The 273,515-nt window shown below is 42.7% G+C and overlaps 12 protein-coding genes across 20 annotated transcripts in view; 7 read left to right on the forward strand and 5 right to left on the reverse strand.

The window, feature by feature from the left end:
* Positions 1-5,488, reverse strand: part of dscamb (Down syndrome cell adhesion molecule b) — a gene marked incomplete at its 5' end in the record, with an annotated part of 234,817 nt that extends 229,329 nt beyond the window's left edge. For both annotated transcript variants that reach the window (XM_079515045.1, XM_079515044.1), the window contains one exon: positions 5,446-5,488. In XM_079515045.1, coding sequence (XP_079371171.1) covers positions 5,446-5,488 — 43 coding nt within the window. The remainder of the gene's footprint in view (positions 1-5,445) is intronic.
* A 30,755-nt stretch (positions 5,489-36,243) lies between these two features.
* On the forward strand, positions 36,244-63,669 carry bace2 (beta-secretase 2). Of its 2 annotated transcripts, XM_079513427.1 has the most exons (11): positions 36,244-36,825; positions 43,595-43,683; positions 45,171-45,387; positions 47,285-47,416; positions 49,960-50,094; positions 54,397-54,498; positions 56,469-56,618; positions 57,524-57,692; positions 61,363-62,331; positions 62,563-63,415; positions 63,455-63,669. In XM_079513427.1, exons 1-9 carry the CDS (start codon positions 36,526-36,528, stop codon positions 61,602-61,604), a joined length of 1,536 nt encoding a protein of 511 aa, XP_079369553.1. In that variant the 5' UTR covers positions 36,244-36,525; the 3' UTR covers positions 61,605-62,331; positions 62,563-63,415; positions 63,455-63,669. The 2 variants fall into 2 exon arrangements, with proteins under 2 accessions (XP_079369553.1, XP_079369552.1); XM_079513426.1 differs by having other exon boundaries at positions 62,563-63,669.
* A 136-nt stretch (positions 63,670-63,805) lies between these two features.
* Positions 63,806-72,224, reverse strand: LOC306932049 (transmembrane protease serine 2-like; the record flags this gene model as incomplete). Its single annotated transcript, XM_079513754.1, has 10 exons — positions 63,806-64,171; positions 66,087-66,239; positions 66,772-66,914; positions 67,109-67,210; positions 67,875-68,047; positions 69,193-69,355; positions 69,601-69,644; positions 70,919-71,048; positions 71,818-71,931; positions 72,116-72,224. 10 exons carry the CDS (start codon positions 72,222-72,224, stop codon positions 64,154-64,156), a joined length of 1,149 nt encoding a protein of 382 aa, XP_079369880.1. The 3' UTR covers positions 63,806-64,153.
* Positions 72,225-74,564: 2,340 nt separating this feature from the next.
* On the reverse strand, positions 74,565-117,756 carry atm (ATM serine/threonine kinase). Of its 4 annotated transcripts, none has more exons than XM_079515114.1 (63): positions 117,665-117,756; positions 116,834-116,961; positions 115,720-115,841; positions 115,177-115,322; positions 114,738-114,902; positions 114,274-114,439; positions 112,980-113,218; positions 112,675-112,844; positions 111,472-111,650; positions 110,064-110,435; positions 109,721-109,924; positions 109,111-109,212; positions 108,648-108,876; positions 108,360-108,491; positions 107,875-108,000; positions 107,084-107,173; positions 106,255-106,438; positions 105,643-105,836; positions 105,193-105,272; positions 104,864-105,019; positions 104,502-104,574; positions 104,269-104,399; positions 103,153-103,270; positions 102,324-102,497; positions 102,057-102,232; positions 101,679-101,922; positions 101,178-101,293; positions 100,761-100,887; positions 100,361-100,560; positions 99,396-99,570; positions 98,927-99,085; positions 98,379-98,511; positions 97,974-98,069; positions 97,479-97,650; positions 97,181-97,322; positions 96,294-96,470; positions 95,579-95,756; positions 93,399-93,507; positions 92,961-93,119; positions 92,760-92,865; positions 92,490-92,578; positions 92,114-92,216; positions 91,455-91,603; positions 90,738-90,842; positions 90,531-90,650; positions 87,927-88,161; positions 86,776-86,931; positions 86,083-86,202; positions 84,756-84,973; positions 83,723-83,930; positions 83,401-83,526; positions 83,130-83,270; positions 82,750-82,888; positions 82,175-82,257; positions 80,908-81,048; positions 79,505-79,621; positions 78,954-79,103; positions 78,318-78,483; positions 77,493-77,579; positions 77,043-77,157; positions 76,507-76,570; positions 76,028-76,176; positions 74,565-75,893 (listed from the first exon to the last, which is right to left on the reverse strand). In XM_079515114.1, the coding sequence occupies exons 2-63, from the start codon at positions 116,903-116,905 to the stop codon at positions 75,701-75,703; spliced, it is 9,267 nt and encodes a 3,088-aa protein (XP_079371240.1). In that variant the 5' UTR covers positions 116,906-116,961; positions 117,665-117,756; the 3' UTR covers positions 74,565-75,700. The 4 variants fall into 4 exon arrangements, with proteins under 4 accessions (XP_079371240.1, XP_079371239.1, XP_079371241.1 ...); XM_079515113.1 differs by lacking the exon at positions 117,665-117,756 and adding an exon at positions 117,258-117,426; XM_079515115.1 differs by lacking the exon at positions 117,665-117,756 and adding an exon at positions 117,258-117,424 and having other exon boundaries at positions 116,834-116,958.
* npat (nuclear protein, ataxia-telangiectasia locus) lies at positions 117,479-135,634 on the forward strand. The gene is made up of 18 exons (XM_079515118.1): positions 117,479-117,619; positions 117,932-118,027; positions 118,248-118,366; positions 118,577-118,637; positions 119,183-119,255; positions 119,415-119,458; positions 119,835-120,083; positions 125,058-125,133; positions 126,057-126,180; positions 126,615-126,706; positions 126,868-126,949; positions 127,342-127,438; positions 127,655-127,765; positions 128,048-129,868; positions 130,177-130,283; positions 130,399-130,489; positions 132,017-133,992; positions 134,620-135,634. Exons 2-18 carry the CDS (start codon positions 117,991-117,993, stop codon positions 134,698-134,700), a joined length of 5,241 nt encoding a protein of 1,746 aa, XP_079371244.1. The 5' UTR covers positions 117,479-117,619; positions 117,932-117,990; the 3' UTR covers positions 134,701-135,634.
* An 825-nt stretch (positions 135,635-136,459) lies between these two features.
* vmp1 (vacuole membrane protein 1) lies at positions 136,460-159,318 on the forward strand. 2 transcript variants are annotated; one of them, XM_079515127.1, is made up of 12 exons: positions 136,460-136,506; positions 137,329-137,424; positions 138,290-138,422; positions 138,973-139,063; positions 139,834-139,944; positions 142,936-143,100; positions 144,786-144,917; positions 150,893-150,973; positions 151,473-151,589; positions 153,766-153,827; positions 157,581-157,680; positions 158,283-159,318. In XM_079515127.1, the coding sequence occupies exons 2-12, from the start codon at positions 137,355-137,357 to the stop codon at positions 158,430-158,432; spliced, it is 1,212 nt and encodes a 403-aa protein (XP_079371253.1). In that variant the 5' UTR covers positions 136,460-136,506; positions 137,329-137,354; the 3' UTR covers positions 158,433-159,318. The 2 variants fall into 2 exon arrangements, with proteins under 2 accessions (XP_079371253.1, XP_079371254.1); XM_079515128.1 differs by lacking the exon at positions 136,460-136,506 and adding an exon at positions 136,508-136,639.
* A 1,633-nt stretch (positions 159,319-160,951) lies between these two features.
* tubd1 (tubulin, delta 1) lies at positions 160,952-166,236 on the reverse strand. The gene is made up of 8 exons (XM_079515124.1): positions 165,818-166,236; positions 165,325-165,472; positions 164,585-164,801; positions 164,141-164,372; positions 163,583-163,747; positions 162,462-162,587; positions 161,566-161,749; positions 160,952-161,285 (listed from the first exon to the last, which is right to left on the reverse strand). Exons 1-8 carry the CDS (start codon positions 165,966-165,968, stop codon positions 161,180-161,182), a joined length of 1,329 nt encoding a protein of 442 aa, XP_079371250.1. The 5' UTR covers positions 165,969-166,236; the 3' UTR covers positions 160,952-161,179.
* Positions 166,237-166,566: 330 nt separating this feature from the next.
* On the forward strand, positions 166,567-182,409 carry rps6kb1b (ribosomal protein S6 kinase b, polypeptide 1b). The gene is made up of 15 exons (XM_079515123.1): positions 166,567-166,816; positions 169,420-169,463; positions 169,796-169,916; positions 170,661-170,729; positions 172,633-172,780; positions 174,119-174,176; positions 174,616-174,716; positions 174,861-174,951; positions 175,100-175,190; positions 175,871-175,978; positions 176,508-176,570; positions 179,765-179,842; positions 180,745-180,852; positions 181,036-181,148; positions 181,326-182,409. The coding sequence occupies exons 1-15, from the start codon at positions 166,742-166,744 to the stop codon at positions 181,579-181,581; spliced, it is 1,524 nt and encodes a 507-aa protein (XP_079371249.1). The 5' UTR covers positions 166,567-166,741; the 3' UTR covers positions 181,582-182,409.
* A 1,560-nt stretch (positions 182,410-183,969) lies between these two features.
* slc33a1 (solute carrier family 33 member 1) lies at positions 183,970-197,596 on the reverse strand. 3 transcript variants are annotated; one of them, XM_079515121.1, is made up of 9 exons: positions 197,517-197,596; positions 196,337-196,770; positions 195,597-195,756; positions 195,226-195,421; positions 193,342-193,547; positions 192,611-192,795; positions 191,619-191,736; positions 190,338-190,553; positions 183,970-187,196 (listed from the first exon to the last, which is right to left on the reverse strand). In XM_079515121.1, exons 2-9 carry the CDS (start codon positions 196,723-196,725, stop codon positions 187,029-187,031), a joined length of 1,638 nt encoding a protein of 545 aa, XP_079371247.1. In that variant the 5' UTR covers positions 196,726-196,770; positions 197,517-197,596; the 3' UTR covers positions 183,970-187,028. The 3 variants fall into 3 exon arrangements, with proteins under 3 accessions (XP_079371247.1, XP_079371248.1, XP_079371246.1); XM_079515122.1 differs by having other exon boundaries at positions 197,491-197,584; XM_079515120.1 differs by having other exon boundaries at positions 197,323-197,579.
* An 8,803-nt stretch (positions 197,597-206,399) lies between these two features.
* On the forward strand, positions 206,400-228,998 carry gmps (guanine monophosphate synthase). The gene is made up of 16 exons (XM_079515119.1): positions 206,400-206,666; positions 210,157-210,329; positions 212,216-212,330; positions 212,745-212,842; positions 216,479-216,582; positions 216,762-216,955; positions 218,352-218,517; positions 220,921-221,072; positions 221,232-221,405; positions 221,726-221,831; positions 221,937-222,052; positions 222,574-222,699; positions 224,056-224,171; positions 225,238-225,368; positions 225,743-225,915; positions 226,426-228,998. Exons 1-16 carry the CDS (start codon positions 206,640-206,642, stop codon positions 226,525-226,527), a joined length of 2,073 nt encoding a protein of 690 aa, XP_079371245.1. The 5' UTR covers positions 206,400-206,639; the 3' UTR covers positions 226,528-228,998.
* Positions 228,999-230,697: 1,699 nt separating this feature from the next.
* vmn2r1 (vomeronasal 2, receptor 1) lies at positions 230,698-243,343 on the forward strand (the record flags this gene model as incomplete). Its single annotated transcript, XM_079513755.1, has 14 exons — positions 230,698-230,921; positions 232,564-232,855; positions 233,072-233,314; positions 233,441-233,632; positions 233,968-234,093; positions 234,935-235,119; positions 235,653-235,779; positions 236,365-236,592; positions 237,548-237,671; positions 238,195-238,355; positions 239,614-239,809; positions 240,315-240,556; positions 241,953-242,152; positions 243,055-243,343. The coding sequence occupies 14 exons, from the start codon at positions 230,698-230,700 to the stop codon at positions 243,341-243,343; spliced, it is 2,829 nt and encodes a 942-aa protein (XP_079369881.1).
* Positions 243,344-254,615: 11,272 nt separating this feature from the next.
* Positions 254,616-273,515, forward strand: part of kcnab1a (potassium voltage-gated channel subfamily A regulatory beta subunit 1a) — a 159,616-nt gene continuing 140,716 nt past the window's right edge. The window contains exon 1 of the mRNA XM_079515126.1: positions 254,616-254,741. Coding sequence (XP_079371252.1) covers positions 254,626-254,741 — 116 coding nt within the window. The 5' untranslated portion in view covers positions 254,616-254,625. The remainder of the gene's footprint in view (positions 254,742-273,515) is intronic.

Raw genomic sequence — 273,515 nt, forward strand, 5'->3', positions numbered from 1 at the left:
TTCCCCACGGAGGTCGGCGCGGGGGTCTGCATGGGGTTCCCCACGGAGGTCGGCGCCGGGGTCTGCATGGGGTTCCCCACGGAGGTCGGTGCAGGGGTCTGCATGGGGTTCCCCATGGAGGTCGGCGCCGGGGTCTGCATGGGGTTCCCCACGGAGGTCGGCGCGGGGGTCTGCATGGGGTTCCCCACGGAGGTCGGCGCGGGGGTCTGCATGGGGTTCCCCACGGAGGGCGGCACGGTAGTCTGCATGGGGTTCCCCACGGAGGGCGGCACGGTAGTCTGCATGGGGTTCCCCACGGAGGGCGGCACGGTAGTCTGCATGGGGTTCCCCACAGAGGTCGGCGCGGGGGTCTGCATGGGGTTCCCCACGGAGGTCGGCGCGGGGGTCTGCATGGGGTTCCCCACAGAGGTCGGCGCGGGGGTCTGCATGGGGTTCCCCACAGAGGTCGGCGCGGGGGTCTGCATGGGGTTCCCCACAGAGGTCGGCGCGGGGGTCCGCAGGCGCAGACTAGAATCCCTTGGTGAAATAACATTGGCGCACGGCGTGATAAAGACTAGTGGGTGGTTGTTGCAACTTGCTGGCTGCAATGCTATTCCAATCCCATTGGCTGAGCTATTCCATTGGCTGAGAGGTCGGCTAGAGGCAAAAAGTGTCTGGTTGCCTAGAGACGAGGCAGCCAATCAGGACGATAACTCAGCAGCTGGTAAAAATAAGGGACATTTAGTCGGGACCCATGAAAATGAGTCTGCGGCCAAAAAATTATCACGACCAATTGTTTGGGAAACACTGGTCTACTCTAGAGTCATATCACAATGTATAAATATGATCCGATTTGGACCAGCTGAGAAAGTCTGGGTGTGGAAAGAAATGAGAAATACTTTCTCTCTCCTTCAGACGCCTTGCTTAGGTGTCCTTGAAAAAGGCACTTAACCACCAGTTGCTTGGGTAGATATAGGGTATCTTTTGGGATGTTTGTTCATGCCATCATCTAATCTCATGAGTTGTGCTATCGCTACGGCAACTGAACCCTAATTGGTAATTAGTAAGCAGACCTAGGGGACCATGATGGGTGGAAGCTGATCAGGTTTCAAGTGCTCCCTCTTCATGGCTCTGGGAAGCCTGCACACACAGGACCACTGCCACTACTACCGATGATCACATCATCACTGTCCTGTTGACACCTCTTATCTCAACTTAAACCCTATATCAGGGGTTTTCAATGTTTTTCAGGCCAAGGACCACTATATTGTATAAAATTGTGTTGCAGATTCAACTTTTTTTTGCCTTCTCGTTTTTCCAGTAGTGAAAATAGCTGATCTATAGAAGCTCCGAACACATCCTGATGCAAGTTGCTGTAAGCTTGTAGATCTGCTATTTTAGAAAACCTATAATGACAGGCAAAAAAATATGGATGCCAGATTTTAAAGTGATTAACCATTTAACCATGCATTGGAACAGGATTTACTTTACTCCTTTTTTATCCAGTTCATGAAAATGTACAGTTTTGGACATACAACGTCCGCCCGACATTATCGTCTCTGGAAGCCTGAATAATGTTCAAAACTGTTACTTTTCAGGATTTAAATAAAAAAATAGCAAGACTAACAGATCGACGAGCTCAAAACGGGTCGCTTCGCGTCACATTTCGGGCTTGTGGATCTTCTACTTTTGATGCTTGTGTGTGACACTGTATAGTATGATCAAGTAGGGCGTTAATTTACGAGAAACACACACACGCGCGCGTGCGTGCGTGCGTGTGTGTGTGTGTGTGTGTGTGTGTGTGTGTGTGTGTGTGTGTGTGTGTGTGTGTGCGTGCGTGCGCACACACACACACACACACACACACACACACAAACTTAAACTATGGAGATAAGAGGTTTCTGCCTGACACAGACAAAATATGCTCCCTTGACATCTGTAAATAGGCTTGGAAGATCCTAGGGCTTTTTCCACAGGAGCACCTCACCACTCCAACAGATGGGGCTCTAATCATTGCGCTGCCTTAATTGTCCCCTGTAGATTAACTCCCTCTGTGTGCGCCACACACACACACACACACACACACACACACACACACACACACACACACACACACACACACACACACACACACACACACACACACACACACACACACAGTAGCCTTCAACTCACAGCCAAGTTCATCCAATCTATCTATCCCAATAGCATTCCCATCCAACCTCTCAGGTTACAAATAATGTGGGGTCATGTTAAATTGGCAGGCTAAGTGATGTTGGCAGCTATTTACTGTACTGTAATCTACACTGGGCAAGACACTCTGGAAGAACTTCCTTATATTTGAAGAGAACCTGATGTCTTCACTCTGGCAAAGGTCATGCTTAATTGAAGTAAAAATGAAGTAAAAATAATAAGGGAAAAAATTTGAGTGATCTTAAAACTTAGTCTCAATGTTCATTCATTGAACAAAAAAAGACTAAACTCCTGTTAATACATGCAGCATCAAGTTATGTTGCGATATACAGTACAGAGTACAGCTATAAATCATTGCATAGTAGTAAGGGCCCTGCCTCAATATATATTTGCAATGAGAATTTGAGCGAGTCGATTTGAGCTTGCATTGGTTTTGCCCAAAGGCATCTTTTGAGAGGAGAAATGCCTCTTATCCTGATGGCTGAAGTGACACATGTATACACTTTGATAGATACAGTGACGCTCTTCCAGAATAATTTGCAAACTAAAATGTGCCTACAGTATCAGCTGGATTGTATCATGCATAATGTAATATGTATAGAATTGTCATTTTTCTAAATCGTAAAGATCACAAGGTCTTTGCCGTTTCCTTTGAATTCATGCAAATTGATTAATCATTTTTGAAATGACAACGTTGCAATGATTAAAAGCAGACAGAATGTTGAAACAAAATATTAAATATAGAGATAGAGCTTAATTTTTTATGATCGCTAAATTATCACTTTGCAATAATAGGAGTCCGTAACACTCACACTCACAGATTTCACAATGTTAATTAGACACTTAATTACGATTCTGTATGTCACTCATTTATAAGCCCTCTGATCTTTAAAGAAGCAATTAAGTCCTTATTTAAGTACTTCCGGGTTACCTCAGAGTCCAGCCGGGTGGAGACCAACCCTGCACTCTCCTGAATCCCATAATACAGGTTACCATAGAGACAGGCCAGTGAGCATGTGATAGGCCTAACTCTGAAACAGCAAGAATTGTCTAGAAACCAATCACTGTGCTGGCTCCTATCTACAAGGTCACTCATTCATTCTGACAACGCCTGCACAGCCCATGAACACCTCATTCTGATGATAATCCAAACAACAGCCAACCGATGAAGACAACATCACACGGCTAAGCTCCTGCAATGATACAGAAATGAAATAAAATAAATAAGAACGTCTGATGTCACACGATGGGAAAAATGCTTAAATAATTCTTAAATAAAAGCTTAGCAGTGACAGTTCCAAAAAAACCAAGATGGGAAATGTTGAATGAGAAAAGAAGAAAAAGAAGGAGAAGAAGAAAAAAAATGTCTGCACACCCTCTTCCCTGTATATTGCTTATTTCCCTGTCAACTGCTTGCCACGGGGCCTCCTCGATAATCTGCTAATAAATGGACACAATCTTGCATGGCAGTTGATCTAATGTCACAGACAGATGATTATGATTAATGAGGATTCCTCATTGTGCCTTTATGAGTTTCTACCCAAGCTGGGCCAAGGGAGATACCATTTTATGTGGAGCTCAGTGTCAATAAACTGCGCAAGACTGGAGGCTTGCCTAAGCAATGAAAAAAACACAACACAGAAACAAAAATCCATTTCAAAAAGCTTATTTTTTATCACGCAGACCAGCAGGAAAAAATACATTTGTTCTCCCTCCTCCCTCGCCATTTTCGGGGTGTGGGGTGTGAGGGGGTCTGGGGGTGTAGTATGTACAGCATACTATAGGTGCACCATATCGTATAACTAGCCAGCCTTCAATATGCTCTAATGTATACATTACATACCTCTAAAACCTCACCTCTCTGAATTCAGCTGTGTGGCCTTTTGCTACAAACATTTACGAAACAAAATGAGTTTGATTTTGTTTATATCTGAACGTTCCCCGTCTTGTCGACCATCGTATTTTTTCCTTAGACATGTTTCCATTTTCTCTCCTTCTCCCTCTTCCAGCCTCCCTGTTCTCTCCTTCTTTGACTCCCTTTTTTGTACACACCCTGTCAGCCATATATCCCTCCTCGTAGAAGGGACTAAGCAAATAAATGTTTATTTTGAGCTTGCAAACCTAATATATTGCATACAATTTCTGCTAGTTGATTGTGGATATATGGGGAGAGTGCAAACAAATACAAATGAATGCAGACACACATTCACTGCATGTGTGCCAGACTGCCAGTGCATGTGTGTGCACCAGCACACATGCATACACCCACATATACATGCAGAAACACCAACACATACTCATCAATATATATATATATATATATATATATATATATATATATATATTGGACACTTGTAGACTATTTGAATAATATTCAAATGTTTGGGGTGAGAAGGTGTACTATCAATAACATTTTATGTTCCCTTTCTATAATCTTTGTATGCAACATTTTAAATATTTTTGTCCTTAAAAGACATTTCCATGGAGTTGTTTTTCCTTCTATAGGATTTATTCAATGCAAAATGCATGCATCTCTCGTCAAAATATTGATGACAAATTGAATATGCAGAGCAGATATTAGGCCTATCACCCATCTTTTAATGAAAATGTGTGTTGATATACAAATACAATTAGCAGATATAAGTGTGTGTCTGTGTGTGTTTCTTCACCCTTGTATGCACTGGGGTACTTTGAACTTGAAAAAATAAGCTGGCTGTGGGGGAGGGGAAAGGGGTTCAACCAAATGTCCATTATATTATCAAATAGCCTACGTCATGTATTACTAAGGGTCACAGTGAAACCACACTTTAATAGAAAATAGATAAAACGCAAGCTCGTTTACATTAATGCTGGCCATTAAGACTTTAACCTGTAAGGTCACGGCTATTCAAAGTCAGTTAGCCTAAATAACGCCAATTAATCCCGCACACAATGCAATGCAGGCCCCCACAATTGACCTAAAGAAACATAATTCATCAATTTCGTCTGATTGTTGTTGTGCTTATTAATGCACATTTCGAGGGCATGGGATATGGGTCTGTATTTAATGATTATATAGGGGAACAGAAACGATTAAAACGCAGTTCATGCCTCGCCCGTCTCCCCCCATCTATCAAAGGTGACAGGCTTTTTGACAAACATTGGATCTTTTCATGTGGGAACACCGGTGACCTCCATCCTTCGTCTTTAGTCACTTTGCCATATATCTATATAGTATAATTCCCCTCCGGGAAATAGGTAATAATGAGCATTAACATGAGCAGGTGAACTTACCATTCAAGATGCTCTGGGAAAAGATAAAAGCCAATATCCACATGCCCTGCTCCGTTCAATCCCCCAAGCTATGCTTTCTCGTCTTTCTCCGCACGCCTCGACCGATGCCTCCCTAGAATTCTCTTCTGTGTGCTTAGGGTAAGGTTAAACATTTGCCACTGTCTTGGAGGAACCGGACCAAGTCTCTACTTTCAATATGATATTCACTGTCCCCCTCGCTACTTATTTAGTCTTTTCCCCCTCTGTCTCCCTGCCCCTTATTTGCACTTGGAGCATATAGAATGTGTGATTGTCTTGGTTGGGCAGAGCTCCCGGACGGACGGTGCTCCGTGTCTTTCTTGCTGTTCTTCAAAGGGGATGCTGAAAGGGGAGACGGCGCTCGCGTAAAGCCCAGGTGTGATGATGATGCTGAGTCAGAGCGTTGTGGAATATCACATCCCTATACAAAAAAAATGTCCCAACGACAAAATAATAAAGAAAAAAGAAAACTGGCTAAACTATATAAAGAATAAAAACGTCAAATCCTAACCCTTGAATAAAACCTCAAACGGCACACACGCACAAAAAAAACATGTTTGCAACCAAATTACCCGAAAATGAAAAAAAGAAAGAAAAAAAAATGAAGGAAAAATAAGAATCTATAAACCGTGGAGGGTTCAGTTAATTAAAGAAAGACAAACAAATCCGGGTGAACTGAAGCGGGCGGATTTTTTTTCTGAGATTCCAAAGTCAAATCATCTTCACCGCCTCTCTCCGTCCAGCACGAGGCAAGTACGCGCATCTTCCCCAGCGCTGCCTAAGCTCTAATCGCATTGGTCCTCCGCGCCAACCCACTATACGCTGCCTCAGAGCATTATACAGAATAACCCCTCTCTCCCCTGCCCCTGCAGACGCTTTCATTCCTCATTGCCTTAAAGGAGCAGAGACTGGCTGCCGGTCCCAGGCCAAGCTAAGCTACACATGTGTGTAGGTGCGAGCAGCACGAGCCTTATTGGACGCATTTGCATGATGATGAGGGGAAATTAACTGCACCTGACGCGCCGGGCGCAAGGATAACATTTTACGCACGCTGATATGTATGAATGAGAGCGCTGCCTGTGCGCGCTATTCTTGTGGCTGTGTAGCTCTCTATAATAAGGGAATTGTGGTAGAAGTTGAACGCATAATGTTTTTATTTTTAGATACATAATATATGAAAATAGGATAGCCCATAGTAAGGAGAGCTAATTGGCAATTAAAGGTATAAAGCAAGCACCCTGCAGTAACCTAGGCCTAACGATTGAACTAAATTGTTGAACTAAATTAATTAATATGTTTTTTATGATGTGTTAAGTAGGCATATGAAAATAATAAATTAATTCATGTTTTTATAAAATTGATGTGATGTGGAAAGACAATGTATTCTCAGAGTGAGAATGTGAACATTTCATGGACAGCAACAAAGGGAAACCAATACCCAACACAACAGTATCTATAGGCTACCCAATACCATCCACATTCACGTGCAGGCACATGCGTGTGCACACACACACACACACACACACACACACACACACACACACACACACACACACACACACACACACACACACACACACACACACACACACACACACAGTCAAGACAAGACCCTCAATACCCTCCAGGCCCAGCTCACATGGTTGTAGATCTGCTATTTTCACTGACTGAATGTTCACCTGCTGCTGATATGCCCAGAGGGACACTATAGGGTTCAAGTTCAGAGTGCTTCCCTGTCGAAGCCCCTCAGAAAAGGGTCAGAGAGCAAAACGCCTTGCAAAGCAGAAAACAAATGAAAGATCAAACTGTGATTAAAACCCCACACCAACAAAGCTATTTTTAAAATGATGATATAGTGCTCACACTTGCTTGATACTTGCTTGCCAGATTAAGTGACACATTATGTGGCCTCCCGGAAGGAAGTCACTGAGGTAGTTAAGCAGCTCAGTGGCAAAGCTCCAGACAAGAGGCTGATGAGATTCGTCCAGAAATGCTGAAGGCTCTGGGTGTTGAGGGGCTGTCTTGGTTGATTCGTCTTTTCAACATTGAGTGGAAGTCTGGGGCAGTGCAGAGGGAGTGGCAGACCGGTATGGAGGTATGTTGCAAAATTCGCAAGCGTCCCACTTTAAATAAAATGGGGGGGGGGGGATCAGAGGGTGTGTGCCAATGACAGAGGTATCACGTCATTACTCAGCCTCCCTGGGAAAGTTTACACCGAGGTACTGGAAAGGACAGTCCGGCCGATAGTCAAACCTCAGATTTAAGAGGAGCAATGTGGATTAGGTCCTGGACAGGCATGGACCAACTGGACCAGATCTATACTCTTGCAGGAATCCTGGAGAAGACCTGGGTGCATGCATATGTGTTTTGTGGAATTGGAGAAGGCATATAACCGGGTCCCCCGGAAGGTTCTGTGGGAGGTGCTGTGGGAGTATGGGGTGAGGGGGACCATCCAATCTCTGTACACCCAAATCGAGAGCTGTGTCCATGTGCTCGGGAGTAAGTCGGATTAGTTTCCGGTGGGGATTGGCCTCCACCAGGGCTGCGCATTGTCACCTATCCTGTTTGTGATTTTCATGAACAGGATCTCGAGGCTTCACTGCTTTTTGCAGATGATGTGGTCCTGATGGCACCAGTCCAGTAAGAGCTGAAGGTCTTGTCTTGGACCGATCCAAGTCCTTCAGCTCTCACTGGACCGGTTTGCAGTCGAGCAAACTGATGGATTGTGCAGTCCAAGTAGGGAATGAGACATTACCCCAGGTGAAGGAGTTTAAGTATCTCGGGGTCCTGTTCACGAGTGAGGGGAGGACGGAGAAGGAGATCAGCTGGCGAATCGGAGCAACAGTGGCGGAATTGCAGTCTCTGTACCACACTGTGACGAGAAGAGAGTTGAGCAAGAAGGCAAAGCTCTCTGTCTACTGAGCAATCTTCGTTCCTACTCTCACCTATGGTTATGAAGTGTGGGTCATGACTGAAAGAATAAGGTCATGGATACAAGCAGACGAAATTAGTTTTCTCAGACGGGTAGCTGGCATCTACCTTAGCGTGAGAAGTTCAGTCACACGAGAGAGACTCGGAGTAGAGTCGCTGCTTCTTCGCTTGGAAGAGGAGCCAGCTTATAGGTGGTTCGGGCATCTGGTTAGGATGCCTCTCGAGCGTCTCCCTAGGGAGGTCCTCGATGCACTGGGAGTAGCCCCAGGGCAGACCAAGGATCAGATGGAGGGATTATAGCTCTAAACTGGCCCTGGAATGCCTCGGGATCCCCCAGGAGGAAGTTAATAATATTGCTCTGGAGCTCTCTGGTGGAGCCGTTTCCCCCGCGACCGACTACGGATAAGCGGTTGAAGATGGATTATGTGGCCTGGTATATTTTGATCTGTGTGCATCAGTGTGTGTGATGTGCATGTCCTTGTGGGCTGTCTACCCGAGATGATGAGTGTATAGCTCTCTGTGTGTGCTCTGAATCCACACACACAGTTGTGTGCAATTGTCGTACACTGAATATAGCAGATCTATAAGCTAACAAGTGCGTTGTTAGTAACAACGCATCACACTGAGATGCCTGGAGAGTTTGTAGATGGCCTACTTTTGGTGCAGAACTCTGGCATGCAAGTATAAATCAGGTATTACCCTTTGTGTTCATCTGTTTACACGTCCCATTCTTCGGTCCACCTGTCTGCTCAGTAAAATCATCAGTGTTATTTTAACCACGTGAACCCTATAGCACAGTGGTTCTCAACCAGTGGTCCGGGGACCAGCAGTGGTCCTTGAGGAGGTTCCAGGTGATGCCCAGCTAAATGATGGAGAGTTGGTAACAACATGGACCTTTAAAGATCTTTATGGACCCATACGGTGTTATTGTTGAGAACCACTGTGCTATAGGGTTCACGTGGTTAAAATAACACTTTTGGTTTCATTTGGTTTAGTTACATTATAAGTCTACACAATTAGAGAATGTAGAATAATTGTTATTTTTGATCAACGTTTGCTCTCTCCGTACCAACATCAATACAGCATGGAATTGTGAACAAAAGTTTTGGGTCTGAGAGGCTAAATCTCATCAAATGGTGGTCCGTGGCTCAAGGGCCTTGATACAAAAAGGGTTGAAAACCACTGCTATAGCATCCTTGTTCTGGAGAAGTCATAATTGTGGGACATTGCGCTAAATAGGTGAACCTTTAACGAAAATATCTGAACATTGACATGCTCACAATGCACCGCAATGTGTGAGACTGCAAACTATTAGCAGACCCCAACTCTGGACTCCTGGATCAGTGCCCTCCATACCAGGCGCCCCAAAGCGGCTGGACAACGTTTAAGCCGCACTACCCTAATGGCCAAAGCTGGAACCGCAGGACATTCAGGGAGGTGGACGGACATTCTGTGACGTCATGACCCACAGTCTATGGTCATGACGCAAAAGTTGACCTCAACTTGAGACTCAGCACGAGCCAACCATAGAGAATTAACAGTGGTAGTTCCGGGTGCTTCAAACGCCACAGAGCAACTTGAATAGCTGGGGACGGGGTTGTCTGCCCTATAGATATATTATAACTCTATGCTCCACACCCTCCTATGCAGCATCAGGTCTTGAGCTCTGTTACGCCGTAGTGTGACTACGTAGGTGGTGCGTCACTTTCCATTCATAGCTGTGCCTTGGGTTGCATGGCTCCCACAGTGTGAGTGTGCTCGCCACCAATTCCGGGTGCCTGACAGAGTGCCCTCAGCCTCATGCTTCTCTCCCTGACCTTGTATGTGGCTCGCGGGAGGTCTCGTTTCTGATGTGGTCCCCCATGTGACATCAAGAGCCATTCGTAGCATTCTTGTCTAGATGCCGTCCAGGGCCTTTTCCTGCTGTGATGCGAGTGTCCATGTGTCAGCCTCGTACAGTGCATTGATATTTTACATAATAAAGTATAGGGTCTTTATAGTTAACTCAGAGTGAGTATGGAACCAAATTGACCCATTTGTGTCCCTCATGTGTCTGTCCGCTGTTTGGGCTGACCTGCATCACTGAATTCCATCTCTGAACATAGTTCTAGGTTCCTTCAAATGTAGGGCAACAGATAAAGGGAAATCTTTACATACTAGTGCATATCTAGACAACAATATCAGTTGCTTCAATGACTTCAAATGACTTCAAATGTTCTGATAAGGTGACAGTACAGGTAGGAGATCACAAGCGGAGGAGGTTGCTAGTTAATACATACCGGTACTCCATTGACGGTACTTGGTACAATATTGGCCTATAAATGTCGTAAATGTCATTCAAAACCAGCTATTATTTGCAATGTTCTTTTGAACCTTTGCTAAATTAACGATTCCACTAAGCCCCAAATTAAACAAAAATGTCCTTTCAACTGGAATATGCTTTTCATAGTTTCAGATAATACACTACGCAAAATCCTGAGTGTCAATGTATGTTATTGTTATGTTAGTGTGAATATGGACCACTTAGGGTTGATGTTTTTATAATACTTATGAAAGACACAGTAATGTCATGGGAGCTGTGGTTTGAGCATGAAGTGAAACCACATGGATGAGTCAGGGTAGTAGTGGGTCAGCCATCCTGTCTGTCATTTGGAGATTAGGAGCTTTATAGGTGGCTCTGGATTCTTGGCATGGAAAGGTAAAACGTTCATTAAGGGAGAGAGAGTGAGTGTGTGTGTGTTTGTAGACTTTGCACACACATACATGCATGTGTGCGCCTGTGCGGGCACCAGAATTGGGTCAAATAAAACATGGAAATATCTCTCCACATCTGCTTTACCTTAAATTGCACAGTAAATGGCTACAGCCTCATTGCATCACCCAAAGAGAAACTACACTAAACTGACTTTAAAACGATTACCTGGCTTGGCTGGCTGTGATCATCTCAACGTTTCTGCTTTCATTGCAATGTGCCATGCAGTGAATTTGCCCATTTGAATCAAACCGGAGCCAACAGGAGTAAAGTTCCTGCCCTCCACCTCGCTGGTGTGCTCCAACAAACACAATAGACTGGACCCACTGAAGAATCGGCCATTAATTTTTCCAGTAGAGATTTACAAAAATATTTATATCAATTAAGCCTAGAATCCAGCCATCCAGGATCCTGGTGAATCATGACCATAACACCTTTGATTCTGTGAAGAAAGAAAAATGAAAGCTGCTATACAAAGGGTATTTATTAAATACCCTTTGTGTTTGTTGGAAGTAAAGTTCAGAGACTCACATTCTCCGTCTGCTCGTCTCATTCCTCAACTTCCACAGTATATCTCAGTAAGACGCCTGAGGGCGAGAAGCGACCTTGCCCTAAAAGGTGAGGTCACGTGCACTGGCCATATATGGAGCGTGTCTTGAGTGTACAGGGTGTGATGAGGTCAGATCAACATATGGAATGTTAGAACAGGTCAGCTCCATATATGGAGATCTAAGGGTGGCAGCGGGGGCAGTGTCTTGAGTGTACAGGGTTTGATGAGGGCCCTGAAGTTAGGGCCGGGCCTTAATTTTCGGGCCTGTTGAGAACTCTAGTTTTCGTCGGCTCCCAGGCGCGGCTGCACAAGAAAATAGAAGACTCTACAGTGACCTTTACAGTGACCAATGGTCGACCAAAGTGCTGTACAGATTAAAAAATCACACCCGTGTGAACTGAGTGGTGTAAGGTTTTATATAGCATGATCAGCTGTGGTCTGACGTAATGTCTGACGTAATGAAATTACACCCGGGTGAACTGAGTGACCACTTTCCTAGATCTAGGCTATTGAGTTCAGCATTCAGCATCTCTGTTTCTCTGGTGGTGAGTTGTATTATATAGCCTGATCAGCTCTGATCTGACGTAATGAAATCACACCCGGATGTGATTTCACAACTGGCTTTTTTTGTGCAGAAAAAATGAGCATGGTTGCTACGGTCATCCAGTTCACCCGGGTGTGATTTAATTACGTCAGAAATTATTTTGAACATAGCAACCATGCTCATTTTTTTCTGCACACAAAAGCCAGTTGTAGGAGTGGTTTACACCACTCAAAAATAGAAAAGACAGAACAGTACATGCAAACATAACAAAAGTGCTGTACAGATTAAAAAATCACACCCGTGTGAACTGAGTGGTGTAAGGTCTTATATAGCCTGATCAGCTCTGATCTGACGTAATGTCTGACGTAATGAAATCACACCCGGGTGATCTGGGTGACCGTAGCAACCATGCTCATTTCTTTGAGCACAGACAGACAGACAGACAGACACGTAAACTAACAAAGCCAGTCGTAGGAGTGGTTTACACCACTCAAAAATAGAAAAGACAGAACAGTACATGCAAACATAACAAAAGTGCATGGCAACAATATGGAGGAACAGGAAGACAAAATAAGAATAAATAGAGCTATAGACAGTATAACATTTACATAATCAGGCATTGATTTATTTTTGTAAATCTCTATGGGAAAAATGAATGGCCGATTTTTCAGTGGGTCCTCGCCCACTGCTATGATCTATTGGCTGCGTGGGAAGCCAAGCAAGAGAGACAATCTCTGTGGCTGCACTCGCAACTCCTACAGGTAGGTCAGGGCAGGGGTTCTCAACCCGTGGGTCGCGACCCCTCGGGGGGTCGCCAAACTATTTTGGGGGGTCCCCAAATTATTTTCAAAAAAATAAATAAAAAAATAATTCACGATTGTTTTTTCACGATTTTTCAAAAATAGCAGACCTACAAGCTCGTAGCGCGCCACCGAGATCTGCTATTTTTAAATAGCTAAATTATAACAATGCTTAAAACACCAAAAGGGGTTCCCGCCCAAAATGGTTTAAGGTTATTGTAGCAGTCAATTTATATTGGGGGTCGGGAGGGGGCGGGGCGGGGGTCCCGAGACGTTGCCAAAGCATTTTCGGGGGTCCCCGGCCAAAAACGTTGAGAACCCCTGGGTCAGGGTACCGGCTCAGCAGGGAGAGGAACTGGTTCGGATAGCATGTTCCTCCATGTGTTCATAGACTCCATGTCTATCGGAGGAGAGATGTGCTCGTATACACCCTCACACATGGCCGATGGTAGTGACCATAGACTGTAAAATAAAATAAAATAAAATAAATAAGGATGAAGGGAATGTGACGAAACCCATTGGTTTCTACAGACCCGTTTTTAAGCCTCATGTTCCGTGAAAAATGGCTGTGAGTGCAACCCGGAAACCGTGGGATAGTGGTGTGTGAGAAGGGGAGTGATGGGTGGCCAGGGTGGGTATCTCAGTATCCTAATCACAAATCCCGAAAGCATACCCTGCTTTATCATAACAAAAATTAATTAATGGGACCACAATTTACAAAAAGGCATATGATGCTGCATGAAAGAAAACTTGAAACTAGCAATTGAAAATGTTGATGAAATGGTTAACTTAGGCTTTACTCCAAGTTTAAAGTCAGAAAAGAGGGTGGAGGGTAGATAAAGGCGTTCATTTAAAATTAAATGAGTTAATCTTACTCTCAGGACTTTGCTGTGAGATTAAAACAAATGCTAATAATTCTTGTGCATGCATGCCAGAGGCTATACGCATATCCATACAGATAATCAACGAATCAAGGAAAGCATTTCTCCTGGTTTAGCCCTTAGCTATGTTAGATCATAAAGAATTAATGCAGCCAGAAAACACAAACCTGTAGCCAAGTGGAAAACATGTAAGAGGACAAACATTATACTCAGAACAATGGAATAATAATTATTTCATTATTATTATTATTATTATTATTATTATTATTATACATAGGTCGCAATAATGACCGTATATGGTCACGCCTCGTGAAATCACACCTCCATATATGATCACGCCTTGTGACATCACCGTGACATCACGCCTCCATATGTGCCTCGTGACACGTCACGCCACCATGGCCATCTCCGTATATGAAGATCACGACACTGACCTCATCCTACCCGTTACCCTGGATAACCATACATGGAGAAGACTGGATCATCACCTAGATCTGCATACAGTATATGGAGCCGGCCAGCAACTCTACATCTGACCAAAACCCACAAACCCTTAGATATCCATATATGGAGCTGACCTGTTCTGACATATGTTGATCCTCCCCACCCGTCCTTCCTGTTCTGACATTCCATATGTTGATCTGACCTCATCAAACCCTGTACACTCAAGACATGCCCCATATATGGCCAGTACAGAATGAATTGCATATGTTGATCTGACCCCCCATGCCAAAGCGATGCCATTTTCTCACTTCACTTCACAGTCTGGTAAGACTCCAAGGGGCGGGATGTTCACAAACCGGCGAAAACAGCCTGTGGCTTCTGATTGGTCTGTAGGGGAGAGCCGCCTCTTTTGTAACACGTCATTGTTGTAAAATGCACGGTATATCTTGATTGGTCAATGACATCTTGACTAGTGATGGGAGATTAATTGGCAAACACATCGGTATCGGCCAATTTTAGTTGTTTTTAGATTAATCGGCATCAGTTCGATTCATTAATCAATCGGTCCGATTAATCGGTCTGTCTTTACAGATAAACAAGCCCAAAGTAACAGCTTGAACAGATCTACAAGCTCACAATATTAAATATAAAGGTATTTAAGTTAAATCTGACTTGCCTAAGCCTGCTGTGCAGATACCCTGTTACGTTGTGTATTTTTCAGAATGGACAAATTGATTATTATTTATTGATTATTTATTTATCGGTAATATCGGCAATCGGCCATAACAGCAATTCATTATATCGATATCGGCCAAAATGTCTCATCGGCACATCCCTCATGACACCATCGCGTCAATATGTGACCAATGCTGTAAACCATAGATATACTGTATATAAAAAGGGGGTTTTGAGGTGATAACTACTATAAAGCTGCCAGTTAGCAAGGTATATAATATCAAAACCTAATCTAGGGAAGTATAGGAATAAAAAAATCACAACTAGAATTTGCCGCCCCAGGTGGTACCGATATGTCATATCTGGGGACTTGGCCCAAGGACTAGATGGCACGCCTGCACTGCTGGCCAATGGAGAGCGACGTCGCTACATGGCAGCCATCTTGCTTCAGGTAGCTTGCCCGCTCATAACATTGTGTCTATGGGGCATGTACATTTTAAATAACCATAACTTGCTCAATTTTCAACCGATTTTCAAACGGTTTGGTTTGTTATAAATGTTGAAAATACTTGGTATACCTTGGTGTACCTACATGGGTATCTTGTCTGGTAGTAGAGTAAATACTTATAAATACCGGGTAGTTAGCTGGTAATTACTTATAATTAGCTGGTAATTATCTAGTAATTACTGTGTGAACTACCTGGTTGTTATTACCAGGTAATACCAGGTACTTACCTATTATTAACAAACACACACACACACACACACACACACACACACACACACACACACACACACACACACACACACACACACACACACACACACACACACACACACACACACACACACACACACACACACACACACTAGGGCATTCACTTCTAGTCATTTTTACAGGTTGACTAGTTGCCTAGTTTACTAGTCGACTAGTTGTTTAACTACCCATTATGTAATGTTTAAATGGAAATAAATATTTGTACATTTAAAAACTGTGTACATTGGTGACTATAACTATAATCAACCTGATCTTGAGGCCTACAAAACTAGTCAACTAGTACCAACAAGGTCGACTAGTGGATTTACTAGTCGACTAGTTGCTTAATGCCCTAACACACACACACACACACACACACACACACACACACACACACACACACACACACACACACACACACACACACACACACACACACACACACACACACACACACACACACACACACAAACAGTCAGCCTCATCGGACTTCCAAGCCTTGCGTTTGTTTGTTAGAGAGTTCAGTCTTTGACTCTTTTACACATATTGGCACAGAAAAGCAACAGAGTTAAAATGTTATATTGGTTATTATTAAGATCTTAATAGCCAATGGTGTGCACATCTCAGAATCCATGTGCTATGATGATTGAACCTGCTGCTTTTTTTTGCTGCTGAATTTGCATACCAAAGGTGCGAGGTTTGCATGCACTATTACCTGGTAATTACTGTACCGTAAAATGAAGGGTTACCGAGTATCTTTGGTCTACAAATCTTTTTTTAAGTTATTAGTTTACATCATTTTTACACGATATGCATGATAGTTCTGTGCCAAAGCAGTGGTGTGCATAGTGGTATAATTGTAATCAATGCATTTTCCCATGGAATTTGCTCAAACGCTCAAACTGGTACATCCAGTAATATTGAATAATATAATGTTTGATACATATTCTTATAACATCCATGGTATGAAAACAATGTAAAACTGTTGCTTGAATGAAATATTCAGTAATAGACTTAAGCTGAAAACAACCAATTGAATGATAGCGGGCATGTAGGTCCTTTGCTTGAAAATATATGTGGGTAAAAGGATCGCTGAGTAAAAGAGTGACAAGTGTGACGTTACAAAACAGAACTCGAGTCACTTCCTAACTTGCCTACGTAATTGATGACGTATGAAAATAGTAAATCAAATAAGACAATCGGTCTGTTTTCCAGGCTAGGGGTGGTCTTAACTCATTAAGACCTTCTAAAAAAAGGTTTTCTGAAAAGCCTATGTTTCTATGTCAGTGGTGCTCAACCTTTTTAATGTCAAGGAACCTCCCAGAAGCAAAGGTATGAGTTAAAAACGTTCACTGTGAAAGAATATATATTCAAAGATTTGCACCACATTTTCACGATTTTTGAAAAATAGCAGATCTACAAGCTTGTAGCGCGGCACCCGGTGCTATGAGCTTGTAGAGCTGCTATTTTTCAACGGCTAAAGTTTAAAATAATGGTTAAAGTGGTTAAAGGCTGAATGTGACACAGATGAGACAACAGACATTGCTAACCAAATGTATCAAATAAACTATTTTTCACCATTACATAATGTTACATATTGTTATGTTTATCTGCGTCATCATATTATTTACTGTGTGCTGTGGGGATCTTCGTGAAACTCTGTATTCCAAGGAGCAATAATGTGTAGTTAGTTTCACGAAGATGTCCCTGCAGTCCTGCACTTGGAATTTATCGCCCACTCACAAATTGAGTGTGATATTTCTGAATACGCCACAGAAGGTGGCAATTATACTCATAATTATGGCTTTTAAGGTGAGGTGAACAGACAATGTACCTCCTGCTAACCACAAATCAGTGACTAGATAGACCTCGTCAGTGGAATTGTGTTGCTATAGGGAACAGCTTGGGTGCAAGTTTATTTCCTGTCACTGATTTACAAACACTCCTACTGATATTCATAAACGCTACAACATCCATGTGATCTATATTCTTTGGAATAAAACCGGTTCCCATCCTGAACAAATGAAATGTTGCTGTACATGAAAACATACAGATCAAATGTTGCTGTTGGTGCTGGATTTGAACAGGGGGCACATACATGCACTTATGGAAAACAGGTGGCCAGGGTCCTTTTATCATTTACACCATGTGGACAGCTGGACAATTGGCCCGGCTTAACGTACAATGTGAAAGACAATACCTTGATTCGCTCTCTGCGGGCGAGAGCCATGACACAGTGTGACTGATAGGATACTAGCCGTGTAACCGTGTTCTATACTATCATATAGGACATGCCACACGTGTTTTGTAGCTCCAAAACATCGGTGCCACTGACGTATGTCAATTTAAAGGACCTATAACATAAAATTCTACTTTTTTGGTGTTTTTTTTAGCTCCCCTGTGTATTTTCTATCCTCACAAATATGCAATTTTGAACAATCAGGATTTCTCATCAGGGGCTTTTATGGAAATTGCTCTCAGGAACAGCTCAACTGATTTGGTCATATTTGTGATGTCATCAATGTCACCCTAGTTTGTATAATTCATCCCTCTCTTCAGTCTTCATTTCCACTTTGTTTACAATGTCCGCCATTGTTGATTTTCCAAGCTGGCATGGAATGGAAACAAGCCTGTGTTTATCTAGCATCAGTATTATAATGACTCAAATATTAAATAAGTTGCATATCAGCACCCCCACCACCTCAGGACATTGTGGTACTGCAACTAAAACAGCTTCAGAAGCAAAAAATAAATGTCATGGAATGGTTATACCAGAGTGGTGATGGAGGCTCAAACCATTAGAAATAAGTTTGAGGGACATAGACAATATGATATTAAATATTAAAAACTATTTTAAAATTCATGTTATAGCTGCTTTAAGTGATGCACATATTCCACAAGGTTTTGACAGAGACAGACAGACAGACAGACAGACAGACAGACAGACAGACAGACAGACAGACAGACAGACAGACAGACAGACAGACAGACAGACAGACAGACGGACAGATATAGATACAAATGGCAGTCAATGTGGAAAGAATGCTATTTAGCTTGACTAATTGTTGCAGTCATTCAGTGTGTCTCCAGCCATGCTTTGAATGTGACGGTCCACCAGTGTGGATTCTAGTGGGGGTAAGGGGAGTGTGCAGTGTGGGGATACTGGGTGGGGGTATAGTTCATTTCATCCCCCTCAGCATGATGCCTAAACAGTGGTAAATGAATGTGACAATGAGACCCCTGGGCAACCACAGACAGTCTTGGCCTTGCTGTGTGGCCCTGAGTGTGTGTGTGTGTGTGTGTGTGTGTGTGTGTGTGTGTGTGTGTGTGTGTGTGTGTGTGTGTGTGTGTGTGTGTGTGTGCGCGCGCGCGTGCGTGTTTACAGGGGTTAGGGGAACGGCAGTCACACATGTATGAGGCAATACATGAACACTGCACATTCAAGGTCATGGCTTATGCTGCAATACTCACATTGAAATGGGTTTTTGTTTTGTTATTATTACTCCTCAGCTGCAGCAGTAGTAGCAGACTAGCAGGAGTAGTAGTAGTAATAGCAGCAGTAGCAGACTAGTAGTAGTAGGAGTAGTAGTAGTAATAGCAGCAGTAGCAGACTAGTAGTAGTAGGAGTAGTAGTAGTAATAGCAGCAGTAGCAGACTATAGTAGTAGTAGTAGTAATAATAGAAAAAGTGCCCCTCAGGGCACAGGTCTCCACCAGGGCAGGTCAGGTCGTGGCCTCCTGGTGGTGCTATATAGGCCAATGTGAAAAGGGTGCCATTTGTTCTTATGCCTTTGATGGCAATTGGATGATTTGCGGCATTTTGTTCCAAAAATGTGTTTTGCAAAAACCCACCTGTTGGTGGCGCTACAGGCCAATGTGAAAAGGGTGGGGCGACTTGTTTGGTATTCAGTAGCAGTAGCAGCAGTAGTATTAGTAGTAAACTATAAATCATTCCATCCAAGAGAAGAAAGGGAGTGGCTAATATGCATTCTTCTCCTCACCTGCATCATTCTAGACTAGAGCACCCTCCTACTTGTCCTCCCTGTACGCACGCACACATGCACGCATGCATGTGCCTCCTCACGGTCCCTCCCTCCTCTCACCTGTTCATTCCTCCTGTCTCCTGCATGCTGACCCTGGGCCTGGCCTTGGCGTGTGTGTAGACAGGTTGGGTGATGCTCTTGGGACACGGGCCCCCCAGCTTGTTTTGATAACTCCTGTGAGGCCTAGTGTCTCTTACAACAAAACACAGACTGCTCTGTCATCAGCAAAATGTCAGCCCTCAGACCTGCTCCTAAGTTACCCATGGGAGGATCAGGTTACTTTACACCATGCGACCCATTAACTCAGAATAGAAACAATCTCAGCACTGCCTGGCAATAATGATCGCCTTCATTTGCTAAGACAATGATGTTGAAGAGATGAGCAGCACACGTTGCTCCTGATTGAGATGTGTTGTGTATTGGGTTTCATGTTGGCCGGACAAAGACTCTTAACGACAGACAGGGCAGTGTGAAGTTACCTTACTAGTCTCAGTGGGATAAAAACACACTTGCGTCACTCAGAGGGAAGACACGTGTGGTCTGGACTTCTATGGAAGGTGAAGGCACTTTGGCTTTGGAAGGTCTCAGCTGTGTACAAAGATCAGCGTGATTTGACCACCATTATTTTATACTTTCTGAGGGGCGCTAGCTAGGGCTTTAAGCAACTAGTTGACTATTCAACTAGAAAATTCACTAGTCGACCTTGTTGGTACTAGTTGACTAGTTGATAATAAAAAAATAAAAAAATAATGTTTTTCTTTTTCTTTCCCCCCCGCCGTTTTTGTAGGCCTCAAGATCAGCTAGATTATAGTTATATAACCAATGTACACAGTTTTTAAATGTACAACTATTATTTAAAAAAAATAAACGTTTTTTCTTTTTTACATAATAGGTAGGCATAGTTAAACAACTAGTCGACTAGTAAAATAGGCAACTAGTCAACTAGTAAAAATCACTAGAAGTGAAAGCCCTAGCCCCTCCTCTTATGTCCAGCTTTTAGTGTGTGTGCAGTGTGCACACACTTTGTCCTACACAAACAATATATTCCCATTGACAATGAATTGACAATTTTACGTCATAGTGTAAACAGTAAACACAAATATTGCGTAACACAAACATTGATACAACTCTCAACTGTCAGTAAGAAGTCGGCGATGATGATGTACAATGATAAGAGTGCCCCTCACTTCACGCGTGTGATTTTTACTTAACAAGATCAAAACGCATCACATTATGAGCTTGTAGATCGCCTTTTATTTTATGTGTTTTTTTGAGGGGCGCCAGCCCCTCCTATACACAGGTTTAATGTTCGTCTTGTTTGTTTTGTAAACGCCATTGACAATGAAGGGAACATTTACATTTACGAGAGTATGTTTTGCACTCCGTCCGTCCGTCCGTCCGTCCGTCCGTCCGTCCGTCCGTCTGTGATCAGCTAATCTCCGGCACCGTTAACCTGGTCGATGCCAAATTTTGCACACACACTCCCTGGATGCCAACAATGAACCTCTGCCCCAACATTTCCAGAACGGCCTGTTATAGCGCCACCAGGAGGCCGCTTTGTGCAAAACAAGTTTTCGGACAGTACACCTACAGATTTTGTCCAAACATCACGCAAATTGGTACACAGTCTCTCTAGAGCCATTCAACGAAACGTGTCTTTCAGATTTCTCAGACTCCATCCTGATTGGCTAAGATTGGCTTCCAAAGCAAGCAGGAGTGCTCAGTTTCAAACAAAATGCTGCAAATCATGAACACATTGTGTGATTTCCGTGAAATTGTGCACGCACATTCCCACTAGGCCGAGGAAGAAATGCCACATGAACATTTTCAACTCAGCCTCATGGTGGCGCTATAACTGGCCGAAAAGTGTTTTTACCTCTAACTGCATGGATCTGTGGATAACTTTGTATGCCAACTCCCTAGAGGCCAAGGAAAAACATTTGCCTGGAATTTTTCACATCTGCTCTTTATAGCGCCACCAGGAGGCCGACATATGTAAAACACATTTTCTAATATTACTCCTTCAGATTTTATCCAAATTTCACGCAAATCAGTACACATGTTCTCCATAGTCATGTGATCAAGACGGGTTTGTTTGATTTATCATAATCCACCCTCATTGGCTACGATTGGCTTCTAAACTTTTCAGGAGTAGCCTGCTTTGTACCCGTTTTGTACAAATCGCCACAACTACTCAACGCAGCGTCCGATTGCGGTGAAACTGTGCATGCATATTCCCACTAGGCTGAGGAAGAAATGCCACTTGACAGTTTTCGAATCAGCCTCATGGTGGCGCTACAACAGGCCAAGCCGCGTCTCACACACACACACACACACACACACACACACACACGTTTATATATTACTCCTACACATTTTGCCAAACATCACACACATTGGTGGAGACCTGTGCCCGGAAGGGCACTTTTTCTAGTTTTATGTGTTTTTTTGAGGGGCGCCAGCCCCTCCTATACACAGGTTTAATGTTTGTCTTGTTTGTTTTGTAAACGCCATTGACAATGAAGGGAACATTTACATTTACGAGAGTATGTTTTGCACTCCGTCCGTCCGTCCATCCGTCCGTCCGTCCGTCCGTCCGTCCGTCCGTCCGTCTGTGATCAGCTAATCTCCGGCACCGTTAACCTGGTCGATGCCAAATTTTGCACACACACTCCCTGGATGCCAACAATGAACCTCTGCCCCAACATTTCCAGAACGGCCTGTTATAGCGCCACCAGGAGGCCGCTTTGTGCAAAACAAGTTTTCGGACAGTACACCTACAGATTTTGTCCAAACATCACGCAAATTGGTACACAGTCTCTCTAGAGCCATTCAACGAAACGTGTCTTTCAGATTTCTCAGACTCCATCCTGATTGGCTAAGATTGGCTTCCAAAGCAAGCAGGAGTGCTCAGTTTCAAACAAAATGCTGCAAATCATGAACACATTGTGTGATTTCCGTGAAATTGTGCACGCACATTCCCACTGCACGGATCTGTGGATAACTTTGTATGCCAACTCCCTAGAGGCCAAGGAAAAACCTTTGCCTGGAATTTTTCACATCTGCTCTTTATAGCGCCACCAGGAGGCCGACATATGTAAAACACATTTTCTAATATTACTCCTTCAGATTTTATCCAAATTTCACGCAAATCGGTACACATGCTCTCCATAGTCATGTGATCAAGACGGGTTTGTTTGATTTCTCATAATCCACCCTCATTGGCTACGATTGGCTTCTAAACTTTTCAGGAGTAGCCCGCTTTGTACCCGTTTTGTACAAATCGTCACAACTACTCAACGCAGCGTCCGATTGTGGTGAAACTGTGCATGCATATTCCCACTAGGCTTTGGAAGAAATGCCACTTGACAGTTTTCAAATCAGCCTCATGGTGGCGCTACAACAGGCCAAGCCACGTCACACACACGCACACACACATTATATTGCTCCTGAACATTTTGCCAAACATTCACACTCACACTCCTATCCTCCTGGTGGAGACCTGTGCCCAGAAGGGCACTTTTTCTAGTTATTTATAGTTTTTACTTGTATTTCACCTATAATGACATGCCTAAAATTAGGAACGCCGGGTTGAAAGAGGTTAGATGCTAAATAATGTGGCAGTTGCCGGGGTCACCCAATCATGCTGTCGCCGACCTATAAGGCAGAAGGCTATATAGAAAACAATGGAGCACGTCAGTACGTCAACACTGCTAGCGTTAGTGATTTGATTACCCACTGGCCTGAGACCTATACAGTATATTATGCTCCATGCTAAAACACACTTTGATACAATCAAAATGTCCTATATTTCACCTACTACAGTAGCTGTGCTTTCCAAACAACCCCCTCCTGTGATCAGATGCTAAGCTTCTACAGAATGCATAATTTTGTCTTTCCAGCCATTTCACCCTTCACCCTTTAAGAAATCAGCCACTCTAGTAACCTCTCTCTCTCTCTCTCTCTCTCTCGCTCTCTCTCTGCCCCCCCCCCCCCCCCCCCCCTTCCTTCTTTCACTCTCCCTCTCTCTCTCTCTCTCTCACTCACTCTCTCTCTCTCTCTCTGCCCCCCCCCCCCCTTCCTTCTTTCACTCTCCCTCTCTCTCTGTGTCTCTCTGTCTACCATTTCATGACACCAACGCCCCAGCCTGCTACACCAGTCCCAGCCGGCTTCCCATTGGTTAGCCCTAAGGTACAGAGGAGCATATCTGTATCTGTAGTCAACCTTGACGTGCTAAACTAGGACGCTGAAGGGGACAGAATGAGAGGAGAGGATGGAAACCAAAAAAGAAAAGCGAGAGAGAAAAAAATATATTGGTGAAATAGGGAAGGGGTTGAAGAGACTGAGAGAAACGAGCCTGGGAGAAAGAGAGAGGGAGAGGGAAGGAGGTGAGCATGAGTGGAGGGTGGGAGATAAGCGAGAGGTGGGTGGGTCTCTGTGATTTGTCTTTCTTGCTTGCCTGTGCCTGCATGGTCTCCCCTTTCTCAGCTTGAAAACCGAAAAGAAGAAAACAAGAAAAATCAATACACCCACGGACTCTACCGTATCCCCACACGAACCGGATCATTAAAAATAAATAATCAAACACCACAACCATTATTTTTCATCATCGTCGTCATCATCACCACCATCATCATCAAGCCGTCTCTGGTATTTGTGTATCGTGAGAGCACAACACTCTGACGACAGCACGATAACAACGTGACAACATAATCAATGGCCCCCTCTAATTATTCCGGTGCCTCTAGTTAATCGACCAGTTAACGCGGCCCCTCAGCCTTGACACTGACCACAGCGTGCGGAGACAGGACGCTTGTTAACAGACGCACGCGGCAGAACCGGAGTGCTGCTTCAATAAGAAGGTGGAATATCTGACTTTTTCAGCTTCACAACTCAATCCAACTCAGGGTCGCAGTGTTGCCTAGTAACGATAGCACACTATACTGACCTTATATATATGTGGTCATAAAAATGTATGAAGAAGCCCCCACCACCACCACCCCCCTTCTCCGTTCAGTATCTCCATCACCACCCCTCTCCATGAACAATCACCAGCATCCAGCCAGCCAGGGGGCAAGCACCCTCCCATACCCCAACAAGGGCAGCACTGCAGTGGGTGATTTTGTGTGTGTGTGTGTGTGTGTGTGTGTGTGTGTGTGTGTGTGTGTGTGTGTGTGTGTGTGTGTGTGTGTGTGTGTGCATGCCTAGGAGGAGCTCCCCTTGGGTAGAGGGGGAGCAGAGAATCTTCACACGCACGCACGTAAGCGCATGCACACAGACACTCCTGCATGTGCTAAAATGAGCTTGCACTCGTGTGTGGGGATATAGGTGTGTGTGTGTGTGTGTGTGTGTATACAGTACACATTGACTGACACACACACACACACACACACACACACACACACACACACACACACACACACACACACACACACACACACACACACACACACACACACACACACACACACACACACACACACCAGTTACAGCACTGGTGGGCGGGCAGCGGGAGGATGCGAGGATGCAGATTGCATGCTATGAAACTGATAGATAGCTGTAAGCACAGAGGGACACAGTCAAGCGCAAAGGAGACTCAACACTACACCGCAAGGTGAATCGGTACACCAGCCTCCCTGGCAATATCATTACTAGAGAGTAGAATTCCACTCTGCTATGGCAGACAGGAAACATGGCCCGGTGCAGGGAATGAGAAAATATTGAACGTTATTTATTTTACAATTGATCGTTTTGAAAAAATGAACAGGTCGTGCACACCGTCTTCGCTTTTATTAACATTAACGGGCGGACAGTGGCTCAAGGGTACTAGAGCAGCCGCTTGGGAATCAGAAGGTTCCTAGTTCGATCCCCTGGCCTAGAGCATACATGGGCAGCTGGCCGCCCGGAGGCCACATGCAGCCCCCACCATCACTTAATGCGTCCCACAGGTTAATATCTGAATAATTATATATTTCAGCTGTTACAATTCCAAACATGCAAACATGACCCGCTTTAATTACTTCAGGCTGTATATGTAGCTTAATGACTAGTATTAAAATGTTATTGTATTTTTTTATGTCAAATGTATTTGTATTTAGTTCATAAAGTTAACATACCAATAACTAACCATTTGAAAATAAATAAAAAGGTATTTGAATTCAAATATAGCAAAAATAGCTGATCTACAAGCTCAAAACGCGCCGCAGTGCAACACGCTTTGAGCTTGTAGATTTGTAGATTTTTGCTATGACAGGAATATGCAATTTGTGGCCCATCTGGAGTGAGTGTGGAAATAAAGTGTCCCTCTCCATCGTCAAAGTTGCCCACCCCTGCCCTGCCCAGCCCTACCTAGAGTTAGTTGATGCTGAACTGCTCCCAATGAGCAGGTTTGTGCTGCACAAACCTGCTCACCTGCACAAATTGTGCATGCCTTGCTTTGTTTCCTCCGCTATTGGTGTATGAATGTGTGTATGCAATGCACAATCTATGTAAAGTGCCTTGGCTGAAGGTGCTATATAAACGCACCATTTATCATTTACATACCGGTAGGTGCATTTCTGTCACAAGACCTTCACCAGGCAGGAATTAGAAATACATATAACACTATACTGAATATTTAGCAGTGATTCTCAACCTTTTGAATTTGAAGGACCCCCATGCATTAGATTAGGCAACAGACCATTTGATGCATACCAGTTTGTTTTTTTATCTCTGGGACCTCAATCTACACTGTAAAATCATCGTGGCAACAGACAAATGAATATGGCATTGGCTAATCTCTAAAAGTCCAAGGATATTTCATTACCCCAAAAGCAATTTGCAGGTGAAGGATGAAGTGTATCTGATCTCGCCCTAATAGGCCCTCAGAGCCAGGTTCAGCTTGTCTAATTGGCTATCACCTTGGAGACAGTGATCGTAATGAGGAAACAAGCTCCAGGTGTTGCATCCTGTGCACCATCGGGCGGGGCGTGCATGTGCGTGACGCGGACATGTGAAAACAAGGGCATGCACACACACACACACACACACACACACACACACACACACACACACACACACACACACACACACACACACACACACACACACACACACACACACACACACACACACACACACACACACACACACACACACACACACACACACACACACACACACACACACACACACACACACCTGTGCCACCTGCTTGCTCTGCAATTAACACCATAATTATTCATCAAGTCGTTAGAACATGAGTCATGGCTAGTGAAGTGCCAGGCGACATTGACTTGGATTCGACTGTTATGTCATTCATGAAATGCTTAAGCCCCATTGTGTACTTTGTAGAATGACAATGTCGTGCTACAGTAACTGGTGTACAAGCTCAAAACGCAAACATGCATGTGTTGTTACTTGTATATCTGCTATTTATTTTGTTGTTAAAAGGTTGTGGTCATAATGACATGCCCAAAATATAGACGCCGGGTTTAAAGTAGTTAAATGATTGATGATAGACCTAGAATGTAATCAAACTACATAAATTTGACTGAAGATAGGTCACATGATGGATGCCCATGAACATTCTGATTTGTGAGCCATCCTCAAGACAGCCACGGTGTCCTTCCCTGCACTTGTCCTTGAACAATGTAATTCAAGTGCAATGCAAGGTATGGACTAGCCGACCCGACACCAACTCGGGAGCCCTGGATCACTGCCCTCCATTCAGTACCGCCGCTAGGCATACGCACAGTATGCACTGTGCGAAACAGTGCATACTGTGCACTGTGCGAAACTGACGCACAGTATGCACTGTGCGTATGGCAACACGCCGAGGGGGGAAACAAAATACGCTAAGACGATCCTCATAATAATTTTCCCCAAAAACAATATTTAGCCAAAATCCGCTAATACTAATGATCATTGTATATTTAAGAGTTTTTAGATGCATTGACATTTTAACCGTGCAGTAACTGGAATTTTGTATTGAGCCGCTAACATTGTTGCGTTGTTCAATCCAATTCTGAGAAAAAGGGCTATAAAGGTCGGGTGGCCCCAGCATTGTGTGCGGGCCGCGAGATTTGTTTTCCTAGGACACTTCGCACAAACATATCATGCGTAGGGCAACCAAATGGTCAGTGGCGTCCCTGCCTCCATTCCCTCCTATCCGGTATCAGGGTCCAGAACTATGCGTGTTGCTAGCTCCGCTGTCACACTGCGTTGTCTTAGGTGGCGCCCCTCCTTCCCCTTCTATAGCATGCCTGGGGTTGGCTCCTACATTGTCAGTTTGCTCGCCATCAGTTTTGGGTGCCTAGCCAGCCTCATCCTTCTCTCCCTGACCGACCGTGTCCGTGATGCCTCCGTACAAAACCATATTTTATTCGATGCAGTTACATTAAGAAGAAATACTGGGGATAAGCGGTTACGAAAATGTTCCCCTTCTCTCTCTCAAAGTTTCCCGTGTCTGACTATTGCTTGGTCTAACCAATGCATTGTCTGACCTATGGTTTTCGGAGTATTGCCCGAACTTTGTCTGTCTAATGTCATGTCGGACTGTTGGAAATTAATAGTCAGACAAAATTCAGACTAATGGTTGTCGGACTATTGGCGGGTCGGAAAAGCGTACGGACCCCCAAATGGGTATGTTTTCTTTTTAGTATTGGTCAGAAGCTTGGCAGCGGCATTTTTAACCAGTTCCATGCGGGAAATGGATTTGTGGGTTAAACGTGTACACAGTATACCACACACCATTACAATCATCTAGATGGGAAGTGATAAATACATGTATCTAAATCAGCAGATGACAGTAAGGACGTGATTTTTGCGATGGCTCTGAGTTAGTAGAAGCACGTTTTAACAACTCTTTTTACTTGGACATTAAAACTGAGATCATAGTCAATGTCTGAACACAGCGTTTGGATAAGCTGTCCAGGACGTCTTTTAGGATGTTTGAAAATCATTAAAAAAAAACTCACTGCCCTGCATGGAACAGGTCCTTAGTGTGATGATTAATATCATCCCAGAGATCCACACTCCAGCCTCCACCAACAACCTACTACCAAAGAAACATCTGCTCCGTCACGTGGTGCCCAGCGCATCTGGTGGGCATCTGACTGAACGCAGATGGTGTGTGAGTGTGTGCATGTGTGCATGTGTGTGTGTGTGTGTGTGTCTGTTTTGTGTTTACAGTATGCAAGTATCCGTATAGTGAGTGTGAGGGTGTGTGGTAAGACTATGAGTAATGCCCAAAGGCAAGGAACAGAAGGGTGGTAGGGGTTTCTGACTTCCACTGTGGCCTGCTTAGACACTAGCCACTATGACTCATCTAGGTGTCACTAACGCCTTCCCTGTGAATGAACAAACGGATGCGGATATGCATGCGATGTGAGACGAGGACGCTACCACGCCGTGGGGGTAAGTGTAAGTGTGAAGAGCCTGGCAGACTGCTAGTGTGAGCCAGCCATCCTCAACATCGCTATGCCATGAGAGATGGCGCACAGCTACTGTATGCAAGTACCGTGATTGATCTTAGAAAAAAAGATATATATATATATATATGAATAAATAAATAATATAAAATAAAAAGCGTCTGTCTTTCATACGGCTGGAAGGATACGGTGTACAACTGAACGAGCATTGATGTACCTGGGCTCCATGCATGCAGCTGTTGTCAGTTCAGTCTCTCTGATCTCCTCCACCAGGTAGTCCTCATTTAGGCTCCGATGCTGCAGGAGCAGCTGTGAGTGCATACGTATATACCTTGTTAGGAGACGACAGTTCTGGCGGAAAGAGAGAGGTAGAGAAGTACCTTGTTACAGCGTAGACTAACAGTATGTCACTATATGGTATGTGTCTGTGTGTGTGTGTGTGTGGGGGGGGGGGGGGGGGGGGGGGGGGTGCGCTTTGGTCTGGCTGCATCTCCATGATACATTGTCAATGTCATACTGGAGATTCTCTGCGCTTTAAGTTATGTTTTGTTGTTCTGTTTTGTCACCTCAGCAGCAGCATTGCACAGTACATATTAAATTATCCTCGGTTGTCAACGTCAGTTTGAAGCAGTGAGCAGAGAATCACTGCCTCATATGCCATCCAACACCTCCATTTTTCCAGGAACGGATTTATAGGACTACAAAAAAATAAAATAAAAATGAATCATATGCAATATATTTTTTGAAGAATAAAGAGCAAATTGATTCCAACCACTCAAGTAATAATACACAGTACTTTAACCAGGATTTGTGGAAAAAGGCATTGGAAACAAAAACATGTGGCCAGCCAGATCATTGTGACCTAGCCTGAAATAATGCCAATTTGTTGATGTTCAGCTCCTCTGTGCATGCATGTGCTGTACTGTAACATGGAGATGCAGCATTTCACCGACCAGCCTCATAGGTATGGTGATTAGCTTTAATCCCTTGACTCCTTCAAAACCGCTCTCAAAGAGCACCTAATTCGAAACGAGTCCACAGCCAACCCACCCCTTTTTCCCATACTGTAAGTCACTGTACATTTCTACGTACGTTTTTTCCCTTTTTTTACTTACTTTGTATGATTACCTGTTTTTCATAGAAGTGTATATTTGTACGTCTTTTAATGTTGTGATGAATTGAAAATGGAGGACCCTGATGTAAAGTGTTACTACTTTAATAAACGATATTGTTCGTTTAATAAACGAACAATATTTTGTACAAGTCATAATATACGTAACTCCTCCTGAACACAAGTGTACAGTATAGTTCATCGGAGAGAGAAAAATCACACCTGTGAATGAGGGGCGCTCTTCGGCTCTTATCATCGTACATCATCATGACGTAAAATAGACACGTCTATTTGCTCAGACACTATGACGTTACGTCACATATTACACATATTACACACATATTACACACATAAAGACCCCCAGGAAAGTGTTCTAAGGTCTTCTAAACGTCATTAACATTTTTTGCAAAAAGGGTTAAGTGTCCCTTTAAAAAATAAAATGTAAAAATTTTAATTTTAAAGTACAAATAACATGCATTTTAAAACTGCTTTTAATATGTAATATCATATTGTCTATGTCCCTCAAAGTTATTGTCTCCGCCAGGCCGAAGGCATGGGGAGAGAGTATGTTTGGGGAGAGAGTATGTTTTGCACTCCGTCCGTCCGTCCGTGTGTCCGTCCGTCCGTCCGTGTGTCCGTCCGTCCGTCCGTGTGTCCGTCCGTGTGTCCGTCCGTCTGTGAACAGCTAATCTCCAGCACCGTTAACCCGGTCGATGCCAAATTTTGCACACACACTCCCTGGATGCCAACAATGCCCCAAAATTCTGCCCCAAAATTTCCAGAACGGCCTGTTATAGCGCCACCAGGAGGCCGCTTTGTGCAAAACAAGTTTTTGGACAGTACACCTACAGATTTTGTCCAAACATCACGCAAATTGGTACACAGTCTCTCTAGAGCCATTCAACGAAACGGGTCTTTCAGATTTCTCAGACTCCATCCTGATTGGCTAAGATTGGCTTCCAAAGTTCGCAGGAGTGCTCAGTTTCAAACAAAATGCTGCAAATCATGAACACATCGTGTGATTTCCGTGAAATTGCGCACGCACATTCCCACTAGGCCGAGGAAGAAATGCCACGTGAACATTTTCAACTCAGCCTCATGGTGGCACTATAACTGGCCGAAAAGTGTTTTTACCTCCAACTGCACGGATTTGTGGATAACTTTGTATGCCAACTCCCTAGAGGCCAAGGAAAAAACTTTGCCTGGAATTTTTCACATCTGCTCTTTATAACACCACCAGGAGGCCGACATATGTAAAACATATTTTCTAATATTACTCCTTCAGATGTTATCCAAATTTCACACAAATCGGTACACATGCTCTCCATAGTAATGTGATCAAGACGGGTTTGTTTGATTTCTCATAATCCACCTTCATTGCCTACGATTGGCTTCTAAACTTTTCAGGAGTAGCCCGCTTTGTACCCGTTTTGTACAAATTGCCACAACTACTCAACACAGCGTCCGATTGCGGTGAAACTGTGCATGCATATTCCCACTAGGCTGAGGAAGAAATGCCACTTTTCAGTTTTCAAATCAGCCTCATGGTGGCGCTACAACAGGCCAAGCCGTGTCTCTCACACACACACACACACACACACACACACACACACACACACACACACACACACACACACACACACACACACACACACACACACACACACACACACACACACACACACACACACACACACGATTATATTACTCCTAAACATTTTGCCAAACATCACACACACTCCTATCCTCCTGGTGGAGACCTGTGCCCAGAAGGGCACTTTTTCTAGTTTCTAATGGTTTGAGCCTCAATCTCTGATATAACCAGTCCTTGTCATTTTTTTCTGGACTTTGAAAGCAGTTTTAGCTGCAGTACCACAATGTACTGAGGTAATGGGGCTGCTGATATGCAGATTATTTAATATTTGAGTCATTATAATACTGATGCTAGATGAAACCAGGCTTGTTTTGAGCTTGGAAAATCAACAATGGTGGACATTGTAAACAAAGTGGAAATGCAAATTTGGAACTGAAGACTGAAGAAGAGGAGGAATTATACAAAGTAGGGTGACATTGATGACATCACGATGAGGACAAAATCAGTTGAGCTGTTCCTGAGAGCAATTTCCATTAAAGCACCATATGATATGAAAGCCTGATTGTTCAAAATTGGTTATTTGTGGGGATAGAAAACACATATGGCAGCCCCAAAAACACAAAAGAAATTGAAAAAGTAGAATTTTATGTTATAGGTCCTTTAATATATGAACGGAAATGCCAGCTTCCATGCTCGGATTTCAGGTGTAGTTCCAGACTCTATATAGCATTCAGAGATGATGTAGGGGAGGGCTGGGCAATATATCTGCTGCATTAGCAAAAAAAACAACAACTTTTAGCTAATAAAATACTGTGCCCAAAATATAGGGACCCCTCGGTTAAAGGTTTTATGAATTTACCTGATGGTTCTAGCCGTTATATTATTTAGCTTTACCTACTTAGTTATAGTAGCCTAATGATTTTCCTTTGAGTACTAGCCCAAAATAATAATGTGCCCCCCTGCTTATATGAGACAATTTAAAATGAAACTTCTATGACAGTGCTGACATAATTAAGTGACATTATTCCGGGAGAATGGCTCCGCCCTGCGGTCGCTCTCGCCTATATTAAGGCGTCTTACTTGTTTAATATAACTGTGTAAATTAATTGTGAAAGAATCAATGGACATCCCACAATAATAATGATACTATTGAGACAATATTACGATCTAAAATTTTTTTTAACAGGCACTTGTTTGGCTCAAAATAGTGTGACATTTGATTTCGTTTACATCATCCATCCTTAGTGTAGGGGTGAAATAATCTCCCTTCCTCCCTCCTTGCCTGCTTGTCTCACACCAATTGTAATGATCATAGATCGGTTACAATTAGGAACCAATGTCCTGGTAAAGGAGCTTTGCACTGCCAACTTTAAAGCCGTTGTCTCTCATCAAAGGACCAATTTGCTCACTCATAGGCTATGCTACAGTGCTTTCTGATTAGATCACTGAATGTACAGTATAGTATATTAATGGCATGGTGTGCCCTCTTGTGGATAGCAACGCATCTGCACCAAACTTGGCACAAACACTGGTCTCCCATCACACACACTTCAATGGAGCTTTATTGGCATGAGAAAACATACGTTTACATTGCCAAAGCAAGTGTCAACATATAATAAAAACAGTATATACAGTTGGAGAGGGTACATCATTGATGGGGAATCCAAGCTAATAGAAACTGCAGGCTTTCTAGTCCTGGCAAGTTGCAATGCGAAAATGGAAGCCATCGTTCTCACGATAATACAAATCTAAACATTTTTGTAAAGAAATCTTTAAAAATAAATCTGGCTAACGATGATGTCACTGGTAGACGGGTTTCTGAAATACCCACAAATATGAGACACAGACGGAGTAGAATTTTTTTTTGTCATTTTATCATGATTATTAGTGAGGACCTATTATATGAAGCTAGGTTGAAAAGTGCTGAAGTGGTCCTTTAAGATGTGTTTAAAGGTCTAGGCTACTTGGTACAGATGGTAGTCCTTAGGGTGGTTGTATTCCATTGGCTAACCTTCTTTTGTCGCAACAATTCACAAATCTTGCTGCTGTGTTTGCACATTGTTGTATTTCTCCCAATGAACAGAACACTGTCCCCCACCCCTCCCAGTGAGCTGTGGCGTTCCACAAGGAAGCATACTAGGGACTTTACTGTTCATAATATATGTTAATGACATGACATCAGCTTGTGACTGCAACTTGTTCCTGTTTGCAGATGACTCAGCACTGCTGGTCTCGGACAGGAACAAACTGCAGGTTGAAAAGGCCCTCAGCTCTGAGCTTGGTAGAATCTGCACCTGGCTCGCTGATAACAAACTATCTTTACATCTGGGAAAAACTGAATCCATTCTCTTTGGTTCAAATAGTAATCTCAGCCAGGCTGGAGTGGGTGACAATATTATCACACGAAAAGACCTACCTAGGTTCCATCCTGGAGGCAAATCTTTCCGGTGATAAAATGGCCACCAACGTAATCAATAAAAGTCAACCAAAGAACAAGATTCCTATACAGGATCTCCTCACTGGTCAACAAAAACACCTTGAAGACCCTGGGAGGCATAGACCCTAACAGGAGCCAAGGCTACGACTATGCATGCACCTCTTGGTACCACAGCACCTCAAAGGCCCTTAAGACAAGGCTCCAGACTTCCCAAAACAAACTGGTCGGGTTACTACATGGCCTCACTCCTCGAACCCACCTCACCCCTGCACATTTTGACAGACTGGAATGGCTTAGGGTTGACGACAGAGTACAGCATCTTGCAATGGGTCTGGTCCACAAGTTTCGATACAGCACCAAGATACCCATGTACCTGTCAAAATACTTCCTTAATGTCAACGAAGTCCACACCCATAACACCAGAGGGAGCGCAACTAACCATGTGCAACCCAGATTCGGCACAAACAAGGGACTAAATTATTTCCGCTCCTATACTATACTATGCCACCAAAATGTGGAACGCCCTACCAACAGTCATTAAGACATGCAAATCCCTTGACTCCTTCAAAACCGCTCTCAAAGGGCACCTACGGACGGCCGTAATTCGAAACTGGCCCCCGGAAAAATCCTCCACCGACCCTTTTCCCCCTCACTGTATGTTTGTTTCTTTCCTTTTTTTACCTCCTCTATGATGATTTCCTGTTTTTTTGCTATAGAGTATATTTGTACGTCTCTAATTGTTATGATGAATTGAACATGGTGGGCCCTATTGTAAACAAGTGTAATGCTTTATGGTGTCGTCCACAGTTAACAGTTTTGTTTTGAGAAATGTAATTCTCCAATCTGTTAATAAATTTCATCAATCAATCAATCAATCAATCAATCAATCAATCAATCAATCAATCAATCAATCTGATGTCTTGGTACAGTGGGCCACTATACCTGTACTTCCCAGTGGCAGGTGGTTTTGTTTTGAGAAATGTACTGTAATTCTCCAATCTGTTAATACATTTCATCAATCAATCAATAAATCAATCAGTCTGATGTCTTGGTATAGTGGGCCACTATACATGTACTTCCCAGTGGCAGGTGGTTAGGAAACGTAGCTCTCACACTCTCACACACACACACACACACACACACACACACACACACACACACACACACACACACACACACACACACACACACACACACACACACAACAAACAAACAAACAAACAAACAAGAGCAACCTCAAATCATACACTACCCTGAAGAGGTGGGACTTACTTGTTTTTTGGGAGTGGGTGAAAACTCACCAAAACTATGCGCAGCTTCCCAAAACACGTGTGTGAGTGTGATGATGATGTTCATGTTGTCATTGTGTTGTTCATATCGTCATCAGTCATCCAGGAAGTTGGGTTTCGTCATCTACTCTTTAGAAGTTTAGAAAGCATCCAACTTCCGGTCTGTGGACATAAAAATAAAAATCATTTGTAATACTTTGTAATACCGTACTACTTACTAGGACAAAAAGCTGTATAGGCTATAGGAGGGGCTAGCGCCCCTCAAAAGCCTTCTAATTTTTTTTATTTTTTTTAAATCACACCCGTGTGAAGTGAGGGGCGCTCTTATCATCTTACAACATAATGATGTAAAACGAACATTGAACTAAAAACAAACATTAAACCTGTATATAGGAGGGGCTAGCGCCCTTCAAAAATCCTGTGGCTGTGTTCTACTCATAGACTGTAAAAAATAAGGTTCTACTGGGGGAAAAAAATCTACACCCTTATTTTGAAGTACGCCGGTCGGAAGTAAAACGTTTACTTGTACGGCTGACGAACGCCTTAACAACAAAGCTGTAGTGCCAACTGCTTACTGCCAGTCTGCCAAGAGTCAGAGTGAGAATGTTGTACGCGACTACGCGAACGACGTCTTTTTGTGTTTTTACTTTGTAACAATGGATGCTTGCTGCGTTACTCATGCTTGACAACTGAAAGGCTGCGTGTTCACGATGGCGACCACAGTGAAAGAGGAGTTTTTATGATGGCTGTGCTGGAAACTAATAAGGAGCAAACTTGCTACGGGGAGTTGGAATTTCTGTCAGAGGTCTAAACTATCCCTGAGGAGTTGATTAAAAACGAAAACTATGGCACTCAGCATCAGCAATGCTGGTCTCCTCAGGGCATTTGTTTTTAGTTTCTGCTTTGGGATGTGCAAATGTTACTATTCAATTCCACTTAAAATATACTCGGGGAGGTTCAATTCCTCCCTGGAATTGGACTTGTCACCTCTCCAAGACATGCAAAAAACCTCTGGTGGAGATGCCCTCTCCTTGGCCTCTGATCCAGCTGGTCTAGTGAACTTTTTGGACTTGGTCAACAACTTGCAAGGTGATTCTGGACGGGGCTACTACATAGAGATGTCACTTGGTACTCCTGGCCAAAAGGTATTGTATTTGTATTGTAGTGTTGACTACATGTATGCTTCATTGCTTGTTGTTTTCAAGGAACATTTCACTTGTTTTGGGAGACAAATATGAAACAGATTTTTTTTAACTCTCAAAAGGTCACATATTGTACTTCAATCTTAACCATAGACGACCGATCCCCTCCCTGTCTCTTCTGTCTGAAGAAGGGAATTTATTTTCTTCAGCATGTGATCCAGAGGAGGTGGGGGGTTTGTTTACCTCCAGGACATGAACTGGCCAGTCCAAATTGGTTAGGTTATGACTTTAATGGAGATGACATAACTTTATAATAAATACAGTAGAACTCATCAGCACATTCTTTCGTTATTGTTATCTTGCGTTTAACTTGTTTCTGTTTATAGTGCAGGATGCAGCAAGGAAGGAAGCTACTATAGAACTTTGGTTGCAAACAAGCCATGGGATGTGTAGGCACTAGGCAGAATAAGCCCACACTCACATGAACTCACATGATGCATGCCATGCAGGCAGCTTGTGAGAACCAGTGTTGCTTGCTTCAATGGCTATAGGCAGCTGACTGGGATTATTATGAGGCGCCAAAGCACTCTGTACTGTAGTACTGTAGTTACCATATTTCCTTAGTTCTTCACACAACACAGGACCAGACCTTTGTCAAACTACCTATTTTTCTGTGGCTCATTGGAACTACACCCACAATAGTGGTAAATAAAGAAATGAGTGAAATGGCTATATGAAACATTCCTCCCTATAACATAGGATATAAGTTAACGGGTCTAAATTCATTTGTAAAAGGTATAATCATCAAAAAATAATAATAATCTGTTCCAGTAGAGAACGGCTAGGCTGTAACGGTTTAATGTTGGTAGTCAAACATAAGGCATAAATTCCACTGCGCTGTAGACTGTTGGATTGCACAGATTAGAACTTCTAGCCTAATGTGATCCCTGGCTCTTTCTGCCATGTCACTGCTACAGTACTTTACTTGCCCTGCCTGGGAGAAGAATGTGCAACAAACTTGTGTACTGTAAATCCTGACCTGAGTGGCAATGAACTCTAAATGGACATGTAAGTGTCTAGTTTTCACTGTCGAGTTAAATTAACACTCAAGTTCTGCTGTGTAGATACTAGTAGATACCTGCCAAGATGACCCAAACATGTTTATAGCCCTCTCTCTCTCTCTCTCTGCATATCTGTATAACTGCTGTTGCTATGAACAATACAAACAGTAGTGAGGGGCACCTTTGGGGGACACCCACTACGTACCATAGTAAACAGTCCACAGACTTGACTGCCACGGGTGGGCACTGGGCACACACAAATGCACACATAAAAAAGAAAACATACCCGTGCGAACTGTGAGCGGTGCAACTATACTTTTAGTGTGTGTGTGTGTGTGTGTGTGTGTGTGTGTGTGTGTGTGTGTGTGTGTGTGTGTGTGTGTGTGTGTGTGTGTGTGTGTGCGTGTGCGCGTGCGTGTGTGTGCGCGCGCACAAGGGTTTTTATGACTCCTTCCTGGAATGCCACCCCACTCAGCAGCAGCTGCAGGGGTCAGTAGGTCATACTCTGTAAGCAGAACGGTCAATAGGTCGTACTGCAAACACCCATAGGGACATACAAAGGGACACACAAAGCTATTCATTGGAGATGGTGTGCACCGCTCAAAAAAAATGTTAAAGAGGTTTAGCAAGCATGAGGGCAGTCACACATGAGCTTCATAATGTGTCGTAGCCAACACAAGTGGACTCGTGGAGACTTCAGATGGTTGCATTTCCCATGTCGTCTTGTGGGGCTGTGGACAGTGCGGCAGGACTGATGGTTTTCTGGTGTGTAGTTTGTTTGACTTATGTTGGCTGCATCAAATATCCCCTTTAATATAAAACAATCATGACATGGCTACTATACTAAAAGAGAATACGAGTCAAGCAGTAGAGGGGGTGCATCACACTTCATACATTTGTATGACAGTACCTGACCAAGGTTTGAACCGACTCGCAAAAGCACAGCTGAATTGAATAACGGATGTAGAGTACATGAGTACACAAATGAGTGAAAAATGACTAAATTAGTTGTTTTAGCTTTCCACAGCGAATGTGGAAGAAAACGTAAACCGAGCCAGTAGCCTACATCACTGATTTGGTGGCATTAAAATGCAACAGAACTCTTAATGTCGGCAGTGATGTGATTACAGAGCGTTGGTGTTAAATGAGGCGCTATTCAAACGAGCCACTAATTGTCACATCTGTTAGCTAGGCCGAGGTGTCGGCTGGAACGTCTCACATCTGCTAATTGGTACAAACGGGTACCAGATGCATGCCGCTGCCTCTGATCCACTGCCAGTTAGACAGGAAAAGCTCAGCCAAGTAGTGTGTGTTGTTCACAAACAGTTTATTCAAATGAACTATTCATTTAGGTGACCGAAATTAACTAATGACTTAAAAGAAAGATGAAGATGAAGATCTCCATATTTCTCACTCAGTTGAGCTCTTGATTGTGGTCACTGACTGAGTGTTTGACTGAGTGTATACCAGGGGTTCCCAACCTTTCTAAAACCATGGACCGGCTTCATAAAATGTTTGCGGACCGGCATGGGGGGCGGGGGTTTGCATCACCGTACCAAAACACAGAAAACAGTTGACTGGCCTCAAGTACAGTAGCCTACACGCTGCTATATTTCTTATATCACAACATAATGTTATATAATTGACCTAAATGGCCAATGATATACCAACATGGATAGGATGAATAAAAAAAAGTTAGGTCCGCGTACCAGTGGTTGGGAACCTCTGGTGTATACGAACAAAATGGCTTGAGTCAGTGAACGAGAACGACTAATCATCTTGTTCACTGAACTTCAGGAGGCAAGCTCTCTCACTCAATGATAATATCCAGCATAATATATCCAGTGAATGACCTTTCTTTGTTTACTAGTTGAATGAGTTGCACTGTACGTTCAACCGTGTTCCAGTTCAGTGAGTGGGATAGGCAGGCAAAGCTCTGGTCAAGCACTGAATACTGTAGATTGTTGAACAAATCTTTTAGATGATGATTTTTGGTACAATGAAAAGAACAAAACCTTCCATGATCATCACTATAACCTCCTCTTCCTGCTTGGCTTGACGCATGTTGCAGAACATTCACAGCTCAGAGATTGTAATTTTCCTATAATCAGCAGAGTGTCAATTCCTTGTGTCCATTGTGTTTAATGGTCAAAGAAGTTACGCATTGTGCAGCACAATTCACTCTGCTCGTTCAGTTTCATCACCCCATTGCGCAGCAAATATTTAATGGATAACAATATCAGTAACACGTAGCTGATACTTGTGTCAACCAAATGTGTTTTTATTTAAAAGCAATTAAAGGCTAGATGGTAAGGAAGGAAGCAACAGGTGTCAGGTGTGTTATTTCACCTCAGTTCAGTGCAAGTCTGTTTAATTCATCAGATTTCCCAGACTTTCCTTTTCGCTTGATACCAGAGAGGCAATTCACTCACAATCTATATACCAAAGGAAAGCTCGAACTCCATAGATTACACAGCACTTTTTTTGCCTAACTGCTTCCTAACTGCTTCCTTTTTCCATAGACTACTTTTTTTTATCTATTTTCGGAATGACATTTTAGACAATTGTTGTTTTAATCTCTCAAAAACAGAGAAAACTAGAAAAAGTGCCCTTCTGGGCACAGGTCTCCACCAGGAGGATAGGACTGTGTGAGATGTTTGGCAAAATGTTTAGGAGTAATATAAACATGTTTTTTTGTTTATTTTTTTGCAACAATTTTCTTCATTTTGTTGAGGAAATGCAGAGCCAGATCACTCATAGCATGAGGATAGAATTCTGGATGAGCAGGACATGTGCAGCATTTCGTACAAAACGGGCCACTCCTGAAAACTTTGGAAGGCAATGTTAGCCAATCAGTGTAGAATCTGAGAAATCCAACAGACTCGTCTTGATCACATGACTACAGAGATCATGTGTACCGATTTGCGTGACATTTGGATGAAATCTGTGCGACTAACATAAGCAATGTGTTTTGCAGAAATCGGCCTCATGGTGGCGCTATAACCGGCAGATGTGGAGGGATGCAGGGACAATGTTTTTCCATGGCCTCTAGGGAGTGCGCATACATAAGTTGTATACAGATCGATGCAGTTATAGCTAAAAACAGGAATTGGCCTGTTATAGCGCCACCTTGAGGCTGATTTGGGGAAGAAATTAGTGGCATGTCGTCCTCGGCCTAGTGGAAATGTGCGTGTATAATTTCACGGAAATTGCACACTGTGTTTGTGATTTGTGGCATTTTGTTCGAAACGGACCAATCATGTGAGCTTTGGAAGGCAATGTTAGCCAATCAGGATGGAAGAGGGGAAATGGTGCAGATCCGTGTTGATCACATGATACACTAGATAGTGTATACCGAATTGTGTGATGTATGGATAAAATGTGTACGAGTAATCTACAGAAATGTGTTTTGCCTAAATCGGCCTCATGGTGGCGCTATAACAGGCCGTTGAGGAATATTTGGGGCAGAGGTTCGTCGTTGGCATCCAGGGAGTGTGTGTGCAAAGTTTGGCATGGATCGGGCCAACGGTGGCAGAGATTAGCTGGTAACAGACGGACGGAAGGAAGGACGCACACACACACACACGGACGGAGTGCAAAACATACTCTCTCCCCATGCCTTCGGCCTGGTGGAGACAATCAGATCTACAAGCCCACAATGCATCACATCGGGATTCATGACGAGTTATTATGAGCAGTTATTCCCCCGCTATTCATTGTTTGACAAAGTATATACAGGTTCATACACTGAATCAGACCATTGCAATGGAAACTCAAATAAGAATGGAAATGTCCCCGGTGTTCTTCCAGCAATAGGCTACAGTTAGATGTCAGACCTTGCAGGTTTAGTTTGGCTGGTTCTTTCCTTGTGTGGGTGGAGTGATGCCATCTGCGGTGCTGTGTCTTTTTGATTTCACAGCCAACAGGATGGTGCCAGGGCCAGCCCAATGAGGAGGAACTGATAAGCCTTAATCCCAGGGAAGAGCCATCTAGGGCTTCCCATGGCCAGTTAGAAAGGTCTGACAATGCTGACAATGGGACAAAACCATTATGTTTGTAAATTGTGTGAATAGAAATACTATTAGAAAGCATAACGGTAATAATGACGAGTAATTCCTCATTGCTCATACTGTAGAAAAGCAGAAGGGCTGTGTTCAATAAAGCATTAAGGAATGAACATTCTTTTCTTGTTATGACTGTGTTGCATGGCTACCAGGCTACCGCGATTGTATTTCAGTTAATGTGCGTAGTCTGCTTACATACAGGATATCAATCCTTCCTGCTCATCCGGTCTTTTTAAAAGAGAACACAAGAATGAGGAAAAAGTGATTGCATCTTGAACTGTTTGCACCTGGCATGGCTTTAGCTAGTGTATTGAATGGCTCTCTATCCATAAGCAATTAATTCAGTTTGGTTACTTGGTTCATGACTAAGGTCTCCTAAGGTCGCCTACGTCCCCACAGCTACTGCAATTATTTGGATGTCAGCCATGTTTAACGATGCCTTTCTGTAAAATTGAAACAAATTTGAAGATTTTTATTTGTATTCCATGATTCCATCCCAGAAGAGCTGAACACAGAAGGTACAGTGGTGGAAGAATGCCAGAACCACACTTGTTAAGTTGTTTCTTTACTTAACTTGTCCCATAAACACACAACCTTAAGAGCGAGGTAATCATGGCTAATACAATTTAAAGCTTTTCTCAACTGATAAATAAACGTCTTCTGTTTTGAGTTAGCAAAACTCTGTGGAGCATTAGTTGATTTGACCCTACCCCACCACCACATTAATGGTGAGGAATGTTTAGTAATGAAGGTAATAGAGCATGCACCTCCACTCTAGCCCAGGTGCTGGACAAAAGGCAGTACAAGATGAAAAAATAGAGTCCGCAACACTGGTATGAAAACTCAGCTCCACTGGTTTATTCGATTCAACGAATGAAGAAGATCCTAAAGGATTGAAACGTTGAATCGAATAAACCAGTGGAGCTGAGTTTTCATACCAGTGTTGCGGAATGTTTAGTAATGACCTTCATGCAGCAAGTGGTTGTAACTTGTAACAGAGGTGACAGAGGTCTGGCAGCTTATTAGTTCACACCCTCATTGACATGATGCCTTCAAGATATCATCTCAACTACTTAAGCTTACCATGCTCAGTCCCCTACACAGTACACACACACACATGTGACACATTACAGGACAGGACATTCATTCTTCTAGGAACATGTCCAGAGTTTGTCACATACTGTAGCTTACTGAATTCAAGCACCCCTTTTAATCGGTTTACAATTTAGGCATTTATCCAGAGCAACATAGCAAATACACATGAACCTTGGTCAACAAATGACAGGGCAAATATGTAGCATGTAAACTTGTAAAGAGCAAAATGTCGTGCCTCAAACTAAGACACTAGATTACCAGGTAATTATCAAACCTAGCATTTATCTAAAGTATCTAAATAACTTAACCACTTAACCCCTATATACTTCATTGTTCAATGAATTGCGATAATAGTCTACACAGTATCTAACATGTTGTAGTTGTGAGCTTGTGGATTTGCAATTTTTGAACACCTTTGTGGATGATGTGTGTCATTATTTGCCATATTGTGAGCTGTCAAGAGTTCCCAAGGTTTGGGTGTGGACAGTTTCAGCTTCTAGCATCATGTAACCTGCATGACTGATAAAGCAAACTTTGCCTTATGTTTTTCAGCTTAATATCCTGGTGGATACTGGCAGCAGTAACTTTGCTGTGGCTGCAGCTCCACACCCCTTCATTACACATTACTTCAACATTGCACTGTGAGTGGCTGGAATTAGCTTGTATAATGCTCCAATGCTGCAAACACCCAGCTAGACAAATGTGTTCTTTTTGTGGGTTTTTCCTCAGAGAATCTCTTGGTTGTCTTGAAGGTGGTGTGATATGTTTTTGCTAAATAATGATAGGCCGGCCCAGGCGGTGGCGTAACCGTCTGGGCACCCGACTGGTAATCCAGTCGCAGTGTGCCGCGGGTTCGACTCCCGAGCCCGACACGGCCTTTACTGCATGTCTTCCCCCATCTCTCTCCCGTTTCCTGTCAGCCTACTGTCTGTCCCTTCAAAAACCAATAAAAGGCGTAAGCCGCAAAAAAAATATCTTAAAAAAAAAAAAATAATAATGATAGGCCTAATAAGTACGGTAATACATCAAAGCTGCAATTAGCAATGTCCGGGCCCTCGCATCCCTGTCCACATTAGGGGCAAATATCGACCAATCAGAGCAGGGAACAGAGATAAGTAACTCTAGTGACAAACTGTTCAAAAGTTACGGCAAAATATAGAATCTATGAAATATTGACTGGTCAGAACTAAGAAGAGGGTAACACCAGCTAAGTAACACCAAGGACAAGGACTTAAAAGTAAAACCAAGTACATTCATGTGACTCATACGTCTGTACGACAAACCGGTAAAAAATAGGAACTACCAAAAATCAACCAATCGGCTGGTAACACCAATGAAGGACAAGGACTTTAAACTGAGTCCAATGAGGTCACTCACAAGTGGCTACAAAAAGCAGGTCAAAGGGGGGGGGGCACGGTGGCTTGGACTCCTCATGCATTGGAGGAAGCATGAGGTCAGTCCGTTGTTCTCCCCAGGTTGGCAGAGGGAGTGTAGCGCCCAGGATCACATTATTACATTAGAAAATTGACACTGGGTTACAAAAGTCGTGGCACAATAAATTGGTCAAAAGTTATAAAGAATAACCTTTGCAATTTCATATTTATTCCAATATAGTAATCATTTATGTAGAGTGGCTGTTCAGTAACAGGGGCCTCCCCATTTGACTATCTATTTATTAAGCAGAAAATACATTCTCAGGTCGGCATACCAATTCTATCCAATCAGGAGAGAGAGCCACAAAATATCATTTATCAGCTTACATGTCATAGTGTTCCAGTTACAATCTTGTGTGCTCATTTATTTGTTTCATCACTTCCAATTCCACTCGTTTATCCTCTATCCTGTATGAGTTCCCTCTCCTGATTGGATAGAATTGGTGTCGTGACCTGAGAATGTATTTTCTATTCTCAATAAAGAGACGGGGAGACCCGTTACTGAACAAACACTCAAACTCAATTCTGATTGCTATCGGAATTGAGCTATTAACGCCAACTAACTATAAAAAGAAAAAGAATAATATAGATTTATAACACTTGTAGGTTAACAAGTCCTATTTTAACCAATTTGTGTAAATCTCCTTTGCATGAGTAGAATGAATAAAATGTTCTTCTGCACCTTGTCTGTGTAGCTCTAGCACCTACCAATCTACTCAGCGGGCAGTGGCTGTCAAGTACACCCAGGGAGACTGGGAGGGCGAGCTGGGCACTGACCGTGTCACAATGCCCAAAGGCCCAAATGGGACCTTCACCATCAACATAGCTGCCATCCTGGCCTCTGATGGCTTCTTCTTGCCTGGAGTCAACTGGCAAGGCATCCTGGGTCTGGCTTATCCCCTGCTGGCACGGGTAAGAGAAACCGTGCTTTGATTGGGCTATATTTGCCTATTCAAGTGAAATCAAGTTGTTCCCTGCTTACTTGGGGAAAAAAAGTTGCTGAAAATGGGGTTGAATAAAAGCTTCACCATCGTTAATCAAAACTTGTTATTAATGGGTTATTAATCATTAACCGATAAGAACACATTTTGCTTTTATGCAACTATACAGTTCAATTAATATGTACCTCGGCACAAGCATATTCAAAATGCCATATAAACAGATTGTTTGCATGGTATTGGCCTGATATCCAACACCAGTAAATCATATTTGTGTCCATTAGAAAGATGACATTGTGCTAGCCTGAAACTAAATGTAATGCCTACAATTCCAAGTGCTTATCAGAGTGGGGTGTCCCCAGTTCATATATGGCTATTTTGGGGGTCGTGGCCTGAGAAGTTTGGGAACCCTTGGTCTAGGGTGGCTGCAGCGTTGCAGCTGGAATGCGGCACTACCACACTCAGGCCTGACAGACTCTTGATATGAGTCAGCAACCACGAAGATTAGAACCTGTTGAACATGGAGGAAATGCATGGTGGTTCATTGTTCTGTCGGTTATGATTTGTTTTACTCCTGAAATGTGAGACCAGCTTAACAATGCATACAAAGTGGTGAATGAGGAAGAATGAACTCAACGTTCACTCATAGGCCCATGCGCTGATTCTAAGGGCCGATTCATACTCCTATTTTACCGCTGTTTCGGCGCTGTAGTGCCGAAATGATTTCGGCTCATCAGAAATTTTCAGTAGCACCGAAGAGCCGACTTTAGGAAGGTACCCGGCCGCCCCCCCGAACCTCAAATGACGTCACATTGTAGGCTCAACAGAGCCGAACCGACTTTTATTCGGCTCTAAAATAGGAGTATGAATCGGCCCTAACTAATCTGTGCGATCAAATGTGAACGATTGAAGGGCAGATATGCTTGCACTACCAACCTTGTACTGCTGAGGTCTCACTTGGTGCTTAATTTTGGCTTGCCGAAGGGCAGTTAGTCATGCATCACATGCATAACCCTGGCCCTTGACATAAGAAGTTTGAGGTCAAGAAGATAGTAGAGAACATCCTTTCGTCAAGGAGAACACACTGTCTCTATTACTTTCTCCCACTTCATCTTTCTTTTTCTGCACACGCATGTATACAGTATGCAGTAGGCTACATACAGTAGTACAAGTTTTAGGACTCAGGCGTTTGTTTACTCAATTTACTTAACCCCCAGTGTCAATATATGAAAGGAACAGCTGTAAACATTGACCTATGTATGCAAAGTGTGAGAAGACCTTTGCTAAAAGTCTGCAAGCAAAAGTCTGAAGTTTGCGAAATCCACCCTGAAAATAAGCAGTTATGAGTAATATTTCCAATAGGTATCTGCTGTGATCATAATGATACTAATCTCTTGTCTACAGAAAGAATTACACTGACCGATTAGGGGTGCAACAATTACTCCAAATAATCGATTTAGAAAACATTTTGAATTTTAAATGAGCAGATATACAAGCTCACAACGTGTTGCATCGCAATGTGTTGATATTTTTGCAAGACACACACTGTCATACGACAAAGTATAAACTACTATAGACTTATCAGTTTAGTAAATGTTTGTGTTGTCGATATATAAAAAATAATGTACCGTATATGCATTTAAAAATGTGCTTGTCAATAAAAAAAGTAAATGGTAGAATTGTTTAGAATATGTATTTGTTGCAGCGGGGAGTAATAAATGTGTTATAACGACGTGAATTTGAGTTTATTATGAGTCTGACTAGACCTAGCTTACAGTCACTCGACTGAGAGTCAGTCCTGTGGGAAACAAATCCCTAACCACTGATGAATAATGGTAGTATTGTGTGCCTGTTTCTCTCTCCCTCGGCAGCCTGACTCTTCAGTGGAGCCTTTCTTCAATTCCATGGTGCGACAGATAGGGATTCCTGACATCTTCTCCTTGCAGATGTGCGGCGCTGGGCTCTCGGCGAGCAACACCGCCGACCCCGCGGGGGGCAGTCTTGTGAGTAGTCAGCAGGGGGGGCTGCCTGGGGGTGGGACACGAGGAGGGTTGTCTATGAAAAGCAATGAATGAATGAGCTTTTGAGGTTTTCCACTTTAACAAAGACAGAGATGTTTTTGTTCCTATGAATATTCAGGTCACCTCATGATTCATGTACAGATTTTGTACAGAATACTTTCATAACATTCCTGGCATCCTCCTGGTATAGTCTTTTCTTTTTTTTAACCTTTATTTACCCAGGGGAGGTATACTGTTGGCCACTGAGAAGCTCCACTGGAGCAGTTTGGGATTCAGTGCCTTGCTTAAGGGCACTTCAGTGGTGTTGGGGGAGGAGTAAGTGGTAGCCATTCACATGATTTCTGATGTGTGTGCAAAACTCCTCCTTCCGCTTTGTCAACTGGAATAAATGTAACATATTTACGGATTAACAGTAGAGATAATATTGTGTATCACAACACAGTTCAATGGAAATGAGGCATAAAAACACTGCCCGTTATGTCCTGCTTCATACAGTGTTATTCTATACTAGGTTTACTCTATATCATTTGTGTTTAACAACAATGGTGCATACAATACCATGCACTATACATTTATACAGTGTGCACTATTCTCGTCTTGTACTATAACATGGAACGTACATGAACTATGTATTGTGATGCCTTAAATGCACTCAAAGTTAACACCACAATGTCATACTGTAAATTAATAATGTCTGTAGAATTCACTTGTGTGGTGTTAATTGTACTACTTTCACACCAGAGCCATAGAGTAAGACAGAGTTACGACAACTCCGTTCACTTCATGGGGCCAGTCCAATGGCGGCTCTTCTACATAGACTTCTATTGGCGAATAGTGACAAAGGCCTGAACCGGAAGTTGACGGAATGCTTTGGAGTCTATGGGCTTAGTTTACACTATAGTGACAAACGAGTTACATGAACCACGTGACCAGGCTGTTTTCTGCCCCCTTAATGTCGTAACTCTGTCTTGCTCTATGGCTCTGTTTCACACAAAGTAAACTGGGTATTGACAGTCCAAACCATTCCAGGGTGGATGAGACGTAGCAGCGTGATGCATTTTGGAAACATGATCGCAAGCAGCTTCCTCACATAATGGTTTCTCCATTGGAAGCCCACTCTAGTTAGCGTGGGGCTAATAAGCTAAGATAGCCCCCTGTCGAGTGCAGGTCTGTCACTGTTACATGAATGGCCAACGCTCGCTAAACCTCCGCTATGTTACTCATACAAAGGCAGATGGGCTGGACAGTGGGGTGCTGTGTGTGTGTGTGTGTCTGCGCGCGCGCGCGTGCGTGTGTGTGTGTGCAGTATACTATGCCTCGGCTGTGTCACAATGAGAAACCTCTGCCAAAAGTATACCCTTGTTGGTTTTTCACACTGTTGTATTCACCGCACAACTATGGCTAAAATGAACATGCAGATTTATTTTTTCGCTGAATATATAATCTGAGTAAATTAGTAAAATCACGTGTTAATTTATCCACATGGAACCCTGACAGTGTACAACTCTCAGAGTTAAAGGTGATATAGACAAGTTTTCAGCCAAAAATTAAAATATATATAAATGTATTTTCTGGCCTTTTTCCCCTCTATCTTTCCCTATATTAGGATGCTGAGGTGTTCTCCTGCAACAGCACACTCTCCATTTGGCCCCCTCTGGCTGAATGCACTGTTTATATCCACTACAGTTTACTAGTCGCGACGTCGGAGGGTATTTAAACTTTTAGCCAATTGCAGCGCGAGGCTGTGACGGTGTGTTCAACCCAGCAGTATTATAATGAGAACGCGATGCGATTTCATTGCAATGTATAATATTATCCCCATATCTTAGTTTCACCATTGTTCATGAAATAGTATGTTTATGATTTAATGTAATGTAAGCCTATTGAAATGATGAGAATCTCTATGTATAGCGCATGGTTGGGTGGTCCGGCCGGCTTGAAGCATGCATTCAATTCAACCCGTGCTCGCAACGGTGACAAGCCGCCGCGAAATCATAGCGATTTTCTTCATTGCAATGAATAACCGTGGACAGAGTAGTTCACATACAAATAAAAGAGAATTGAATTGAGAACCAGTGACTGAGTCTCCTCCGCTACTTCCTACTTCCTCATTTGCGGGACTCGTAGTGTCATTCGTGTGATATTGCGATTATGCTACAGTTACCCTTAAAAAAACATGTCAACTCAATGTCATTGTTGTAACTAAGATATCGATAGAAATTCATTATTTTTTAATGTCATATTTAGCCATATTATGAGCACAATATCCATAGCGTCCCTCCCAGCAGCAACAACAATCCCATAGCCTGAAGTGACCTGGCTCGGCCAATGACAGGGGGGGTGGAGCTATTTGAATTATGTGTACAAACACTGGAAACTTGTCTATATCAGCTTTAAAGTAACTGAGGACTTTTACTGTGTGGTTGCCATGATTTTGGGGGGAATTATGTCGACCTGCTCGTAGATGAATAAACTGGACTAAATTAAGTAAACTCACACAACTCACTTTTCCTTTCCTTGCCCAGATCATGGGAGGAGTTGAACCAACGCTGTACAGTGGACCCATGTGGTACACCCCATTAAAGGCGGAGTGGTACTACCAGGTGGAGGTCCTGAAGCTGGAGGTGGGAGACCAGAATCTGAACATGGACTGCAGAGAGGTAAACTACTTGCCTTCGGTTCTCTCCTGATCGCCTTGATGTTTCAAAATGCAAGCATTCAGTTGAACCCCAGAATGGTACTTGAGTTTTGCACTTTGAGATGCTTTTGTCATGTAACATTTATATTATAGCACTTTTCAATAGTACATTTACCAGTAAATTGCCTCTGTCTGAAAAATAATCAAATAAAAAAAAAGCATGTGAGCTCCTGAGCTTGTAGATTTGCATCGAAGGTGCTTGGTGTAGAGGGAAAGGGGGGGTCAAACCCCTGGCCAACGAAGTAAAGTATATAGGGATGTCAATGTATGTTAACTGGTGATTTAAAGGAAGATACCAAAATAACTAACTACCTGTCAGTGGGGAGTGTTGGCTGGGAGGAGGAGTAGGACTAAGGCCCTATACATCCTATCGGGGGGGTAACTACCTGTCAATGGGGAGTGTTGGCTGGGAGGAGGAGTAGGACTAAGGCCCTATACGTCCTATCGGGGGGGTAACTACCTGTCGGGGAGTGTTGGCTGATGAATGAATATCAACATCCTAATACATCCTAATACTGGGGGGTCAAATTATGACAGGCAATTCCTGCTGTCAAAATATGACCCCCCCAGTCAAAAAACACTTTGTTTGAAATAGACACTCATGCTTTCCATGACTTAAAAATGGCTATGGTTGGGGATTTCCTAATGTAACCTGGAATATTATTCCAGGTTTTTGGTGCATACTAGTGAAATGCTGCTTCACCATGTTTTGTTCCAACTCAGGTTCAGGTTAATTTATTTGTTTGTCCCCGTGGGGCGATTTGGTTTACAGCAAGGCATAACACATTACATTACATTACATTACATTACAGTCATTTAGCAGACGCTTTTATCCAAAGCGACTTACAATAAGTGTATTCAACATAGGTAGGGAACAAAAACTACTAATCACCAGAAGTCTTTAGTGCATTTTCTGCAAAAACAAGCAACCAAGAGTATACCTAGCGCTAAGGTAAAAGTGCAATATATCAGCTACCTATTTCCTTAACCGGATGAGACAAAATAGCTAAATCAAATGAGCATGAGCTAAAACAATTAAGTGTATCGACTAAACAAGATCCAATAAACAATACAACAATAGAAAACAAACGTTCGTACAACTAGTTAACAACAAGTAGGTCAGGCAGGTAACACAGGCAGGTAACATGAAACACTATCGGGTGAACTATCAGTAGGCCAGCCCCAGATGACCTGAGGGTTCTAGAGGGTACATATGGCTCAAATCACACTGTCGTGTGGTATTTGAGTCTGGATATGCTGTGTATGGATCTTGTTTCCCGGGGGGCGGGTTCAAACATTTTCTCTTTGACGCAATTGGTTAGAGGTACTGTCAGTCAAAGGTCTCAAGCATTGAATGTCACTGTACCAAAGCCCGCCCATATTGCATACCGTGTCCCGATTGGCCACACCAGTTCTCTGGTGTAGGAAATGGGCGTACAATTGAGCCTCTCCAGACCGTAATCCACTGGCAGGCAATTTTTTTTGCCAACGGCTGATTCGGTCTGGCTTATTAGCCAGGCTAGAGGAGTATAGCCTTTGTAAAATCCAACACAAACTTCCTCCTCTCAGCAGTACATGGGTCTTGGAGAGGCAGGCAGGGTTTCAGTCCTAGATCGTACTGCAAAACAAAGACAATTTGTTATAATAGTTGTGTGTTATATATAAACACAATATCATTGAACAGTATATCAATTAATGCAAACATACAACTCACATATACAAGTCTCTCACACATATCTGCAATAGGCAATAGTAGCCTAAATGTAAATGCGACTTTCCCAAAGTTCCCAAACCACTCGCACTCCTGTTGCTTCAGAATGCTCGACAATTCTGTTAGGTAATCCATGGGTGTTGGCCAACAACACGGGCGAATAAAAGTAATTGAATGACGACGAAGTCACTCAGCAGTCAGCTCCTCTGCAGTAAATCCGACAGGACTTCCGACAGCTTTTGATAAAGTTATATTAAATATTCTCGTCCAGAGCCTCCAGACCAGCACAACATATTAGTCAGCAGTAGAGAATGAGGGGAGGAGGGGCGGGATGCGTCCACTGGTTAATATTACGCTGGCCTGGGTAAAGTACCGTAAACTACAACATGAACGTGTTCAAATTCTGCGGAAATTCCACTGAGATCGGAACACCGCGGCCGCGTATTCCGTTCGGGCCTGGATATTACATGTTTTTTTAACCTGTTACATGTACTGTTCTTATTGGTTTTACTCTTGTCTCCACCAGGCCGAAGGCATGGGGAGAGAGTATGTTTTGCACTCCGTCCGTCCGTGTGTCCGTGTGTCCGTCCGTCCATCCGTCCGTCTGTGACCAGCTAATCTCCGGCACCGTTAACCCGGTCGATGCCAAATTTTGCACACACACTCCCTGGATGCCAACGATGAACCTCTGCCCCAAAATGTCCAGAACGGCCTGTTATAGCGCCACCAGGAGGCCACTTTGTGCAAAACAAGTTTTTGGACAGTACACCTACAGATTTTGTCCAAACATCACGCAAATTGGTACACAGTCTCTCTAGAGCAAGGGTTTTCAACTGATTATGAACCAGGGACCACCACCCTGACTGAGAATCAACCTGGGGACCACCACCCTGACTGAGAATCAACCTGGGGACCACTACCCTGACTGAGAATTAACCTGGGGACCATTGTTGTGTTGGGAGGGGGGATATGGGCGTGGTGTGGGAGAAAGAAATGAACCTTCCATATTAAACTCATGTTGCTGTTCATTGTAACTTACTCTATGAGTAAGCAGACACTTGCGATTGATTATGGGCACATTTCCTTATAATGGTGACTCAACTAGGCAAACCGGTACGGTTTCCCTTGAGATTCTAACTCACCTTTCTGTGGAAGTTCTTGACATCCGACTTCCCAGTAACTGACAACATCGACGCGTCATCGTTTGTCACCAGATCATTTACTGCATTGTTTCTTAACTTGTGGTCAATGCAATAAATCTTCACTTTCCTACATTACTAAATGCATGGTCAGGGACCACATGAAACACCTTCACGGACCACCAGTCGTCCACGGACCACCTGTTGAAAACCCATGCTCTAGAGCCATTCAACGAAACGGGTCTTTCAGATTTCTCGGACTCCATCCTGATTGGCTAAGATTGGCTTCCAAAGTTCGCAGGAGTGCTCAGTTTCAAACAAAATGCTGCAAATCAACACATTGTGTGATTTCCGTGAAATTGTGCACGCACATTCCCACTAGGCAGAGGAAGAAATGCCACATGAACATTTTCAACTCAGCCTCATGGTGGCGCTATAACTGGCTGAAAAGTGTTTTTACCTCTAACTGCACGGCTCTGTGGATAACTTTGTATGCCAACTCCCTAGAGGCCAAGGAAAAACCTTTTCCTGGAATTTTTCACATCTGCTCTTTATAGCGCCACCAGGAGGCCGACATGTCAAACACATTTTCTAATATTACTCCTTCAGATTTTATCCAAATTTCACGCAAATCGGTACACATGCTCTCCATAGTCATGTGATCAAGACGAGTTTGTTTGATTTCTCATAATCCACCCTCATTGGCTACGATTGGCTTCTAAACTTTTCAGGAGTAGCCCGCTTTGTACAAATCGCCACAACTACTCAACGCAGCGTCCGATTGTGGTGAAACTGTGCATGCATATTCCCACTAGGCTTTGGAAGAAATGCCACTTGACAGTTTTCAAATCAGCCTCATGGTGGCGCTACAACAGGCCAAGCCACGTCACACACACATGTACACACACGTTTATATTGCTCCTAAACATTTTGCCAAACATCACACTCACACTCCTATCCTCCTGGTGGAGACCTGTGCCCAGAAGGGCACTTTTTCTATTTATTATTATGTTGGTTGGTTTTAAAATCTGCATTGCAATGAAGTGACGTGACTTGCCTTTACCAACTTAGTTATTATGTATACAGTAAGTATTACTGATTATTTATCAAAAGTCAAATTTGAAAGCATCAATAATCATCCCCACAATATGGTCACTATTGATATTGTTCTTTTGCCAAGCCCTACTTGGAGTTATCATGGTCATATTGGCTGCAGTCAGACCAACACAAGTGAACATTCTTACTTGAAGAGATAATATCATCAACGTCAGTACAGGGAAATAAAACGGCAACAAGGTTGTGCAGCCAAGGAATGTACCAATCCTGTTTGTGCACTTTGGTACCGAAGCAACTTCCTCCTTAACTTGGTTTCCATAAACCATATATCGCCCTCTTTCTCTCCTGTTTCTTTCAGTATAACATGGATAAAGCCATCGTTGACAGTGGCACGACGTTGCTGCGACTTCCTGTCAAAGTCTTCAATGCGGTGGTGGAGGCCATCACACGTACATCTCTGGTATGACTGCTGCTCTCCACCGACACCCAAGAAAGGCATTGTCAGGGAAATACACTCGCTATTCCAAGGACACGCCTTCATAAGATATATACAGTATATTATACAGTAGAAGAAAGGCATTGTCAGGGCATATACACTCGCTATTCCATTGTCGGGGCATATACACTCGCTATTCCATTGTCGGGGCATATACACTCGCTATTCTATTGTCAGGGCACATACACTCGCTATTCCATTGTCGGGGCATATACACTCGCTATTCTATTGTCAGGGCATATACACTACTATTCCATTGTCAGGGCATATACACTCGCTATTCTATTGTCAGGGCATATACACTCGCTATTCCATTGTCAGGGCATATACACTCGCTATTCCATTGTCAGGGCATATACACTCGCTATTCCATTGTCAGGGCATATACACTCGCTATTCCATTGTCAGGGCATATACACTCGCTATTCCATTGTCAGGGCATATACACTCACTATTCCATTGTCAGGGCATATACACTCGCTATTCTATTGTCAGGGCATATACACTCGCTATTCTATTGTCAGGGCATATACACTCGCTATTCTATTGTCAGGGCATATACACTCGCTATTCTATTGTCAGGGCATATACACTCGCTATTCTATTGTCAGGGCATATACACTCGCTATTCCATTGTCAGGGCATATACACTCGCTATTCTATTGTCAGGGCATATACACTCGCTATTCTATTGTCAGGGCATATGCACTCGCTATTCCATTGTCAGGGCATATACACTCGCTATTCCAAGGACACCACTTCATAAGATATATACAGTATATTATACAGTACAGTTCATGCATATCTTTGCACATGCCTTATACTGTACGATTGACACATAAAATAGCCGATCTCCAAGCTCACAGCTTGTAGATCCGTTATTTCCAGCACACAACGTATAGTATTTTCAAAATACTTTCAGTTCTTTTATATTTGAGGCTAATCTCAAGTATACTTGGATCAATAAATAAACAAGCGGTCAGCTGCTACCCCTTCATCTGTTCACATACGTACTACGTTTATCTGCCTGTCATTTCTTTCCATCTTTGAATTCATTATATTATGTAAATATTGTCAGCAACTGTGCATAATTATTATGGCGTGCTGGTGGTTGGAATGGTGGAGAACTTGTACTAGCATTCCATTGTCAGGGCATATACACTCGCTATTCTATTGTCAGGGCATATACACTCGCTATTCTATTGTCAGGGCATATACACTCGCTATTCTATTGTCAGGGCATATACACTCGCTATTCTATTGTCAGGGCATATACACTCGCTATTCTATTGTCAGGGCATATACACTCGCTATTCCATTGTCAGGGCATATACACTCGCTATTCTATTGTCAGGGCATATACACTCGCTATTCTATTGTCAGGGCATATACACTCGCTATTCCATTGTCAGGGCATATACACTCGCTATTCCAAGGACACCACTTCATAAGATATATACAGTATATTATACAGTACAGTTCATGCATATCTTTGCACATGCCTTATACTGTACGATTGACACATAAAATAGCCGATCTCCAAGCTCACAGCTTGTAGATCCGTTATTTCCAGCACACAACGTATAGTATTTTCAAAATACTTTCAGTTCTTTTATATTTGAGGCTAATCTCAAGTATACTTGGATCAATAAATAAACAAGCGGTCAGCTGCTACCCCTTCATCTGTTCACATACGTACTACGTTTATCTGCCTGTCATTTCTTTCCATCTTTGAATTCATTATATTATGTAAATATTGTCAGCAACTGTGCATAATTATTATGGCGTGCTGGTGGTTGGAATGGTGGAGAACTTGTACTAGCATTTGATACAAGAGTAATTTCTACGTGAACGGAAATGGTATTACTATTTTATCTTAGTAAGTCTTATGTTGTGATCTTATCTCTTTCCCGTGGCCTGTGTCTCTTACCCAGATCGAGGACTTCTCGTCAGGGTTCTGGGCTGGCACTAAGCTGGCATGCTGGGGAAAAGGGGAAACCCCCTGGAAGTTCTTCCCCAAACTCTCCATCTATCTGAGGGCCACAAACACCAGCCAGTCCTTCAGAATCACCATCCTCCCCCAGGTACCTGGATACTACATCACATGCACTTCCCCAGACTCTCTAGAATCTACCCAAGGTCAACGTTAGTTCTGTCACAATTATTTGAGCTAGTTGTAGTTATTTTGCATAATTGTTAGAATCGTTTCCATTCATCTGTATTATATAACACATTACTATAGAGGGTATGCACATGACATCATCGTACCTGGAAGTTACGCGGGAGTGGCAAAAAACTACTTTCTGGCCTTGACAGCCCATTCATCCAAACAGAAAAGTCCTGTCTGATTGCATTAAACAATGTTAAACTCACCAACATTGCAGCTGTATGAAAAGCTTGAATTATCCTCTATCTGCAAAGTTTTTGTTTCATAAAAATCCACCATAGAAACGTTATGAGCTACTTTCTGTCAAGAAATGCCCTGCATTTGATTATCAGTGTCAGACTTTGGAAGTGCTTGTTTTCAATAACACAACATTTTTCTGCCTCCTGCATTATGTGACATTTAGAAACAGGTGGTACGCAGGACGGTTGAGTGATTTCCAATGAGCGCTTCCAAACTCCAACACTTTCCTGATGGGAAAATCATGCATGTGCATATACTCTCTATTGGTGCCCATGTTCTTTTAACCACTTCCGACCAGTTTCACTATTTGGGGTTAGGGTTATTAAGTATTTTTCATGAAGGTTCATTAAATAAAATAAATATATATATTTTTTTTATTTAAATAGGATGCGGACTGTTTCGGCATGTAAAATGTCATGCCCGTGACAGCCCTGGGTCTACCAACACATTGCTCTGAATCAGTGTCTCACTCAAGACTCTCTTTGATCTCCATTTACACCACCAGACTGCTACAATGCCGGCACATACTCTCATGAAAGCCAACATTATGTTGTTGACCTGTGTCTGTGGATCCTTCCCCAGCTGTACATCCAACCAATCACGGACGTGGATGGCACAATGGACTGTTTCCGCTTCGGCCTATCTGCATCAGCCAACGGCCTGGTGATCGGCGCTACCGTCATGGAGGGCTTTTACGTTGTGTTTGACCGCATCCAGCAGAGGGTGGGCTTCGGTCTCAGCACCTGTGCAGGTGAGCGTTTATATGTCCAGGTCATTTGCAAAGCACAGGTAACTCATGCTAGTGATACTAATCAGTCTTTCTGCCTGCATTACACATCCTACTATAAAATGAAGGAACCTATGTCCGTCATTCTGTCTGATCCCCATTTGTCTCCCACAATGGGTTGACCAGTCGATCTGAACTTGCGCGCAGGCATTGATCATTGGCATATGAAGAGAGTGACGAAGCCAATTATCCACATGTCCCAGTTTCAGCTGTATATTACAGTTTTTTTGTCAACGGTCTTCACAGACTGGGATCTGTAGTCATGGTTCGACTAGTGTATTGTCGTTAATGTCTGTTAATGAGACCTGATGTCAATTCTACAAATGCCTTCTAAATCAGTAGTTCTCTCACAATTTAAAGATTATAAAATAGCAGATGTACAAGCTCACAGCAAGGCACGAAATGACACGCTGTGGGATTGTGTATCTGCAATTTTTGAATAGCTAACGCTAAAATGAGACGGATGCTTTCCCGGTTTTAATAAGAAGAGCAAGGACAATTCATGTGTAAATATAAACCAATGGACAAAGATGACAGATGGAGTGGACCACAATGGAAACAAGCTTCGTCTTTTTTGTGATTTGATCCATGTCGTTGGCATTTTTTTATAGATGCCAATAAAAAAAAACAGATTCAAACCAATTACTGCGATACGTTTGGGAAATGACTTACAGTACAAGACCTGCCCTTTAGATACGTGTTTTCTCTGAATCTTTACATCAGCGTGAGAAATTGTTCTGTGCACCGTCTGGCCATGATTGCCTGTCAGGCAAGCAGAGATGTGTCATGTGGTCTACATTTACCATGCTATGCTACAATATCTCTCAGTCCAATCCTTGCACTTTATTTACATAATGTAGTAGAAACTTGTCTTTGGTGTCCTATTGCACTATACACTATTACACACACCACGTGGACATTTCAGATATTTTTAGTGAACACTCAATTATAAGAATCAGTGTTGTACATTTCCAAATGTACCACTAAATTGATTTAAAAAGCCTGGGATCCCTTTATTTATTTCACTTTAAATGTGCCTGAATGATAAATACAGGTAAAAAAAAAACTATTTTCTGTTTACTTTTTTTAACTTTTTGTCATTATGCTGTCCGTCTGTTGGCATGGTAACCTGAGCAGTTAATGGATTTGCACAAAACTTGGTGGAAAGGTTAGTTATGGGCCAAGGAAGAACCGATTATCCTATTACAACGATTGGGCCACGGGAGGGTGACACAATATGCACAGAACAGATATATATAAATAAGGTGCTCACCAGGGAGAACTGATTAACTTACTTGATTGATTGAAATCTATATTTATTCTTGAAGAGCATTGAGGTTCACCCTCATTTGCAATGCTGCCGAGATCACATACACAACAAAACTAGAAAAAGTTCTCCTTGGAGCACAGGTCTCCACCAGGTCAGGTTATTGTGGCCTCCTGGTGGCGCTATAATAGGCCAATGTGAAAAGGGTGCCATTCCTTCTTTCGCCTTTGATGGCAATTAGCCCTTCTAAATCCCACCCCAAAAAGCGATTGTCCAATGCCAATCCAAATAGTTTAGCAACTGTTGCTATGCAGGTCAATCTTTCGCCACCTCATAGCTGTCAGTGTTATTTTGCATGGCTGTGTTGTTGAACACATACACAGCTTAACGTCGAGAAAGTTACACGACTGACCCACCCAGGTAATGGCAATAATACTAATGACCGTAGTCTTACCGTGCAACATGAAAACTCTTGTCGGGTGGTCGTTAAAAGTAGATTTCTCCCTCCCTTTATTTAAATAATGTCATGCACAGTCTACTGCAGGCCTGGTTGACTAGATTTAGTAGACATTTTGATGCTCTTGCTTCGGAAATGATCGATTATTTATATGGAGAAATCCTGTCATTTAACATTCATCTCTATGGGTGAGAAGGACAGCTTGTCCTGTCTCCTCGCAGCTAACGTGCCTATTGGTCAAGGATGGGTTGGGGAGGGACTTAGCGAAAAGAAATTGCATGGTGCGTTCATGATTTGTGGCTTTTTGTTCAAAATGGGCTATTCCTGCATAACCTGACTCTGCCAGATTGCGGCAGTATTCACAAGTTCCCTCCTCCTACCTCAATCCGGTCTCTCTCCAGCAGAGACGATGAACCGAACCAGCGCGGCAAAAATCTGATATCTCCATTAGAGGGCAGCACGGGTCCTCCTGGAACCGAATACTTGAGAGCCGAACTGAGAACCAAGCCGGTTCGGGTCCAAAATATTGACTTGTCCCTCGGGCAGGGTCGGATCCATTCCAAATTGCCGCGGGTCTCGGTCGGATCGTCTGAAATGCAGTTACCCGAAATTACCCGTGAGGATCCGAGCTTTATATATTAAACCCTTCAACTTTAAAAATAGGTTTCAAAAATAGACATCAACGAGGGCTGGGTCTCGTCATGCACCTCGACATGCTGTTTCTCTCGCTCTCTCTTTCGCTTTGTCTCTGCCTCTCTCACCCCAATCCTGACAGCACACACCACCCCCCAATGCAATCATGGCGGCCCCCTTGAGCGAGCGAGGTGAAACGCAAAGCAATGAGCAATGTGGGACTAACCTCGCGTCACCAGGCTTTTCACCTCGGAGGAAAAATGTGGTGCGCTAAAATGCACTAATATTAGCCCATCCAAGTTTGCAACCCTCCGCTGCGCGGATTGACTGTCTCGAGAGGCGGGGTGCACGTCGCTCATAGAGAGCAGTCTCATGTCATGTTGAAGCATATAATATTGCAGAGAACACACTATGGGTCCGGATCTACCAGGTCCAATATTATGGACCCGTGCTGCCCTCTAATCTCCATAATAATTTTGAGTAGTCCTGTTAGGTTGTGTTTACATGTGCGCTGTGGCTACAGCTTCATCAGTATCGCCTTGATCCCGCCTCTAGCGACCAATGATTGGTTTGAAATCCACTGGTTCGGGGTACATCGTCTCTGCCCGAGAGAGACCAGATAGAGGTAGGAGGAGGGACTCACTACTGCCACCATGTCAGTCAGGTTAAATCCTGCAGACTTTAGAAGCCAATGTTAGCCATTGGAATATGAAATATCAGACAGATCCGTCTTGATCACAGGACTATAGAGATATTGTGTAAAGATTTGCGGGATTTTACAAAAGTCTGCCTCCTGGTGGTGCTATAAAAGGCAGATGAGAAAAATGCAGGTCAAAGGTTTTTCCTTGGCCTCTAGGGAGTGTGCATGCAAAGCTTCACGCAGATTGGTGCAGTTATAGGTAAAAATTTAAAAATCTGCCTCATGGTGGCGCTATAACAGGCCGTTCTAGACAATCTGGGGCAGATTCATCGTTGGCACCCAGGGAGTGTGTGGTGGTGCAGTAAGTTTAAAAGTACCCATGCTCTGTTTGACCTCTTTATGAGGAACAAATTGACCTGACCCTGAGATCTTCCGCCATATATAGAATTTTGCGAAAAGGTTTTTTGAGCAATCTGCACAAAGCATTCTTCACACAGACTTTGGACCGATATCTAAAAACCCACTTGGAGAGACGGTTGTATGTGGAAAAAATGAAGCTTCCATAAGCCAATTTGCAGTTTTAGGAAAATATTCTCCTGACTCAATTTTTTTGACATGTTCTCCTTTCTGTCTCTAGTGAGTGGTGGGTCGCGGCTGTCAGAGATCGCAGGACCGTTCACAGCAGCAGACGTGTCGGCAGACTGCTCCAGCGGGTCCCTGAGGGAGCCCCTCCTCTGGGTGATCTCCTACGCCTTGATGGGGGTCTGTGCTCTGGTCCTCCTCGTGCTGCTGGTGCTGCTAGTGCTGCCGTGTCGACGGCGAGACCGCTCGGGGGAGATCACCGACGAGTCCTCGCTGGTCCGCAATCGCATCAAGTGACTGAGAGGGCCGGACTGGGAGGTCGGGGCCGACTGGCTGAGAGCGGCGGGCGAGGAATCGACCGGTTCACCGTCGGCGACGGGGGAAGGGGCTCATGGCGCTCCACTGACCAATGGGACTTGTTACCCGGAAGACCGTAGGTCATCGGGTTGACCCGTAGTAATATGAGAGGATCCACACCGCTCTCAAAGACAATCATAGGAGAGTAGGTATAGAAAAATAGGACCGTCTTGTTTCTGCTATCTCTGTGAGGTAATCTATTAATCACGGATTCTTACTTAGTTTAAATATGACTTGTTCATCTTGCCCAAATGTAATTTATTCCACAAGGTTTGCAATTGGTTTACACTAGTTTCATCAAAAAAAGCCTCTTCCGTACTGTAGTTGATGCTGCTCTCCTCAACAATATTTATACATTTTCAAATAGGTAAGGCTATGGCTATTAATAATAATATAGGCTATCCCTAACCTAATTGTGTCTAAGTGAAGGAATCTGACCAGTGCCTTTAATTGCCTTTAATTTTGTATTTCAGGGAGTGAAATTAGTCTATCTTTATTCAATTGATCACTGCCAACAAAGAATATCACCAGGTTTCATGTAATGTTTACAATGCCTGTAGTGCCTTCTGGGACCATCATAACTCCTCTCCAGGGACATGTCAGTGGTCCGCTAAATTGCACTTTGTTTTTTATTGTCGCATCAAATAACATAAAAAAAATCACACCCGTGTGAACTGAGTGGTGTGCCTTTCTGACGTAATGAAATCATGTCTGACGTAATGAAATTACACCTGGGTGTGATTTCATTACGTCAGACATGATTTTTGAGTGGTGTAAACCACTCCTACAACTGGCTTTGTTAGTCTGTGCAGAAAAAATGAGCATGGTTGCTATGTTCACCCTGTTCACTAACAAAGCCAGTTGTAGGAGTGGTTTACACCACTCAACAACTACAAAGGTGAGCTCAGTAGAGCACAAATCTCTGCCAGCAGGCATGCTCTAATAATAGTGAGGTATGCAGGTAATCTGACCACAGCCATGAAAGAGTTGTACATCAACTCTGTCATACACATTGTCTACCTCTCTCCATCTTTCTCTCTGCTTTGGTGATCGTTGGCAGTGCACTGCATGTTACTTTAGTAAAGAAGCTAACTGGCTTAAATTGTCATTGTTTTCATTACATTTTCCAGAAAAATACTAAAGCAGATAAACCGCTCTAAAAGATCAGAAACATCCAACTAGGATAATTATTCACTGTCATATGAACGCTACCCAGTGCACTGCTGCATTTACAACATTTACCGCTAAAGCCAAATTTATACTTTTAGTCCACATCACATGCCAAAGAAAAGAGTGCATGCAGTCAACAAGCAAACTCCAAACTAGATTAAGTTCTTAAAACATCACCATTTATTTTTCAATTCACTGATTATTTGAATTGTCACATTTGTATCGGTAATTAACTGTCTCTGATGTATTGTTACATCCCTGCTGAACAGCCCTATTATGTGAGATTAACTACACACACACAATTTAAGATTTTAATGTAATTTTACTAATACTGTATACATGACCCTTTCTATTTAAATCTACTTGAATGTGATTGTACAATATATTATTCCAAAAAGCTACAAAGTATTTTTTGCGAAAATATGAAGCACAAAGCAATGCTCCTTTTCTTAACTACAGTAACTGTCCTCAAGTCTTAAGAAATTATTTAATAAAAACATTTGTCAATATTTGATTAATTTCAGTTTTTGTGTTTTAAGGGATGTGACATGGTGGTCAATTTTCCTATTAGCCCAGATTCTGTCGACAATATCAAGCCAAATGTGTGTAGTCAGAAAAAGCCACAGCTGAAACGGTGCCATACAATCAAACAAACTGGCAGTACTGTTTTTTTTTTCTGGGTCTTGTGTGCAAACTGCACTATACTGTGTGCCAAATTGTAACGTTGTGAACTTTATTTGTTTAACAATCTCACAACTAAATATTCAACTATGTTTTTGTTCTGTGCCAGATTTGTGATTATTCTGTAAATAAAATAACTTGGTCATTGATTACATATTCTAAATATTTTTCTGTTGGGGGGACAAGATATGTATGTCTTGGGATTCAATGGAATAGCAGTTTGTGAGTGACACCTTGTGTTTGCACTGGGTATTACATTTAATGACTTAAGAATTATTATGATTTTGATGACTTGTGATTTTTTTTATTAATGTACTGTAATACATAATTCTATATACACAATATAGTAAATTGATTCTCCGTGATCATACAGTATATAAACAATGTATTCAACAGGCAAAAAAAGTTCATGTTCTCGCATTTTTTCCTTACAATATATACAACAAAGCCAGATAGTGAGTCTAATGTACATCATTAGCATGTTTGCTAATGATAAAATAAAAACTGAGCATCAGAATTCATAAGATGTAATATAGCAAATAAATTAAGGTAGTGTCACTAGACTTTGTACACAGCCAACAAAAAGTAAAACAATAAAAATGAACTTGACAAATCACGTTTGGCTTTTCTTTTGATACTTATTCGTCTTGATATTTCTGTAAATAAAACAGGAATCAGGATTAGTAAAATGTTTTATACAAATAACGGATGCAAAGATAGTTCTATGTATCTAGGAGGAGCATTATTTATCTTCTAGGTAATCAATATACAGTATAAAATCTAAGGTAGATGAACTACTGTTCTGAGTAAGCGGTGTGGTGTATAGTTTAGTTTAATCTTAAACTTACTTTAATCTGATATTTGGAAATTGATGAGATGATCATGTTTTATAAATTCTATAAGCAACAATACAAAATTCTCAGAGACTCTGCCATCTCTATAGCTCCAATTATCACCCACATAATAAACCTCTCCATTAAACAGGGAGGACTTCAAACTTGCCAAAGTAACCCCCCTGCACAAGAAAGGGAGCAAATTAGACCCCAGCAACTACCGCCCTATTTCTATTCTTAGCTCCATCTCGAAACAAAATAGTCTATGAACAGATTGAAAAGTATCTTGCCACAAAAAAACTAATGTATGAATTCCAATCTGGCTTCAGAACATCCCACTCCAGACTCCACTGACACATGCCTCCTCTATTTGAGCGATCACATCAAACACGAGGTGGATGCTGGCAAATACTGTGGCATGCACCTCCTGGTACGACAGCACCTCAAAGGCCCTAAAAACAAGGCTCCAGACTTCCCAAAACAAACTGGTCAGGCTACTACTTGGCCTCACTCCCCGAACGCACCTCACCCCTGCCCATTTTGATAGGCTGGAATGGCTTAGGGTTGACGACAGAGTATAGCATCTTGTAATGGGTCTGGTCTACAAGATTCGCTACCACCAAGATACCCATGTACCTTTCTAAATACTTCCTTATTAAAGCTGCTATAAGCAATAATGTCAACATTTGAATGACCTTTTTTTTGGTATTCAGACAGCCAGCAATAGGTAGGACGCCCCCAAAAAATTTAGTCTCTGTGACACATCTAGGGGCCGCAATCTGCATTCAAAGATGTTCCTAGAAGCTTTGTCATTGGTCGGAAAAAAAACCTGGTTGCAATGACTAACCAATCAGGAAGTAGACAGGCAAATCAACCAATGACAAAGCTTCTAGGAAAATCTTTGAATGCAGATTGCGGCCCCTAGATGTGTCACAGAGACTATTTTTTTTGGGAGCGTTCTACCCCTTGCTGGCTGTATGAATAAAAAAACAGAACAAATTGACGTGGCCTGGGCCGTGGCTCAGCGGTCCATGCACCTTGGCTGGTAATCCAGTCTGGCAGTATGCCACGGGTTCGACTCCCGATCCCGACGGCCTTTACTCAGTCACCCCCCTATCTCTCTCCCCATTTCCTGTCAGCCTAGTGTCTGTCCCTCTACAAAAAATATAAAAGAAAGGCGAAAGCCACAAAAAAAAAAACTTTAATTTGTTTTTAATATATATATATATTGCTTATATTCGGCTCAAACAATGGATTGAATTAATTTAGCCCCTATGCCACTAAAATGTGGAATGCCCTACCAACAGCCATTAAGACATGTGAATCCCTTGGCCTTGACTCTTTCAAAACCGCTCTCAAAGAGCTGCAATTTGAAACTGGCCCCCGTAAAAAAATAAAGACCACTTTTTCCCCATACTGTACATATTTTTTCCCTTTTTTTACTTTCTTTATATGATGATTTCCTGTTTTATGTGTATATTTAAGTGTATATTTGTATGTCTCTAAATGTTCTGAATTGGAAACGCTGGACCCTGTTGTAAACAAGTGTGAGTTCTTAGTCATGGTGTGTCGAGTCAGTTTTTGTATTGACCTGTGCTTTCGTTTGAAATGTACCCATTCTACATACTGTGAAATCAAAATTTCAATCAATCAATACACAGCTTTGCTTCATTGACACGTCTTAAAGTTAGGTATAGACTTTCATTTTCATATTAGCACACCGACTATGACCTCTCACCTCCATCTGATGGGAAATCCAACCCAGAAAATAGGTCACATTGCCATAGACCCCTGGTTTGTTTCTCTGAGCACATTGCTCTCCCCAGCTAGTGTCCCCTAGCAGCCACCATACGCCATCCGTCTCTGACACCAAAGGCCCACCGCTGTCACCCTGAAAATGACATAAGTTCTGTTCATTAGTTATTGACCTACCACACACACGCACGCACGCGCACACACACACACACACACACACACACACACACACACACACACACACACACACACACACACACACACACACACACACACACACACACACACACACACACACACACACACACACACACACACACACACACACACACACACACACACACACACACATTATCATTACAAACTAATACATAAACCCTTGAGTTGTCCTTTAAACCAGTGTTTCTCAAACATTCTCATGTCAAGGATCCCCAAATGATTGAATGTGTAATTGTGTAATCCACGTATTTTGTGCCAGGGACCCCCGTTCCAGATTTGTGCGGTTAAAACGTTTTTACCCAAGACTCTTTCCTAACATGGACAATTGTTTTCATTGGAGCCAAGCCAGGGGCCACCGGAGGATTCCAAACCACTAGTCTTGTCAGTGCGTGGTGTGCAGGAACTTTGCCTATGTGCCACCCAGATGCCCCCTCTGTGATGTGTCTTACCTGGCAGGAATCCACTCCCCCCTCCATTTCTCCTGCACAGATCATGTCCTGGGTGATCCTGCCGTTGTAAGATATGGAGCTGTTACAAACAGTGCTGTCTATCAGGGACACCTCGGCTTCCCTCAGGTCCGGGGAGGCATTACCTGTGAGGGAATGAAATATACATTTGACAAACTTGGTGAAGTGGTATTCAACTGCTTGGAGCAGCACAGCATGTGAAGTGAGACAGCCCCGAGTGGGATTGATTAAGTTGTTTTTAATTTAAATGAAATTAATTACATGCACACTATGATAACCTCAGTTTGTAACCAAAATAAATTAAATATGATGGGTTTACCTCCATTGACTGTCCTGCCAAACCCTGATATCCAGCACTTCTGGGGAACAGTGATGTTTAGTCCAACATTGGGCAAGCAGACAGGTCTCATATCTATAGATGCTACACAAACATAAGGACGACAGCATTAGCTGTTAAATATACAGTATAATACTGTACAGACTTCAAATATAGTCCCATATCAGAGCAATGGTCACCGAGTTATGGCCATTTGAAGTGTTAAACACTGCTGTAAAATTGCTGTAGTGCCCAATATGTGTTCAAGGTTTTCTGGTGTGACTACTGTATTCTCATGCCGACCCACTGTACAGTGTTTGTGCCACGTTTGGAGCAACGGCATGCCTGTATGTATGTATGTATGTATGTATGTATGTATGTATGTATACTATAGTGTATAGGGCATAGCAGTGCGCATGGTTTTCTGGTTCCACTGAAAAATCGGCCATTCATTTTTCCCATAGAGATTTACAAAAATATTGTATCAATTATTTTAAGCCTAGAATCAAGCCATCCAGGATCCTGGTGAATTTAAAACTGCTAGACAAAGGGTATTTATTTAATGTAGTATATCATATAATTATATATTTAAAAAAAATGAATCGTCACTGCATGGCTGGCTTGGTTCTAGGCTTAAAATAATAGATATCAATATTTTTGTAAATCTCTATGTGAAAAATGAATGGGCGTTTTTTCAGTGGAACTAGAAAACCACGCCCACTGCTATGCCCTATACTAGGATTAGGAGTAGTATTACAAGGATACCTACATGTAAGGTCTAATGGGTTGGAGAGCCTCATCAGAGCGATGTCATTCCTCATAGTAAGGCTGTCGAAACCCTCATGGACCACGATGGAGCCGACTGAGCGACTGGGACTAAAGACAGTACCTAGCTCATCTACTATTCCTGCATAGACCCTCCAGTCTTCAGGATTGGACATCCTAGGGGAAATGTGTAAGTTAACATTAACTAGAGGATATTATATTGTCCTACTGTGGGAAACAGCATCCATCAGGTATTCTAGGTGGGTCATTCCAGTGGCATTATGTGGTGAGATCAGTCAGACTCACCCAGCCACACAGTGTGCTGCAGTCAGACTCACCCAGCCACACAGTGTGCTGCAGTGAGATCAGTCAGACTCACCCAGCCACACAGTGTGCTGCAGGTCAGACTCACCCAGCCACACAGTGTGCTGCAGTCAGACTCACCCAGCCACACAGTGTGCTACAGTAACTCACCCAGCCACACAGTGTGCTACAGTAACTCACCCAGCCACACAGTGTGCTACAGTAACTCACCCAGCCACACAGTGTGCTGCAGTGACTCACCCAGCCACACAGTGTGCTGCAGGTCAGACTCACCCAGCCACACAGTGTGCTGCAGTAACTCACCCAGCCACACAGTGTGCTGCAGTAACTCACCCAGCCACACAGTGTGCTGCAGTGACTCACCCAGCCACACAGTGTGCTGCAGTAACTCACCTAGCCACACAGTGTGCTGCAGTAACTCACCTAGCCACACAGTGTGCTGCAGTGACTCACCCAGCCACACAGTGAGCTGCAGTAACTCACCCAGCCACACAGTGTGCTGCAGTAACTCACCCTGCCACACAGTGTGCTGCAGTCAGACTCACCCAGCCACACAGTGAGCTGCAGTGACTCACCCAGCCACACAGTGTGCTGCAGTGACTCACCCAGCCACACAGTGTGCTGCAGTGACTCACCCAGCCACACAGTGTGCTGCAGTGACTCACCCAGCCACACAGTGTGCTGCAGTGACTCACCCAGCCACACAGTGTGCTGCAGTGACTCACCCAGCCACACAGTGTGCTGCAGTAACTCACCCAGCCACACAGTGTGCTGCAGTAACTCACCCAGCCACACAGTGTGCTGCAGGTCAGACTCACCCAGCCACACAGTGTGCTGCAGTGACTCACCCAGCCACACAGTGTGCTGCAGTGACTCACCCAGCCACACAGTGTGCTGCAGTGACTCACCCAGCCACACAGTGTGCTGCAGTGACTCACCTAGCCACACAGTGTACTGCAGTAACTCACCCAGCCACACAGTGAGCTGCAGTAACTCACCCAGCCACACAGTGTGCTGCAGTGACGATCCATGAGGGGCTGATGATGGAACCGCCACAGACGTGTGAGCCCTCCACACGCAGGCTGACCTGCCAAGGCCACGCCCCCTGGACAGCAGCTTGGCCCCCGATGATTCTCTCGGAGTGTACCCTAGTCCCACAATCTGAAGACAACACTGACGTTAGAGTGGATGGACGCGCTTTTACTTGATTTCTGCATTGCAGTATTGATACTTTTACTTAAAAAATGTGAGTACTTTTCCCACCACTGCGTATAAGTTAAGGCACTTCTCAATAAACGATAGAATAATCACTAAGAAAGAATCCGTAGTTGCAATACAGCCCTAATGAAAATCAACAGTTGGGCATTGCAATAAAAGGTTTTGAAAAGACATTGATTGTGACATACCAATGCAACGCAATGTCACCACGTTGTTGTCTGGACAAGTATTGCTGGGGATGGCAAACAAAGTTGATGTTAAATGAATGTTGGTTTAAGTTTGATCTAAATACTGTTGTTTTTTAATCACTTGAACCCTAGGATCCCTATTCTGGGAGGAACATATTTGCCAAAAATAGATCTACACGCTCACAACGCACCGCAACGCTATACGTTGTAAACTTGTAGATCGGCTACTTTGGGCCAAGAGATTTAGTGTAGTGAAAAAAGAATGACTCACGTCATAACTGCCAGGTGCAGCAAAGAGACAATGGGTTTAATCTCCCATGGATAACATGGGTTTAATCTCACAGGATACGGCTTCATGTTGCAGCGTTCAGACTATGGGTTTTAATCTACCATTGGTTTAAGGATACGGCTTCATGTTGCAGCGTTCAGACTATGGGTTTTATCTACCATTGGCTTAGAGCACACCAAGTACAGTTGCAACTCAGGTCGGTTTTACTAAGTATAGAGGGTTTAAGTGGTTAAGAAAGAACAGAGCAGAATGTGAGAAAGAGAAATGACCTACTGGACGTGGGAGGCCAGTTCACAAACCTGTGGTCAAGTTGTTGCAGTATGGGTGTGTCCAGGCTGAACTCAGGTTTCACCAATACAAATCCATTACTGTTGGCAGCCTGCTCTTGGCCCGATGTAAAATACGTGTCCCTGTCAAGATTCAAGTTTATTAGAAAACATCATTGCATAACAGTATGAATTATGATGTTTCTTACAATTCAATTCAAGACAAGAGGATCTACCATCAAAACACAACAATAAAAACGTTTCTATTACTTCTGGTAAATGCTTGTATGCTCTATTATGCACATGCTGTCAACCTACAGTAAGGGGCATAAAGTTTATCCAAAGCGGGTGACTGTGATTAAATTTCACACACACATTCACACACCGTTGTTTCCACCGTGGTGGAAACCAATGAAAGGCACCAACCAGCTCATGGAGAGCAGTTAGGCCAGGGGTGTCAAACTCACGTTTTGGGGGCCAAATGTAGCCCCTAAAGAGCTCCCAACATGATTACATGAGTAAAAACATACTACTTTTTATGACACCCTTTATTGATATGTAAATAAAATAAACATACATTTAATATACAGTATAGCTACTGTAACACTCAAGATCCAGAGAAAATGAAGCATGCGGAACAGAATAATCTTACATTCTTAGATGATTATATTAGTAATATTAGCAAACTGTAGTGATGTACAAGTAATTAATTTGAATTATATTACAATTAATTTACAATGCTAAGTAAAAATCACTGTCTTACTTGCTATATCCAATGTGCTGGCAACTTGCTTCCCCTTGTTGATCTGTCCAACCAGATGAACACACAGGCTTCCAGGATTTACTTTGTGAAGAGTAGATCTGGAGAAGGAAACTGGAGCCATACAATCTCACTAAATGCAAACACAAAGAAAAATGGGACATTTTGTTTGAGGTAGGACAGACCATAACTCAGCCTTAGATAAAATTTGCTTTCAGTCAAAGTTTACTTTATACATTTTCTGTCAGTCATTAAGACAACTCTCAAGCATGTTCAAGAACTGTGTGAGCCGTGAGGGTTTATCAAAACATATTTTTGACCAGGTCTGCCCGAACAAAAGGCTTTAGGCTACTTATAACTATTTCATATTCTTACTGTTGGACTAACTGGACAACTGACATCTATTAATTCAACCTCAACTACTGTACGTGCAGCTCCTTGAATTACATTCTTTATATATTTACCAGTAACCAGAGCGACTTACAAGTGCAAGATCAGAGTAAGCATAGCAAGCATGAACCCTGGAATCCATGAACCATGGCATGAACAATACCGCAGTATTGTACAGTCACATAAGTACAGTGCAAAGAGAGCAACATAGTCCCTCAAATAAACTAGGACACCAGGTAAACATTGAACCTTATCCAAATAACATTCATTATTTCATGTTGTCAAGATAAAACAAATCTAAATGACAAAAATGTAAACAATTAACCAACATACAGTATTGTCTTCATAGTAAACTATCATCCATCGATAACATCGAGATAAGAAGGGATACAATGAGAGAGGAGTGCTTGTGAGTCTTCAGACCACAGCAGAAATTTGGAGTGAATTAACTTTATTACGTTGAAAAGTGAGGTAAAAATGTATGGATATGTATGGAGTAGTATGACCCTCACAGCAGCTAGCCTCGTCTTGACCTCCTGGACAATCCTTGACCCCGTTACACCAGTCTGACTCCCACACACAGCTCTCATCACCACATGACATCCCGTGGACACAGCTTGACGATACTAGAAGACAAGAGGGACAAAGAGCATTGTGTCTCCTTGACGGGGAAAAGCAACAAATATATAATTGCGGTCAGGCAGAAAGTAAACCACATACCATATTTCAACTTATATTTTTGTATTTTAACTTTTCAGAAATTAATGCTATTGATCCTATAAATAAAAACTAGTTAATTGCTGTACTTACAGTAATAGCCAAGGAGTACTCCAGCCACCAGCAGGAGGAGGAGGAGGCTGATTACAGCAGCCACAGTGTATTTTATGCACTTCTGTCTTCTACCTAAGATCCACAACATTGTGATTAGAACTGTCTGACTCCAAAATCTGAAAAGTATCGAGGGGAAACATACTTGATTCTCCCCTTTTAGTTGATTTAACCCTGTGATAAAATGCTGATTCTACAATCAGTCATTCTCACAATATTGTTCAACAATGTTCAGAAATAGCAGATGTATGGTATAGAAGCTTGCAGTGCGGCACAAACGCTGTGAGCTTGTACATCTGCTATTTTTAAATAGGCTCAGAATTTGCTCAGAATGTATTGAAAGGATAGCCCCTTGAGATGCAGCATCTCATTTTAGAGGGGGTCCCATACACAGGGAAAAACATTACATACAGTACAGTGCAGTTACACAAATAGACAATACAGATATGTACAGATACAGTTAGCTTGCTCTTCCTCTCCCACCCACTCCCCCATCCCCCCAACTCTCTCTAGACAAGCAATTTACAGTACAGTACAGTGACTTGGACAGGGGTCAGAAGTAAACAGCAGTACGGGCAGTGTTAGTTGCATGAACAAGTTGTTTTGAGGTGTGAATATAGGGAAGTCCTGAAGCGGCCAGGGGAGGTCACAGATCTGAGAGAAAGAGGAAGATTGTTCCAGTCAAATGGAGCTTTGTAATGGAATGACCTGCGTCCAGATTCGGAGAATATTCTTATGGGAACAGCAAAGTAGGGATGTTGAGTATTTCTAAGTGGGTATGGGGATGTATATAGTACCAGTGACTGTTTCAGGTATGGAGGGCAGCGCTACGCTTAGATCTAAGTATAGAAAGATGCTTTCCTGGTTTTAAAGGATTAACATTAAAAAATATATATACTTTTCAAGCCGAGATAATTTGCAGTAGTTGTATCAGATTAGTGTATAGTACATACAGTACAAATCACAATGCAAGAAATTATGACTGAATATAATCTTCTGACTGGCTCAAGTTTATTACGGTAATTTGAATTCATAGCAGCCTTACATTAACTGTATATCAGGGCAAAAGTGTGGACTACTGTACCTTTGCGGTCAGGGATGGAGTCTGTGATTTCAGGGGGAGGCATGGGACCAGGGTCCAGGGCCAGCTGGTGAACATACTGGGGCTGAGGCTCTGACAGGTTGAATGGAGGTGGTCTCCCCTCACTATCCTGAAGCCTCCCTTTGATGAAAAAAAGATCTGAGTCCAGGTACTGTTGACAGATACGTGTAAATACGGAATGAAAGTGGGGACAGAACACAAATTCTGAACAATATAAAAAAACAAAAATCACACCAGTGTGAAGTAAGTGGTGCAACTCCGTGTGGTGGTCCCCAGGGGGTCCCTGGAACTTCCAGACCCACAGGAACGCGCCCAGGGTGCCGGTTGAGAAATGACAGAGTTACCGTGTGCAGGGTCCCCAGGGGTCCCACTACTGTATTGTACTGTCGCTGTACTGTCACACACAAAATCATCATATATACAGATAATGTGTGTGTGTGTGTGTTAGGCTGCACAACAGTGACACTTGGTTGTGAAAACAAACGCTATTTTCGTGCTCGGACAGACCCTGCAGCCAGGGAACCAGGGACCCAGCCAGGGACAGACACACATAGCTCCTTAATTAAGTGGTTGCACCACTTAAAAACTAATATACCGTATATAGTGTACACACACACACTGACTTGTGTTTATAGCAACATGAGGATTCATGGCTTTCGCCAACAATCAGTCACATCAACTACTGTACATCAAATGACATTGAAGTGTGCTTACCGGATTTGCAGTCATTTCCAGTTAAAAGTATACCTTGTAAATAAAACAAACAAAATAAATCTTTCTCATGTAGAAATGTCGATATCCTTGATGAAAAGTATCTCTTTATAGTTGTGCGACTGAATTATTTAAATTGTTTTTATATTAAAAAATTAAAATTATATTAAAACATTTAAATAAAAAAACTCTAACACATCTTCCACATTGTGCTCCACTCGCATTCTGAGCAGACCGAATGGCCAATCCTGAATTATGTCATCACTTTGTCAAATGTGTTCTAATATAAATAAAGGGGGCGGCAAACTTCAGAGAGCACACAACATTTCGAATGGTGGGAATTTTACCGAGCAGGGGGTAGGGGGGTAGGTTATCTCTGCAGCGTCAACATAGGTATTGTTGGTTCACATACATGGCACAAGAAAGGCCACAATTTTGCATGACTAAGCACAATATGTTAGTCATTTAGTCAATGGGTGACTTCACTTAACATGGAGCACATTAAAGAAAGCACTGTCACTAAATTGGGATGTATCTGGAATAAGAATAGTTACAATTTCAGTTAAAATGTAACTTCATAAATTAGAAACACATTAACCATGACAAATGAAAACTAAATTGAAACCTGATTTCCACTTTATTACCGAAAAACAAAACAAAATGTACAGGAACATTTTTCATTATACAGTGACTTGAATTACTTAATTACAATTATTTGTACAATTATTCATGGAGAGGGTAAAAGTAGTAGAAGTTTCCTGAACAATGCTTGTTTCTTCAATAGTGTTTTAGATCGTATTGCTTATAGACCAAATTCACACAGCGGCCATCTTGCCCCTCGTTGCCACCCCGCTTTATCAATGCAAAATCACAACATGGCCGTCATGTGAATAGTCTATTGAGGATTGACAGTCAAATTCACATTACAATGCTGTAATTACGATTAGCTGATAACTTCTTACAGTATTATTACTATACTGTTATGAAATTGGATAATAAGTGAAAAGTGCATACCAGTATTTTCATTTAAACAGCCAACAGCATTTGGCTTCGCCCCGTTAATACTCTACATGAAAGCATACAGTATGTATACTGAGGGACAGAGTACATTTTCTCAAAACATTGCTGCACCAAAAGAAAAAACTGCTGCAGCTCTTTTTGCTGCTGTTGAAACAACTTCACAAACATTTAGAAAAGGGCCTTTCTGGATTATTAACCACAATAAAAAATAAAATAAATTCTATTATTTGTTTGAAAACACAAACAACCAAAATGGCCACATAACATTTTAATAAATCATAACATGGAGGGTCGCATTAAAAGACTCAACAGTGTATTTGTACAACACAACGGAGTGGTCAGAGCGCGTCCTCACATCCTCATGGCGTTTGGCTGGGCTTCATTGAGTCAGGGAATTTGCTGTACCACCAACCAAACATTTTAAGTATACAGTAAGTGCCAAACTTCTCAACATTAGTTTGAACACTAACATCCATATTCTGTGGGGAGAAATTCACCAAAAGCAGCCGATCTACATGCTCAAGTTGTGAGCTTGTAGATAGTGGACTCAGGTGGTTATCGAAGGCACTCAGGTGCCGTTCGAGTTTCGACCCGATAACACAACACTGTAAATCATGTTCTGGCGAGAGCGTTTGCCCCGACTGCCACTCAAAGTGGCTACTGGCCAATCACAGCGCGTCCTTGCACAAGTGCACCGGCCAATCACAGGCTGTGTAGGGTTTGGAATGACGCATCTACACCCAGGCCTGCCACCCGGGGAACAGCCTGCTGAGGTTGTTGGGGTCCATGGCCTGTTGGATGAGCAGGTTGACCTGCCCCCCCACACTGAGCACCGTTCCCTCCTCCACCCCCTTCAGCTTCTCCTGCAGCCGCAGCAGCACCCGCTCTGCCACCTTGTTGAAGTTCTGGCTGCCACTGCTGGAAGAGCTAGGACACATGAGAGACTTTTTAAAATATGTGCATGTTTCTACAACTGTGGTTCTGCAAGTGGGGTCAAATATTGTTTTTTGATAAATGCACACAAGCACACACACACACACACACACGGTGAATGACGGTACCTAGCTTTGTGGTGGCTGTCGATGTCGTCACCTCCCATGGTGGAGTGGAGCGTGGCATTGAGTTCCTGCTGCTCGTCATGCTGCTGCTGCAGGTAGAAGGCCTTCAGAGGGCTCATGGTCCAGTCAAACAGAGGGTCGTACAGCAGAACCTACATACACACACACGCTCATCAAATGTCTGATATTAGGGATGCACCGATGTATCGGCCGATATTTGCCGTTATCCGTAATTATCGGTATCAAGTGACTGACATTAACCGATGGCAGTAGCCAATATGTATCTGTTCTTGATAAGCATACATTTTGGGTTGGCTATGTTGGTGTGTATCACAGTAGATATACAGTGGTAGTATGATAAAATATGGTAAAAATATATATATATTTATGAGAGGGATGGAAGCATAGAGGGAGAAATAGAGGAGATGGGGAGGGAGAGAGAATGTGTATTCAATTAACACTGCGATTAATTTACTGTGTACCTCTACAATGGTCAGCAGAGCTTCTTGAGAGTTCTTCATGACTTCCATAGTCTTCTCACAGCATCTGAACATTATAAACAATCAGCAGTTCAGTTTTTATTTTCTTCCAATCTCTGTCAATGTTAGACATAAATTAGGTGCTAAAATGTATCCTGAAGGTGGTTTAAAAGGTAGGAACAAAAACAATGTGCAAATGTACCCTGTCAAAGTTAAAGATGTATGGAACGTCAAGGATACTTAAACATCCACCACACACACACACACACACACACACACACACACACACACACACACACACACACACACACACACACACACACACACACACACACACACACACACACACACACACACACACACACACACACACACACACACACACACACACACACACACACACACACACACACACACACACACACACACACACACACACACACACACACACACACACACACACACACACACACACACACACACACACACACACACACACACACACACACACACACACACACACACACACACACACACACCTTCTGAAGACGCCCTCCACTCCAGTGATGCCCATCCCGTCCACAATGTCTCTGGACAGTCTGAATGGAACCGTCTCTGGAGTGGGAAGAATCTTTCCCTGCTCAAAGGCTACACCTGAGGACAGACACAAACAAGATAAATAAATATGACATTACTGATCCGCCATTGGTCACTAGAAATGTTTTTAATTCTTTTAAACAGAATAAGTAAAACAAACAATCCATTCTTTCAGTGACTTGGGCTTATTTTTATTATCCTTTCAGTCTTCTTACTGCATTATAATTATATTCACTTTATTAAGTCAATGAATACACAGCTCAGTCTCATCCAACCCAACAGTGACTGTGTGTAATGTGTTTGAGCTTACCTAAATCGATGTGTACCAGCTCAGTCTCATCCAACCCAACATGATACAGTGACTGTGTGTGTGTGTTTGTGTTTGAGCTTACCTAAATCGATGTGTATCAGCTCAGCGGTTTGCTCGTCCACCAGAATGTTCTGGATGTGTCTGTCACCCAGACCAACTATGTAGCCAACTGTCAAAAGAAAGGGAAATGTCTTTAACACACGCACACACAAAATAATCCCCCATGGATTGTCACTCAAAAGGGTATACAGTACATGAATTATAGCTAGCTATGTTTCAAAGTTCAAACCCATGTACCTACAGGACATACTCATCTATCCACCGATAAAGTAATCCATCCATCCATCCACCTATCTATTATCCACCAAGGGATTAAATTCATTTTGCTCCCATGCCACTAAAATGTGGCACGCCCTACCAACAACCTTTAAGATATGTGAAACCCATGACTCCTTCCAAACAGCTCTCAAAGAGCACCTACGGACGGCTGCAATTCGAAACTGGCCCTCTTAAAAAAGTTGTAAGTCTTTAATGTTCTGATGAATTTAAAATGAAGGACCCAGATGTAAACAAGTCTTAGTGCTTTTCATGGTTTCCTCCTCAAAGTAGCAGTTTTTGAATTGACTTGTGCTTTCACTTGAAATGCACCCATTATACTGTGAAATAAATAATAATACAATTTTCAATCAATCAAACTTAATCCCCATTTAATTGACCAGAGTCCCCCAGGGCTCTATACTAGGTCCATTCCTTTTTTCTAGTGATTTCAAGTGATGTATATGAAGTGATCTATGAAATCTATGATAAAGTATAATCTGCAAAACAGTTGTATACAATATGTAGTGGGGGTCCCGGCTTCATCTCTCTGGTCTATACTTTGCATTGATTCAAGCACCCATCCATGTACCTATGGAGGAGGTGGCAACACTGCGGGTGTAGGCTAGACGTCTCTCCATCCACACCGCCGGGTCCAGGAAGCGCTCCATGCAGAAATACCTGAAGACTGGCCTGAAGTTCTTACACACCTCGTTGTACGCATGGAGCTTGTCTTCATTTGTGAGCTTGTGAGCTTCCTGCAGATAAGAGGACAGGAGAGAGGGGCTCATGACACTCAGACTGTGCTTAAGTCTTATCTTTGTATTCAACTATAAGGGATCTCAAACTGGGGGTTGAGAACTCTTGCAACCGAATGGCTGGAAAATGTAAATTAACACCTTGTATACACGTCTTTTCTAATAAAACTGTGGGGGGCCTTGGACACGTCTTTAGGTCATATTTAATGATATCAAACGGGATCGCTGACATCCATTTTGGCCATTTTTTGCAGCGGGCAATTTGTATTGGGGGCGGGGCGGGAGGTCGCGAGACATGGCCAAGGCATTTCCGGCGGTCCCCAGCCTAAAAACGTTGAACTATATATGTATATATACTGTATATATAAATAACTCATACGAGCAAACACATCACGAAACAAACAGAATGTAATGGGTGACAATGCTATGTGCTCTCTCGCCCTTTTCTTCACACAGATCTACATACTCACCATCATCTTCCTACGGCAGGCTAGGTTGGTCCAGTCCTGAGTTCGGAAGCGTTTATGGGCTCCCTTAGCTGGGTCCGCCAAGAAATCCCCGATAGGCACCGTGCCAGAGCACCACTCTAACACACCACTACGCTGGGAGAACGGAACCACCTGCACGGAACACAACCCAGTCAGCTGGTGATTGCCATCTTGACACAGACGATATATTGTATGCTGATTGGTTTGATTTGTGGTTATGCGTCGTGTTGTAACTGGATATTTGATGGCACATCATGCATATGTATTCTTTAACAAAGAGTGAGTCCAAGATTAAATGGATCGAGAGAGAGATCTCATAGTAAATAAGTGCAAAATCTGGGTGGATAAATTCTCAGATTTCACACATTACCTGTTAATGTGAAAGCAATGAAACAAATAATTAACATGAAAACAAAATAAAGTGAAACCAAAAAGTTTGAAATAAACAGTAACTGTAATTTGTAAAAAACGTCTATTAGTCTAAAAATAAAACCAATTCAGAGACAAAATAAGCAGGAAAGAGAAACAAGAACCTTGTATCTCCTGATGTTGAGTCTCCTCTTGCGCGTTTCACTGTTGCGATGCAGCAGCATGGAACACATGCTGAACACTTGCTGCATGACAGCATCCTGTCGCAGGTCGTCCTGACCCTGCACACACACACACACACACACACACACACACACACACACACACGTCAAGGTGTACTGTATGTATGTAGCCTGGCTCATAATAATACAGTTGCCTTCGCCTATCCGTTGAAGAAAATGAAAAACTAACTCTTACATAGAAAGATTAAATTCTAGTATTCTTACACCCTTCATATTTAAATATATAATATAATATAAATAATATTTAAAAGATAAATGGATAGTGTGGGTGTGTGTGGGTGATATTTCTGAAAGTTGAGCCTGGACCAGTAGAAGTGTGTTCTTTGTCTCTTTTAAACTCATCACATGAAATTACTATAAAGAGTTAGTAGTTGGACATTACAGTGGCCAACACCTCAATACAATCAAATATAGAAAATAAACATTTAAAGGCTTGATCCCTCAATGAGGCCGAAGCAGGTGAAAACCTGCTATTTCACCATAACCACCAGACTAACACCAACACCTCATCTACTGTACAGACACATGACCACCAGACTAACACTAACACCTCATGCAAGGACCGAGCGTTCCGATGGCGATATTGTGTGAAAAACTGTCCGGACATGCAGCGTCGGCTATTGCGTTGCGACGTAGCCTGAACCAATCAAATAAATAATAAATAATAAATAGTAGCGTGTAGATCTCAACCAATAAGTGTTTGGGGCCGCGAAACCTCGCTCAAATAGAGGCTCTGCAAGCGAATATAGGAGGGGTGGCATGGCGCGTTGTCGCTTGAGGTACGTCAGGACAGTCACAATGAAAAACATGTGTTCTAATGAGATTTAATCGTTTGCTCGCCCGCATCGCTGGCCGTGTAGATGAGGTGTAACACATTGTAGTGTGGGAGTGGGCGCACACACGGACATGCACATATTAACAGAAAATTACAAGAATGCTTGTAATTCAACAAACTTTGTATTTGTCACAGCACAAAAACACAGAATTAACCATTTACCAACGTGGAAAATAACTGAGATCACAGCTGAATGTTATCAGGTGCTCTTGTACTGCTATTCATTCGTTTCTCAAGATGGGTGCTTTATCTTCAAAGGTAGGCGACTTGAATAGAACCTAGCCACACGCAGCATAAGAATGTCTTTTCAGAATATGTGTGAAACAAACACTTAGCAGCACAAAGGTATAGTTTGTTTAAAACACAAGCACACAGCGCTTGTCAAATACGCACACACAGTGGTTGACTCAAACAAACAAACAGGTGCGCGCACACACACACACACACAGGTGCGCGCACGCACGCACGCACACACACCCCCCCCCCCTACCTTGACCAACTGTCTCCTGCTGATGCCGTCAGAGCCAACACAGTCGAGGATCTTGGGCAGGTTAACGCCACCAGCCAGGTGGTAGTGGGGCTTGAAGGACCTGATGGTCACCACGTCGTCATAACTGCCTGACGGGTCCACCTGCTCGTTTACAGTTACACAGTTAATCACTTTTGCCTGTCCAACAGTGCTCATACTGCAGCTCAAACTATTTTATTTCAAAGACCCCCATAACTCGGAGTGTGTACAAATGGAACCAAATGTCCACACTCATAGCGTACTCTACTCATAGCCAGTCTTGCATCTTATTGAGTGGTGCAACCACTCCAAGGAACAGCAATGTCTGTGTTATCATGTGTGTGACTAGTGTTAACCTATGTGTGTGACTATGAGTACCAGTAGGGGCAAAAGTGGCACTGTTGTGCCAGAAACAGAGAGAGAGATAGTGCTGCACTGTTGCCTGCTAATGAGAGACAGAGATAGAGAGAGGGGAGTTGCACCACTCAGTTCACACGGGTGTGATTTTTTTCAATAGCCAGCCTTGCATCTTTCTTTTTGGAGTGCCGCTTTTTTCACTTTGTTGGTTTACGAGTTAAGTTTTATTTAAAGCTGAGCACCCACTGCCTTGACCAAGGGCAGTTTCCAGAGGCAGCACACCGGCTTTTTTTTCTTCGTCCATTTGGTTCCCTGCCTGGATCCCACTTTGAGGACCACCGTTACAGCTCCACAAATTGAAACATGCCACTTACTTCATGCAAGCTCTTCAATACAAACATGTTTGTTTTGGGAGACGGACGAGTACTGGTTAACACTGCTAAATGAGACTTGGAATGCCACTGGACACCAGTACTTTGAAACAATGTGCTAAAGTACAACCACATGCAGTAACAGTAGGACATATACAAAACAATCACTTCCCAGCCTCCGTTAATTACTTGAATACTAGCGTCCCTATTCAGAGGCGAACATTCTGTGAAAATAGCAAATCCATAAGCGCTGCGACCCATTGTGAGCTTGAAGATCTTGTATTTTCGTCAAAGGGATTTGGTGTTGAGTAAAACAAAAAGGAGCATAGAGCCCTGGAGGAGGTCAATGTATTGCAGAGCAGACATTAGAACACATACAGTCAGTGATTCTATACCAGTGGTTCTCAAAGTGGGGTCCAGGGTTCCCTGAGAGGGGGTCCAAATGGACCTTTACAGGTCTGTAACTCAGAGTTATGGGGTTCCTTGACATTTAAAAGTGTGAGAAGCAGTGTTTTCTATACCTTGATCTCCATTGTAGGGATGATAACATCGCCCAGGTCTTTGATTTTCATAATGGGCTGGTCAGCAGGAATAGGGATAGCTTCTGCAAAGAAAATAAATCACACCTGTGTGAACTGAGTGGTGCAACTATACTTTTATTGTGATAGTTACTGTACAGTTTTATTGTTAGTAATCAAATAGACCGAAACATTGTAATTTCCATTAAACTTTTTCTCTTGCACTTGAAGGCTATTTATTTCAGTACGTTGGGGCAATAGTTTGGTGTACACACCTTTGTAGGTGTGAAAAATACTTGCTTTTTATATATTCAGGGAATAAAATGAACACAATGGTGTGTATTGTGGGTTTCCTCTTCTGCTGGCAGGTTACAAAGACGAAGAAGCCACTCTGGCGTGTAAAGAAACCAACCTCCTGAATTTGGGAATTTTCATACACAAAATAGCTTCTGTTGTCCGTTTGTCATTCTGCCTAAAGCACAATGTATGTATTTTCTAAGTGGTGCAGCGGGTGTGTATGTATTTTCTAAGAGGTGCAGCCTGTGTGTACTGTACGTCAGCATGCTCTGTCTACTCACTCTTCTCGGTCTTGTGTTTGCTGGCGTCCATGTATGCCAGAGTGATGTAAGCATCACACAGACGCTCTATGTCCTTGATCATCTTGCCTTTCTCCTTCCTAATCACACTGATGATCTTCGTGGCTACATCCGAGCGTTCCTGCACATAAAGGCACATCGAACACGACGTGCTTCATTCATAAAGAGCGAGGTACATTTTCATCAGAATTCCTCTGATAAATGCACAGTCGGAAGTGATCAGTACAGAATTAATTGGGGTGAATTGACATTCAAGAGATATGGGTGCATTTTACTGATTAAGGCCGCAGCCATACAGAGATTTAGTATCCATCAAAAATGTGTTGAGTCAATGTATTTTTCTCTACAGCGTAGAGTCCTACCAGGTCTAGTGGTGAAACCTGTCGTGAAGAGCTCTTTGACATTCGGGATTTGGAGATAGTCTCGTCTTTGTTAGCATTCACCAGGGCCAGGATGATGAAGAGCGTGTGGTGGGGATGCTCCAGAGATGAACGACAGATGAGCTAGAGGACAAGAAAACCTCGGATAGCTTCAACTAGGCAAGGTTTTTGATTTTGTAAACCTTAAAATACTGTACATGTGTTTGTATTTTGTTTCATTAAAATAAAAACAAACAGCAAAAGGTGGTATTACATCATTAAGAACATAATGGAAGCCCACATCTTCAGGGACACCGGAGGACATCTTGGCTCCCATGCGAGCTGCCAGCTGGTACATGAGAGGCAGGAACTTATATGATGGGATTCTCTGAACTCCTTCCTGCAACACAACCCAAGAGATTTATCAGAATACTGCCTAGATGACAGACATACTGTATACCAGTCAAGTTGGAATAATACGTTGTATTTATTTCCTCTTTACCGCTCAACTTATGTTATTAATAAATTACATGAAATTGTCAAAGCACGGGTGTGCATTTTAGTTTGTGTGTGTGGTAGATGATGTTGTGGCTTGCCTTCATCAAGTCGTTGACAGCCTTAACGTCGGCGTTCTCCAGCCAGAGTGAGGCCAGTCTGAACACCCAGGTGTCGTGCTCGTCGCCCTGCTGCAGACACAGGATGTAGTTCTCCACCGCCTTGCTGAGGAAACGGCGCCTGTCCGTCTGCAGGTTGGACAGAGCCTTCTTGTCCAGCTCCAGTTCTCGTTGCACCTTCACTGTATACCTGAGAGGGAAGAGGAAGACTGGTTACCTTCACTGTATACCTGAGAGGGAAGAGGAAGACTGGTTACAAGGGAAGGACTATACTGATGTAAAGGGATAGTGAAAAGAAGTTGAAAAAACCACACCCGTGTGAACTGAGTGGTGCAAGGTCTTATATAGCCTGATCAGCTGTGGTCTGACGTAATGTCAGTGACCATAGTAACCAGCTCATTCTTTTGAGGGACAGGTACACAAACACACACACACGGGTACTAACAAAGCCAGTTGTTGGAGTGGTTTGCACCACTCAAAAATAAAATGCATACAAAATGTTAATGCTTACAGTTGGTTTAAGTGTAGTGGTTTAAGTACTCCTACATACAATTAAAGAGCACATGATTAAGTGCACATGACTGCAACTATCAATTATCATCTTCTTTTACGTTTTGTTACAACCCTAATAAAAAGGAATGACCTTTACTGCTTTCTCCAGCATGGTCTGAAACATTAAAAACATTACCATGATTAACTAGAGCTTAATATCATTGAATCGTAGTATTTTTTTTTAAATCTTGAATTACTTCAGTCTGTCACTAGTAAGACAAGCCTGTGCCTCCACTGGTTTCAGTGTTGATGTAGATATTGCTTAATAAAATCTCATCAAAGATGCGCCTCTGCATTACCGCGGAGGTTGTGGGTTCGAATCCACCGTGGTGCATCCGGCTTTGTCGAGCATCTATACGAACACAGTTGGTCCATCTTCGGGGGAGGGAAGCCGGGCGAGGAGGGTGGAAAAACAATTGAATGACAGGCAAGGTGTGCTGGCCAACCCACAGGTTTTGCTTACCTGTTGTCGTTGACTTTACGTTCCTTCATCAGGTTCACCTCCTCTTTAGCTTTCTCCAGCAAGAGCTGTTTGTTCTCAAACTCTGAGGAGTTCATGTAGTTCTCTATGCTCTGGTATTGAGCGTCTGAGAAGCGGGCCAGAGACAGGAAGGCCTGGTTTCGCTGACTCTGCAGCCTCGACTCACGGCCGTCCGTGTGGGCCTCGATCACCTCCACTGCCTGAGAGAGAAGACATTGAGGAACAGCAGTTTAACACGTGCTGTTGTGCTGCTCAATTGACAAACATGTTTTCCTTCCTGAATCCTGATACAGATACCTGATACAGAGCACCAATCTGAAACTGTGTAAAAAAGCTATACTGTACATGTTGTAAGGTCTGATTCAGGTTAAACCCTTTGTAAAACTTGAGCCTAACAAATACAGAGAATTAATGCTCTAGTACTTTCTTTTATTGACTAGTTTGAGTCAGTCACATCTTGCGTGCGTGCATGTGTGACTGTGTGTGCGTGCGTGCGTCAACTTCAGGTTATGAACTGAATGGTCTTGTAGGCACCTAAGTATACAGTACCATGCTCAAGTTCCAAATTTGGCAGTTAATTGAACTAATAGATCAATTATGAAAAATTATTGTTTTTAGTCAAATACGTTTCACAAATAGCCCAACTACAAGCTCACAACGTGTTGCATGGTGAAGCATTGTGAGTTTCACTTTCAGCCCTAGTTGCCTACCCTCTCCAGGTAGAGTTTCAGCCCTAGTTGCCTACCCTCTCCAGGTAGAGAGTTTCAGCCCTAGTTGCCTACCCTCTCCAGGTAGAGTTTCAGCCCTAGTTGCCTACCCTCTCCAGGTAGAGTTTCAGGCCTAGTTGCCTACCCTCTCCAGGTAGAGTTTCAGGCCTAGTTGCCTACCCTCTCCAGGTAGAGTTTCAGGCCTAGTTGCCTACCCTCTCCAGGTAGAGTTTCAGGCCTAGTTGCCTACCCTCTCCAGGTAGAGAGTTTCAGGCCTAGTTGCCTACCCTCTCCAGGTAGAGTTTCAGCCCTAGTTGCCTACCCTCTCCAGGTAGAGTTTCATCCCTAGTTGCCTACCCTCTCCAGGTAGAGTTCCAGGCCTAGTTGCCTACCCTCTCCAGGTAGAGTTTCAGCCCTAGTTGCCTACCCTCTCCAGGTAGCGTTTCAGCCCTAGTTGCCTACCCTCTCCAGGTAGAGTTTCAGCCCTAGTTGCCTACCCTCTCCAGGTAGAGTTTCAGCCCTAGTTGCCTACCCTCTCCAGGTAGAGTTCCAGCCCTAGCTGCCTACCCTCTCCAGGTAGAGTTCCAGCCCTAGTTGCCTACCCTCTCCAGGTATTTCTCCAGGATGACTCCAGGGCTCTCCAGACAGGTCTCAGCCAGCCAGGTCCCACACAGCCTCAGACACTCGGTGTAGACTGGAACCACGGCAGGGTTGAAGTCCACCTGGCAGAGCATGCCAAGAAAACATTAAAAACATTACCATGACAACTAGAGCTCAATAACATTTAGTCATAGAATGTTTTTGGTTCTTCATGCACTTCAGTCTTTCACTAGTAAGACAAGCCTGTGCATCCACTGGTTTCAGTGTTGATGTAGATATTGCTTAATCAAATTGAATCTCATATTTTGTCTAAATTTGTGAGGCTTTCGTGGCTGCGCACCACCGGAGGTTGTGGGTTCGAATCCACCGTGGCTCACCCGTTTTTTCGAGCGTCTATAGTATACGAACAAAATTGGCCCGTGTTCGCAGGAGGGATGCCGGGCGAGGAGGGTGACACTTGTCTATGCAACTATTCTTCCGGGCTGATGGTGGCACCTGTCAGCAATGTCAAAAACATTGTGACCATAAAAGTAGTACAGTAAGTCAGAGAGGCTTATTGTCGGTATCAGCAAGAATGCGGGAGTCTGTCCCTGTTTCGCAGTGCGCTAGACCCTTGGGAGATGGATTGTTGAGGTGGAGCACCTACCATCAGCTCCCAGTACAAAACTATTAAATGCATGTGAGCATGTCTGTACCTGATCCTCCAGGGAGAGTATCATCTGTCTCAGTAATCCCAGGGCCAGACCCTGCTCTCCCTTCGCCCAGAACACCTGAGCTTCCTCCAGCTGCCATGAAGACGAAGAGTCTCCAGCCTCTTGCTGCTTCATTTGGAACACAGCTCGCTCTGCCAGCTGAGGAACACAGGACACCACACACAGAAGATGGGGACAAACACACAATCAAGGTTTTGTTTTGTTACATTGTTAATGAGTGTAGAAACACCTATCCATGCATTTAAACGGTTATCCCTAGAACACTAAACTTAACCTTTGTCAAACCATCACTAAACCTGGGTATATTTTACCTGATGCATATATTTCTCATCAAAATATATTGAAGTACAGCAATACATGGCAACTTTAGGTACTCTTCTTTAATATTTCATCCCGACTTTTCACAAAAAACGTAAACAAATAGATATCATGGGGGGCAACTATCATAGGGGGCGAAATGGGTGAAAAATTTGTATTATTCAAAAAAAAGAAAAAAGGTGGGGTTGGCAAAAGGGCCTTTCTGTATGGAGTTTGTATGTTCTAACTGTGTTCCTTAGGTTATGTACCCTCACAAAAAACCATTCAGTAATCCTGGTCTCTAAACTGCCTCCCCCTGGCCATCCTGGGCGTCTGATGGAGGAGAAAGGAACATGTTGGAATAATGTGTTCCTTCCATGCGCTACGTCATGTTGTATTGAAGGAAACATGAGGTCATTACGTTCCTCTCCCCAGGTTGGCAGAGGGAGTGTAGCGCCCAGGATTACACTAGACAATTGACACTGGGTGAAAAACAACCCGCTTCCCATCCACTCCAATGTTCAACTATCGAAAAGATGATGGTTTTACACGTGTTTCTATTTTTTCCCGCACACACGCAGCGAATGTCTCTCGGTGTCTGTGGTGCGATTGTAGTGAATATTCTGTGACTGCTTAAAAAGGTACAAAAAAGCCAGTTTAACCGGTATATACATGTGTCAATTGATAATAGCTGATCTACTAAGCTACCACCACAAATCTTGTATGAGAGTCCTGCAAAAAAGAAAATCAGATGGCGGTCCACGGCCATATCCATATCAATGTGGGGGTCTTTGACATGAAAACGTTGAACCACTGTTGTGTTCCCACACTCCTACCTGTGTATTCCCAGCGTTGCGAGCCACCCGGCAGAGCTCCATAAGGTGGTCAGTGAGCAGAGAGCTGAGGTACTTCTTGGCGTCTGGGTTTGTCACCCTGGACATGAGGGTTTGCTGCGCCACAGAGCGCACGGCCAGAATGGGCTCCACCAGAGCAAAGTCACTGTCAGCCAGCAGCTGGGAGTGCTGCTGCCACTGTCTGCACACATCCCTGGCAGTGACATCTGAGAGCGCTCTGTCATATCAAATAAAAACATTTGAAAATGTATATTTACATCCATGGGCAGCAGTTCAAACACAAATGACAATGGAATGAGTTGAATTAGTGAACATGATGGAAAACACAATTTACTTAAATATGAAATAATCCTCACTGAAAGTGTTACAAGGCCAGAGCATTCTGGATTCTAGCTGATATGGGGAAACTTCTAATATATGTTATATTAATGTATATTACTAGAATTTCGCGGGCCTTCGGCCCGCTCATCCTAGCGCCATGCGATACGCAAATGGGAAGAAGGCAATGGCAACCCATGATGTTTTCATTTATGCATTTGCTTGGAAAGCGCAAAGTTGCCAAGCTGGCTGAGTGACCTTGTTTGGTTTTGTGTATTTGTGTATGAAAGCGAGCATGGCAAGGCGCAGGAACAGTATACTGTACTGTACTGTAAGTCTTTGTACTGTACTGTACTCATGTGTACTGTACTGTTCTCTGTACTGTTGTTATTAGTGTTGTGTTCTTATTTTTTATTATTACATGGATTAATATTCTGATGTGAGCTTTCTTTCTGTACTGTAGTCATGTGTACTGTACTGTTCTCTGTATTGTTGTTATTAGTGTAGTGTTCTTATTTTGTATTATTAGCGTTTTGTGGCGTGTGTGTGCGTGCCATTTGCGCTGCATCGCGAGGCGATCCAAAATCCCCCGCGCGCGCACACACACACACACACACACACACACACACACACACACACACACACACACACACACACACACACACACACACACACACACACACACACACACACACACACACACACACACACACACACACACACACACACACACACACACACACACACACTACGTAGCTGTTTTGTGTTGCAGCGCGTTGTTGCAGCGCGCGCGTGTAGTGTTGGTGTTGTTGTTCTTATCCATATATGCGCCTCGGTTCGTCCTGCTTGTACCACGCCAGGTGTCAACGCGGTCGTGTTTGCATTATTTTAACTGTGTATGTATGTAATCGCAGCGCTCTCCATCCAAGTTAGAATCAGTGTGTGCGGTGTGTTGTTGTTGTTCTTCTTCTACTTTTGGTATGTGTGTGTGGGTCACGTGGTGGGCTTTGAGCAAATGGGAGAGGGAATGTAGTGTTGCCAGGTCCACGTATTGTAAGCGAGTGGTAGTGTGTGTAAGTAGCGTGTTGAATGGCATTTTTTCTGTGCTTGTTTTCATAGACGTGGCAACAAATTAGGCGGGGGTGTCGGTGCTTGTGGCGTGTTTGTGTTTATTATTGATATTGATATTGTTTGTGAGTCTGGACGGGAGCCGGCTTTAGTGGCAGTGCAATGACAATTTTTACGCGGGTGGTGTTGAGTGTGGGCGTGCGGCGCGACATGAGGAGATAGGCATGGATCGACGCGGAGGGTAAGTCTGTGACGTCTTAGTGTGTTGTTGCAGTGTGTGTTGCAGTGTGTCAGTGACGTAGTAGCTGGTGACTTTGGGTCCCTTTTCCTGGGTTGGGTACACCTTTTCAAATGTATAATAGATATACATGACTTATACTCGACTAAACTGAACAGCAAAACTGCTCATGAATTCTCCTGTGGATTCGCTCCTCTGAATTTGCACTTTTTCTTAATTAAAATGTACTTAAAGGGTAAGACCACTTTTTTAGAGGTTTGGGTTGTTTTCTTACCTTATTATGGTCAAACTAGTCCAGTCCAGGAGTTATTTCGCTCCATAGTGCAGTTTTACAGAAAATAGCGTTATAAAAATACCAGCCCATTGACTTACATTGTACACTGAAACAGCTCTCAAAATCACTCTTTTAGTTCGTAAACAAACACAAACAAAGTTGTTTCAGACAATATAGAGCAACACCAAACCTCATGTGGTTTTTTTTTTTCATAAAAATGTTAACTTCCTGTTGATTTTACTATATGAAGATCTGGATCCGGATCCATGGATCCAGTCCGGGTTTTCTTCTGAATAAAAATGGACAAATCAACAGGAAGTTAACATTTTTATGAAAAAAAAAAACACATGAGGTTTGGTGTTGCTCTATATTGTCTGAAACAACTTTGTTTGTGTTTGTTTACGAACTAAAAGAGTGATTTTGAGAGCTGTTTCAGTGTACAATGTAAGTCAATGGGCTGGTATTTTTATAACGCTATTTTCTGTAAAACTGCACTATGGAGCGAAATAACTCCTGGACTGGACTAGTTTGACCATAATAAGGTAAGAAAACAACCCAAACCTCTAAAAAAGTGGTCTTACCCTTTAAGAGCATTTAGTATGGAAAATGAGGATACAATGAACACAATAGCATTTAGTATGGAAAATGAGGATACAATGAACACAATATATTTAATCTAGATCATCACCTGGAGAAGAGCTGCCTGACACTTTCCAGTTCTCTGATGCTCTGCAGGTTCCTCAAAGCAGGGTAGAGAGAAGACACAGCCTCTAGACTGCCTCTGCACAGCTCCTCCACCTCAGCACCACTAAGCACACGCGCACACACAAACACACCGTCAAATAATGTAGGGGAATGGGTGCATGATCTTTTTAAATTTCTCACTGTGGCATACCTGGCATATTTCAAAGTTTGATCAAACATGGAGAAGTCTTTGTCCCTCAAAGCCTGCAGGGCACAGAACACCGATTCGTTGAAGCCGGGGTTGGATTTCTCACTCCTAGCGCAAAAACAAAAACAAAATGTAAGGGGAAAGAATTAAATGAAAAGCATTGGTGCTACGAGAGCCGCACATTCACTTCAATATTATATCTCTTGATTCTCTTCTCAGTTCAGAAAGCATCAATGCTCGTCTATCTATGGAAATATGTTAGCATGGTGTGTGTGAAGCATATCAAACCAACATGTCACTTGTGAACCAGTATAAAGGCAGAGAGACCACAGTGGTGTGCTACTTATACTGTATTAACACACTCTACCATACAGCTTGGCCAAAACAAAATGTATTCATTTTTTATTCATTAGATTAGATTAGTTTACATGTCCTTCATAATCCACAAGCGGTAACTCATTTTGCTCAGGTCAATGCATACATTCAAGACAAGACAATAATATCAGTCCAACTCAGAAAATTACAAACAAAACAGCAGTACACACATCACTATAAAGCTCCTAAACAACAAGCCATACATTCCTGGACCCCCCCTTTTATCTTTCTTTTAGTCTCAAATACCCCACATTGGCCTACAACAGGACAAACAAAAAAAACACACTAAAGAGAGATGATTCATGGACAGAGCTAAATTCTGGAAAAACTGTGAAAGTGCCTCACTTTTCTGACAGGTCACAGTCCCACTGGGTGTTCCTCCAGGCAGCTTGGAAGCGCAGCTCCCTCAGCTCAGTTCCCCACTCCACCCCCTCGCTCTCCAGACCCCTCAGGTAGGTGGTCAGGATGCTGCTTAGACCAAAGTTCCGCAGGCCCTGGTTGCCCCATGGAGGAGTGATAAAACATCAGCAATGTGTCCCAGCCTGTGGGCCGGGGCCCACTAGACTGAGGGCCGTCAAGATGTTTGTAAAATGGGCTCCAGAATAAAACTGGCAAAAGGTTTTATTCATAATAAGGCATGAATATATAAAAAATAAATTAAAAAACATAAAAAGACCTTCAAGTATACTACATTATAGTTCCATTGATTCAAGCCGGAACACAATCGCGTCGTCGATCATTAAAATAAACAGGCTCTGAAAATCAGCCTAACCATCTGACCACTTAACGTGATCAGATGGGTGGGCTGTGAACATTTCCACATTTTCAAGTGAGCCCGGATCCAGAAGAAGTTGGGAACACAGGGATAATACAACATTTATAATGTGTTGTAAATTCCATATGTGAATGTTTTTTTTTTTAAGGACTGCACCAAACGACAGTTTCACGATCCAAAACAAAATGGATGTGTAAGTGTCTTAACAACTAAGCACAAAGTGCCTTACCTCCGCAATTCCCACATGTCTGGTGACCTCAGGCAACGTACAGTGAAGGTCATATGAGGTCAGGGCTTTCCCCCACATTGCCTCATGCTCATATGTTCGGATCCTACAAATTATACACAGAATAATCAATAATTACGAATAATCAAATCATGGCTTAATTAACCTATATCATCTCCATTTGTACACTCAGAGTTAAAATAACACTGAGGATTTTAGAGTGTACACAGTGATCTGTGGCCTAGTAGTGCATATCAAACTAAGGCCTTTACATTAAACGGAGAGAGCCTCATTGTGCCACTCAGGATACATACAACTCCACATCAGAGTTTCTACTAATATTCTGTGTACGAGTGTGAACGGAATGTACAGTATCTACCTGGTTATAGGACTGGTCAGCTTCTCTCCTCCACATCCATACAGGCTGTCAGGTTCTCCAATACTCCGATACACCTCAATTAGCAGCTCCTGAAAATGATTAATTGAATACTTTATTAGTCAGAAATGGAAACAGCACATGCGGTCTACATTATGTCAAACAATTCAAAGAGTAGCACATCTACCTTTGCAGGGTTTAGTGTCATTATTTAACAAGTGTGGACCATGGACATTATCTGACACCGCTTTTGAAAAGAGAAGGAAGATTGACCTGTAGACTGATGCCTGTGTCTTCAACACTCTTCTCTGAGAGTTTGGAGATGGCGATGTTCTGACTGTCCTCAAAGTTGATCCTACGCGATATTCTGGACTTGGATCTGGGAAGTACAGGTATAAGTTACTTGGTTCATGATCAAGCATGGAAACAAGTTCCGGAAGGCCCAAATGTAAAAGCGTCAATATCAGTGCATACCTGCGCGTTTCCTCCATGCTATCCTTGATTTTGTCGACATAAATCTCAGAGTACAGCAGGGCGGTGAAGTGGGCTGAGCAGAACTGAGCAGCTCGAGCGACTTCCAGGTAATTTAGCTCCAGCCAGAAGTTAGCATGACAAACCGTACCACAGTAGTCACTGTGGGATACAAACAGGTTAATCATCAAATCAAAAGTAAATAAACACATTGTATTCAAAAAGCAGGAAAAAAAACACACTACAATACATTGATTGTGGAAAATCTGAGACCTGAGCTACTGAGACCACAAAACCATTGCACACACTAACACATACATATACTATGTCCACTGCTAAACAACACACATATTTAACACATTGATTGGTGAGTCACAACAAATACATTGTGTTCAATGGTGGTATGTAGGTAGGATGAAGTTTGTAAATGCAGAAACAGACCTGTCAGATTCTAGTGGCCTGTGTTGGCGTCTTAGGTAGTCGATGACGGACAGCATGGTACGTAGTGACACCTTGTCAAATGAACCCTGACTGGCAACGTCTGTCTCTCCTGTCAAGATATTACACAGGTTAATAATCACACAGTTTGCATGCACAAATGTCTCCTACTAACAATGACACCTACAGTAAGAGCATTAGATAAACGTTGATACAATTTCAGTCAGAATTGAATAAGTTAATGAATGGGAGTGACAGGTTGTACAGTATCCAGACCATAGTCAGTTAAAAATTGCTATTTATGCTTGTGTTTGTTTTGAACTGTGGTGGAATACCAGAATAATTGAATAATTGTGGTGGATTGTACAACATCAGGACGACTTAAAATAATGTCATACAAGATTACAACAAAGGAAGATAGCAGGGCTGCCTGGATACATTTGGTGAAAAACGTGGCATTGGTTAGGAGTAGGACAAAATCAATAGAAACAACGAAAAGCAAAATAACAAGGTACGTGATGGATAATTTTGAGTTATTAGATCTGTAGATCTGTTATTTTGTGGGATTCGGTTACATGTTCTCAATAACTTTGTATCATATGCCCTGTGTCCTGCTATAATATGAATCGTTACCTATGCCATATTGCCCTATGACTTATTTTTCACGTCACATTGATCCCACTGAGGCTCATATCATTGCTGTCTCTGCTCCGTGAGATATCTCCTGTATGTTTATTTAGCAACATTCCATGACGTCTTGCATTCTCTGCCCCTCTGGTGAAAAACATGTTATTCGGCCTTGGTACGGTGCCAGAGCAGACAAATTGGCCGAACGGATAGCGGCGCGGTCTAGATACCGGAAGGTTCCCAGTTCGAACCAGCCGTCCGACACGTTAAAATTACCACCGCTGAAATGCCCTTGAACAAGGCATCAACCACTACGATGAAATGTGTTCTATGAGCAGGGCCTGGCTGGAAACAAGTTCTTGAGCTTAGCCCAGATACCCTGGGTAAATATAGATTTCATTTCATTTCATTTCAACTACTAGTAGTCAGTAACCAGTTATAAACTACATCTACACTTAAAAGAACTATGATTCTCTTTGGTCACACTTCCTGGATTCCCGGAAGTGTGATTTGCCACGTCAGTTGTACTGTCCCAAGTGAACCTCCCGGCAATAGGTGTCGCCATTATTCACTTTTGGTTACCCTCTGAACTCAAATTGAATACTTCCTATGTCAGAGTTTGTTTTGTTATCATAACAGTATAAAATATGGTCACTGATGATGTGTCAGTGAGAGATCTTTTTAACGCTGTACGGACCTGCCATTTCTCTCCCGATGTAATTGGTGATATATATCAAGTGGAAAATCCTTAGCTCTGGTGTGTGGACTTCTTCCTTCGTGTCTGGTGTCAAACTCATTCTAAGGTATTCTGGTATACTCTGATAATTTTACTCTGCCTAATTCTCTCCTTTTAGTATTGTAGTTTTCCTCTAAAGTATTTATCCTTAAAAGGTATTAATATAGAAGTACAGTTTAACATTATAACATTAAAGATAAAGTTAATATTCACTTGTTTAAAAGGTTTACAGTCCTTCTGACTTGAGTACTTGTACTCTATTACATTCTTACAAATTCTCCTCAACGGGACTCCTCCAGAGTCAAGGGTTATCTTAATAGTTTATGGCTCTTCATACCGAAAGGGTCTCAGTATGTCCACTTTAACCACTTAGTACTTAAAGCAGCAATGTTGCTGCGTCATAATTCGGACACTATGGTATTGGGCTTTTCATATTCATATTGGTAAATATGTATCATTAAATACATAACAAAATGGCCTTTCTCGCCATCATTCCAACAAATTGGTCTTCGATCCTTCCCTTATCTTAAATTTATACATCAGTACGGTATGCGCATGACATCATCATCATACCGGGAAGTTATGCGGGAATGCCTGCCGAGTGTCAAAAAACGAATTTCTTGCCTTGACAGCCCATACATCCAAACAGAAAAGTCATATCTGATTGCATTAAATTATGTTAAACTCACTTTGCCACTCGATTTGCCATACCGTTTGTGCATGCGCATACCCTCGATAGCGGTAATACCTGTGTTACAGCCCTGGTAGCCCAGGTTGATAAACTCTTCAGTATAATATGTGACCCAAGGCTGATACAGACCAGATTCAGTGATGAGTGGGGTGGTGGAGCGGCTGCAGGTCTGGGCGCTCCGCGAGTAGAAGGCAAAGCATTCCTGGATGTGTGTGGACAGAAGCTCTCTCCACGTGCCGTCAGAGTCTCCCAGCAGGATGGAGTGAATGATGAGAGGCAGAACCTTCTGGCAGAAGTCTGCTCTCACCTGGGAGAGACACAGACACAGGGATGCAGTGGAACTTGGTTAACTGCACGAATTAGCTACATCGGATTGCTGTTTGTGATCAGTAAAAGAGACCTCAATTAGAGTTTGAAGTTATTATAATTCTAGCTGTTTAACAGCGAATAATAATACAATGGTATCCCAGGCTTATTTTAAGGCAATACTACGGCAAATACAACTTTTTTTCCTTTTCATTCTTTTCTTGCTCTCTGAGAATTAAACAATTATTCTAACAGTCCAGTATAATGCAATCTGATATTTAAATTAAATATCAAATAAATTCCTATTTTTTGCTGATATTTAAATTATCTGGTATTCCATTAGATTTTGTATTTATTTATTATACAAGTAAAAAATAAACAAACACACTTTAGAGCAAAATCTAGCTTAAATCTTTATTGGGTGTGGGGGCAGTGTAAGGGCCTTGGATATTGTATAGAAAGGAGAGCACTGAAACCGAAAAAAGGTTGAAAACCACTATTCTAGCATAAGAAACACACTCCAAATCTATGTACTTACCACACACAGAGGTCGTGACAGAAGCAGAGCCTCACTCTTGACCCCCCCACTGTCCAGCAGGGCAGTACAGAGGCTCTTTAGCCAGGCCTTGTGGTTCCCTGCCTGAGGAAGCCACAACTCCCGGCTGGCCAGCCGCTCCCTGTCTTCTGAGTTCACCTCCACATTCACACTGGCCACCTGAAGGGGCAAGGGGTCAGTGATAACACATGAATGTATTAACTTTCTTCTGACGAGTTCACATCCATATTAACGTAGATCTGCAACTATGGATTAATTACATAGCGATTATTCTATAGATTACTTTCCAATTAGTCGAATAATTGAAAAGCATGTTTTTTACATAGTTTGTTTTATATTTTATATCAACAAATCAATGCCTAAAAATGTATACAGATTAGCCTAATTAAACAATCAAGTGGTTAATCAGACTAATCTTCCTTAACACGTCAGGACCGTATGACAGGTAGAACATTGCCTCGCTGTGTTTCATTTTATTAACCGCTCCGGTTGCTATGCACCGTTTGTTTTCACTCAACCACACTGGCTTCTGTTTTAGGCCGCGCCTTAGCAGGATTTCTTCTCGGAAACTAAAGCGTTATCCGTGGTGTTGAACAGATCCGCGATGTTCGGAGGTCTTTTCTGATTATCCGGTGAGCGCAATGGGAACATTGGCGTTTTCTAGAGCAAGTATGGACCTCATTTTAGATTGGTAGCAGTGACACTATGCTTTAGCATCTAAGATGGAAGCCAAAAACGGAAGCTCATCATAGTGGAATGGCCAGAAATCCCCAGCACTGAAGCGCCATACCTCCTTCGTCCAGCTGGCGGCACTCAATGTATTAAGGGGAATACCACAAATGTTCAACATGTGCGTGTGCGAGACCTACCTTTTTCTTGGAGGTTCTGAAGGGGTTGAGGTATACCAACATGGGATCTCCGTTGTTTTTATGTTGCTCCCAGAAGTCTGCTCCAGACTGAGAATTGAGGATGTGCTGTACACACTGGGCTGCAGCCTGCCTCACCTCAATGCTACATGAGATGACAAAGTATATTAGATACTGTAGATAAGATAGATTACATTTAGTAGAAACAATAGATGTAATACTGTAGATAAAATAGATTACATACTGTAGGTAAGATAGTTTAGATGCTGTAGATACACTAGATTAAATCCTGAAGGCCTACCTGTGGTGAGTGAGGGCATTGTTCATGCAGTTGAGGATGATGTAAAGGCTCTGAGCTTCAGTGGAGGAGAACAGAGAGACAGCCTTGGTGTAGAGAGGGTCTCTGGAATGGAGCATAGCGATGGTGGAGAAATCGATTGGGCCGAGCTCCCCCAGACAGCTACCTGCTGCCTCTGCAGGGGACATACAGTACACACACACACACACACACACACACACAGGAATCAAGTTCCACATAATCATTCAATCCCCACCACATACTGTATTTGTACAGCGACTATGCAAATGTATGGAGCCCCAGAGTAGCCATTGAGAGAGATATATATATATTTTTTTAATTACTAACTTTCTTTTCTCTCAATGGCCACTCCGGGGCTCCGTAAAAATGCATATGCACACACTTGTATGTACGGTGGAACAGATTTCAGATAAAGAATACAAATAAACGAATACAAGATTTATTGTAATTATTTGACTTATATATAAAAGTGTTTACCGAGGATGTCACTTCCTCCCGGGTGATTGGCTGCTAGCTTACAGAGCTGCAGCAGATTGAGCACCAGCTTCACCAGTACACTCTCAGAAGGGTCTTCTGTGATACGGAGGTGGAAAGAGACATTTTATACACAGGAACCAAGGAGTGAAGATAGCAAAGATATATCAGTGATCTCACAACCTAGCACCGTGTAGCAAAAGTGCTTCAGACGGTGTGCAGACTTACTGTACCTCTTACGGTAAGGGCCTTACCCCATGTTTTTTATTACGAAAAATATTATAAAATAGTTCAAATCTACAAGCTCACAACGTGTGGATGTAGATCAGCTATTTTTCTTTTCTTTTTGGTTGCACCGAAACCATTTAATAAGCGGTTTGCAGAAGCACATGGACACTCCTGTCCTACCGTGACAGTCTTTGAGCAGCCCTCTGATCTGTCCCTTGTGGGCATGCAGTTGCCTGGTCAGTTCCTTCAGTCCCTCCAGTCTGGTGAGGGGCAGCGAGTCACAGGACGTCACTGACAGGAAGTGGTCAATCTCCTGTGTAGAGGATCGATCATCATGGAGACAGTTGATGGAAAACAATGATTTTTTCATTAGCAGAACAATGTGACTATCCACGATTTTTCTATCGATGACTTTCCGATAAATCAAATAATTTGGAAGCGTTTTTCCGCGCTATCCCTATAATCCACAACGTGGCGCCCGGCCAGTGCCAAAGAAATCCGCACTATGAGCTTATAAGACAGGTCACTTCCCCCTGCCCCGGAAATGATAGCCGTCCATAGTTGAGTCAGATTCTCATTCCAGGCGATGCATATATATATATATATATATATATATATATATATATATATATATATATATATATATATATATTACTCTTTTTTTTATAATCGACTAATGATATGTACAGTACGTTATGTGTGCCTATTAGCTGGTCTGTTTCCATTACCTGTTGCAAAGTGAAGGTCCCAGAGCTGTATTTAAGCTTGTGCTGTACAGCATGCAGGTCTTTGAACTCAGGCCTGTCAGGGAAGGGCTGCAGCCTGCAGATGGCTCTCTTCAACTTCTCCTGGTTCTCTATCACGAGGAACTGCAGCAAGCCCAGCACCTGAATGGCCAGGCAGCAGTCCATGGAAGAATCCATCATGAATGGCAAACTTAAACATACCGCTAGTGTAAGATGTATATATATATATATATATATATATATATATATATATATATATATATATATATATATATATTGGTGGATGCTGTTAGTGACTACACCCTCGTATCACACTAACTTGCTTTGGTAACTAACAAACAATCTTTTACAAATCGAACCCTGGACTGTAAGAAATCCACAACCATGACACTCAAATGTAATAACCAAAAACCAAAGTAAAGTGTGTTGTTGTACATGGAGCAGTGTCTACCTGCTGCGAGATGGCAGGCCGGCTGGTCACCTGCGCAGTGAGAGTACCCACAATGACCTGCAGGTGGCTGTCTAGAGCATCACCACAATACTGGAGGGCTGCCCGACACACCTCAACCAGCAGGTCACAGCAGAGAGACAGGCTACGGCCAGACACCTCTTCACACGGGCCCGGTCTGGTGGAACGGAAAACAAACGTACACATATTTAACATTTCAGTTTCACAAAATGATTTGATTGGCTGAGCACGGAATGTGATGTATGACGATAAGAGTGGCCCTCAGTTCACACGCGTGTGATTTTTTTTTAACCTAGCATCCCTATTCTTAGGAGAACTTTAGCCAAGAATAACAGATCTACAAGCTCACAACACCTCACGCTGCAAGGCATTGTGAGTTTGTAGATTGGCTATTTTCAGCAAAGAGGTTTGGTGTAGAAATTGACGGTTTAGGTGGTAGGTTAAATATCTGACAATCATCGTCACGGACACGTGTGATGTGTTCACGAGGTGAAAGATATTCTATTTATGCGTTCTAGAGTCAGTTGGCCTATCAGGACACGCTGTCATGACATGACACAAACTCTCTGTGTCAGGGGCTCCGTTCAGAATTAAACCCCCCATACTAAACATTTATGCACTTAGGGATTAGGGTTGAGTTCGGTTCAAAAACATCCACCAGAGTAACACTATAGGAATAAGAATCCAATTATGTGTACTGTATATTGTCTGTTGGGTGGGAAACCTCAAATGTCAATAACAAAGCAGCAGCAGCAAAAGCTCAAAACAAGCTCAAAACGCTTCAAGCTCGGGGCTCTGCTACTTTTGTGATGCTGTAGTATGATCAGGTAGGGCGTTCATTTACGAAAAAACAACACAAAACGTTATGAGAATATGGAGAGGATTCTGCCCAGCAGCAGCGGTACGTGCACCTGTGTGTGTGGCATGCATGCTTGTGCCAAGCCAACCTGCTGTTGATGTAGTGTATCAGAGTGTAGATGATATCTCTGAGGACAAAGGCCCAAGCTCCGCCCAGGCCGTCTTTCACCTCACTGAGCAACAGGCTGACGAACAGGTGGTACATCAGCAGAATGCGGTGGCGTTCATAGCCGTTGGCCGTCTCAGATGCCTTCTCACACACGGCCAGCAGAATCCTCTGGATGGAAATCTGCAACGTCACCATTGTCGCAGCAACGACCACCACCACCACCACAACACAGAGAGAGCGAACAAAAGTTAAGTAACACATTCCGTGTAGTGTACTCCCACCTCTGAGAGAAACTTTTATAATCTTATTGCACAACACTGTCTGACAATATCACTTGCTGTTGCTGTAAATCGTGTTGTACTTATCACCGTGCATCTTACCGGGGTCTTGGACAGAATGGCTATAATTGACTTGTGGTTGGCACTGTGACACTTGCTGAGGTAGCCCAAGGTGGCCTTGATGACGTAGGAGCTGAAGAATGGAGGGTTTGGTGCAGGGTCCAGTTCTCTATGGGGAGGTAACCAATAGAGTATTAGACATTTTCATAATTCTGCAGATTCTCTCTAAAAAGATTAGATTGGTTGCTTTAAATCCCAATGTTTGATGAACCATTGTAAAGCGCTTTGAGCACTTGGAAAAGCGCTATAAAATGCCATTCATTAAATCACGTTGGGGGCTATTTGGAAATCAGAATAATAATAATAACTTGTCATTTTTTACATCACTACATAGTGTGACTTTGCCTTGTGTGTTTTGATGACACATTTGACTGGATGAAGTGTTTTAGTTGGTCCTACCCTATGAAGCGCTTCAGGTCTCCTGTCTGCCCTTCAGTTCCTGGTCCTTCATACAGAGTCATCAGCAGTTCTACCACTATGTCTGCCAGGTTACTGTGGATCAAGCTGTCAATTCGCTGTGGACATAGAGTAATGTAATACATAACATAACACAATGCAACACAACAGAATTGGATAATACTTAATACGTTATATGAAAAATGTGAGTTGTAGTTCTGCTTTTTTTGTTATCTTCAAAGTATACATTTTTTAACATTTTCCCCTAGAATACCCCAAAACAATACTCAATACTTCAAATACCAATGCTAAATATTATGCACTCATGGAATACCCTTCAACAAATATAATGTGTAAATGATGAGGTAAAGAAAAACAGACAAACACTGGCATATGTTTTGATTCTACAGTATATAAACATGGGTGGATGTAACACTGTAATTACACTGACCATCCACATTCCAACCATTTAAACTTTTCTAAGAAATACTTCCAAGCTCTCACCTGTTTTCCCAGGCAGTTGCTGTCTTTTAGTAGGTCATAGACCTTACTGGCCTTCTCTCTCTGCAGGGCCACCTGTGTGTCCTGGCCAGACAAGGCAAAGTATGGCAGAATGCTGACCATGATCTTAGGGAAGCAATCTGCCAGCAGCTCCCTCCAATCCTTCCCAAGTTGGCTACCGATAGACTTCACCTGCTCAAAGTCATCCAGGAAGACCAGGTGAGGGACCAGCACCTGGTAGGAGGAGCTAGAAGACAACAAAACGGGCTAGCATCCCATGTAATGACATCACACTGAGTAGTGTTCTGTGAGTCTCTGAAATGCTGCTGAAAAGTTTACTATATACAGCAAAACTAATAATAAAATGACTTCTATCGACACCTGTAGAAATCGTTGAGCGTGTTGTGGTCGAGCAGGGTGTAAGGGAAGGACTCCAGAGTGTAGAGGTTGTCATTCTGTTTCTTTCCCAGCCACTCGGTCACCAGGTAGTACAGGTGTGAATTAACAAAACTCTTCACACTCCTGTAGCCCAGGGCTCTGCATACATTGCACAACACCTGAAGGGGTGGACAATAGAAAAACAAACATGAAATTGCTTGTTCTAGTTCATTTTAAAGAAGGCGAGTTTGTAGGAAATTAAGCCCATACCTTTTTAATGAGCTGTTCCTCTATATTGTTTTCTTTGTATGACTGGAAGAGGGCAAACAGAGACTGCTTCTCACAGACAGGACTGCAGCACAGGACCAGAGACACACTCTTCAACAGCGTGGCCTTGCGGTTGAAGGCCTCGTCTGAAGAAAGGTCCTCTGAAGCGCCGCTTTTCTGCGCGCGCGCGCACGCACGCACGCACGCACGCACGCACGCACGCACGCACGCACGCACGCACGCACGCACGCACGCACGCACGCACGCACGCACGCACGCACGCACGCACACACACACACACACACACACACACACACACACACACACACACACACACACACACACACACACACACACACACACACACACACACACACACACACACACACACACACACACACACACACACACACACACACACACACACACACACACACACACACACACACACACACACACACACACACACGATTAAAATAGGGTGCATTTTGCATCCCAAAACGCAGTTTATGCACTACTGTACTACTGTACTGTTTTTTATTCTAGTTTATTAGTTTTAGTTATAATAATAATTTCTTCTTCTGTTTTCTACATTAATATAACCACATTATAACCATATAAAATTAAATGGGAGTAAATGCTGCAATTTGTAAAAATGGCAAAATATGACTCATAAAATGTCCCTGGGGCTCATCTAAAAGACCATCCCTGCATCCCGGGACTCATTACATTTACATCACTGCACACACACACACGCCCAGAAAGAGAGGAATATACAGTAGATAAACAGCAGATTGGTGGCAAAACTGCAGGTGAAAATGTGGGAACTTACTGGGAACCTCATGCCCTCTTGTGCCTTCAGGTAGACATTCTCAAAGGCCATCTGCTGCTGTTTCTGGGGGAGCATCTTCGTCTCCTTTGAGCTATCTGGTCTCATCTCCAGAAAGAGCCTTGACACAGGGACAATGAATGGTGATGTAGTAATAATGAGATATATATATATATATATATATATATATATATATATATATATATAGTAGGGGTGTCAAAAAATCGATTCGAATTAGAATCGCGATTCCGTTATGAACGATTCAAAATCGATTCATAATTTCCAAAAAACGATTTTTTTTATATGTATATATATATATATATATATATATATATATATTTTTTAATATAAATATTTTTTTTTTTAGATTTCTTTTTCTGGTTACAGTTACAGGAGTTTTCACTACATGGTGTTTGTGATATGAAATGTAAGCTCACCCTAATCACAGTAAACATCATGTCTTCAGTCATTTTCAAGTTACTGTAGTCACTTCAGTTCAAGACTGGAGTAGATTGTGATGAAATCCTATGTATCGATTTTGAATCGAATCGTGACCCCAAGAATCGGAATCGAATCGTGGGACACCCAAAGATTCACAGCCCTAATATATAGGCTGGATTGCCTGGGCGTTGACCCCTCGTGATGACCTTGCCTCTAATGCAGTGGTTTTCAACCTTTTTCATATCAAGGACCATTATTTATTTGGCATTAGAGCCATGGACCACCATTTGATGAGATTTTGCCTCTCAGACCCAAGACATAGAATATGTTGTTGTCGTTCCATAGGAGAGACGACAGCCAGGCAAACATTGATCAAAATATCAATTCTTCTACAATCTCAAACTGTGTAGACTTCTTGTAAATTAAGTAATGCAGATGTTTAAGAATAATGTAACTCAAGTGTAAAATTAAACCAAGGGGTCCATTTGGTTTCAATTTACACTCTCAGGAGTTAAAGATCTATCTGTCCATCTGGTTACCAACTCCATCATTTACCTGAGGACCACCTGGAACCCCCTTAAGGACCACTGGTTGAAAACCACTGCTCTAGTGTTAACCTTAGGCTAAAAACAATTTTTCTTATAGCTTTATGTTATTTCATTTAGCATCGTTCACTACCTCTCCACAGACATGGCTGCCAGCATGCGGACATGATGGTGAGAGTCTGAGAGGTGAGATGGGAGGATTACAGACACCGCAAGCTCCTCCTCACCCAGGTCTAGAACCGCCCACTTACAGCATGGATCAGCCTAATGGAGGAAAAAATGAAATCAGAAAATCAAAAATAAATGATACTACAGAAGAGCAAACTCCTCCTCTATGCTGTGCCAAAGTGTCTATTGAAAGCTGACCTCTAGCAAGGCAACAAGACACTGCACTAATGCAGCTCTCACAGTGGGTGTGCTTTTCCTTTGTGCCAGGATGCTGCAACAGAGCAGAGACAAACATTATATTACATTAGATTTAAGATGAACCATATTCTTTGGCCTGGATGGCTGTCTGTCTGTCTATAGCACATCAATCATAGCTGTATATACTTTATGTATAAATTGATATATTGTGGCCAAGTTATGAAGAATGGATTAATTGAATCTCTTCATAGAGCTATTAACAGACAACTGACATATTCATAATAGCGAAAATAAATAATCATGATTACAATAGCTATACCAAACAGACACTTTATTATGTGAATGTTTAATGTGCCACTGACCAGAAGCCTGAGACGACTTTCAGCAGTGCTCCATGTACGTGTTTCATGTCCTCTGGCATGTGCCGGGTTTGTCCAAGGCTCCTTATGGCAGGTAACAACCCCAGCAGCACGGTGGCACACACCTCCCGGTCCTGACGGTACAGCGAACACAGGTCCCTGCGAAAGACCATGCTCCAATTGTCTTGAATCAATAACTACTTTTCACATTCAAAAGGTCCTAATACATTACTGTAACTGTAATAAAAAAAACATAGGACATGTATATTAAAACATGTACAGTATATATCATAATCCATAGATATTAGTGTGTGAGGAAAATGCTTTCTTACGCCAGAGGTCTGAGCAGTGCATCGAAATCCTCTGGTGAGAGTGAGTCCTCCACAGGAAGCATCTTCAACAGGACAAGGTACTAGAAGAGGAACAAGATCAATTTCCAGTATTCTATCTCCCTGATTACAATGCTACCAACTGGAATTATACATAGAAATTATTAAATAGAAAAACAATCGTATGCCTTTATTATGATGATGCGACTCCACACAAAAAAAAAAAAAATACAGATTTCCCTGCCAGATGTCATGTTCTCATATACTATACCACTATCATCATCATCATTATCATTCACTGTTCCACCTGATCAGGTTTCACACCCATTTGTGCACAAAAACACAGCCCATCTACAAGCATGCAAGTGTTGTGAACTTACAGAACGTCTATTTTCCTTGTGCAACACTGTCACGCAACTACCTACGTATTAATCAGGCTTTAGCGCTGCTCACCATGTTGAGGTGCAGGGCCTTGCTGCAGTCCATGTGCTCCAGCAACAGCAGCAGCCTGCGTCGGACCTCCTGTGGTTTAAACAGGAGGCTGTGGTTCGGCAGGACAGACGAGCACGTACACAGGAACTCCAGACTGGCAAGAAGTGCCAGGTCATGTTGGCCCAGACACTCCTCCTCTAGAACACTTTTAGCACCTGGGAAAGGGCCAATCCAGGACATTCCATTATTCATCATTCAAAGTTAATTTACACAGCATCTTGGAACAATCAGGTGGGTATGTCTTGATGTTCCATATCATGGACACTTATATTGTCAGGTATAAAACCTCATTCCATTTCCATGCTATATAATATTTCATAAATGAATGCCCTATTTTATAGCAAAAATTAATCTAAATGCTCACTTCTTTTTTGTAACATATTGTAAAAGAATTTGCCCAAATAACATGCCCAAAACAGGGACACCAGGTTGGAGCTTGTAACTTTACTATCCATAGATTCATTTTTTCCATTTCCTGATAAATAATAAAGTTTTGAACATACCGTATGTACGTCCTTCTCTACAGTGTGTACTGTACTTGGTATGGTCAGCCCCTGCCTTCCACTTTCTTACCGGATGCACAGGGAACATCACTGCCATCTCCGTTCTGCCGGTGGGCTTCGCTGGTGCCATTGTCACTGGATATGGAGATGTCCATTAGGTCATCATCTCCCTGCTGAGTCCTGCTCAAGTCCCAGTCGTCATCCATGGGCTCGTCCTCATGTACAGGTTTGGTCAGCCTCGATGCGCTGCTCATCTGGCGGGACAAGGGAACAAGTTCAGTTCCAATGAGTGAGCTTTGTGTCGGTCAACAGGACACAGAACTAGGGCTGTCACGATTAGTATTTTACTTTACTTGCAGTTAATGATTTAAGTTTGTTTAAATGCCGTTATAGATCTGCTATTTTCACAATTCCACGATTGTGGAAAAAACAATGGTTTCAAAGAATTGCCATTAGGCGATTATGTAATTGTGACAGGCCTACACAGGACTGACATAAACTGTAAAAATCCTGAGACCCTTGTGGGTTCATTTAGTTACATTTCTACACACTCAGATTTATATTAACACTTTTTAACAGGATTTTACTGTGTACACAGTACAATCTCATTATCCCATGTAATACTGCTTTGGTGACACATCTTAACTAAATTAAAATGTAGTTTTGGGATGCAAAATAATATTTTATTTTTACCTCTTTAAAAATATATATTTTTCTATCTTACCACCATGGCATTCCAAATAAAATATTACATAGCAAAGCCTATGATTATTTATTTGTATATATATATATATATATATATATATATATATATATATATATATATATATATACACTGTATGATTGTGTGACCTGACCATTTTAGTATGCAAACTTTGCTAAAGGTACTTATCGCTTACCAACAGTTTGCAAATCTCTGCCAGATCACTGAGAAGTGTGGAGGGCAGAATCCTAATGAATAGACTGGAGGAGATGGAGCCAACACTATCCTGTGAGAGCAGAACAAAAGACATTTAGGTCAAAGCCCATTCCCGAAATGCAAGCCAAAGAACTACAATAGTGCTGTGAATTTCCCCCCCCCATTTCATCTAGTACTTTTTAAGTTTAAAAATCATATTGGTGAGATGCGAAAATACCTTTCGCTGTACTGTACTGTACTGTACTGTACTTTATATGCACTGTATATTGACAATAAATTGAATCTCATCATCTCATATTGTAGAGTAGACTATATGCAATATAGATCAATGCTAGGAAGACAATGTAGGTTGTTTTTTAAAACATTTCTGGGGCCACGTTTATTTATAGGGCCACCTCCAAAATAGTGGTTCGGGACCCATTTGTGGGTCACGGCCAAATTTTTGTGGATCCTGACTAGAGTCGTGACCCATTTCAAAATATGTATTTTCTTTTCTTTAAACAAACAAACCGATCAAGCCGTTCTACAAGCTTGCGACACGTTGTTTTCACTAGTTTGGATCCCAGGCAAACGTCTTATCTCCCTTTTGGCCACCGACCTGAAACGTTTGGGAACCACTGCTCTAAAGGCACTTAAAATGTTGTGAATGCTGGCAGGCTCAATGGGGTACACAGTAGAACCACTATATAGATCTATGTATGACTACTACAGCCACCATCACCATTATTCACTTCTTCCAATACTACTGCAGTTGATGTGATGCCATTTCACCTTGGTGTTTCTCCCAGCAGACAGTGTGCAGAGCTTCATGACAGACCTCAGTACAGTCATAGTACCGTCTTCGTTCAGCTTCACTTTCACACTGGAGACAAACTCACTGAAGTCCTGAGCCAGAGACTGCAATATAAAGCCACAATTAACATTAGGCAGGGGGTTTGTTGTTGAATGTACTGTATTTGTATTTGTTGGGGGGAGAGGGGGGGTAATAATTGCCTTTTTCTGGCAATTGCAAATGAAGCTCGATGACAAACCATTCAAGAATAGTAATTTAGTAAAGTAAAAGGTTAAAGAAACATTGTTGAAAGATTTAACACTGTGAAACCCCATCATCCGTTATTTGTTTATTTTGTGTTGCACAAAATAAACTTCTAACTATTCTAATAAGATAATCCTGTGTTTATTTTTAGAAAGGGAACAAACTAAAACAGCGAGTTAACATTTACGTAAACTAAAGTTACTTTGTTGTTGACCAGTACCTTGGCCTTAGTGAAAAGCTGAGAACGACAGGCCTCGTCTTCTGTTAGGACTCCAGTGGCAACATATGCAGCCAGAACTCCAGTCAGCAGACTGAAACAGCGTACCAGACACTCTGGAGACATAGTCTGAGACTGAACACAATATAGAGAACCATAAATCTCAGATTTATACACAGATTTAAAAAAATATACCAGTAGATTAAACAAAATAAAAACATTCTGCCATTTGACTTGTGGACACTTTCTCCCACCATAACACACACATTCTCAAATCTAACCACTACCTACATCAGGGGAGTAGCAGTTGAGTACATTGTTGGCAACACCCAACAGCAACTGCTCCATCCTTTCTCTGAGGCTGGGGACGACAGGGATTTGGCCATCAGTTGTCACCGGGCTGGCAGCCTTGTCCTTGAGTTCTGAGGGCAGTTCATCAAAACTGCACAGCAGGCATAGTCTCTCAATCTCGGCCAGCGGGTCTTCAGATTTGTACCCTGCTTGCTCTTGGAACAATGCGCTATGCACAGAGAAGGAGGAAAATTGATCCCAAAGGAATTAACCTTTTTAATCATTATTATTTTAACCACTTAAACCATATAATGCATTGGCTGTGGTCAACGCAAAATCTCTCAATTTATTATGTTTAATTAATTAAAATAAGAGAATAAGAAATAGGCTTTCAGGACTTTTATTGAAAAAGAAAAGCATGGTTAGGGTAAGCATTTAGGACACTGGTTATCTTTTCCCTTACCTCTCCAGTACTTGAGAGCCGAGAAGGAAACTCAGGCCAGATCTGGTGTCTTTCAGGGTCAAAGATACTAGAATGTCTGCTATCAAATTGTGAGGAAAGTCCCTGAACACAAAATCATGAGAGATCAACTTTGAGGCTTTTCGTCATTAGTTGAGTAAATACTGAAATCAATATTTAGCACAAACATGTCTTAAGAAGCTTCTATCCTGTATGTGTAGCTTTAAGCTGTTAGGGGCAAAAGCCCCAAAGACAGGCTAGTTAGTGTCATTGATGGGGTTCCAGGGGGTCCACGGCAAAATGAGGAACAGTTTAATCACTTAAGCCCTGTACAATTTATAATTTAAAACGATATACCAGCTTGTATATCTTGTAGATATGCTAGTTTAAAAAATGATTTTACAAATGCTTTCTTATTGGGTCCCTGGCACAAAATGGTTTCAAACTTTCAAATTGGGGTCCCGTGGGCGTGTACATGGTCTTTGACATGAAAAGGTTTGAGAACCACTACCTTAAACAATAACAGGATTCTAATAAATCCTAGATATCTGTCCAAACTAAACATCCACACTCAACGATATAGGCCAGGGCCTGAAATTACAGCAGTGCTGACCTGGAGATGATGGGGTGAGGTCTGGAGCTGTCCTCCACCTCCTCGCTCTGTTCGGTCATCAGCAGCCATGCTATGAGGATCTCCTTCAGGCTGGGCATTCCGGAACCATCCGTGGCTCTCACGCAGTCCCAACCTGCACCCAGGGCGAGGCTCTTAGGGACCAGGCATTTCAACAGGGCCCAGGTGAGACAGAAAACAGCAGCTCTGTGTATGCACAGACAAGAATATAAGACAGAGCTCATCAGATGTTGCTGATGTGTCCACGCACACAAACACAATGAACAAAGGCACTATTTCCAGTGACAGATATATATTTTACAAATGATACAGTAAATATACTAACTGTGACAATTTGCATGCTGTGCCAGAGAACAGCTTCCAGAACTCTCCGTCTACAGCGATCAGACCGCCTTGGACGATGGTGGTTAGGAGGTCCAGACTGAAGGCCTCTGTGTGGGGTGAGCTGACTCCTCGCAGTGCCAGGACCCATACCCGGACCCACAACCGATCCAGCTCTGCCTTGTGGGCCAGGGCCTTCCCCGGGTTGCTGGCCTGGCATCGTGCCACTTCCTTCAGGCAACGCAACACATACGTCCCCCTCTCTACTCTGTGCTGCTCCGCTAGGAGTTGGCACATCACAGAGAGTAGAGGGATCAGCTCCTGGCTGGGAACCATGGAAGGGTACTTGGAGGCAAGTATTGCTGTAATCTGGAGCCTATTTAGAACAAAAAAGTTCAAAATAATAATGTACATTACTATTAGGCATGTAACGATATATCGTATATCGATATAAAACATTTTTTAGGGGGGCTAGTGAATTATGGTGTGTGATGTGAAATGTGAGCTTTAGTCATACTCCATCATATTCAAGTGCTTTTGGAGAGAAATGAGTCACTTTCAGTAGTAGAGCACTGTAGAGGAGCTGTGTGTGTCTGTGACTGTGCCCAGGCGATGATGGTCGTTGATGATCATCAAGGAAGGCAATTATGTTTCTGCACTGTCAAAAGTAATGCTACTTCTTTTGCAATGTAGTTAAATAAAAAATGTGAAAAAAGATCGGGGTACGATTTGAAAAATCGCATCGTGAACCTCATATCGTGATACAAATCGTATCGTGAGTTGAGTGAATCGTTACATGCCTAATTACTATGCATAAAGGTGAGCAAAGCATATGTTAATGTGATACCTTTTCGATTTGCCATATTTGTACCAAGTTTTCTGCACAACTGGTGATTTTTTTTTTTTTTTTTTTTTACCATTAAGCTAATAGAGCCTGCCTGCTTCTTCAGGTAATAAATGGTCAAAATTTGTGTCAGACCCTGTGTCTAGACATGACCTTTCACACAATCTAAATGTCTCAATAGAAGAGCAGGGAGACGAAATACAGCCACCGCAATTGTTAGTTATATTGTATTACATACTCTATTCACATTGGACACAATACATTTGTATTAATTAAAAAATAACACATTATCAAACGCATCAACATCACTAGAGGCACCAATTGGACACATCAAAACCTGATGATGCGTCTCTCAGAGCTCTGTTCTATTTGGAGAGTCGGCGCATGGAACAGACCATCCAATATGAGTTGGAACAACGCAGAAAGGTAACCTCTTTTCATTTCTTGTGGAACGTCAGTGACGCTTCCGTCACCACCTTAAATGGTGGCTACAAATTCATAAAAATATACAAACTTAAAGGTTTCATGGATTATTCTTCTACTATGTCATATTAAACAGATTGCTCACCAAGGTATGACATCAAAGTCATTGTGCTGGGGCTGCAGGTGGTCTCGAAGGACTTCCCAGCCAAGTTCAATGCGCCTGCGCTTGCTGGGTGTGCTGTGGGTGGGACTGCCCCTCTGCGTAGCTCTAGCATGGACTTGGGTTACCTCCAGGACCTGAAGATCACTGTCCTCACTGTAAAGCTGCACCACACAATAAACACAGGAACAAGAAGTCAATAACCATAGGAGAGAACTGTTTTGTATGGACTTTAACAACTGTGAAATTGTACATTCAAAATTAAGTATATATATAAATGACTAAGCAAGGTACTAGAGCCCTTCGCGGGAGTGATTTAATAATCCCACTCCCGCCCACTCCTGTTGAAATTCAGACCAATCCCGCCCGCTCCTGCGGGTAGTGACCGCCTGTCCGCCGCTCCCCCCGCAACAAAAAAAAAGTCCCATTTAGTCCTGAAACCATCCCACAATTATAACGTTTAGTCCTGCTGAACCAGCAATATTCCATTGAGATCAAGAAAATGTATTTGTGTGAGGAGCTGATCACAGTCACAGATAGAGGGAAAATGTTATATTAGGCCTATTATGCTATATTATTATATTGTGCCAGGGACACTGCGCAGCAGTGCGCAGACTGTGCACACAGTGGGTGGAGAGAGAGAGAGGTGCTGCGTGCTGGTGGTTACTGGTTATAAAACAAATTGTACTCATCTTTGTGTTCTGTTTCACGTTATTGCTGAGTGGTGCACACAGGGAAAAGCAAAAAGGGGTTTAGAAGCGAGAATGTCCGTCGAGGGGAAAAGAAACTCCACACATGCACTTCTCACTAATGATTGACAGGTGCGAACGCTTTGGGAGCGTGCCTGAAGATGTCTGCTGGAGAGTGAGACTCCACGGTGCTTGTCCAGCGCAGTAGGGAAATGATACGTTCTCCTCAGACATTCATTATTTTGCTAAAGTGTATATAAGCTCTGTATCTGGTTAATTGCGGGAGGATGCGGGATTTTTAAATTAATCAAAGGCTAGAGCTCAAGGTCAATGTTTAGCTCTATTATATTTTCACCTCGTGTCACAGCTCTATCCGGGGAAAGCACAGTAGTGTGCATGCATGAATGTTTCTGGGTAAACACGGTTTCAACCAAACAATCTCAGTCCCCAAAGCCAATACTCAGTATAGCAATTATTACACCTGTGAGTGTAACTTCACCTGGTGACAGATATCAGCTGTGAGCGCTATGAGGTCGTCTTTGACAGCTATGTGTCGAGTTCCTGTGGCGTACTTCCCTCTGCTGCCAATATGGCTGATCTCTCTGACCAGAGCGTCATACAGGTTGTACAGCAGGCTGCGCCACTTGGTCCAATCCTCTGCATAGGCACCTTGAACATGACACAAGAATAACCCATTAAGTTATAAATGCCTTCTAAATCAGTAGTTCTCAGACTTCTCACACTATAAAATAAGCATGGTGTAGGAAAAGATTGGTCTCCGTCACTCAACATGATTTACAGTACCTGTTTCCTGTGTTTTGGCTCCTTTGGGGTGGTGGACACAGAGCTGCAACTGGAAGAATTCAACTAGCTCATCTTTGAGAGAAGAGCTGGGCCTCATGTCAGCCCAGAAATTTAGGACGAGCGGCATTAACTCCTCTCCCAGAAGACACACTCTCATGCGACAGTTCAGGGCTGCGGACCTCAGGAAGACGTTGAGAGCTGAGACCAGGTGCTCCACCACAGCTGAATGTTTCTCTTGCCTGCAGGTGTGTCATAAAGTTGAGAGTTGATGTTATTGCGACCGTAGGTCGCAGATTACGTTCACGCCTTGTGACATCACGCCTTGTGACACGCTCCATAGTCCATATATGGCCGTCTCCACTCCATATATGAAGACATGGAGAAGACTGGAACATCACCTAGATCTGCATATGTCATCAATATGTACTTCACCATGTTAATGATTTTTTTTCAGACCTCCAGTTCCAGGAAACAGAATGGGGGGACTTTTTTTTTTATTATTTCCGCACAACAACTCTAAGGTATATTAATGACATAGTAAAATGTTGAAAATGAGTGGAAATCTAATATATCCCCCGCTCTATAGGGAAATCCCTTTAGTCTAGTGGTTAAGAGTTGAATGGACTGATAACATAGCCACGCTTATTACACAACTTGGTTGAATGCTTGATTCTGATTGGTCAGTCGCTGAATTTATTTGTGTCATTTCTTGATAGTGACCGCTCCGCTCTATAACAGACCACTGCCTAATCAAAGGCTCAGAGCACCTGATGTGCTGCTTGAATTTTATGCTGTAACCAACATGACGGCCATGTAAAAAACACACAATGTCATTAACTAAACGTTGCTCTCAAGAATGTTTTTGAAAACATTTGAAGCGAGAAATAGACGATGCAGTACCCAAAATTCACACACTTCCTTGTTTCCGAGGCGACTTGGCCAACTTGGAATACTTTCATTACCGTAAGCAAGGAAATACTTTGTTTTGTTGTCACTTTTGGGTCAATGTATTAATTTATGTATTAAGTAGTCATGTACTAAGCGGGATACTATCTGGCTAGGTGGTCATTGATTATAAATAAATCACGTTCAGGGTGATTAACCACCTTTACCAACAATGACCACCTAGGCAGACATTATCTCTTGCTTAGCGTCCTGCTGATGGTGGGGCTAAAACCTACAATGAAACACAGCTACTGAATTCCACTCAAGGAGAAGGCAAGACTAGTATAGAGTTGAATTATCAGTAAAACACAAGACATCAATTTTGATGGAATTTTACACACAATGTTACCTGACATTGAGAAGTACTTTGGAGAAGAAGCTGAAGAGAGTGTTGTGGAGTCCTTCGGTTTGCATGCAGCAGCCTTGCACCACCGTGTGGATGACCCTGCTCACCAAAACACGGTTGATGGACTTGGAAGAAGTGTTAAACAAGCCGCAGTAAAGATCTAAAAGACCTAGGGATAATAAACAGAAATGTAAGGTATTTAATTGATTATGTTTATATGCGTATATGCATTTTACATTTGACACCAACTTGCCCTGTTATGACAAGTCATATGACAAGTCATAACAGGGGCGGATTTTCTTTTCCGTTAGGGACATTCAATGAATTGAATACAAAATTAAAGCAAAACAAAAACCTAATATTTTGAATGACGAGTGTGTTCTATTGTAGTGTAACGGTTCATCCATAACATCAAACTATCTTAAAAGGTGATAAGGTAAATATTGAGCCCAACAGCCCACACTGACCCTGCCATTGCTGCGAGGTGACATCACACCAGTACTTGCGGGTGGAGAGAATGTTCTTAACCAGGAGACTACTGTAGTCTTCTCCATAGACTGTACAGGTGTAAGAATTCTGAAGCACCTCCATCACATGTCTCAGAAGGTCACTGCACTTCAGACGTGGACCGCCTGGAAGGGGGTTAGACGCAGTGAAATACGTTATACTGCATTCCAAAACAGACTGTAAAATCTAAAGCTTTAAATGAAAACATCACCTGTGAGATCACCAAGTTTTTCAGGATCACCACTTATAAGTATTGGTTAATGACAATGAACACTGGAAATACATTTGATAGAACCCAAGTAATGTATGCTAAACTTGAGACAAGTCTTCTGGTGCAATGTAATAAACTGCTGGATATTGAGAGTGAAATCAAAATGTGTTGCCTCTACTGGTCCTTACGTTTGTTGGCACAGCGAATGAAGTACTTGATCAGGCTGGAAAGTTCGCCCAACTTCTTCTTCCGTGTCTGCAGAGTGGCTTTTGTAACACTGGTTGTTTTCGATTGGATACCCGCAGTCTCTTTCTGGACATAGCGCTGTAAAAACCTAACACAAAAAAACAATAGTGCAGGCAAAAAGACTGCTATTATCATTATATATTATAATTTATTTATATCTCCTGAATGCATTGTAGTACATACAAACATACATATTGATAAACAATGTTTATCTAATTGAAATAAGAGGACATAGAACTCATATTTTGTATCCAAAGTTTAACTTCTAACAGCATACCAGCATTTCTGGGCATCATATTGCCCCAAAATGTAATGCCCTAATATTTTGTAATGGGTGGTTATCTTATTGGGAAAAAGCCCTAACGATCCAGGCAATATTTCAATAGTTTATGTAAAATCAGTGTGCATGATTCATGTGAAGCTATGCTGCATTAAACAGACTGCGAACATGTGCCCCCCCCCTTTTTTCTGCATAATATAATTACCTAAACACAGCATCCCACGAGAGTTGCTTGGAGCCTTGGGCAGCTTTGACTCCTGAGATACGATCCAACTCCTGCACAATCTCTGGTTTTCTGAGGAGCTGCCTGAAGCGTTCAGCCTCTTTCTGATAGGAAGAGACACCAACGTCACTTGTGCCAAAATGCCAACTTCATGGATAAACACGAGGAATGCAAGTGCTTTGTTCAACTGATACAATTTTGATTGATTGATTGATTGAAATATTTATTAACAGAATTACAGTACATTTCAAGCACAAACTCAATACAAAGACTGTTAACTGTGAGTGGACGACCCAATTAAGCATTACACTTGTTTACAAGAGGGTCCACCATGTTCAATCATCAAAAACATTTAGAGACGTACAAATAGACACTTCTATATAGTCAAAGAACAGAACAGGAATTCATCATAGAGGTAAAAAAGGGAAAAGAAACATATACAGTGAGGGGAAAAAAGGGGGGGGCGGTGGGGGGATTCTGATTTTTACGGGGGCCAGTTTCGAATTGCAGCCTTCCGTAGGTGCCCTTTGAGAGCGGTTTTGAAGGAGTCAAGGGATTCGTATGTCTTAATGAATGTTGGTAGGGCGTTCCACATTTTGGTGGCATAGGAGCGAAAAGAATTTAGTCCCTTGTTTGTGCCGAATCTGGGTTGTACATGGTTCGTTGCACTCCCTCTGGTGTTGTGGGTGTGGACTTCGTTAACATTAAGGAAGTATCTACAGTAGACAGGTACATGGGTATCTTGGTGGAGTATCGAATCTTGTGGACCAGACCCATTGCAAGATGCTGTACTCTGTCGTTGACCCTAAGCCATCCCAGTCTGTCAAAGTGGGCAGGGGTGAGGTGGGTTCAGGGGGTGAGGCCAAGTAGGAGCCTGACCAGTAACCCACTCTCCTATGCTGGAAACAGTTACTAATTCTGCTCTGTAGCAAATACTAGCCCCAGTATGTTCCCTCAGCACTACGCGTAGGGAGGGCACATATGGGGCTATAGCAAATACATGCACTGTTACATATACATGGACAGACATGATAGCTTTGTGTGGCAAACAAAAGTTGTTTTATCTATGCTATTATTTAAAATTGGCTGCAATTACCTTTCTCTCTGTAGCTTTATCATTCTCTAAACCCCTGCAGCAGATCAGGAGTTCATGAAGAGCCAGGCTCATTTTTGTGTAAGACTAAGGAGATGCACCTTCCATCCACCAAGACCACACTTTGTCTACTTGGAGAGGAAAAAGCAGGATAGAAGGTTATTGATGGAAATGTCTGCTTAACACTTAGCATTACGTATCTTGGCCTTGTGAAGCTAAACACTAGCCCCTTTCGGGACCCTCGGTTACCTTTTCTGAATTTTGGACGGAGGTACCCAAAATTCAGAAAAGGTGGAGGGTCCCGAAATGAGCTAGAACAACTAATTAGCAGGGCAACTTGGTTGAAATACACACCACATGCGCAGTGACAGAACAAAAACGACTGCTTTCTAGCGACAATAACGTGTTTCTGTAGCACTGACAGTACCTCTGTTGATGTGTTGGTCAACCGCTACTGACATTAACTGTGTGTTGATGTGTTCCACACACTACACACCAAAGAAAAACAACAACAACACCTCACTTGACACACACACAGTACACGCGCACGTCGCGCAGGAAGGAAACCAGAGGAAACTCCCGCCCCAGCAGTGTGAGGACGTCACAACCTCGCGTCGGCAGCCTTTCCAAGCCGGGTTTCTATCAGGGCTTTGATCCGGTCCAGAGCCCGCCTACTCTGTATGCGAACACACAGTTTCCGTGTCCGCTCCAATGGAATTAAGATCCCAGTTACACTACCCGGCCGGTGTATCGCCGGACCCTTATCCCATTAAATAAAGAAACATACCGGTATTTATATTTTACAGGCATAATAAAGACAATCATATCACCCACTTATTGTACATATGTTTTAGCAACTCGGTACGTTGACGAATGACGAGTACAAGGGGGTAGGGAAAATCGTTGAAAATGTTTGTCTTCAGAACTACACCGACCACAATTCCATTCTGCCATTGAATATAGCGTCACATATACATCCGGAGCACTGTGCTTGATTTCCCCGCCTTTTGGCTCCTCGCAGGCAGGCAGTCAACACAGGACGGGTCGGGTACACAAATCTTTCTTTGTGTTTATTACTTTGTCCTTTCTTTTACACCTTAGACCCATTTACCATAATAATGTGAGCGCTGGCTGTTGCGTCGGTTAAACTCCAGCTGGCCATGTTGCTTCCGTCCGACGTAGCGAGACTTGTATTGGGTAAGTAGTAGTATTATACCCGAACCCTGGCTAATGTCAACCTTTACTGCCAGCTGGGCGGTAGGCTAAACTTAGCATTTTGTTAGCAAAGTTATTGGTTATTTAACTCTGAGTCTGAGCATATCCACATTGTTTCCATTTGTATACAATCAGACTTACAAATTGATACATTAATAACGCCTGTCTTTTACTGTCTAATCATGTATGCACACTTGCACAGGGTATCTACAAGAAGAAGGATTATCCTCCACCAGTACAGCCTTCATTCATGAGAGCCCCAGCTTAAAAGAGTATGCTGAACACAGCACAGATGATGGATTTATTCCTTCTTGTGTATTTGTAAGTGGGACTTTTCACACCCTTCGCAAACAGTACCATAGATGTCGACTGTCATAGTTGTCATCATGACACAAGACCCATAAGAGTGACACATAACAATCAAGACTTTAATTTTCTTAAATGATTATAATACTTGTCTTGTGCATGCAATATGTGACTGGGAATTATATCTATTGATTATTAATGCATACTGGGGAAATATCATTTCAGTCCCTGTTTGGGAAAAACCTGACTACCATCTTGAATGAGTATGTTGCTGCCAAAACAAAAGGTGAGTGGGGTTGTAGAGACGATTTCCTATATGGTAGGCAGCTGTCAAAGGGCTGGTTGTGAGTTTGGGGGTGGGAGTCTAGATGCTTGAGCATGGAGTATGTTGATTCAGGTACCATTTTCTTGGGGGTTATATTATTATATTATGTTATGTGGGTCTTCTCCGATACTGAACCGGCGCACTTCGTCGGCCTTGCCTGACACTGGCGCTCTTAGTTAGTCTCCTAGATTTTGTGCTTCTAAATGAATCTCCTTGAGTTGAACTTCTGAGTAGATCTCCTGGACACTTCTGAGTAACTTCTTGAGTCTAATCTGGAACAAACACACTTCTGATGGATCTGCGTCAGATTTTATAGGGTAGCGTGAGTTCGTGGCCCGACGTCACACCACTGACCGTTTCCGTGACAACGGGTTATTTTATTATTATTATTGTTTACTATAGAGTACAGTTTATATATATATATATAGCCTAACTCATGATTGTGTGGCTATAATGTTTATGTTTGGGTGTATATAAGGTTTCTCAAACATGTTTGACCTCTACAGAGACCAGTCATGAAGTTCCTCCCATAATGACTTCCCTTTGGAAAAAGCTTGAGTGTACACTCAACCAAATTAAGTACGATTTTCTTCATGTTTTCACACAATGCAGTATACTAATATGTTATTCTGAACTTAATCTGCCCATCAGAGCTTTTTAGATGTATGTAAAAAACACATTTCAATTAGATTTGTTCCAAAACTAATTTTAATGTGTTATGTATTTGTCTTCCCCTAGATCATTGCAGAATTCTCCATCTTTATTGGTATCATCTCAAAGAGGTACGTTTTTCAAATTGAACCTTTCTAACTGTTATGTTGACAGTGACACACACACACACACACACTTTAATTCAAAGGAGCTTTATTGGAAAATTTGATATGAGTAAATACATTGCCAAAGCAAGTTCCAAAATATAGTAAACAGTTAAATGGGGAAAGTACAGTATATACAGTCGGAGGGGGTACAGGTACAGCATTAAGTAAACAGAGCTGTGTCACATTGCGTCATTATATACTGTACATGTTACATATGAACAGCGAACTAGCAAATGTGCAAGCTCACAATGTGACGGATTGTGAGCTTGTAGATGAGTCACTTTCACTGAATTGTCACACCTACTATAGCCTTCTCTAATGAGCCTCTTCCCTTTTGCAGCGCGTTCACGGATTGGAGCGGCACACATGAGAATACAGCACGCCTTGACTATGTCCCCCAATAGCAGCCTTGCATGCTCCACAGATACTGAGATGGGCTCAATCACCACCAGCAGCCTCGTCCACACTTCCCATGGTATGCTGGGCCATTCCACTCCTGTCAACTACTCAACACATGAGACCAGAGCCTCCTCGATGAGCAGCACACCCTTTCAAATTGAAGAAGGCGGCAGATTGGACACCATGGGAAGTAAGTACTTGAGAAAAGTACGAGAAATTGACCATGAATATTTTTGCTGTATTATTAGGCAATGCTACTGGTTGGGGGATTTGTTTCATACACCATGTGTATGCTTCACATACATTTAATTTCATCCTGTTTGTGGTTCAGACAGCAATGCTAAAATGTAATTTAATTTATATACCGGTAACCGGTACTTCACACGGGATCAGCCCAGGTTAGACGTTTTACTTTGGGGCTAAAACAAGAGAGACAAGGGTGAGATGGTTTGGGAGTGTGCAGAGGAGAGATGAGGGCTGATGGCGCTGCCAGGCAAGAGAAGAAGAGGAAGGCCAAAGAGGTTTATGGACTAGACCTGTGCCCGTCGGCCACCGGCCTACTTGGGAGTGATGCAAGTTGGGAGTTGGGAACCTAGTATGCAATACCCGTTGTCACAGCACCCGTTTTAACATTTTGTCTGTGTCCCATATGGAGAGCTCTGTATCTGTCTGCCTGTGAAAAGTGTTCTGGCTATGTAATCAAATGGCAGGTGTGGTTTGCCATGGCAATCAATTGGCTGAGGCAGAGGATGGGAATTGTACAGGTGAGGGGATTAATAGGCTCATTAGGTCCACTGACAGAGCCTGACCAGATCCTTTTGTGGTGTTTCTGGACAACTGTGTATCCCACCGACTCAAGGCTGGGCACTGCACTCCCTGTGGCAGTGATGCAATAGACTGCATCCTTAGACTCATTAAATTGAAAATGGACGCAATCATGTCACCCTCCGGGGGTCCTGGGATGTACTGTACTCGGTACTGTACTCTAACATTGTTGAAGTAGGACTTAATGTCCCACTCCCTGGGACCCATCTAAAAGACCACCCTTGGGTCCTGGGACCCATTACAATACATTGAAAACCTATTTGCATCACTGCTGTGGTGGTGTAGAATGTGTGTGTCAAATTTGAAGTTAGTGGGTTCTCGAGTTACGTGGACTACAGACGTACATATGTATTGTACATACACATGCACAGAGATGTGGTGCATTTATAGTAGGATGCAGTGAGAGAGGACATGCAGATGGTTGGGGTGACAGTAGCCTCGGTCGGTACCCAGGCTTTTATTTTCGTTCACATTTGGCTCAAAAATGAAAGCCTGGGGAAACGAGACACATTTCCTGGTCTAGAGCAAGGTATACAGTATGAATTGGAGGTAAGGTCACCAACATCATTTTCGGTATCAAGCAATTCCAGACGGCAGATTCGTCGCACCTTGGGAGCCAAACTACACCCGGAAGTTCGGCAGAATGCACTGGAGTCAATGAGAGCTCAGTGACCAGCTCATGAACAAACACTATTTCTGAATGACAGAACTTTTGTAAAGTAATCGCTTCTGGCAAATAACAGAAGACATATAATATAACACATTATTGTCTGCTGTGTTGCTTTTCGATGTGTACACTGTGTAATTTTATAGAGGTATCTAAAGAGCAAAAAGTACGTTTCTGAACGTGCCAAGTATCGCAAGACTGTCCACTGTTTCCTGTCTGGCAGCCAAATCTTGCGATACCCCCGGAACAGAAACGATACCTGCTGCTGTTTAAATCCTCAAATAAAATGATGTACTGTGCACATCGAAAAGCAAGTGATTAGAAAACAAACTGTGATATGCCTTCTTTTATATGCCTGAACCAATTATATGACACAGGTCTCAATGGTTCATAAATAATGTTTGTTATGAGCTGGCCCAGCTTGCTCCATTCACTGCTTTGTATTCATTTAACTTCCGGTGCGAGATTTGGCTCCCATGAAAGTGTCATGGCACAGCCCAGTCACGTGACCACGATACTTCCTTCTCTAAACTTCCTTCGTCTGGAGTGGGATTGAACTACAGTGCAGAATTTGGTGACGTCAGCGTTGTCCGCTGTTTTCTACCGGGGCGGAGGGGGCCGGGCATTCAGATCGTTGAACAATTACACTTACGCATTTAATCCAGAGTGGTTTACAATAAGCAAGAAAAAATATATAGCAAATTCATAAATAGTCATCATGAATCATACGTAAGCTAAGAACCTACAGTAACAGTGGAATATCTAATGAACTATGCATATATTATATAAGAGTTTGGGACGTGCGGAGCGTTTTTAGTGAAGGTACTTCCAGCTTCCCTCCATTGGCTGGTCTGAGTGAGCGGGAGGGTTTGTAGGGTTCCAGTATGATCCAACACATTGCTCCCGGCAACACCCGCCCCTCTATACCAGATATCATGGTGGCTGGGCCAGGCTTAGACATATAAAGGTAGACAAGACTCCTCTTCCGGCTCTGGGGCGTGTGTTCTTAAGGTTTGAGGCAAAGATTTCCCAAGATTCCTGAGCGGAAGCCAATAGCAAGAGGTCGGGGAGGAGCAAACCATGCCTTCTTAGGAGACCATTTGTAGGCCACTAGAATTTCGCGGGCCTTCGGCCCGCTCATCCCAGAGTTGCGTTGCCCCGCGTTGCGATACAGAAGTCCCCAGATACAGAAGTCCACAGTGACACGCGTTGTATGTAGCTGTTTTGTGCTGCTGCGCTTGCGCGCGCGCGCGCGCGCGTGTAGTGTTGTTGTTCTTATCCATATATGCGCCTCGGTTCGTCCTGATTGTACGACGTCAGGTGTCGACACGGTCGTGTTTGCATTATTGTAACTGTGTATGTAATCGCGGTGCTCTCCGTCCAAGTTAGAATCAGTGTAGAACCTGTGTTGTTGTTGTTCTTCTTCTACGTTTGGTTTCCGGCAGGCTGTACACTGTGTGTGTGTGCACGCGTGTGTGTGTGTGTGTACTGTGTAACTTCCGGTAGTGTTTCCGGAAGTGTGAAAGGTATCACGAAAAACACGTGGGTCACGTCAGTGGCGGCTGGTGACTTTTGTCCTAGAGAGGGCGCTATGAAAATATCAAGAAAACATGCACTATAGGTATCATCACATTCAATGGAAGGCTTTTAAAAATACAAAATAAACATGGCATTGCCAAACATGGCTAATTTCACTGCATTTTCCATGTAGATTGAGGCTACATTTTTTTTTTGTCATTGTCTTGTTGTTCCATTATGAAAATTAATTATTATCTTTACCTGGCTCCATGTGGCTCATCATTCATGTTTTTCTAGCGTCTGTGTTGACTGTGTGTTAAACTATATGTCAAACTGTGTTGTGATGTTTATGCTGCCCCCAAGTGGTTTGTGGTGTGAATAACATTGATCGCACACATTTTTCGACCCAGTGGCTTTCTATCGTTTGTATTGAAGTCTGAATCATAGCCACGTTGACAACGTTTGTAATAAACCAACCCGTTTGTAAATCCGTCAAGATTTGAGCGAGTTATGACTGTTTCTGTTTGAGCTGCCATTGAACATACTGTACTGTAGGCCCGAAGTAAGATGGCTGCCGGGTGAACGACGTCAGAAACTCCGCCTTGAGCCATCTAGTGTTTGTATATATCTATGCTCCAGATGAACGCGCAGCAACATGTGACACTCAGTAACCAATCAGAAACGTCACACAACGTAAACAACATGTGACATTTCATGGCAGCAGAATACAACGTGGCAGCATAATACAACTTGTAATCACTGCCTTTGGTTAGTGGTTCCTTATATTATATAATATTGACGTTTCTGGATTGCTAATTTTAAATAAATTACAGGCTGCAGATGTCATTTCTCCGTCATTCTTATTCACGTTTTATTCAGGGGTTGTGCATGGTGGTGCGGCGCACCAGCGCCCCCTATGGACCGGCCGCCACTGGGTCACGTGGTGGGGTTGTGAGCCATTGGGAAGGGGTGATGTAGTGTTGCCAGGTCCACGTATTGTAAGCGAGTGGTAGTGTGTGTAAGTATAGGCTGTAGGCTGTAGGAAGTCAGGGTTTGCGGTGTTGTTTACATAGTGGCATCAATGTTGGCGGTGCAGCCAATGAAAAGAGGGGAATCACGGGATGCAGTGTTGCCAGGTCCGCGAATTGTAAGCGAGTTGTAAGTAGCGTGTTGAATGGCATTTTTTCTGGGCTTGTTTTAATAGACCTGGCAACATGTGAGTGTGTGCGTGCGGGGGTGTGGGTGCTTGGGGAGATGTTGTTTGTTGTGAAGAGATGCAATGCCGGCGTGGGTGTGGAAGGGAGGCAACGTTGGTGTCAGTGCAATGAGTGATGTTCCGCGGTTGGTGTTGAGGGGCGGCGTTCGGCGCGATATGAGGAGATAGCGGCCGAACGACGCAGAGGGTAAGTGTGTGACGTGACTGCCGTGTGAGTGTAGTGTGTTGCAGTGTGTCAGTGACGTGTCAGTGATGTATGCAGTGTGTGACTTTGGGTCCCTTTTCCTGGGTTGGGTACAACTTCTCACTTGTATATATAGATTGCGTCTCTAGTGGCTCCAATGAAGTTCGCCCATCTTCATAAATGGACCATCTTTGGCGGAAGCTTGCCAAGCTTCCACGTGTGTAGCAGAAGTCCCGGAAAAGACGTGCTGTGATTGGCCACAATCAATGGCCACTGGCCAGTAGTTACTTGAGTGGCAGCGAGAGACATGGAGGAGTTGCATGAGTGACATCACTTGGGCAGCGACGCAGCGCGCCTTCAGCAATTCCTGCGCACTTCTGCCCCCTTACAGCATCTATTTTTTTTATATCCATGGGGCCAGGCCCAAGAAGGAAATGGCAAGAGTCACGATCTCCGGTTTACTTACCGTATCTGCCTGAAGTGGGCGGACACATTATTTTGGAGACGGGAAGAAGGTTGGAGTCTATTCATTTCCAACCATGGTAGAATGAACCTGAACACAGTCAACACAGCTGAACCGTCCTTTAGCTCCATGGTCACTGAACTAAATACTGGACCCAATCATCACAAGGCACACAATATTAAACGATTTTAAAATCTAAAAGTCTTTTCATGTATTGTCTGCCAGTGGTGGTTCTTATATTTGTGATGGCACTTCATCGTTGCTAAAATAGGTAAATATTTGCTTTTAAAGGGGATTCACCAGTGCACATTCTTGTCCCTGACCCCCGAATTACACCAGCCCAGATGTCTCCAGGACGACGGAAATGGTGAGATATATATTGTTTTTGTTGTTTTTATGTTTTAGAAAAGTACTAGTGAGATGAACAGCAAACTAGCTTCTTCACTTGATTAGTTTTGTCCCCGTAACACACATGTATTAATAATGTTCATGCATTATTAGAAAAAGGCGATGCATGCACTATACTGTACCAGAAGAAGGCCAGTTGGGAGATGGTTTATGTTTTTGTCCCTGGCAGCCATAGCTGGATAGAGAGGCCATCTGGAAAAACACTTGACCCCTAACTTCTGCTATCCGGGCGCTGTAGTACCAATTTATAGTATAAATAAATTACCTGTTGTAACCTGTGCATTTTTTAATAAGTTCTGCAGCGCTCTACCTTTTTTAATGCCAGGACGACATAGACGTCATTAGATGCTCCTATAAAATATATAGATATTTTTTTCTCAGCCTCTGTAGCAAGTAGATGCCTCCGTAATCACCAGCTATGGGATCTCTTTTTGCAACCCCCCTCCATTTACCTTGGTAAAGCAGGATTTTCAAAGCCCCATAACTCTGCTTCTACGTTCGCTGACCATGGTAATCCTGATTCATCCGATGTACGGATGTCATTTGTGACTTTGTCTCGCATCGCTCCCCACATGTAAACGTTTCTGGCGAAAGGTAAACGCTAAACGGCTTGAGCTAATGCTAATGATAGACAATGGTGGAATGGGGGCTGCTCAACAGGCTGTGAACATGATGGAAAATCACTGGATCGGCTGGCCAAGGTTAGCTACACTTTGCTGCCACCTAACGTGGCAATAAAAGAGTTCATGCTTGTTTAGGTCACTAAATTACGACGTAAGATCAGATGTCATGTGGCCGATATAAATACAGTGGGCTCACTTCACACAAGTGTGATTTTTATCTACTGTATGGGCTGATATCTGTTCTGCTGTGTGTGCTCAGGGATTCCCCTAGGAGGAGAGGTGGTGGTCTGGGTGGCCCCAGTAGTACCATAAGATCCAGCATGACTGCAAGTAGCCTGACTGTAGAGCCCCAGCCTGAGCAAGATGTCAATGAGAACTTCCCTGTAAGTACTAACTGTGTGTGTGTGTGTGTGTGTGTGTGTGTGTGTGTGTGTGTGTGTGTGTGTGTGTGTGTGTGTGTGTGTGTGTGTGTGTGTGTGTGTGTGTGTGTGTGTGTGTGTGTGTGTGTGTGTGTGTGTGTGTGTGTGTGTGTGTGTGTGTGTGTGTGTGTGTGTGTGTGTGTGTGTGTGTGTGTGTGTGTGTCAAATCTTGTTACGAATGTGTGTGTGTCAAATCTTGTTACGAATGTGTGTGTGTGTGTGTCAAATCTTGTTACGAATGTGTTTGTGTGTGTCAAATCTTGTTACGAATGTGTTTTTCGTTTTAATGTCTTTGCTGCTGCATCAAACCTTGGGGAGAATTGTTAGCAGAGGGAACTAGAATAACTAGTGCCTTATAAGCCATATGCTAATCCTGGTCATACATCTTGTCTCCACAGCAAATGGTGATACAAAATGCACGAGAGAAGATACTGGGTGACAGGTCATTACAAGAGAAGTTGGCTGAAAACATTAACAAAATCCTTGCAAGGTAACAAATATATAAGATGTTTTTTATCGTTTCATTTCCTGGTCCCTGTACCACACTTCCCAGCATTACTTGTGGGAGAGGTGACTGCTTTGTCAAATGTGACTTTGAACAAAATCCTGTTGTGTACCACACCTTTCTTCTGTCTGTTTTCTGTGTGACAGTGATCAAAGCCCTCAGACATCAAAGACATCCTGTAGCACCATGGAGACAGACCAGTCTATCGATGAAATCCTGGGACTGCAGGTGCCTTTTACTTCCCTATTAGCAGACTACATTCAACTTATTTTGCTTATAATTATCTGCTAAGAATTCTTTAACCAAATGACATTAGACGAAGCCAGATTAAAGACAAAAGCAATTATAATCATTGCAACAAACCTATATACTCTGTTTTACTGGAGTCCCCCAGGACTCTACTAGGCCACCTACTTTAATTATTAAAAAAAAGATCTAGACTAGACCAATCTCTTCACTGAGCGTGGCCCATCTACAAGCTCACAACGTGTCGCAACAGCTATTTTCAGCGGATGTTCGACCCCAGAATAGGGACACTGGCATTCGGTTCATGTGGTTAAAGAAGCTGTAATGAATGCCTTCGTAGTTGGATCACCTTCCATTGTGACATGTCTCACCAGGGGGAAATCCATATGAGTGATGTTGCCATCCATGACATATTGGAACAAACAGAAAGTGACCCCGCATTCCAGGCTCTATTTGATCTCTTTGATTACAGTAAGCATTTTCACCTGATACCAGTCATATTTGTATTTCCGTGCTGAACACATACAAGAATGAATATGGTTTTTAATAAAATGGTTAAAGAACTGAACACCCGCTGCATAAAAGCTATGGTCTTAACTGATTCTTAATTCTAAGGGTCCAACCACAAGCTCTCTTTCAACAAGAGAAATTGAGCAGTGTTTTTGCTTGATTCCGATCTATTTGCAGATAAAACCAGAATCACTGAGGAGCCAGAAGATGGTGTTATGAGCAGTAGCCCTGAGGAGAATACTGCTGGGTCTTCAGCTACTAGCAGGACTCCCCAGGATAAAGAACAAGGTATTTGTTTCCTGGTTTATGTATATTGGTTCATACGGTATATAAAGAGCATAGGCTTTTCATCCTCACACACGGTTTTGTCAAAGTTGCACCAAATTGCCAACTTAAGATCATGTGTGGGAAGGAACGTGTGCAGTTGGAACCAATAACATTTCAGAATTATAAAATGTGGTGTGTTTTTACCCAACATAAAATTTGATTAATTAAATGAGCATGAAGGACGATGTTATACTTGATCATTGCTGTAATTTTTAACATGTCATTTTCCATTTGCGGCTCAAGATGCATGCATTGCTGGGAGGACAAAGTATGGACAACAGCCTAACAGCAGAAAAAACAGAAAGCCCGCTGCCCTCAGTTTGTTGAAGAAGACGATACTTGGGCCGAGTGTCAGAAGATGCAGAATAGAAAACAGCAGTGCCAGGCTGTTGGCAATCTCGCAGCCAGGAACCACCTCAACCTCATCTACTGATGCAATGAACTCTAACAGAGGAGGAGACGACGAGGACTCTCTCTTCAGAGATGATGGAGTTGCACCCATGGATGTTCAAGAACCTCTGGATCCTCCCCTATCACCTCCTATCCCTTCTCCTCCTACTTGTCTTCCACAAGCTACTCTCCCTGCTCCCCCTCTTCCCCCTACTTGTCCTCCTCCTCTTCCTTCTACTCGTCTCCTTGCTGTTACTTCTCTCCCTTCCCCTCTTCCCCCTACTTGTCCTCCTCCTCTTCCTTCTACTCGTCTCCTTGCTGTTACTTCTCTCCCTCCCCCTCTTCCCCCTACTTGTCCTCCTCCTCTTCCTTCTACTCGTCTCCTTGCTGTTACTTCTCTCCCTCCCCCTCTTCCCCCTACTTGTCCTCCTCCTCTTCCTTCTACTCGTCTCCTTGCTGTTACTTCTCTCCCTCCCCCTCTTCCCCCTACTTGTCCTCCTCCTCTTCCTTCTACTCGTCTCCTTGCTGTTACTTCTCTCCCTCCCCCTCTTCCCCCTACTTGTCGTCCTCCTCTTCCTTCTACTCGTCTCCTTGCTGTTACTTCTCTCCCTCCCCCTCTTCCCCCTACTTGTCCTCCTCCTCTTCCTTCAACTTCTCTCCCTTCTCCCGCTCCTCCTTCTCACCCTTCTCTCCACTCCTCTCCTAGGAAAACATCCTCTCAGGAGATGTTGGAAATAAACATGGACAGCAGAAGCATCTCCACTGGCCTCAGTGCATCACCTGCCAAATCTGCTGCAAGTGAGACTATGTCACGGTCAAATGTGATCCAAATGCAGGAGAATAAACGAGCACAGAGGGCAGGAGCAGGTCGTAATGCACAATTATCAACATTCCATGTTCCTGCTGTAAGCTCTCGGTTCGCTCCTGTGCCAGATAAAAAAATCAAAACCCATGCGGAGACTATTCATCTACCTCATGCAACTGTGGCAATGCCCAGTGGGGGCAGCTCTCTGAATATAACAGCAGCCGCTTCCTCATTAACTTTCCCTAAATCAGCCTCATCCACTCCCGCCTCTTTCTCCGCGTCAGTCATAGCCATGCCGGTTCCATCGACAGTCCTATCCAGCACACCCAGCCAGGGCCCAGCTGACCCTGGGAATATAGTGTCCCTGAAGATCATCATCAGTGACGAACAGGAGGAGGCTTCTTGCTCAGCTGACCGTGTGTTGACTCAGGCCATTTCCAGCATCTCAGACAACAAGATCCCGACAATATTCCTCACCTCCCCTTCCAATTCACCTGCCAAGGCCCCACACAGAATACCCCCAACAGCCAGCCAGGACGAGACCATTCTGGCAGTCAGCAGCCTGCAGAGTTCTGACGTTCTTCAACCTGCAATGACAGATGCTAACTCTTTTAACGTCAAATCTGGGTTGATTGTAGGTTCTCCATTAACTGGGACATCTCAGCCCCAGCCCAGCTACATAATCCAGTTACCCATAGATACGGTTGACACCACCCTCTCCACACCCACTGCCAGCTACATCTTGGTGACTGACCCTTCTGCTACAGACCCCAATGCCAGAAATGTGTTGATACCAACTGGTACCTCACCGGGGCCTACAAGCCAGTACACTCTGGCCACACCACCCAGAGGCCAGAGCCACCCTACTGGTAAGAGAAGTAGTCAAACCCCAGTATCACAATATTCAAGTGTCCTTGATAACATTGAACCAAATAAATCAACTATGAAGTTATTGGAAATACATTATTGCATTTTATTGAATCTTTAACTATGCCACAAAGTATTTCCTTCTGCACTCCCCATTAGTCATCATATTGTTCATTGTCATTTGGTCTTCATTCCTTGCTGAATCCCTGCCAGCAGTATTTTGTCGCTGATCTTTGATTGGCTTCTCTGTGAATAACCGTGGCCAAAATATAGCCAAAAATATTCTGTATTATCGTTTATGCTCTTTCAGGATCAGCGCTTGTCTACCAGTCCTCTGTTGGGCCCATAATGCTGCCTGTGTCTGTTATGGGTCAGAATACTGCAGGCACAGGATCGTTTCAAATTGTTTCCAATCGGGTAAGCAAATACTAGTTTTTACATAATTAATGAATGTGTTCATTTAATTTATAGTGTACAACGTCAATAAAACCTAATAAGCAATATCAAATAGCACATGCTCTGTCTTTTTCAGCTTGTTACTGTGTCTAGACCTGTACACACCCAGCCAAAATCTGTCAAAAATACACCCCCCACAGTGGCCCAGAAACAGTCTGCAGTCTCAAGTAAGATTTATTTATAAGTCACTGCATTACATTTGTGTCATCCTGCATTGGTAATTACTTATGCAAGAAGAGCGTATGTTGGTGGTGTCCGTCGGCCAATCAGGGATTGGCTGATGACGTAACTAAGGTACGTTTGGTGATCGGCTGGGTATGTATGTACTGTATGTATGTCGGGGTAAGAATTGTGGTCCCTTATTGGCTGTTGATGGTGACGGTGGTTGGTATAAGGCCAAGAGGAGAATTAGCAAGAGAGGCCAACTTTGCTTACTTCCTGTATCAGCGTGAGGTGGGCGGTAACATTATTAGGAGACAGGAAGAATGTTGGAGTCTATTCATTTCCAATGGGAGAGTGAACGTGAACACAGCTTCTGAACCATTCCTTAACTCCATGGTCACTAAACTAAATACTGGACCAAATCATCACAAGGCACACAATATTTACAAGATATTCATAGTAAAATGGCTTCTTTTAGCGAGACAAACCAGGAGAAAATCTACTTTGTTAATGACATTTCTTTATCCCAGCAACAAACTCTCGCGAGATTTGAGATGAGTCCGGAAGCCTCTCTCTGTCCATCTGCAATTTCACGGACAACACATAGGGGGCTCTGACCCCATATTTAAGATGATAATATGTGAATATTATAATGTGAAATGAATGGACATATTTAAAACGATTAGAAATGATCCTTATGTGCCCAAATTAGAGCTGGCATACTTGGTCTGCATATTGAGACAGGCAGATATGTAGGCACGGTTGAGGAGGATAGATTATGTAGTCTGTGTGATCTAAAGGAAATTTTTATTGTCCATTCTACAACTCTATTAGGGAGAGACTTTTTAATGAGATAGATCCAAATCATGAATTTATATGGTTGGAGGACTTCAAGAAACTAAAACGACTATTTCAAAAGTACACCTTGTCAGTTGTTTTCAATGTACTTTGTTAAATGACTTGTCAGTGTTGTTGTCGTCTTCTATCGGGTTTCATGGAGGTCGGCAAACATAAATGGTGCATTACCGCCACCTACTAGACTGAGTGTGGAAACAGTGTTGTTGTCAGGGGGGGAGGGTGGAGGTCGGGGAGAAGCAAACCACGCCTACTATATTTAGGAGACCATTTGTAGGCTTTGTGTACCATTTCGCCTCTAGTGGCTCAAATGAAGTTGGCCCATCTTCATACATAAACCATCTTTGGTATAAGGTCAACGGGTCTAAAGGATTTAGAACAGCAGTTGTAATAGACATTTGTTAGGGAGCGCCCGCTGGCCAAGTGGTCAAGGCGCATGCCACATATAGGCTTTGGCCTGACAGCGCGTTGCGTGTTCGAGTGCCGTTCATGACGACCTTTGCTGCATGTCTCTCCCCATCTCTCTCTCCCTCTTTCCTGTCATTCTTCACTTGTATCTATCAAATAAGCCAAAAAGCCAAAAACAAATCGTTAAAAAAAAAGACATGTACAAGGTGCAAGTTGGCACCTCGACAGAGTGCATATCTAGTTACTTATCTTGTTCTCTTGAATTGCAGGCAAAACGGTAACTGCTGAAGAAGACTTGGTCAGCAACGTGGTCAAGGTGATCTCGACTGAGAAGACAGGCCAGCAGAATGTAGCTGCAGGCATGAGCCCTGCTGGTCATCGTAGGATCCTCTGCTTTGACTCTGCTGGAAACTCCACACCACCACATAGCACCAAATCAGCTCTACCCACCACACCTCCAACATCAAACACTCCTGTGTCACCTCCCCTTCAGCTCACTGAGAAAGCTAATACTGCACCAGTTCGTCGAGGAAGGCCTGCTATTTTGGCTGGCAGCAAGCCCAAAAGGGCGATTGAGGCTCTTGAATGTCCAGACCATACTCGGGTTTGGCAGGGGTCAGAGGTGACAAAAAAGACACAGGAACCCCTGCCTCAACAACCGCAACAGAATGATTCTGTGAGAAAGACACCACGCAAAGAGGGTCATAAAATCCTTGATCAAAAATCCAAAAATGCAAGCGTCAATGAGGTTGATGTCTCACAGCCTGAGTCCTCAAAGGAGTCTGCATCTGCAAGGAAATCAAAGTCGTATGACGGCAAACGCAACAACGAGGACAACGGCAGTCAGGCAAAACCTAAGGAATCCAATAGTTCAAGGTCAGCATCGTCTGCCTCAAGGAGATCAACATCATTTGACGGTAAACACAGCAACGATGATGACAGTCAGGCAAAACCTAAGGAATCCCATAGTTCACGGTCATCATCTGATTCAAGTCAGCGATCGGGGAACAGGATGGAGAAGGAGGAGGCCAGCAGGAAAAAGCCTGGTGACAACTGTCAGGCTAAACCTAAGGAATCCCGTAGTTTACGGTCAGCATCGTCTGACTCAAAAAGATCAAAAACTTTTGACAGCAAAAGCAGCAATGATGACAACGGCAGTCAGGCAAAACCTAAGGAATCCAATAGTTCAAGGTCAGAATTGTCTGACTCAAGGAGCACAAACTCATTTGAAGGTAAACACAGCAACGATGATGACAGTCAGGCAAAACCTAAGGAATCCCATAGTTCACGGTCGTCATCGTCTGATTCAAGGCAGCAATCGGGGAACAGGAAGGAGGATGCCAACGGGAAAGAGCCTGCGGAGAAGGATCCAGCCAAGGCCCGTGAGGGACGGCCAGAGAGGAGGGAATCCCATAGTTCACGGTCGTCATCGTCTGATTCAAGGCAGCAATCGGGGAACAGGAAGGAGGATGCCAACGGGAAAGAGCCTGCAGAGAAGGATCCAGCCAAGGCCCCTGAAGGAAGGCCGGAAAGGAGGGCTTCCTCTCAGGAATCTCCTAGTGTCACAGCTAACAAAGAGAATGAGGTGGAGGGGAGCAAGCCAGAGCAGCAGCAACAACTATCATCATCATCATCATCACCTTCCTCAACACAACAAGAGTTTAGCCCACCACCGGCACCTCCACAGACCCCCAACAAGCAGTGCAAATCCAGTAAGACTTCACTTAGGACTCCCTCTAAGACCAGCTCCCTAACAAAACGGGCATCTGAGATGCTCCAGGACATCAAGGGACTCAACCCTCCTTGTACCCCAGGCAAGGGGTCAGGCACAGGCTGTCCAGACTTTCCTCTGCCCCGTACCCCTGGGACTGATCATGTCCAGGAGGACTCATTAGACCAACCCCGGACCCCCGCCAGACAAAGGCACGGTAGAGATGGGGAGTTAACTCCCAGGCATCTCTTGCCACCTACAACCCCAGAGCTGCCTACCTGCAGCCCAGCCAGTGAGGCTGGCAGTGAAAGTAGCATCAACATGGCTGCTCACACTCTTATGATATTGTCACGTGCCACCATTGCCAGGACGGGCACACCATTGAAGAACAGCATGCGCCAGGATGGGACAGGAGAGATGTCTCCTACATCATCTAAGACCACCAAGAAGCGCAAGCAGTCCTCTCCTGCTCCTCCCAGCCCCCAAGCCAAAAAGGTGTCAAAGCGTTCATCCACTGAAAAAAAGAAGGAAAAGGTGAGTCTTATGTTGAAATCTGCACCATATTGTGTCAACCATATTGTGTCAACCGAATCTTTTGATGTATTTATTTTAGTTTTATCAGTGGGAGCAGTGCATTGAATGCAGCAATGTTCGTGTTCACACAGGCAGATGCAAAGATACAAAAAGCATATTTGTCGCTTTGTATCTGAAGTTGAAGCCAAGCCAGTTCAACTTATTTGTAGCTTTTGTAGCAGGTACAAATGTCGGATTTGCTTTGTTAAGGCCCAGCCCTACCTGGGCCCTCATCAAACCCTGTACACTCGAAACACTGCCCCTACTGCCACCATTAGATCTCCATATATGGAGCTGACTTTTTCTGACATTCCATATGTTGATCTGACCTCATCAAACCCTGTACACAAGACACACTCCATATATGGCCAGTGCACGCCCTTTAGGGCGAGGTCGCTTCTTGCCCTCAGGCAGACTGGTGTTATGCTATGTTCATTGTTTACCTGGTATCATAGTTTCTTTGAGGCACTACTTATGTGGCTTGACTAGAGTTCATGCTTATTCCGATCTCACTGTATGTCGCTCTGGATAAAAGCGCTAAATGCCATACAATTGTACATTATAATTGTCATGCCTTTACTTTTATAGAAGCAGAAGAAAGTGTTGGACTGCTTCCCAGATGACTTGGATGTGGACAAGTTCCTCTCCTCTCTTCACTATGATGAGTGAATTTGATCACTAATCACATCATGAGAGGGTTCCCGGATGCTTACATTACTGTCTAAGAACAGAGCAAGCCATCTGCTCATGCCAGTGCCTGTGAATCTTCTTGGTATACATTGCCTGAGACCTTGTATGACAGATTCTGGTGGAATCGTGGAGTGGACGACTGTCACTGTTGTTTTTCCCTAACAAGTCATTTATGTCATCCATTTATGTACTGCAGCCATCAAAATGGCTGCAGAGTTGATCAAGCTTTTTATTACTGCTTGTAACTTGTAAAGGATACTGACTGTAAAGAGCTCTATTTCAGAACATACGACTAACACTTGTGCAATTAAAAATAATTCTACAAATGTCTGATGGTACATGAAAAATCACATCTACTCATCTTGTTCTGGAAAGTTTAGTGGAAAGTGTAGTTCACTCAAAAATATTATGTTAATATGTTAATATGTGAATGCAACATGTGTGTGTGTGTGTGTGTGTGTATATAAAAAACGTTTTAAAATGTTTGAAAATTATATTGTCAGTTTGACAGCAGTGACACTGTTTCAAAACTGCTTACTCAGGCTTTAACTGGACATTCTCTAGGAACATGTTTTAATAAACAGATTAATTGAAACCTTGTGTCTTTATCTTTAAAATATAGTCTTTGCAGACAGTGAAACCCACCTTTTACATCTTATTAATATGGAATAGGCTGTTGATTAGAATCGTACAGAATATAATGTCTATAATTTAACAAGACCAAAAACAATGAGTTATTTTAATATAATTATAAAACAAAATAAATTCTGACTATTTATTGGGGATTACCATATACATCTGGCTTTAGCAGATTGGGCCACTTCTCACTTTCTTCACTTGTGTTACCACTGCCGATTCAGGCTAGTAGTTTCTGACAACTCCAATCTAATGAAGTAAATTTGTCTACCTCCAATTGGACCATAATGTACTTCTGGGTCTACGTTGTTACATCAGTTTCACAATAAAAGTTGAAATTGAAGATTGATTGATTGATTGAAGAATTTATTAACAGTTTGCAGAATTACAGTACATTTCAAGCACAAACTCAATACAAAGGCTGTTAACTGTGAGTGGACGACCCAATTAAGCATTACACTTGTTTCCAACAGGGTCCACCATGTTCAAATCATCAAAACATTTAGAGACGTACAAATAGACACTTCTATAGACAGAACAGGAATTCATCAAAAAAGAATTCATCAAAAAGGAGGTAAAAAGGGAAAAGAAATATATACAGTGAGGGGAAAAAAGGGGGGGGCGGGGGGGGGGGATTCAGATTTTACGGGGGCCAGTTTCGAATTGCAGCCATCCGTAGGTGCCCTTTGAGAGCGGTTTTGAAGGAGTCAAGGGATTCGCATGTCTTAATGACAGTTGGTAGGGCGTTCCACATTTTGGTGGCATAGGAGCGAAAAGAATTTAGTCCCTTGTTTGTGCCAATAAAGGTATTTCATTTGTGCCCATTTGAACACTGATGAAAACTAAACAATGTACGTAGTTATTGATTTATATTATGTACACATAGTGATGCTTAAACTAGCTGGAAAATTCAGACATCGTATTAAAATTACAATTGTGAAACCATAAAATATAAATTTGTTAATTAAAATGAATAAGTAAATAACTGAGAAAAGTTAAGTTTCGCCTGTATACTTGGCCATATAAGGTTATATAGTAAAGGACTAAAGTAATTCATAAATACGTAACATGGCTGGAAAATAATGACATTTTATTTTGTTAGACTGTTGGTGGTGACAGTTCGTTTCCGGGTGAGGAGTACAGGATAAGGTATGACTGTCCATTTAATTTGAACAAGCCTTGGAATATAGCCTGTTTATAGTGGTTTGTCTTATTATTTGTATGACAACGGTGAAAGAGGAGGATTTTCTACGTCTTTAAACTATTTTAAGCCTTCTAAATTGTAAGACATTTTTTGTTGTTGCCCACTATCAACCGTCCTACTTGACTTTTCATTTAGCACCGTGGCTAAGCTAACCCCGGTGGTTCTCATGAATGATGAGGAAGATGATTATACTGTACTGTATTTTATTTGTCATCTCATAAACCACACATTACTTGCCTTAAAACACCCCATTAAGCTGTCTATGCTTCATCTATAATGTAATGTAATCATTTTGCCCATGATGAGATGATTCACGTGTTTTGTTTTAATGATTCATGCTTGTCACTGCGCGCTCCTGAACTGCTGCCATGGTTGGAATGTTGAACGCGCTGTCGTTTTAAATTTGACACAGGGCAGGCTGTCAGAAAAATACAACGAAGAAATAAATAGATATTTAAACAGGCGTTTCACAGTAGAGTACAAATGTAACGTCCCGTCTTTACTACAGACATCAGAACTTGAGACTTCCTGTTTTTGTTACGACGCGGCTGCCGAACAGGGGCAGGCACGCCAGGCAGTACGGTACCTCCAATTCTGGATAACAATGCTGAATGCTATATGTATTTGTGTACAGTACAGTACAGTGTACACTACAGTGGGTGCCGGGGGGGGGGACAAAATGGGAGAGATAGTGTAGTGACTAGTCAGTGGAAACATCGTTTGGTTCATTGACCCCCACATAACTAATGATCTCATCCTGTCCTTAGATTACCTGACCCAAAAGCTGGTTGACATGGCAGCAAATGGAGCAAGTTGTGAACAACGGGCGGGAGCTAAAGCCAGACAGAATGGCAATGCTGCAGGTTTGTTTTTACAAACTAAAGCTAGACATATATAGTTTTTAAATAACACAATGCAGTGAGGAAAGTTTGTCATTTCTAAATAGGAACACTACACCCAATTTCAGCCAAATCTTCGTATAATTGGTCCTCCTCACTAATGCTTATTAATGGTATAATAAGCATTAGTGATTATAATTATTATTATACGATGCTGACGACACAATTTCCATCTACTCACTCTGTCCCATTGGTGGGCTATGGAAAGTTCAATAGCCTGCCTACCAATGAAATGACGTCATCGATGGGGAATCAGGGATTCCAAGTTTATGGAAACTACAGCCTTTCTCTTCCTGGGAAGTTGGCATATTGACATAGAATTAATGTTCTTGCATTAATAAAAGGAAAAAATACGTTTGAAATCTTGTTTGAAATTACCTAACCTGCCTACAGCCCTCTTCTGAGACATACTGAATAGACAGAAATTGTATCATTTTACAATGAGCATTGGAGAGGAACAATTATAAGAAGATGGGTTCAAACCTGAGTGTGAGTGAAGTGTTCCTTTAAGAAAACACTGGTTGCTGTTATCAGTGAAGGCAAGTATCACTGATAACAACTTGCCTATCATTAGATTACAGAGGAGGCCATTAAAGTAAAGGAAAAGGAAAAACATATGGTTTACTTTCTGTTTTACCTTGAATTGACTTGCCATAAGGGTATGGGATTGACTTGTCTTGGACGGAAACATACCTGGTGCTGTTATGTGTCATGGATTTAACATTCTCAACTGAACAATCTGTTGAAGATATGATGTCCAGCAACAATGAAGAAGTAAGTATTACACTAAATCAGGGTGACGACAATTCTGATTGTGTGTGTACTCCAGATGCCGCAGCCAGAGAGAGGAGACAGAAGGATAAGGAGGGGCGCTTGTCTCTTGTTTTGTGGAAGAGGCCTGTCACCACACTACACTATTTCCTCCTAGAGACCCTCGTCAAGTTAAAGGAGTTGACTTTAAAGTAAGATCTTGAACCGTTGTGGTTGTGTGTCAGACCTGTGGTTGAGCACTAGTGGGTCTAGTAATAATGTCATTTGACCTCAAACAAATTGCAAAAACTCAGCTGATTTTGTATCTTAAATATATCCTGAATAACAGAAGAAAAGTCTGAGGGGAAAGTTTAGAAATGGCCTGTAAAGTATGGCCACCATTAACAACCTATTATAAGGCAACATTTTCTAAATGTCATTTTGCTTTAAGTAGCATGTGACGTGTCAAACTAGGGGTTTTCATGATTCTGAATCTGAATCTATTCCAAGCATTAGTTTTGCATGAAAAACACTCCTTGGGCTAAAAACGGCCATAGTCGTCTTGGCAAATGTGATGAGGTCAGCACATTTGGTTGACCCTTTCTTTTCCATAAATTGCCTCTTCCCCACAGTCTTTTCTGACATTGTTCTGAAGTAGTTTTGAAATAACAGGGAGAGGGAGGGAAAGACTTTTTATCCTGTGATGGCCACCTACTTTACAGACACACAATTAATAAGGTCTTCCATGTATTTCCTTTCTAGATTGTGGCGAATCCGGGGCACAGTGTTGTTTTTCTTGGCGGTGTGTTCTGTCTTCTCCGTCACCTATTACACTGAAGGAACTCACCAAGACGTATGTCTTCTTCCCATTTGTTTTTCTTAGCCGTGTTAATATTTAACAACACATCTCTGTTTGTCTCTAAGGATGTTTAAAGGTGAAAGATAAGTCATTGTTTGCTCAGATAAACAACATTCCCTGAAGAAAGGCCAGGTCATAATATTATCCCTTGATTATTAAGGATTTAGGTGTAGTATCTTAAATTAGCTGTCTGACATGTTGCAGATTGCCAAATACGTTTTTTCATGAACTGCCCAATTGTTCCATAATGTATCACACACAGTGTAGTGCACAAACATTTTTCATATACATTACTATATTAACCATTGCATAATTATTTTCTCCCTAGATTATCAGAATTTACTCTATTATTCATATTCAAATATTGACTCTTTCTTTCTTAAGGTTTATATGTGTGTGTGTGTGTGTGTGTGTGTGTGTGTGTGTGTGTGTGTGTGTGTGTGTGTGTGTGTGTGTGTGTGTGTGTGTGTGTGTGTGTGTGTGTGTGTGTGTGTGTGTGTGTGTGTGTGTGTGTGTGTGTGTGTGTGTGTGTGTGTGTGTGCAATATTATTGTCATTGAAACCCTAAAACAAAAACTTATGAATTATACTTTTTTTATTTTACTAAAACCTAAAGTAAAATTAGCAAACAGCATCTGAAAAGTCAAATGTGAACATATGTACGGTAAATTAAATATCAAACTAATTCATGAAATTGAAATAACTCCTATCCATTGTCCTCCCTCCATGCATGATGTGATCCTCTTCACTTCACCTCTCCTGCAGTATGTCCGGTTCCTGGAGAAGAGGTTTCTATGGTGTGCCTACTGGGTAGGCCTTGGCATCCTGTCATCAGTTGGCCTTGGCACTGGCCTGCACACATTCCTGCTCTATCTGGTAAGAGAGCGCTATAGGACATGGCATAGGCCGTGTGTGTGTGTGTGTGTGTGTGTGTGTGTGTGTGTGTGTGTGTGTGTGTGTGTGTGTGTGTGTGTGTGTGTGTGTGTGTGTGTGTGTGTGTGTGTGTGTGTGTGTGTGTGTGTGTGTGTGTGTGTGTGTGTGTGTGTGTGTGTGTGTGTGTGTGTGTGTGTGTGTGTGTGTGTGTGTGTGTCACATATGCGTATAAATAGCTGATCTACATGTACATAACGCATCACAGTGTGACATGTTATTATGAGCTTTAGATCAGTTATTTTGGTGCACGACACCAGAGCGTAACCAAGTATAAATAAGGCTTTAATGTATTCCATGTCTGTGTGAGCTGGCTCTATATATATATATATATATATAGGTACCTATTCTAAAAGCCACCACATGGTGGCACTATGCTCTGTGTCTGTTGCCATGAACAGTGGGCCCTACTAGCTTAAAGCCCTTCCATCTGTGTCAGCCACATCTCTATGGATGTGGCCCACAATTTCAGAGTTCAGTGACATGTATTCCCTGGTGAACGATCTGAGTATGACTTTGTGGTTGAGTCACAGTGCGATGTGACACTCGTCTTGGTTGTGGTGAACCTGAGCAATTGAGGAAAGGGAAAGATAGGGAACTAAGGGAAGTGATTCTGCACACATGCCCACATTTAGGGAGGAGATGTGGCCTTTTTTTGTAGAACATACGCAGATGTTAAATTCTCCACTGACTCAGCTATTTCCATTTTGAAATTGGTGGTGGTGATGGATGGAGGAGCAGGGGGGGCACCATGAAGTTTTGTCTCAGAAGCAAGCGTGTGTGCGTGTGTGCGTGTGTGCGTGCGTGCGTGCGTGCGTGTGTGCGTGCGTGCGTGCGTTCATGTGTGTGTGCGTGCGTGCGTGCGTGCGTGTGTGTGTGTGTGTGTGTGTGTGCGTGTGTGTGTGTGTCATGCCACTTCAGTAGTTGTGACTTGTGACCTCACCCAGGACAGGAGGTTTCTGCCGACCCCTTCTGGTGATGATCCATTCATTGTCTTGTCTAGTTTCTGGGTCCAGCCTAATGTCTGCAGCCAAACCTGTGTGTGTGTGTGCGTGTCATAGTGTGTGTCATCATCATCCATCTTCAGTAGGTGTGACCTCACACGGGAGGTTTCTTTCCAATAACATGGCGCCATCATCCCCCCATATGGAACAACCTCACCTCCCGTAAAGCTACATTCTTTTCAGAAATCCCTCAAACTAGTTTTATGTCTGAGGCTGGGTTTCAATAATTTTGTCTGTGGAACCACATACCCAAAAGGCTTTTTTCCCCACCCCCTTGCAAATGCAACATGTTTTTGCGCTTTTAAAAGGTTATCAACCAATTTATTCATTTGAATTTTGTGTACTTTTAAAGTGGCTATGTAACATAACTTGTCAAATTGTGGCTTCACATAGATTTCAGCTGCTGCTGACCTATTGCAGTTGAGTCACAACCATAATGATGTGTTCCAGACTGTCAGTAAAATGCCATTTTAGAATAACTTGAAAGTGAGACTTGAAGCTGAGAGGCCTTAAAACTTGTGAGGATTGGAATGAGTGTAATCCCCCCCAATATTTTAAGAATGTATGAGGTATGTTAACGTTTATAGAACATGGTGGTACCCACCGACTCGGGGATGAGATCAACAATGGTCAGGAAACTCCCCTAATTGATACCAAAGGGCCACAAACCACAAATGTCCCCCTGGAAGAGTTATTCTCTGGCTTAAGATCAGGGTTCAAGAATGAATAGATAACCCCATATAAAGTAGATGAGATCATTCTGCTCTTGGCGGGGAGTGTACACACACACACACACACACACACACAGTCACACACACACACAATCGTATGATTAATCTACATTTTATACAGGTCATTCTTATATACAATGTAGATTAAAATGCATGTAGTATGGGAAAGGATTCAGGAATATTTTCCATTAGCAAACACCATAAAACACTGATAGATGTTTACTGTGGGAGTTTTATCCACTTCAGTCAGTCTCTTTGGCTAGTAAGAAGAGTGAATTTGTTTAACATTGAATTCTTCCAGACAGTGAGCAATAAAGTGTAAAGTATCCCGGACAATTTGAAGTAATGCTGTCCGTACACCCTCTATCTGATGAGTGGATCAGAATATGGTTTCAAGTAACGAAACAAGGGTTTAGTCTAGTCTTGTTACAGCTGACTCACGACATTATGGTGAAATGTGTGTGAATCTTTAATGGAAGGCCCATCTGTGGTGAAAGAGGCCTGTATTGTGTAAACAGGCTTCCCTGTGTCTTTTTATTCAAACCCCAGTGGAGAATGACTCTGGCAGGGTAGCGGTAATCAACACTGACTAATTGTGAGTTGTCTGTCTACAGTGTCTCAGTGTTGCCTAGCCTATATCACTGTAAGGAGGCATAATAGAGTTGCTGTGCTTCAGGTGAGCCTACTGTTACCTAGGCCAGGTGGCTAAGCCTAACCAGCCTGCTTCTTGATGCTGATGAATGGTATTGCATACCGACCTGTCAAAGGGCTAGGTGATTCAACTAGGTGTGTGTGTGTGTGCGTGGGCGTGTGTGCTCATGCATCAGTGGAGAAGATGTGAAAGGGGGGTCCTCTGAACAGTTAGTGACTTTTACATTAACCATAATGGTGTAGAAATGTGTCTATACATGCAGCATTGGCACATAAAACATGACATGTCTATGTACACATTATACACATTTTTTACGTTTAGCTGACACTCCCGTCTTGGGGCCACCGGAAAAAGTTTTGTATTTCGTAATGTTCTGCTCCCAGTCAGCCAAACAACATATCCAGTATGAAGCACTGTCTGTTTGCACGTACAGTATGAGTGTTTGTTTCTGTGTTTAGATACGAAAAGATAAAGAGTAAATAACAGAATAAAAAACATGTATAATAAAATATATAATTATAAGTCGTCTTCCTGTCCTTCCTTCGTACAGGGTCCTCATATAGCATCAGTGACCCTGGCAGCTTATGAATGTGGCTCCACAGACTTCCCTGAGCCACCATACCCAGACCAGATCACCTGTCCCCAGATCCCAGGGTCAGAGAGCATCACGCTCTGGTCCATCATGTCTAAGGTCCGCCTGGAAGCCTGTATGTGGGTGAGTAGAACTAAAGAAGAGAAAAGGCTAACGGCTTGGCTTCTGTCCAGTCTTTAGTTAATATTACTAGCAAAACGTGCGGGTTTATGAACAAAATGTTATCTTCTGTGCAGTTTCTGGTGAGTCTCTTCTCTCCTGCTAGTTAAGCGGCATTCATATTATAAGCCACTAGACCTGTGCCTGTCGAGCACCGGCCTACTTGAGAACGATGCAAGTTGGGAACAATGAAAATCGGGAATGCACACCCCACCCTACTATGCAATACCCGTTCATATCCATTGTCATAGGACCCGTTTTAATCGCTCATTAACCCATTCAGGCCTGACGTCGAAATTTTAACGATTTTTCAAAAATAGCAGGCCTACAAGTTCATAGCGCGCCACTCGGTGGCGCGCTATGAGCTTGTAGATCTGCTATTTTTCAATAGCTAAATTATAACATAATGTTTAAAACACCAAAAGGGGTTCCCGACTTCCCGCCCAAAATGGGTTAAGTCCACTGGCAGAGCCTAACCAGCACGGTAACGTGTCATTGTTCCAAGTTCCGACTACTCATTATTGGTGTGACCCATTACTAACCCTAGCCCAAACCATAACCACACGAGGAAGCCACGGCGTGAGTCTTAACCGGCCACGTAGTCAGACTAACGGGATGTGGGACTAATGCGCAGTCCCTTTTGGGCACAACATTTTCTAAAAACACTGGTGAAGGCCAGAGCTATTGAGTTATATTACATTCCCATAGACGTCCGTTGTGAATGAAGAATATTCAATACATTATTCCCAAAACCAACTTAAAGTTGACAACAAGAACAAAACAAATGCAGAAGTAACGCTTGCCACACTGGGCAATCGGTACTGTGTAGTTCCAAATACTAAATCTTCTTAATGGGTGTTGATGGACCAGGCCTTGTGGCAAGATCAAAGGGTGTTGTAGCTCTCTCTTTCAACAGGTCTGGTGTAGGCTATGTCTGCTGTCAGTTGCAGTGAGTTACTTTATACCGGCCAGGGCCATTGTTAAGTTTTGGGTTTGTGATGTTACTGTATGCACGTAGCTTTGATTGCTCTAGTTTTGTGGGGACAAATACCGGTACAAACCCTGTAAAGATTATCATTATTATTTTATTGTGGCATTCATTTTGTAAATTTTGTTGAGTAAGTATAGGAAAAGGCCTACAGTAATCACCCACAAACGGATCACACAGGTGCCACGTTTTTTAGCTCAGCCCTTCAATTTGCAGACAGAAAAATGTTACCTGCATGTGTTGAATGAAAACATTAAATGTTTTTATATAAATGGATAATTTCCTGTATGCACCTATGCGGGTGAACGCAAGCAGATTTTCTTTTCTTTCTTTCTTTTTTTCACCCTTTTTTATTTAAGAGAATGACTGTGTGATGACAATATAACTTTGGATTCATACATGCACCATGAACTGTGCAACCTGAACAATACTGATCCACAGAAGTTAGAACCCCTGGGTCAATATTCTGGCCATTTTATAATGGGTAAACATTTGGTGAAACATTTCTGAAAATGGCAGATAGACAAGCTCACAAAGCATCACGTTGTGTTGTGAGGTTGTAGGTTGCCCATTTTCAGTTAATTGATTTGTAGAGGGAAAAAAGAGGGAGCCGGATAATTATATAATGTGTGTGTGTGTGCGTGTGCGTGTGCGTGTGTAGGGTGCTGGCACAGCCATCGGGGAGCTGCCTCCATACTTCATGGCTAGGGCTGCTCGCCAGTCAGGTACTGATCCGGAGGATGAGGACTATGAGGAGTTTGAGGAGATGCTGGAACAGGCTGAGGCTGCACAGGTCAGAGTCACCAACATATTCATTCATTCATTCATTCATTCATTCATTCATTCATACATACATACTGTATATGAGCTTCTATGGCAGTCCTGGCAACTTTGAGATTCTGAGGGAATGCTTAGGTATATTTAGATATTCAGGTTAATCAGAAAATGTGGGGAAGTTGTACAGTCAATGCTATATTCTAATTAAATATTGACACTTTAAGAACAAATAGCCACTAACATGAAGTGTATTTTGTTAACAATTTTTAAAATGAAGGATATTTTCTCAGATGAAGGTCCCTTCCCTCATCCATTACACTATAATAAAAAGTAGACTTGTTAATATTGTTTTGAGGAAACACCCTGATGAGGTAGCTACATCTTCTGAAACATGTATTTCCTCTGGTTCAGACGGGTTAATATTAGAGTTGTCTCACGTAGCCAGACAACTATTCCACCAGACAACTACACCTCTTGAAATCCGAGTGAGGAAGTTGGCATTTCTGTTGAAGAAAATATATTTTTTATATTTTATCGTTTTTATTTCCAAGCAAACTACATATGCTTAGATGGTTTTTATTGGGATACATTTTTGTGACTGTAAAGACGAAACGGAAGTTGGGAGGAGGCTTCACATCCGATTTTTCGCTTGATCATGATGAGAGCTTCCGTGCTTCAGACTGTATGACCGGAAGCATTTGATAATTGTGGTAGGCAAATGGTTAGAGTGGATTACCTAATACCAATACTCTGTACCCTTGTGTTTGGGTCTGTGGTGTAACTTGGTGTGAGTGTTACAAAAGAGAAGCTAGTTGCAAACTGAGGTGCTGTCCAGACGAGGACGTATTCTGCGTTACCCGCACAAGTATGTAGTAGACGAGGGTGGCACAGTATATCACTGGTGCCCCTTCTAAAATTCAGATTGATTTTGACTCTTGTCTTAACCCATTTTGGCCGGGAACCCCTTTATATGTTATATAATAATAATAATAAACTTTATTTATATAGCACCTTTTTTGACAGTGTCACAAAGTGTAGTGCTTAACAATATACAAACAACAGTGTTACATAACAATCAATAACAATCAAACAGCAATAAAATTACATTATAAGGGAATTAAAAGCAAACATTGGTTATCGGTTTAAAAAGGCTTTCCTATAAAAGTTGGTCTTTAATTTAGTTTTAAAAATAGCCAAGGAGCTAATAGACCTCAGGTCAGATGGCAGGCTGTTCCAGAGCCTGGGAGCCCTGCTTGAAAAGGCCCTATCCCCCTTTGTCACCATTTTAGTTCTAGGCACCTCTAGTAGGGCTAAGGTAGAGGACCTTAATTGGCGGACAGGCTGGTGGGGTTTAATAAGATCCGCTAGGTATTGCGGTGCCAGGCCATTCTGAGCTTTAAAAGTCAGTATTAAAATCTTAAAATCAATTCTAAAATGTACAGGGAGCCAGTGTAGTGAGGCCAGTACCGGGGTGATGTGTTCAGATTTCCTTGTTCCAGTGATGAGTCTTGCTGCTGCGTTCTGTATTAACTGTAGGCGCGGTGTATGGATCCTTTGCTGAGTGATGAATAGAGGGCGTTACAGTAGTCCAAACGGGATGAAATTAGTGCATTGACAACTTTATGAAGGTTAGGGGTGGAAAGGAATGGTCGGATTCTGTAGATGTTGCGTAAATGACAAAAACAAGTGCGAACCACGGATTTAACCTGGGCCTCAAGACAGAGGTCAGAGTCCAGTAGTACACCCAGATTTCTTGCTACTGGTGTGACATTTGCTGACAAGGAGTCGAGACAGTTTTGTAGGTGGGTTCTGGAGGTGAGAGGGCCAAATAGGAGAATTTCGGATTTGTTAGTGTTAAGTTGTAGGAAGTTTGAAGACATCCAGCTTTAGCTATTGAAAAATAGCAGATCTATAGCTTTAGCTATTGAAAAATAGCAGATCTACAAGCTCATAGCGCGCCACCGAGCTTGTAGGTCTGCTATTTTTGAAAAATCGAAGAACGACTGACATAGAAACATAGCTTTTTCAGAAAACTGTCAGGATGTAGAAGACATTTTTAGAATCTGATCTCAGGTCAAAATGGGTTAATTTTTAAAACTTATAATTCAGATTTTTGAATAATTATTTCATAATTATTAATTCCACAGATAATTCCACGGTCTTTAATATTGTTTGTGCATTTGTTCATGAAGTGCTAATGGTTTATTTCACCATAACCACTTACATAAGTATCACAGCTATTTTATATTTGCACATAATATCTATAAATCTCTTCTCCGAAAATAGCCGATCTGCAGTCTGTGAGCTTGTAGTTGAGCTATTTTCGGAGAACAGATATAAATCATCGTCGGTTTAATAATAGTCTGTTTGCACCCACACAGATGTATAATAAACGTAATAATAATAAACGTGGGCCATGAGATATGTCTGCAGATTTTCACTATGGAAGCATTACATGTAGAATATTTTCTCTGACTCAACAAAGCCATTAATTCACCTTCAACTATACCGTCGATCTCTGCTGCATGTCAAGACGCCATCTCCACTGTCACGTCATCTCCATTGTCTTTCATGTCATGTTGTGTGAAATGCATATTTTACAATATAGGCTACATAAGGGTCTTAGACACTGGTGCTCAGGGTGGTATCTGAAGTAGGTAGCAGCATAGCTCTGGTCCAGGGCTAGGTGGCGATGGGGACACTGGTGCTCAGGGTGGTATCTGAAGTAGGTAGCAGCATAGCTCTGGTCCAGGGCTAGGTGCTCAGGGTGGTATCTGAAGTAGGTAGCAGCATAGCTCTGGTCCAGGGCTAGGTGGCGATGGGGACAAATCTAGTTTTGAGCATCTCTACCACTAGCCGTGTCACAGGCACCTAAGATAATGTTTTGACCCTAACTTTGTGTTAGCATAGTTGTTTATACTGTCAATGCCCACCCCATACTATATTCTGTTGTCTGGTTTTGTCAAACTCCAAACAAAGCACCGATGCCCATGTCCATAGACCCATTGTCAACGCTTGAGTCTGTCGATTGGCCCCAATAGCTCACGTGAGTTCAGTGAAAGCCCCTCCCTCCTTACAGTTCCAGTAAATGTGTGTATTGAGGGGGTGAGTCACCCTCAGCACAACTCCCCCTTTAATCATCCCTCAGGCCTTGTTCTCCCTCCTTTCCTCCCTCTGTCTTATTTTTCACCGGTCTCTAATTTGAGACCTGTTGTCAGGGACTGCTCACATGACTGGCAACTGCTGAGATCAGATGCTGAGTCAGCACGGTGGAAATCTGAGATACTCGTCTTAAGTTGTCTTGATCACCTACTACAGACCCCAGGAAGACTAGAAGCTCATGTGTCTCTAATGGGGATCCTTCAATAAACATAAACTGTCACCTCACCGGTTCTCATCTGAAGAACCCCGGGAGGTCAATATCACATGACTTTGATCATGAGGATGTCTTCAAGATGCATAATGTGTAATTGTTTTCCTTCAGGGTTATCTTGGAACTTGTTGTCAGATATGCATAAGCCAACAAAGTATGCATAAGCTAACAAAGCTCATGAAACATAACATGTCACAAGACCATTACATTGATGTCAACGGTTATAGAACTGTTTTCTTCAATGTACTTGGTGCATTTCTTGGCAAAAACGGCAAAAGTCAATTGATGCATTTCTTGACAAAAATGGCATAAGTTAAGAAAAATGGTGTTGGGGTTATGACCTGCAGAAGTACACAGTTAAAGAGAAATCTATAAATCAATAGGAGTTTTACCTTGATTATGTTTTTGTAGGCTAACCCACAAGTTACCTACACCATGGGTTTCCATATTTCCAGTGGCATTTCTGCATTTGATTTGGGCTAAATAATGTAAGAAGATAAGCTCTAAGGACTAATGATATTCAAACATTTTGTTTATCAAAATGATCTCAACCTTTTTTCCCCTTTTTGAACCACGCCAAAAACCACACGAACCCTAGCGTTCCTATTCTGAGTCCATTTGGTGAAAAGAGATCTTCATGCTAGATGTGCTATTTTCGGCAAATAGAGATTTGGTAGAGGGGGAAAAGGAAGGGACCAAGTAGTATAGACCCCTTGGAGACTCCGGTCAACTAAGTATATAGGGTTTAAGTGGTTAATATAAAAAACACAAGAGCTTCAGAAGTCAACAGTTGAGAGATTAATGCATGTAATCTATGTCAACATGAGAGCCTTTTCGACTTAGCATAAATAGGAATTCCTATGGGTTTTAAGACTACAAACTGTTAACACTATAAATATAAAACTATCTCTGGATATTATTATTTTAATAATGTTTTTTTTTTCTTTTTTTACACAAAAAAACAAAATCTTATATCATGAGATTCAAACAAATGGCTAGACTAAAAAGATTTTCCATGACCGCAACGTGAAAAATTCTTGTCTGACATGTCACCAGACACTCGCGCTGTGATGTTTATTCAGACAATCAGCAAACGTGTTTAATAGGGGATGCTTGACCCTCAAACTGCATCCTTTTTACGTAGATCAAAAAATGTCTCCAGGATATTGAATTTGGGAATCACAAAAAGGGCATTATCTAGAAGAGGATATCTTGGCTGAAATGGATGTCTCATAAAGTAGGCATTTGGACTAGAACAAGGTTAAACTTAAGTGAATAGATTATGTACAAACAGTGAGCATTTGTGTCATCACCAGTGGTGCAGGAAGTACTCTTTTTAAGAAGTAATCTTTGACTTCCGTAAAAGTAGGAATAGTCATTATTCAGAATTCCATTCAGAATTGTGTATTTCATCTTATTGACTGTATTTATTGACATTATTGTGTCCATCACTTCAATATTACAGCTGGTTAAATGTGAGGCCCAATTTAATGTTATTTGTATTCATCTAAATCTACAAAGTACCTCTAAATTGTAGTTCAATGCAAGAGTACAGTTCGTCACAAGACTGAAATGATTAAAATTAACTCTAAAATGGTTGCCAAAGTGAAGACTGGAGAGATGATGGGTTTGGGGCTTTGCCTATTGCCTGACCTCCTGCATGGTCTGTGATCTTCACCATGAAAACCACAGACATTCCCCCACCCACGGGTGTGGAGATGAGATCAAAAGATCTCAACACTCCAGTGCCAAAGAGTTTTCACTTGTAATGCAGCCAAAATAACAAGGAACTGCAATTACAATTAGATGTTAGACAGTTATTGAACCACAAAGCTCTTTATAACTCTCGCTATCACCCATCGTCTGCCCCAAAATGGACGATATATTCGTGCTATAAAACCAAAGTGAGAACAGCGGGTCACGGGTCTTAAAAAAGGCAGATCTACAAGCTCCGGAGTGACAGACGGAAACAGCACGTACAGTAACTTCCCCAATGCTGCTGGGGCAATGGGGCATACCATTACAAGGGGACGAGGGAAGGGGGAAGTGCAAATTGTTTTGCACTTCCCTCGCACTTTTTAAGGTTAATTGGGCTACATTTGAAGGTTGTATTATTTAGCCTTTTTTTAAGCACGGAGAAAACTGCCTAATAAAAAAAAATGGCGTCCCATTCCTCAACCTTACTATCGGGTAAAACCCATATACTGTAGATGTTTTCATTTTTATTTTTACAATGGTTTTTAAAGAGCATACATGCTATAGGACCATTTAATTTTCAATTCAAGTACAAATTAAAACTAGAAATGTCGCAATTTTGGAAAAATTGCAAAGTGTGGTTTGCTTATATAGGCCCCTCCCACTACTTTTGCTAACCAATTACAATGTCACGTCACCCATGTGATCATGTGTAAGTAATTTGGAGGGGATTTATCCCCCCAAAAACCATTTTTCTGCAACAAACGGTTACACTGTTTGCATTTGCGGCGCCCCCTATGGATGAAAATTGAATTGCTTTTAGCTCTTGGTTGATTAAACCATCCACGACATCTGATTCAAATTCGGGGTGGATTAGACCTTTGGTTCATGATTGTAAAATATGAATTGAATTTCCTTTGCAGGACTTTGTCTCTAGAGCGAAGGTGGGGGTCCAAAATATGGTACAGAAAGTAGGATTCTTTGGGATCCTGGCTTGTGCTTCAGTAAGTCTTCTTTTCTTTTTTGACCGCGACTAAAATATTCTATCATCATCTATTCATAACACATATGTAGAATGTATCTAATATATCTATAATAAATATATCATCTATATACGGTAATTGAATTAATTACAACATCACTGCCTTTTGTTATATCTTATTTCTCGTATGCAATAATTCAGTGGTTGCATATCGTAATTATCAGGCAGAAACCTAGTATGTCCATGTACTTTCAGTAAATGGGGAAAAAAGTGTGTTCCAATTAATCCAATGTAGCTACCATAGTGACGCTACCATACCATAGTGACACTACCATACGACAAAGTATACATAGTGCATCAATTTATGGGGGAAAAACTAAACTAAAAAAGAAAATATAGAGATAGAAGGTTTCTGCCCGACAGTGATGATATGGACATTTAAATTTGTTTACCAATAGGCTGGGTTTAGGCTGGTTATTATTTGGTTACATTGTCTGTTTTTCTTTTTTCCTTTTTTCTAGATCCCCAACCCTTTGTTTGACCTGGCGGGGATCACCTGTGGTCATTTCATGGTCCCCTTCTGGACCTTCTTTGGAGCTACACTGATTGGCAAAGCCATCGTTAAGATGCACATACAGGTACATAGATCCTTCTACTAGTACACGTTCTGTCTTTTTAAGAAAGATGTGTACATGTTTTTAGTAATGGTATAAATGTTAAATTTTTAAAGCATGAGAGTTGACTTGTGTTTTTCTAATTATTGGGAACGTTTTGTATTGTGCAGAACAGTATGGTTAGGTTAACTTCTCGCCAATTGTCACGGCGCCCTGGTAGAGCCTGTCCCCCATGAAGGATACATCCTAACCGCAGCTGGCCCATGTTTGAATCCTAACCGGTGGTGCATGTCATTCCCATCTCTCCTTCTGGCCCCTCCTGTGTCTCCATTAATTTCATTTAAAAGAAAATGTGTTTAACAATTCCCCATACCTAGTTGTATCACTAGCAAAGTTGCTTAAAAGTGTAGGAAAAAAAGGACATGTACATACTGTACCGATAGCGGTATATACCTATTGACCAGTGTTTCTCAACCTATTTTGAGGGTGGTTCTCATGGACCACCTGTATACTGTATATGCCCTGAACCAAGCACCACTGGTTGAGAAACATTCATGCACTATGCGTGGGATGTCTTAAGATCAACCATAAATACTTGGTCTCATGGGTGACTCTCAGAAACTCCTAAATGCACACTTTTGGTAAACTATTTCTGGTAGCGCACTGTTCCAGTTGAGTTTTGGGATGCATCCAGACCATATGAAGGCACACCAGATGAAAGGAGAGGAGACTCTTTAAGAAGTCTTTTAACGAGAACCATGGCATTTCTTCTTCTTCCCCTCTCAAATCTACAAGATCAAAAAAACTCTTTAATTACCAAGTGTATTGTTGAGTCTGCCACACAGTGACTAATATGAGTCAAGACGGCGAGAGGCTGTCTGGGAGTCTAGCAGTGACTCGAACCCACCAGACCTATCCATCCCCTCAATGGTACCAGCTAGTGACCTCACCAAGGAGCCTTTCTGACAAACAAAGAGCCTGCAGGGCTGCCTGTTCAGGAGGATGCAGAGTGGACTTGAAAGGAGGAAATGGAACAGACTAGTCTGTGATGAGAGTCCACAGCAGTGTGAGAAATGCGGTATTTGTTGTACCCTAACCCCTCTCGGACAATCACGTATCATATCCTGTCTGACTGGGTTGGTCATGCCATTTAAAGCTGATCAGTTTCAGGACAGGAGTTTAGTGTTGTGGTTTGTGACCCCCCGCCTCGGCGCCCTGTGAACCACGTAAAGCTCCCTGCAGGTCTCAACCCCCTGCCAAGGCTGCCATAGAGTTATGTATGAGCCTTCCCTGTTCTTCAGTCTATCTTTATGATTCATCAGCCAAAGGGACTTGTGTATTATGTCGGGTGGGAGGTCAGTGGTTCACACACCGTGAGACAAGTTCCAGGTGTGCCTTGAGACACCTACTGTATATGACAGCTGCACATGATTAGTAATTACTGGTGTATATATACACAAAAATGATGAATTATTATTATTTTTAATATATTAACTGCACGTACAATATATACAATTATAATTATATATATGCAATATATACAATTATTTAAAAAACGTATTATCTCATTTCCCATTACAGAAGCAAATTCTATATAATTGAAAAATATATTTTGTATCACTTTTAACCTGGCATCCCTATTGTAGTTATTGTGTGCGCGCGCGCACACACACACACACACACACACACACACACACACACACACACTACATGCTCTAACCTGTGGTGATGCTTTCTAGGCTTGTAGATCAGCGATTGTAGCTGTGAATACAAGTGTGCATTTATTACATACATACATACATATATATGGTTGTTGTTTTAGTTTATTGGATAGTGTACACTAAGTATGGTGACAGGAAATAGGGAGAGAGAGATGGGGAGTGACACGCAGCAAAGGTCGTCGGGATCAGTAGTCGATCATACATACATGATTTTGACTTGACTTAATTGGTGACATGAGAACACCTGCACATGTTCGCATATGTCTAGTCTGTGGGCTCAGGCTCCAAAATGGGTATAACATGCTACCAGGCTTGTCATGTGCTGCTAAAACGAAACTATGCTACCCAATAGCAAATATTCAAAGTGAAGTGAGATTCAAAGTATGGACTGTGTGTGTGTGTGTCTGTGTGTGTGCTTGGAAAGTTATGATAACTTCAAACCTGATTAATCACCCTGGTCTCTCATTGACTTCCCACAGAAACTTTTTGTTATCATTACCTTCAGCAAGCACATAGTGGAGCAGATGGTGTCACTTATGGGGTAAGTACTGTATGTGTGTATGCAGCAGAGAATGGGTGAAGGTGATTTGTTAGTTTTTCCTTTCTTTTTATGAGGAGGGGGGGTTGGGGGAGTTTACATTTGAAAACAATTTAGTGATGGTTTTTTTGACCACTGATTGTTGATCATTTCCTTGTGATGTGAATGCTCTTATAGTATGCGTGTCCGTGTTTTGCATTTCCCACAAAGGGTATTTCCTTTCCTCACACGCAAACCCATCTCCGCAGTATTGGTGGTCAAGTGTGTGGGGTCCTATCAGAACAGGCTGTGTTGTGATCTGACTCACCCAATTCAGCTTAGACTGAGACAGAATCTACCAAAGGCAGCAGGAAATACAATTATAGCAGGATGATACTTAAGCAAAATAAACTGTCACGCAATGCACTCCAGGCTCTATGATCACGTGAAACGTGAGGAAAAATCCATGGCCAAGAAAATGTGGAAATCTAACTGTTCTTTAAGTAACAATGTTGAACATCATTTTTCAACAAGTAGCGAGAGTCAATTGTTACTAAATAAACAAGAATTGTATACATGTTAAGAAAGTAATATTTTATCAAATATATTATTTGGTAAAATAATATTAGTTATTCTGGATTAGCATTTCTAAATCTGAGGCCATGGTTCTCAGCAGGAAACTGGTGGATTTCCCACTCCAGGTAGGGAAAGAGAGTCCTTTACCCCAAAGTGAGTATAGCCACCACTCCTTTGCATAGTAAGGAGCCAGTTAAGGTAGTTGGGGCATCTACGAATGTTTTCCATACACGCCCAGCTGCGAGAGGCCACGTGGGCAGAACAAGAATCGGGTGGAGGGATTAGATATTCACGCTGGCCTGGGAACACCTCGGGATCGCCCAGTCAGAGCTGGCTGATGTGACTGGGGATTGGGAAAGGGAAGTCTGGTGTCCCCTGCTGGAACTGCTACCTCCACGACCTGACTTTAAATAAGCATTTTGAAAATGGATCGTTGGTTAGTTATTGACTTATCTATTTCTTTGAATAGTAATGATCAGTAAAAACAAATCAGGAGAAAGAACACAGACACATTTATTTGTTTAATCAATTCCAATTTCACTTGTTACTTGCGCAGAAGAGCGTGCAAGTACGTATGTCAGTGGCGGCGCTTGGCCAATCAGGGACCAAGTATGTATGTATGTCGGACCTTGTCGGTGGCATCGCTCGGCCAATCAGGGACCAAGTATTTATGTATGTCGGTACATTCCACCAGCCAATGAGAAACCACTGTTCTTGATGACGTAACTAAAGTACGTTTCAAAATTGGTATAAGGTCAATAGGGGGTATGTATCGGCTGGGTATGTGTGTATGTCGGTGTACTCCACCGGGCAATGAGGGACCACTGACCACTGCTTATTTCAAACCTAGACAGCAGCAGAGAGCTTTAGGACTCAGAGCAGCAGTCGTACCAGCAGTGGTGAGCGCACCTCATGGCGCGCTCTGCTTGCGCAAGTTGGCACCTCGACAGAGTTCATTTCTAGTTTATCCTGTATCCTCTTAGTTCTTTCCTGATTTTCCTGATTGCATTTTGGATTTTATTGGTACGTCTCTAAATGTTCTGATGAATTGAAAATGGTGGACCCTGTTGTAAACACGTAATGCTTAATCATGGTGTCGTCCACAGTAACAGTTTTTGTATTGAGATGTGCTTTCGTTTGAAATGTACCAAATGTAATGTTAAGTTTGCCTAGGCAATTTCACTACTATTAGTACAAATTAGGAGGAATTAGTGCAAATAGAGAGACTGAGATACCTGGCACTTGGAGTTATAATTTGTGCAACATGTCTTGCACCAACATGGAAATCTGACTCATTTCAAGATGGTTCTCAGAAAATAATGTGTATTACTCTTGAGATTACTTATCTTCTGAGAAATGGGCATGACAACCTTTTTTGAGGTTTTGGCAACCTTATTTTGATTATATGGAAACGTCCCTACCGTCAGAGATATTATAGGTTGACTCACTGTAGTTATTTCAGTCTGGCTCTAGACTCAAATTATTTAAAGGACCACTTCACCACTTTTCAACCTATCTTCATATAATAGGTCCTCACTAATAATCATGATAAAATGGCACGATGTTTTTCTACTCAGTCTGTGTCTCATAGGAGGGCTGTGGGCAGTTTAGAAACCGTCTTCCAGTGACATCATCATTAGGCAGATTATTTTTTAAACATGATTTTTTTTTACAAAAATGTTTAGATTTTCATTATTGTGAGAACGATGGCTTCCATTTTCGCATTGCAACTTTTCAGGACTAGAAAGCCTGCAGTTTTTATTAGCTTGTATTCCCCATCGATGATGTCACTGGAAGACGGTTTCTGAACTGCCCACAGCCCTCGTATGAGACACAGACTGAGTAGAAAAACATTGCGCCATTTTTTTCAAGATTATTAGTGAGGACCTATTATATGAAGATAGGTTGAAAAGTGGTGAAGTGGTCCTTTAATATCTATACAGTAGATGTGTCTCTTCTCTCTATTCTGTTCCTTTTTTCCTTTGGTTCTTGTTTTTATTTTATTTGTGATTGATGAGTTTTTTGTGTTGTTCTTTATGTATGGGGGGGGGGGGGGGGGGGGGGGGGGTCCCAGACCCAGACCCAGCCTGGGACTTGAACTGGGGACTCGCCATCAGGCATCAGTCATTGGAAGTCATGGAACAGAACATGAGTATTTCATGGAGACGAGCAGTTTTGAACAGTGTATGACTTATCTTGGATGACTCATTATGTGATGATGCACAAATGCTGAGTTGGGTTTTGTTTGTGTGTGTGTGTATGTGTGAAAGATAGTTCTGGTGAGTCAGTCAACTAGCTTGGTACCCTGGTCTATGAGATAAGCAATTATACAATTTACTGTAGCTTTAAGTGTGTTTACAAATTGACTCATTTTCTTCTCCGTCTAGTCATGTTTAAAATAATTGTTTATATCCCGAGCTGGGAATTTTACTTAGAAGATGGCTGTGTCTGAGACATGTAGTAGCTTTGTATAGCCTCCATGATATAGCATTATGGCAAATGAAGAAAAAATACATTATACATTACATTATACCGGTATTTTAAAGATGCATTCATGTTTTTGTTCTGTCAATTATCTCAAACTGTACCGATGTTAAATCTAAATGGCAGACCTGTATTATCATCCCCTATCCATGACATGGGTAAAACAGTGAATAACTCCATTGCCAACACTGTATGCATTATGATTGGCCCCCTAGTGAGCTAATCCTCCTTGCCTTATAGGGGCATGGGCCCGCCCTCATTGGATGGCTTTCCACTCATACGGTAGCAATGGTGGTAAAGGCAATGACATCATGTCGACTCACTTCCTGGTTGAAGAGGCTGACACAAGCTCCTATAGAGACCTGAGGGGTATAAAGGCAAAGCTGTGGAGGTTCTGCTTCAGTCCACTCTTCTGCCTTGCTTCTCACAAGGCAGAGAGGGAGAGATGGAGGCCTGCTGTAACAGGGAGCCTAGCTGATACTGTTACTGTGTGCCCAGAGGACTTTGAAGGAGCACTGGCAGTGGTCTTTGAGTTTTCCCTCACAGGAACTAAGGAGAAGGAAGGGTCTAAGACTTCTCTTTCTGCCCTTTATCACAGGAAGACTTCAGAACATTTAAAAGTAAGTGAACTAACATTCCCTTTCTTTGTGTGTGTGTGTGTGTGTGTGTGTGTGTGTCTCTCTCTCTCTCTCTCTCTCTCTGGGGATGTGGCATCAGGTCTGTCCCCAGGATAGGACCATCCCTCCAGAAGCCCTTCAGCCAGTACCTGGAGGCACAAAGGAACAAGCTGCATCATGCCGGTGAAGGCACACCAGCGGTAAGAAAAATACATAAACAAAACTCCTTCTGAACTTATCTGGAATTAAGAAAAATGGCCTATGTGCATTTTGAAAGTGTTTCATAGCTGGGTGTTGATACAGTACTTAACTGATAAGAGTACATAAATTAGTTAACACCATATGCCATAGGGATAAAATTCATAGTATGTCATCATCTAACAGATTTTCATCCATTGATGCAGCGGTCAGCAATTTAAGTGGATAAAATAAAGTTTCACAGCCTCAGTGGCGATGTTTTAAAAAAAACTTTATTGCTATATAAGTTGAAGATTTGTATTGTCACATGCACATACAATACAGCTGTGGCTCTGTGTGTGTGTGCACACACATTGTATATACTTAATATGTACATATCTACGGAGCCCCTGAGTGGCCATGGGAAGAAAAATAAATTATCTCGTTTTTACGAGATATCTCATTCAATCGAGTTATCTTGTTTGAACGAATCTATATTTCTTCCCATGGCCACTCAGGTGCTCCGTACATCTCTCTTAAAAAACATCAGTAATTAGGAGGTCCTTTATGTCAATGCTGTTAGTAGCATACACCATCAAACCATGTTTCCTTTTGTGTTTTCTAGAGTGAGAACTGGCTCTCATGGGTGTTTGAGAAGGTGGTGCTGGTTATGGTCTGCTACTTTGTCTGCTCCATTGTTAACTCCATGGCCCAGAGCTACGCCAAGCGGCTTCAGCAGCAGATTCACTCGGAGGAGAAAACCAAAACCAAGTGATGATGGTAAGACCCCAAGCGGTCTAACCAACCAACTTGACTGTGTTCTTGTCGCTGCTGAAATGGGCCCGTCACTCAGCCACAGCCACTCAGACTTACAATCTTAACAACAAACCTCACCCCTCATCCATTCTTAAAAAGAGCCCGCAACACTGAAAACCATACGCTATTGTTTTGCGTGTGTGCTTTTTGAGGATGTATGTACGTTTCTTTAATTTCTTTTGCTCGATTTGCCCTACTTCAGGCTAGTTTGTAGTTCTTCCCTCCTTCGTCATCTTTCTCTGTATAGCGTGAGCTTTTCCTGCTGATCTTAAAATGTTACTATGATGAAGGCTTAACCCTTTCATAGACCTCAGAAGTTGAAGCAGCAGCTGGTTGGTTACTGCTGTCTGCAGGCCGTGCCCATGAGCTGCTATGCCTTATGCAAGATGGAGGACTTCCATTGAACACAGTTCTTAATTGTTAGACTTGATTTGTATTTAATTTTTCTAATGGTATGCGTGTTTGGATGGAACATGGAGCCTGACTTTTGTTTGTGTAACAGTGTTTTTGAATAATATTGCTCTTGTTTGTTCGGGGGTTTAATTTCCGTCATGCCTTTGTCCTTTTGTTTGTGGGATTTACCATGCATTTTTAAAAAGGAAAAAGCAATATCAAGTTGGATCAAGGTATTGATGGTTTGCACATCCTGTAAATATCTTGATTTTCTTTTGGACAGTATGCGCACATCTATTTCTATTCAAATGCCTGGGTAGAACTGAACTTGAACCAAAAGAAAGACAGTGATATAATTTATAGTGTAACATTATACACTAAGTCCCATTTCTATTCTGTAGATTTAGTTTAAGTCTTGATGAGATCGTATATAAAATACCTAAATCATTGCACTCCTGAGTTTGTCATCTTTTCGCTTTGGTTTTCCATTGTAGAAGATTGTAGAGACTTGACCCGAAGTGTTCGTCACGGACAGCTTTATTGCAGCTCTTACAGAAACGTTTTAGTTTTTCAATTCTGTAAACATCCAAGAGTTGAGAGAATGCATGATATTCTTAGATGACCATATCATCTGTGAGGTAAGTTGAGAGTTGTAGAACTACCATGTTGTGGATGGATTGTCATTACTATTATAGTATTCTTTCTCAAACAAACTCGCCATGTGGGGGGAAAGGTGTATAAATGCAATCAGACATGTGATTACAGGGTTGTTTTTATATTAGTGGAATGTGTTTTCTGTACCTGCTCTGTGCTCATTCAGTCCATGTATTGAGTATCTAGAATATCTGCCTCTTCCTGTGATGCCACCTAGTAGCTAGTTTGTGTATATGGACGACACATAGCATACTCAAAACGAATCTGGTCCATCACTCCTCGTCAGTAGTGTGCATGTGGACTCTGCTCTCCCGTCCTGTCAGCTAGCTTATCAGACTGGTGTTGGCTGTTAAATATCCCGGCAACAACAGTCTGTAAGCTGGCTGAAGTTCTGGGCCTTCCCTCAACAAACATCTACGCTGGTCTGACCCAAGAAGAGCAGCACTCCATCTTCCACAACACACATGTGGTGCGAAGATCTTTCTTTCACCATACTTGATTTTTGTCAATATTTGTCCTGTAAACTTAATCCTTTAATAAAAGCATATGACAAAACAAATAGTCTTTGCAATACTTAAAATAATTCAGAATATTGTCACTCATGTCTCATTCCGTACACCAACACATCTTACCAGATCTATTCAAATGTTGTAACCTCAGCATAGCAGAAAATGTGCTCAATGCCAGACCGATAATCGGCCGTTATTTTGACTTTGAGCAACAGCGTCGTCAATTCTGCATTTATTATCCTAATTTTAACCACTTCAAGGTTAAACATTTTGAAAAAGCTCTACAAGTTTAAAACACGTGAGCTTGTGACATTTTCTGAAAGAATTGAGTGATTATTCTTTGCACAAACTAAATGTGCTAAAAGCAATTTAATAAAATCCAAGTTTTTCAAATTTAAAATTAGAAAATGTGGCACTTGACAATATTGTCCAAAACATTGGTAATCTGAGGTCTAGGACTCAAACTGAGACAGGCTTCGTTTGTTTAAAGTGGGAAATTTATATATATATATATATATATACACACACACACACACACACATTTTCATTATGCTTTATGTAGCATGTGACATGTCAAACTAGGGGGTTTATGATTCCGAATCCATTTCAAGCATTAGTTTGAAAAGGAGTGTTTTGTGCAAAACTAATGCTTGGAATGGATTCAGAATCATTACCCCTTATGGGATGTCAATGGTATGGTCACATATAAACCCCTATAAAAACATTGCTCAATACCGACAGCCGGTCAGCAAGTGGATTCATGAGTATGTATATAGACAATATTTTAGGCCAATAAAAACTATACCAAATTTCCCACCCCACAAGTTACAACCCCGGCTGCCGGACTATTGTGCTCTAATGGAAAGATACTAGTCACACACCTGAAGCTTAGGTCATCACACTCACCACAGGAAAACACCTGTACCTTCTCAGCAATTTAATACAATTTAATATGGCAGCTCACTTGAGAGAAATGTTGAAGTAATATTATGGTGTACTATTGTTATGACTGAGTTATAGTTAAACGAGAACAAAACAAAACAAAACTATCCATTTACATACATTATGCACGTACGGTAGATAATCAACTGTTCATTTCATCTCCCAAGTCCACAAGCACAACCAAAGGTGCATGTTTTGTTTATCAAAGCTAGGAAAGCTGTCTGTAGCTGGAGATTACTTGTTCTAGAGATGCAAAACTGTCCAAGAAGTCCTCCTCAGAGATCCCAAACTTTGTGTACTGATGGATGTAGGCCCTGGGACAAAGTAAAATAACACGGGAAAAAAATAAGGCATTTAAGTATAAATACCATAGCATTTCAGGAAGAAAGGGTAATTTGTCATTTTGAATAGATTAGCATTTACCCTGTACACACATTTATACCGAAGTTATCACTACAGCCAAAATTAACAAAATACCACTCTTTGCACATTGTATTGTGAATTTCAGGGACATGACATTTGAGTAAAATATAAGTTTATCCTGCATTCAGTTTGCAGAGATTGTGTTCATTCATATAATGTGCGCCAACTCACCTAGAAGCAAACATATTCCAAGCCTTTCCCACCATGTTATCAAGGGGCTGGAGTAGAGTCTGGCTGTTACTGACCAGGGTTGCAGACTTCTCGTACTTATTAAAGGGAATAGGAGACTTCCACAGGCTGAAAGCTTCTTCTGATGAGAGCCAAGAGGTGTACAGGGTTGGATCCTGAAAGCTCCCTGTGTACATACAGTCATTCACATTCTTTAGATAAGTTTAAAAACAATAATAAATATATACATACACACACACACACACTATATATTGAAAGATGTTCTCAGAATGGAAACAATTTTAAGTGCTATTAACTATTTTCTGTTGTCCCTATAACGCCACCTGGTGCTTACACTCATACAGTACAAAAGAAAATACACTTTCAACATGCAAAAAACGCTTCGAACAAAAGCCAATTGCTTGATTCAATAACTTAAGTAATTGTCCTCAATATTGCTCGCAATCTTTTATCCAGTGAGTATAATGCCAGACAGTAGACTTGTGGCATGCAGTGACGTAGAGTCTGTGGGGGCCAGGGGGCCTCGGCCCAGATGAGGAATTGGACCAGGGGTCTCGGTCCCCATGAGGAATTGTACTGTACTCTGCTTAGGCTACTTGTTCACAATGAAACCACCACCAGCAAGAAGACCCTGGCTGGCAACAGCGATGCCAGCCTGCTGTTGAAACCTTCCGCCGTCCCAGCAACAGAACACAGAACCTGCTGAGGCGGACACGACTAGCCTGCAATCAGCGGGGGGAGGGGGGGGGGATTATAAAAACATTTCGTCTCTGGTGTCATGTACCAAAAATAGTCTAACAATTTCACAACGCGCCACGCTGCAACGTGTTGTGAGGTTGTAGATCTGCTATGTTGGTGTGCAACACTAGATTCCTGACCTGTGTCTGCACTGTAAACATCTTTGCCTCTCAGTATGAGCAGGTTGGCCAGTGAGGCATTGAAGCCTGATCCTCTCACACTCCCTCCAGCAGGGATGGGAGGAGCACGCACCTGCCAGTCTATACCTGAGAAACAAGAAAACAAATGGAGAACAAAATGTGGATGAGGGCCTGGATTGACAGTAAGTACTTAACTGCAACATGTTTTGCAACAATCAAATAAGTGGCTCCTATATAGGATAGACAGACAGGATACAGAGGGCAGAGATTTACATTTATCACACTCGCTTCATACTGAATTCCTTCTACAACAAGCTGCAAGTACAGTGCTCTCTCAATGTTTAAAGGGTAAGACCACTTTTTTAGAGGTTTGGGTTGTTTTCTTACCTTATTATGGTCAAACTAGTCCAGTCCAGGAGTTATTTCGCTCCATAGTGCAGTTTTACAGAAAATAACGTTATAAAAATACCAGCCCATTGACTTCCATTGTAACGGGGAAACAGCTCTCAAAATCACTCTTTTAGTTCGTAAACAAACACAAACAAAGTTGTTTCAGACAATATAGAGCAACACCAAAACTCATGTGGTTTTATTTTTTCATAAAAATGTTAACTTCCTGTTGATTTGTCCATTTTTATTCAGAAGAAAACCCGGACTGGATCCATGGATCCGGATCCAGATCTTCATATAGTAAAATCAACAGGAAGTTACCATTTTTATGAAGAAATAAAACCACATGAGTTTTGGTGTTGCTCTATATTGTATGAAACAACTTTGTTTGTGTTTGTTTACGTACTAAAATAGTGACTTTGAGAGCTGTTTCCCCGTTACAATGGAAGTCAATGGGCTGGTATTTTTATAACGTTATTTTCTGTAAAACTGCACTATGGAGCGAAATAACTCCTGGACTGGACTAGTTTGACCATAATAAGGTAAGAAAACAACCCAAACCTCTAAAAAAGTGGTCTTACCCTTTAACTCAAATACAGTAGAAATGAACTTTAAATCAATTATTTCTGCAAAGAATTGTCACATTTAATCTAAAATAACTGAATTAATGTATTTTTGCATTAAAAAAAATGACATGCTCAATGTTGAACAGAACTTCAGTCCAAACCTACCTTCCTCCATCTTGGCGTTTGAGATGAGCATCTGGCGGAGGTTTTTGAGCAGGCCAGGCCAACTGAACACACTGTAGGCCAGAGAGGAGCTGGCCATCTGAGGAATGGTGCTCAGGCTCAGTAGCTTGTACTCAGGATGACACACCAGGCTACTCAGCAACTCACCTGAGAGATGAGTAAGTGACAGCGTGTGAATGCAACGCAACAGAAATTGTAAAGTGCTTTTGATAATGGCACTATAAGCAGTGGTTCCCAAACTTTTCAGGTTGAGACCCAAAAGATTAGACATTTACACCCAAACTAGTGTAAATAGATCTACTAATAGCTTTGTAAGAGCCATTTGAGCCTTGGTGCTGGCATTGTCAATTTGTCAGGCCATGGTTGCCATGGTTACAGGGAGGGGTATTTATTATTTAACCCTGGCCCTAATTAGGTGCAGGTGTTGCTAACATGCAGAGGCAAACAGTTTTTAGACTGTTTGGAGGGCTCATTGTCTACCGGTATATTCTTTTGACTTATATGTTTATTTATTATTGTGTGTGTGTGTGTGTGTGTCACCTAAGGGGTTTCTGCTGTAGGCTCCATAGGAATCGGTGGTGAGTGCAGGCTGCAGGACGCTGCCCAACTGGTGAGCTATAACCCTGTTAATGTCACTAAAAGAAATGTGCTTGATGTTCAACAGCTGAGCACAGATCCTGTGCACCGTGTCGTTCTCATGCACCAGAATGGCGTCCGACAGTCCATATAGGTGGGACAGCGTTAGGATAGAGTTGTAGTTCTGAACTATCACCTAAAAGAAAAACGGGAGAAGAAAACAATTCATCGATTGGCTTTTCCAGAGATCGGGGATTGATGCAGTTTTAAGGCCCATACTCTTCTAACATTACATTTGATTGCACTGTGCAAGTATGTGCATAGCATTATACTGTACGCAAAAACATTATTTATTCTTAGTTGCACAATAGGATGTGCAACTTAAAACCTGGCATCAGTCCCCCATACCTCTCCAGTGCTATAGGGCCAGGTGAGGTGGTTGAGGATGAAGGAGTCGGGGTACGCCTCTCGCAGACACTGGGTGACGTAGGTGCCGACCCCGGACCCTGTGCCTCCGGCTACACTCATCATGGCCATGAACCCTGCCAGTCTGTCACAGCACTCCACCTCTCTTCTCACCAGGTCCTCCACTGCCTCTCTATGACGTGGACCATGCACACAAAACCTGGAGAAGAGGACCAGCATTATGGCCAATTTAATCCATTGATACCTGAGGCTGAATCTGGGAACGCCTTCTAGGGCCTGACCTAAGGTTTCTGAAAACCTTCAAATTTTGATTCATTATCTTTTTAAATAGTTATGTTTTTTCAAAAATAGCAGACCTACAAGTTCATAGCGCGCCACTCGGTGGCGCGCTATGAGCTTGTAGATCTGCTATTTTTCAATAGCTAAATTATAACAATAGCTGAGAGCACAGAGAGAGCGCCGGCATCAAGGGTAGAACAACGTATAGGTTGCACCAGGCATCAATGGGTTAAGTATACAAATAACAGTCCAGTAATAGGCCCTAGAATTCTTAAAACAAAACTGCACTCAGTCTTCAATCGTTATTTATAGGTATACATTTGCAGTATCCACTTTGTTTGCATTCATTTGTCAATCTCCATATTATAAATATAACCATTAAATACTATCACATTCAACAGACATTTTTTAAGTGTCAAACTGTGTTGTGTAAATATTATTACCCATTTGCCCAGTTATTTCCAGAGCCTTGCTTCTGGCTGAAGTAGGAATGATCTCCATATCTCCATCTACCAGACTTGGCAGCTTTGGACATGCTGTGATTGATCACCTTGGGTTCCATGTCAATGAGTACTGCCCTGGCCACAAGGTCTGGGGAAACGACAAGATATAATGCACTCACGTATGTGGAGGGGGAGAGAGAGAGAAAGAGGGAGAGAGAGGAGAGAGCCCTCCAGTGCCTCCACTGCTCAGGTTCTAGGGGTCCCCTCCCCAGCTAAATCATTGATAGTTAGGAACCAAATTGACTCTTTAATCAGTTTAATGGCTGTGAGTGAAAATTGCAAAATACTTTTTTTAATGCATTTTGAACTTGTGGAATGGGACATTCTGCACAATGTCGAGTAGGCCTACTTTTACTTTGGGTGCTTTAAGTATATTTTGATTAGGATACTTCTGTACTTTTACTCAAGTAAATGTTTAATTCCGGACTTTTACCTTCGTGAGCTGTTTGGTGGAAGAAGCGTTCCACGCAGGCTTCGCTGTATCCTTTCCTCTGAGCCTCGTATGCATCGTTACAGATGACGCCAAACAGCTCCTCACCCACCTGGTTACCACACTGTCCCAGCTGCAATGTAACAACGGACATACCGGTACTTCAGTCCGAACAACTACAAACAAATGTTGACTCGTGCACGCCTTTCTTTCCTCGGGGAAACAACGAGAGAGCGAAACGAGAGAGAAAATCATAATGCCTTGAAAGAAAAAGCCAAGTTTGACATGTCTGTCTGGTGTGGAAGTTGTGCGGCGCGCGCTTCCTTCCCCTCCTGTGTTACACACACAATTGTGACCTTAGGACGGGTCGCTGTGTTCGCTTTGAAAACATGTACCGGGTAAATTCACCAATCAAAGCCTGTTGACGCGAGGTGTGCAATCTTATGGCCCTACTTGTGCGTCTGTGCGAGACGGGTGTCGGATGATATGAATATGATTATGTCTGATATCATGGGACATGGGTGATAATCAAAGTACAGGTAAAATCTCTCTCTGTCTCTCTCTCTCTCTCTCTCTCTCTCTGTTCAAAAGTACAGGTAATTTAAAAAGTACAGGTAAAAAACGATTTTACTGGGCGACCGTATCTGCTACACTTCAACCTTTCTTTGGATTTTTATTTGTATTTGTGAAGATCGAACAGCGACCCCGGAGTCACCGCACACGATGGGTCACCAGTTTCTGTGTGACACATACAACAAAATGTGAATTTGAGTCGACCCCGCCCCTCCGGGCCGGCCGCGCAGTGCGCACGCTCCGCGTAGTAGCCGGTTATGGCGGCGGTGTGTGTTAGTGTTTGTCCATGAGGTGTGGGGTGAGCAGGGCTATTCTCACTGTGCCGCCGAGCAATCTGAACCAAAACACACAGCCATGGCTGCTGTGTTCGACATCGATCTGGACCAGCCGGAGGAATCTGTCTCCGATGATGAGAATGAGATTGAGGAGGTACTTCAGTAAAACAAAAATCCGCGTTCTTGTGTATGTGTGTGTCTCGTGTGTGTGTGTGTGTGTGTGTGTGTGTGTGTGGGGGGGGGACTGACTGACTGACTGACTGACTGACTGCAGGGACTTTGACAGCAAACTGTTCCTGTCTGTGTACACTACAGTAACAGTACAGTAGCTGTTAGCATGCTAGGCTCGCGCACACACAGGCCCGTCTGGTTGCACTGCAGCTGATGCTGTCCGGGCCTCTTTTTTGACAGCAATGAAACTGTAGGCTAATGTTAGCTTGCATGCATGCATGATGACAGACAGCCACCATGGATCGCGAGCTGTCAAATGTGTTGCGTTGGTCCATTGGTGACGTGTGTGTGGCACTTTTGCTGCAAATGCTACAGTCAGCCGGGATTTGCAATTTGACAGCTATCGATCGTAGTAGTATGCGATGCATGTCTCAACTGTACAGCTGCCCGGGAACAGAGCTTGACCGAGGCGCCGCTGCTGCAGTCAGTGAACAATGTGCCTTGGTTGCTTTCTAGTAGCAATGCAACAGTTGATCTGCCAGATCTGGCTGCTGCCAGGCCAGGCCAGTCTGCTGTCTGCAGGGGTTTGCAGACGCAGTACAGTTTAGTGAACTATGCACTCACAGATCACATTCACAAATGATCATTGGGTCCCCAGTCCGCACAGTTCACAGCATGGCTAGCCCCTCTCGGCACCCTCCGTAAAGTTTCGGAAATTTGGATGTTACTTTACGTAGGGTCTCTCTTAGCCCGTCTCCGGACCCCCCGGGTTGAGCTCCTTTGGACCTACCACGTAGGGTCCGGTCTCACCGGCTTCAAGCGACATGGGATGCAATCTGATTTCCCCTGACTTACCCCTGTGCTGCGGTGTGGGTGTCACGCTGACATATTCCAAAAGAACCATATGAACGCTATAGGAGACAACGAACCCTCTCACCCCCCCCCGCGAACGGCTCAGAGGCCGTTAAGTATTTTTAATGTTTGTACGACCGTTTTTGCAGCTCTGAAATTCTCTCTTCGGTCCCTCCTTGTTGACATCTCGGTTGGCTAGCTGCGCCTACGAGGCGCGTAGGGAGGCGCAGCTAGCCAACCGAGACGCTGGAGGCGGTACAATGGGATGTCAACAAGAGAGAATTTCAGAGCTGCCAAAACGGTCGTACAAACATTAAAAATACTTAACGGCTTCTGAGCCGTTCGCGGGGGGGGTGAGAGGGTTCGTTGTCTCCTATAGCGTTCATATGGTTCTTTTGGAATATGTCAGCGTGACACCCACACCGCAGCACAGGGGTAAGTCAGGGGAAATCAGATTGCATCCCATGTCGCTTGAATCCGGTGATAAGGAACCCTACATAAAGTCATCAAAATGTCAGAAACTTTAACGTAGGGTTCCGAAAGGAGCTAGGTCTCTCTGCAGTTCGTAAGCCCACAATAGGACGCAGCTGTACATAACCTCCGTTGCGGCCGTGCTGCGGCCTGGTGGTGGTGGTGAGATGTTTCAAAAGAAGCATAAATCGGCTATAGGAGACAACGGAAGCGTCAGAGAATTTTCATTTGGCGCAGAAGCCGTTAAGTATTTTTAATCTTTGTTTGACCGTTTTGGCTGCTCTGAAATTCTCTCTTCCTTCCTTCCTTGACTTCCTTATTGACGTCCCATTGTACCGCCTCCAGCACCGGGACTGGCTAGCTGCGCGTCCCTACGTTCCTGTCTCTGATCTGCTCTGTCTCAGCTAGCCAGTCCCGGTGCTGGAGGCGGTACAATGGGAAGTCAATAAGGAAGTCAAGGAAGGAAGGAAGAGAATTTCAGAGCAGCCAAAACGGTCAAACAAAGATTAAAAATACTTAACGGCTTCTGCGCCAAATGAAAATTCTCTGACGTTTCCGTTGTCTCCTATAGCTGATTTATGCTTCTTTTGAAACATCTCACCACCACCACCAGGCCGCAGCACGGCCGCAACGGATGTTATGTACAGCTGCGTCCTATTGTGGGCTTACGAACTGCAGAGAGACCCTACGGGTGAACGATGAAAAGAGCTCAACCGGGGGTGCCGAGAGGGGCTACAGCATGGCATGCTTTACTAGAGGACTCAGGAGTGAAGTCTTTTCTGGTTCCATCGTGGCAGCTGTGGATTTCCTCACGTTGTTGACTGAGCGGACACACTCTTGCCTAATGTCTTGCATCATGTTAACATTTATGTGGCAAGGATTAAGCATTTCTAATAAAGTACAGCACGGCCAAAGTTGAACGCCTTTTGGACTGACTAAGTAAGTTCATCAAGTTCATCACAAATTATGACATGTTTAAAACACGTGAATTGCACCCCCTCATGATTTCACTATTGAAAGGACACTTATTAGCATCTGTAAGTCTAATCTACAACATGACAGACAAAGCACTGTAGGACCACTTTGTTTATTTAAACAGCAGCTGCACACAGAAGTTAAGTGATGAAACATTGCGATGAAAGGCAATGATTAATGAAGATAGACATGCAACTAAATTCATATTGTTCGTACACCAGCCGTCAGCCAGTCCCTTCAGTGGAGATCTGTAATTAAATACATGCTATTTTCTATTTCCTCTGCCAGGCTCAAATCAATGATTTCATGGAGCAGTGCAGCGGATTTGAGTTGTAAGTGCTTACCGTCATGCATGTATTGTGTGTGTGTGTGTGTGTGTGTGTGTGTGTGTGTGTGTGTGTGTGTGTGTGTGTGTGTGTGTGTGTGTGTGTGTGTGTGTGTGTGTGTGTGTGTGTGTGTGTGTGTGTGTGTGTGTGTGTGTGTGTGTGTGTGTGTGTGTGTGTGTGTGTGTGTGTGTGTGTGTGTGTCTGCGTCTGTGTGTCTGCGTCTGCGTGCATGTCTGTCATGTGTGAGTGAGTCTGCGACGCGACGTGAGTATGAGCTTTGTGAAACTGGCGGGTATTTGAAATTGACCCAGTACTGTTGGCTCTCTCTCCACACACAGCAACATGGACGACTGTGAGAAGATCGAGATATCGGAGGACAACGTCAACAAAGGAACCGAACACATCAGACCTGAATGTTTTGAACTGCTGCGAGTTCTAGGAAAAGGCGGTTATGGAAAGGTATTTGTGTGGTTGATGAAGATATGAGTAAGAACGTGCATGAATGAACTCACTGACATGCTTTCGTCAGAGTGATGGCTCAGCAATTCAGGCAACACCTGAGCTATAATCACATCCTTTTCACCTGGACTACATGAAAGACAGCACATCGTCTCAGGTGGAATGTCCAAAACCGTTAATTTTCAGGATTCAAATTCAAAAGTAGCAGTGCTACAAGCTCAAAGCTTTCAAACTTTCAGATCTGCTACTATTGATACTTTTGTGTGTCGCTGTAGTATGATCAAGGGGCACACAAAAACACAAAAAGTTAAAATATGGAGATAAGAGGTTTCTGCCTGACAGAAATAATATGTACTATCGGTTGTTGATGGCACTCAAGAAGCGGAATGTTCCCCCAACACAACCTGCACATTCACACACTTGATTTTGCCATTCTAATGTGAAGCAATTGCTACATTTCGTTGCTGTCGGGCAGGAACCTTGTTTCTCCATATTTCAACTTTGTATATATTTTCGTAAACTAATGGCCTGGTAGTTCATACAAGCGTCGCACAAAAGTAGTGAAAATAGCAGCTCTACAAGCTCACAAACCGCCACGATGCGACGTGTTGTGAGCTTGTAGATCGGCTACTTTCACTATTTTAGATTATTTTTGTAACTGTTTTCGACATACGAGGTGTCCACCCGACAGTGCTGAACGGTTTATTTCATAGTGACGTGTTAATCCACTTTCTTCCTGTCCAGGTTTTTCAGGTTCGAAAAGTTGTTGGAGCTGCTTCAGGCAAAATCTTCGCTATGAAAGTCCTAAAGAAGGTACTTGCCAAACACACACACTGTCCCTGTTGACATGGCTGATTATCTACTGTACAGTACAAGAAATGATCCACAACAATGTAAAATAGTGGCCGATATATCGGGAAAACCGGAATATCAGTCTGGCTCTACTCTTAATAATATGACGACAATAACAAATGGAAATTGAATTCTGTTGTTTCTGTCTGCAAATATGTGCTGTCCTTGAAGCCAGTGGTTGGGTAAGATATGACCACTAGTTGGTAGATTGCCATTTGTGCTGCTCTGCTGCAGTCTTGACTATTAAAACTGGTTTATGGCCATTGACGTAATTGACGTAATGAAATCAATAAATCCCTTATGGCCACTGACGTAATTGACGTAATCGATTGATTCCCAATAATCGGGAGCTTATTGTCGCAAAATGTAGCATTTTTTAGCTAATTTGGCTAACGGCCGATGTAATCTTCCTAAAACCGGCCGAAAATCCGCGTGTGCACGGTCGATCGCGCACGCGCGTGATCGCGCATGCATCGCTGCGTAAAATGCGATGTTTTGGGCTTGATTAGAGCTTAATTTGACTTAGTTATGAGAAATACGATGATAGCTTAGCATTCCGGACATCTTTCATTGTGGCACACTAGCAAAGCTACTGCCGGATATTTTGATCCTAACCGGATGTGGTCATCGTTCACTCGCTCCTTTTGGTCAGAATCGGCAAAATGGTGACGTTACCGCCACCATCAGGACTGATTGTCCCAATACTATAGTCTTGCCCCGTCAGAATGAGATATAGTGTGTATATCGCGGATTTTTCTATTGGCATTAAAATGACAAATTAAACATTTGAAAAATGCTGGCTGAAGAATCAATCCACTGTTAATTAGGTATAGCAATAAGAGGGTTAACAACAAAAGAAAAAAGACTGTCTCAGTCTATTAGATTCTGCCTATAGCCACACTTGCTTGATTAGCTGACATGACCCTAATGACAGCTTGCACTCTTGCCAAATCTCCACCAATGGGATTTGATTGTTTAACTGCAAAGTGGTGTGCATTGCACACTGTGCAGTGGTGCCTGCCAATAACCTTGATTTATATACTGCATAATGACCATCAAAATATGTAGTTGAATTACTAGGTATTATGATAGTGTTTTTTTTATTTATTTGCCTGGGTATTAGACAGAATATTTCAGCTTCTATTATACAACAAAAAGTTACCAGTACAGAGAGGTAATATGTATGCATAATACTGTACATGTATGTGTCACAGACAGTGCCTTCATCATAATAACAAAACAGCTGTACGGTTTGAATATTTAAAACTAAAATAGGCCTATTTCTTTTATTCCCATACCCCAATCCCATTATTATTTACCGTGACAGATTACTTTTGGAGCAATATTCATTCATTCTCAAATAGTGCTGCACGATTCTTCCTCAAATGTGAATCTCTATTTTCCTCTTAATAATTGATATCACGATTCTCACACAATTCTCATTTTTTCCATGAAAATATTTATTAAAAATAAATAAACATAAGAGTAACTAAAATGAATTGGACAGCCGCACGATTCTTCACAAAATGAGATTGCATAGGTGTCTGAATCTAGACCTCGATCTTTTTTCGATGAATTGTGCAGCACTATTCTCAAACTCTGGGTGGTGAAAAGGGGTGCGGCCACAACCCTAGTTCCTGTGGCTATGGGTTGTCAGTAATTGATAGAAAAAGGTCATTTGGGGAATGAAGTTTTCCTTTAAATTGATGGAACATTTCTCAGGTTTGTTGATTTCACAATTCACACAATGTAGCAAATCTTGCTGCCAAAGAACCTGCTGAATCGGTTTCTACCCCATCTCTCATTTCCTAGTGTATCTCGTCCTTTGTGACATGCTGTGTGCGTGTGTTTTGCCATCCAACAGGCTATGATTGTACGCAATGCTAAGGACACAGCCCACACCAAGGCAGAGAGGAATATTCTAGAAGAGGTGAAGCATCCCTTCATTGTGGACCTCATCTATGCCTTCCAGACAGGGGGGAAGCTCTACCTTATCCTTGAGTATCTCAGTGGTTAGTATAAAGCAACACACACACACACACACACACACACACAATGCATGCAGAAACATACAGCTGCATAGTTTAACCACTTTTAACTCTGTTTTAGCTATGTCAAAACCGTCAGAACAGGTTAAATAAAAAAGGGAATTTGCAGTCATAAAGTGATGCATTGTGGCCTACTAATACATTCTTAACACTTGTTACACTTGTGCATGCACTCCGACACCATGCCCAGTTCACAACAAGATTGATGGCTAGTCATTCTTTCCACCCACTCTTCTGTCTCCAGAGATTCCATTCAACCCACTAGACATTACTGTCTCTTAATACTGATAGGCTTGTTTTCGTGTTTGGGTGGACTCATTGTAACGGCTTTAGATGTAAAGTGTTTAAAATATGTGGGTTAACACCTAGTACTGTATACAATCATTGGTGTATTAACTTAAAAATATTTATTTTCAAAAATAGGTTCAAAGATTTAAAGAAATTGTATCAAATGGGGGTCATGGCCTAATGCAGTGAATCTCCTCCTTTCATTTAAAGGAATCATAGTTTTATATAATTTCTGTCAGGTGGAAACCCTGATGTCCAAACTGTTACTTTTCAGGATTAATAATTTAACGGCAAAAGTAGAAGATCGATGAGCTACTTTTGATGTTTTTGTGTGACACTGTACTATAATCAAATATGGCATTAAATGTCAAAACAACTAAGTCAAAATATGGAGGTAAGAGGTGTCTGCTCGCCAACGATATGCACCAGGCTGCAAACAACCATTTGATATGATTTGATGATGTGATCTGTGGGACTGGGGCTACACTGTAAAACCCTTAGTGTTCATTCAACTCTGATAGTTACAGACCTGTAACGGTCCATTTGGAGCCCTAGTGGACCCATTGAATCGACGTTCAGAACCAGTTTAGCTAATGCTGTTTAGAGTCCTCATTCTTCCCCGACCCAACGTTTTTGGGTCAGCCCGGGCCCAAAATGTATGCTAATTACTACTAATTAGTCGGGACGGGCTGAGCCTCGGGTTCCGTGGAGAAAAAAATCAAAATGTTTTGGTTAACCAGACGGAAATGGAAGTGGATGTGTTGGATGCTCAGAGTGAACTTTACTCAGATATCTAGTTTGTTGCTGTCCGACCTTATAGCAACGGGCGTCAATGGCCAAATTGAAACTCGGTGTGACTTTGAGGACATTAAGCACACAATGACACCCTTTCGGGTTTTCGGGCCTAAAAGTATGGTAATTGTTCAGGCTGAGCTGAGCCTCGGGCCAGCCCAGTTAGGGCCTTAATTTTCAGCCCCGTTGAGAACTCTAATGCTGTTGTGTTGGACTCTGCAGGTGGAGAGCTTTTCATGCAGTTGGAGAGGGAGGGTATCTTCATGGAAGACACGGCCTGGTGAGTATCTCGTAATAGGCAAAACGTCTTTGGAATGCACACAGGCAAATCAAAGGGCTTTACATATGGCATAAGAGGGCATTTTATGAAAAATAAATAATGCAAAAAGAACAAAGTTGAGAACCAAGGATTAGGTGTCGGCGGCCAAATTCATATCATTTTTGGGGTCCTCGACATGAAGAAGTTTGAGAACCACTGATAACATGCATAACAACATAAGTCTTCCAGAAAACTGTTAGAATGTAGAAGACATTTTTAGAAGATTTAGCCTCGGTTCTTAATGGGTTAAATATGCATCCCTGCATTATTAGTTAGTTGCTGCCAGAGTGAGGTATAGCCAACACCAACTCGGGATTCCTGGATCGCTGCCCTCCACAATTTCCTATCCAACATCAGGTTCTTGAGCTATTCGTGTGTGTGTGTGTGTGTGTCTGTGTAGCTTCTACCTGGCAGAGATCTCCATGGCCCTGGGACACCTACATCAGAAAGGCATCATCTACAGAGACTTGAAGCCTGAGAACATCATGCTTAACAGCCAAGGTGTGTGTGTATGTGTGCACATGTATTACTATACAGGGCCAAACATCCACACATTTATTGTAGAATTTGAGTAATAGAAATTGTAAGGATAATTTTCCTGAAATCTAGTCCTAAGTTCGTTATGATGTATCATTTCTCTTCCAGGACACGTCAAATTGACAGATTTCGGCCTATGCAAAGAGTCCATCCATGATGGAACCGTCACCCACACCTTCTGTGGTACTATCGAATACATGTAAGTCAGCATTTCTCCCTCCCTTTCTCATTCGTTCACAGTTAACACACACACACACGCATGTTGGTCATCATCGCTTGTGTATACTACTCAAATGCTTCCTCGTTCCTACATGTCTATTTTAACAATCTGTGCTAATGCTTTTTAGGGCTCCTGAGATCTTAATGAGAAGTGGACACAACAGAGCAGTTGACTGGTGGAGTCTGGGCGCTCTGATGTATGATATGCTTACAGGAGCGGTGAGGTCAACACATTAATATATACATTTAAAAGGTTAACTACTAGAGATAAAATACCCACCACCGCAGTGACCTGGATTAAAGACTGCTTGGCTGGCTGTTCCAAAGAACAACTGGCAGGGGTTCTTCTGGGTGGAAACCAGCAAGGCACCATGTTGTCCATGTCACTCACTACACAGTGACTCCTACTGGTTAGTCACAGATAACGTGACCCTCTGAACACAATGCGCACACCTCATAACTGTCAGGTGAAAAGAAGAAACTGTCACTTGGCATTGACTAAACTGGGCAGAAAAGGGGTGAAAACTCAAAGGAGAATTTAGGGGCACTGGGAGCTGACAGGTTTGCGCGGCGACCATATCATTGCAGCGTCCCTCATTTAATTTGTTTTGGACACCTTTATCAGCTCCCCTCAGTCCCCTTAGATTAAACTGTTCTGTCTGATAGTTTGTTTTTATTAACTGATTAACATACAACGGGGAGGAAACTGATCCTCTTAAAGTGAACGTGGGCGCTGGCACAGGTTAACTACATTTATGCTACCAACTAGCAGCACAGAAAGAATTAATTAAACACCAATTTTCCCACTTTAATTCCATCTTGCTCTTGTAATTATATTTATTTTATTTCTTGCTGTTGTAATTACATTACATTCCTTTTATTTCTTTTTTCTTTTTTAGCCACCATTTACTGGTGAAAACCGAAAGAAGACCATTGACAAGATCTTGAAATGCAAGCTGAACCTTCCACCATACCTCACACAAGAAGCTAGAGATCTCCTAAAACGGGTAACGGGTGACACCCCTACAAACCCTAAAAACCATTCTACAAACTAGAAAGACTGCATTTGCAGTGACCGGGAGGTAGAGTGGCCGTCTTGGATTCCTCATGGTTTCAGGTTGAATTGTCCTTGAGCAAGATGCCAAGAAATTAACTGCATCATCATCAGTGTGTGAATGTAATGTGTAATTGCAATGAAATGGAGAAAGCTATTTTAAGCGCCAACCCTACCATTTGTCAGATATGCCATTTCCCCCCTGAAATATGACTGACTAGACCTTGAACTTGATTGTAACCTTCTTTTGACCCAAACATTAATCAACTATCTGGGGCAGCCTTCTGATCTTTCCCTGAAAGGTTTTTGAAAATCCTCCCTTCTGTTCACAAGTTATTTTGCTAACATGACCTCTACCCAACTCTGTTAGGGTTAGACAATGATGAGTTTACACAAAGTTATTATACAGTTTTCTGATATATTTCTGAATATATTTCACATACTTTTCAATAATGTATTGCTCTCGACTGTCCTGTGTCCAGTTGCTGAAGAGAAATGCGTCATCCAGACTGGGAGCTGGGGCAGGAGATGCTACAGAGGTGCAGGTGAGAGGAAAACATTGTATTTTGTACAAACGACAGCAATTTGTACTGATATTATTGTCATTGTAATATATCTCTGTTGTTTTTTAATTTTTTTAGAAAATGAAATTATTTTTCAGCAATAAAGAAAACCTTATATTTTTAAAACAATGCAATACTGCTTCATCAAAGTTGGTATTGTGACTTTATATATTGTCAATTACTTGCATGAAAGGGGGAGAGGACTAAGGAGGTGGAGTTAGCTGTTTGAGGGTACAATGGCGTTAAGAGGTTTTGTCCGAATCACGTTTTAATACTTTCTATTGGTTCAATATTTTTTAACTATAACAAAAAACATCACATGGATGCACCTGGGACGTATCCTCAGTGATGTATCCCAAGGTCATCAGGGTTTCGGGTCTCTCGAACATCATACCCCTCACTCAGGCGACCCAGCCGGGGTGATCAAGTCCCGACTTGCGTCCCAGTAGCTACCCTCAATCAGTCCCACTAGGGCAAAACCAGCCAATTTTAAATGATCCATTCTGACAATGTTTGGGGGGGTCATAACTGCTTATTACATATTTGTGATTTGTTTCATTTGACACAACAAAAGATCATAAAACTTGCATTTAGCAATGCCGTAAAAACATTGACTGACACTAGGTGGGTTTCCATCAAAACATTTCGAAAATAGGAAGCGAATAAGTAAGTAATTCGAAAAAAGATTGTTTCCATCCACTGACAAAATGCGCTTCTTTGGAGATATTAAATAAGCAGTAGGCCTAGATGGCGCTATTTTGCCAGTCAAGTGAGACGCGCAGAGAGGCGCATATTATGACATTTATTTTACCGTTTGATGTCTGAAATCTGATAGCATCTGCATCCAGGGCTCCAGACTAACTTTTTCACAGGTAGCACTGGTGCCACCTACCTTTTCATTTGGTAGTGCCACCACAAATTAGGTAGCACCATTTTTTTCTTTGTATAGCGTGGTATTAATACATGATCTTATCATGCCCCCACATCGGGCGCCATTTATTTATGTAGTGGTTTCCACCATTAAAGGTTTGAATCATAAAACCCCCTACAAAGGTCACTGTGTAAAAAACAGCAACCTACCTGGTTATACTTCAAAACACTGTAGATGGTTTCAACCCACCACAAAGTCACTCAGTCAATAAAGGCAATATTTATATTCCACACACAGAAAGTCAGTTTAAGGTTTTGTGTTGAAAATTAAATGCAGTCCAAACCTTTTGGATTAATAATGTGACAATTTGTACAATATCTCCATTACCATTATCCAAATTAATTCCTTATTATAATATTTCTACATTTTGGAAAAAATCTTTTGCAATGTGAAATGCCACCAAATTCTTAATCCCTTTCCTTGTCTTTATGGGCCAACTTGTGAAAGCTGCATGCTTTTATTGTGAAGGCAAAAGTTTCGGAATGCTCTCAGAGCCTGCATATCTCCGCGTGCTGAAAATAGCTGATCTACAAGCTCACAACGCGTCGTGAGCTTGTAGATCAGCTATTTTCACGTATGGTATGGACACATAGGCTACCTCCTCGATGCAAACATAACAAGCTTTGGAAGCTATTTTTCTTGGCACATGTTTAATCAAACAACACGTTTACTAAGTTTCACTCAGTGTTTGGGTCGGGAGTCGGCTGTCTGTGTAGATCATGACTGATCATCATGCAGTTAGATATGCGCGCTGCGCGCTCCAGTGAAATTGTACAGCTGAGAAAGATTAGTTAATTTGTGTCGGATAAGCTGCGTTCAGACCTGAATATATATTCGCCTCGGTTCGTCCAGTTTGTACCGCGGCAGGTCGCGCCGCGCCCGTTTGCGCAATTCTCGTCTTTGAATTGACTTTGTATGTAATCGCGCCGCTCTGACCATCCAAGTCTGAAGGGCTTATTTGTGGGTTTTCGTGAACGATCGTTCTTTGAACACTGGGCGTCAGGCGAACGTCCAATGTTTTCAATCAATGGAACGGGCAAGCACTGCGGGATGTTTTTTTTTCCTCCACTCATCCTTCCAGCAAGTCGCACCTGTGCGACCTCATTCAATTTTAAGTATCACCCTTAATAAATTAAGTCGCATATGCGACCTAATAGGTCGCACGCTGGAGCCCTGTCTGCATCACACTACAGGATAATCTTACACGATTATTTGATCATGTCACACACACACACACACACACATGTCTGCATGAAGTCCGCTGTCCAGATGGGCCACTGGGACAGGCTGTCTTTCAAACAGGCTGTCTGTTAAATAAATAGGCGTGTGTTTTTGTCTAGACAGGGGCTGGTATAGTTTCGTTTTCAAAGTACAGGGACGATCGGGACCCCTGCCCTGCGACTTGACAGTACATTTCCATTTTGACTAGTCTCCTCTCGTCCGTTTCGTTCCGAGCTGTTTAGGAGAAATATCACCGATCTAACTTCATGATCAACGGCGAACGCCCTCACCGGGGAGAGCAAAAGAGCCTCAGCCTGCAGACAGAGGCTTCGAGACTCGAGTGTGTAAATTTAATAATTTATGTATCCACATCGCACCCACCCTCCCGTTCGATCACTCCACAAGTCCACTATACTCACCATCGCGTGTGTTTTTTTCTTTTCCAACTGTTAAAAGCGATATAATGCGAGTTCAATGCTTTCTAATTAGAAATATTTTCCGCAAGTGTTTCCATAACCCATTTGCGCATTTCACTTTTTCGATATAGCCCCAAAATCCGCCACCTTCTAGCGAAAAAGTGTTTTGCGAAAAATGCAGACTTATGCGCATTTTGAGGTGTTTCCATCCAGGAGATTTTGCGAAAGAACCTTAATGCGCAAAAAAAAGGCTTTATGGAAACGCACCTAGTGACTGCTCTGATTGGCAAGTGCAAGAAAGCCTGGGAACAGGTAATCTACAATATGTGAACTAAACACTGAGCCATGTGGTGTTCACTGTTCAAACATCTTTTTCTCCACATACTGTCAACTGAATGCTTGTACGCCTGTGTCTGTGATTGGCTGGTTTTCTTGCTCATTTGCAGAAAAATGGTGCATCGATTGGCCAGTTTAGCTTTGTCTTGCGTTCTCTGTGCCACTACCTTTAGCGTCTCAAATTTTGCCATTCCTCACTGAAGCTGAATCTAAAGTGATGCGTCTCTTTTTTTCCCCTAAATTTCAACATTGTTGGTCTTTCCTTCCTGCAGGCTCATCCATTCTTTAGACACATCAACTGGGAGGAGCTGCTAGCCAGGAAAGTGGAGCCTCCCTTTAAACCCTTCTTGGTAAGTTGTAGCCAAGGATACATGTCCTGTTAGGTTAGCATGACTTGGTTGGAGTTTGAGACGGCAATTCAACCCAGGTGTTCTCCTATTTCAGGCCCTCGTTAGTGGACACACCTGCTCATGTTTCTATGTATCTCACCATGTTTCACTTTTCTCTCCTCTCAACTGTTAGGCGTGTCACAATTTCTACATAATGGCCTATTTGAGATAATTGCAATTATAATCATGTGACGTCAGGACTTCGGTGCTCTATTATCTACCCAGTTAAATCTTTGTTCACTAAAGGTCATTACCCACTGGCGAATATAAACAACCCGAAAAAGCGAAATATTTGGCCGGTGAATTTTGGCGCATCTGCCTATACACATCTAAATGCGATGCGTATATGTGATTATTAGCCACTCCACTCCTCCCGATTATTCAAAGTTTGGCGGAGCCCGTTGGTGGCTGCTGCTCGCACACAAGTGCCCCGCTCCCCCCAACAGCTCTGGTGTGGTGGAGCCTGGAGGGTAGGTTAATAACGTGGAGAAGAGGCGAGGGTGCAGTGAGTGAGCTCCCCGACCGCACAGAGCTGCGGGCCGCATTTTGATTGGTCAGAGGTGTAATTACATTCACCAGCGACTGTCCGCAAGCAGAGCAAAAAAAGAACAGCCACATTTTCACTCCGTGGAAATTCGTTGGAAGCTTGCATTGACTTTATGATGAAAATTGAAATTATTCGCCCCCGGTGTGTAAAGACCTTAAGCCTAAACAGGCTAAACAGAAATTGTATTATTTATGTTCCAGTGTTCAATTCCAAAATTAAACATTAATCGCAAATTATTTCAAATGTCATGATCGTGACAGCTCCTACTCAACTGCTAATCTCTTATCTCCTCTCCTCTTCCTCTGTGTCTCTGCAGCAATCAGCAGACGATGTAAGTCAGTTTGACTCAAAGTTCACCAGTCAGACGCCAGTCGACAGTCCAGACGACTCAACCCTCAGTGAAAGCGCCAACCAAGCCTTCCTGGTATGTACTGTGCACTCCAGCTGATGCTGCTTTTGTTTAGTTAGTTTTTACTAGCCCTTACCCGTTGTGAGATATTTCCAATGTATCTACTATAGAACGCTTTGAACAAGACGGGTATATCACATGGCATCATGCATAATGGATATTACATAATCAAACACAAATGTTTTGCACTCCTTGTAGGGTTTCACATATGTTGCTCCATCGATCCTGGAACACGTCAAAGACAGGTTCACGTTTGAGCCAAAAATCCGCTCGCCTCGCCGTTTTTTGGGGAGCCCAAGAACACCTCTCAGGTATGCCAGCAGATTTGATTGATTGACTTTTACCTCCCCTTGTGGTCTCCTGATAGATGATTTTTCAGGCCAGTCTTGAAAGTTGCCCCAAACAGCTGCAGTCAGGCGATTACAGTATGTAATTATTGCGACAATGTTCTCCACCAACAATGTTCTGTTGTCCCTCCCTCTCTCCAGTCCAGTCAAATACTCAGGGCCTGAGTGCTGGGCCCGTAGCCCTCTCCTCCCTGGTGGAGGAGCACCTAGCCTCCATGCACCCCAGGAGCAGGCCATGGAGCTCTCCACCTCAGAGCAGATGGATGTCACTGCCAGCTCAGAGGCGTCGGCGCCCCTTCCCATCCGCCAGCCTTCCGGGGCCAACCTGGGCCATGCGAAGCAGCAAGCGTACCCTATTATTGCTAAGCGACCCGAGCATCTACGTATGAACCTATGACCCGCTGCCAAGCATCCTTAGGAGAGTTTCTTTACTTTCTCTTTTCTTTGTCTATTTCTCTTCTTTTTTTTAAGGATGGGGGGGGAAAAAAAGCAAAAGGAAAATAAACAGACATTTGAGACAATGAAAATCGCACATCAACACGCATATGCCGTACTACCTGGAATGTGTGTGTGTGTGTGTGTCTGTGTGTGTGTGTGTGTGTGTGTGTTTGCGGGGCATGGGGATGTGACTTCAGTGTGCAGCGACTGCCACACTGACTACACCATCACTACCACATCCACCTTCCTGCTTTCTGTTCCTCGGGTCCATTTGGCCTCCCCCCCCCCCCCCCCCCCCCCACACACACACACACACACCAATAGGACTGGGTATCTCTTTGGGATGTACAGCCTTTGTACGGCAGTGTCATACCTTGGACTTTAAAGAATGGTGATATTGTATCATTATGATACAATATGCCGCTCATCATTTACACTACAATGCAGTCAAAGTCTACTGCACGGTCGGTCTACTGAGATCCAAAGCGCTTTGTGCTATCCTGAATGAACGCCGATAATGAAATTGCTTCCATTCAAACGGTTGGGAGATTCTGACAGTATTTCTTGGGAAAACAAATGCTTCCTATGTCTGAATGAGATCAAATTAATTTGTGTTAATTGGAAGGAAGAAAACAAAATTGGGAGCAGCTTTGATGAATTGAGGTTAATGAATATAGCTTTGTCTTAAAGATGTTTTAATGGATGCATCAACTGTGCTATGTATCAATGATGGATCAATAAGCCTCAATAAAAAAAAAAACACACACAAATGTTTACTTTTTACATTCTCTCACTATTGGTGTCATGGATGACTTATTGAATGGCTTGTTTGATGTGGGACCCACGCAATCGCTGACTTTCAGTGAAAATAACCCACTTGATCACTATCACTTAGGGGTGTATTAAGCCATTTAGTCCTGACCTCAAAATTTAAAAAAAAATCTTCTAAATCCTCCAGTTTTCTGAAATAAATATTTTCACGATTTTTCAAAAATAGCAGACCTACAAGCTCGCGCTATGAGCTTGTAGATCTGCTATTTTTCAATAGCTAAATTATAACATAATGTTTAAAACACCAAAATGGGTTAAGTGTAACGATACATTCTAACCACAATACCATATGCATCACGATACATGGTTGACGATACATGGACGATATTGGCTCATGGCGATATATGATTTAATGATTTAAAATTGATACAGTAACTATTTTTGATATACTTCGATTCTTGAAATTAAAATCGATGCCGTTACTATATCATTACACCCCTACGTATCACTGCATCAGCCAGCAGAATCAGGAATCATTTAGCTTTCTGTTAAAACTAATTGATACGACTCAATACAGCAATGGTTTACAATCAATTTGCTAATCAAAATCTCAGGGCAAACCTGTATTCATAGTGAAAATGGGCAAGCTTGTAGGTCAGATATTTTTGCAATTTTCGAGATTTAGACCAGGCACTGACCTACTCTGGGAACCATGCAAGTCGGGAACGAAGCAAGTTTGGGACTGCATGCCACACCCGGTTTTGCAATAGCCTACCCAATGTACCCATCTGTTTGACTGTCCCTTTTATGGAGTTCTGTGTAAGGCATAGCCTACCAAAATATGGAGTCCGGGCCATATGACATATCGATGACCCGTACATGGCGATTTGCAGATGTATCTATATTTTTGGACATCCACTCAACCGACATGACACGATAATTGTACACGTATATTGTGGGACATTAAGACATTACATATCACCTATATATTGTCCGAAATATCGATTTAGGGTGTAGAATTTGCCTCTGTGTTGGAAAATTGGTGTGCCCAAAATACTGATGTAGTAAATAAAAAAACAAGTCACAACCTTTTGTATAGTTGTATATATTTCACAACATAACTTCTCTCACAGCATACCTGTGTGCTGAGACCACTGAATATGGTGATCTCATTGACCCCCTCCCCTTGAGGATGACCAGGAGACTGTGGGGTTGTGGAGTTGAATGTGGCGTCTGTCAATTTTCTTATATCGGTGGTGGGTTTACAGATCCCATCTGAGCTCTCTGGAGTGAGTTCAACCTGGAGATTAAGTTTGAAAATCTACTGCTGAGCTACAGTAGACACAGGATGTGTAAGCAAGGGGGGGGGGGTATTAAGCTTTGATCCAGTAATGGTCATACCCGGCCACAGGATCAACGTTTCTCAGTAGACGAGCAGGGAGTCCACCTCCAATGATTACAATGTTTTATTCACTCAAGTTACAGCTTTTAAGTCAAATAAAACTAAAGAGTACATGAGTGCATTATATTTGTGTGATTATGCAGTGTTCGCATACAGAAAACAAGGGCGTCAGAGTGCATCATTGTTTTATTACATATAGGATTCGTTTCAAATCTACTCCATATTGCATCTTGTAAAGGTGTATATAAAAGTACATTTTTACAATTTACATCATCTTACCGTTACCCTGTGCTTACATGTTCAAATAACAAAATCTCAATTTCTGACTCAAGCCAATAAACAGGCAAATGGCATCACCCAAACTAAATTGAAACTGAAATTACAACCCCCATCAATGCTGAAATTGAACAACCACCACAATCATTTGTGAAAAACGAAATAAATTCATAAATATACATACAGTACATCAATGACAGAAAGGCTATTTGGCATGTAACTGGAAATGAATCAGATATTAAAATAAAATTGATCGGTATGAAGGCAAGTGTCTACTCATTGTACACGAGTCTGTATGAAGAAATATATGTATAATTAATAATCTAATCCAATCCAATCAAACCTGACCTTGGACCTGTGGTAAGCATAAAAGGCATCATAAAACGAGAGTCCGACTGATGCCGGAATTTTCTGTCCAATGTCAATCCCGGAGTCGTAGACCACTGATTACCAATTTTGACAAAAATCTACCTGAAAAAAAAAAAAACACTTAAAGCCTATATAAGTTTTTTTTAATAGACTGTTGCAACACATTGTGAGCTTGTAGATAGATCTTGGAAATTTGGAGGAATGTTTTCACCAAGAATGACATGCCCAAAATATGCCGGTCAAGTAATGGCCGATATATCGGTCTGGCTCTACAATCAAACCACAGACTAGTTGCCACAAAACAGAATAATAATGACCTAGTGTTTTCTCTATCATTACGTCAATTTCCACCCCAAACCTTTACCATCATCCATCTTAGACCTAGCTACACACATTGTGATCGTGTAGGACTATAAAACACTTCCCTTTCACACAACAGCTGGCTTCTCGATGCTGGTTTTACTGCCATTTATCAGTCTTACACACAATGCTGTGTTTATGAAATGGCTTCCGTCTTTGATATTCGTCCACCAAAAGATGGCAGTGCCAAAGTCAATGGGAGGAGTAGATCAAATGTCCAACGCCACTTTAAGATTAACCAACATTTGGCTAGTGCTCTGGGTAGTAGTTATATAAGTAATAAGACAGCCAGATATAGAGTGATAGACGTTACAATTCTGAGAAGCTTAAGAAATACAGACACAGACACCCCATTTACATACCATGAAAACTACATAAACTAGAGCCTGGCCAGTGTATTGCTGCCTTAGTAAAATAAAATAAAAAATAAACTTCTAAGAGTATTTTGTAGATTCTGGTCTGATCACTGGTTCTAATGATTAATTCTGAGTAACTGAACCATGAATTCTGAAATCGTACATTGGTCAGGCCCTAATCTGAATGTCACCTACAGCATTGATAAAGAATCCTAGTTCAATGGTTAAAGGCTGCACTGTGCAATAGCGCCATTTTGAGGATTAGTACTGGATTACAGTAATCAGTTATAAGGGGTAAGGGCACATTTTTCCACATGAAATTCTTTTTTTGGTGAGCAATAGCAGTTGAATTACAACAATAATCAGGTTATTTTTTAATTGTATTTATTAATAAGTGAATATTTGGTGAATTACTCAAAAGGTAAACATTTTACCAATTGCTAATAATGCTTGCAGATGATAGGTATAACAGTATTAAAATTAAACATTCACTACATTCCATATATTTATTTTGAGTGATCCACCAAATTATTATTAATGACATGTTTACAGAGGTAGTCTCTCTACCAACCCGAACCCGGGCTATTAAAACTACAAAAGATGAACAAAGGACTAGCACCTTTGAAAGTATAACAAGGCACCAAAGAAATAAAACTAATCCTCAATTCTGACCTGGATGTGTTTATTTTCAAACGGTTGAATTTACCAGTGGAATTTACTACATCCGGGCATTTCAGGTTAATTGTCCAAATACTAAATACTATACTGACCTTAAAATAATGATATGGATCATTATAATTCCAACTGGCCGATTAAACAAAGTAAGAATGTATTGCAAATACTATCTGACCCAGGTCTGGTTTGGTTTATCCATTTCAAGCAGCATAGAATGTTCTAAAAGGACATAAAGCTTCAGTTTCCAGTATTATTTAATGTACAAGTGACTTGCTAGCCTGAATGAGTCCTTGTTTCCAGGGGGACAGGAGTGAAACCAAGTAACATCCTCTCACCTCCACAGAGAGCGAGGGAACGGAGGGGTATTACTTCACAAGTAGACAATCAAGAGTACAGTGCCAGACAATGAGCAAATTGAGAGCTTTTTCCACAGTTAGGTAAAGTTAGCTACATTTGTGGCAAATCTGCAAAATAAATGCTTACCACTAGCTTTCTTCACAATTGTGTTCATAAAGATGTCTACTATCACCCCTCGATTTGTTCCAAGCCAACTTTGCGACAGCTGCTGAAAGTTATGGGGTACCATTAACAATTTACAATTTTTCATTCTGCTTTAAGTAGCATGTGTGATGGGTCAAACTAGGGGGTTTTCATGATTCGGAATCCATTGCAAGCATTTGTTTTGCACGACAAACACTCCTTGGGCTAAAAACGGCCATAGCCACTTTTCAAAATTTGATTGATTTGACTGCTATGGCCGATTTTAGCCCAAGGAGTGTTTTTCGTGCAAAATGCTTGCAATGGATTCAGAATCATGAAAACCCCCTAGTCTGACCCGTCACATGCTAATTAAAGCAGAATGAAAATGTGAACGTTTTGCCTGCATATAGGTTGTTAATGTACCCCAACTTTCAGCAGCTGTCACAAAGTGTCCCAAGGGAGTTGGCTTGGAACTAATTGTTCCAAAGGACACCTTTATGAACACATTTGTGAAGAAAGCTAGTGGTAAGCATTTATTTTGCAGATTTGCTACAAATTTCGCTAAATTTCCCTAATTAACAGTAACAATTAGAGGTGGAGCGTAGGGAGGGAGCCAGGCAGAAATGTATGACAACAACCCACACAAGCAGCTTGTGTGGGGTGGGATATGCATAGGTGCACCAGTAATAGTCTGTTTTTTCCACTGAAAGAGAACGGTCAGTGGATGGCTCTGCACCTCCACGCTGCCGGGCTCTGGTCCTGTAGCCGTCTCATTTTCTTGCCCAGCCACAGCCACCAGGCTAAGCCAATCACAAAACAAATTACCGTCTCTATGTAGTACCCGTCCAACACCGTCACACATGTGCCGCCCTCCTTAACGCACAGCTGAAGGATGAAGAGAAGAGTAGTTGATACATTGTATTTATGTAAATATATGTTGCATACATCTGTATTTATTTGTAATCTTTTGCTTCGTCTGTACCCGTGTACCTGTACGTGTTAGAGATGGGCAGTATTTGAAATACATGTATTTATACATGTAATACATGTATGTATTTTGTAATTTGTATTTTGCTGAGATGGAAGAAATGAGATGTATTTTGTATCTAGATACTTTCAGATCTAGTATTTTCTGTATTTCAAATACATAAAATACTTTTTAATGTCATTTTACACAGCCTCAGGTTTAAACTGTAGGGGCAAAACACATAACCTGACTCCGCCAGATGGGGCAGCAGAGAGTACACTGGGTTCCCCCCTCCTGCTCCCATCTGGGAACTCTCAGGCAGACTTGATGCCCGGCCACAAAACGGCCTGGCCAATCAGCAGCAGCTAGAGGCGGGATAGCCGCTGCTGATTGGCCAGGCCGTTTGAGGCCTGGCAAGGAACGGTGAGCACAGGGCGGGCGGAGCCGTGGGGACTTTTTACGTTATTTGCGCAGTGAGTGTAACGCTGCTCAATGGTGAAATCTTCCGCCAACAGCGTACCTTAGTGATCAGAATCAAGGACAGGCCTATCGTAGTAGACATTTCCACCACGCGGAAACGCCCCCCTTTCAAAGTGGGAGGGCGGCGGGGGTGTGTATATATATATATATATATATATATATATATATACACATACAATTGAGGTTTTTTTTATCCTTGTGTTTGTATCTATAATTTCCTGGGGCCATGCTTAAGTTTGTGACTAAAGCCACAACACAGCCTCCCCACTGGGAGCACTGTTTATACCAGTCAGTCTGTCATACCATCCCTCCCCACTGGGGGCGCTGTTTATACCAGTCTCTCTGTCATACCATCCCTCCCCACTGGGGGCGCTGTTTATACCAGTCAGTCTGTCATACCATCCCTCCCCACTGGGGGCGCTGTTTATACCATCCCTCTACACTGGGGGTGCTGTTTATACCATCCCTCCCCACTGGGGACGCTGTTTATACCAGTCTCTCTGTCATAGCATCCCTCTCCACTGGGGGCACTGTTTATACCAGTCAGTCTGTCATACCATCCCTCCCCACTGGGGGCTCTGTTTATACCAGTCAGTCTGTCATACCATCCCTCCCCACTGGGGGCGCTGTTTATACCATCCCTCTACACTGGGGGTGCTGTTTATACCATCCCTCCCCACTGGGGACGCTGTTTATACCAGTCTCTCTGTCATAGCATCCCTCTCCACTGGGGGCACTGTTTATACCAGTCAGTCTGTCATACCATCTCTCCCCACTGGGGGAGCTGTTTATACCATCCATCTACACTGGGGGTGCTGTTTATACCATCCCTCCCCACTGGGGACGCTGTTTATACCAGTCTCTCTGTCATAGCATCCCTCTCCACTGGGGGCACTGTTTATACCAGTCAGTCTGTCATACCATCCCTCCCCACTGGGGGCACTGTTTATACCAGTCTGTCATACCATCCCTCCCCACTGGGGGTTGCTGTTTATACCAGTCTGTCATACCATCCCTCCCCACTGGGGGCGCTGTTTATACCAGTCTGTCATACCATCCCTCTACACTGGGGGCGCTGTTTATACCAGTCTGTCATACCATCCCTCCCCACTGGGGGCGCTGTTTATACCAGTCTGTCATACCATCCCTCTACACCGGGGGCGCTGTTTATACCAGTCAGTCTGTCATACACAGACAGACACACAGACAGACAGACAGACAGACAGACAGACAGACAATAAATGTTTATACCTTATTCTGCTCTGTTTGTCTACTTAAAACTGTTTTAAACTGTTTCAAAACCCCCCGTTTTTTCATGGGGGGCCCCCTTGCTACAATCATGCTTAGGGCCCCTTGGAGGCCAGAATCGGCACTGCATGTGCACATCTTGTTACCGGGGAAGACCGGGGGGTTTTCCAAATCACTGAATGCTCCTTTAATTGATAATCTATTCATCTTAGTCATTAGTATCTTGTTTACTTATCTTGTTTTTTATTGTTGGTTTAAATGTAAATTGGTGGTAGGCCTAATCAATCAATCAATCAATCAATCAATCCCTTTCTACATTTTTCTTGAGGTAGAAGTCAAAGAGGAGTGACAGTGATGAATCAGATGGCCAATCCATTCCTTTGTGGGTCCTGTTTGATACAGTTATAGCACATTGATTTGCTTAAAATATAAAGTGTATCATTCTTAATAACCTTCAATGTATTAGACATTCTGACAGGTCATTCATTTAATATTTGGCAATTAATTATGAATTTACTTATCATTATATACATTTTAATGAAAATTTATTTTCATGTATTTTCAAAATACAAAATACGTATTTGTATCTCAAATACATTTCTCAGACCAGTATTTGTATTTTGCATTTAAATACATTCTGTGACCCAGTATTTGTATTTTGTAACAAAATACATTTTCAATGTATTTTGCCCATCTCTGCGTGTACCCGTGTACCTGTACACCTGTACGTGGCCCCACGTACAGATGAGCATGGTTGCTATGGTTAGTGTGTGACGTCACTGCACCACTCAGTTCACACAGGTGTGATTTTTACTTTTCATGAATGCCCTATTTTATTCTTCATCATATGACAGAGTCATCTACCAGTAAGACGCCTGAGGGCGAGAAGCGACTTCGCCCTGCACTGGCCATATATGGAGCGTGTCTTGAGTGTACAGGGTTTGATGAGGGCCCAGGTAGGGCCGGGCCTTCATTTTCGGGCCTGTTGAGAACTCTAGTTTTCGCATCGTGACATGTAGTGCATGTCACGATGCGATGAGCTTTTTGATTGGCTCTTTTTGCTAGTTTTGAAATGTTATGAAAAGGTTTGATCATCCAGAACAACATGCCCAAAATAGAGACACCAGGTATTTATGAATATTTATTAACCAATGAAAGGTTTTAACAGGAGCTTGTTGATTAAATAATAACTACATTCATTAATTTGGACATACATTCATAGAAATGATATTCATACCGTAAATGCCTTTGCAAACACCCCCCACAACCCCTCTTTCAATCTCACTTATTCTCTCCCTCTCTCAATCTCTTTGCCTCATTCACTCACTCACCGCTGCGTTCTCTGGGGAGACGCAGGTCTGCCCGACGGCCCCCTGGCATTCCTTGGAGGTGAGGGGGTCTACCAACCACAGGGCCACCGTGGACGGCCAGTTTCCTCCCAGGTTGGTGACCGTGTTTAGCAGGGTCATGTACGTCCCCCCGATCAGCGGGTCACTCACTTGAGCATTGAAGGCCATGCTGGAAACATACATGCAGTACAGCGCCACCTGGTAGTCAAAGCAAGGAAAAAATGCTTCATATAAAAACATATTCATATTAAATGCCGGTACTTTCAAATAAATCCAGGGCCGTGGAGGAAAACCGGTATGACCGACCCCAGCTGGAAACAACACACACACACACACACACACACACACACACACACACACACACACACACACACACACACACACACACACACACACACACACACACACACACACACACACACACACACACACACACACACACACACACACACACACACACACACACACACACACACACACACACACACACACACACACACACACACACACACACACACCAAAAGCTTTGTCCACTAGAGGGTAGTCTCGCGTAGCCAGACAACTATTCCACAATCTTTAAACTATAGTCTGGAACTACACCTCCCAAAATCAGAGTAATCTGTTTGCCATTTCCGTTCACAAAAGATATTTTAAAATATCTTTAGAGCTTATTTTTTATATCCATTTCTGCTAAGCAGCAAGCTATATATGCTTGGATGATTTCTATTTATATTAGGATACATTTGCACGACTGTAAAGACTAAACGGAAGTGGGGAGCAGGCTACACTTCTGCTTTATATTTTACTCATGATCAGAGCTTCCGTGCTCCAGACTGTATGATGGAAGCATTTGAAAATTGCGAGAGGCAACAGTCTGGCAATGCGAGACTAACTACTAGAGGGTGACCTCTCAAAGTGGGGTCCATAGTCAGGGGTTCTGTGAAATAATTCAGATTTATTTTTATGCTGTATCATTACAATTATGTTTATCTAATTGAAAAGTGTGCTGTCAGGTTCTGCGCACAATCAACTTGAATAAAATGACTATTGACTATGAAATGGGTGTGAATGAAAAGTTTTTAATACAAATAGTTCCAATGGCGTCTAAAATTGTGGTCATAAGTATATATGTGTGCGATCGGCGTGCGAGGATGAGGGGGTACTTGGGAAAATGCCTCGCCTCCAAGGAGTACCGGGGCCAAAAATGTTTGAGAAGCCCTGGTCGTGGTGAGCATAAGAGGAGGAGACAAACAGAAGCCATACCTGGTGCAGTGCGTAGCTGATCAGCACTATAGCGTAGTAGTAGACAGGGAAGCCCCCTTCCTCTTTCAAACTGGGGGTGTAATACACCAACAGAGCATACTCCAGACCTATCAACAACCTGCCACCAGAGCACAGGAACAATGTTAGAACACAGCTACGTACACGTGCACACAATAGTGCTGGAACACTGCATTAACACCAAATGCACAATCATTCACATCAATTCAATATATAAACACTGAAATGTGAGTATTCAATTCCACCAGAGAACAGTAGACAACACACTTAGAGAACACACAAATCAGCTAATCCCTTTCAGCTCAGTCAATTTCTAAATATAAACACCAATCACAGTTCAGCAGCCAGTGATACAGCATTCAATCTTAAACAAATGGGCTCGACAAAACAGGTCTTACACGCCAAGTTAGGTTTACTATAGATCTACCAAAATGCAACCACTTAAATCTCATGGACTGCTTTTGCATGCTTGCATGTACATATGTGCAATCATATACATGTCTGTCCTCTATGCAGTATGCATGTTAGGGGTGGCACAATAAGGTAAATTGCAAAACAAAATAGCAGTCTTCACAGTATTGTGTGACTTTTACATTGGAGGAAAGGTTTTTCTGGACAGCTTCCTAAGAAAGTATTGTAGTGTTGTGCAGAATCCCTTCCCTAGAAGTAAAGTCTGTCAAAAAGAAAAACATGTCACATATACTCTATACTGACAAAATCTTAAACATTCACAAGCAATTTATTTCAAAGTGGTAAAAAAAAAAGAAATAGCTGCTTCCCCATATTTCACAACTGTAGCATCTTGATGCCATACAACCCCGAAGCCTAAATTATGCTCCGTTGCACGAACAGTGTCACATGCCAAAAATAGCAGACCTACAAGCTCATGTAAGCTTGTAGGCGAGCTATTTTTGATGTGTGACATCGTCCTGCGACAAATATTAATCAGGCTTAAGGACTATGTATCTTCCTACCTAAAAGGGAAGGATCTGTAGTAGATGTCCAGAGGTTTAGGCCCCGCCGTGTATTTGCTGATGAGAAGTGGCAACATGATCTGAAGGGGCACCATGGGTACTGCCAGTAACGCCAGCTGCTCCTTGGGAACTCCTGCCTCCACTAGCTTAAGCCCTGTCACTGCATCCGCTGCAGAGAAACCAATCTGGAACAAACACACAGAGTGAAAAGCAGGCACGTACACATGCACAATACACAAGATAAATGCATTTACATAGATTTCAGTAGTTTATGACCATTACACCGGGTAGTTTAGATACTTATTCTGGGTATAATATATTCTCAGTAACTTACTACTTACAGTACTACTACCAATACTACTCTTGGGGAATGCAGGAATACAGTTTGTTTTTGGAATGAGAAAAACAATTTGTCAAAAAGAACACCTGCATTTTAACAGCCTTTTCAACAGGCTAGTTTGAACTCGCTTAACAAAGGGGAATATTATCAATGATATGGGCTAACAAACTAAGAGTAATGAAACCATACACAGTCTAATAAACCATTTGCCTTTTGGAGCATATTCCAGTAAGCGGACTATTTTTTCACTAATAAAAGAAGTTAAACACTTAAATCCTATATTCTTCATTGTATGTTGAATAGAACTGTTGAAGGTCTGCTATTTTTGCTGAATGTTCGCTTTCGTTTTCATGCGGTTAAAAGATGCTTGGCTTTAAAAGCAGTGAGGTACCTTAGCAGTGAGAAGCAGGCCACAGAAGGTGAACACAGCAGGCATTTTGATGATTGAAAACAGCAGTTTGTAAGTTTCCATGACACTCTGCGTCTCCTCCGGAACTCGTTTCTTTCCATGGACACGTTCACGTGCACTCTCCTTTTTAAAAATGGCCACCAGCGTCGTGGAAACCAGGAACACCATTCCCCAAAAGAACAGGAATTCTGTAGGAAAGAAGCACTTTTCACATATTGGTCTGATCACAAACAAATATTCCTCTCTTTAAACATTAGTTAATTAGTAGACATGTGGGTTTGGTGGCTGTAATGTCATCCTCATGTGATGTATGCAAACAAAAAAATCGTTTATTTGACGTTTCGGCCCTAATAGGCCTTCCTCAGAATCGACCAAAATGGTGTTGATTCTGACAAAGGCCTAAGGGCCAAAACATAAAATAAACTACTGCATATACTGTCTAGAATCTGAGTGTGCAACATTTTTTCCTCCTCCTTTAAGATTGTTCCTGAAGGTCAGTGATAACTTTTCTCTAGTAAATACCTAGCTCTGGTCCATAGCCTAATGCACTTTACTGCCGTTGCATTTAGGCTATGGGACTGTTCTCTTTCCTGGCTCGCATGAAACGCAGACCAACCTCTCCTCTGTAGCGAAAATATTAAGAACGTTTTACCTACTCACCAATACAAAGGTGGTTTGTGTAATTAGAACGCCTACTTTTCTTAGTGGACACACTCTGAGCCGCACACCACTCACAGACACTCAGGTTTACTTTACTGTTCCTTTGGTTAGTATTGAATTTGGTAAATATGCCTTTTCTTTTAAAGACTGGAATACTTTACCAGTTAACATTAGATCCATCTCAACATTCCCAGTTTTTAAGTGTGCACTGTCTTCTTACTTTAAAGTTGTATGTTCTTGCTATCTGTAATTATGCCATTATATCACCATGTTTATTTCATAATTTTATTTTGTATCACTATTATCATTATTTTATTTTTTGCACTCACTGTATAGGATGTAGTATTTTCAAAATGCGTTATATGATTGGATTCAATGCCGTAATGAGGCTCTGAGGTTTTCAAGGTTTGCAATGTTTATTGTTTTGTCTTGTCCATGTATGTTGTATGTAATTTGTTTTGTCTTATTGTTTACATGTACAATAATGATTGTGACATATATATGTGTTGGGAACCCTCGAAAACGAGATGGTACATCTCAAGGGATCTTTTTCCTAATAAAGAAACTTATTGGCAAGAAAGGGATTTGTTTTCACCAGAGGAAAAATCTTCTCTATAAGGGGTTTCTCTTGGCAATATCAGTAGAGGGCGCAGTGGAGTATCAAAGTATTTCTTTTCCGGTGGAAAACAAATCTCTTTCTGGCCAAAAAGTGCATTTTATACGTGTGGTGGGGGACTCAGAGTGCATCCACTAAGGAAAGTAGGCTTTCTAATTACACAATCCGCCTTTGTATTGGTGAGTAGGTAAAACATTAATTAATTACATCCATAAACAGATGACATTTATTATTAAAATTAATATTTGGGTTTATCCCAGAGAAGAGATCATCGGAAATGCTTAGTGTGAGGTTTGAGATATATTGTTCTGAAGTTTAAACGGAGAGTACAATACAACACTAAGATGTGTGGGAGGATTCATTGGCCTAATGACAATAATTGACTGTAAATAATTGGCTACTCAAAAAAGAAAAAGAAAACAAAAAGGAATAAGGTTTCCAGAAAGGTTTGTGTTGTGGTTAATTGAGCTTTTATGAGCCAATTAGGACCTGTTTCAGTTTTGCTGCTACCAGTATAGACCCCTGTGGGACTACGGTTGACAAAGTAAGTATATTGGGTTTAAGTGGTGTGGTGTGACATGCCTTCATACCTGCCAGCGTGACAATGCCTTTGCTCTTGGGGACTGTCCTGAGGTATTTGTTGCAGAAGTCTGCAGACTCCAGAGCCAAGAAGAGCACATTTCCCAGGAAGTAGCCAGCTGTCTGGCCGACTGAGTTGCACGTGGATGCGTAGCCGACGTTCTCTCTAGACAACATAGTCAGGGCCCAGCCGTCCACAGCTATGTCCTGTGGGGCAGAGAATGAGAGAGATAGAGAGGGGGAGAGATAAGAGCACGTGAAGTTCTTATCCAACACAAAAATGATGTGCGTCAGTGTGTCAGTTTTGCCTTTCCTGTCTACTACAGTATGTGGGTTCTCACACTGTCAGAATCTGACAAATGAATGCTTTGTTATTGCATACCTGTGTAGCTGCCAGGAATGCCAGCATGAAGAAGACAAGAGTAAGTGTGACTACATCAGGCCCTCGTCCCTCCTCACTGTGTAGCAGTGCATCTACTCTTAGAGAAAGGTAGATCATGAAAAGACCCAGCAGGTACTGAGTAGGGACCAGCCATGACTTCCTACAGAGGAGAGACGGTGGCCAAGAGTGAACAAAATGACATGGGGAAGACATACAAGAATACAATGGCCAAAAAAATTGTGCATTTCTTTTATGCACAATGAAAATCAAATCAATTTTAATTATGGGCGGGAAGTTCCGGGAACCCATTTTTGTAACCATACCGTTCAACACAGGAACCCATTTTGTTTTGGTAGTGTGTGTGTGTGTGTGTGTGTGCGCGCGCGCGTGCGTGCGTGCGTGTGTGCGTGTGTGTGTGTGTGTACACCGTATATAGCAAGTTTTTCAGAAAACGTAGGTCAGGATTTAATGGCCTAACGGTTAAATAAAACTCACTTAGGATGATAGACAGCCTAATTACTGGAATTTTCGTGTTTTTCCGCTTGAAAATCTAATCTAATGTAAATTAGACTTACCTCCTGAGACGTTCCAACACCTCGGAACGCATCGGGATCCCCCAGGAGGAAGTTACTAATGTTGCTCTGGAGAGGGAAGTCTGCAGCTCTCTGGTGGAGCTGTTGCCCCCGCGACTCGACTACGGATAAGCGAAATATGGATGGATCATGGATGGATGGACTTACCTCCTCCCAATCCTGTTACTGTAGAGTGAATCCACCAGTGGAGCCCACAGCAGCTTGAGGCTGAAAGGCCAGAAGACGAGGCTGAAGAAGGCTTGGTCCTTGTAGCTGACACTCTTACTCTGCAGGATGAGGGGGATGCTGCCAGCCAATCCCAAGGGAATGCCCTGAAGCACGTAGAGGAAAAGGAGAAGCGAAACATTCCCCAGCTCATCGCGAATCCCCGGCCTGACTTTGGGACGTCCACCGCTCTCGTCGTCCGACCATCCGATGAGATCTGCCTCTTCCTCCACCTCTGAGCCGGAGGCTTCCCTCATGTTCTCGGACTGGGGGCCGGTGCTCACTGGCTTTCTCTGCCGTCCGTTTTTGTGAGTGGCCAAGTCTGACTCCATGATGGCGGAGCAGTGGGCATCAAACCAGCTGTGCCCTCCGAAATACTGGAAAGGAGTGAAGGCACGACAAAGGAAAACAATTGTTCAGACGGTGCAGTGCAGCACGGCATCTGACAAGGCTGAACTTTTGACTGATTGGCATTCACAATCAACCACCAACATCAACATTGATATATTTTTTTGTCTGTCTTTATTTTAAAACGTAATCAAAATATTAAATACTAACATTGATTGGTCACTTTGACATCACCACCACCATATCTAGACTATTACACATATATACATATACAGTATGTGTTATTACAATTAAAGCTAGAGCTCTTAACCAACTGGTACGAGTCAAACAACATTTTTCTAACAATGATGAATGGATGTTGTGACAGCCTGGATGCGCATAAAGTGGCTAGAGCGACAAGCAGGAAGCACAGGTATACAATGGATGCTATGTAAAACACCCAGCAGGACCATAACCATAGCTTTGTTAACACATGAAGAATCCACAGAAATAAAAGTTAAAACCGACAATTAATCAATAGTGGACTGGAAAGGACATGTAGACAAAGGTAGTCTAAATTAAATCCATGGATGCATGCATACCTGGTGATGATGGAAGCAAAACTAGCAACATGTCACAATAGAGGTCTACTGTCTAACGGTTGATAAATTAAGAATCGATAAGAAAACAAAGCCGCTTGAGTTTGCCTTCATTCGGCTGTGAATGAATTGCATCTCATACACAAAGCAAAGAACGAAAATAGCAGGTACCCGTTCGGCTTTTAACCTGTTCTTACATCAACATAACAGACAGCCACAACCAAGAGAGCCGAGGACCAGGACGTGTGTGTGTGCAACGTTGAAATGTGTCCGTTTAGTTCAGATGACGTGTCCCTGGCTGTTATATTAAATATAGTTCCTATTAAATCCAGTTTTTTATTTAGCTAATGATTGATTATAATAATACTATTAAAAATAAACAAGACTATATTTTCTATCATATTAGGTCTGGGTAATGAATCTGATTCAGATGAATATGAATAATAATCCTTTATACTCCGATGCGCCGTGAACGCGCTGTGAACTTGTAGATCGGCCATTTTCGGCGCGCGCCACCCTCGTGCGACGAACTAAGAGTACGAAGTATATACATTTGGGCTTTGGAAATTGCGTCCTCGGCAGCGGTGGCCGAACGGATTGCGGAGCGGTCTTGATACCGGAAGGTCGCCAGTTCGAATCAGCGGTCCGACGTGCCCTTGAACAAGGCATTGAACCACTACGATGAAATGTTCTATGAGCAGGGCCTGGCTGGAAACAAGTTCTTGAGCTTAGCCCAGATACCCTGGGTAAATATAGTAATCATTTCATTTCATTTCATTTCACACAGCAGAAATATATCACCAACAGTTGCATCACTTCTCTGCCCGACTGCCCTGACCCCCTGCCAATGGTGATTTGTGTGAGGATGATAAAAAATCAGAAATAAAATATACGGCTGTGGCTCGAGAGGTAGAGCAGGTCGTCCAATGATCCATGGGTCGGCGGTTCGAATCCCGGCTCCTCCTGTCTACATGTCGAAGTGTCCCTGGGCAAGACACTGAACCCCAAATTGCTCCCGATGTGCTGGTTGGTACCTTGCATGGCTTCGCAATCGGTGTATGAATGTGTGTGTGAATGGGTGAATGTAATGCACAATCTATGTAAAGCGCCTTGGATAAAGGAGCTATATAAATGCACCATTTACCATTTATACACGCATCACATCTTACTTACTTACTTACTCCTCTTCGTCCCCTATGGGACATAAGGCTTCAATGAGCGCTCTCCATTTCATCCGATCCCTGGCAGCATGGTGCGCCTCTCCCCAGGACAGGTTCATCTGTTCCAGTTCCTGCGTCACAGTTCTGCGCCAGGTGGTTTTGGGCCTCCCAGGTTTTCTCTTTCCTGGTGGTGTCCATCTTAAGGCCACCTTTGTGATGTGGTCCTGCTTCATTCTCAGCACATGTCCTAGCCATCTCAGGCGTCGATGTGTAATCTCCTTGGTGATGCTATGGCTCCCTGTTTGTTTATACAATTCATTATTAGAGATTTTATTTGGCCAAAAGATCTGGCATATTCTCCGGAGGCATCGGTTGTGGAACACTTCAATTTTCCTCACGTCTGATTTAATTACTCGCCAGGTCTCGGAGCCGTACAGCAGAACAGACTTTAAATTGCTGTTGTATATGAGCATCTTGGTTTTAAGGCTGTATTGCTTTGACCTCAAGATGGAACGAAGTTGGGAGAAGGCACCCTGAGCCTTTCCCAGTCTTGCCTTTATGTCCTTTGATGCCCCACTGTCCTTACTGAGGAGGCTGCCCAGATAGGTGAAGTCCTCCACAAACTCAAGTGGTTTCTCATCAATAATGATGGGTTGTGTGGGGGTGGAGTTGACACATAGCACTTGTGTTTTGGAGTTGTTGATATTGAGTCCGACTTGTCTGGCGAAATTGTTAAGCCTGTCAGTTTTAGTCTGCATGTTGTCGTGGTTGGTTGATAGGAGTCCATTGGATGCCTCTAGGCCTGTCAGATGTGGTGTTGGTAGTGATCCAATCAATGGTGCATCACATCAGTAATACTTAATTAGCAAATTAGTGTGGACTTAAACTGTTATTCGTCTAGTACTCATTGTTGCGTAGGTTTGAAAAAGACGTCTGGTACCTGCTTACTTTCACTCCACTACATATCACGCCCTACCAACAGTCATTAAGACATGCAAATCCCTTGACTCCTTCAAAACCGCTCTCAAAGGGCACCTACGGATGCGGCTGCAATTCGAAACTGGCCCCTGTAAAATCTGAATCCCCCCCCACCGCCCCCCCCCCCCCCCTTTTCCCCTCACTGTATATGTTTATTTTCCCTTTTTACCTCCATTATGATGAATTCCTGTACTGTTCTTTGTCTATATAGAAGTGTCTATTTGTACGTCTCTAAATGTTTTGATGAATTGAACATGGTGGACCCTGTTGTAAACAAGTGTAATGCTTAATTGGGTCGTCCACTCACAGTTAACAGCCTTTGTATTGAGTTTGTGCTTGAAATGTACTGTAATTCTGCAAACTGTTAATACAATTTTCAATCAATCAATCAATCAAAGACAAATGGCCTCTGAATATCATGGGACCTAATGTTTTTGAATTTTGGGGGGAATTGTATACATTCCCAATTTCCCATAAAGCAATGCATAAAATGTACGTACTTTTTGTACGTTTGCGCGCGTGTGTGTGTGTGTGTGTGAGAGAGAGAGAGAGAGTCGAGAGAGAGAGTAGAGAGAGAGAGAGATAGAGAGGGGGGAGAGGGGGGTGATTGTGACTGTGAGTAGCCTACTGTGAGCAATCAGCAGCACCCCAGGATGATCAATTAAGGCAGCCAGTATGATGATGGATGCCAAAGTGAAGCCTCTTTGACCGAATGACCACCATTAAGCTGCATTGCTCCTCTAAAAGACTGTGTAGGCCCCTACTTCTACAGCAACATCGGAAACGCGGAAAGTAAAGTAGCCTATATTGGCAAAAAAGACTTGTCACGTTAATGCAACCATTGCATGAACAGCGGCTACTGCTCTACATTTCAGGGATTAATGAATGACTGCATGCTATTGCTCCCCCGTCTGATTGCTTAAAGTCGCATGTGAAAGTAGTTATCAGTCCAGATGGCATGCACACGTCACGCACACTGTCGCACAGGCACATTTGGTGGCATGATGCATCACCATGTGACAAGCCAACTTTAGGACTGTACGCTCAGATACAGATACAGTTACACTGTTGCAACTTGCAAGTTTGGAGAATGGTTTTAAATATATGGGGATAAGGATAATATGTGCGCATGTATGTTTTGAAATAGGAAGTTATGAAGTAAACAGAACGCTAGAGTTCTCAACCATACGTTCTGCAAGGTGGTATTGTAGGCTATAGGTGGCTGCGTTACGGGCCATGGCTCTTTAGCCGATTGGTAACAGATACGCGGTTTATTAATATGAGCTCCTGGCCGAGGCTATACAGTACGGTACCACATTTGTTAGTAAACATTTAAACAGGGAATTTCAAAGAAAACTACAGTTATCGCCTAAACTAAAGTGTGTGTGTGTGTGTGTGTGTGTGTGTGTGTGTGTGTGTGTGTAATTGCTGCCCATAATGGTTGGTCATACCTTTTAGAGTACACTTGCTGCTTTACCAGTCTTTAGTGTTTGAATGGTTTTGTGAATCCCAAGTCAGACAGTATTTCCATCTCTGTAATTATGAGAGCAGAGCTATTCTACAGCAATCCAGAGGATCTGTGGGCTGCAGAAGTAGTCTGTTTACTCAATTTCTCTCTCCCCCTGCTTTGCCAGCAGAGAGAGAGGGGAAAGTAATTTGGGATCAAGTGTAACAGGACCTTGTAGGGGAAATCCACTTAGCAACAGATCTTGTTGATAAGTTTTCAGGATTGCAGGTTGCATATCCCACACAGCTACAGTTTCACAAAACACACACCAGCATGCAAGTTTGCAACTACAGCCTGGCCACAGCAACTACATGCAGCAAGTAGGGCTGGGCAATATATCAAATATCAATAGGCCTATCGATATCGTGATGAAACAAGATATTGCCTGTGATTTGGGATATCGTAATATTGTGAAATGGCATGTGTTATAAGCACAATTTATAATGTAAAAATCACACCCGTGTGAAGTGAGGGGCGCTATCATCGTACATCATCATGACGTACGGTACTGTATAATAGACTGTCTATTTGCTCAGACCTATGACTTCACCATTCATTGTCAATGGGAATTTAATGTTTGTGTAGGACAAAGTTTGTGAGACAGACACCAAAGGAGTAGCCTATAGGAGGGGCTTGCCGCCCTCAAAAATGTAAAAACAATATATATGGTCACACATATCGTGACATTTGATGTTGTCCATATCGCCCAGCCCTCCTCACAAGCGACACAATATTTAGTGAACACTTGCATATCACATTCCAATACCATGAATGTAGCTCTGTATTTGAATGAGTTTCCCCAATATCGTGAAAAGGAAACTGCCCCAGAAGTGTAAACAGTTCCAGTTATATAATCCTTCAGAAGACAAGGTGAAATTCCTTCAGAAGACAAGGTGGAATCTCTCAGCAAAGATACAAATTCCTGGTCTAGCAGCACAGAGGGAGAGACAGATTGTTCCATCATACCCCCCAAAAATGGTGGTGTTCAATTATTGTCTTCACCAAGCCGAAGGCATGGGGAGAGTATGTTTTGCAGAATTTGTACCCTGTCCATCCATCCATCCGTGTGTCCGTCTGTCTGTCCGTCCGTGCACAGCTCATCCATTGGCTCCGGTCGATGCCAAACTGTGCACACACACTTCCTGGATGCCAATTCCGAACCTCTGCCCCAAATTTTACAGAGCGGCCAGTTATAGCGCCACCATCACCATGAGGCCAATGTTTGAGGGGCGCTAGCCCCTCCTATATACAGCTTTTGTCCCCACACGTCTCAAATTTGCCATTGACAATGAAAGGATATTTTAGGTCAAATGTCCGCCAAATATGACGTAAATTTGTGGCAACACAAACATTAAATGCCATTGACAATGAAGGGAAAATTTACGTCATATGTATGTAGACGAGGAAATCGGCTAACCAATCATAAATTCAGTTGTTCATGAGATGATGTATGATGATGTATAATGATAAGAGTGCCCCTCACTTCACACAGGTGAGATTTTTGAGTGGTGTAAACCACTCCTACAACTGGCTTTGTTAGTTTACGTGTCTGTCTGTCTGTCTGTCTGTTCGTACCAAAAAATGAGCATGGTTGCTATGGTCACCCAGTCCACACGGGTGTGATTTCATTACGTCAGACATTACGTCAGACCACAGCTGATCAGTCTATATAAGACCTTACACCACTCAGTTCACACAGGTGTGATTTTTTTAATATATTACTCGTACAGATTATATCCATAGTATACATCACGCAAATCAGTACATGATAAACACAGATTTGTCCGATTTTCCATATTCCATCTGATTGGCTAAGATTGCCTTCCAAAGTTTGCAGGATTAGTCAGTTTTTAACAGAATGCCTCTAATCATGTTTTCTGTGACATTTTGCACACACATTCCCACTATAGGCTGAGGAAGGAACACCACTTAAAAGTTTTTCAAATCAGCCTCATGGTGGCGCTATAAGAGGCTCTGTAGAGTCTTTACCTGCAATAACCACACTGATCTGTGTAAAAGTTTGAAAGAAAGCAGCAAATGAAAAAAAATTAACACTCATCTTTTACTTTCTCTATAACAACCTAAAACATGAACCTTGGTTGAAAAAAACTAAAGTTGTCCTTTAAACACATTTTTGTCAGGTGAAACCATAGAGTATATAAAAGGATAGAGACTGAACTGGCGCGAAGCTCCGCCCCCCCAGCTATTCATGTCAGTGGAAGTTGCTCAGTGGCGTTTTGAAGCACCCGGAAGACTGCCGGAAGTCCCTCCTCCGGACCTCAACTTTGAGGTCCGGGGTGACGTATGCAACCGAGCGCTCAATGTTAAAGCCCAGCTGCACGGGGTTTCCCGGTCATGAATCCACGGGTCCGCCTGTAGTCCCTCCTCCTACCACTAGGACCCAGACCTTCAACGTTGAATAGCCTCACTGGCCCCTTGGGTGAAACCCGAAATGTTGCTTTGACTCTTATAAAAAAGCTCTTGAACCAGCAAGTGGCAGTGTGCGGGTCTCCCTCCTTCTCTAAACGTTTGCTGCTCTGCTACCAACGCACCTGCTGAAAATTAAACCGGGTGTGCGGAAGTCTTCTCTCTATATGTCAGGTGAAACCTGACATACAATAGGCCCGTTTTTATTAGCGACCTAGTCATGATTGACTGCCCCCTAAGCCAATAGGAGTCTGACCCCATACACCCATTGCCTGCACACCCATTGCCATTGTAATGTACTATTTTACTGTACCGTACTGTACTATTCTTATTGTACTGTACTATTCGTACTGTACCATACTGTACTGCACTATTCGTACTGTACTAGCATTGCTGCTGCAGTGGTCAATGCAGAAGCAAATGTTAGTAGTAATGTTAGTAGTTAGTAGCACAGTACAAATAGTATGGTACGGCACCAGTACGGTACAGTAGGCCTACTACTACAGTACAGTAATGTACAGTACAAGTAGTATTGTACAGCACAGTATGTGTACTACAGTATAATATAGAACTTATTTTAGCCATTGTGAAAAAGAAGGTGCTTTATCCGATTCTCCATTTAAGGCGGATTAGTCTGGTCTGGCCACATCTTGGGCAGCCAGGGCCTGGGATGTTAAAGAGCCTGGCCAGCTTATCCCCTGAATAATGAAGTCGGTGTAGTATTTAAATTGAATTAAACCATGGCGTATACACATTGAAGAAGTGTGAATACGTAGTAGACTTTCCTGCCACATCTCCTCAGGAATCTCTACACCCAGATCTCTCCCCCTAGCTTTTGTTTACTGGTCTTAGATCCCGTATCAAATCATAAATCACAGACAGACTTAGGGGCCAAATTCCAGTATGTCCAATTGATTCTTGGGTGGTATGTATTATATACTATGAAAGAAGCATTTTCTGGATAAAACTACAAATGTGAAGAAACCTAAAGAAATGGGATCTGGGTATATTATGATCTGCAAGTGTTTGAAAAGAAATGAACATTTAGTCCGGAAAGAGATCACAAAAATAAAGTGCCCCTTGGGGCACCGGGCAAGGTCAGGTTATTGTGGCCTCCTGGTGGCGCTAATGTGAAAAGGGTGCCATTTCTTCTTATGCCTTTGATGGCAATTGGATGATTTAAGTAACCTCAGTAACATCACTGAGGATACATTTACAATGGCTCATAGGAATAGACTATGTGACAACCAGGTATAGTCTGGTGACCACCGGAGAGACGGGTGACAGCCGGAATGTAGACGGCACCCGGGTGAGCAGTATGGATTAGCGCCCCAGCCTGTGTCCTTCGTGAGGAGGAAGACCAACAAACCTTGGTGAGGCCTTTAGGAGGGCCATTATAATCTACCACTCCTGAATGAAGTGCCTGGTGCTGGGAGTCTGGTGCAACGCATAGGTCCTGGGCCTGGTGAGAGCAGGAGTGGACCTGGTGAGACGTAGGAGGGGCCCGGACAGGAGTCAACCCACAGAGCCTAGTCCTTCCACGCACCAGAATCTGGTTCTCCCAGTCCCAGCAGAGTAGTTCCAGAGCAACGGATTGTGTGGCCTTGCTCATTCCCTGATGGACTGATCGAGGGTAGCTACTGGGACGTAAGTCACGATTTGATCACCCTCTTGTAAACAAGTGTAATGCTTTAATGGGTCGTCCACTCACAGTTAACAGTCTTTGTATTGAGTTGTGCTTGAAATGTATTGTAATTCTGCAAACTAAAAAATAAATATTTTAGACCCGAAACCCTGTTGACCTCAGGATACATCACTGAGGATACGTCCCAGGTGCATCCATGCAATGTATTTTTAGTTACAAGTTAGTTACACGGACAGTGTGCTTCCCATGCCTTCGGTTGGTGGAGACAAAAACACCAGTCCATTCCTATACCAATGTTGAAATGCACTGTCCATCACCGATGGGGGGGACCCACTTTCTTTCTTTTACTGTGCAGCTAACTTGCTTGCCACCTTGGATTATTGCAGTTTAGAGCAGTTGTTCCCGGGGGTCCTCAGCTAAATCACTGATAGCTAGGAACCAAATTAAAGCTTACAGTTGTGTAAGTCTGACAGTGTACAAAAATCACACCCATGTGAAGTAAGTGGTGCAACTCCGTGTGGGGGTCCCCGGGGGGGGGGGAGTTCCAGACCCACAGGAACGCACCCAGGGTGCCGGCCCGATTCCGGCGAGCCGCCCCATGTCCGAAACGGTTGAGAAATGACAGAGTTACAGTGTGGGGGTCCCTCTACTATACCCTCTACTGTACTGTACTGTACTGTACTGTACTGGCACAGCCGAAATCAGCATATATACAGTTAATATGTGCGTGTGTGTTTGTGTGTGTCAGGTTGCGCACAGGTGGTGAAAAACAACCATGCTGTTTTCGTGCTCAGACGCACCCAGCCACCCAGTCAGTCAGCCACCCACCCACACACATAGTCACTTAAGGAAGTGGTTGCACCACTTTAAAAAAATGGATGAGAGTTATGGCCTGGGGGTCCAAACTGGGAGTCCTTGAAATGAAAAAGATTGAGAACTGCTTAGTTTAGACTTGAGGACCATATTAGAAATAAATGTTTCATTATCCATCAACTTTAGTGCAATCTGAGAACCCATCGTGTAAAGTATATGCTAATGCTGAACAATGCATTATTAAGTGTAACTTCCCATTTGATCTGACTTTTTGAGACAAAAATAAACAATAGCTGGCTATTTTCTCTATTTCCCCTACTGGCAATTTAGCCCTAGATGATTATGGCTGTGATATTATACATAGCCGCCTAACTAGTAGGCTACAATATTTACTATTTCAGGAATAAAGAAAAGCAAGTGATATAAAATAAACTCCTATACAGTAGTCATTGATTTTTGACAAATTATAATGTCAGGTCCACCCCGTTCTCTCGTTTTGCACATGAACTTTTTGCTCCACCCATGAAGCCGAAAATACATAATTTTTTGTCCCCACGCAAGTTCTCGGTGATTTGCGGCGGCGAGGCAGACAAACAGGCATTCCTCTCTCTCCACCGACACACACAGGGGACGGCTCTCCATTTGAAACAGTAGTCGGCGCGCTGACCCAGGAGGCGAGCGTCTGTCTCACTGAGCTGCCTGCGTGTGAGATCAGGGATTGGGATACTTACCGAGGCGAGGGACACACAGAGAGAGGGATAGAGCTCATTCCACAACACTACAGTCATCCATGGCTCTGTGCAACGGAGATAGCAAGGTCAGTGTTGAGAACCAGCTTACTACAACATGGACACGTCTGTGTGCGGGGTGTGTAGCGCCGCTAAACGGGGTGACTTGATCTTAGGACTCACTCCGTCACTCGAGTGCCGGGTGGTGTTGTAGTCTAGTCTCCCCCGGTTCATGATGGCCTGTGTGGGGGAAAGTTACAGAGTACCGTGCACCAGCACCATCCTTGCGTGCCTGTTGCAGTGTCCCGTTAACATGTTGCTGCTGGCAGGAGATGGCTGCTGCACCGGGGCCGGGTCGCGGCAATGATCAGTGGTACGGTGGTACCATCGTTTTACTTCACTTTGAATGTTCGCACAACTGACGATGGGTCGATGAGAGCCGCTGTCTTGTCTTACAGCGCCTCGTGGATTGTAGCATGGCTCGGCTAGCTTAGCAGCACTGCCATCACACATCACAGAACTGGCAGCTAACAAGCTAATGCTAAACACTGGCTACACATCTAGAATAAAGAACTTGGGATTCGTCAGTGATGTCACAAGAAGGCGTCTGCAATCTGCAAGTGACCCTTTTGACTTGACAGAAAATTGCTATACGCAATTTCATGTATTTCATGAAAAGTATACTACCGGTAGCCACTTTAACTCTGGTGTCACAATGATGTGCTTGCCATTTTAGGTGAAAATGAAAAACATAATAATAATAATAATATAAATATATTATGTTTATAATATAACAGTGTTTATACACTTTTTATTTGAGCAGATCTACACGATCTACTCTGGCTATTTTCGATTTATTATTATTATTATTATTATTATTATTACATGTGTTTGGGCCCATGACAAACGTCCTTGTTTGTGACATCACAGACCTATCCTAGGTATCCATTGTATCTTTATTCTAACACTAAAAGCTAACTTAGCTCGCTACGCGGCTAGCTAGACAAGACAACAAACAGGATGTCAAGGCACCTGATTTAAACTCATGATACTCGAACTTAGACTGTCAGCTGCTGGCTGGTCATGTCACATCGTTTTGATTTATTTATGTAGGTTTCTCACCAGCCGATGTCTGACACTACATTGACTAAAATGTCTTACTGGCTGTATCAAATCAAATCAGAAAAGTGAACCATTCATTGAGCAGCATTGATATTGATCTATGTCCAGTAGGTACAATACAACACTGTCTTGTGGTGACAGTCAGTGAATCACAGGCGACGTTTCATTTACTTTTCATTTATTCGTTTTATTTATGTCAGGTACAAAACACCATCTTAGAAAAGATGCCATGTCTTATGTTTCTTGGTACTAACAGTGTTTTTCTCAAAACAAGTATGTGCATAATATAGCGTCCTTGCTGACCCTGGCCTATGTACTCTGATAAAGACCAGCTCTCATTCCTCTTACAAAGACTGTCTGTGAAAAGTTACCCTCTGCTAGGTCAGCTGGAGTGCTATACAAGTCAGCCTCTCTAACCCTATGTGACTTTATGGAAAGTTAATGTCATCACGACATGTGATTGTATCTTGGCTGAATGGATGCAGCACGTTTCACACAAGTCTGCTACTCAGTATTGACTGAGCTCACAATCACATGTCCATAATTGTGTTAGGTCAAGCCAAAACGTCAGTTACCGGTAATAGAACTTCATAAGGAGACAGAGTGGAACAATGTTTTTCCACTCATTCCATTGAGTCACATTCCTCATGGTGGTGAGGTGAGGCCAAAGGTGGAGGGTTGGTATGGAAGCAAGCGCTGAACCCACCATCACAAATTGTACATGTCCTAACATAGTCGTTACAGTGTGATGTGTATGAACAACTGTGTAAGGGCCGATTCATACTCGTATTTTACCGCTGTAGTGCCGAAATGATTTCGGCTCGTCAGAAACTTTCAGTAGCACCGAAGAGCCGACTTTAGGACGGTACCCGCCCCCCCGAACCTCAAATGACATTGTAGGCTCTACAGAGCCGAACCGACTTTTATTCGACTCTAAAATAGGAGTATGAATCGCGCCTAAGAGTGATTTGCACATGGCATTGCAGTTTACAGTATATGATTCATTTCATTCAGATGCATATATATATATGTACCAAGCATTGAGGTGTACAGTTAAATGCTTGAAAAACAGTGTTTACACTGAAAATAGTCAATCTAGAAGCTGGGATGGCTTTTGGTGGAGGATAGACTTCATATTTCCATCCCTTAGAGGCATTATTTCATCTAGAGTCTGTCCTGTATGTATGGGGTGCATACGTTGGTTAGACATACCTACAGTATGTTAGCGGCAGCGGTGGCCGAACGGATTGCGGAGCGGTCTTGATACCGGAAGGTCGCCAGTTCGAATCAGCGGTCCGACACGTTCAAATTACCACCGCTGAAGTGCCCTTGAACAGGGCATTGAACCACTACGATGAAATGTTCTATGAGCAGGGCCTGGCTGGAAACAAGTTCTTGAGCTTAGCCCAGATACCCTGGGTAAATATAGTAATCATTTCATTTCATTTCAGTCATTAGTCTGACAAACCTGTGCTGCAGGTTCAAAATCATCCGTGCTGGGGGTTACAAATCACCCGTGCCTCCTGTCCCGACATGCGTGGCAGGTTAAAACTAATCTGTGCTGTGGGTTAAAAATCACCTGTGGCTTCCTGTGAAGTTAGGGTTTGGGGAGGGTGTCTGACTCAGGTGTGTCTGACTGTAGTGTTGGTAAGGTATGTCTAACTGCTCTGGACACACCTACAACACCAGACATTCACATCATAAGGTCTAGTTATGCTTCCCATCTCAAAAACGAATGCAATGCAATACACAGTAATGTATAGAGCAATGAAAGAGCTGCATCTTCCATTATTTGCAACAAGTAAATCTGTAGAAGAAAGCAGAGATCCGGGCACACTTAATAGTTAAAAATTAGGAAACCGACATGTTTCGACCTATACCGGTCTTCATCAGGGCTGATTTTAAAAATATATGAAAGAAATATATCATGGAATCTGGCATCTGCTTTTTGATTACGGCTAACACATACATGGATGATACATTGTTTAAGGTTTCTTGTATACTGTATCTGTAAACCTGAAATTGCGAGCATGCATGCGTCGGACCTGTGCACACATGCACGCACGCAATTATTTATATATTTCTTTCTTTTTTTTGCTGTCTTTTGTGGTTATTTGCCTTTTTATTTGTTTGCCTATTCGCGGCCACCTACTAAAATCATACTGTGGTAGCTGGTCATGATTGTGTGGTGGCCCGCCACACAATATGCATATATCAGGGGAAACACTGGTACTGGAATAAAGCTGGACAATGCTTAATTTTTTTTCTTTTGTTAAATACATTTGGTGTGTGTGTGTGTGTGTGTGTGTGTGTGTGTGTGTGTGTGTGTGTGTGTGTGTGTGTGTGTGTGTGTGTGTGTGTGTGTGTGTGTGTGTGTGTGTGTGTGTGTGTGTGTGTGTGTGTGTGTGTGTGTGTGTGTGTGTGTGTGTGTGTGTGTGTGTGTGTCCCCATCCACAGCTGGACATCAGCAGCACGGAGCAAAATGGGTCATGTGAGGGGGCCGTGGTGATCTTAGACGCTGGGGCTCAGTATGGGAAGGTGATTGACAGACGGGTACGGGAGCTATGTGTACGCTCTGAGATCCTGCCCTTAGAGACTCCTGCCTTCGCCATCAAAGAACAGGGCTTCAGGTGAGAGTGGAAGTCTTATATTGTCACTATCAGGCACAAACCATGTATTTCTTGTCAATTATGTTTTCTTTTTATTAGTGATGCACCGAATATTCGTCTGAAAATGGCTAAAAAAGTTTTCGGCCTATTCGGTTTCGGCCCGACCTAGGCAGAAATTGGCCTCGTCTCTAGGCAACCACACACTTTTTGCCTCTAGCTGACCTCTCAGCCATGGGATATAAGGCAGCAACTGGTAATTGATGTAATCAATTCTTGTTTTTGTTGTTGTTTTTACTATTTTCTGGAAATGGAACAAAATAACCTGCATTTCAATGGATCCAATGTAGTTATTTTGTCACTACTACTTTTCGATCGTGAAACATTTATAGAACCATTAAACCATAGACTGACTCAATCTGGTGAACTTATTTTGGGCATGTCAGTACATATAAAGTATGTACATAGGAGCAAATTCATTTAATAACATAAAAAGATGAACTTTGGAAATGCAAGGTTTCTGACAATGATACAAAAAAGAGGTTTTCCTCCACGATATTTAGTACTCTTAATGTAAGAGCCCTTCATATGTAATATAATTACTAGAGATGTCCCGATACTGTCTCATTTTGCTTTGCATAATTGTGGAAGTAGATGTGTAAAATCAGCACAATTGCATTGGCCACTATTTTGTTTTTTGCCATTTATTTGTAATGAGGATTCTTTATTTTTTCCTGATTTTTATCTCCTCATAGTGTTTACATGATAACACATTTGATTAAACGAAACAATATGTTCCTAGCTGTTTGTGCTTCTGTAGCTTCTCTTAGATATTAAACCAAATTCATCATATGGAATGCTGCTAAAGTTCTTCAATGAGTCATATAGTGTTAAATAACGCCGGGGCTCCACCGGACGCGTTGCGTCTCCGTCGCGTGCGTCAAAAAACGAACCGGGGCAATTTTAATGCAGTCACGCAACACAACGCAACGCGTGCAGTGGAGCCACCCTTCATTGATTAAAAAGGGAACATTCCCTGACGGTGATGGAGACGTGACGCTGACGCGCCCGGTGGAGCCCCACAATTTCGTTAGTATTTCTGTTTGCACTTTTTTACGCCTTGAAATAAATTCAGTACTCAGAAGAGGCCAATAGAAATTTTGTTTTATCTTGTGTGAGAGCATTTTGGAGACCCCATCAATCTTTTTTTTTACTGGTTACTTTATTGGGGTTTGTGCACATGACTGACAGAGCACACAGGAGCCCACCGGAAATCTAAAGATATGCACCTGGCACCTGCCATATGTTTTATCATAATGTGATACCATGTGACTGCAGTGTGTGCACTTGGACGACTTGCACTTATATAGAGAGCAAGCTGGACAGTGGACAATGTGTTGTGAGTCAGCTCATTGAGGTTTAGTACCCAACCCAACATTGCCTGGGTTATTGTGTGGGTGAAAGAGGGTTTCACTCTCCCTCTCTCTCTCCCTCTCTGGGTTATTGTGTGGGTGAAACCCCCCCCCCCCCCCCCCCCCCCCCCCCCTTCTCTCTCGCTGACTGGGCTCTGAGCTGTTTGTTGAGGTTTGGTACCCAGCATTTCCTGGGTTATTCTGTGGGTAAAATCTCCCACACTCTTTCTCCCTCCATGTGCTGTAGTGTGGAGGGCTGTGAACGACTCGGTATTCTGCGTGTTCGACGTGGCGGGGGCATTTATCGATGTGTCGATTGATTGATTGATTTTATTGACAAAATCATTCCATACCACATACTGTACCGTATACTGTTGCCTGGCTCAAGATTAATACCTCTCTTTACTTCCAGTTGTGTTTCAGGCTATATGCTACTTTTTTTAAATCGCCATCTTCTCTTTTCACTCCTTTTCTTCCATCTCTTTACTCTCCGCTCAGAGCGATCATCATTTCTGGAGGTCCTGCCTCCGTTTATGCAGAAGATGCCCCCAGGTTTGACCCAGCCATATTCACTATCGGGAAGCCTGTCCTAGGAATCTGCTATGGCATGCAGGTACAAACACATCGCATCATTTTTAAAAACCCTTATTTAATCAAGGGAGTCGTTGAGAGCATATCTACCTGTCGTTGCAAATGTCTGTCTGCATGGGGTAATTGAAGGGAGAATTTCAGGGGTTTTACATTTTTCATACACTCGCAACCTGGAAGCTGCCCAATCGCTCAGTCTGTTACTGTTCTTTGTCACTGAGAAGATATACATGAACTCTTTGAAGTACCTAGCTTTGGTCAGTTTAGTTGTTTTAGGGAGGGGAGTCTTTACATGTTTACATCTCCAGAGAGGTTATCTTTTTCCATTCAGCCAAAGAAAGCTGAACGGGCGACCCTGTAGTTACAAGCCGGTATGTCTCAATATCCAGCAGTCACAGATCTGAGTGAATGCTGAGTGTATCGTCTTGTCTGTTTCCAGATGATGAATAAAGTGTTCGGTGGCACGGTACACAGGAAGAGTGTGAGGGAGGATGGTGTATTCAACATTGGACTGGACAACACCTGCTCTCTCTTCAGGTACAACGGTGATCAATGTAGATTATATGAAAATAAAGTACTTAACTTTCATGTCTGTCCTAAAGTATTTTCTGTTAAATGTGTCCTTATTGTATCTGCCTTTTTCTTCTTCTCCTTCCGCCAAAAATAGCAGTTTTAGCTGAACCGTCCAGTCGGTTTTCGCGAAATGTGGCAATATGGTAGAGGGCCATGCCAAACTGAGGATGCGAAGCCCACGACCATTGGCCAAAGGGTGGCGCTATACTGTAGCACTGAATTGAAAATGCGAACTTTGAACACGCATTGCTCATGAACCGTTTGACCGTCGGCTATGAAACTTCGATACACACATGCGTCTCCTCATTCCGAACATGTAGTAATGGATAATGACATCCCCAAAACCACTTACTTACTTAGTCCTCTTGCACTTCAGGGCGCGTAGAGCCAACCATAGCAACCAGGTCTCTCCATCTGGGTCTGTCGTGGGCAAGGTGTTGAGCTTGTGCCAATGTCATGTTACATGCTCTAAGGTACTGGGCTGTTACATCCAACCAGCGGGTGAGGGGGGCGCCTCTTGGTCGTCTCCAACCGGCTTGCTTGGGATTGAAGTCCAGGAAGGTGCATGTTTGATGTTCCTCTGGCAGGCGGATGACGTGGCCATACCAACGCACTCGCCGCATTGCTGCATGGCGGGATGCTGGGGGCTGTTGGGTTAGTTCTCTTAAAGTTTTATTTGTAACGTGCTGGCTCCTCCTGAGGGCTCTGGAGTCAAAGCCGAGGGCTCTGGAGTCAAAGCCATCGAGCCTGGCCACCAGGGTGTTGTTCAGTGGCCATGTTTCCGAGCCGTACAGGAGCACAGAAATGACAGAGGCATTGAGCGTCGTCTCCCTGGATATGTGCCGGTGTTGCCACAACGGCCTCCACAGGGATTGCATGACAGAGGCTGCTAGGGCACGACGACGGTCGACCTCTGTTTTGGGGTCACCGATGTTGGACACTGTCGAGCCAAGATATTTGAAGGTGGGGACAAAGTGGACAGGGGTACTATGAAGGGTGGTGTGTCTGGTCCATCGCCTACATGCATAAGCTCTGTCTTGGACCAGCTTATCTTCATGCCAAGCTTTTTGATCCCCTCATCGAACACGCTGAACCAGGACACACACAATTGTTATTGAAAACAATGAATTATTTTGTTGTTTACAATAAAGCAACTGATTGTGTCCGGATAGCTCAGTAGCTCTCACCTTTGGAACACAAGGGTCATGGGTTCAAATCCGGGTACCGACAACTCAGCATAATGAGTCTTCAAGAACCCTGCCCCCCCACAATTAACACCCCCATCGCCCAGGACGAAGTTCTTTGTCATTTCTATTAGTAACGCCCAAGACGAAGTATTGTCCAAAAGACGAAGTTTATTGATATGAAAACGGATCGCATCGCTCCACAGCCTAGGAGCGCCTGTTGTGCAGTCCTCGATGTTGCACAAGAGTGAGACGTCATCGAAAACCTCCCTCCCCTGTTTAGCCGACGACAATGAAAATCTTAAAACATTAATAACTCGCGATCTAAATCATCCCGTCTAATTATGAAAAAAGATCCTGTGTTTGACGGCCCTCCGCAGTCCAGTCGCTAGTCGCAACTAGCGACAACCTCCCGTTGTCGATCGACTTTAAAGTGGCGTGGCTATTGTTAGCTGCTACACACACATTCACAACAACATCCGGTCCGTCTGTAAAAGTGGTCCGTGTTTATAAATCGACTGGACGCTATAATGTAATGGATTAAATAACCCCGGGCAATTAAGGTGTTAAAACCTGTCACAATTACATGGGCTTCTTTTTCTCAAGGTTGAGTCTTGCATGTTTCTATGGCTTATTGTGCATGTTGTTCTTATTGCTTATTGCCTTCCTGCTTGGTCCTCCCTTTTCGCTGCTTGCAGCTATATTATTTGATTTAAATTTAAAAATGAGCTAGTACTCTGTGTTGAGATTTCGGATTCACTTTATTGTCATTTAGATGCACTGTTAGTGCATACATGTGGAAAAACGTATACTCAGAAGCTCCAATATGATAAATAACATGATAAAATGACCTAAAACACTCAAACATTGAACAAACATGGGGCAAGATTCAAGAATATCAATCAAGTGCAAAGTGCAGTATCAGTCGGTGAGTATCAATATTTGATACTCACTATGATTCCTAGTGGATCAGAGTGAGATGGAGAATAAGTTGTTGAGGAGGTTTAGAGTTTGCTTAACACAAGAGCAGCACAAGACACATTCCACTGGACACAGATGTTCCCTAGTTCTCTCTCTCTCTCTCTCTCTCTCTCTCTCTCTCTCTCTCACACACACACACACACACACACACACACACACACACACACTAGGGCTTTAAAGTCGTAGTGAAATGAAAAATACGTTTTTCACACTTTTAGACCATATCCGTGGTCATCATATGGGCATACCTAACAATGGATGCCAAAAAAATGGGCAAATTCTCATTTCTGTGTATTTTAGTCCATAAAAATCTAATTTTTATTACTTCCTGAAAACAAAAACGTACTGCGTGATGACGTGTCGAGGCCCACATCGATAAAAGCCAATAAAAATAAAGCTCACCCGTTTAATTCCCCATATGTGCGCATCCGTCCAGCACAGCTGCTACTGATCAGAAAACGGAGAAATCCTCCGTTTTTATTCCCATTCAAGATAACATCCAGACAGTGTATTACTCGGTTTCAACTTAATCATCACGCTAAAATATGTATCTGAAAACATTATAGGGTAGAAATAAGCCACATATCAGTATACTGGTACAGCTGGCCGACCATCTGACTTGTAAACAAACACACTCCATGCGTACTGCGTGTAGCATAGCTACCTTCCCTAGCTACCGTCCCATCGCCTGAAGGGATGCAACGCTCTGATTGGTTCAGAAACTTCAAAGCGGTGTTTCAACTTGAAACCGTCTGAAACTTCAAAATAAAATGTCCACCATTTCCGTTTCACTACGCCTTTAAGCAAATAGTCGACTATTCAACTAGGCGACTAGTAAATCCACTAGTCAACCTTGTTGGTACTAGTTGATGAGAAAACTCCTGTTTTTGTAGGCCGCCGCCTCAAGATCAACTACGGTATTATTACAAATAAATTACATAATAGGCAGGCCTAGTTAAACAACCACTAGAAGTGAAAGCCCCCCCCCCCACACACACACACACACAGTCTGTCTGAAATAGAAACCCACACTATTCTTGCTCTCACTCTCTCACACAAATAGAACATCCACAGGAATAAATTATCACATTAAACCACCCACTTCCTCCTTTAGACTCACAAGCCAGTCTTTCTAAACACTTTGCTGAACCAGAGACTGGGAACAATCTCCCAGCTTGCTGTGTTACAAACAAATTGGAGAGAAAAACCCTCTTCAGGGCGATCCCTGATATTGGGGCGGTGACAGATGTGTGGGATTGGGGGTAAGTCCCTGTGACATACTAGCATCATGTCCAGGGGGTGTACTTGTACAAAATGTCCTGGGGTGTTCATCAAGCTGCCTCACGCTACAGAAACAGGAGATAGGCTCCTGCCCTATGGGCCTCATGACTCGGCAACGCTTACATGCTTGTGCTTGTGTGTGTGGTTCGTCCAGAGGTCTGCAGAAAGAGGAGCTGGTGCTGTTGACCCATGGAGACAGTGTGGACAAGGTGGCTGATGGCTTCAAGGTTGTGGCCCAGTCGGGGAACATCATTGCTGGTAAGACCCAGCCTGGGTAATGAAAGGTGTATCTATAATCTAAAATGATGGTACACAATATATTTAGTTTTAAGTCAGTAAATGTAATTGCTTTGAAGTTGCAATAAACATTGTTTAATGTTTTCGTTATTAAATGATCCCCTCACCGGCTCTGATCTTTCTTTTTTTTTAACCACAAGGTATTGCCAATGAGCAGAAGAAGCTGTATGGAACACAGTTTCACCCGGAAGTAGATCTGACGGAGAGGGGAATTGAGATGCTGCGCAACTTCCTGTTTGAGATTGCAGGCTGCACCAGCAACTTCACTGTACAGAACCGCCAGGAGTCCTGCATCGCGGAGATCAAGGAGAAAGTAGACAAGTCTAAAGTACTGGTGAGGAGGAATTTGTATGTGTCAAAAGAGTATGCAGTCCAAGTACTTGTTAGTAAGCCACCGTTACATAGAATCAAACCAAGATATGTACATATCATGTTTTTTTTGTTTTTTGCGGCTTCCGCCTTCCGCCTATTTTTTATTTATTTATAGAGGGACAGACAGTAGGCTGACAGGAAATGGGGAGAGAGATGGGCGAGTGACATGCAGTAAAGGCCGTCGGGATCGGGAGTCGAACCCGCGGCACACTGCCAGACTGGATTACCAGCCAAGGTGCCTGGACCGCTGAGCCACGGCCCAGGCCATGTACATATCATTGTTGTCGGGCAGAAAACCTTTTTTTTGTAAATCAAACCCTACTTGATCATACTACAGCATTCCCGTAGATCATACTAAAGCATTTCGAGCTTGCGGATCTGCTACATTCGCTGTTTTTCAATTTAAATCCTGAAAAATAACAGTTCTGGACATACAGTAGGTTTCCACCCGACAAATTATATAGATAGTTACCACACAATGGCAGTGCTTACAAAGGACAGTCAATCTCTAAAATATGCAACTTTGAATAGAGGGTATGCGTGTGACAAACTGTGACATCATCATCATCATACCTGGAAGTTATGAGGGAAAGCCTACTGAGTGGCAAAAAACTACTTTCTGGCCTTGACAGCCTCATTTGCGACTCACTTTCTGCATGCTCATACCCTCTATATAAACCAAGGTGCATAAGGTTAGGCACAGAGGTGATAGCACTTTGGTTGAACGAAAGGCAAATAAGAAGAAAGATGTGGGTGGTATGAATGCAGGAAGCAGCAGTGGTGTGTGTGTGTGTGTGTGTGTGTGTTGGTGGGGGGAGGGGGGAGAGATTAAGTGGAGCAAATTAATTAAACTCAAATTGAAAATCCTTCTCTGTTGGCTGAAAGGAGTTGATCCAGTCCCTGAGCTCCTCCAAACTGGGCTTCCTCTCATGGGAGGAGGGGGAAAGGAATGGGTATATATATAATGTGGTGTCCTCTCCTAGTTAGAAATGATTTTCATTTTCAAATGATGTCCATATTTCTTGTATGTTAGCGTATTGGGTGATATAATTTTAATATCCCATTAAGAGGAATATAATATATTTCTATCAACATTACTGTGTATCTGCGTAAGAAGACAGAAATAGCCAGGATTAATCCGTCCATGCATTCTTCATGATTACAGAAATATCACCGGGTGGATTTATCACCTGAAAGTTTGAATTTTAAAAAAGTGCAATTTGATCATTCTAAGAAGATGTAACAAATGGACTTATGCTTTGATACATGGTTGATCGTAATGTCAAATATATTGTGTATTGTAGTCAATGGACTACAATACACAATATGCTCACATGTGATTCTGATGTCGCGGACAGGTGCTGCTGAGTGGCGGTGTGGACTCCACGGTGTGCACAGCACTTCTGAACAAGGCTCTGAACCCGGACCAGGTGATAGCGGTTCACATCGATAACGGCTTCATGAGGAAGAGAGAGAGCCAGAGTGTGGAGGAGGCCCTCACCAAGCTGGGAATCAAAGTCAAAGGTAAATGGAGCCATAGGCTATTTTTGAATAGAGCTTAAAGACCTAGTAGTGAAATGAAAAATACGGGCATTTTATTTTGAAGTTTCACTCTGAAAACGAAAGCTGTGTTTTTTTTAAACAATCGGAACTAGAGTTCTCATCGGGCCTGAAAATTAAGGCCCGGCCCTACCCTACCCTAACTGGGTCGGCCCGAGGCCCGGCCCGACCCTAACAATTACCATAATGTCGCGCCCGAAAACCCGAAAAAGCCCGAGTGAAAAAAAAAAGGAAAAAGAAAAATGCTACTATATGGCCGCGGCGCCGTGGATTATTGAGACGACCGTGTCAGAGAACGCACTAATAGTCTAGTCGCCGAAATAAAGGATTTATGTAACTCACGTTAATTGGCTGATAATGTTCCATTTTCAACATTCTAATGGTTTCCAGCAATTTCCAGGGGTGAGTAAACATCTTCTGAATCAAAGTAGCAGCGATCCTCTGAAGTGACGCAGTTAATTATGTCCAATAGGCTACTGGCAATATTATGACAATTCAAGTCAACTTGGCTATAATCTACTAGGTTACTGTATAGTTTACATTAATCATTGCCTCTCAAACCCACATACCACGCGTAATGTGCGTTGCCTAACCAAAAGAACAGACAAACCATCAACATGCCGCTCGATGGCGTGTCGAGTCTGTCGACAGCTTGCAGATCTTTTATTTTGGGCAGTGGGCACACAACGAGGCGCGCTGCGCTACGATGGGGAAATTAAATAGCTGTAGGCTACAGCGCGCTGCGATACGATTTGTAAACCAAATAGCTGTAGCCTACAGTGTGACTGTAACATTGCTTGGTCATCATGTAACTATATTACGTGCAGGCGCTTTCATAGTTATATGGAGCATTTACCGTTGATTAGGTAGCCTAATTTAGCTTATTCACCCAGCTGGGTTCAACGAGACAGCAGTGTCTCGTTAAGCCCCGACGTTTCCAAAACGAGCTATTGCGGATAAATCGATGGTCTTATAAAACATTTAAGCATATGGCAAGTTGACTTAAGTTATATAGTTGATGCTGAGCAGTAAGCAGCTCATTTGGTTGGCAAACCAGAGGCCAGCCAGCGGTAGCAAGTTCAACAACCACCGTTCTATTCTGTCATTTTGGTGCGCTGCTGCCTGCTGCTGATCATCGCCGCCTCCTCCTTCAGTCACATATAGTATAATAGCCTAAACTGTAAAAGTGAATCGCCAACATTCACCAGCCCAGCCCTCTTCATATTAAATAAATACATTACACAAACAACAGAATTGTTATTTTTGTTATAATAAAATTATGAAAAAGAATCACAGAGCCCGAGGCTCGGCCCGGCCCGACTAATTATCGTGCATTTTGGGCCCGGCCCTACCCGAAAATGTCGGGCCGGGCCGGGTTCGGGCAGAGATTGAGAACTCTAATCGGAACATCGCATCCCTCCAGGCTATAGGACGTAGCTCTGTCTCATGCACGACTCATGCACGCACATGCAGAGTGTTGGTTTACAAAGTGATAGAGAGACAGACAGCAAAGCTCATGGCTTATTTCTAACCTATAATGTTTTCAGATACATATTTTAGCATGCTGATTAAGTTTAAAATGAGTTGACACAAGGAAGTAATTAAAATTGTCTTTATGGACTTTGATATAAAAATTCACAAAAATTAAAAACTTCCCATTGTTTTGGCATCCATTGTTACGTATGCCCATATGATGACTACGGATATGGTCTAAAAGTGTGAAAAACATATTTTTCATTTCACTAGGTCTTTAAGTGGATATTTGAGTTCTATTCTTATTTAGTTAAATATTTTCAAATAACTTTAATCAAATGTTAGTTTCTCGAATTGGTTTGCAAATGTTTGCAAAAATTGGTAATCGGTGTTGGAGTTTTGGCATTGGTCCCAAAACTCTGGCATCGTTAATGCTCTAACGACAAGGTCACAATGGAGCCCAAGATGCCTGTTGCGTCTCAATGAAAACGTTTGCTGTGTATATCGGACATCATTTGACTTTCTTTGAGTCATGATTTTTAACCACTTTCAACCTGGAATCCCTATTTTGGTCACCCCATTATTGACAGAATCTTTTCTTGAATTTACAGATTGGGAATTTCTGAAAGACTGATTAGTGATTAAGTTTAGTCTGTTTGTTAGCTTTGTTAAAATAGAATGGAAACTTTCATCAAATCAATTTTATTTTTAAATGTATTCGAAAATGTTGCACTTTTTGATCAAATATTGTTTATAACATTGGTAACCGGTCATCTAGGAAAATTTGGATTGGCATTGGACCCAATAATCTGGCATCGGTCTCTAGTGATGTGCTTTCTGCATGCTTTTTGTCTGATCTGTTTTGACCTCTGTGCTCTCTAAACATCTTTCCAGTGGTAAATGCAGCCCATACTTTCTACAATGGAACGACAACCCTGCCAATCTCAGAGGAGGACAGAACACCAAGGAAGCGAATCAGCAAGACGCTCAACATGACCACATACCCTGAAGAGAAGAGGAAGATCATTGGAGACACCTTTGTCAAGGTGGGATTAGCTACTTGTTTATTTTTACCTGCTTATGTCTGGTTGTTGTCGTTTTATCACTCGTATTTCCCACTTAATCTGTTTATCACACCTTACTTTTTGATTGACATCCTGTATTGCCTAACTGGCTTCCTGGTTTGTGCTAATTGACATTGCCAGGTGGCCAATGAGGTGATAGGAGAGTTGAACCTGAAGCCTGAAGACGTCCTCCTGGCCCAGGGTACTCTTAGGCCTGATCTTATTGAGAGCGCCTCACACCTCGCCAGTGGCAAGGCTGAGCTCATCAAAACACACCACAATGACACCGAGCTCATCCGCAAGCTCAGAGATGAGGTAACGCATGCAAGCAAGCATATACACCAGAAATGGCTCAACAAAGTTCTCTCAAATCCAGCATACATTGGGATGTATTCAAAGAGCCAGACTAGTACAAGCTCACAGATTGTAGATCGACTATTGTTTAAAGAACATTCAAAATACTATTATTTTTGTTAACCTATAATGACATGACCAAAATTGGGAGCGAGGGTTAAAGTGTTTCAATAACCATGCTTTACACGCACAGTAACTAGGGTGTTCACCACCTAATACTTCTACTTTGTACTCAAACTGTTGGTTTGCATTTCTGATCCAACTCCTTTCCCATCTTGCAGGGAAAAGTAATCGAGCCACTGAAGGACTTCCACAAAGATGAGGTCCGAGCGCTGGGGAGAGAGCTGGGTCTGCCAGAGGAAATCATCTGTCGACACCCTTTTCCTGGTTAGTACTCTTGATGTGACCCAACGGTTGAGATTCTTCAAATCGGATGTTTGATATATCACGGTGCTTTGCAAACAATATCCTTTCCCTGCCTACCTTGTGTAGGTCCTGGTCTGGCTATAAGGGTGATCTGTGCAGATGAGCCCTACATCTGTAAGGACTTTGCTGAGACCAACAACATCCTCAAAATCATCACAGACTTCTCCGCCAGTGTCAAAAAGGTCAGAATACAGGGCACCGCTGCCAAGTGTGTTGGCCACGACATAGTTGGCTCATGTTCGGCTGGAGACCTGTACTTTGCACATGACCTTCTCCCTCTCTGTGGTGACACAGAAATATATTTTATTCCATAGCTATCGGTTGTCCGATGGAACGGTGACGTGCATGATGCATGTTGTTAGTCTGTGTGTAGTCAATTGATTTGTGAGAATTAAGCATTAACGGCACAGAAGCACTACTTTATTTTCTGAAGTATGGTAGCTCACTTAACCCATTCAGGCCTGACCTCAACATTTAAAAAGAAATCTTCTAAATCCTCCAGTTTTCTGAAATAAATATTCTCACGATTTAAAAAAAATAGCAGACCTGCTATTGTAGATCTGCTATTTTTCAATAGCTAAATTATAACATAATGTTTAAAACACCAAAAGGGGTTCAGTATCATTTGCATAAATTCAGTCTCATACATCAACTCTGTATTCCTCTCCTTAATGCATTTTAATCTCTCTTTCCCTCCCTACAGCCCCATGTGTTGCTGCAGAGAGTCAGGTCATGTATATCAGACGAGGAAGAGGAGAAACTCCTGAAAATCACCAGCCTTCATTCACTCAACGCCTTCCTACTGCCCATCAAAACTGTCGGAGTCCAGGTAGCCCAAATGAACAAAGAAGAAAGTATCAGTTATTCCCATCTCTGTAAATTAGTCAGTTCATCAGTTAAGTAGGGGCCAATTCTAAAAACGCCTTCTAAATCCTGACCTAAGTCTGCTGAAAAACTTCAAATATTTATATAGCAGCATCAATTTAAAAAGAAAATTGAATACTGTACATACTGTACAGAACCCAAAAATGGGTTCCCGGACTGAACCTTAAATCCAATCAATTGATGCATAAATACATCAGATCCGTCGAGACGAGTGTCTGTTCATCCGCACACACTATTTACAGTATACGATAAAGCAAAGATGCTTTTAATAATGCCCAGCTTTCACTTTGAAGATTGTGAGAACATAATGTTCAAAGTAAGCAAAGGGCTACTCGGAGGGAAGGAAAAATTTAAGTTGGCCTTGAGAACGAATGAAAGCAATGGACAACTAAAGTGAATGAAATCAGACCAGACCAGCTTAGCAGTCAGCTGTGTTTGTGTGTGGAGTGTTTTGCTCAGTTTGACGTCTGCTAAGGTATGGGCAGACACAGATGTTTGTCTCCATCTTCTTCATAAGCATAGTTTAGTGGTAAACCACTACCCAACACACCCACTGACCCTGGCACAGCCTCCCTTCTCCACTTCAATTCCATTCTTTCTTCCTGTCTACCAAAAAGCTTTAAAGTACTTTTTGCTTAAGTAACGGTAGCAATACTGTTTTGTTCAAAATTTGTCAAACAAAAAATATAGTAAATACGTTTCTGTAAACTAAATCTACAAAGGAACTTGTAACTCAAGTTTTCAATTAATTGTAGTGGAGTAGAAATTATTTGCAGTATTGAAAAATGGGCTTACTCAAGTATCTCAAAATTGCGCTTGAGTACTGTACTTTACTACTTTCCCTCCTTTTCTTTCCTCCACTGCTTTAACTTGTGTGGAAATGTGGTTTATTTTATTGCATCAGTGCTGCTCAGTCACAGATCATTTAAATTAGGGTGAGTGAGCTTGACTTATACAGTACATTACACTGTCCCACTATAGCTACAATAACAAGGATTCAGACTCACTCACCACAGCCAGACAGTGTCATCATAGTGGGTGTAGCTCTGTTACTTCCTGCTTAAATCTACAGTGCAAAATGTCCCCCAAACCTCAGACCTGGACGCAGCCAGGAGACAAACGCAGTAAATGTATACCTTACACCTGCAGTAGCCTACTAAGGAGCGATAGAATGAAGCAGCACACAGAGAAAAACACAATGGCGCCGTCCTGGAGAAGGGAGAGGAATAAGGTGAATACGGTAGTACTACAGTAATTCAACAGTCACCGTCTTTGACGCCATGTGTCCCTTGCTCTTTAGGGAGACTGTCGGTCCTACAGTTATGTGTGTGGCATCACCTCCAAAGAGGATCCCCACTGGGAGTACCTCATGTTCCTTTCCAGACTCATCCCTCGCATGTGCCACAGCATCAACAGGTAACGCAATGCACAAACTCAACTGAGGATTGCTACTTTTTACATCTTTATGCATACACACACTTTTTCATTCTATCTACATATGTGTATCTATCAGTCTATCTCTCTCTCTCTATTTCTATTACTGCCTTGTAAAGTGAATGCAGTAATGCCCCCCCCCCCCCTTAAAACCTCTGGAATCCACTGTATAAGTTCAAAGATGTACAGTATGGTTACAATTCATAAGCTAACTTTTGAGAGTTAAAGGTCGTATAGAAAACTTTTAAGCCAAAATGTAAAAAATATCTATAGTTTTGGCCTTTTTCCCTCTAGCATCCTCTGTATGATGATGCTGGGATGTTTTCCTGCAGGCAGACACTACCTTTGGCTAGCCAATAACAGCGCGAGGTTGTGACCGTGTCTTCAACACCAGTCCCCAGACTCCCCAACACGTTTTATAATAAACACAAATTACGCGATGAAATATATATTTTCCCTAATATATCTTAGTTTTACCAACATTCTTCATATGAAATAGTATGTTTATATTCCGAGACAAGAGAATGTCAGATCCCCCACCAAATCTCCTGGTTACATCAATATCTTTCCCTCGGGGGGTCGCCTCGGGGGGTCGCCAAATTATTTTGGGGGGTCCCCAAATTATTAAAAAAAAAGTTTTATTTAAATTTTTTGCAACTGAATGGCTGGAAAGTGGAAATGAAGAATTTACATATAGTAATATAGTACACATAGTACATGCATACACCTCCCCTAATGATTATATCTGGTTTCAGTATTTATTTATGGTGTATTGTCTCTATTATTAAGGTTATTGTAGCGGCCAATTTATATTGGGGGGTGGGGCGGGGGTCCCGAGACATTGCCAAAGCATTTCCGGGGGTCCCCGGCCAAAAACGTTGAGAACCCCTGGTCTATATCAGCTTTAAGGTTTGAATAATTTCAGCTGTGTCCAATTACAAGATGACAGAACAGTGTTGCTTTTGAATTGGTACTACACCTACAGTAACAGTACTGTACCAATGTGTAAGCACAAACATAACTGTCTCTCTCTCTCTCTCTCTCCCAGAGTTGTGTATGTGTTTGGCGCCCCTGTGAAAGAGCCCCCCACAGACATTACGCCAACCTTCCTAACCACGGGCGTACTGAGCACACTCAGACAGGCTGACTTTGTAGCCCACTCTATCCTGAGAGAGTCTGGTAAGGAGTGTGTGTGAAATGTCAAATGTCTTAAAGTGGGGACATGCCGAAGTTGAAACGGAAGGATGTTCCGTTTGTTTAATTGCGTGCAAAATGTAGGACGCAGGATGGTGTCGCACGCCGAGAATAGCCGATCCACATTGGGACGCGTTGTAGATGTTGGTTATGCTAACGCTTATAATGAACAACATTAAGAAATCACCTTAAGCTCATAATATATCATATAAAATCTGTGACATCTTTCATATTTTCTGCTATAGCTGACCAATGAAGCAGCGATGATCTAAAATCCATTTGAATATAATCCTCAAGTGCCTTCAATTTCATAATCTGGGAATAACTCATATTTTCTTTGACATGATCTCCCTCTCCAGGCTACTCTGGTAAAATCAGCCAGATGCCCATCATCTTGACCCCCCTGCACTTTGACCGTGACCCCCAGCAGAAGCAGCCGTCCTGTCGGCGCTCTGTGGTGATCCGTACCTTCATCACCAGCGACTTCATGACGGGGATCCCTGCCACACCTGGTCAACACATCCCTGAAGAGGTACTGATGCTGTTTAGCCTCTCAACTGAACTGCCTTTAACATGCTGTGCATTAGCCTGCTGTCTGTTAGCCTTGCTGTATATTAGCCTGTGTTTTCATTACCCTTCTGTACATTAGCCTGCTGTGTGTTAGCCTTGCTGTACATTAGCCTGCTGTGTGTTAGCCTTGCTGTACATTAGCCTGCTGTGTGTTAGCCTTGCTGTACATTAGCCTGCTGTGTGTTAGCATTGCTGTACATTAGCCTGCTGTGTGTTAGCCTTGCTGTACATTAGCCTGCTGTGTGTTAGCCTTGCTGTACATTAGCCTGCTGTCTGTTAGACTTGCAGTTGCTGCACATTAGCCTGCTGTTCGTTAGCCATATTTAGCCTTATTGTATGTTAACCTTGCTGTACATTAGCCTGCTGTCTGTCAGGTTTACTGCATGTTAGCCTTCTGTATGTTAGTCAACAGATTGTTGTAATCTGGTCCCAAGTTTAACTAAACGGTTGTGCTGTTTATCTGCTTCTGCAGGTGGTGCTAAAGATGGTAAGCGAAATAAAGAAAATCCCAGGGATCTCCAGAGTCATGTACGACCTAACATCCAAACCACCTGGCACCACGGAGTGGGAGTAGAACCTCAAGAGGAACACACACACACACACACACACACACACACACACACACACACACACACACACACACACACACACACACACACACACACCACACACACAGTCAACATAGATACCAGAGAGGGCTGGTGACCCCCTCTCCTCCTCTTACCTTTACCAGGTTGTCTTTCCTCCTTACTACTCCTAACACACACACACACACACACACACACACACAGTCCCCCCCCACCTTTCCTCTCTTGAACATTCCCATGGAAGGCGGGCAGTACTGTGACCAGCGGGCGCACCAGGCCGCTACTACTCTGCTTCCCCTCCATATTTATATATATTTTTTGGCAATTGGGTCTGATATTGTTATTGGTTATTGATGATAATATGACAATTCATTGTTATTTTTTTCTTCTCATTCATGCGTGACAATGGATTTCTTTCTTGTCTCTGGTGGAATAATTAACAGCTGCCTCTGGGTTTGAGGTCGGACATTTAAAGGAAAAAAATAGAAAAACAAATGAAGGAAGTGGACTTTAGCGCACGTCGTGCCTCAGGTTGTGTTATGAGATGAATTCATTAAGAAAACTAAATGGAAAGATAATGTCAATTAAATGGATGAATGGCTTACCAGCGGTAAAAAGAAAAACAGAAACTAAAACATCCGTCACTTTTTGCCTTTCTTTTTTTCTGTCAACTTATATTTTTACTGTTATAGTTAAGGCTATTCTTAGCCTAAGACTGTTCTCCCATATATAAGATACAATACATATACGTGTTCATTTTCCTACTGTATACTGTGTTAAGCGTGGCAGGGTATACCTGTCCAAAAGTTAACTAAAGAGAGAAACTATATGACCAATTAAACTATTTTTTGATTTTTTTTTTGCCAAATGTAGAATAAACTGTGTTGATATATCAGTGGTTTCTGATCTAGTCCAATCTGGAGTCATTGGCAGGTGTTGCTACAGTGGGCTGTGGTCGACCAGAGAATTACTTATTAACCACATGAACCCTAGTGTCCGTATTCTGGGGTGAACATAAGGCAAAAGTAGCACATCTATAAACTCACAAAACGCAACGTGTTGTGAGCTTGTAGATGTGCTATTATCGGTGAAGATGGGATAAGGAGGGGGCCTAATATAGACACCTGGGGGACTCCGGACAACTAAGTATATAGGGTTTAAAAGTGGTTAAATATCACAATGTGCAGGATAACCTCCAAGATGGTAGGTGACCTTTTGTGTGTGCCTGTTTTTTTTTTTCTTGAGTTATTTTAAATGTGAACTGATCTGGACTTAATGCTCGCCTCCTGAAAGGCTGATTATAGTTTGTTCCATATGCTGCAATATATATGCTTTTTATGAGAAACAAGAGGACTGACTTAAAAATGAACTAAATTCTTAACTAGAGTAGAGTTGATAACTGTTGAATGCATTTGTCATTTTCATTGCCATTTGGCTGCTCACGTGTTGTGTGGGAGCAACTTCTTTGCACATTCTTAATTTCTTTACCCATAAAGCCTTGATGCTTCATGACATAAAAGATAGTATATTCATTTTCAAGCATTTCTTGCCGTATTGTTGTCCATTGAAAACGTATCTCTCTGTTATCACCTCCAAGAGACCAAACCAAAAGGGGTTTTCCAGAAAGGCATTACTGGTGTATTTGCTGTTCAAGCACCCAGTAGGCCTATTTTCTAATCTCTGATCTCACTCCTGTAATTTAGTCCACAGCAGGTGCACTGCGGAATCTTGCGTTTTGACTCCTTGCAACGAAACGGTTGCGAGTAGTTTCATGTAGCCTACTGTAGTTGCATGCAACCATTATCCCCAATGGCAGTTGCAAGGAGTTGCATTGGTGTGACATGTCCTTAAAACTGTTTTTTGCAAGGCGTTAATGTGACTAGTTACATGGAGTGGTTTGGGCCTAAATTTAACTCTTGGCGGTGTAAATGGTCCATTTGATTAGATTTGTACACTTCAGTTAGAATGAACACTGAGGATTTTACTAGGTAGTAGGTACAGTGCTCAGGTTTAACTGAGTTTTGTAATGTTTCTTCGGCCACCACATGGATCTAGTAACGTCTCTGACTGCGGTCTCATGGTCAAGCTTAAATTTGCGTTCATGCTTATAGTCTCTCATCCGTTTCCTTCATGTCAGTGGCAAAATCACTCAAGTCAAAATCCAAACTGAAACTGTCCCTTAATTTGTCTAGTGTATCCCCCCTCTGTGTTGCCTGTGTATGTGACGATACATGTCTCCATAGAAAACGGCTTGAATATTAACAGACATTTAATTTTTTTGTTGGATTTGCAATATTGCGATAAGATTAAGTTATGCTATTATGTCTTTGTTATTTGTTAAAATAATGCTCATCCTCCTTAGTAATGTGCCTCAAACCAAGCCACCGCATGCAGTTTCAACTATGATGACATTTGTATAATGAAAAATTGAGCTTTAATAAAGAAGTCCACATTGAGATCATTGTCTGGTTTCTCATTTCACCACAACATTGATAGTGAGGCTTTCATTTGATTAGCTTCACCACTTAAGCACTATATACTTGACAAATGCCAAAATCTACAAGAACACAATCTGTTGCAATATCTTGTGAGCTTGTAGATATAATATTTTCACTGCACTGGTCTGCTATATGCTATTTGAAAGCAAGCTCTATATCCCACACTATTTGTTTGTTCTGTGTGCCTTGCTAATTGATTTCTTGCAGATCTCATCAACTACAGGCAGAAGGCTGTCATGTGCACTCAAGGATCACGAGAGCTCAGGGACCAGTCACACGACATACTGCAGGCCTATTCCCAGGCGTCCTATTACGTGAGTGATGATCATGATTATCATTTAAATCTGAATATCGTAATGTTTCGAGTAATATGGGCATCTCCCTTTGGTTTTCATTAATAAAACAAATAATGCATGCATGTTGTAAACAACCACATTATCAGGTAAGTTTTTGTGTAATTAATGTGATTAAGATGGGCACCTGCTTGTGCACCATGCGTGCCTCATTTACTACCTTGTCCCAGGAGAGGTCTCCAGGCCTGTGGGTTCAGGTGTGTGTTTCCCTGCTGATTGAGACAAAGAGTACAAGCTCTTAGCTCACTCACTTAAGTTGTCAACACGTTAATAATTATTACAAGAAGCCCAGGGGACAGTGTGGAATTTGGAAACAGTATTGAGGCTGTTATTGAAGGACAAGAATAAGAAGAAAGTGTCTTGTGACTGCTGTTGCGTAAAGAAAATACAAGTTGCCACACGCAGCTACCAATTAACTCTGGGCCTGTGGCGGTGTGTTCTCTGTGTCTTATGTCATTAACCTGAATTCAGGGAAATAATCAGATTGGTATTTCTGGGGACCTTAACTTATTATGCTTATTATGATCAATTGCACAATTTATTGATGATTCTGGTTACAATACAGACCCCTTGGGACCCTTAAGCCCTAACCACACCAAAGGGTCAAGACGGTTTTAGCGTTGTCCCTGCGGTGTGATATGTCTTGTTGCACGTTGACCCACGTTGACCCTAGTGATTCAACGCATGGAATTCAATGGCCCAAACCAAACTCCTTGCAGCTGTTTTGACCCAAGGATTTTCATGTTGACCCTTTGGTGTCGTTAGGGCTTTAGCCTCTACTGGGTGGCTCAAAGTCAACAGGACATCTACACTATGCCATGGTTCTCACGCACCCCCAGGGGTCACCAGCATTCAGCAAAATGAGCATTATAGCATTATAATGTATTTTTTATACTTTGGCTATTTGAAAATGGACATCTTCAAGCTCACAGCGTGTTGTGAGCTTGTATAACTGCTATTTCTTTTTACTTTTGAAAGATCTAGAGTTATTTTTAAATAATTTAATATACATACATACAACATTTGTTGAGATTTGGATCCGCTGGCCAAATACATTATCAATTTGGGGTCCTTGGCATGAAAATGATTGAGAACCACTGATCTATGCCAATGATGAGATGAAAATGCTCTCCATCACTTGTTGCCATACTGCACAGATGCATCATCAGTCTCTTCTGTCCAATGTGTTCTCTCCACGCAACAGCATCCTCGAGAGAATAGATGCAGGCACCTGTCACAGTTACCTGTTCTATTACTTTCTGGCAAAGCGACAACTCCTTGGCTTGTTTTTTTTCCCCACCATAGCATGGAAATTAGACGACTTTTGTTTGGATTATGTGCATTTTTCTACCTTTACACCTCAGTTTCAGCAAGATCCACTTGCAAGCTGAAGGCAAAATTCAACTTGAGTGGATACAAAGATGTAGACAAGAAGAAGGTGGTAATCGGAGGGATGTTTCCTGTTCACCAACGCATTGCTACCGTTAAACGCAACACCTCCAGAAGCCCTGTTTCTGCAGGGTGCGAAGGGTGAGTCCAGATCATTACTCGGATCCAAAGGTCCATTACTTTTGTTTTTTAGAAAAAGAGAGAAACCTAAAATGTTACTTCTGGGATATATAGCTCACCTATAGTGAGATCTTGTTTCATGATTTGTTGCGGAACTGTCAAAGGGCCCCATTAGGTATATTATGAAGCACTTTATCTATTTGAGAAGAGCACACTTTGTGCGTGCACACCTTTGTCTGCTGTTCGGTTGGCCAAGTCGTAGGCCGTGACGTATGCGGAGTACGCGGAAGTGCCGTTCACGCCTGTGATTTGTGGCCGTGATACGTCACTGACTTTACCTCTGCGTTTTCAACCCCGCTTTCCGTGATGCGATGGACCGATTACAGAGCGCCCACACAACCTGCCCAGCACGGATAAAACACGGTCAGTGGCCAAAGATAAATCGCTGTCTGCCTTCGTTCAAAATGTACGGTTTGTGTGTGTGTCTCTCACTCAGATCACAGTGCCACATAGACGCGTGGCGTTAGACTTCTAGTACTGTACATTGTTGCAGGTGTCAGGCCTAGGATATTTGTCCTTCATTGATTTGATTTGTCTTTAAACCTTTTAATTGTTCATTTCACTTGGGAACGCATACAGTAACAGGGTGAAGACGTGTTGTATATTTTGTGATGGCAAGGTTGATGCCACCTCCTCTCTCCCATGCTGTCCCAGAGGATCAGCACACTACATAAACAACTTAAACAACAATCTCACATGATGATTTTGCACTCTGCCATCCATCAATTTGTTCCTATTTTAACATCTTACATGAAGCTATTTATATATTTTTAAGATTTGTTTTTGGCTTTTGTGCCTTTATTGATAGTTACAGTGAAGACATACAGGAAAGAGGGAGAGACATGCAGCAAAGGTCGGGACTCGAACACACAATACGCTGTCAGGCCAGAGCCTATATGTGGCATGCGCCTGGACCACTAGGCCAGCGGGCACCATGAAGCTATTTTTACAGCCTGCATCTGTAGGAGGCTAGCCGTCTACAAATCTCTGTTTGTCTGACTCTGGACCGATCAGTGCCAAATGTCTAGTGAACATTGACAGTCGGCAAAGGAACTAACTTCACTCCATTTTAGATTTACTGGCAGTTTGGGGGCGCCCACTGGCCTAGCGCTCCAGGAGCATACCACATAGGCGCATGCCTGGCAGCGTGTCGCGAGTTCAGGTCCCGATCCGGATGACCTTTGCTGTGAGTAATTCCCAGACTCTCTCTCCCTGTTTCCTGTCTCTCTCCACTGTGCCCCATCAATGGAAAATATTTACTGGCAGACCATATGTTGTGGCTGACATCAGTGCATGTTATGGTAGACACGCCCCCTTCTTATATAAACCCATTGTAACTTCAAATTCCATTGTAACCATGTTAGATTCATTAAAAACGCCATCATTCTGGTGACTGATCTTTCTAATGTGTGAGTGGGCCATGTTTTTCCAAATACTTTATACATTATATTTTTGAGCGATGCTAACCGCTCCAACATTTGACTGTGTGTGTCTGTCTATATCCAGCAAGAGAATTGCCCATATATGGTTGGTCATGTGCATATGGGACTGACCGATTTCAAACCTTAATGAACTTAACTAATTCCACTTATTCTCCACTCAGATTTAACTTCCGTACATTTCGCTGGACCCAGACTATGCTGTTTGCCCTTAATGAGATCAACAAAAGATCGGACATCCTGCCCAAAACAGAGCTGGGCTACGTCATTTACGATTCCTGCTTCACCATTTCCAAGGCCGTCGAGGGCACACTGACGTACTTGACAGGCCAGGACGAGGCTGTCCCCAACTACCGCTGTGGCGACGGGGCGCCCCTCGCCGCTTTGGTGGGGGCCGGCGGCTCAGATCTCTCCATCGCCACTGCTAGGATACTGGGACTATATCATTTCCCACAGGTAATCCTGTCCTGTCCTGTCCTGTCCTGTCCTGTCCTGTCCTGTCCTGTCCTGTCCTGTCCTGTCCTGTCCTGTCCTGTCCTGTCCTGTCCTGTCCTGTCCTGTCCTGTCCTGTCCTGTCCTGTCCTGTCCTGTCCCTGTCCCTGTCCTGTCCTGTCCTGTCCTGTCCTCATCTCTGTCCTCATCTCTGTCCTCATCCTCATCTCCCTCCATCAGGTCAGCTACTCCTCATCCTGTTCAGCCTTGGAGAGTAAGTTCCAGTTCCCCACCTTCCTGAGGACCATCCCCACTGATAAGCATCAGTCGCATGCCATGGCTCAGCTGGTGCTGCATTTTGGCTGGACGTGGGTGGGCACCATAGCTGCTGACGATGACTATGGCAAGTATGGCATCAAGGCCTTCAAGGAGCAAGTTGAGGATGCCGGTGTCTGCATCTCCTTCTCCGAGACCTTGCCTAAGGTGAGAAGAACTCTGTCTTGTCTGTCTGTCAAGCTATTTTCGAAAAATTGTGAAAACTCAAATGTTGACAACATGAAGAGAGAGCCACTCACTTAAGAATCGTTTCATGAATGACATTCTGTCCAGATTCGTTCCCCGGAGGCCATCCAGCGCATCGTAGACACTGTGGTGGAATCCACGGCCAAGATCATCGTGGTGTTTGCCTCGGACGTGGACTTCAGCCCTCTGGCCCATGAGCTGCTCCGCCACAACGTCACCAACCGCACCTGGATCGCCAGCGAAGCCTGGGTCACCTCCGCTGCCATAAACCTGCCTGAGGTGAGTTCTGGAGTCCGGATCAGCACATTCCTCCCAGCCAAATTGCAAAAGTAGCAAAATCCTATCTGAGAAGTGGGCTCGCAACTCAACTTGTAATGCTCCAATCTTTATTCACAGTAGCAAATTATGTGTAGCTAAAAAAAGAAATCCTACTGGTTATATGATGACGTCGTGTGTGTGTGTGTGTGCGTGTGTATGTGTGTGTGTGTGTGTGTGTGTGTGTGTGTGTGTGTGTGCGTGCGTGCGCGTGCGCGTGTGCGTGTGCGTGTGCGTGTGCATGTGCGTGTGCGTGTGCGTGTGTGTGTGTGTGTGTGTGTGTGTGTCCGTCTGTCCAGATAAACCCAGTGCTGGGTGGTACCCTGGGCTTTGGGCTGAGGAGAGCAGTCATCCCTGACCTTCAACGCCATCTAGTGGACATAGACCCATACGAAGATGATCTCACAGAGACATTCTGGCAAACGGTTTTGATCAATTGATTGAACATTTTATTCACAGTTTGTAGAATGGGTACATTTCAAATGAAAGCACAAGTCAATACATAAACTGCTATGATGATGAAACCAGAAAAAGCACTAACACTTGTTTACATCATCATCATTAAAGAAAGTTAAAAAGGGGGGGAAATGTACAGTATGGAAAAATAGGGGGGGAGGGACTTAAACTTTTTTACAGGGGCCAGTTTCGAATTGCAGCTCTTTGAGAGCGGTTTTGCATGTTAAGCTGTGTGACCCTCATGAAAATAAGGGTTGTGTATCTGTCGCCATCCTTGTATTAGTCACATCCAGTATGTTGGAAAGCATTGGGCCGATTCTGAGACTTGTTTGAATGTGGTACAGGATGCTTTAAAAATCAGATGAGCAAACAAATTGAAGGTCCACTGAAAGCTTCATCCATCCATGTCAGTGCCTGTCAAAGTGGGGCACAGCAAAATTAGTTTTAACTATTTTATAGCTACTTTGGATATTCCAGAAATCTGGAATATTTTTTAAAAATGTAATGAGAAAAAAGAGGTCCCGCACTATGTCTTAACTTATAGAGCAGCAGTGTATTTCAGCCGACATTTCGGTCTAAACGACCATCATCAGGTATCTGGTTACAACAGCAACCGGTAACGGCTATATAGAGGAACTCAGAGAGACGAGGACCAATCAGAGGCACATGCCACAAAAAAATGTAACAACACAACTCTTCTCTTATGGGGGTCCCTGACAAAGAAATGTCATATGGGGGTCTGCAGCCAAACACATCAGTGTTGCTGTCCTTGACATGAACGTGTTTGAGAACCACTGATCTATGTTACAGGCGTTTAACTGTACAATGGACTATGCCAAGGCTCTGAAACGGGCCAAAGCGAGGGCCAAGGCAGCTAACCGTACTCTGGACAGAGCAGGCAACGCTGTGCCTGAGGGTCTGTGTACAGGGAAGGAGAATCTGTTGCAGCTCAATAACACCTACACCGACGTCTCACAGCTACGACTCACTTACAGGTCAGTGCTCATGATGAAGTGCTTCTGAAAGTGGGGTCTGGGGACTCCCCATGGGTCCTTGAGGGGGTTCCAGCCAGGGGGAACCTATAGCTAAGTTATCGGTAGTCCGACCCAAATGGACCCTTATAGGGCGGTAACTCTGACCGTGTACAAATGGAACCAAATGAACCCATAGGGCTGTGAATCTTCTGCTATCTCACAATTAGATTCTGATTCTTGGGGTAACGATTCAATTGAAAATCGATTTCTTCAAATAAAAACGATTCCCAAATTGATTCCAATTCTTGGGGTCACAATTCGATTAATTCGATTTTTTTATTCAAAACGATTGAACAAAAATCTATTCTCATAAAAAAGAAATCCCCAATCAGTTTTATCTAAATTATTCATATTGTTTTCATCTGGACTTTAACAACCACGTGTATCCTAGTTATTTCCAACAGCTCAAACAAAAAAATATATAATACCAGAGATGGTCGTGTAAAAATGATTGGCTTTGATGGTAGTAATAATAATAATATGTCTGTCCACAGTGTGTATAAGTCAGTGTATGCAGTGGCTCATGCCTTGCACAACCTGGAGCATTGTGTGCCTGGAGAGGGCCCTTTTCCTTCTGCCCCCAACCGCTGTGCTGATATCAACCAATTTGAACCATGGCAGGTGTGTTCGTGTGTGTGTATGTGATTCTTCTCACTTGCATGCACATGTGTCAGAATAGCTTTCAGTAGAGAATTAACACTTGACACGTGACCTTCACTCATCATAACCAACTTAACCAAGCATTATTTACTGTGTGAATAACAGTTTACAGTCTACAGTTTATTTTATGGGATTTTACTTGCTATAAATATATGTGAGTTTTATACCATTGTCGGTATACACATACACACAGTATGCTATTTACGATTGTGAGCTTGTAGATCACCACAAGATTACCAACCACATCGTCTCTGTCGGGTGGAAACCTCATACTGTATGTCCAAAACTGTTACTTTTCAGGATTCAAATTTAAGATAAAAAAGTAGATATATAAGCTCAAAACGTGTCGCTTTACGCCGCGTTTCAAGCTTGTGGTAGCTTCTGATGCTGCAGTATGATCAAGAAGGGTATTGATTTACGAAGAGAAGAGATCGGATTGCCCGACAGCAATCCGATCGTGATAATTATTGTTAATTGCAATTATTTTGGCCACAATAAGCTTGACATGACGACGACTAATCCCTACTGACCATCTTGTTTGTGTAGCTGATGTACTACCTGAAGAATGTGCGTTTCAACGTGCCCCACACCGGAGAGGAGATCTACTTTAAGAACGGGGATGTGGATGGTTACTATGACATCCTTAACTGGCAGACCAAAGGGGATGGGACCATTCACTTTGTCACTGTGGGGAACTACAGTGCTGTGGTGCCTGGAAACGCCAATATGACCATTCTGAACGGTTCTATCATATGGAATAATGAAGAATTCGAGGTCAGTGACACTTTTAGATTAGTGGCGGATCAGCAGAAGGAATTTATACAATAAAATAAAAGCAATATAAAATACATTTAGATATAATCAAATACAAATATATTATAAGTATATCAGCTGCTATTCAGCCAAAACTGTTAAAGTTAACGATGCCGCTTGTCGACTTCATGCTTGCAGGTAAACCGTTCCACGTAACAGCTGCATAGTATGATAAAATCTGTATGGTACAAAATCTGTGTCTTCTGTAAAATTGATGTTAACATTGCTAACTGTAATTGCATCAATATTTGGGAGCCACATTGTGAAGGATACACATTTTAATATGTGAGACTCTCTACTCCACATGGAGGCACTTAATAAAAGCATAGAGGAGATGTAGGATGGATTTTTAGGACCTGCGTAAAGTTAATTTATTATGAGATGTCTGCAGCTTTTTTTTTAGGATCTGGGGGATGCTAATGTATCAGGATATACAGGCATGACATTGTCTCAAGTGTCCCTGAGTCCTGCAAATATTCACAGAGAACATTTCTGTCAACAATTAATGTTGATATTTTAGCTAGAAATGCTGTCAATGTTTGGTTGACCTTTGAGATACTCTTTAGTGCCATACTCTCCAGTCTCCAGATAGTTTATTGTCTAATATGCAGCCTGCATAAGTAACGTAATTATTGGCTGTAACTCCAGAGTATCCCACTATGAACCCAGAAGATCATTTTTCTACCTCTAATTTATCACAATGAGAGACTATAGGAGAGATGAATCATCAGGAAAAAAACAGAGCATAATATAAGCACAACATCCGTTGCTCCCCCGTTCTCTCTCCACCCTTGCCTAATGCATACCCGTTGTACTCCACTGATCTCTCTGAATGAATCAGTAAAGCGCCATAAAATATCATTCTTAAAGATTTAAAAACTAGCCTATGCTTGTTTCTCTCCACATCCCCTGGCAGCCTCCTCGGTCAGTGTGCAGTGAGAACTGTCAGCCAGGCACCAGGAAAGGCATCAGACAGGGAGAGCCAGTGTGCTGCTTCGACTGTATCCCCTGTGCTGATGGGGAGGTCAGCAACTCCACCAGTCAGTATACCTTCCATTTTCCACAGTGGTCAGTGGTTTTCAACCAGTGGTCCTTGAGGCGGTTCCAGGTGGTCCCCAGCTAACTCTTGACAGTGTTTCATTTTACGCTCTCAAGAGTTAAATTATTGTTAAACATCTGCATTACTTACTTTACTACAGTCTACATAATTAGAGAATGTGGAATATGTGTTATTTGTATCAACCTTTGCCTGTTATCTCTTCTATGGTACCATCAATACAGCAACAGCATGGAATTGTAGACAAAATATTATCAAATGACAAAATAATAATAATAATAATTTCAAACATTTGGCCAAAAATGTACTGTATGTAGGAAATTACACAAATAAATCATGCATCCTTTAAAAAACGTGTGGACTAAGTATCACATTCACCCCAGAAAATATAAGATTTTGAAATGATCATTTTAAAAATGATTGATTTTAGTTTCCTCTTCTTTGTCATCATCTTCATGGTTTTTCTTCTTCTGTCTCCATCTCTTCCACCCACCTCACACTCCCAGATGCTCGTGAGTGCATCCAGTGTCACGAGGACTACTGGTCCAACAAGGCAAACGATGAGTGTGTCGCCAAACTCATTGAGTTCCTGGCCTTTGGAGAGATTCTGGGGATCATTCTCATTGTCATCTCTGCTTTTGGGGCTCTGATCGTCATAGCTGTGATGGTGAGATATTATCTTGCAAACATGCATACAAACAAACGCACGCACACGCATGCGCACGTGCACGCACAGTGTGCGATTCGAGTGCCAACCCTAACGAGCGAAGGTTCGAACCCCGAATGCATATTTAGCATACAAAATAAAGTAGTTCATTTTAAATGTTGTATGCGGAAGTGCGGATTGATATGAGCCGAGTGCTCTGAGGCACACTTTGATCAAAGCTGGCGTTGATTAGCCATCAGTCTGTTATAGAGTCATTATCCAGAAATAACACCCCGCTGATTCAACCAAGCCGTGTAATAAATTCAGGCAGATAGATATATATATATTCAGGCAGATATATATATATAGGCCTGGGCCATGGCTCAGTGGTCCAGGCACCTTGGCTGGTAATCCAGTCTGGCAGTGTGCCGCGGGTTCGACTCCCGATCCCGACGGCCCTCACTGCATGTCTTCCCCCCCATCTCTCTCCCCATTTCCTGTCAGCCTACTGTCTCTCCCTCCATAAAAAATATAAAATAAAGGCGAAAGCCACAAAAAAACATTTTAAAAGATATATATATATAAAAATCGCAAGCGTGAAATCGCAAGCGTTCATTTATTCATTTGTAACTCAGTCGCGTAGCGTGGATTAAAATGTTGACTAGGCCAATTACCGGTTTTGCCGACTTGCTTGCTAATGGGGGACCATTTAAAATAAAGGCGGCTGTGGACACGTTGGCATGCAGGGGGAGGGGCTGCCAATGTCACTCCGAGGTGAGGTAAAAAGTCTGGTGAGGTTACTGCCAATGTAGGCTATCTTTTGTTGTTCGCCCCAGTGTTTCAGAAGCTAAACTGGGCAAGAATAAGATGTCAATTGACTGGGCCTGTGCCCGAGTGGCCCATGGATGCTACGCTTCTGTTGTAACTCCAAGAGTCTCAGAAATGCAATTGTTGCATGGCGAAAATAGCTGTTATTCAAGCTCACAACGCATCCCATCGCAACGTGTTGTGAGCTTGTAGATCATTTTTTAAATGTCTACCTATAATAAAATGCCCAAAAATATGGACACCGGGTTGAAAGTGGTTTTAAAGTATTTTGTCTCTGTCGAGTGAAAATCTCATATGTCCAAAACTGTTACTTTTCAGGATTCAAATTCAAAAACTGCAAAAGTAGCAGATCTACAAGCTCTACGCGCGTCGCTTCCGATCTTGTATATGTGATAGTTTTCTGGCCCACAGCAACAATTTGTCTGCGTATTTCTGTTCATCCCTTGCACAGGTGGTGTTCCTCATGAACCTTAAGACCCCTCTGGTGAAAGCCAATGACCCCCTGCTGAGCTTCACGCTGCTCTTCTCCCTGGTGGTCACCTTCCTCAGCTCCATCGTCTTCCTGGGCAAACCTGAACCCTGGAGCTGCATGACCAGCCAAGTAGGCCTGGCTCTGGGCTTCGCTCTCTGCCTGTCCTCCATCATGGGTGGGTGAAACCTGCTTTATACTTAAAGCTACGCTAGGTAGCTTTACTCTTTACTCTTCTACCCCGTATTTGAACCCAGTTTCCTCCGCAAGTGCAGATGTTTATTTTATATATATTTTTTGAACCATTGAGCTAATAGAGCCTGCCTGCTTGCTCAGATACTGAGCCTTTGACACAATCTAAATGTCTCAATAGAAGAGCAGGGAAACAAAATACAACCACCCCAATAATTGTATAAGTTATATATTGTATTAACATACTCTACCATACAGACTGGACAAAATTAAAATGTTAAATAAGGTTATATAGTGCTGCTTTAACCACTTAAACCCAATATGTGATCGACCGGAGTCCCTCATATACTAGGCTCTGTTACTTTTAGGCATTTCTCTCTACATTAAATATCTTTGCTGACAATTGCCGATCTACAAGCTCACAACGAATCGTGTTACAATGTGTTGTGAGCTTATAGATCTGCAATAGTCTGTGAATGTTTTTTTCTCAGGTAAGACCGTAGTGCTGTTCTGCAGAGCCCGGGCTGTGAAGACTCTCCGCAATAGGTCCAAAGCGGCAGCCAGAGCCGCCAAAGCTGCCGCCGAGGCAGCAGCCAACGCCGGAGATCCTGATGTCATAGCAACCAACACCACAAACACCAAGGTCGATGACAGTCCCATCAAGAACCTTGACACTGACACTCTCACTTTTGCCCACCAGAGGACGATAGCCACCGTGGGGACACTGATACAGGTAAATGAGAGTGAAACCACATGTGTAGACATCCAGTTTTCAAACACAATTCGTAGAAAATTGAGACTGTGCTGTAGGTAGAGCTGCAACAATTGATCGAACTAACCGTTTTAATCGATTATAAAAAATAAATAACCGATGTTCACTATTTTTGCATTCACCGTTGTGTGAAAATGAGTCGCAGCCCTACTCTGCAGTGGTTATAGGATCCCTGTTTCTGGATGCAAACATACCTGCCATTGGGGGACCACCTAGGTCTAATAATAATAATCTATTATAGATAGCATAGAAGCATCGCGACGCATTGTGAGCTTGTAGATAGGCTATTTTAGGCGAAAAGATTTGCTGTAGTAGATGTTAGTTGAGTTAATTTCCTGTTTGGTTCCACGTTATTTTAATTTGAGTTACATTATGTTGACATCTTAAGGGCCCTACAACTTTTTGAAGATTTGTTGAAATCTTTTGTTGATGCTTTGTCACTTTTGGAACAAACTTTGAGTTTGAAAACCTGTGTTATCCTTAAAGGGCCACTTCACCCCTTTTGCAACCAGATCTTCTTTTAATGATGTCTGGGAGACGAGAAACACTTTCCTGGGGTTTTTAACGTGGGTAATATGTCTTTTTAGATATTTTAGTATTTCAAATTGTCCATGGGCTCCATGATGTCATGGACACTGGGCTCACGTCCTTCCTGGACTACAATTCCCATAATGCTTTGGTCCACTGCTCCTCCTTGTGGATAGGGGAGGGCTGTCTTACTGAGACAACATGTAGTCCATGAAATAAGTGAGCCCAGTGCCCATGACATCATGGAGCCCATGGACACTTTGAAATACTGAAATATCTAAAAACACACATTTCCCAGATAAAAACAAGAAACCAGGAAAGTGTTTCTTGTCTCCCAAACATCATTAAAATAAGATCTGGTTGCAAAAGGTGTGAAGTGGCCCTTTAAGCTTTGACTGCTCGGTCCCGCACAATTGGTATCGGAGGAACCGAAGCGTTGCATTATTAAAATAAAATACTCATGTACCGAGCAGATACACAGTGTGCGGTGTATTTTCATTTCTTTCATGTAGTAGATGGACAAAAGTGAGCCAAGTACTAACAGTTGCAACTCAGATCCATTTCACGATGATGAATGAAGGGTGGTTTTATTTAAGTCGGTTAAAGATCTTTCATCTCACTTCATCCTTAAGGCCTATTCATAGTCCAGTTTTCGGTGAAGAGGTGTCCACCGAAAACTACAACATGACGTCACGCCATGGTGGTCACCGCTCGGCACTCACACAACACAACTCTGTTTTTACTAACGGTGGTCACCTCTTCGCCGAAAACTGGACTATGAATTGGCCTTTCTGTCTCTCACTGTCTTTGTGCTCTGTCTTCATCCCAGGCTATAGCATGTACAGTGTGGCTCTGCGTCCTCCCGCCTCATCCTGTCAAGAACATGGCTAACCAGAATGTGAAGATCATTCTGGAGTGTGATATAGGTAACGTCATCTTCATCTGTGCTATTTTTGCCTACGACATCCTCTTGGCTCTGATCGCCTTCATCTTCGCATTCGTGGCTCGCAAGCTGGAGGACAACTTCAGGTATAGCATAGCATTCATCTGTGTGTGTGTGTGTGTGTGTGTGTGTGTGTGTGTGTGTGTGTGTGTGTGTGTGTGTGTGTGTGTGTGTGTGTGTGTGTGTGTGTGTGTGTGTGTGTGTGTGTGTGTGTGTGTGTGTGTGTGTGTGTGTGTGTGTGTGTGTGTGTGTGTGTGTGTGTGTGTGTGTGTGTGTGTGTGTGTGTCTGTCTTGTACATGCTGCCAACCATTCAATGACCTCATATTCCTGAACATTCATCTATATTTTTTTTTATAATGGCAGGGACTGTCAGACCAGGTCTAATAATCTTCAATTTTCCTTGTGTCTGTTTCTGATTCTTTATTAATCCCTGTAGATAGATTATAGATAGATTCTTTATTAATCCTTGTAGACAGATTATAGATAGATTCTTTATTAATCCATGTATTAATAGATAGATTATAGATAGATTATAGATAGATTCTTTATTAATCCTTGTAGATAGATTATAGATAGATTCTTTATTAATCCCTGTAGATAGATTATAGATAGATTCTTTATTAATCCATGTATCAATAGATAGATTATAGATAGATTATAGATAGATTCTTTATTAATCCCTGTAGGGAAATCCTGATATCTCATAGCAAGGCAGGTTAGTTAAAAACACAGCACAAAAAGGTTCAAACTGACAAATATAAGAAATATATTTAAAAAAAGCATAACAAACATTTAAAAGGTGTCACTGGGATAACAATAATAATCCCTTGTTATTGCACATATCATGATTTGATTTGAGTTCATTTCCTATGCCCTTATTTTATTGTGAATTTTGTTTATCTGTCTTAGTCTGACCTTTGGGCTTTGCAGGCCTCCTGATTTGACAGTAACATGGCATTTAGTTGTACTTTCCAACCTATGTTTCAGTGAGGGGAAGTTTGTGACGTTTGGCATGCTGGTATTCTTCATCGTGTGGATCTCCTTCGTGCCGGCATACCTTAGCACCCGGGGCAAGTTCATGGTGGCTGTCCAGATCTTTGCCATCCTGGCCTCCAGCTTCGGCCTGCTTGCATGCATCTTCCTGCCCAAGTGTTATGTCCTGCTGCTTAAACCTGAGCGCAACACAGAGGAGAATGTCAGGGCCGTCCGGGGTAAACCTAAAGATGCTAGCGCAACTGGTACCTCAGCCTCTGAGGTCACTGCTACTACTGAATAGAAAGAAAGTGTAGTCTAAACCAGGGCAGGCTTCCATACGCTTTCATCAAAATTAATTAAAACAGACAAGGTTTTTGGGTCGCCCGCTGGTCTAGTGGTCCAGGCGCATGCCACATATAGGCTCTGCCCTGACAGCGCGCTGCGTGTTCGAGTCCCGTTCATGACAACCTTTCCCCTTCTCTCTCCTTCTTTCCTGTCCGTCTTCACTGTAACTATCAATAAAAGCACAAAAGCCAAAAACAAATCTTTAAAAAAACAGGTTTTGTAATAGCCCACCATGATCAATACAGGGAACCACAGACAAATGATGTCAGTTAGTTTCCATAGTCCCCCCAAATGCCTCTAGGTGGCAGCATCACCATGACAAGTCAACAGGGCTAATGGTCAAAGCTGATTCATTGTCTTTAATATTGATATATTGGAAATCTGTCAAAATTCATATTCGATATTGTACCCAAATGGACCTGCAAGGGTGTATTTGGTTACATTACACTTTCAGAGTTACAAATGGATTAAGTAACAATTGTATCTGTGTGTGATGCATGCGACACTCTTGACTCAGTGATCTGCTGTTTTTAAGAAACATTTTACTGCCACCTATTGAACTCTGGTAATTTCTCCAGCTTTGAGGTTTAAGTAAAACCTGGCTAATCTGCTATTAATTGCTCTTGTGGATCGTCCGCCAAAAATATTACAAAATGTTCTGACTTCCTCCAACATTATGCCCTCCTTTGATCAAGTTCATATTCTTTGTCCGGTTAAGAAGTTTTGTGAATCTGGTTGAGTTTTATAATCTTGCTTATAAAATCTTGCTTCTTAATATAGGCCTACATTAAGCTAGGCCAGTGGTTCCCAAATCTTTTCAGCTTAATTTTATTATTACAATTATTTTTTTTAATTTATGGATTGGTCGAAGATTTTTTTTAATTCTTTATCGGCAAAGTTGAGGACATTGCTATATAGTGTTTGTTCGGTAACAGGTGTCTCTTCGCCTGGCTAGGTCTTTAACACAATTTGTGCCCAAGACGTCTCTAGACGTCCTAGGAATTATTAAACAGCAGTTTCCCTTTCCGTGATGCGATGGACCGATGCGGTGAGCACGGAAAAAACACAGTCAGTCAGTGTCCGAAGACACATCGCTGTCTGCCTTCATTCAAAATATACGCTTTGTGTGTGTCCAGTCCAGTGTGTGTGTGTCTCACTCGGACACACAATATTCACAGAGAAACAACAACACGTGTGGCATTAGACAAGCTTTCTAGTTGGATACATCCTGACCTGAAAATGCATTTTCTGTTTACTATTGAGACCCCTGTTACAGAACAATCTCAATATAGAGCTATTTAACATTTTAGCAAAAATAATATCACTTACTATACCTTTTGGTCAATGGTTATTATGTGACTTAGCTACCTCCTGCTCTGCACTTTGGTCAATGAGAGTTGTTTTTAAATGTGCTTTATAAATAAATTGACTTGACTAATGACTAATGAGAGGTACTGTATTTGCAAGGTTAACTCAAAACTCAGAACTCTGAAAATTGAGTATAATTGAATATATTGACTATACCTTTCATGACATGAATGCAGCTCAAAGTGCTTTACAGAGCAAAAAAGAAAAGCAAAAACAAAATGAATGCAAAAAGGCAGCAAAACAGGAGGACATGAATATTACAGAGATTTAAAAGTCAAACTAAAATCAACTAAAAGCAGGAGTGAAGAAATATATGTCTTGAGCTGTGCTTTAAAGCTGTGTACAGACTAGGCTGCCTGTCTAAATAAAAGCTATTAATTCCAAGCTTCAAAAATAAAACGCTAGTGGCTATGCATAGAGATAACATGGAAGCTAGAAGCAGCTTCTTGCTTCTAGCTTCCTTGGTGTGAATGACTATTATATGGCTTTGATGTGATGAGAGCGGGCGTGGTGTTGGTGAATTAAAAAAATATGCCTATTTTCAAATAACCAATGTAGGGTTAAAGTGCATGGTTAAAGTGATGTTGATGCTATATTAACTCATTTTGCTGGGGACCCCCTGGAAAGTTGAAAGTTGTTAAACTAGCACAATAATCTTGAACTGAAATAAATATTTTGCTATACAGTATATCTTTTTGTAGTGGTTTTATTTACCGTTTTTTTATTTTTTCTCTTCTGGTCCCCCATGGACAAAACCCCCACTTTGAAGCAGTGTACTGTATATGGTATGACTGTGTGGGTCAAAGAGTGCTGTGGTCCAAATGTAGCAGAATTACTGCTAGTCGTGCACTAGCCTGGCTAATAAACCAGACTCAAATCACACCGTTGTGTGTTTTTTTTTGCCAACGGCTGATTCGGTCTGGCTTATTAGCCAGGCTAGTCGTGCACTGCTATTAGCATATGATACAACAGTACATGACTCAAATCTCAAATTGCGGTGCAATAGCCTATTGCAGCACACAGTCTGGAGAATAAATACTATACAATACTATATCCTGTATATCAATACAATCTTTGGATTGCTGATACTGAACAAAGGAAATGGACCAAAATAAGGCTTTCTTTCCCCGTTAAGTAGAAACATGGGATTAGAAGAAGGTATACATAATCAAACCCCATGGTGCCTTCCGTGCTGCAAGACTCCTTATGAGGAGAGATAAAAGGCTATTACACTGGAATAGATTGATAGCTTACTGCTGAGACCATAAAAAAGAGGTGTGTGTGCGCAAACAAACACGCGCACACACACACAATGCTACACTATACGTTTGCTCACAGCATCGTATATTATGACTAATCATCTCTGTGCACAATCCAGCAAAGCAATATTGTTCTTCTGCCATTATATACAATTCTGTAGGTGCATCTGTGTCCCATTCTCTTAATTATATATTCGAGTAGAAACCTATCTCCATATTCTAACTTTTTGTGGGGGGTTTTTTGTACATGAATGCCCAACTTGATCATACTGCAGCGTCACACAAAAGCATCAAAAGTAGCACGAGCACAAGCTTGAAACGCTGGTGCGAAGCGATGCGCGTTGACCTTGTAGATCTGCTACTTTCTACTGCCATAATTTAATTTGAATTCTAAAAAGTTTTGAATGTCATAGAAAACTAGTAAATATAGCTACCTACTTTAAAGAGTTTTGAAAGTGAATGTCACAGTTTCACATTGCGACCAAAGGTCACCGATATCTATGAAATCTTGCGTTTTTGTCACATAACCCACAATTCCCGTCACTCTGTCATGAAGTCGCAATTTCCGTCACACACCCCAGGCAAGCCCCCAGGTCATCGTGACATCATGTGACATCAGCCCCCTGCCCCTGGTCACCCCCAGGCAACATCCCAGGTGATGTCACGTGACATCAAGGACCATAGAAGATAGCTCGAACCAGTGCTGGTTGTATAGTTAGAGCCCGCTGCAGTGGTGTCCGATCCAAACTTAACCAAAGATGCAGAAATTTCGAACCCAACGATATCCGGTTTGTAAAGCCAGATATCACAGGACATTTGGGTTGTAAGGCCAAATATCCTGTCTCGTCCGGAAGGCAATGGAGTCTCTCATGAGGAGCATAGCAAATGCTGCTAGCTCCCTAAACCTCTTCGGATTCTTCTTATATATGGTTCACTAGATGCGTGTCATGATGACAATGCCAGCGCCAAGTCGCCAACTGAGTACGTATCACCACCATGACGATGCCAGGCGTGTATATCCATATATGAGGTTTCTACACTAATCTGATGTCAGCGCTGCCTGGATATCGCTGTATCGAAGGCTTTCACCTAGAGCTCCTTATATGGAGACAACCTATAGCTATAGCTGATGCCCCCCATGCCAAAGCGCCAGCGCTCGCCCAGCAGTCTGCCGTCAACGAGGTGGATGCATGCGGTCTTACTGGTAGAAGTATACTGTATTAAGTTTGTTACAAAATAACTAACATTGCAACATTAGTTTTACTTTTACTTATATTTACTCAAAGGTAGTAGTTTTGCACATAGGTTTCCACCTGACAGCAACGATGTGGATGAATCGATTAACCCACATCGTTGCTTCCAGGTGGAAACGATATGCATGCACAACAACATGCCACTGTGTTGTTGTTGTGCATGCATATCATTTGTTGCTGTCAGGCATAAACCTTGCCGTATCTCCATATTTCAACATGTTTAGGTTTTATTTTCGTAAATTAATGACATACTTCATCATAGTGTCAATGATATAGTGTCACACAATAGTAGTGAAAATGGCAATCCACAAGCTGTGGTTGTGTGCTTGTATCTGCTATTTTCACTATTTAAAAATGTATTTTTTAATACATGATCATTAAAAAGGACATACAAGGTTCCCACCTGACAGCAGCGATATATAAGTTGCTGTGTGCATGGCTTTCAAACAATCTGTAAGGCTGTCAACTGGGGCACCAATCAAAGGTGTGGTGGAATGCGCTATATAATTTACTGCCAGCTGACAAGATATCAGGTCACCAGGAACCACTAGGATCAATGCTGCTAAATGTAGACAAAATAATGTTCTGGTCTGGGTGCAGTGGCGTGCACAGATAGACACTAGGGGGTGCTAGAGCACCCCCTGCCCTTTTGGCAATGTGCCCTTTTGAAAAAAAAAAATAAAAAAAACTTAAAAAAAAAAAAAATAGCAGACCTACAAGCTCGTAGCGCGCCACTCGGTGGCGCGCTATGAGCTTGTAGATCTGCTATTTTTCAATAGCTAAAGCATAACATAATGCTAACACCAAAAGGGGTTCCCGCCCAAAATGGATTAAGGCAACCGGCCGGTTCCACGCGCTGCACAAGGTGCCCTTTTTTAACTTGAGCACCTGCCCCTCTAAATGTCTGTGCACGCCACTGTCTGGGTGTGTGTGCACTGTGCATGTGTGTGTGTGTGCGTGTGTGTGTGCGTGTGTGTGCGTGTGTGTGCGTGCGTGCGTGTGTGCGTGCGTGCGTGCGTGCGCGCGTGCGTGCATGCGTGCGTGCGTGCGTGCGTGTGCGTGCATTATAGTGTATAAGCTTAAACTATTAAAATAAAACCATGCTACGATTCCTAGGATATGGTTTGTTTTTGATGGTGGTTATCTCGCATGCGTGCACACACCTTTTTTTAATTGTATTAAACTGACATTCATTCCATAATCCATATACCCTTACGCCCACCCTTTGAAATGTAAGTACAAATGTAATTGGGGATACCAGTTTTGTCCCCAATTTGACATGCTGACCCAGTCAACTGGTTTCAAGTCTCCAAATGTGGCCTATGACAGGCATGCATAAATGCAGACAGACAGACATATACACTCGCACGCACGGTCACACGCACAGGCCCTCATAAGGTTAAGGATTAACACCATAGAAAAAGCTTCTTTTTGATATAGGACGTAAGGCTAGAGTAAGTCAGGGTTAGAAGTTGGGAATGACCCCTATGCCAGTGGAATGTCCCCCCTTCCAGATATAGCAGTGTGTGTACGTGCATGTGTTAGAAGTTCCTCTTCGCTCCTTGTTCAAAGACATTAGTGTATAGGACATTGTGAACAGGATGCCTTTAAACAGATATGTCTTTACTTTAGTTGTTTAGTATGTGTGAAAACATGTAAATGGTGCATTTATATAGCACCTTTATCCAAGGCGCTTTACATAGATTGTGCATTACAGTCATTCACCCATTGACACACTGATGGCGGCGGAAACCATGTAAGGCACCAACCAGCACATCAGGAGCAATTAGGGGTTCAGTGTCTTGCTCAAGGACACTTCGACACTAACTCTGGGGGAGCCCGGGTTCGAACTGGCTACCCCTGAGCCACTGCCGCATGCAAGCATGCATCTCGTTTTAAATGAAAGGTCAAGCATACCACTCATGTCATAGAACTCCATTCCTCGTACTACTTCACAACAGGTCCGAATGGCTGGTTTCTCTGTGGAACTCGGTCCACCGGCCCATCAAACAACTCCACACAGCTATCTCAAAATGCTGTCTGCACAAACAGTCTTTAGAACATTGGTTCTCCCCAGGGATTTAACCCCTTTATCATTATTTTATACATTGGGCGTTTTCAGATGGGAGCTGTCTTTGAGACAAAGTATGGGAACTAATGCTTGGTTGAATTAAGCCATTTCAATAGTATGGCTACACACTACACAGGTAATGAGAGCTGGACAGAAAATGAAAAGCCGAGCAAAAATTATAGCAGGGGTCACACCCGTGTGAAGTGAGGGGCGCTCTTATCATCATACATCATAATACATCATCTCATTCCGGCCAATGAGAATTTGCGTCTTCACCTTGTATTTACGCAATGTTTGTGTTTACACAAACACTCAAAACTTTCCATTCATTGTAAATGGCATTTATTGTTTGTGTTAGGACTTAGGACAAAGTTTACACGCACACTAAAAGCTGGACATAGGAGGGGCTAGCACCCCTCAAAATTATATAAGTAATTAAATTCTCATGTTAGAGCTTACTGTACATCATTGTCAAACGTCAGTTGGTCAGTAATGTCACAGTAAAGTCTTCTGAGAATTAGCATTTCCTCAAACCGAACTCGGGTTAAAAACATGAGACTCCCCCTCCATTATTATGTGTCATTATGTGATTGGTTAGGAGAACTCTTATAATGTGGCATCAATGTATCATGTATATTGTAGGTAATGTATCCCATCTATCGAGCAGAAGAGCTGACCAAGCCTGGGTCGTGGCTCAGCGTTCCAGGCACCTTGGCTGGTAATCCAGTCTGGCAGTGTGCCGCGGGTTCGACTCCCGATCCCGACGGCCTTTACTCAGTCGCCCCCCCATCTCTCTCCCCATTTCCTGTCAGCCTACTGTCTGTCCCTCTATAAAAAATATAAAATAAAAGGCAAAAGCCACAAAAAACATTTAACAAAGCTGACCAAGTTAGGGATGTAAAGGTTGACGAAGCATACAATATAGGTTTCAGATGTTACGTAATACCAGATCCAACAGCGATGTCTCTTCCGCTTTACGCACTCATGTGCATGACGTGTTCATGCAACCCTGCGTTAGTATACTGTATAACCGCTTTTATTTTCCTTTTTGCATTGATGACACATCCTTTTTCTTCTTCTTCTTTTTTTACCCCTTTTTCTCCCCAATTTAGTCGAGGAATAAAGTGAAATAGTGAAATACCACCAGTTTAAATACAGGTGTAATTGATGGCCTTATTACTGTACGTCCAGCATGTACAGTACAGGGCCTATGTCTGCCTGTGTGCACAGAAACCACATGAAAAATGAGAGAGTGCAGAGGTGGATGACTAAAATGCTGTGTAGGGATTATTATGGTTTGTTAGTGATATATAGCTGCTGTGATACTCCAATTGTGTGTGTGTGTGTGTGTGTGTGTGTGTGTGTGTGTGTGTGTGTGTGTGTGTGTGTGTGTGTGTGTGTGTGTGTGTGTGTGTGTGTGTGTGTGTGTGTGTGTGTGTGTGTGTGTGTGTGTGTGTGTGTGTGTGTGTGTGTGTGCGTGCGTGCGTGCGTGCCTTCGTGTGTCCGTGCCTTCATGTGTGTGTATGTGCGCACCCCCACGCACACATGTGGTATAGGTGAGGATGAGCCACCACCCTGCGACAGCTTCATTCTTATCCTAGTCATGCATGCACACACACACACACACACACACACACACACACACACACACACACGTCTGGGTTAAAATATAGCCTCTTAGTCCTGGGACACAGTCCACTTTGCACTTATTTTATTTCAGCTGCCTGTTCTGTGTGGCTTTTAGTAAGTAGAGTCAATCTATCAGTTTATCCGTCTGGCTGATGTCTTAGTTTCTCTCATTGCTGTCTCAGGTTTACCAGTCTCTGCCCCTGCTTGGCCTGTCTTGAACCCTGGCTCAGAGAGCCATTTGGCATGGATATGTCTAGAGTGTTTATACTGTCTATAGTCAGTGTACATGCTTGTGTGTCGTGTGGTCACTGAGTCCACGCTATAGAGTTCCTCTATGGAGACCAAGTCACATGACAAGCCCAGGAAGCCCTATCTGTACCGTCCAGCCTCCTCGAGGGACGACCTTCAGGGAGAAACACAAACTTGATGGAAGGAACCCAGGTTGGGTCATCTCTGACCTCCAGGGCCGGAGGGCCCTCAGGGCTGTCCGGAGACTGGACACCGTCTCATTACCTGGATGAATAATTCAGGGCTGACACTGCATCAATCAGCACTTTACACCACCACCTCTCTCTCTCTCTCTCTCTCTCTCTCTCTCTCTCTCTCTCTCTCTCTCTCTCTCTCTCTCTCTCTTTCTTTCTTTCTTTCTTTCTTTCTTTCTCTCTCTCTCTCTCTCTCTCTCTCTCTCTCTCTCTCTCTCTTTCTTTCTTTCTCTCTCTCTCTCTCTCTCTCTCTCTCTCCCTCCCCCCCTCTCTCTCTGGGTGTTTGCTTACACATAAAGGGTCCATGGAGACCAAGGGCTTGACCATAAAGACCTGTTAAATGGAGGATTAGATACGGGCCACACAAAGTTAGAGTTCTATATCATGGGAGCCACTCCATTATTAGACCCCCTCTTTTTAAGTTTGTATGGCTCCTCAGAGGTGACCCGTCTGTCTGTGTGTGTGTGTGTGTGTGTGTGTGTGTGTGTGTGTGTGTGTGTGTGTGTGTGTGTGTGTGTGTGTGTGTGTGTGTGTGTGTGTGTGTGTGTGCACGCGCGCGTGCATGTGTGGGTGTGGTATTATTTTGGGTCCCACCGCAGCTCTAGGCAAAACCTTGCTGCCAGTAGTTGCTTTGATTGACATTTGACCTTGGCTGGGTTTCCCAAACAACACTTCTTACACCATGGTGTAAGAAGTGGTTCTGCACATGCTCAGTTGTTCCTCTAGGCCGCACACAGAAGCCTGTGAACATAGACATTTCGTGCATAGATGTGCCACGCAATGGTAGGCCTCAGGCCTGGTATAGGCCTCAGGCCTCAGGCTTGAGGCCTGGTATGGTAGGCCTCAGGTCTACCATTCTGAAAGACGTTGATGCTTTACAAATCAGTTTACATTCTCCGCGAATGAAACAAGTGTTGTGATTGGTCGGGAAAATATTGTATCCGGGGGAAATACATCTGACGGATGTTCCGGAGGATACATCCGCCGATAGCTTCTCTGCCTTACAATGTGACCAGGCATTTATTTTCGCAGATAAGTAAGCCTGGGACCGAGGCTAGGCCTGAGGCCTACCATTGCGTGGCACATCTATGCACAAAATGTCTATGTTCACAGGCTTCTGTGTGCGGCCTAGAGGAGCAACTGAGCATGTGTAAGAAGTGTAGTTTGCAACTATGCTTAAACCTAACCTTAACCTCATAAAACTAAGCCAATCAGACGGGTCTATATCCTAGAGCTGTGGTGGGATTCATAATCACTCGTGTGTGCGTGAGTGTGTGTTTGTCTGTCCAGGACTAATCCTACTATAAATGCACCACGTCTCTGTCTGTCTGTGCGTGCGCGTGTGTGTACGGTTGTAATGCACGTTACTCGAGATTGTTATGGTATTTACATGCATTAAAATTGGATTGGGGCAAAAGTACGGGACTCCTTTGTGCAACACAGTAAAGTGTATCCTTGTCCTCTCTGCCTGTGCTGAATGAGAAGGCTGCTCTCTCGGTATGTGACACAAACTAGCATCTCATCAGCATGCGCTTCCACTCTGCACTAGGAACAAATTGACTCTAAATCCTTCCACTGTCTTTCATTCAGTTGGCTACTTGGCTTGTTCTTCCTTTAGCCTGACACTGCATGGTGTTTGCAGCTCTCTCACCTCCCTTGTCGTTGCGGTGCACTCAGGCAGCAAATCAACTTGGTGATGTGGAACACACTAGAGCAAGGATGTTTGCCAGGAAGGAAATTAAACTCCCCTCAAGTTTTTAGGCAAACTAAGTTCTGTAAAGTTTAAAAACTTAAAGAGCAGAGGAACACACAAACAGAAAAGACCTGGATTGTATAATTAACACACACGTTTGCGTTTGTGTCAATGCGATACTGACCATGATACTCGCATGATACTGACCATACTGACATGATACTGACCATACTGACATGATACTGACCATGATACTCGCATGATACTGACCATACTGACATGATACTGACCATGATACTGACCATACTGACATGATACTGACCATGATACTCGCATGATACTGACCATACTGACATGATACTGACCATGATACTCGCATGATACTGACCATACTGACATGATACTGACCATGATACTCGCATGATACTGACCATGTTACTGACATGATACTGTGTTCTCTCCTCTATTCATGCATCTATCTCTCGTGTGTGTGTGTGTGTGTGTGTGTGTGTGTGTGTGTGTGTGTGTGTGTGTGTGTGTGTGTGTGTGCGTGTGTGCGTGTGTGCGTGTGTGCGTGTGTGTGTGTGTGTGTGCGTGTGTGCGTGTGTGCGTGCGTGCGTGCGTGCGTGCGTGTGTGTGTGTGTGTGTTTACACCTGTAAATGGTCATGTTTACGTGCAATGTGCACTTTGTAGTGTATGTTTGGGTGCAGGGAGATGTTTGGTGAGCTTTTCTGAGCATGCAAATGGGAACGTGTTTGTGTTTTCTACACTTGTGTGTGCGTGTGTTGTCATCGGCTACAGTGTACACCCTGGCATGTGTGGTTCCCTCCTCCGAGGGCCAGGCTGTGACGAGACAAGCAAGATCCTGTTTCAGACTACAGGAGGCTATAAGAGACCTGGGAGCAGTGTGGACGGACGGACAGACAGACAGACAGACAGACAGACAGACAGACAGACAGACAGACAGACAGACAGACAGACAGACAGACAGACAGACAGACAGACAGACAGACAGACAGACAGACAGACAAAGCTCACATCAAGGAGAACGAGGGGGACAAGAAACAGAAGCTTCATAAGGATAGACCTTTGAGAGGGAGAGAGACACACACACACACACACACACACACACACACACACACACACACACACACACACACACACACACACACACACACACACAGGGATCATTGACTGAGAAGAGACAAAAACAGGCCTCACCAGGATGCCAGAGGCATGCTCCTCACTCTGAGGTTGGGGTGATCCCTCACACACCCCCTGAAAAGGAGACCCTATCCTGTATTGGTGACCTCTGAGCGTTGGCCTTGAGGGGAGGCAGGGGGAACATCTGCCATCATGGTGCTGCCTGTGATGCCTGGTGGGCCTGGTGGTCATCCGCCTGGTGTGCGCCGGAAACACTCATCTGACAGTGGGAGATTCCAACGCAGAAAATCTCAGGATGTCACTCCCAACAAGCATGAGATGGCGCTCAGGAACAAGGCGATCCTGGTCAGAGAGATGGAGACCAACTGGTACCTGAAGATGTGGGGACTGGGCAAAGACGAGTGTGTGGCAAACAAGACGGGCATGCCCTACAGGTTAGTCACAGGCCCTGCTGCAGTGTGTGTGTGTGTGTGCGTGTGTGTGTGTGTGTGTGTGTGTGTGTGTGTGTGTGTGTGTGTGTGTGTGTGTGTGTGTGTGTGTGTGTGTGTGTGTGTGTGTGTGTGTGTGTGTGTGTGTGGTTCAAAGGAGCTGGACTCTGGAGGCATTTGGTCAGCTCAAGAAGAGAGTCTTAAACATGGTCTCTCATTGGAGAGAGATATCTTAGGATGTACACAAACACATTCCCACATGCATGCATTGAAACAGGCAACATGCATCTCGCACGCAGGCACACACGCACGCGCACACACACACACACACACACACACACACACACACACACACACACACACACACACACACACACACACACACACACACACACACTAAACCTTAAGTGGTATTTAATATGAGCAACCATGGATTTGTACTTATACATTATTAATGTGTCTTTGTGTGTGTTGGCTCAGTGCCAATAAAGGCTTTTATGCGTACCCACATTATCCAAGTGGTAATTGCCTTTAACACTGAGATGAAGACATGGGGCAGTATTATGCGTGTCTTAAGTACCAGGTCTTATTACTTAACTTAAGACCTGGAGGCGTGATCAATGCCATTTGCCATTTGGCCACTCAGAATAGCCAAATGGCATTGACCATGCCTCGACCTGGTACTTAAGACACGCATAATACTGCCCCTAGTGTGCAATGTGCAGTGCTGTGCATGTGTGTTATTGTCTTGGCACGCGGGCCTCCCTCCCTGTGCACACGTGTGGTTGTTTTTCACTGTGTGGCATGCCCACATGGGTGTGCGCACCAACGTAGAATGTGGATCAGATTATTTGGAGGCTGGTCGATCAGTGAGTTTCCTTTCCAGTCCTGTCATTTCATTTGTCTTAGGTGTCCCTGTTCACAATTTCCTGCGGCTTGCGGTCGTGTCATCTGATCTGGCGTTAATGGGGACAGCAAACATCTGTCTCCCTGCATTAGACCCTGTTGACAGCCTCCCAATGCCATGGTGACAAAACATGGGGCAAGAGTGAGAGTGAGAGAAACAGAGCGGGAGAGAGAGAGAGAGAGAGAGAGAGAGAGAGAGAGAAGAGAGATTAACTAAATTGGACTAAATAATATATATTATCAGGGAGACTGAGAAAGAGAGAGTCACACAACAAAGTCGACCAACCTGAATAATTGACAGTAAATGTCCTTCAATGAACTTAAAAGAATGGCCTGTAAGAGCAAATTATCTCTATATACAATTGAGAAGAGTGCACATGCTTTGTGTGTGCACATGCTTTGTGTGCGGTTCGGTTGGCCAGACCATGACGTATGTGGAGTATGCGGAAGTGCCATTCACGGTTGACGCCTGTGCTTTGTGGCCGTGATACGTTGTTTTCAACCCCGCTTTGCTCACTCAGATCGCAGTGCCACATAGACACGTGGCGTTAGACGTGGGCACGCCTCAGGCGTGCAAGCTTCTAGTTGATATACACAGGTATTAAAAAACAATGTTGCTTTAGGTATGGGGAACACAAAGCAATGAACTTCCAATCTTCCATTATGTGGTGGAAGATTCATTAAAAGGATTACTGTAACAAAGAGCAAGTGACCTTGCCTGCACCCTCCCCCATTCTCCTGTCTCATAACCAGTGTGAAACTCTTCAACACTTCAGCGTTTCGTGTTCGGCGTCTCATCTTTCTTTCTCTTTTCTAATATAATCCAATAGTGTCTCCCCATTCCAATGACTTAATTCAAGCCTGCCCTACCGTTCCTCTCCTCTCCCCTTCTCTTCTCTCTACTCCTCTCTACTCCTCTTTTCTTTGCTCCCTTCTGAGTTTGTCACTCCCTAATTTGAAAAGACAAAGGAGCGGATAGACAAAGTTGATTAACAACCAACAATGCATAGAGTCCACACTGTGGAGACAAAACTGTCAAGGGCAGGTGTCCCGGGCCCATTTCCCAATATAATACCGATAAGTAGTTCTTAAATCACACTACCACAGGGTGTTTTCATAATCCAAATTTGTTCACCCTGCTCAGAAAATTAATTGACAGTTGCATAATTGTTTTGAGTCTCCAGCTGAGCTGTGAGTTGATTAGTTACAAGCTATTTTTACTGGGAGGTTCGTCACATGTAGAGGTCTGTCCTTGCCCTCTCTTCATTATTGTCAAAAGTTCCTGCCAAGAAAAAATTGTGACCTAATTTTGTAACTCAAGAGCTAATGTTTTCACTGTACCCTTATTCATATTCATGAGCAATTGAGTTAATTAGAAATGTGGTGGAGCAACATGAGTTACCATTGCTAATGACCGTTAACTCTATACCTTCAACCTAAGTGCTTTAAGTGTCAAGCAAGGTTACTTATATATATATTTGCATTTTGTACATTTCAGTTTAGTTTTAATTAAAGCAGGTTTTCTAGTTTAGATTTTATTTTATTTAACCAGTAGAAACCACATTGAGACTCTTTTACAAGTGTGAACTGCATGGACAAAAGAAGAGGCGAAATAAGTAACACAGCTCTGCCAGTAACAATAAATACAAGACAATAATAGCACAGACATGCAACGTTCATAAATACAGTACCCACTACCGAAGAAGCTCAAAAGGGAGAACGTGAATGCATTACTAATTAGAAAAAGTGCCCTTCTGGGCACAGGTCTCCACCAGGAGGATAGGAGTGTGAGTGTGATGTTTGGCAAAATGTTTAGGAGCAATATAAACGTGTGTGTGCGCGTGTGTACATGCGTGCGTGTGTGTGACGTGGCTTGGCCTGTTGTAGCGCCACCATGAGGCTGATTTGAAAACTGTCAAGTGGCATTTCTTCCAAAGCCTAGTGGGAATATGCATGCACAGTTTCACCACAATCGGACGCTGCGTTGAGTAGTTGTGGCGATTTGTACAAAACGGGTACAAAGCGAGCTACTCCTGAAAAGTTTAGAAGCCAATTGTAGCCAATGAGGGTGGATTATGAGAAATCAAACAAACCCGTCTTGATCACATGACTATGGAGAGCATGTGTACCGATTTGCGTGAAATTTGGATAAAATCTGAAGCTGTAATATTAGAAAATGTGTTTTACATATGTCGGCCTCCTGGTGGCGCTATAAAGAGCAGATGTGAAAAATTCCAGGCAAAGGTTTTTCCTTGGCCTCTAGGGAGTTGGCATACAAAGTTATCCACAGATCCGTGCAGTTAGAGGTAAAAACACTTTTCTGCCAGTTATAGCGCCACCATGAGGCTGAGTTGAAAATGTTCATGTGGCATTTCTTCCTCGGCCTAGTGGGAATGTGCGTGCACAATTTCATGGAAATCACACGATGTGTTCATGATTTGCAGCATTTTGTTTGAAACTGAGCACTCCTGCTTGCTTTGGAAGCCAATCTTAGCCAATCAGGATGGAGTCTGAGAAATCTGAAAGACCCGTTTCGTTGAATGGCTCTAGAGAGACTGTGTACCAATTTGCGTGATGTTTGGACAAAATCTGTAGGTGTACTGTCCAAAAACTTGTTTTGCACAAAGCGGCCTCCTGGTGGCGCTATAACAGGCCGTTCTGGAAATTTTGGGGCAGAGGTTTATCGTTGGCATCCAGGGAGTGTGTGTGCAAAATTTGGCATCGACCGGGTTAACGGTGCCGGAGATTAGCTGATCACAGACGGACGGACGGACACACGGACGGACGGACGGACACACGGACACACGGACGGACGGACGGAGTGCAAAACATACTCTCTCCCCATGCCTTCGGCCTGGTGGAGACAATTACAATCAAATAATATTACGCCATTTAGACCATTCTACATAATATTAGCATTTTTTTATGCCAATACTTTTGTACTTTCTACATTGTGGTATTGCTATTTTTACTTACGCAATTTAATAAACAAAATCCAAGTAGCCCATACTTCTTCCACAATGTCTTCTTCAGGAGTTTAAAATCTTGAACCCGAACTTAAAAATGCTCTACCATGTGATCAGTAAGTAATTTGCAATATTTATAAATAAGTATTTGCATGTTCACACAGAAAATGTATTTCAAAATAACAGCAGGGAGCTCTAGTTCCTTGTTCAAAGACACCTTGGACAGGATGGACACATAGTTCCTTGTTCAACGACACCTTGGACAGGATGGACACATAGTTCCTTGTTCAAAGACACCTTGGACAGGATGGACACATAGTTCCTTGTTCAAAGACACCTTGGACAGGATGGACACATAGTTCCTTGTTCAAAGACACCTTGGACAGGATGGACACATAAGCTGTAACAGTGACATGAACTATGACCTTTGACCCTGGAGTAACATTGCAGATCTTTGTGACACCAATACCACCCATTACGTCATGGTACCCTTGAGCAAGGGGCTTTACACCAAAGACCCACTGGATCTGCTCATACAGTAGGGTTCTTCTATAAATTAAAATCCTCAGATAATTTGAGTGTCTGAGTTTCCAAATACACTGAGAGTTACAAATTGAATGAACAGAGACTTTTATTGTGTATGTATTACTACTGTTAAGTTCCTGATGAATATCCTTGTGCGATCAAAATGAGCAATAAACAGTGGAGCTTCTTTTCTTCTTCTTTTTTTGCCAGTGTGCGGATCCTATTTTATTTATATGTTTTATTACTGTTCACAGAAAGGATTGTTGATAGCCAAGCTGGAGACACAATGCCGATGAGGTATACCTACCACATGGCATTGGGGACAGGGTGTCCCCAGGCATGACCCCGGTGACCCCCATGTACACAGGCCGTAACAATCTGGTCGCCCCCCAGTAGCTCATTCTGATGCATAGAAGAACATGATCATCAGGTACTATATGATTAGGAGAAATATTTATTTAAAAATAGTGTCCACGTATACCTGGTTTTCACCTTAGCACCATCACCTGAACTTAAGCCTCACCCACAGCTGTTGTTGTATGATAATGGGGGAGGGGATAGGGGAGTGGTTAGGGTTATGATGTCACTAAAATGGTTTTATTTCGATTGGGCCTTTTAACTCGATGGCTTTCAGCTTTCAGGAAGAAACCAACAGGGAAGACATTTGAATCTTATAACCACACCTGGGGGTCTATTAGAGTAATGTTAACTCCATATAACACCTGGGGGTCTATTAGAGTAATGTTAACTCCATACAAAACAGAAAAAGTACAAAAATCACGGCACCATCTATAACTGAGACTTTAAGTGGTCAGATGGGTGGAATGCTGGGCTGCCGATACTTTGAACATTTTCAAATGGGACCTGATCCAGAAGAAGGCTGAGGACCACTGATGTAAAAACCATCACTCAGATCTTGCTGACTGGGACGTTTTGAATGAGGAGGTCCAGGAGGACGGAGGCAAACTGGGTTCTAGCTCAGTGGTTTTCAATCAGTGGTCCGCTGATTGAAAAACCTCCTTGAGGAGGTTCCAGGTGGTCCCCTGCAGTTCATCTTTATTAATGATGAAGAGTTGGTAACCAAATGGACCCTGATAGTTTTTTAACGCTTGAGAGTGTAAAATGAAACCAAATGGATTGGATTTGGTTTAATTTTATGCTCAATTAAGTTAAATTATTGTTAAACTTGTGCATTACTTAATTTACAAGAAGTCTACACAACTAGAGACTGTAGAATAATTGTTATTTTTGATCAACCAACATCAATACAGCATGGAATTGTGGACAAAATCTTATCCAACCACAACAAAATATTCTTTAGTTTTGGCTCTGAAAGGCTAAATGTTATCAAATGGTGTTCTACCTTCTGCTGCTGCTTCAGGAGGATCACTCCCTAGCTCACAGCGATCAGCTTCTGAACGGTTATTTAAGAGCTGCTCTGGTGACAGCATAGCGACAGTAGCTTTACAGCTCACATGCTCTCTGGCCCATAAATATACACACTGTGGAGACCAGCGCTGCTTCAATGACAGATTGATAGATAGTAGGAGGCAGTAGGCTATTGCATTTCATAAGCCTTTCTAGTCTTTCTCACCCTTTCACACACATTCAGAGGAAACTGTGAATGAATGTGAGAATTGCATCAAAATTACAACATTATAGTGTATGTGTGTGCGTGCGTGCGTGCGTGCGTGCGTGCGGAGTGTGTGTGTGTGTGTGTGTGTGTGTGTGTTTGTGTATGTGTGTGCGTGCACCTGTAACTGCACACGTAAAATTTACATTGTGCAAATCAATTTGGAAATGAATTAATGTTTTCCTCTGTCTCTCTTTCTCTGTCGTGCACACACTCTCACACACACACACACACACACACACACACACACACACACACACACACGCGCACACACACACACACACACACACACACGCACACACGCACACACGCAGCATCATATCTAATTGCTTTCATTGACATGTTTAACATGGAACTGGGTCAGTGAGCTGGTGGTAGGCTATCAGATCTCTGATGCTCTACAGTGAGAACGTGAACTTTGTTCATCTAGAGTGCTTCCAGCACAGCTCCCGCTGGCGCTATACTGACCCAGAAAACACTCCCCAATCAAGCCAAATGTATGCTCTGCTACCGGCAAGACCTGCAGGCTTGAGCACATGCTTGCATACTGTATAGGTGCACTCTGGCTACATGCACATGCACGCACACACACATTCAGCACAGACACACAGCAAAAGTCCTCAATGTTCTTTAATCCATTTGTAACTGTGCGAGTGCACATATAACCTTAATGGACCTTAACAGGTCATTTGTGCACTCTCAGAGTACTATAAACAAAGTCTAAGTCCACACTAATTATCCATAAATGATGGATAAGGAGTCAGGACAACTATAGACCTTCTCGTGGAGGGGTCAGAATACATTTTGAAGACTGTTATTCGTCTAGTACTTGAGGATTTGTTGTTACTTTTTACTTTAAGACAGCTGATGGTCATACATGGGGGGGGGGGGGGGGGCTATGTATGTTGAGCCTATGTTAAATAAATAAGAAAAACATATAGATCTTAAAAATTATATTGTAAACCACAAAAAACAAAACAGGATGAATAAAGAATACTGAGGATTTTACTGTGTACAGAGACACACATACTGTACTCACTGCCAGCGACCCCCTCCCTCCCCCACTGAGCAGCATGGACGCCAATCGCCAGGCGATATCTGGCGGTCCTCCTAATCACCAGCAACTGCTGCCGCTGTCCTTTCAGATCTCTGGTGTTTCCGCCTTAAATCTGGGGCAGAATATAGCCGTGGAAAATCCCTTTTTATTTTTGGGTTACAATGCAGTTAAAAATAGACTTTTGTCTCTCTTCCTAAACTATGGCTTTTGTCAGGCAACTTTGATCTTTTATGCTAATTGTCTCTGATGGAGATACTGTATTGTTCTTTTAGAAGGCCACATTTTCCTCATCATGCACTTTAAATGAAAGACCAATGAACTGGCCATAATATGTATGGAGACTGGAAGCAACGATATAGGGCTCGTGTGAAGACGACTTAGAGAGTATGGCAAAAGAAGGGGCAGATTTGTTGCATTCTACTGACTATTTTTTTTTGTTTACTTTCAAGTCCAATTTTCGTTTACCCATTGAAGGTTTTATGTTTATACGAGAAAGAGAAAGAGAAATGGCATTCTGGCTGAGGGAAACATACACAGTCTCACTTAACCACCTAAACGAATACACTAATAATTTAAAAACAAGAAATTATGACATACTGTAGTCACATTTGTCAGGTGAAACAAGCGCTGTTTCCGTTGTGCATCTGTCCCCCTTGTTTCCTTTTTTCCTGCTCTCCAGCTCATAACATTAGACTTCCGCGGTGCGCGTGTCATAGCTTAGGAGGCAGCCAATCATGACTAGGTCGCTACTACGCGTTTGGCTTAGGTGGCGTTTCAGAGTATGGGGTCAGACTCCCATTGGCTTAGGCGGCATGGGGTCAGACTCCCATTGAGTTTTGTCAGGTTTCACCTGACAAAAAAGGCCCCTGGTCATGGAACAACCTGCAGTCCAGACTAAAATTGGCCTCGAAGGCTTCTTTGAGGAGTTTCAAGGGGATCATCTCAGATATACAGTCCAACATCTGCACATATGCGGATGTGTAGTAGCCTTGGTATATAGGCCTCCATATTTATTATTTCTGTTAATGTTGTACTTGTGTATTTTCTCTGTGCACAATGTTGCGCCCTGTTTACTTAAAGTGTATCACTTTGGAGATTTTTGTATTATATATTATAGGTACTTTAAGGGGTATCATGGATTGTATTATTGGATGTTCTGTAATTGACATGTACAATGTAGCTTTGAAGTGTAATTTTATTTCTGCCTGTTGGCCAATTCCCACTTTTATTATTGAAATGTTATTTATTTCAAGGATAGCCCCTTGAGATGCATCATCTCAATTTTAGAGGGGGTCCTCGACTTGAAAAAGAGACTCTGTCTCAACGTGTTTTTACTGGTTAAATAAAAAATAAAAACTAATTGTTGTAAGTAGGGATGTCCCGACACTTTTTTCGCTTCCGATCCGATCCCGATACCTCAATTTCTGTGTTAGCTGATACCGATACCGAATACCGATACCAGTGTTGTGATCTCATGTTGTGTTTATAGCTATCTAGCTATATATCTCATGTTGTGTTTATAGCAGACTCCTCACTCAAATGTGCACTTGCCGTTTGGGCAACTCCAAAGCAAACTCCATATGTCCCAACATTTTATTCACCTGCCATAGTGTCAACCCCTTACCCCTGTGTCGGATCTGTGGTTAGACTGGCATATTCGCCGATACCGATATGACCCGATATGACAAATAAGTGCCAATCCGATACTTTTCCCGATACCGATACAGTATCGGGACATCTCTAGTTTTAAGCTACTGTACATCATATAGCTAAAATCACAGAACTTCTATTCTTGCTGAATATGCATATTGCTGCAGAATATTCACATGTTATGACCACCTTTAACCCTGCATCCGTTTTTTGGGCAAAAATGAATTCCCCATGATACAGGGAATGAACATAATATAAGCTCTAAATGGGTCACATCGCGACCAGTTCTGAGCTTGTAGATCGGCTATTTTTGCTGTGCAGCACTGTTGTATGATGACTCAAGGCATGAATCAGATTTAAGCGGTTAAGTGTCGAGACTCAATAATAACAAAGAATTTAGCAGTGTACTGTATATAGGTCAATCCACTGGTGTTGAATAGGAACAGAACAACCCCTGAGGGCTAGCAGACTGATCACTGACATCATTATCCTTGCCTTTAGAATTAGAGAAAACAGAATGGGTCTCAGTCATTAATTAATCTCTATCATAATGGTTCTGAACTTAACTCTGCAAATAGCTACTATAAGAACAAGAACAATACCTGCGCTCTGAGATAACCACAGAGCATTAACTACTTTAACCCTGGCATCCAGATTTTGAGCATGCCATTATTAGAGGACCACTTCACCACTTTTCAACCTATCTTCATAGGTCCTCACTAATGTTCATGATACAATACCACAATTTCTTTCTACTCGATCTGTGTCATAGGAGGGCTGTGGGCGGTTTAGAACCCGTCCAACAGTGACATCGTTAGGCAGATTTCTAAATATTTGTATTATCGTGAGAACGATATGGCTTCCATTTAGCAACTTTTCAGGAATAGCAAGTCTGCAGTTTCTATTAGCTTGAATTCCCCATCGATGATGTCAAATAATTGGACTTGAATGATAACATTGATATATTATATTTTTTCTTTAAAATCTTAAATTGATTGATTTATTATAAAAATAAGGGTAAAAATAAGTGTCAGACGGGTGGAAACTTGAAAGTGAATGTGGGTCCGCTTACAAACTCTGAAATAACAGAAACTCTGAAACATGAGCACGAGTCAGAACATCAATGCAGAAGTTCTGAGGAAAAGTTCTGAGAAGTTAATTTGTAATCACATCATCCCCCTTTCTGAAAACGTCTAAAATTAGACGTGTTTCTGCGCATGCTGTGCTATACTAGTCAATAGTAGTAGTCATAGTGCTATGATACCCTTGTGTGTTTCAGATAATTAGCTTCAGTTACTTCAGTTAATTAGCTTCATATCAGATAAAGTTGGTGGAAAGAAACGGTACAAAAAATTGCTATTGGAGAGAGTAGTGGATAAAACAGCAGGGCTGAATGCCTGAATGAGAGAAACTTAATTTTGTGATGTGCCAGGCGATATCTGGCGGTCCTCCTAATCACCAGCAACTGCTGCCGCTGTCCTTTCAGATCTCTGGTGTTTCCGCCTTAAATCTGGGGCAGAATATAGCCGTGGAAAATCCCTTTTTATTTTTGGGTTACAATGCAGTTAAAAATAGACTTTTGTCTCTCTTCCTAAACTATGGCTTTTGTCAGGCAACTTTGATCTTTTATGCTAATTGTCTCTGATGGAGATACTGTATTGTTCTTTTAGAAGGCCACATTTTCCTCATCATGCACTTTAAATTAAAGACCAATGAACTGGCCATAATATGTATGGAGACTGGAAGCAACGATATAGGGCTCGTGTGAAGACGACTTAGAGAGTATGGCAAAAGAAGGGGCAGATTTGTTGCATTCTACTGACTTTCAAGTCCAATTTTCGAAGTGGAATTGAAAATCGAATTTGTGCACTTTTAAAAAACTGCGTTTACCCATTGAAGGTTTTATGTTTATACGAGAAAGAGAAAGAGAAATGGCATTCTGGCTGAGGGAAACATACACAGTCTCACTTAACCACCTAAACGAATACACTAATAATTTAAAAACAAGAAATTATGACATACTGTAGTCACATTTGTCAGGTGAAACAAGCGCTGTTTCCGTTGTGCATCTGTCCCCCTTGTTTCCTTTTTTCCTGCTCTCCAGCTCATAACATTAGACTTCCGCGGTGCGCGTGTCATAGCTTAGGAGGCAGCCAATCATGACTAGGTCGCTACTACGCGTTTGGCTTAGGTGGCGTTTCAGAGTATGGGGTCAGACTCCCATTGGCTTAGGCGGCATGGGGTCAGACTCCCATTGAGTTTTGTCAGGTTTCACCTGACAAAAAAGGCCCCTGGTCATGGAACAACCTGCAGTCCAGACTAAAATTGGCCTCGAAGGCTTCTTTGAGGAGTTTCAAGGGGATCATCTCAGATATACAGTCCAACATCTGCACATATGCGGATGTGTAGTAGCCTTGGTATATAGGCCTCCATATTTATTATTTCTGTTAATGTTGTACTTGTGTATTTTCTCTGTGCACAATGTTGCGCCCTGTTTACTTAAAGTGTATCACTTTGGAGATTTTTGTATTATATATTATAGGTACTTTAAGGGGTATCATGGATTGTATTATTGGATGTTCTGTAATTGACATGTACAATGTAGCTTTGAAGTGTAATTTTATTTCTGCCTGTTGGCCAATTCCCACTTTTATTATTGAAATGTTATTTATTTCAAGGATAGCCCCTTGAGATGCATCATCTCAATTTTAGAGGGGGTCCTCGACTTGAAAAAGAGACTCTGTCTCAACGTGTTTTTACTGGTTAAATAAAAAATAAAAACTAATTGTTGTAAGTAGGGATGTCCCGACACTTTTTTCGCTTCCGATCCAATCCCGATTTCTCAATTTCTGTGTTAGCTGATACCGATACCGAATACCGATACCAGTGTCGTGATCTCATGTTGTGTTTATAGCTATCTAGCTATATATCTCGTGTTGTGTTTATACTGTAGCAGACTCCTCACTCAAATGTGCACTTGCAGTTTGGGCAACTCCAAAGCAAACTCCACATGTCCCAACATTTTATTCACCTGCCATAGTGTCAACACCTTACCCCTGTGTCGGATATGTGGTTAGACTGGCATATTCGCCGATACCGATATGACCCGATATGACAAATAAGGGCCAATCCGATACTTTTCCCGATACCGATTCAGTATCGGGACATCTCTAGTTGTAAGCTACTACTGTACATCATATAGCTAAAATCACAGAACTTCTATTCTTGCTGAATATGCATATTGCTGCAGAATATTCACCTGTTATGACCACCTTCAACCCTGCATCCACTTTTTGGGCATGTCATTATAGGCAAAAAAATGAATTCCCCATGATACAGGGAATGAACATACTGTATAAGCTCTGAATGGGTCACATCGCGACCAGTTCTGAGCTTGTAGATCGGCTATTTCTGCTGTGCAGCACTGTTGTATGATGACTCAAGGCATGAATCAGATTTAAGCGGTTAAGTGTCGAGACTCAATAATAACAAAGAATTTAGCAGTGTACTGTATATAGGTCAATCCACTGGTGTTGAATAGGAACAGAACAACCCCTGAGGGCTAGCAGACTGATCACTGACATCATTATCCTTGCCTTTAGAATTAGAGAAAACAGAATGGGTCTCAGTCATTAATTAATCTCTATCATAATGGTTCTGAACTTAACTCTGCAAATAGCTACTATAAGAACAAGAACAATACCTGCGCTCTGAGATAACCACAGAGCATTAACTACTTTAACCCTGGCATCCAGATTTTGAGCATGCCATTATTAGAGGACCACTTCACCACTTTTCAACCTATCTGATGCATAAATTTAAGATAAGGGAAGGATCGAAGACCAATCAATCATCTGGACTCTGGAGGAGTCCCGTTGAGGAGAATTTGTAAGAATGTAATAGAGTACAAATACTCAAGAAGTCAGAATTAAGGACTGTAAACCTTTTAACCAAGTGAATATTAACTTTATCTTTACTGTTATAATGTTAAACTGTAATTCTATATTAATACCTTTTAAGGATAAATACTTTAGAGGAAAACTACAATACCAAAATGAGAGGATTAGGCAGAGAAGAAGTATCAGAGTATACCAGAATACCTTAGAATGAGTTTGACACCAGACACGGAAGAAAGAAGTCCACACCAGAGCTATGGGGATTTTCCATTTGATATATATTACCAATCACATCGGGAGAGAAATGGCAGGTCCGTACAGCGTTAAAACGATCTCTCACTGACACATCATCAGTGACAACATTTTATACTACATAAGTCATAACATCCTTTTCACATGGGGAAGTAATGCATTTGGAGTTCAGAGGGTAACCAAAAGTGAATAATGGCGACACCTATTGCCGGGAGGTTCACTTGGGACAGTACAACTGACGTGGCAAATCACACTTCCGGGAATCCAGAAAGTGTGATCAAAGGGAATCGTAGTTCTTTTAAGGGTAGATGTAGTTTATAACTGGTTACTGACTACTAGTAGTTAGTTAGTAGGAGACAATTTGTCTGCTCTGGCACCGTACCAAGGCCGAATAACATGTTTTCCAACAGATACGCTGGGTGATTTGGCAAACAGGAGAAAACAATACTTTATCTTCCCGCCAGCTGGGGGGAAGAATGAGATTTAATACTATCTGTTTTACGCTGGGGCAGAAATGATATGTAAACTCAGTGGGATACAGGGCATGAAAAATACATAGTTATTGAGAACATGGAAACTACCATCCACCAAAAATAACAGATCTACAGATCTAATAACTCAAAATTATCCATCACTATCTTCATAGGTCCTCACTAATGTTCATGATACAATACCACAATTTCTTTCTACTCGATCTGTGTCATAGGAGGGCTGTGGGCGGTTTAGAACCCGTCCAACAGTGACATCGTTAGGCAGATTTCTAAATATTTGTATTATCGTGAGAACGATATGGCTTCCATTTAGCAACTTTTCAGGAATAGCAAGTCTGCAGTTTCTATTAGCTTGAATTCCCCATCGATGATGTCAAATAATTGGACTTGAATGATAACATTGATATATTATATTCTTTCTTTAAAATCTTAAATTGATTGATTTATTATAAAAATAAGGGTAAAAATAAGTGTCAGACGGGTGGAAACTTGAAAGTGAATGTGGGTCCGCTTACAAACTCTGAAATAACAGAAACTCTGAAACATGAGCACGAGTCAGAACATCAATGCAGAAGTTCTGAGGAAAAGTTCTGAGAAGTAAATTTGTAATCACATCATCCCCCTTTCCGAAAACGTCTAAAATTAGACGTGTTTCTGCGCATGCTGTGCTATACTAGTCAATAGTAGTAGTCATAGTGCTATGATACCCTTGTGTGTTTCAGATAATTAGCTTCAGTTACTTCAGTTAATTAGCTTCATATCAGATAAAGTTGGTGGAAAGAAACGGTACAAAAAATTGCTATTGGAGAGAGTAGTGGATAAAACAGCAGGGCTGAATGCCTGAATGAGAGAAACTTAATTTTGTGATGTGCTTTAGCAAAATCTCTCATTAAAAAAAAAAGTGTGAAATGTCATCTCACTCCTAGCCGCAATTTGCAACACTAGATTTTGTTTATAATGGGATGAATGTAGAGTTGCAGTACCCTCCATTGACAGCCCATTGTTCCAAATCGAATTTCCCATCTGCTTGTATTAAACGACATTAAACTCACCAACATTGCAGCTGTAGGGGCAAGCTTGAATTATCCTTTCAATTTGCAAAGCGTTTGTTTCATAAAAATCCACCGTAGACATGGTATGAGCTACTTTCTGTCAAGAAATTCTGTGCAGGTGATTATTTTTCTAAGTGTCAGAGTTTGGAAGCTCATCTTTCTCTCACACGCAAACTCAGAGCAGCATCAGCTGCCACAGTAACAGCAGGCCTAAACAACAACAGAAAATCAATGACGTTACAGAGACACATGCAGAGAGAAGGTGAAAAAGAGACATGATTTTTTTTAGTTTAGTTTATTTCGGACCTTTCACATGTATAACAATACATAATACATTATACGGACACTTGAGTGGCCCAAAAAGGTGTAGGCTGAAGCTAAAAGCTTATAACTGCCTACCCTATTGGTAAACCAAAACCCTATCCTATTGGTTACCAAATATTAAAACAAATTAATAGAGCTGACAAAACTGTCAAACAGTTTATACATGTTTGCTGATTCAAGTAAGAAAATAAACAGAGAAAAAAGAAGGACAACTAGAAAAAGTGCCCTTCTGGGCACAGGTCTCCACCAGGAGGATAGGAGTGTGTGTGTGTGTGTGATGTTTGGCAAAATGTTTAGGAGCAATATAAACGTGTGTGTGACAAGTGGCATTTCTTTCAAAGCCTAGTGGGAATATACATGCACAGTTTCACCACAATCGGACGCTGCGTTGAGTAGTTGTGGCGATTTGTACAAAACGGGTACAAAGCGGGCTACTCCTGAAAAGTTTAGAAGCCAATCGTAGCCAATGAGGGTGGATTATGATAAATCAAACAAACCCATCTTGATCACATGACTATGAAGAGCATGTGTACCAATTTGCGTGAAAGTTGGATAAAATCTGAAGGAGTAATATTAGAAAATGTGTTTTACATATGTCGGCCTCCTGGTGGCGCTATAAAGAGCAGATGTGAAAAATTCCAGGCAAAGGTTTTTCCTTGGCCTAGGGAGTTGGCATACAAAGTTATCCACAGATCTGTGCAGTTAGAGGTAAAAACACTTTTCGGCGCCACCATGAGGCTGAGTTGAAAATGTTCATGTAGCATTTCTTCCTCGGCCCTACTGGGAATGTGCGTGCACAATTTCACGGAAATCACACGATGTGTTCATGATTTGCAGTTGAAACGGATGATTTGTTTGAAACGGAGCACTCCTGCGAACTTTGGAAGCCAATCTTAGCCAATCAGGATGGAGTCTGAGAAATCTGAAAGAGACTGTGTACCAATTTGCGTGATGTTTGGACAAAATCTGTAGGTGTACTGTCCAAAAACTGTTTGTTTTTGTTTTGCACAAAGCGGCCTCCTGGTGGCGCTATAACAGGCCGTTCTGGAAATTTTGGGGCAGAGGTTCATAGTTGGCATCCAGGGAGTGTGTGTGCAAAATTTGGCATCGACCGGGTTAACGGTGCCGGAGATTAGCTGTTCACAGACGGAAGGACGGACGGACACACGGACACACAGACGGACGGACGATGTGCAAAACATACTCTCTCCCCATGCCTTCGGCCTGGTGGAGACAATGAGGGAAGAGGAGGTGATAGGAATGCTGTTGCTGTTTTGATTGACACCACTGAGATCAGTGCTGCTATCTGGTTTCTCATCTGGCATGAGGGCTGGATTCCCCTGCTTACTGCCGCCGCCCCCCTCTCTTCACCCCCCCCCCCCCCCTCTCTCTCTCTCACGCACGCACGCACGCACGCACGCACACACACACACACACACTCTCTCGTGCTCTCTCTTCCCTTCTCTACCTCCTCCATCCATCCCTTCACTCTCTTCTCTCTGGATATTCTTGTCAATGACTCACCTGCGTGGCTCAGTAGAGAATGTTACTGCTCTCAACAGTACAGATACATAGAGCATATGGGCCATGGAGCTGGAGAGAGAGAGAGAGAGAGAGAAAGAGACAGACAGACAGACAGACAGACAGACAGACAGACAGACAGACAGACAGACAGACAGACAGACAGACAGACAGACAGACAGACAGACAGACAGACAGACAGACAGACAGACAGACAGACAGACAGACAGACAGACAGACAGACAGACAGACAGACAGACAGACAGACGAGAATACAGGTGACAAGTGCAGAGAATGCAGTGTTGTTAAGGAAAGAAGAATTGTCTGCCTTTATATGTATGGCTACTTGATTCTTGTATTTTATTGTATTATTTTGTATTCTATGGCAAAAAAAAGCAAATTTGTTTGCCATATTGATTGATTGATTGATTGATTGATTGATTGATTGATTGATTGATTGAATACTTTATTTTAATTTTCTATTAACAGTTTGCAAAAAGAGGCACGGGGTTTATACAAAAGCCAGATAAATAAACAAACTAAAGTCGTGTGTCTGTAGCTAGGTCTGCAGACCTGTCACCTCCCAATGACAGAGACGGATTGATAGCCAGTCCAGTCACAGGCTATTAATATGAAGTAAACACACCATTGCGTATAGGGCAGGCTCAGCTGACATTCCTGCTGTGTTGAGTAGATCATTTTCCCCCGTGCGTGAACTTATCAAACTATTGTTATTGTCAGCTGAAAGCTTAATTGTATCTACATGTATTTTTATATTTTCCATAAATTGATCCAATATGTTATACTTTGTTGCATGTCAGTGTCAAAAATGTGAAAAGGCTATTTTCACTATTTCTTTTTAAGATTTAGATCCCCCCCCCCCCCACCCCACCCCGCACCACCACCAATAGAAACGTCATGCTCAAAATAGTAACAGTTGAAATAAAGTGGTTAAGTCTGGGTATGGGTTCTATAAATATTTAACCAATGAAAAGTATTTACAAGAGCTTGTGACCACGCAAATAATAACTTCAATGGTTCCATTGGAACCCAGTTTATTTTTTTTAATTTCTTGAAAAGTAATGGCTTTGGACCTACAAGTCAGAGTTTCCAAATTCCAATTCCAACCAACAGTGATGATTAGCTGTAAACACACCAGATCATTGCGTAATGCGTATAGGCTCAGCTGAACATTCCTGTAGGGTTGAGTAAGATCCTTTTTTCCCTGTGATCTTATCATACAGTGAACCCAACTGCTGCTCTGTCAACTTATTGTGTACGTGTGTGTATTGTATGTCTGTGATCATGCGTGTGTGCACTGAAATAATCCAAATGAAACAATAACGTGAACTGATACAGCTTTATTCCAGCTTTGCTTTGATTAATTTGTGTTTATACTAAAGCTCTAAGAAAACATTGTGATTTATAAACAATGTGTCATCTCCAATATCTCAACTCGGTTGGTAATGACATTCTGCCACTGCATGTGAGCCTATACTGCTGTTATAATATATATAGAGGACGTTAGAGGGCAGGGGATTATGTCGGCACTAAATATTTCTCCTAGGCAGGAATTATTCAATGATAGAAGCTGGTTGGTATTGTGTGGCTGACTGCCTGCTATGATGGGCCGTGAGGAGCAAAACACTATTTTTGAATAGCCGAAGTATAAATTCGGGCTTCAGTGGTTAATGGTTTGGTATTAATCCTATATATTACCAGTAAGACGCCTTGAGGGTGAGAGGCGACCTCGCCCTAAAGGGCCATTTAGTAAGGCCAGCTTTGGGGCAGACCCGTCTAGAGTTTGAATAGACAGGTATCAGTCAAAAGGGAGACATCAAGAGGAAGGACGGGTGGGAAAGGATCAACATATGGAATGTCAGAACAGGTCAGCTCCATATGGAGATCTATAAGGGTTTGAGGTCTGAGGTCAGATGTAGAATTGCTGGCCGGCTCCATAATATGCAGATCTAGGTGATGATCCAGTCTTCTCCATGTATGGCTATCCAGGGTTGATAAGGTCAGTGTCGTGATCTTCATATATGGAGACGGCCATACAGTGTATATGCAGCGTCTCACGACAGACTGACGGCCATATATGGAGCAGGTGACCGACAGGTTTTGTGGGTTTTCATAATAATCTGCGACCTATAGTCGCAAAAATTGGCTAGTGGGAGGGCCGGCCAGCAGACTACTGCCCCGTCGTTACGACTAGACATAGCCTGAGCTAACGTGCTGAGATTTGTGCACACCCTGATTGGATCTTACCGATTTGTCCGTCAGCCTCTTAGAGTATATATGAATAGAGATGGCACCGGATTTCTCCTCTCATCCACTTGCATTACGTTGCTCAAAAGCGCATGAGGCGATTTCACTCCTCCTTCCGGGTAGGATTCGTAGGAACAGAGTGCATTCTGGGATGGATTGGGCCCAAACACATGAACGCGCTGCCGTTGACTATCATTGCACGCGTTCACGTGCGTTCACGTATGAAAAACAGCGTTCAC

This window comes from Electrona antarctica, assembly GCF_951216825.1.
Source record: "Electrona antarctica genome assembly, chromosome: 11".
Classification (NCBI taxonomy): Eukaryota; Metazoa; Chordata; class Actinopteri; order Myctophiformes; family Myctophidae; genus Electrona; species Electrona antarctica.

Coding starts and splice junctions, on each gene's coding strand:
- gmps (XM_079515119.1), top strand. CDS start 206,640: ATGGCTCTGTGCAACGGAGATAGCAAG. Junction 212,843..216,478: donor AACACCTGCTCTCTCTTCAG/GTACAACGGTGA, acceptor TGGTTCGTCCAG/AGGTCTGCAGAAAGAGGAGC. Junction 216,583..216,761: donor GTCGGGGAACATCATTGCTG/GTAAGACCCAGC, acceptor TTTAACCACAAG/GTATTGCCAATGAGCAGAAG.
- tubd1 (XM_079515124.1), bottom strand. CDS start 165,968: ATGTCCGTTGTTACATTGCAGCTGGGACAGTGTGGTAACCAGGTGGGT. Junction 165,473..165,817: donor CCACCAAACAGCTCACGAAG/GTAAAAGTCCGG, acceptor TCGTTTCCCCAG/ACCTTGTGGCCAGGGCAGTA. Junction 161,750..162,461: donor TGTTTACAGTGCAGACACAG/GTCAGGAATCTA, acceptor GTATGTACACAG/GGAGCTTTCAGGATCCAACC.
- npat (XM_079515118.1), top strand. CDS start 117,991: ATGTTGCTTCCGTCCGACGTAGCGAGACTTGTATTGG. Junction 119,459..119,834: donor ATTGGTATCATCTCAAAGAG/GTACGTTTTTCA, acceptor TCCCTTTTGCAG/CGCGTTCACGGATTGGAGCG. Junction 127,766..128,047: donor TCCCCAGGATAAAGAACAAG/GTATTTGTTTCC, acceptor TTGCGGCTCAAG/ATGCATGCATTGCTGGGAGG.
- bace2 (XM_079513426.1), top strand. CDS start 36,526: ATGGCACTCAGCATCAGCAATGCTGGTCTCCTCAGGGCATTTGTTTTT. Junction 43,684..45,170: donor CATTACTTCAACATTGCACT/GTGAGTGGCTGG, acceptor TTGTCTGTGTAG/CTCTAGCACCTACCAATCTA. Junction 45,388..47,284: donor CTTATCCCCTGCTGGCACGG/GTAAGAGAAACC, acceptor CTCCCTCGGCAG/CCTGACTCTTCAGTGGAGCC.
- slc33a1 (XM_079515121.1), bottom strand. CDS start 196,725: ATGGAGTCAGACTTGGCCACTCACAAAAACGGACGGCAGAGAAAGCCA. Junction 195,757..196,336: donor AGTAACAGGATTGGGAGGAG/GTAAGTCCATCC, acceptor TCTCCTCTGTAG/GAAGTCATGGCTGGTCCCTA. Junction 193,548..195,225: donor AGGCATTGTCACGCTGGCAG/GTATGAAGGCAT, acceptor TCTTTCCTACAG/AATTCCTGTTCTTTTGGGGA.
- atm (XM_079515114.1), bottom strand. CDS start 116,905: ATGAGCCTGGCTCTTCATGAACTCCTGATCTGCTGCAGGGGTTTAGAG. Junction 110,436..111,471: donor GACTTTGATGTCATACCTTG/GTGAGCAATCTG, acceptor TGTTCTAAATAG/GCTCCAGATTACAGCAATAC. Junction 103,271..104,268: donor GCAGCCATGTCTGTGGAGAG/GTAGTGAACGAT, acceptor CCCTGTGTCAAG/GCTCTTTCTGGAGATGAGAC.
- rps6kb1b (XM_079515123.1), top strand. CDS start 166,742: ATGGCTGCTGTGTTCGACATCGATCTGGACCAGCCGGAGGAATCTGTC. Junction 172,781..174,118: donor TATCCTTGAGTATCTCAGTG/GTTAGTATAAAG, acceptor TGGACTCTGCAG/GTGGAGAGCTTTTCATGCAG. Junction 176,571..179,764: donor GAGATGCTACAGAGGTGCAG/GTGAGAGGAAAA, acceptor TCCTTCCTGCAG/GCTCATCCATTCTTTAGACA.
- vmp1 (XM_079515127.1), top strand. CDS start 137,355: ATGGCAGCAAATGGAGCAAGTTGTGAACAACGGGCGGGAGCTAAAGCC. Junction 143,101..144,785: donor GCCTGGAAGCCTGTATGTGG/GTGAGTAGAACT, acceptor GTGCGTGTGTAG/GGTGCTGGCACAGCCATCGG. Junction 144,918..150,892: donor AACAGGCTGAGGCTGCACAG/GTCAGAGTCACC, acceptor TTTCCTTTGCAG/GACTTTGTCTCTAGAGCGAA.